General features: G+C 41.3%; 3 protein-coding genes across 5 annotated transcripts; all 3 read left to right on the plus strand.

Moving 5' to 3' along the window:
- The first annotated feature begins 62,116 nt into the window (after nucleotides 1–62,116).
- Nucleotides 62,117–157,100, plus strand: ACS12 (1-amino-cyclopropane-1-carboxylate synthase 12). The gene is made up of 5 exons (XM_087701503.1): nucleotides 62,117–62,435; nucleotides 133,716–133,918; nucleotides 134,083–134,214; nucleotides 155,465–155,625; nucleotides 155,706–157,100. The coding sequence occupies exons 1-5, from the start codon at nucleotides 62,147–62,149 to the stop codon at nucleotides 156,550–156,552; spliced, it is 1,632 nt and encodes a 543-aa protein (XP_087557629.1). The 5' UTR covers nucleotides 62,117–62,146; the 3' UTR covers nucleotides 156,553–157,100.
- Nucleotides 157,101–164,812: 7,712 nt separating this feature from the next.
- On the plus strand, nucleotides 164,813–167,686 carry LOC148018991 (uncharacterized). The gene has a single exon (XM_087701159.1). It carries the CDS (start codon nucleotides 165,435–165,437, stop codon nucleotides 165,963–165,965), a length of 531 nt encoding a protein of 176 aa, XP_087557285.1. The 5' UTR covers nucleotides 164,813–165,434; the 3' UTR covers nucleotides 165,966–167,686.
- Nucleotides 167,687–202,755: 35,069 nt separating this feature from the next.
- On the plus strand, nucleotides 202,756–217,334 carry LOC148018992 (alpha/beta-Hydrolases superfamily protein). Of its 3 annotated transcripts, none has more exons than XM_087701505.1 (8): nucleotides 202,756–202,912; nucleotides 203,294–203,723; nucleotides 214,923–214,961; nucleotides 215,505–215,575; nucleotides 215,969–216,033; nucleotides 216,128–216,217; nucleotides 216,306–216,398; nucleotides 216,494–217,334. In XM_087701505.1, exons 2-8 carry the CDS (start codon nucleotides 203,311–203,313, stop codon nucleotides 216,908–216,910), a joined length of 1,188 nt encoding a protein of 395 aa, XP_087557631.1. In that variant the 5' UTR covers nucleotides 202,756–202,912; nucleotides 203,294–203,310; the 3' UTR covers nucleotides 216,911–217,334. The 3 variants fall into 3 exon arrangements, with proteins under 3 accessions (XP_087557631.1, XP_087557633.1, XP_087557632.1); XM_087701507.1 differs by lacking the exon at nucleotides 202,756–202,912 and adding an exon at nucleotides 202,919–203,050; XM_087701506.1 differs by lacking the exon at nucleotides 202,756–202,912 and adding an exon at nucleotides 202,958–203,111.
- The last annotated feature ends 71,024 nt before the right edge of the window (nucleotides 217,335–288,358 follow it).

The following is a 288,358-nucleotide window of genomic DNA, read 5'->3' on the forward strand; positions in this document are numbered from 1 at the left end:
AATGATGGAAAATGGATAATGAAAGTGGGAGGATAGGGTACCTATATATAGGCAAAAAAGAGGCCAAATCCTTATGTAGTCAAACCACTAAAAAATAGGCAATAGTACACAAAAAGAAATGCACTAATGTTCCCTCTATCTAAAGTATCTAAAATATATAAAATGATAGACAAATACAATGTAAAAGTTCCTAAGGTCCTCATTTGATTTAGACTGAGACTCAAAAGAAGGAGATGAACACACAAGATACACATGACTACTAACATCCCCTCTCAAATCCTAGATGTGGCAAAAGGCCAAAGGAGATGTGGTTTCAAGGGTGGTAGAAAGAAAGTACAAATTTTATCCTAGCGGTCTTGCTTCAAAGATCCATTAGTCCTCCAAGTCTTCTAAACTTACAAGGAAATCAAAGACAAGGAGAAAATTTTCATAACATGTTAGTTGTCTAAAGGAGAGAAGAAGTGAAATGAAGGCTCTCGATAATGAAATTCTAAAACTAGCTTTTCAAAGCTCCAAACTTCCTTTTATTTTTGGCTAGCTACTACCCCTAGGAAAACAAGGCATTGGGTTGACTCGCCTACATCCCCAATCATCACTTTTACATTACAACATGCAGCATAGAGCTCCCTCCAATAATTATTTGCAGCTCTCATATGCCAGCCATGATCAATGTCCACAGGCCATGTATCATTCTTATACAATCCACGCTTAATACCATTAATCTCAAACCCTGGTCAAGTAAAGCAACACAAGGATTTTCATGCTCCCCTATTTTCACTACCATTTTAGTGGTAGCCCTTGCCTAGTGATTTCTTGTGTAATGAATTTGATGAATAAATCTTGGAGAATCTTCTCCATATTGTTGCATTTGCCTTACCCCAACATGCATATTGCTATAAGACAATGCATTTTTTAGCCACTTTCTTCTCTTTTTTACATGCTACCCGCTGATCCGCAGCATTCTTTATTGATAAACTAGCACTTACATCGTGCTCATATTCAAGCTGAATGCCCAACAAACCACTTTCTTCCTAAAAATTTGTAGAAATGCACTAGTGGTGTCTTTAAAAAATTGAATCTTTCTCTTAATTATGTCAATGATTTCATCATGAAATTCTTGCTTGACGATGCCAAGCACCTCTCCCAAGGTGAATTCCACTTGACTGTTTAAAATCTATTCTTCAAAAACCTTATTGGGATCCGCAACTATCTCAACATTAGATTGTGGCTCATATCTTGGTAGCTTGCCCTTCTTTTTGCCCTCTTATTTTCTATCCTATTTCTACTCCTATCCAACCTCTTCCATAACATACTTAGGAGGTGGCTGATTTGCAGCTTTATCTGATCCACACTATTTCTTGTCACTCTCTTAAATATCTTGCATTATCTTTATCTCTCTTCCATTTCTCTTTCACAAGTATATCTGTGCTCATAAGAACTTCATTGTCTACATCAATGGCCTTCCTATCCTTAGGTCTACCAATAGGTGCATAGACCAAACCTAGAGCATATGTTTCCAACATTGCTTTGTAATCCTCTCCAGCTCTGGAATCTGAGTTGCCACTTGCCTGAGTTGGTGCCAGAAAACAAACTCAAGAGGCAAGTGGCTATAATGTTTACACCAACTGTGTGCTTCACTTCCCTTGTAGGTCTTGCCTTGTTAGGTGCAAGCCAAGCTTTGGCCGTAGAAGATGGTGGCTAAGCCTCAACGAGCTAGACTGACTATCGCAACTTGGAGTGGGTGAAAGAGAAATTGCTTATCTGAAGCCACATTTGCCATCTTCCTAGTATGTGCCTTTGCATCATGGCAATGCTACTGACCTCACAATTGGAGTGCCAAAACTGAAAGCTTTCTGAACAAATCCAGTTAATATGCTAATTTGTTCTCAGTTTACTTGGAAATAGTACCTCATCTAATTGAGCTACTGGGTGTTCTTGGAACAACATCCCATCTCATTACAGCCTTTAAGTCATTTGGTTCTCTGGTCTCCTCTAGTGATTATTCACACTCTCACGAACTTGCAGTTAGGGTTCACATTTGAACTGCCAATATCAGTTGTTGATGTTGCCACCAAACCTTGACCTCTGCAGCTTCTTTGATCACCTTACCAATGGCCGCATCAAAATGCATATGGGCACTATAGCAAGTCTTACTTATTATCTACATATCCTAGGTCAAGAAGTGCTTTAAGAATCTCTCCTTAAAAACCATTGCAACAAAAGAATGTTTCTGACAGACGAAAAATGCATCTTAGAAGGAGTATGTGATTTTATGGCATTATAGTTCACAGCTGGGTTTCATTGAGGAACTATCAAGTTAAAGGATGATGAAGAGATTATTGATGTGACTACTTTGATACCAACTGAGAATAGATGAGAGATTCGATGGGGATACACAATAGAAGGTGGTTGAGACATGGACATGGAGGCTCAAGCATATTTCATTTTCTTCTTCTTCATTCTTCTTATTCTATCATCTCTACTATCCACTTTTCCAAGTCTCTCACAAAGAGATAAACACTTTGACCTTTAGGACACTTTACACAACCTCTCACACACTTACTTAATACATGAATAGGATAAGGATTAGGTTATGCCTTATTTCTCAACAGGGCCTTCGACAAATCGATCAGCTTGTATGGGCATTTTCTGACCTTCTAGGTATATACGGACCTTGCCCCTTGTCCATTCTTGCGTTCTAGAGGTGTAAGTGGCTTTAGGTGCATTGAATCAACACCACAAATCACAATTGTGCTATTGCGGTTGTTATGGTGTTGGAATTCGATGAGATCCTTAGAGTTTGATCCCCAGAATCGGACTCAGATGTCTGATTGTGGATAATCGGACGGTCTAATTTTGACAATCAGGTGCTTGGACACTACTCATCTCGTCTCATCGGACACAAACCAAGAATTGGATTCGGACCCCTTATGGCCCATTTAATTGGATGCATAGCCTGTCTAATTCAGACTATTGGCCATCGAACACTCAGACACACTAAAATCGGACCACACATGCTCAGACGTCGAATTCTGGGAATCAGAGACCGAGAATCAGACCCTGTCAAATTGAACCAAACGTTGATGGTAAAAATTGACTGGTCCAATGCATCCCAAGTGAAGCAGAGCACCTTCCATAATATGGAAGCCTTTTGATAGCCTTCCAGATGCATCTAACAGCTCGTGGGACCTACATAACTAGAAGCAAGGCTAGCTAACTCGCACACCATCCAACTTGCTTAGAGCCACAAATCAACCTGTAGACCCCGATTATGATTTGACCAAGCTGAAAGATGTAGTAGAGACCCTAGAGACCCTTGAGAGTGGCTAGCAATTGAGCCTGGAGGTGTACCTAGCTGAGAACATACAAGGGAGCGAGAGAGCTGCATCTATCATCCTGCATTCACACCCCACTTTAAGTGCACTTAAAAAAATTGAAAGCCTCATTTTGCACAATGCATGAAAAGAACGCCATGCAACTCGGAGCATACATAAGTTGAGGATTCTTTGTAATAAAGAAAGGAACACACCAAGATATGATAAGCAGAACGAACCCACCAACAATAGGAGACAACCCTTAGAATTAGATGGGCTATCAAGAATCTAGATCTGTAGGACCAAGAGAGTCCTGACACAAAGATCCAAATGCATGGAAGGATCGACACCATTGGAGGTGCAACACTGCCCAACTTGACCCGCCACAGCAACAACTTGGTGGAGTAAGAGGCTGTAGATATGGTAGGAACCAATGCAACTCACAAAAGTGACGAGCTCGCGACTGGAGGGATTTCCCAGCTGAAATCTAGCAATTGGTGAGTAAATATGATCTCCCGAATGGACCACCACGATAGGCCATTAGAGGATATCATCGTAGACCTCGAGGAGGAGAGGAAATTAGCATGCAAGGTGCTATAGAGCATCGTAGCCTACAACCAAGAGTAGCAAGCTAGGAAATTGTGGCAGGACATAGAGATGTGAGAAGTCGAGCACGTGTTAGCTCTAGTGAATAGGAATCAAACATGACCTAATGCAAAGAGTGTGTGTGTGTGTGTGCTAGAGATAGAATTAATATTGAGCAAGTTCCTTACAAAGTAGTTCATTGACAATACGTCAATGAAACTGAGCACAGCGCGGCAACCTTAGCAACCTCATTGATTTTGGGATTAGGAGTCACCCAGGGCTCCAAGAGCCAATCGAAGATCCCTATGGTCGCAAAGCAACTAGACAAATATCAGCCACACAACGACCTGTATGGTTTTGTAGAGCAATTTGAGCAGGCCTACGAGGCTAATGGCCTCACTGATCTTGCTCAGTGCTTGCAAACTTTTGGCCTATGCTTAAGTGATAAGGGTAGGACATGGTACAAGAGCTTGGATGCCACGGAACGCAACAACTTCAACAACCTCAATAATCTCTTCATTAAGAGATTCTCTTAGGATGGGTACTCTGACAAGCTCATAGTTTGGCTAATGAATGTCAAACAGAAGGACAAAGAAGACATTAGGGACTATGTTACCCTCGTGCGGAATCTCTATAAGAGAATCCCAACAACTACTAATGAACAACCCAGCGAGAGAGCGGTCTCCACGCTCTTTAGTAGCGAAATACGCAGTGAGAAACTCTACAAGGCCTTGGCAAGAAACTTGAGCTTGTAGAGAGATATACTAGCTAGGGTCTTTGAAGAGGCCATATGAGGGGATGACAAGCTCAAGGAGAGAAGCTCCCAGAGCTCTAATCAACATTAATCTAATTTTGTATCCTAAAAAAGGGTCACAATACCTAGGATCGGTCAGTCCCAATTGCCTAAGATAAAGGGAAAAGGGGTAACAAGAGTCAAGACCTAGCAAAAATGAAGATGGAGCTAGCTAGACTGCAATAGATGGTAAGGAGACCTATGCACCTACATGTCCAATGTGTGCATTGCAGTGAAGACCACCTCCCCACAAAGTGTCAAGACCCTCGGTCTCGACCTTGTCCCAATTGTGGTAGGTTCGGTCATAATGCCATACATTGTAGACTTTCAAGGAGACTTCCATACCCGCAACCTTGCAACCAACCATACCCAAGTAGGCCATTGCACTTCTTTGGGAGGGAAGTCCCATTGGCTCTTCCAGCACCTAATGATGTGAAACCAACTATCCCCAAGAAACTCACAGGCATACCTAGGCTACCTGGACCCTTTATAACCCACCCACCGAGTGATGTTATGGTCCACTACATGGAGAAGCCAAATGATAAAGAGGCATATGTAAATCCTTATGTCTCATGTGATGAAGAGGGCAATCTGATCCTCATGGACTATCAACAAATGCCAATGATGGTGTTAGGCAGAGGTAGAGGTAGAGGCCTAGGAGGGTAGACCTAAGAGAGTTGATTGCTTGTTGGACTTATGGTCACCTAGGGCACATTTCCTCGCACTGCCCTGAGAGGGAGTAAGCCAACCAAGAAAAGGTTGACCTTAGATGCGCAAAGTGTGAAATCACCCACCTATTTGCCAATTTTCCTAAACAAAAACCATAATTTAGTTCGACAATCGTGCCATTAGTACCATTGGGCCTATTGGGAGTTGAAAAACTCAACGGAGAGGCTATGCCATCCTATTGCATGTTATGACCCAGGCATAGACGAGGTAGGCCAGCATGTCACTGCCATGGCCTAGTAATTTAGATATGACCTCAATAGGAAAAAAGAGCCATAGATGAAGGAAGAAGAAAAGTAAAGTAAAGGTCATGCTTAAAACTGAGAGTGCCATGACATTACGTGCAAGAAAGAATATCACAGATGTAGAGGCAGAAACATCTGCTCTGAGGAGTGTAGAAAAAGGGAGTGCTAAGGTTAGGGAGTACCCCAATCCGAAGTGCCAACTCGAAGTCATAGATAAAGTCAAAGAGTGGATGAGAGAAGAATAGGAACACTTAAAGGATGCTGAGCCCCTCTTGAAGGATGAAATCAATGATATCGCTAGTGTGAGCACACCGGTTTCACCTAAGCAACCGAAGTCGAGAGATGCCACTGCACCTCGAGCTATGTCGAATAGATAGAGCTTGAATCCCATGAGCCAGCAAGCTAGTTGGGGCCATTGCCCAAGGAGCATGGAATCAGGGGGTAAGCAAGTAGCTAGCAATCTTCTTGCAGCCCTAGTAACTACCCCAAGTAACTTTGAACTTAGGAGACATTCTTAGGCAACATCCAACGTTGTGGCAAGAATTGAAATAGTGGGTGGAAGGACCGCTTAAGCAAGGGGAAACTGACTTGTATGACTATGAGAGGTAGTGACACGAATACTAAGCTTGACGTTGCAGTGAGTGCCCATGACCTTACCTGTCAACACTTTCTGGGAAGGCATAGAGATGCATGCAGTCTTGCCAGTCCTAGCACTAGGAGACACAACAAGGAGAGGAATTGTAGACATGGGAGTAGGACTCAGTGTGCTTAGCCATGCGATGCTCTAGGCCTGGGGTGACCCGCCTATTGAGAATGCTAGGTTTAATGTCACACTGGCCAATGGGATGAAGCTCAAACCATTGGGAGTGCTAAAAAATTGGCCACTGAAGATCGCATGAGTCTAGTTCTCATTAGACTTCATCATCATGAAGGGAGTCGACTATGATATCCTGCTAGGCTGACCCTCGATACGGAATGCACAGGTCGTAGAAGACTGCGGCAACAGTTTGATCTTCTTAGGCAATCAAATGAAAGTAGTGAGTAGAAATGGATACTTGGAAGACTATGCCAGTCAACCTCGATGCCATCTCAGCTTTGCTGAAGGGCGGTACTCGAGTTAGAAAATCTTATGGGCCACTAACAAATTATATCCCTTACTGCCCTGAGGACAAGCATGATTGGATGCATGTGCTAGCCACCATCGATCTATTCTCAAACAATGAGGAATGTGAACGAGCTATTGACACAATCAGTGAGCCCAAGGACAAACCCTCAGTGCCACTATGCATGATGGCTAGAAGTCCTAATCACATTCCATATCCCAAACAAGTGAAAGCTCCATGAGATCTTAAAGCACTTGGCAGATGAGCTAGCTGACAACCCAGCCACTAACCTCATACCCCTCAAGGATCTCTTGGACGAATCTAAGTGGAGGTGAACAAAGGTGCACAATCTCAACTTGATGTACAATTGGGCCCTAGTCACCGATGAGAAAGAAATGGAGCATCAAGGCTTAGGAGATAACAAGTAGTTGGATGAGGACATTTCAAATGATGATTATAAAGACTACTATTCTATGAACAAAGATAGTAAAGAGGAGACTGACACAATAGAATACGACACGGATGGTTGGGTAATTGAGTAGATCAGAGTAGACTTAAAGCTATAGAGAGACAATCCATTTAGACTTGAAAGAGGAATTCTCAAAACTAAATGTGATCACACTTGGCTAGAGCATTTAGGGGTGATGGGGGCTATGAGCAAGCAGGGCTAGTTCAGCCACTTGCCGTGTCTCTATTAGGAATGGAGCCACCATTAGAGCCATGACCACCAGGAGGGATTCCCTCTTCTAGCGACGATAGAGAGTTTGATTCTAAATCGAAAGTGAGCTCAGATAGCGACCCCAAAATACCTTGGCCTCCTAATACAAAACACACCAAGGGAGACCTACCGGTCCACCTAAGGCACCGACAATTGAAGGAGGAAAAGAAGAGACAGCCTAGGGAGTTGGAAGCTATGGAACAAAAAAATCACAAGGCCTACAAAATAGTTTACAAAGTTCAAGAGAGGTGATACGATAGTGGTCTTGCTAAGAGCCAAATGACAAGGGCAAGCAAGTGAGCCTATAAAAGGACCTACCAAAGTGAAAAAGGTTAATTTCTCTAAGAAAGGGGAGATGCCTCGACTTGCCTTTATCACCGATGACTTGAGCATGCAGGAAGAAGCAAGTCTCATCGCTCTCCTACGAGAGTACATAGAAGACTTTGCATGGTCACTCGACGAGCTGAAAGGAGTGTATCCAAGTATAGTGACTCATAACATCCCCATGACACCTAATGCAACGCCAGTTAAGCAATGACAATATCCTATGAATCCCAAGCATGCTCATGCAGTCAAGGAGGAGATACAAACTCTTAAGATTTGAATTCATCTATGAAATTGAGCACATGGACTGGGCCTCCCCATTTTAATCATCCTCAAGAAAAACGAAAAAAGCAGAGTGTGCATTAATTATACTTACAAAAGTCAATGCTGCAACAAAGAGAGATAACTATCCACTGCTATACACTGAGCATATGCTTGAGAGAGTGGCTGGCAAGGAAGCCTATAGTTTCTTGGATGGTTTCTCAGGTTACCATCAGGTGCAAGTTGTTGATAAACACAGGATCTAGAGCATAGCAGAAGCTATGGAGGATGGAAGATGTATATACAACTCATGATGACATAGACTAAATAGACTAACTATTACATAAGTGAATTAGGTTCCAAGATAGATTAGCTTGGACTTATAAACACAATCTTGTGTAAGATTGACAATGACACTAACAGTGACTCAAACTGATAGTTCCATTACCTTGTAATGAGTGTCAACCAAGTACATGCCTTTATAGCTTTTTGGATAGTACCACTCTCCTCACTGTGCATATGGGATTCTGAACATCTCTTCCTAGAGCATACATTTTTTGTCTATCTTCTAGCCTCTTCAAGGCATACATCTAGTCTCTATGGACAAGCATCATTTGCTATTCTCAACACAAGTGCATCTTGATGATAGGCATAAGACCGCATTCGCTACTATAGAGTGGGATGTCTTTGCCTACATGGTCATGCCCTTTGGGCTAGCAAATGCACCAAACACATTCCAATGACTCATGTGTACCATCTTTAAGGACATGTTGTGGCGCAAGTTAGAAGTGTTTGTAGATGACCTATGTGTTAACTTGAGTTGGAAATAACACCTAGAAAAACTCCGTGTAGTCTTTGAATGATGCAGAATGTATCATCTCTCGTTGAACCCCATTAAGTGCCACTTCTGGGTGAAGCACAGATGCATCCTAGGGCACATGGTATCTAAGAATGGCATTGCCATTGACTTCTTGAAAGTTAGGGTTATTGTAGACCTTCCACCACCAACCAACTACAAGGGAGTTCAATATTTCCTAGGGCATATAGGATATTATCGATGATTTTTGTTGAACTATATGTTAATCGCTAGACCACTCTACAAACTATTGATAATATTTGAATGGACCGAGGAATGCCAACATGCATATGAAGAGTTGAAAAAGCTATAACAACTGCACCAATACTACAAGCTCCAAATTGGACCATAACCTTCCACATCCACAAAAATGCCTCAAAGTTTGCTGTGGGAGTGGTGTTGTGCTAGCCTAGTGAACACAATTTAGACTATCCAGTGATTTTCACTAGCAATCAACTCACAGACACTAAAGAGTTGTGGCAAGTCATAGCCCTTCTCCATAGACTTGGTGGTGGACTCCTCTATTGGTGGCTTCAAGGGCTTCGATGGAGCTGCACTACCCTTCTTGAAAGCTATCATGATGTGTACATTGCCGATGGTAAGGTGAATGCACTGTGACTCATAGTCAACGTTGCAATGGGCCTATTTGTTGAAGGTGCATCCTAAGAGTGATTCCTTACCAGCACCTTCTTTGTTTGGCAATACACAAATGATTATGGGTATGCTCTCAAACTCGATAGAGGCTGCAACTTTGCACTTTCCCAAAAGTGCGTATGATAGGCCTCCAAAAGCGCTGAGTTTGGCACTCATGGGTTGTAGTTGTAGTCGGTTGATTTGAGCCCAATGATCATGAGTTAAGATATTAACATCAGCTCCTTCATCAATCAATGCATGGAAGGTGTGTGTTCATTGGGCAGTAACTATTATGCAGAGGTAAGCATGTTCTACTGCTTCTTCATCCTCATATTCAATTTCCATAATTGTGGCAACTTGGACCTTCATAAGGGACTCTAGCATGGGAGGCTCATGTAGTGGATGCATGGAAGGGTAGTAGTTCTTTATGCGGCTACCATTGAAGAAGCCTATGCCCTCTCCATCTAGGGTCTCAAGCTCCACATTGCCGGTTCAGCTAATGGTACGAACTTGGAAAGGCCCTAATCCCCTAAACTTCATTTTTTGCTTGTGGCCTTTCACTAAGTGTAATAACACGAGGTCGCCCCGATCAAAGTCTCAGTGCTTGACATGCTTGTCAAACCGACTCTTATGTCATGCCTTTTCACAAATTAGTGCATGGGTAGCTAGAAGTTGAGTCTCCAATAGGCATTCTAACTCAACTAGGCATTCTGTCCATGCCTCCCTTCCATCCCATCTCTCTTGAGTGGCTACTCTCATGCTAGGGATAAAGAATTTTACCAATAAAATGGTGTCAATTCCATAGGTCAACCTAAAGGGAGTCTGTCCTACATCCATTTTGTAGGCTATTCAATAGTAGGCCGATAAGGCTGCCATAAGCTTGTTGTCCCAGTCTCATTGCACGAAGTAGAGACTACCTTAGTCAGGACATTCACTAAGATCTTATTTGTAGATTCAGCCTAGCCATTCACTTGAGGGTAGTAAGGTGAGGATATGTGATGTATGATCAGAAAGGTAGACAAGAGGTGAGTAATCACTTCATTGATGAAATTCGTGCCTTGATCACTAACTAGTTCAATGGGGCAGCCAAATTGCAAGATCACCTACTCCCATAGGAACTTAGTTGTGGTTCTAGCATTGTTCTTTCCAGTGGCTCATGCTTCTACCCACTTTGTGAGGTAGTCTATGGCAACTATGATGTACTTGGCATGCGAATAATGTGTTGTGGGACTAATTGGCCCGATGGAGTCAATTCCCTATTTTTTGAAAGGTGTCGAGACCAAAAACGGGCCTCAAACTGGCTCTCTAGCACTAGCAGGACCTCTAAGACACACAAGACACCCCACACAGCCTCGTAGCCAGGAGCATCTAAGGGACACGCTATGCTAAACTCTGGTATCAATCTTGTGTTTTAATAGGATGACATAGTACAAAGTTTGCCTTCCCCTACTCCTCAAAGGGAGATCCCATGCACATTGGTATAATCTACCACGTATCACATACATAGGAGGCAACCTCTCAGTTGAGTACCATGGCCCACTGCAACTCTCCTACATCTCGAGGATTGACCCCTTGATGCACTACTCCAACACAAAAAACAAACATACAAGATCCACTCTTTTGTATATCGAACGATCCAGGAGTTGATGTTTCCTCACTAGACCTACCCCAAGGAACCACACGTCTATCCTACAACCTAGGAATCCTCATACACTCCATGTTGGTCATTTATTTAGTCAATCAAGTGCAATGCATCCAGGTTTTGTACCATATGGTATGCAAAATGCAAAAGTGTATGACCATTGTGTGAAAACATTTGATGATTAGAAATCAGTCCCGTGGTGTGCAAAACAATCATTTAATGATTTTTAGCCTACGCATTATTACGGCGTTGCTAGAGACTAGCACCGAGATTCCTCATGCTACAAGTCTCCTTAAACTTAAATTTTTATCGGCCTATATGCTATGCATAAATCAAATGAATCAAAATTTAATGTATTTACAACAACTAAACACACTCACTGATGCTCTCTCCCCCCTACTATTTAGGTTTTGCAACATTGCATAGGTGTAAGTTCATTTTTATGTCTTTTTTCATATGGAAAGTAATAAAAATGCATTGAAACATACAAACAAGGATGATCCCCATGCTTCAACCTTGCTAAACATCCACAAACATCAATCATATTTTTTTCTATTTATTTATCATGAAAAACCTAATTTTCTCCATTTTTCTCTATTTATTTCTTCAAAAATTAATGAAAAAATTTATGAGCTGTTACTGATCAAAAGCACTCAGTTCCATTTTTATATTCATTTTTACTCCATGGAAACTCAAAACACTCACTAAAGCCCCCAATTTTCATGATTTCTTCATAAATCGCACTTTGCGGGTTTTACATGTTTTGAGAAAAAAAGACTATATCATTAAAATTTTTGGTTTTTTCTCTCATTAAAGAGATAACTCAGCATATACAACCAAGATCAATCATTATCAATCATTTTTTAAATTATATTTCATCAAATGAAGAAAAATAACACTTACTCATAGAAACCTGTGTGTTCAAGATGCATATCTTGAGATTGAGAGGTTGCTGACACTTCCCTCTTGCCACTGACGTGCTCTCCAGCCCCGATCTAGATCCTCTATTGTTCCATTAGCATCGTTTGCTTCAAAATCGTCATCATCCCCACTCCCTTCTCTCTTTCATTGATGCATATGAACAACTGCTAAGAGGAGAGAGGAGAGAGAAAGACTAGAAAATTAGATTTTCATTCTCTTCATCATATTACACATGGTTACCATCAAAATCTTGCCCTCTCTGCATAGATCAAGGATCTCGCTCTCTCTCTTTCTCTACATGATTGAGCATCCAAGAGGCACAAAAATCCCCAAAAAATGGGGTGTCAATAAAAAAAAAACCCTCCCTGCATCTTGACATGTTTTTGCATGTTTTCTTCATTTAGAGTCTCGTTTCATTTCATTTATAAAATGTCCACTTCAAAAAAATCACTTTTACACTATCGTGATAGGATTTTTGACCTGTTTGGGGGGTTCAAACGAACTCCGATGCGCGATCCGACTGGACGGCTTTGTGATATCAAAATCTATAAACTTGGGCCCTATCATGCACTTTGCAACTCCTGGATCCATTAGCTACTTTATAGCATTAAACCTTGCGAGGATTAAATGGGGGGTCAAATGACCTCCAATCGATGAACCAAGACTTACGTTGGATTCCTGACGTCGAAATGCATCTAGGAATACTCTAGCTTAACCATTCGCCACCATTTTATTTTCCATGAAAATTGGCTCTTAAATGCCTCTCAAACACTTTTTGGCTCCAAAAACGGGCTCCGTCATTTCAAAAAAAGTCCAAATCAGGTCCTAAAATCTAACTCTCAAAAAGCTGCCATGCAATGATTATGGTTAACTCCATCTTGTCCTTGCAAACAAGTACCTTGATCCGTTGGCATTCATCACAGTGCTTTACAAATCACACTACATCTTGAAAAAGTGTAGGCCACTATAGTTGAGACTACAGCACCTTGCGGGCTGTCATGTCTCCATTAAAGTGTCCTCGAGCAATTTCATTGTGTGCTTCTACAAGTACGTCATGCATTTCATGCTCACACACTAGCAAGTCAACCTGCCCTAGCCTATAGAGCTGTCTACTATCAAGTGATAGGGTTGCATCTTGAGGATGAGTCACCAAAGTCAAGCCTCTCGATGGCTCTTTTGGGTAGTCCGTGTCGGCTCTAAACAAATCTTTCTCTCTAGATAGATTAAAGAGATGTGCATTTGGCAAATCATCGACGATGATACCCTGTCCAACGGCTCCTCTTTTGGGTATGCAGGACATGTGGTCAGCCATGTAATGATGTTTCCCCTTGCACACAACTAGAGAGAAACCACAAAGAAGTTGAATTCTAATAGTAGAAGTAACCATTGAGCAATGCGTCCTACAGCACAAGGTTTATTAACAAGATAGAGCAAGGCTTAGTGGTCAACAAAGAAAGTAAAAGGCGTAGCCAATAGATAATGCCAAAATTTCTTCACAACAAACACCATGGCTAAACCTTCTCTCTCCATCATGGAATAATTTTCTACTTCTCTTCTTCATCTTTGTTCCCTATCAACAATGGCTTAGTCTAACATCTTCTTAGTATCATATAGAAAAGATTAAGCACCATTGTTAAGACATATAACTCAAGATTTGGGACTGCCTGTTCAACACAGTAGTGTGCACAGATTCTATACCTTGTCTTTTCTTCATCTTCAACTTTTAAATCATCTTATACTTGGCTTCCTTACAAGTGGACTTCATCTCCAAGCCATTGATAACCAATGGTGATGATTCCTACTTCAACCATTGCAAGCATTTCAATTTGGAATAGTACACATAACTGCAACTGATCAACAATGAGTTTTTTGAATCCGCTTTCTGCTGAGCCCTTGGATTGGGTATCTCCAAGAAGGGCACCTAATGTTACAATCAGTAGATTCATCATGGCTATCTACAGAAGATGTTTGCAAATCTTCCTTACCTCATCTCCATTTCTTTAATCTTTTGATTAAACTAGACTTCTTAGAGCCAGAATGCCATACAGGTTGGCCATCAAAGGAAGAATCATCCAAGTTGCCTTCAAATGGAGTGGATGGTAGTAAAGAAATATTGTCATATTCTTGTTCACTTCGGTCTTGGCTTTTGCAGCCAGAAGATCAGGAGGAGTTGCATATTCCATCATGAATTGCTTTGCTTTCTTATGATTTAGGGATCGATAACAACATCACTGCCTCAAAGAGAGAATAGTCCAGATACACCTATTGAATCTACTGTACAAGAGAAGGTTGAAATAGCTGCACACTAATTCTTCTCAAGAAGTTAAACAGAAGGTTCATCTAAACAAAAACCTGAGATCACAAGAAAATGGACTTGGTGTTGGAGCATGTGGGAAAAGCTTACATGGGGCACTGGGCTGGAGCATGCTTCACCAAATAACCAAGTGGGAAAATTGATTGTGACCACGAGAATTTAATCTGCTAAGCAGACAACAACTTGCTCCAAGGATTTAAGAATCCATGATTGCAACTTGTTGCAAGTATTTAAGAATCCATGAGCTTGTCATTGTATCACAAGGCTGAAATAGTGGCAAGTTCACCACTTATTTTCATCAATACACTAATATCCTGCATCAGTTGACTCTCTTGTTCAAATGTACATAAGTTTTGATTCCCTCAGTACTCTGTAGCATAAGTAAAGTTTCTTACGCCATGAAATCAAGCCAGTCATGTGTAGAGATGATTGGTATTGAGCAGAATTGCTAAAGCCTGAGTATTCAACAAAAAGACCCTTAAAGCACAAGCATACATTGAAATTGTTCAATCCATGAGACTCCTCAACACAGGAGGCAGAAATATGGAAGGCATTATCACTTGGGGAAAACTTGAGTGTAATAACCACACCAGTCTTTGATCAGTGTGGTTGTTTGGAATATATATCTCTCCCCATTAACACATATTAGTGGTACCATGGAAGTGGTTCAAGGTGGAGGATCTTCAGATAGAGCCTTCTACTCTATTGAATGGAGTTCTACTGGTTCCATTTCTTCTATAAGACAATAATAGTTGTTCATTGAATAACTATCTCAACAAATAGAGCAAAATTATGCTTGCAATATGAGAGGATTCATGAAGAAAATGAGTTTCAAACAGGTTTTGCTAGATGGAAGACTTTGCTTAAAGTTTATGGGCCTTAAGAAGCTTACAACTACCATGAAGAAACTTGGATTGAGACTACACACCTAGAGAGAAAAAGTGATAGTTAGCACAAATGATGTGCTTTTGGAGGAATTTTTGAGAAGCCAATTCTCAATAACCAATTTCCCATCATCAACGTTGCAACTAAGGATTTCATGGGTCCATATATACTACAACATTTGAATATCATCAACCCTGCAACTAAGGATTTTGTGGGTCCATATCTACTGTAACATTTGAAGATCATCAACCCTACAACTGACTTGTCTTTAGGCACCATACCTACTAACTACACCAACCAAAGAAGTAGAGATTTCTATTCACACCTTTTTCATATTCCAGCTCATCCTAAAACTCCTTCACATTCTACATCACAATGTGAATCCCACAAGGTTGTTCTGAAGACTTTGTGTTCTCTAGTTCCTACTTGATACAATCATGATCTGTTGTAATAGCACAGAAATTTGAGCATTGGCTTCTTGATAAGAAGGCTCTTTGGTAGTACCCTCAGCAGCATCAACAGCATCTAACTCTACATGTGGGACGCTCTTTAAGATGAAGGATGCACAGATTGGCTTGCATTTGAATTGCAATACCAGAAATGAAGTGGGATTATGGCATCCATTAAAGCAGAGTTGCTCAATCACCAAAGTTGTATACTTAGTAGTGGTTGAGAGGTTGCTTACTTTTCAAAGCTAGAGTGGCACGATCTACATTTGGCACTATTCTTGATGAATGCAAGTGGATATAATAATCATAGCTTACATCAAGTAAAGCCCAAATAATATTTATAATAGGATGGATAAAGCTCATTATGGCCAATCTTTTCAACAACAAGTCAATTATGAAGTAAGTAGTTCCTTGCTTGGAAATGTTGGAACTTATAAGCAGTAAACAGAGTTGGAGCACAAGAACAGTTCTTGAGCAATGTGGGTATTCTAAGGGATCTTGGAAAATCCATACATCATTGAGTCAATCTCCATCAAGAATGGATATTGTGGGTCAATCATCAAATAAGAATGGTCATGGTAGCATTTGTAATTATGATTTTCAGCAAAAAGGAAATGTTGACTATGCGGTGTCTTATAGGAGCAAGTGGCATCTAGTAGCAATATTATCTGTATCATTTGAGAAATGGAATTCAGCAACTCAGTTGCTCACATGGTTGACATGATTGATGTATTGGCATATGCACTTATGGATTTTGATGCAACCATGATGGCAATTAAAGTGATAGATGTTGTCCGAATAGAACAAGCACTTCCCAAACACTTGACATCTCATATGGATCACTTGATATACAACCATGCATCTTGGAAGATCTCATCAATCTTTATCATAATGTTGTTTTGCAAGAGGATTTAGCACATGTACAAGATAAGTATATGTTGGTTGCATCGATTGATATGACTGATGTAGCAGCTCAATAAGCCTTATTGCAATCATTGCTAAATCTATACATCAATGAGTATATCCAATCACTCTCTAATGGACACCAATATCTATATGGGCAGCAATGACTATGAGCAACATTCATTTCCTTCTCAGCCATATGCTTCTCATGAGTACCATGGTCAATAGTATGATTATTCTATTGCTGATCTATATAGTGATTATATGGGAAACATTGTGTCTAAAACATCTAAAGCTCAACATTAACTAGTGATATCTTATCAGAGAACTTGCTCAACCAAGACAAAACAAATTTTCCACCCTTTTTACCATCAAATTTAGAAAAGTGGAAGGACTTACTACTTATGTTTTAGTCCTTTTTAATTTGTTGAGTGTCGAATACACCCTTGAGGATTTGGCCAATGAGATCATCTTCATCTTGAGCCTATAGAATTTTATTAATGTTCATGCTCTTGAAGCACCCATGTAACTACATTCAAATTATGTTGAAAAATATTGATTTGTTGTTGCAAGGAAATTTCCAAAAGTATATTCTCCATATTGACATCATCAATATTAGAAGGACCAACATGGTAGAAGCACTTCAATGTGTGAAAAATAGCCTTGAATAGAACCTACTACGTGTGAGAAGGTCTTTAGTAAACCCACAAATTAAAATACCTTGCATGTAAAAGACCTCTTAGAGAACTACATGGAAACAGTTTCTTATACGTATGGCTCTTGAAAAAATATGAAGGTATCAATGTGAAAGGGGGGCTTAGATAGTGGCCCCTCCCCTTTCTCAAAGGCTAGTTGGCCACTCATTGAGAGTTAGTTAAAAGCTTTGAGCTTTTAAAAGCTTAAGATATACAAAATGTTGGAGCCCGACAACTATCTACGATAGTGACAAGCACAAAATAAAAGGATGCCATCCGTCTTTGATGGTAGCAAAGATTGTGAAAATCACGATGGTGCTAAGTAGTTTTCGACCTTGCTTGGTAGCAGAAAAAGATCGGGGAGACTGACCTATCTCTTCCTCTCCCTAGGATAAAACCACTTAGATGAAGAAAACCACTAATAAAAGTGGTTTTGATATAGACTACGTGGTTTTTTTGAAGAAAGGAAGGGCAGAAAGTAACTTTTGATTAACCCTTTGAGAAGTCTTCTTATAAAACCTTAACATTGGAAATTAAATCCTCCTTGAAGACCCCACATTTTAAATAGAAACATTTGGACCAAAAACGTGGGAGAGCATCGAATATTCTAGCAAGGCTCTCTCAAGGATGAAGGAGGTCCTCTCAAGGATCAAGGAGGCTCTCTCAAGGATCAAGGAAAACCTCCAAGGGCTCTTACAAGGAAAGTGTGGGATGCAATGTAATTCATTTTATAAGAGCGCTAGGCTCCCTCCTGTGCAAGTTGTAAAGTCTAATCGGACATAGGTAAAGGAATAAGGAAACTAAAAAGGGAATAGGGAAAGAGGACCTTGGCAAGATGCCCGGTCATGTAAAAAAGGGGATGGGTGCCCAAGAGATTTAAGGCTTATATATAAACCTGAAAAGTGAATGAGGAGCTCATTCTTTGGTGTGTGGAAAAAGTGGTCTCTTCTTCTTCTCTTCTTCTCTCCTTCTTGCTTGTTGTATGTGCTTGAGAGAAAGAGTGAGAGGGATTGAGTGTGTGATGTTGAGGGATCTTGGAGAAGAAGCTCTTCATCATCTCCTCTCTTCTTCTTCTTCTTCTTCTTCTCTTCTCTTCTTTTGCCTCGTCGGCTTGCTTGAGGAAGGAGGCTACTCATTTGGGCATCAAGGTAAGCTCACTACACCCTCGTAGGATCAAAGGTGCATTAGCTAGGTGAGAGATAGCCATTTGTGCTCGCTTGAAACGCTTGAAGCAATAAGTGGTCCATGGGTCTTAGCAGTTGAGTGTGAGCTCCCACTACATTTTGATTCCGTTTGTTAGGACCAACGGGTTCAAGCTTGAGTACTTGCGTGCCTCAAATCGAGCGTCAAAGTAGGGTTACATCCCCAAACCGATGCTTGAGATAGGTAGGAGATTTGGAGTTTTTAATCTTCAAAACAAGTAAGTATTTTGATTTTTTGATGGAGTAGACAAGTAAGAAAAATCATTTTAGTATTTGGGTTTTGATTTTTGTTTCATTTAGAGTAGGATAGAATCAAGAAACCAAAGTGAGTCATTTTAGGGTTTTTGTTGTAAACAAGCCCAAAACAAGGCAAAAACGAGGGGAAAATGGGCTTGCAATCCATTGACAAGGCATAAGCACTAACGGGGCAACACTCGGGCATTAGAACAAGGGTCTAAGACCTAAGGAAGGGGGGTGGAAGGCTCATTTTTAGCTTCTATAGTAGAGAGAGAGTGAGAGCTTAAAAGAAAAGAGAGAGTCCAAGGCCGAACAATCGGATCAATCAACTTATGCTGGAGTTTTTTGGTCATCCCATGTATATTCTAACCTTGCCTCTTGTCTATTCTTGCATTCTAGAAGGTTGTGTGGCCTAGCATGCCCAAAATCACTGCCATCGATTCAATTTTAGCCTTGACTGGAAACACAACCGACAGAATCAGACGTGACTAACAGAGTCCAATTCCTAGAATCAGACTGTCCGATTTCGAATAATCGAATGGTCCAATTTTGAAAATCAGACACTCGAACACTACCCAATGCATCCGATCGAACATGTGACCCGTCCAATTCGGACGATCATGCACTCAAACGATCGGACTCACGCAAATCGGACACTTAAAATGTCAAATTGAACCGCCAAGGAATCAAAGGAACCTAAATCAGACAAACAAGAATCGGACTATTGCCCACTCATACCAGTCTAAATCAGACGCCATAATCAGGCTAATTCGAATCGGACGCACAGAAATCGAATACTCAAAAATCAAATGTCTGATTCTAAGGATCGGACACTACATAATCAAACATTATCAAATCAGACCAAGATTTTGACAAGAGAGACTAACAAATCTAGTACATCTTGGGCGAGGCACAACACCTATCGCAACCTACGAAGGCTTCGAAAGCCTTACAAGTGTAATCAATCTTAGAAATCGTAGCCAAACTGCTACACATGGCCGCTTACAGTTATGTCAGCTTTTAATCCCTTTTAGAGCTATAATCTGACCCCTCCCAAACCCTTATTCCTTAATCGGACCTTAATCAAGCTAAGTAGAGTAGCACATACCTTGGAGACCAGAGAGAGCGGCTAGTGCTTGAGTGTAAAGCCCTATTCGATCGAGAACTTAGACTGGAGTGCAAAAGCCACATTTGTTATCTTGTGTTTGCACCCACGTTGTTTTCCACACTTGAAGTGCACTTGGAAAAACTAAAAGCCTCATTTCACACAATGCACGGTATTAACCTCAACACAAGAAGAAAGCGGAAAAAGTGGAAAAGTGCAAGTCGAGACTTAAAAGAGGTGGCCCAAAAGGAAATCGGACACAACGGAAGAAACAAGAAGGGAAACAGCCAAAAGTGCAAGGGTAGCCTCAAAAGCTAAGTTAAAGGCAAAAGTGCATTCTTAAATGCAAGGCGCCCCTAAAACTTTTTGTAAAAGAGTGCCAGGCTCCCTCCTGTGTGCAAATTGTTAAGGTAGATGGGCGGTAGAAAGGAAGCTAGGAAGATAGAATGACAATGGGAAAGAGGTCCTAGGCCACCACAATCAGCCATGTAAAAAAGAGGATAAGGGGATGACTGCCCAAAAGGGATTTAGGGTTTTGTATATATAGTTGAAAAGTGAATGAATAGCTCATTCTTTGGTGTGTGGCAAAGTGGACTCACATCTTCTTCTCTCCTTCTTTCTTGCTTGTGTGTGCTTGAGAAAGAGAGTGTGAGAGTGTGAGGGAGTGACTGTATGAGGGTGAGGGATCAAGGAGAAGAAGCTCTCCATCATCTCCTTTCTTCTACTCTTCACTTCTCTTCTCTTGTCTCACGCGTGCCTATGGAGGATGGAGCTTAAAGGTGGAGGCTTGAGGTTGCTTGAGCTTGCATCACAAATCATGGAGCTACCGGTGTGCTTAAGGAAGGAGACAACTCGTTTGGGCATCAAGATAAGCTCACTACACCCTGGTAGGAATGAAAGTGCATCAGCTAGGTGAGAGATATCCATAGGTATTCACCTGAAATGCTTGAAAGAATAAGAGGTTCATGGGTCTTGGTGGTAAGCGTGAGCTCACACTACATTTTGGTTCCATTACCAAGACAACGGATTCAAGCTTGAGCACTTGCGCACCTCAAATCGAAGCAACAAAGTAAGGGTTTCATCCTTGAACCATAGCTTGAGATAGATATGAATTTTTTTGTTTTTAATCTTGGCAACAATTAAGTATTTTGGTTTTTTGATGATTAGGCAAGTAGGAGGAAGCATTTCAATTTTCTGTTTTTATTTGTGTTGCATTTGGAGTAGGTTAGGACCTAGAAATTGAAGGAAAAATATTTTGGGTTTCTATTGTTAAACAAGCCTAAACAGGGCACAAACCGGAAGAAGAATGGAAAAAAAGAGTGTTTGGAGGTATTAGAATCACACAGGGAGTGATTGGGTAAATTAAGGTTAAGTCCAGCAAGGGTTTAAGACCCTGGGAGGCAAGGGGAGACCTCATTTTTAGGCCTACAGAAGAGAGAGAGAGAGAGGGCTTGAGAGCTTGTGCAAGACTTGGTTCTTCCGGTGAATCGATCGATGGCCACACAAGTTTTTGGCTTGGTTAGGTGTGTAGAAACCTCTCTGTGCATCTAACCTTTGACCTTTGTAAATCTTGCTTGTAGGGGTGGCCAAAAATCATTGGCATGAAGCAATTTTCATTCCTACAATTTACGTGCCGGTGGAATCAAATGCAATCCCCAAGCATTTGATTCCTGGAATCGGACGCTCAAATGCCCTAGGTTCTTCGATTCCCAAAATCAGACAGACCAACCACCACTCGAACTCGGACCATCCAATCGACCGATTAGACCAAAATCAAACACTCCAATAATCAAACCACTACCACGCATCCAATTCTGAGGATCAAACACTCAGACCTCGATTTTGAAATTCGGACTCTCAAACCACCCTGTCCAATTTTGGAAATCGAACACGCTCAAATTGGACCTACCTAACCTGTTCGATTGGACACATCCTGTTGTTCGATTCCCAAAATTGGACAACCTGGACCTTTTAGAATCAGACACCTATTAAATTGAACGTCTGATTCCTGAAATCAGACAATATAGAATCAGACCAGATTCTAACACATCAAAATTGACAAACTTAGTTCGTCTGGGACAACAAAGAGTGCAACCCACAATAAGAGAATTCACCTCAAGCCTCACAAGTAAATCTAACCCTAGAAATTGTAGCCAAATGGCCATGCACAGTGTTGACAATCGTATCAGCATTTTCTTAGAGCTGTGGAGTAACCAGCAAACCCCAATTTGACCCTAACCAAGTTGAATGATGTAGCACAGACCCTAGAGACCAGAGGAAATGGCCAAGAATTGAGCCTAGAGCCCCATTAGGCCAAGTATGTAGAGGAGAGTGCGAGAGCTACAATGATCATCTTGTATTTGCACCCACATTGTTTTCCAACACTTGAAGTGCACTTAAGAAAAGTTGAAAGCATGATTTCACACGGTGCATGGAAGAGAGCACGCATACACACATTGAGTGAGTTTAATTGAGGACTATTTGTAAATAATAAGGAGCTCAATCAGACCTAACAATCAAAATGAACCCACTGGTAGGAGAAGACCCTAAAATGTAGTCGGGTGATTGAGAACCCCAAGTATAGAACCAACCGCGAATGCAACCCAAGAGTCAGATGCTGCAAGGACTGACACCATCGAAGGAGTGAATCTACCTAACTTGATCAATCTCATTCGTAACCTGGTGGAGCACAAGATTGCAAACATGGCAAAGTCAAGCACTAACCACAGACATGTCGAAGAGCTTGATCTAGGTGGTTTCTTGACTGAAATCCAACACCTAGTCGCCAATCATGATCTATAGACTTGGATAGACCACCACAGTAGGACATTTGAGGATTTCATAGCGGACCTCGAAGAGGAGAGGAGACTAGCGCTGGAAGCTTTGCGTGACATAGTGACCTACAATCAGGAATACCAGCCAAAAGCTTGTGGTAGAGCATAGAAATGCACGAGATTCAACGAGTGCTAGCCCTAGCAAAGCAAAAATAGGACAGGCCCTGATGCAGCAAGGGAAAGAGCTCTAGAAGGCGATATCACATTGAGTGAGCTTCTTACGAAGTGACTACTAGACAACTCGTCAGCAGAGCAAAGCACCGCTGCAATGGAAACCTCATTACTTACAAGATTAGGAGTTAACCAAGGCTCTAAGACCCAATCAAGAATCCCTATTGTGGCTAAGCAGTTAGACAAGTACTAGCCAAACAATGACCTGTATAGTTTCTTAGAGCAGTTCGAGCAGGTCCACAAGGCCAATGGCCTCACTAATCTTACTCTACACAACTCACAAGCTTTTGGTCTATGCTTAGGAGATAAGGGTAGAACTTTGTACAAGAGTCAAGACATTGCTGATGAGCGAACTGACTTTAACAACCTCAAGAGTCTCTTCATCAAGAGATTCTCTGAGCTTGGGTGCTCCAATAACCTTCTAGTGCGACTAATGAACATCAAGTAGAAAGACAAGGAGGACATAAGAGACTACCTCACCATGTGCAAAGTCTCTTCAAGAGGATCCCAACTGGTGAGCAACCCACCAAAAGAGTGGTCTCCACATTCTTCATCAACAAGATACACATTGTGGAATTCTATAAGGCCTTGGTAGGCAATTCAAGCTTATAGCAAGACACACTAGCTAGGGTCTTTAATGAGGCAATTAGAGTGGACGACCAGCTCAAAGAGAGAAGCTCCAAGAGCTCGACCTGAGAGGAGACAAATGCTAGAAACTTGGAGAGAGTTTCAACGTCAAGTGAAAGATCGAGTCCAAGTACTCAGGATAAAGGGAAGGGCACGGATGCAAAACAAGAGCTAGGAGAGATGAAGACGGAGCTAGCTAAATTGCAAGAAATGATGAGATGACCAACACACCCTCACATCCAATGCGTGTGTTATGGCAAAAACCACTTGCCAACCAAGTGTCAGGACCCGAGGTCCTGACCTTGTGCTGATTGCAGTAGGTTTGGTCATGATACATTCCATTGCAAGAGCTACTAAGGAGACTTCCATATTTGCAACCATACGGACAACTTACCTAGCGAATAGGCCACAAAACTTTTTCAAGAGGGGAGCCCCATTGGCTCTCCCATCATCTAATGACACCAAACCAACCATTCCTAGGATGGAGATAAACCCCACAGGCATACCTAGACCACTTGGACCCTACGTGACCCATCTATCATGCTCCAGTCCACTATGTTGAGGAGCCAAATGACGAAGAGCCTTATGTGTACCCCTACGTGTCGTATGACGATGAGGACAATGCAATCCTTATGGATTATCGACATGTACTGGTGATGGCGTTAGGTAGAGGTAGAGGCAGAGGATTTGGAGGGTAGACCCAAGAACAAATCTCGTGCTGGACTTGTGGACACCCAAGACATATCTCCTTACGTTGCCCCGAACAGGAGCAGTCTAATAAGGAAAAGGCCGGATCTTAGATGCCCAGAGTGTGGAATCACTCACCTATTTCCTGAATGCCCTAGACGAAGACCACCCTTTAGAGTGGCAAATGCGCCATCTATACCATTGGATCTATTCAGAGTCGAGGCATTTAACAAAGAGGACACACCCATCACATTGCATGTCATGATCCACGCACAAACAAAGCAGGCCACCATATCACTACCTAGACCCAACAACTTAGATGCAGCCTCAATCAAAAAGAAAAGTCGTAGGCAAAGGAGAAAGAAAGCTGACGCACAGGCGACGCTAAAAACAGAGAGTGCCATGATGCTACCTACCAGAAAAAAGGTGACAGACGTAGAGGCAAAAACGTCAGCTCCAAAGACGGCCAAGAAGGGAAATGCAAAGGTCGGGGAGTACCCCAACCCGAAACGCCAACTTGAGGCCATCAAAAAGGTCAAGAAGTGGGTGAAAGAAGCCCATGAGCACTTGAAGGATGCTGAGCCCATATTGGAAGATGAGATCAATGATCTCTCAAGCATAAGCACACTAGTCTCACCTCCACAACCAAAGTTAAGGGACGCGGCTGTATCAAAAGGAGTGCCGCTTAAACAAAGTCTACACACTATGGACCAGCAAACCACTCAGGACCATTGGCCAAGAAACGTAGAGTTCGGAGAGAGGCAAGTAGCTAGTGACCTCCTCACCACACTAGTGACCACCCTAGTGACTCTAAGCCTAGGAGATCTACTAAGGCAATATCTAACACTATGGCAAGAGCTAAAGCAGTGGGTTGAAGGACCAATGGAGGACCAAGGGGCAGCTAATCTACACGATCATGATATGGTAACTCAAATACACAGTCTAACACTACACTCGGTGCCCAAGTCCTTTCACATCGATGCTTTTTGGGAAGGCACCGCAAGACATGTAGTCTTACTGGTCCTAGCTCTAAGAGACACCACGAGAAAGAGAATTGTAGATACAGGAGCAGGAGTTAGTGTGCTAAGCCATGCAATACTCCAGGATTGGGGCAACCTGCCTGTTGAGAATGCTAGGTTCAATGTCACCCTAGCCAATGGAATGAAAGTGCGGCCATTTGGAGTATTAAAGAACTAGCCATTGAAGATTACAAGTATCCAATTCTCAGTTGACTTTATAGTCATGAAGGGGGTGGACTATGACATCTTACTAGGCCCGCCCTGGATGCGCAATGCATGGGTCATAGAAGACTGGGGTAATGGTCTGATCTTCTTAGGAAATCAAACAGAGGCAGTAAAAGTAGAGATGGACACATGGAAAACCACACCAGTCGACTTGGATGCCATCTCCACCATGTTGAAAGATGTCACATAGATTACGAAATCTTATGGGCTACTCACCAATTACATCCCTTGTCCTAAGGATGGGCAAGATTGGATTCATGTGCTAGCCACAATCGATCTGCCATTCTTGGAGAGTGAGAATTATGAGCAAACTGCTAAGGCAATTGTTGATCCTAGCGACACGCCCCTAGTACTAACCTGCATAACGACAAGGAGCTCTCATTGACAATCCAACCCTATCAAGGTGCGAGTGGCCACCATCATGAAATTGAAGATGAAGATGAGGAACTAGTGGCACCTGCATTCCTACGCTTATCAGTATTGACTAGAAGACACATTTTTTATGCATCATTGACAAGGGAGCTGACTGTAACATCCTTATGCACAATCATTTGACCCTCATTGGTCAACCCCAATTGCAACCTACCAATACTAAACTCAATCTATTTGGAGGATGGTCCTACTCACTATTCATAAAGTATAGAATAACAATCTCTATCAAAACTAAAAGCCTACCTGTGATCTTCTATGTGATGCCTAATATTGCAACCGCTGGTAAGGAATTGTTGCTAGGACCCGCATTCAAGAAACAAGCACACTGCAGGGTCGACTATGACTCGTAGTGCATTCACCTTGCCATTGGCAATATTAAGATGGTAACAGCTTTCAGCAAGGGAACGCAGGTCTAACAAAGCATACAAAGCCACCAATAGAGCAACCCACCACCAAGCCTAAGGAGAGGTATCATGACTGGTCACAACTTGCCAAACCTCAATGCTAGCAAACCGCAGAAATCAGAGCTAAGGCCCAAAAACCACAGCTCAAGTGGATGCCTAAGCAAAAAGGCCCACCTCCTAGAAGCAAGCACACACTACCTGCAATGCAAGAAAATCACACCCAAGAGTTAGAAGGGCAGAATAGGCAATACAAGTGAAGAGGAATGGTCAAGTCGCTATGGGTTTCCAAGATCTTGTTGCAAGCGTAGGGCTATTACAAGGGCAATGCTTGGATATGGGTGCCTAAAGCCAAAACTATCAAGGGCATTACTCAAGTGCTACCCTCAAACCCATCCACGCGAGATAGAATGGCAGTTAAGGAAGCAAGGCCCCAAGAGACCCTTATACCCAAGCATGTAGAGCCCAAAGCTACTAAACCCATAGAGCCCAAGATCACTAAGCCATCGGTGCTATAGCAAGTCTATCGACCAAAATTACAGTCAATTCCCATTGATTGGACCACCCCCAAAAAGTCTAGTGACCCAACTACTTTTCAAGCTAACTTTAGCACATCCTCTGAGTTGCACGCCCCACCCATGGTCCCTAAGGATGCCATTACTCCCAAGGACCTACCTAAGGATTGGCCCTGCTAGAAGCTCCCTTGTCTAGCCCATCTCGACCCTACCCACCAAGGGTGGTCTTAAACCATCCTACGAACAACGATCATCATGTTGGCTAAAGACTTGGTCGCTTGCATCAAGCACTTAGATGCCACATTTACTCTACTTGCTAAGAGCTATGAGCGCTTAGACCTAAGTCTACTTGACCCATCCTTAGCATTGGAAGTCTACGCCATGCCATGCACCTGGGAGGAATAAGAATTCTTGTGATGATAAAAACCCCCGCAGTCATAGAAGAATTGATCACCAATGCCAAGATATCTCGAGACCAAGCCCTTAAACAATGGTTGATCGCCTCCTATAGCAAGAGAAGAGTTACTACCATGAGCCAAAAGAACTTCACAAGCTAGTTGATAATGACTCACCCTTCTTACACAAGTGGTATACTCTCAAACTCTAGTGGGAACAAGAAGGCTGCCAAATCGTGACCAGTGCTGAGCACACTGACGTGCCATTAAGACCTTCAAGTATGATCCCACTTATGTGGATCCAACCTCCTATAAGGTGTTGACCACCTTTTGTGACTGACTCCTAGAAGAGCACATCCTAACCCACCCATACTTAGACCGAATTTTGACCAAGGAAGAGTTACACATCGCTAGCAGGATTGGCTCCAGTGACTTCTTCACGAATGTTCTCACCTACTTCACTCAAGTAGACATTTGTCCTTTCGACATGGACTTCTATGCTAATCTCGAATACAATCCAGACTTCTATTATTAGCTCATGCCAAATTGAAACACCACAAGCCAGTGTTGAATGCCCTTGAACCCTCAAACCTTAATGCTAGGAAGGATTCAGGGGCAAGGTGGAATCAAACGTGTGAACTAGTAAGGTGAATGAAACGCACGAATGAAGCCTCCATCAGTGACCAACATCGGAAGAGAGTGGATAAAAATCAACTCATTACTGATGAAAAGTTGTAAACTTTTTGGAATGAGTAGACTACTTGAACAAAAATATGCTCTTCTTGTAATTAAGCATGTTAATTTTCCTTAGAAAGCATAATTAATTCCTGCTCACCTTTTTGCAACAAATTACCTTGAGGACACTAATGGTGAACTAGGGCATTATGACATGTACCCACTATGGTAGGCCAAGATAAAAGTAGAAAACTCCCATTCTCAGAAGAGGAGCAAGTGAATTATGGCCTCTCGTTGGAGACGAGGGCTTATAAACAATTCAAATTCAAGTATATCTTGAATCTAGAAGATATAATCATGGAAGAACCAGTCATCCAATAGCAACTAGTGAAGTAGTGCAAGCTTCAAAAGTACATGGAGGTAGTCGATCAAGCCATCGACTATGAGAAGTGTACCGAGTTCCTTCGGACCTTCAACAAAAACGGAGGCACTGTCACGATGCACCTAGAGAATGAAGCCCACCAAGTAGAAATCAAGCTAAGCCCTAAGATGGTACAAAAAACACTGGGCCTACCAAAAAAAGTTGAGAGCGACCAAAACGAGATGTGTACAACATGCTAGGTATGGACAAAGTGATAGTACACACCAATGACGGCATCAGCCTAGTTGACATCCCCGATCCCAAGTTTCAAATCCAAGCCAAAATGGTGCATGCTCTATTCTCCAATCAACAATATAATGCATTGATGAACAAAATTAGCGTACCAATGTTGGAGAGCATTGTTGCCTAGTCCTTCAATGAGGTAAACCTCAATGGCTTCATGGAGGAAGACGATAGAGAAGTAGGCAAAAGCATTAGCCACCAATGGAAGACCTGGGGGGAGAGAGTCCCCGGACTCCAAAGCCAAGAAATCGTCATCCTCAAAGGCCTCCACCATTGGCTTCAGAGGAATCTTGATAATCATCATAAGAGAAGCACTAGGGAAAGCACAAGACAGCGAGGTAGTTGGTGAGATGCTGGATAGGCCCCTTCCACACCAAGGATAGTAGTCCGTGAAAGGACCATGAGTGAGGACAGAGGAGAGCAGGAAGCATAATCTGACCAAGAAAGGGCCAAGAAGTCAAAGAAAGAGACTCTATAGAAGAAGGCCAAAGAAGAGAGGGAGAAGAAGGAGAAAATAGATCTACACAAAGCACAAAATGAGTCCAAAAGCACAAAAGAACGATGAAAGAAAGAAGAAAGGGATGAGGCGAAGAGAATAAAATAGGAATCTAAAAGAGATGAGGACAAGAGAAAGAAAAGAGCTGAGGAGGAAGAGGCGCAGCTCAAGGAGGAAGAAGACATAGCTCTCGTTATCTGCCTCTTAGTGGAGCAACCTTCAAGACAAGAGGAGTTGGCAGCCATGAGCCCACCCTGACACAAAGGTCCAAGCACCACCTCCAAGGCACCCAAAGACCCACCGCTCCTAGTGACCAAGGGAAAGGGCAAGGGTTTGATCCACCCTATCCCAACGGTCCTACTAGCCGCCACCCTAGTCACTGCACCCACCCAAGTTTCTAGTCAAACAAAGAGGCAACTCAAGGCATGAGTGTAGGAACCCCTATGACGCGAGCAAGAAGGCAAGCAATTACACTGCAGATGTAGAATCTAGACGAGACCTCAAACAATTGAAGATAGAGGCATCTACAACCACTGGTCCCTCTACACTGTTGTTGTCCACAACCTACGATGCCTATGTGCAGGAACTCCTGTCATAGTTGGAACGGGCAAGGAAGACAAGAAGATAGCCATCACACACTGAGCTCGAGGCCGAAAGGGAGACCATGGCAGCCTCTCAGTTAGAAAGGACCCGTCAAGTGGCCACCTATCAAAGAGAGATCAAGGAGCTAAAAGAGAAGCTCGAGGCCAAGGGAGGAGAAGATGAGAGATGGCAAGCCAAACTCGCAACAAAAGCACATAGCCTTATGAGCCTACAATGCAATTTTGATGAGCTAGTGGCATTGTACAAAGAGCTCCAAAAAGAAAATAAAAATTTTTGAGATGCCGCAGAGTAGCTAGTAGAGAGAAGCCGATGGCACCTAAAGCATATAGAAAATTTGGAACAAAGGCTAGCCTCGGAGCTTGAAGAACAATAGTTCTTAGAAAGAGAAATCGCTGAACAGGAAAGTCAGCTAAGGGCACTAGCCTACAGGCACAACAAAATCCTGGAAGATATGAGAAAAAGAGCAGATGACTGGGTGAATAGGAGCTAAGAAAGAGTGAGCACCTTAGCGCATCGACTAGCCCTTGCAGAAGGCAAAAAAGTGCTAGCAAAGAGCAAGTCAAAGGCTGCACAGATGACCTTGGAAGCCCAACAACGTGCCTTCCTCCGCACTTTCTTCGAGGCCACACAATTTGAGGAAGAGGAGGCCGTTGACTCCTTAAAGAAAAAGTTGGAGATCACCCATAGGGCTCTAAGGCAGGGGCTACACGTCCAAACACAAATTGTAGGGCCCACAGAAGTAGAGCCACCAAAGCATAAGGGAGAAGAAAGGCGAGGCAAATGAAGATGTAGGGCCAAGTTTTGAAAGGGGACAGCAAGCAGCAACTCCTTAGAGGGAGGTTTTTACAAGGATGCTCCCACTACTCTTTTTTACCTCCAATGCCGGCAAAGATATATATTCTATGGCCGGATCAATGTGTGACAAAAAAAAAGGGGAGCAAAACGCACGCAAATCACAGTCAGTGCACCTAGGGATCCTCAAGCTAGGCACATCCACTGACCTCGGTCGATCGGCTCCGTCCCTAACCCGCTAGCCCATTTTTTATTTTCCACATCACGCTTATTAGGGCACCTCAAGGCCAAGACTTCCGGATCTGTCTCCCTAAGCCGCACACCGCACCTCTAACAATGCACGAACTGAGTCCTCAAGTGTGGGACAACACCCTAGGCTTGGACCCAACTCCCAGTTCCACTAGCACGAGCACAATGCACCACATGGCAAGGTAAACGCACCCCCAAGTAGTGCACCTTCTTTTCTTTTTAGGTAAATACAAATGCTTCAACCCACCAACTTCGGAGGCCCCATCATCCATGCAATGCGCTCCCAGCCCCTCCACCACCTTAACCGGTTGATCAATTTCTTCCCAAAATCAATCCCCCCAAGACTCACACGACCACCCTTTCAAATCACCAAACCTTCATCAACTCAAAATTGCAAGTGTCTTGGAACTAAAATTCATCTAGGAGGGGGGTAATGTTACACGATATATCACCATGCAACCCACATGATGTAAAGGAAAACCAAGGAATCCCTCCTCAAAAAGTGAATGAAGAAGCTCATTATACTTAGGCAGGAATAGTGCAAAAGCGACAATCTCAGAAAAAAATGGGGGAGCTCCAACTACTTTGGCGAGGTCCTCTCAAGGATGAGGGAGGCCCTGTCAAGGATGAAGGATGCTCTCTCAATGATGATGGAAAGCACCAAAGATTCTAGCAAGGTGCTCAGAAAGGATGGTGGTAAGCAATGAATATTCTAGCAAGGCTCTCTCAAGGATGAGGGAGAACCTCCAAAGGCTCTCACAAAGAAAGCACGAGGTGCAATGTAATTCATTTTATAAGGAATGCAGGTTTTCTCCTATGTAAGTGGTGAACTCTAAACGGACATCGGAGAAGGGATAAGGCAACTTGAAGGGGAATTGGGAAAAGCTAGGTGAAGATTGTGTCATAGCAACCGTGGAGGGTAAGAGGATGGATCTGTCTAACACCATTGTCAATTTCAAAGATAGACCCTCATCCACCCGCCATTCTCCAAGGGGGGATCCATCTAACACCATCATCAATTTCAAGGACAAATCCACCCACCTGCTATTCTCCAAGGGGGGATCCATCTAACACCATCGTCGATTTCAAGGACATATCTACCCATCCGCCTCCCTCCAAGAAGGGATCGTTCCAACACAGTCTTCAATTTTAAGGGACCATGTCCAACACCATCTTCAATTTCAAGGGCCGATCCATCTGACACCATCCCCTGCCAAGGGCTTGTATACAAACTCATAAAATCCATCTGGCTACACCCATCCCACCTTCCAACTACTACCCAACCATCAGTGCCATGGGACTATCCCTAGGCTAGGAGGGGGGTAATGTTAACCTTAGCACAAGAAAAAGTCGAAAAAGTGGAAAAGCGCAAGTTGAGACTTAAAAGAGGTGGCCCAGAAGGAAATTGGACACAACGGAAGAAGCAAGAAGGGAAACGGCCAAAAGTGCAAGGGCGGCCTCAAAAGCTAAGTCAAAGGCAAAAGTGCATTCGTAAATGCAAGGTGCCCCTAAAACTTTTTGTAAAAGAGTGCCAAGCTCCCTCCTATGTAACTTGTAAAGGTAGATGGGAGGTAGAAAGGAAGCTAGAAAGATAGATGGACAATGGGAAAGAGGGCCTAGGCCACAACCAGCCATGTAAAAAAGGGGATAAGGGGATGACCACCCAAAAGGGATTTAGGGTTTTATATATAAAGTTGAAAAGTGAATGAAAAGCTCGTTCTTTAGTGTGTGGCAAAGTGAACTCTTCTTCTTCTCTCCTTCTTGCTTACTTGTGTGTGCTTGAGAAAGAGAGTGTGAGAGTGTGAGAGAGTGAGTGTGTAAGGGTGAGGGATCAAGGAGAAGAAGCTCTCCATCATCTCCTCTCTTCTTCTCTTCTCTTCTCTTCTCTTGTCTCGTGCGTGCCTATGGAGGATGGAGCTTGAAGGTGGAGGCTTAAGGTTGCTTGATCTCGCATCATGAATCATGAAGCTACTAGTGTGCTTGAGGGAGGAGGCAACTCGTTTGGGCATCAAGGTAAGCTCACTACACCCTGGTAGGATCGAAGATGTTGAGAATCATGGACCTAGAACTAGATGAGCTATGGTGGATGCAAATCAAACACATGATACATGATAAAGAGAAGAGATTGTAACTCAAGTGAATTAGGTTCCAAGATAGATTAGCTTGGACTCATAAACACAATCTTGAGTGACTCAAATTGAAAGTTCCATTCCATTATGAATGAGTGTCAAGTACATGGTTATATAGATTTTTGGATAGCATCACTTTGTTATCTGTGCTTATGGGATTCTAGATATCTTTTCTTAGAGCTTTTGGAGCATACAACTTTTGTCATCTCTCTTATACAAAGTCTCTTCTAGGCATACATCATTTGATTTCTCAACACCCCCCTCAAACGATGAGTCTCTACCCTTGCTGGCTTTTGCCCCCCCTACATGATGACATGGCCCGGGAAACTAGCTCTTTAGCAGCCTAGTCAAGTTAAGGCTTGAAACTTTACGTTTTTGGTAGGGTTGGTTACATCCACTATGGGAAGAAAATCCACTAAGGAAATACAAGATCCACATGATCCATGATGGGAAATTTTTCAAGACATTTTGTTTGTTGTAGCAATGGAGTATTTTATCTTCTTCATTTCCTTATGCTTCTTTGGCATTCTTTGATCTTCTTCTTGGTCTTTTGCTCAAATGTTTGATCTTCTAGCATTTTGGTCTTCATGGTGTAAGATTTATTTGTCTTCAGTTGTGCTCTTTATCCCTTTTGTTGATACGTGGTACATGCTTTTTGCTTCAAACTTCTTGACACGATCTTTGTGCTTTATAGGTACATGGCTTGACATGGCATGATATAAGCAAATCATTTCGATTTTGGGATATGGAAAGGTCTTACCACGAGTATACTCGCACAGTGTCTAATCCCGATTTACAAGATGCTCTAGAGTTATCGATAAAGAACACAATGCTAATATCAAAAGTCTAAATAATAAATGTTAAAACATATAATGTATGTGTGTGTTATCTACAATTTGAGAAGCACTTTAAATATGTAGTGACCTTTGTATTAAGGCAAGGTGTAAACAGGGGTGATAAGGAACCAAGTTTGAGCAAAGGCTCAAGTGTGAATGAGCCTTCAAAGGTAGTAAGGTTCAACCCTTAGATTTTCTTTTTGTTTGAAAGCTTGGATTAGGAAATGAATCTGATGTCGACCTACTACCATGAAACGTACTGGAACATTGAATTTGATTTCTACCGCGTTGACCTGTGTTAGATCTTCTACAGGTTCCTTTCCTACTTTGCCTTTGAAAGAGAATCTCTTCTTATGCTTGAGAGGAGGGCGCCATGAAAGCAAAGTCGGGTCCACTCTGCTCTCTGCTTCTTCCTCTTCTTGTTGGCGATCGCTGGGGGATCACCATACAATTTATCCAAATCCCTCCCCCTTTCTCTGTTCAATCATATGTACCATTTGTTGTCCGTAGGGCATTTGACACTACAGATCTGCAGCTGAAGGATATAGTCGGATGCAATCTTGTACCAACATCAAAAGCTCCAGATGTTATGCTTTTCAAGAAGTCAAGATTTTTTGTCAAGAGCTGCATTTTCCCTAGCCATTGGGCCATCTCAGGATTTCTTTTCTCCTATTTCCTCTCCAGTTTCCTGAAGTAATTTCTTTTTCTCCTCCTTAGTAACATGTGCTTTGGCTATATGCTCTACCTAAAGCCGCTACATCTCTGCTTCCTATTGCTACCGTTCAAACCAAGTATCTACATCTGCCCAAATTGGCTAAGATGCCCATCCTTGCTCGCCACCCTTTATTCTTATGAGTTGGGCATAGTTTACTGTCAAAAACTCTCCCATTGAGTTCAACGTTGTGCATATTGTCCATGGCTGCAGAGCAGCATCTTCTTTCTCCAAGTATGTAACAAATCCAAAGCCTCTATACTTTTGTGTAGATTGATCCAAGGGGATTGTAAGGTCCTTGATGTCAGAGATAGCTATAGGTGTTCGCTTGAAACGCTTTAAAGAATAAGCAGTCCGTGGGTCTTGGCAGTTGAGTGTGAACTCGCCACTACACACAGAAAAGAGCACCACACACACACTGAGTGGATGTAATTGAGGATTGCCTATGAATAAAAAAGAAACACAATCAAACTTAATTAACAGAACAAACCCACCAATAGGAGATGACCCTCAAACCTAGATAGGAGATCAAGCAACCTCAATTGGTAGGACCAAGTGACAGACACAATATGGAAGGCCAGATGCATCGAAGGAGCAACACCATTGGGGGCATGATGCTGCCCCAACTTGATCAACCTCATCGATAATTTAGTAGAGAAGGAGACCATAGATATGGCAGAGCCCAATGTAAACTACAAAAATGAAGAGCGTGACCTGGGAGATTTCCCGATCGAAATCCAACGAATGGTGAACTAATACGATATCCAAACTAGGCTGAATCACCATTGAGGAGGAAAGAAAGCTGGCATAGGGGCATACAACCAATAGTAGCAGTGGTAGGACATTGAAATGCGAGAGGTCATGCTAGCCTTAGTGAATAGAAATGTGAGAGGTCCAATGCATGCTAGCCCTAGCGAATAGAAATGTAAGAGGTCCAATGCCCTAGCAAATAGAAATCGAATAGGACCGAACACAGAGAGATAAAGAGTGCTAGATGCAAACTTAATGTTGAGTGACCTTCTCACGAAGCGACTAATAGACAACATGTTAGCAGCAAAGCAAAGTGCAGTAGCACTGGCAACATCATTGCTTGTAGGATTGGGAGTTACCCAAGGCTCCAAGAGCTAGTCGAGGATCCCCATAGTTGTGAAACAACTAGACAAATACCAATCGAGCGACAACCCATACAATTTTGTAGAGCAATTTGAGAAAGTCTATGAGGCTAAGTGCCTCCTCACAGATCTCACTCAGCGCTCACAAGCTTTTGGACTTTGCCTAGGAGACAAAGGATGAATATGGTACACTAATTTAGACAATCCCAAACACAATGACTTTAATACCCTCAAGAGTCTCTTCATGGATAGATTCTCTGAGGTGGGATACTCTAACAACCTCATTGTTAGATTGATGAACATCAATCATCAGAAGGACAAGGAGGATATCTGAGACTATGTCACCCATGTGCAAAGTCTCTTTAAGAGAATCCCAGTCTGCCATAGAGCAACCTAGAGAACAAGCAATCTCCACTGTATTCATAAGTGGAATCCGAAACGAAGAGCTTTACAAACCCTTGTTTGGTGAGTAACTCAAACCTACAAAGGGATGTGCTAGTAGCTAGGATCTTCAAAGAAGCCATACGAGTGGATGATCTATTCAAAAAGAGGATCTTAAGACCCGCAACCCGAGACGTCACTGCCCCTAGAACCTCAAAAAGAGCTCCAACCACTAATGAAGGATCTAGCCAAAGCACCCAAGACAAGGGAAAGAATGTCGATCAGAGCTAGGAGTTGGCAGACGTGAAGCTAGAGTTGGCTAAGCCATAGAAGATGATGAGAAGACCTATGCAGTCATACATCCAATGCATGTATTGTGGTGGAAACCACCTTCTAGATGAGTGTCAGGACCCTAGGTCCCGATCTTTTGCCAATTGCGGAAGGTTCAACCATGATTCCATACACTACAGAGATTGCCGCCATGGAGACTCCCATACTCACAGCCTTACAACCAACCTTACCTGGGGAATAGGCCTCCGAATTTCTTTGGGAGGGGAGCCCCATTGGCCCTCCCAACACCTAATGGGGTTCCCAACACCTAATGAGGCTCCCAACACCTAATGATATAAAGCCAGCCATCCCTAGGATAGAGATCAACCCCACTGGCATATCTAGGCTGCCTAAACCTTATGTAACCCATCCACCAAGCAATGCTCCAATCCACTACATGGAGGAACCGAACGATAAGGAGCCTTATGTGAACCCCTATGTCTCGTACAATGAAGAGGGAAATCCAGTTCTCATGGACTATTGATTAGTGCCGGTGGTGATGGCGTTAGGAAGAGGAAGAGGAAGAGGCTTAGGAGGGCAGACCCAAGAGCCGCCTGGACTTGTGGTCACCCAAGACACATCTCTTCGCACTGCCCCAAGAGGGAGCAAGCCAATCGAGATAAGACTAATCTCAGATGCGTTGAGTGTGGAATCACTCACCTTTTTGCCAATTTCCCTATAGGTGGAGACCGTCCTCTAGTTTGACAATGGTACCATTAGTTCCATTGGGGGTGTTTGGTGTCGAGACACTCGATGGGGAGGCCACACCCATCCCATTGCATGTTGTGACCCGTGCGTAGAGGAAGTAGGCTAGCATATCATTGCCAGGGTCTAGTAACCTAGCACTGTTAGTGCTACTCAAGCCTCATTGACATATGGCAGTACAAAGTCAGAACCCCATATCAAGCCTCGCGCATGAGAGACCAAACCACACACTCTAGAGCAACCACAAACGTAGACGGCAACTGCTGAGCTATTGTGTTCAATCAAACCCCAACCCCCAGCAAGGCTTAAACCTTCTTATGCATGACATTCGATTCTTACCTTGGCCGCAAACTTAGCTGAAAATACAGGGGATGACCTAGTTGGTTTCCTTTAGCATTTAGCTATGACCGATTAGACCTAGGTCTCTTAAACAAACCTATAGCAACAGAGGTACACTCGCTACCTTGCTCATGGGAAGAATTGGAATTTGTGTTCATCAAAGCTCCCCAGGTAGCTAAGAAACTCATAGACACCGAGATTACTTGCGAATAAGCATGCAAGAAATGCCTCATTACATCTTATACCAAGGGAACAATCCTTGCCACACTGACCATGAAATTGCAAAGCTAAAATAACTGGCTACTAAAGACTCTTCTTTCTTGTGCCAATGGTATGATCTCAGACTCCAATGGGAGCAAAAAGTCTACCAAATCATGACCAATGCTGAGCAAAGACATGCAATCAAGACTTTTGAATACGACCCAGCTTATGTAGTCCCAACATCCTATAGGGTGTTGACCACCATCCGCAACTGGCCCCTCAAAGAACACATCATGACTCACCCCCACTTAGATCACATGTTGACCAAGAAGGAGCTACACATTGCCAACCAAAAAGACTCTGATGATTTCCTCACGGATGTCCTCACTTACCTCACCCACGTAAGCATCCAACCTATTGGTATGGACCATTATGCTCAAATGGAGGACCATTATGCTCAAATGGAGTACAATCCAAACTTCTACGCTTGGCTCATGCAAAGGTGAAACATAGTGAGCATGCGTTGAATGGTCTCCACCCTTCAACCTCTAATCCTAGGAGGGATTTTTCTCATCTCTTAAAAGGTGTGTTAGAAATTATTGTCAAATGCATGGACTATTTAAAGAAAAATTCACTTTCTATATTGAAGTATTTCAATTTTCATAAACACTTCTTCCATCTCCTACACATCTTTTCATAAAAATTATCTAAAGAATACTAATGGTAGGCTATGGCTTCATGGCATGCACCTACAATAACACGATAGGAGAAAACCAGAAAGTTGTTGTTCTCTGAGGAAGAGCAGGCAAAGTCGGCCTCTCTATGGAGACAAGGGCCTACAGCAGTCAATTCAAATTCAGGCACATCTTGAATTTGGAAGACATGGTCATGAGCCAACCATCAAGCAACTCATGAAGTAGTGTAAGCTACAAAAGTATGTGAAGAAGGTGGGCCAAGCTGTGGACTACGAGAAGTGCATGGAATTCCTCCGCACTTTCAACAAGAACCACAGCATTGTCACGATGTGTTAAGAGAATGAAGCCAGACAAAGTGGAAATCGAGCTGAGTCCCGAGTTGGTGCAGAGAGCACTAGGCATGCCCAACAAACTTGAAAGATGGCCAAAAAAGGACATGTATATCATGTTGAGAATGGACAAAGTAATGGTCCACACCAATGATGGCATCAGCCTAGGCGACATCCCCGACCCCGAAGTCCACTACAGGCAAAAATGGTGCACACCTTGTTCTCTAGCCAAACGTACAATGCATTGATAAGACAAATCAACGTGCCTATGTTGGAGAGCATTGCAACCATATCCTTGGACAAAATAAACCTAAACGGCTTTGTGTAGAAAACAATAGAAACTTCAACAAAAGCACTGGCTGGAGAATCCCCGATCTCCAAAGTTAGGAAGAAATCGTCGTCAAAGGCCTCTACCATTGGGTTCCGAGGGGTCTTGATGGCCATCATGAGAGAGGCCTCAAGGGAAGCGCAAGAAGATGAGGGAGTTGGCAAGACGCTAGACATGTCCCCTCCCCTCCAAGAATGGGAGCAATCAAGCAAGAGGACAGAGAGTGACGAGCAAGAGAGCAAGAAGGAGAGAACAAAGTGAGTCCAAAAGTGTTAAAGAAAGAAGAAAGAGAAGAGAGAAGGAGGAGACAAAAAGAATAAAAGAGGAATCTAGGAAAGCTAAAAAGCTGAAAAGGAGAGGAGGAGGAAAGAAGAGCAAGAGGTCGAGGAGTTAAGGAGGAAGGAAGAAGAAGACATAGCCCTAGCAATTCGCCTCTTAGTGGAATAGCCCTCAAGGGAAGAAGAGCTAGCTATGCCATGAGCCCTTATGAAGAAGAATGCCCAAGCACAAGCTACCAAGAACCCAAAAGCATGCCACCCCCAGTAGCAGAGGGAAAGGGCAAGGGTCCCCCTAACCCCATACCACATGTCCTAGTGCCCACCACCCTAGTCTCTGCACCCACCCATGGCTCTTCTACCACAATGGGGATGCCAACAACCTTGTGGCCTAGGTGCAATTTTTAGTAAATAAAAATACTCAAAGTGCAAGTGGAGGAACCCCAGTGACAGGAGAAATGCAGATGCAGAATCTATACAATATCCCAAAAGATAGAAGATAGAAGCATCCACAATGACTACTCCTACAGCGCTGCCATCGTCTACAAATTATGATGACTATGTCAAGGAACTCCTATCACACATGGAGAGGGCAAAAGAATAAAAGAAAATAGCTATTGTTGAGCTCGAGACTAAAAGGAAACTATGCCAGCCTCCCAACTAGAAAGAACCCGCCAAGTGGCCATGTATTAAAGAGAAATAAATGAGCTAAAGGAGGAGCTCAACTCCAATAAGGGAGGAGAAGAAGAAAGGTGGCAAGCAAAGCTCATTGCAAAAACGCAAAACCTCATGAGCCTACAATGCCATTATGATGAGCTAGTAGTATTGTATACCTACAAAAGGAAAATAAAAAGATCCATGACATCATGGAGCAGGTAGTAGCAACAAGAAGAAGAAAGAAGTCGACAGCACCAAAAGCACATAGAAGATTTGGAAAAGAGGGTAGCCTCAAAGCTAGACGAGCAAAAAAGACTAGAAAGAGAAATCGAGGAGCAAGAGCAGAGAATAAGGGACTTAGCCCAAAGACATAATGAAAGCTTGGAAGATATTAAAAGAAGAGTAGATGAATGGGTAGGCAAGAGTGAAGGACGGATAATAGCCTTAGTGAGCCAACTCGCCCTTGCAGAAGGTGACAAGGTGTTAGCAAAAAGCAGGGTAAAGGCCACCCAAATAAGCTTGGAAGCCCAACAACACGTCTTCCTCAAGACTCTCTTAAACACCACATAATCAAAAGAGGAGGAGACCATTGAATCGTTAAGGAGAAAGCTAGAGATCGCTACAGGGCTCTAAGACGCGGGCTGGATATCCAATCACAAGCTGCAGGACCCAAGGAAGCAGAGCCACAAGAGCACAGGGGAGAAGAGATACAAAGGCCAACTAAAGACACCGAGATACAAGGCCAATTTTTGAAATGGGGCAGCAAGATGACATGGCTCCTTATTAGAATGTTATTAAAGCAAGACCCTACCCCACAAGAATACCACCTCCCTCCCTAGTAGACAATTTCTTAGCAAATCCATTAAGCCCCCAACCCCTCCCTCGCATGACCACAACGATGAAGATTAGTTCTTCATTATAATCTAGAAAAAAAAGAGAGAAAAAGAAAAGGAAAGACAAAGGAAAAAAGAAATGAGAAAAAGCAAAAGAAAAGAATAAGAGAACAACTTCATCCTCGCACTACAAGTAGGCCATAATCACTGCACCTAGGGGTCCTCAAGTTAGTCACGTCTAGTGGCTTCGGTCCAGGCGGGCTCTGTCCCTAACTACCTAGCCCATTTTGATTCCCCACATCATGCTTAGGGCACATTAAGGGTAGGACATACCTAGGGAGGTCACCCTCGCCTATGATTAGACATGTCTCCCTAAGCCACACTCACCGTACCCCCTTAGGCAAGAACTGGGTCCTCAAGTGTGGGACAACACCCAAGCCTAGACTCAACTCCCAATTCCACTAACACAAGCACAATGCACCCCACAATAAGGTAGACACAACTCCACGCAGTGCACCTTCTTTTCTTTGCATGTAACTTCAAACAATGCAAGCCACCGACTTCAAAGGCCCCATTATCATCGACTCACACAACTACATGTCAAATCATCGGATCTTCATCAGCTCAAATCCGCAAGTGCCATGGGACTGGCACTCATCTAGGAGGGGAGTAAGGTTACAAGGCATGTCATGGACATGAACCACGCAACCAAAAGGAAGCCCAAGTCAAAAAGTGAATGAAGAAGCTCATTCTACCCAGGCAAGAAAAGTGGAGGAGAATGCAAGCTCATAAAAAACGTGGGAGAGCACTAAATATTCTAGCAACGCTCTCTCAAGGATGAAGGATATTCTCTCAAAGATGAAGGAGGTCCTCTCAAGGATCAAGGAGGGTTTCTCAAGGATTAAGGATGCTCTCTCAAGGATCAAGGAGAACCTTCGAGGACTCTCTCAAGGAAAGTGCGGGACGCAATGTAATTCATTGTATAAGAGCACTAGGCTCCCTCCTATGCAAGTTATAAACTCTAAACGGGCATAGGTGAAGGGATAAGGCAACTATAAGGGAATAGGGAAAGAGGACCTTGGCAAGATGCCTGGTCATGTAAAAAAGGGGACGGGTGCCCAAGGGATTTAGGGCTTCTATATAAACATGAAAAGTGAATAAGGAGCTCATTCTTTGGTGTGTGGTAAAAGTGGTCTCTTCTTCTCTCCTTCTTGCTTACTTGTGTGTGCTTGAGAGAGGGAGTGAGTATGTGAGGGTGAGGGATCTTGGAGAAGAAGCTGTCTGTCATCGCCTCTCTTCTTCTTCTTTTTCTCTTCTCTTATCTTGTCTCACACATGGCTATGGAGGATGAAGCTTGAAGGAGGAGGCTTGAGCTTGCATCTCGAATCATAGAGCTACTGGTTTGCTTAAAGGAGAAGGCTACTCATTTGGGCATCAAGGTAAGCTCACTACACCCCTTGTAGGATCAAAGGTGCGTCAACTAATTGAGAGATAGCCATTTGTGCTTGTTGGGGGTAAAGGCCCCTCTACCCAGCCGCTCGTGTATTACTACACTGACAGTACCTGCCACTACACACTATAGGTGATGGGGGCGCCTATCACCATCAATTTATTCTTTATTCTTTTAGTGATAGTTTGAATAAAGGAAGGCCCGGTCACACATTGTAACTGTTGGAGTTCCCATTTGGTCTCTCTCTCTTTCTTGCTTTTGCTCTCCCGCCATAGCTCTTCCATGCAAGCTTCGATCCTTCTCACCTTTCAACTGGTATCAGAGCATGGTTGCTCGAGCATTCCGACTTGGTTCATGACTCCTTCAACTTCCTATCAATTACCTACACTCATTGGGTCTCCTTCCCAGCAGTAATTACCGACTCTCCCAAGCTCTTGTCACTCCCCGACTTCCTGACCACCTACCCAGTCCATTTGGGCACCCTTAGGGCATTCCTTCAGAGGTATTGGAGCTCTCTTTTGTTATTTTACTTCAGTTCGTAGGTTTTGTGAAGGAGGGTAGCCATGTCCTCTTGCTTCTTGTGATGCCTACTCTCTATCGGTGACTTTGCCCTTCAAGAGGGAGCTCTGAGGGGTCCTTGACTGCTCTCCCAACCTTGCCTTCACCTTGCCCAGCCCTTCCATAGGCCCCAAATCAGTTTGGGCTAGCTTGAAGACCTACAAAAAAATCATTTTTTACTTCAACCCTCCCTTGGCACTCATTGGCAGCTTGAAAACACTTCATTTGGCACTTGGGAACACCCCCTTGATGCTCGACATTAGTGGTTATCATTGGCATTGATTTGTGGACTAATTTACCTCAGTTTAGGACTATTTTCCACAATCCACAGGCAGCCACAAATAGTATTACATCAACACTTTATGTTTATGCTTGGTTGGCATTGGCATTGGTTGCTTGGTTGGTCCTAAATACGCCCCGAATGCTAGGGGAATGTATGCCTATGATGTGATAAGCTTTTGGGGGTGAATTTGCTTAGTCATTGACTATTTTACACAATCCATAGGAAGCCCAAAATAGGGAATCCCCTTGTCATTACACTTTATGCTCATGCTACATAGTCATTTGATGCCCGATTATGCCCAGTTTGGTGCCTATACATATGGAAAAGTATGCCTATTGTTTGTCTATGTTTTGAGCTTGGATTGAGCCACTGTTTGCTCAGTTTTGGATGTTTATTTGCTGCTGGAATATTCAAGGTTGAAGCTTATTTTCTTATGTTTGGATATGCCTATTGGATTTGGGCTATGTCTTGGATGTATACATTGATGTAGTGATTCTCAGGGATCGACATAGAGCTTGGATTTTCTCTTGAATCATTAGTTGAGCTTAAGCTAGATTTGCATAGCATTCGAATCTTCATCTCCAATGTACTTATGGCATGTACTTTGCTTATGTCTGACCATCTTGACATGCTTGGCCTATGCCACTACTACATGCCCGCTACATTATTTGGAGTTGGATGCTACTGAGCCTTGCTTTGGCTTGACATTTGATTTCCTGGAGCTTTGGCTATTTCTCGGCTTGCTAGAGTTACAGTTTTGGATGTATTTTATGTCTATGGATACTATATACAGATGCTACACGGCCTATATGCTCATGAGGTCTTATTGATGCTTGATCTTGGATCTTCTGGCACTAGTGCTTTCATATGCCCTCGTTGAGCTTCTTTGCTTGATAGTTACAAATTTTGTGCCAGTGGGAACATCTTGATATGCTTGACAGACATTGAGCAAGCAGTTTATGCTATTGAGCATTCAGATCCTTAAGACTAGGATCTTCACTTGGATGTCACATGGTTGATATGCAGTGGTCCTCATGGATGTAGTTGGGCTGATTTGGGCTTTGCACTCCCTGAGCATACACCTCTTTGTATCAGGTCTTGCCAGTGTTGTGTACACTTTTTCCTATTACACAAGGGGTGTGCTGACTTACTGACAGATTCATTTGACATGCTTGGGTGTTTTATTGATGTCCATATGACTGTCACATGCTAATTTTTGCCCACTTGATATTGGTTATGCTTTGACAATCAATGGTTGACTTGGTGCATTCATTTTGCCTACAATTTGCTCTCATTGTACATGATTGTAATTTATTACAGCAAGCAATTATACATGGACTAACGTGGAATTTTCATGTTGAATCATCCTGATACTTTTGATGGTACTTGGTGGGCAGCATCATTAGCTATCAGTTCATGGTCATTTTGCCTTGGTTTTGGTAGTATTTTGGCTATTTACATCAAAAAACAGCAAGCAGTTTTGAATTGTCTGCACCATTTTGGACCGTAGTATGGCATCTTCTTCCACTAACAGTGCTATCTTCAACATCATTAAGCTTGATGGTAAAAATTATGCCTATTGGAAGAGCCAAGTTTAGTAGGTATTGGTATAGATATCGCAAGTAAAGCCACTAAGGATGCATGGCGAGCAGCCTGAAACTATGACTAATGATGAATGGGATGAGCTTGATGAGTTATGCAAGTCCACCCTCATCTTGTCTCTCACTAAACAGGTGCATTACAATGTGGTTGAGGAAGCATAGAGTGCTTGGAAGCTTTGGAATAAAATTAAGAACCTCTATGACAAGAAAAGTCCAACAAGTCAGATGTATTGGCTAAAGCAGCTTATGGACCTGTGCATGAAGGAGAGTATGACAATCATTTGAGCCAATTCCATTCTATTCTCAAGAATTTGACTTTGCAAGGCATTACCTTTAATGATGAGGTTACTCCATTTTTTTTGCTTGGGACTCCGAGTGAGTCATGGGATGTATTCCGCATTGCCTTATATGCTCCTACTACTATTTTGAACTTGCCTGATGTAGAGAGTGCTCTTCTGCAAGAAGAGATCAACCATAAGAACTTAGATGCCTCTTGTGTGTCGCATGCTTTGACTATTAGAGACAGAGATGGTAATGGAAAGAATGGCCATGGGTATGGACATGGCAGAGACTCGCCGAAGTCTAAGCCTAAGTCACGTGGTAAGTCACACAGCAAGTCTCATGGAAGAAATGCTAATGTGACATGTCATCATTGCAACAAGAAGGGTCACATACACCCACAGTGTCATGAGTTGCGCAATGAGAAGTGCAAAGAGAAGGGGAACAACAAAGTATAAGAAAAGTCCTCTGATCATAGCATCATGCCTGTGAAATCCAGTGTGAAAATCGAGGAGATAAATGTCATGCAGACTGATGACTCCTATGGGGAGCACATATTTGCAGCTAGTTCTTGTGATGCTACACCATTGACTAACTGAGGTTGACTCTGCACATTGCTTGCTTTTGGATTCCGGTGCTTCATTTCATGTTACACCATGCCGTGAGTGGTTCCATTCCTACCGCACTGTCTTTGGTTCAGTTCGCTTGGGTGATGATAGGTCACTCGCTATTGTTGGCATTAGGGATGTACGGCTACATTTCTCTACTGGCAGTACTTTTCTATTATAGGATGTACGTCATGTACTTGTGCTTACATGCAATCTTATGTCTGCAGGGAAGCTTGATGATGCTAGATTTCATGTTTCATTTGGGGATTCTACCTGGAAGATCACCGTGGTGGCAGGCTTGTGCTTGCTAAAGGTGCCAAGGCTGGTAGCCTCTATCATCTTGTAGTTGATGGGTCCTCTCTTGACAATGTTTTGTTAGTCAGTTCCATCCCACATATATCTCTTTGGCATGCCCATTTGGGCCATATGTCCTTGAAGGGAATGAAAATGCTTTCTAGTTTGCAATACTTACCGCCCCTTGACTATGCATGTTTTGATTCATGTGAGCATTGCCTTTATGGAAAACAGACTAAGAATAAGCATAAAAAGTCTGGTAGGACATGCATGAGTGAGCTCCTGGCATTGGTACATACGGATGTCTGTGGGCCCGTGCCGTTCAGTTAGATATTTTGTGACATTCATTGACGATTTTTCACGTAAAGTCCAGGCTTACCCCATTAAGCTTAAGTCAGATGTCTTGGCTATGTTTCAAAGATGGCTTGCATTGATTGAGAACTAGACTAGGCATAGGGTGAAATGCCTTAGGACTGACAATGGGGGAGAATATGTGTCACATGCCTTTGAGCAGCTATGTGACAAGAGGGGTATTAAGCGTCAGTTGACCACCCCCTATATCCCACCCCATAATGGTTTGGCTGAGTGGATGAATAGAACCATCCAGAAGCGTGTACGCAGTATGCTTAGCCATGTAAGCCTACCATAGAGCTTTTGGGATGAGGTAGTTAGCACAATTTTGCATGTCATCAATAGATCACCTTCCAATGGTTTGGATTTTCAGGTGTTGCAAAGGAGGTATGAACCGTCTTATGCGCATCTATGTGTTCTTGGATGTGAGGCATTCTGCCATGTGCCCAAGAACAAGTGGACTGGCTTTTATGTCTTTGTATTGGGAATCTTAAGAGTGTCAAATGCATTTTCCTTGGCTATGGAGATGTAGGTGAGATCGATTACCACCTTTGGGATCTGCAGGCGCGGAAAGTCAGGCTCCTGCACAGCCAGTTGGATAGCTTGCAGTAGTTGTTTGTACACATGGCCACGGTATTGGACAAGATGTTAGACATGCAACAGAGCCTACAGTGACATGGTCTACTAGACCTAGACATCCACCTAATCGCTTTGAGCCACCGATGCATTATGTCTTTGTTATAGATGCAGGAGAGCCTCTCACCTATGATGAGGCTATACGCAAGGGTGACAGTCACTCCTGCAAGAGGGCTATGCAGTCTAAGATAGACTCCTTACATAATAATATGACTTGGGATTTGATTTCCTTACATGTTGGCAAGAAGACTCTGCCATGCAAATGTGTGTACAAGCTGAAAAGTACCCTTGGACAGCCCAAGCCGGCTTATAAGGCAAGACTTGTTGTTAAGGGTTTTAAACAAGAGCATAGAGTTGACTCTTTGATGAAGTCTTTTCTCTTGTGGTCAAGATGACCACCCTATGCTTGGTTTTGGCCCTAATCGCGCAGCTTGTTGACTCAGACATGTATCAGATGGATATTAGGACTGCATTCTTGCATAGGGATTTGCATGATGAGATTTACATGGAGCAACCTAAGGGCTTTGCAGAACCTGGCAGAGAGCACCTAGTGTGCAAGTTGAAGAAAAGTCTTTATGACTTGAAGGAGGCACCTAGGGAGTGGTATCATAAGTTTGATGCCTTTATGAAGTCACAGAGGCACAGAATGAGTGATATGGATCCGTTTCTTTACAAGAAGAAAGTCCATGATGGCTCATTGCTTATTTTTGGTACTTTATGTGGATGATATGATGATAGCATGGAAAGCCCATGATGAGTTGGATGCTCTTAAATCTCAGCTGAAGAAGAGCTTTAAGATGAAGGATTTAGGATAGGCCTCTCACAATTTTGGTATGCACATTAAGTGCGATAAGCATCAAGGACTACTCTATCTTTCACAGAGAGAGTACATTCATAAAGTCCTTGAGCGCTTCTGCATGTAGGATGTGAAGCCTATTGGCTGTCCATTACCTTCTTATGTGAAGGTTCCATAGGCCGATTGTCCACAAACTGATGAGTAGAGAGCCTAGATGGCCAAGATTCCTTATGCATCAGTTGTGGGCAATTTGATGTATGCCATGATAGACACTCGACCAGATATTGCCTTCCTAGTTGGTGTTGTGGTACACTATATGGCTACACCTGGCAAGAAACATTGGGATGTTGTGAAGGGTATCACGAGATACCTGAAAGGTACAACAGATATGTATATTTGCTATGGCAGCCACCATGATACTAGAGTTGTGGGGTACACAGACTCCGATTATGTAGGACATGCAGATAGTAGGAAATCCACTTCTGGCTATGTATTCACCTATGCTAGATGTGCTGTCTCTTGGATGTCTAGGGTTCAAAAGTGTACGGCTCTCTCTACCAGTGAGACCGAGTATGTTTCAGCCATTGAGGCTTGCAAGGAGGCCATATGGTTGGGTCGTTTGGTTCATGACCTTGGGATTGATTCTATACCTACGTTGCATTCGGATTCTATGAGTGCTATTCAGCTAGCTAAGAATCCAGTCTTCCATGCGAAGACGAAACACATTGAGGTGAGATATCACTTCATGCATGGGGTCACGAAGTACAAGTCTGTTGACCTTGTCAAGATCTCCACTGAAAATCCTACCGATCTCCTCACAAAAAGCCTCACTACTAAGCGCTTTGCCTTCCTTAGGAGATTGATGGGAGTTAGATGAGATGACATTTTTCTTCATCCTGTTGTACATGTGTACATTGTATTGTCTTTTCTTTTTCTTTTTCACTCCTCACTGGGATAGATTCGCCTTTAAGTGGGAGGTTGTTGGGGGTAAAGGTGCCTCTGCCTAGTCACCCGTGTATTACTACACTAACAATACCGCCACTACACACTGCAGGTGGTGGGCGCCCATCACCGTCACTTTATTCTTTATTTTTTTAGTGACAGTTTGAATAAAGGAAGGCCCGGGCACACATTGTGACTATTGGAGTTCCCATTTGGTCTCTCTCTCTCTTTCTTGCTCTTGCTCTCCCGCCATAGCTCTTCCAAGAAAGCTTCGATACTTCTCACTTTTCAGTGCTCACTTGAAATGCTTGAAACACTTGAAACAATAGCTCCCACTATACTAGCCAACCACTCTATCTCAACAACTAAAGAGACAAACACTTGCACCATGTGTGCCTTGAATTTCTTCCAACCATGGATAGGATGATTTCCATGCTTGACATAGTGCCACCAAGTGTGTGCAAAATCATCAAGATAAAGAGTTGCAAGACTTATGCTCATCCATCTTTGGGTAGAGATCAATGTAAGATTCCAACTTGGCTTTCACCACCTCTAGTCTAATAGGGATGATGATTGTCCACTGTATTGAGGATTGGATCTTCTAAGCATGTTGCCCATTATATCCATGATGCCCATTTTGGCCATGTTGCCCATTGTATGCATGCTGACTATTGTGACCTTGCTATCCATTATATGCATATTACCCATTGTGGCCATGTTGCCTTTTTTTCTCTATTATGAAGCTAAAATCTACTCAAAAGTGGAGACTGACTTCTAATGCAAGGGTGCATAGGGAAGCCACTCATCGCCAGCTCTTCATTTCTATTAAACCACTCACCCACTTCAAAGATGTTGATGGGGAGGCCTCTACTCTCAATAATACTGGGCTGGAAGTTTGCATTTGGGGGGTTGGGTGTGGGTTGCTTGGCTAAGAGTTTGGCATTTGGGGTTGGAGTGGGGTGCCTCAATTCGTTTCTATCTCTACTCTCTTTGTCTTGCAAATGATTGGTGGCCACTTGAGAGACAAGGATTGTGAATTTATCCAAACTTTGTTCAAACTTATGTTTAGGCTTTAGAGCACCATAGATAAATGTGTTAGATGGAACGTAAAGTACCCTATCCATAGCATTATCAATGGAAGTGACTTCATCATTGATCCATATTGGCAAATCCATGAGAGTGGCCCACATTAGGCATTTTTATTACATAATAATATTTGGAGAGGAGACTAAGGTATTGCAAGAACCAAATTGCCCTTGTAACTAACAACACATCCAAAAACCCATTCCTTCTCAACTTGAGATAGCTAATTAACACCGTGAAAATTTTGACAAACCTACACTGAAGCATGAATGACTTATCTTAATATGTGGTTGAAAACCATCAATTAGACTCTTCCTTTGATGGTGATTGACCTATGAAGTCAAAAAAGACTCAAGAGGATGCATACTATATATACTATTCTTTGATTCACATGAGAGATAGGGATAGTGTTGCCTTGTAATAGGTCTTACCTTCCACAATATCTTCTGCATGTCTTCTTTGATTGAGCAATGATTGCTCCTCTCTAGTCAAGTTCTCCATCTCTACCATATCATAACCATCAATGCACACAATAATAGCATGGTCCACCTCCATGCCTGCTCCATCTATGCATGCTAACTTCTTACTTACTTGACTCTCGACTTCATTAGTTACAGCAAAATGCTTGCTTGCTCAAACACCTTGCACACATGCAAGGGAAGAGGGAGAGGCCATGTGTTAGGCAATTTTAATGGTGTGTTAGTTGAGTTTAATGACCTCTAAATGTCTTTAATTCCACACATGTCTTGCTCTCCTCTAGGTTACCACCATAGTCAAAAATAATTCAAAGATTTGCTAATTAGTAAGAGCTTAGGTATGCAATAACTTTATTTACATGTCAAAATGATTACATTAAGCACTACGACATATGGTCAATACAGTAGGTGGATGGCTTATGCCTATGCCTATGTTTTCATACTACAATTGTGCAAAATCATAGTATATGCATTGTTAGTTTACATTTGCATCATTGAAAACATATAGAGTGATTATCATAATATTATCATATTAGAACAAATAGTTAGTTAACTTGTGAAATGTGCCAAAAGTAATTAATTATCCTTTTATGCTTAAGAAAAATGACTTCAATTGCAAAAGAAGTTGGCATACACTTACGACTCTTGAATCATGAAGAGGTTCATCATTTTTTTACTTGACAATTTGAACTTTGGGAATCAAAACGAATGCATGAGAGTCACTATATGATGTATTTTCGTCTCTTAATGCCCATGTAATTTGAGTGACATGAAAAATTGTAATGATTAGTATCATTTTGTTCAAAGTTCGATGTGCAATTTTGAATGTCCAATATAAGTTGCAAGCAACTATTGGAAATGATAACAATACTTTAGTCGAGATAGTATGATCCATTGATGAAGACTGAAATCGTAGCCATATTTCACAATGTGGAATCAATCAATATATTTTTGTGTGAGCTTATTTATAAAGCTTTGCTAATGAGCAAGAGCTTTAACATGGGATAACTTTGCTTACATCTCAAAATGATTGCATTACACATTACGACATATAGTCAATACACCCAGTAGTTTTGCTAGCAACTAGATGGATGGCCTATGCCTATGTTTTCACAAACCATGCTTTAAAAATACTAGCTTAATTTACTAATAAGATTATATGTTATTGATAATTCAAGCAGGTAGATATATATTACAATGATCTAATTGTCGAGAATCATAGCATATGCATTGTAAATTTATGTTTTCATCACTAGAACACATAGAATGACTCTCATACCATGACCATAATAGAGCAAATAGTTAGTTAACTTGTGAAATGTGCGAGATGAAATTAGTTGTTCTTTTAAGCTTAAGAGAAAGCATAAATTCACGACTCTTTGAATTATGAATAAGGTCGTCATTTTGTTACTTGATAATTTAAATTGGATGATAGATGTTGAATAATGATGAGTTGTGTCTCAGTTGTATGTTTTGATTTGCCAACATAATAAAATAGTTAAGGTGCCAATCTTGCTTTAAGGTTTGGTTTCATTATGGTCTATTAATGTACTTTTAGTTAATACACCATGTTAGATTGTTGGCACGTGCAAGTCAGAAGACTTGCAGATGCAAGTAAATGTAGTAGAGGTTTTCACATGCATGTTCAAGCTTTGTGGACCAAATACCAATAAGAGACACAATGAACTATAGAGCAAAAGCAAAGTAGAGAAAAGAGAAAGTGTTGTTCTAATCTAGACTTGCCATGCTAGATGAAATCTAGTGACTTCATGGAGTACCCTTGTTTTTGAAGTCGCTCCATACTTTTCTCAATCATGATACATAAGTTGTAATAATCAAATGCATTATTTACACATCATTTTCACTTGATTTGCATAGGCTTGTGCAAGTGAAATCTACCTATTCATGCCCTTACTCTTAAACAATTTTAGAGCAACTTTCCATGGGGGTTATCTAGTGGGCATCATAAATCTTTATTTTTGCAATACATTATGTTTTGTGGCCTTTACATGTGTTGTGGACCATAAAATGAATTGAGTCATAAGAATTTATATCAATTCTAGAAGGCCCAAATTTGAGCATTTTGGATCCTTAGATTATTACTATTGCAACCTTGGAGTAATTGATTCCATGAGTTTCACTAGCTTTTGTTAAAAAATTGAGGATGCATGCTAAGGAGGATCACTAATGAGCAAATAGACAATCATAATGAGGCATAAGCATTGACAAAGAAAAACAACTGATATTACCTAAGCATAATACAAGTACAATTGATGATAATGACTAATGAAATGAGTGTGAGAATGAGTGCCTTTTATAGACTTACAGTAGATGGTATTGGTAGGTGAGGAGAGGTGGAAAGTGACTGTGGTATTCACCAATTGTGGTTTTAATAAACCATGCATACATGACCTAGTCTAAGACTTTATTTGCAATGTGTTTCTTTGTCTTGTTTGTTCCTTACAAAGAGGTTATGGTGGATGTGATTGCACATTTCTCAACACCCCTCCTCAATCACAACCAAGAAGAAAGGTTGTCATGAGTAGAACCTTGCTAAGTGTAGACATGGAAAGAACCAACCATACAAAGCTAGAGGCTGTCATAAGCCTCAATAAGTGTGTAGAGGTTGTAGTGTGTAAAGGTCACATGAGGAGTATAGGAGATTATGGTGGGAACATTAGGCAAGTCCACATTTTAAACTTAAAAAATTCTATCAAAAAATGAGCTACAAAAGAGGGATTGTTGAGTCCTATCCTTTTGTTCTTGGGTGTCTTCTTCTTCTTCTTCTTCTTCTTCTTCTTCTTCTTCTTCTTCTTCTTTGTTGTCTTCATCTTCTTTGACTGTAGCAAGATATGCTCTTTGAGACATTTTCTTAGCATGGCAAAAATTTCTCAATATGCCCAGTTTTCTTACAAAAGTCACAGACTATGCTCTTCTTCCCTTTCACATAGAGGAGTTGTTGTTCTCCTCTTGAGATGCTTGTTTCTCCCTTGCTCTTGATCTTCTTTTCCTCTTCCAGGAGAGAGGCTTTGATATCCACAAGCTTCGGCTTTGGCATGTTGATTAATGTGGTAGACTTATCAAACTCGAGTGGAAGACTCTTGAGAAGCACTCCAATGCAAATGTCTTCATCCATCTTCAAGTTGATTCCTGCAAGTTATGTCAACAAGCTTTCCATATAATTCAAATGAGTTACAAGTGAGGTACTACTTTTCATGTCAAGCCTAAAAAATTCAATAAGTAAGCCATATTTGGAGGATTTTGAATGAGCTCCAAATAGGGTTTCTAATCGATCCCATGACGCATGAGAGGTTTCACAATCATCAACATGATGAATGTAGCTGTCATCAAGTTCGAGCTCGATAATAGCTTGAGACTTATCATCATTTTTATCCCATATGATTGAAAGTGTAGCTTCCCTTGGTTTCTTCTCTTGACCACTTGTGATTGACCATAAGCCTCTCAGGAACAGTTTGATCCTAGTTTCCGATGTATGGAATCCGACGCCGTTGAATTGAGCTATCGATGAGTCCTTGCCCATGTCGAGGTTGCGAGATCATTAGCAAATCAGCTCCAAAAATTTCAGATTTTAGTAGCAGAAGAGTTGAGCACAAGTGCCAAGAAGCACTAGGTGATTAGTATTAAGAGATAGGTGATTAGTATGCCCTTGAACTTGAGATCTTCAAGGTCTTACACGTCCAAGTCTTCCCCTCCTTGATTTGATGTTGGAGTAGCGCAAAAACACTTAGATTTGATCAAAGGTGAAACTAATTGTGTTAGATAACATAAGTGCTAAAAGCACTAGATGAGTGTGATGGACATTGTGCTTGTACCTTCTTGAATTGAACTTGAATCTTCTACAATGTCCCCTTCTTGTTGGTTTGATGCCTCAAGTGTTATTAGAAACTGAGTGAGAATTCTAGCCCAAGTGGCAAAAACTCAAATTGACTGAAGTGGTATTGGTAGGTGAGGAAAGGTGGAAAGTGACTATGGTATTCACCAACTATGGTTTTAATAAACCATGCATACATGACCTAGTCTAAAACTTTATTTACGATGTGTTTCTTTGCCTTGTTTGTTCCTTACAAAGAGGCTATGGTGGATGTGATTGCACATTTCTCAACAGCTTTATCTTATTAACCTTTGTTGGCATTATTGTTGCAAATTGAAATGTATAGTAGTAGGCTTTCAGACTCCTACATGTGCATTTGATTAGCCCTCACTCAAGCATGAGTTGGAAACATATTTCTGGAAAATATTATGAAGAAACATACATAGATCTCATTGAACTCTTCTTAAACATGCAAATCAAGTGATTTGGAGATGGAGGTTTAAAATTTTAAATTATTATATGTATTTTTTTCTTGATAAGCTAGATTCCTTTTACTATAATAAGAAATCCTCAAGGCCAACATCCTTTTCGACGATAAGCTATGACACCACTCTCCCGAACAATGGTTGGAGATAAACACTCACTAGATTTCTTTTATTGTAGTAAGAAATCCTCAAAGCTAATTGGCCTTGCAATAAGCTATGAAACTAGTACTCGTGAGTTGGAGTCCTAAGCACAGTATTGTTATGTAATTTCATCTTAAGAGAATCGAGGGGCAGCTCTAACATCTGCTACTTCTATTACACAAAGATTTTTAGGGGAGGCGGGCTGCCACATGTCACGCATGCAACCCTTGGTAAAATGTGCTATGCATGCCTACCCGCACATATCAATCCAGGCGTGAAACATCGGGCTACCACATGTCACGCATGCAACCCTTGGTAAAATGTGCTATGCATCTTGCGCATGCACGCCTGCCCACACATATCAATCTCGGCACGAAACAACGGGTGCTAGGTGTGAATTGCCTAGTTAATCATAATAATTTATATCAATTCTAGAGGGCCCAAATTTGAGCATTTTGGATCCATAGATAATTACTCTTACAACCTTGGAGAAATTGATTACATGAGTTTCACTTGCTTTAGTTTAATACCTTAGCTCACATGATTGTTGCAAATTGAAATGTATAGTAGTAGGCTTTCAGACTTCTACATGTTCATTTGAGTAGCCCGCACTCGAGCATGAGTTGGAAACATATTTCTAGAAAATATTATGGAGAAACATACATAGATCTCATTGGACTCTCCTTAAACATGCAAATCAAGTGATTTGGAGATGAATTTTTGAAATTTTACAATATTATATGTATTTTTTTGTTGAGAAGCTAAATTTCTTTTACTACAATAAGAAACCCTCAAAGCTAACATGCTTTTCAACAATAAGCTATGACACCACTCTCCCGAACAATGGTTGAGAACACTCGCTAGATTCCTTTTATTGTAATAAGAAATCCTCAAAGCTAACTAGCTTTGTGATAAGCTATGAAACTAGTACTCGTGAGTTGGAGTCCTAAGCATAGTATTGTTATGTAATTTCATCTTAAGAGAACCAAGGGGTAGCTCTAACATCTACTACTTCTATTACATAAAGATTTTTGGGGGAGGCGGGCTACCACATGTCATGCATGCAACCCTCAATAAAATGCGCTATGCATGTTGCGCACACATGCTTACCCATGCATATCAATCCAAGCGCGAAACACCGGGCTGCCACATGTCACACATGCAACCCCTAGTAAAATGCACTATGTACGTTGTGCACGTGTGCCTACCCATACATATTAATCTCGGCACGAGAAACACCGGGTGCGAGGTGTGAATTGCCTAGTTAATTCGCACCTAGTGAACTAGGCTGCTTCACTACCTCAAGGCGACATTGTGCAACTTCGCTCAACAATCCATTTCTCCCCTTTCTCCCCCCCCCCCCCCGCCCCCCCAAATTCCCTATGTTTAATTCTCTCTCTCTCTCTACCTTCTATTTTAGTTTGTTTTTCTGGTTCTCTCTCTCCTTTTTTTCTATCCTTGCTTTTCTTCTCTCTCTCTCTCTCTCTTTCTCTCTCCCCCTTTTTATTCTCCCCCCCTTCCCCCCTCTCTCGGCTCTTTTCCTTCTCCCTCCCTCTCCTCTTTTTTCCTTTTTTTAATTTTCTCTCTCTTCATTCTCTTTTTAAATTTTTTTCTTCTCTCTCTCTCTCTCTCTTTCTCTCTCCCCCTTTTTATTCTCCCCCCCTTCCCCCCTCTCTCGGCTCTTTTCCTTCTCCCTCCCTCTCCTCTTTTTTCCTTTTTTTAATTTTCTCTCTCTTCATTCTCTTTTTAATTTTTTTTCTTCTCTCTCTCTCTTTTAAATTTCATCTTTCCTCTATTATTCTCTCTTCTTCTTCTTCTTCTTCTTCTTCTTCCTCTCTCTCTCTCTCTCTCTCCCCCCTCTCTTTTCCTTCTCTCTCTCTTTTTAAATTTGATCTTTCCTCTCTTTATAATTCTCTCTCCATGTTCCCTCCCTCCCCCCCCCCTCTCTCTCTCTCTCTCTCTCTCCCTTAGTTTCTCTTAAAGTATGTACATTAAAAACTTTTCCTTGTATATAATTCTCTCTCTTTATGTTCACATTCTCTCTTTTCTTCTCCTCTCTCTCTCTCTCTCTCTCTCCCCTTTCTCTTAATTTTCAAATTTTCCTTCTCTCCCTCTTGCTCTTTTAAATTTTATATTCTATCTCTATCTATCTCTCTCTCTCTTCCCCCCTCTCTCCTCTCTCCCTTCCCCCTCTCTCAAAAAATCTTTAAATTAAAAAAAGATTTTTCTCTTACCTTTTTTCTCCCATTTCTCTTCCTAATTTTCTCTTTCAACTCCTCTCTTTCTCTCTTTCTCTCTCCCCCCTCTCTTTTCTCTTTTCCTTCTCTCTCCCTATCCTCTTTTTTCCTTTTTTATATTCTTATTCTCTCTCTCTTTAAAGTTTTTTATTTTCTCTCTGTGTGTATTCAAATTCTTTCTTCTTCTTCTTTCTCTCATTTTCTTCTCTCTATCTCTCTCCCCCTTTTATTCTCCCCCTCCCCTCTCTTTTTCTTTTTTCTTTTCCTCTCTCTCTCTCTCTCTCTCTTAAATTTTATATTTTCTCTCTCTATAATTCTCTTTCTCTGTGTTCTCCTCTCTCTTCCTCTCTCTCTCTCTCTCTCTCTCTCTCTCATCTTCTCTCTTTTTTACTCTCTTTGTATCTTTCTCTTGGTCTCTCTCTCTCTCTCTCTCTCTCTCTCTCTCTCTCTCTCTCTCTCTCTCTCTCTCTCTTATTTTTCTATTCCTCTTTCTCTTTCAATTTTTTTTTCTCTTGCTTTCTTTTCTCTCTATATATTTTTTATTCTCTCTCTGTTTTTCACTTTCCTCTCTTCCCCTTTCTCTCCCCTTATTTCCTCTCTATTTCAAATATATTTCCTCTATGTTTCTCTCTCTAAGTCAAAAACTATATTTTAAAAAGTTTAATTTTAAAAAAACTATTCTCTTTTCTCTTTCCCTCCTCTCTCCGTCTTTTTCTCTTTCTTCCTCTTCTTCTCTCTCTCTCTCTCTCTCTCTCTAAGTCAAAAACTATATTTAAAAAAGTTTAATTTAAAAAAGACTATTCTCTTTTCTCTTTCCCTCCTCTCTCCATCTTTTTCTCTTTCTTCCTCTTCTTTTCTCTCTCTCTCTCTCTCTCTCTCTCTCGCTAGCTCCCTCTCAAAGTGTGTGAAAACTTATGTCAAAAAAACTTTAAATTTAAAAAAACTGTTAAAAATATTTATTTATTTTTTAAAAAAAGTCTAATCTAACAGAGAGAGAGAAACTTTTGATTTAAAAATAATTTTGATTTAATTAAAAAGGGAGGAGAGAGAGAGAGAGAGAGAGAGAGAGAGAGAGAGCCTAAACCCTACAATGAGAGGGGGGGAGGGGGGAGAAAGGGGCTTTTAATCAAAAAGGGGAGGGGAAAGAGAAAATGAGAGATTACATGAGAGAGAGAGAGAGAGAGTAGAGTAGTTTATTATCATCCACGGAAGGCTAAATTATGACCCATGGGACCTTTCCACATATACAATGATTCTCCTCCCCCTTGGTAGGAAAGGGTAGCTATGGTGAAAGAACAATCTATGTAGTGGAGTTCTCCCAAAAGCGTAACATGCGGGTGATGAGAGCCCCTAACTTCGATATAGGAATAGTGGTTAGAAACTGGTGAAGTGGCCCCTATAAAGGGATATCAAAGTCAGCTTGTATGTGTGCATATGCTAGGCATGTCATAATCACGTGCTCCTCTGATTCTACACTCTGTAGTCCACACAACTTACATAACCTCGTCTCTCTTGCCTGTCCACTCCATGCACCTGTCTCGATCAATAAAGTGTGTGATCGAGTTCGAAGTCATGCAATACTCCGTCTAAATACCAATGAGAGCGGATTGGCTATGTATGGCTGCACGTATGCCTCTGCCTGCATGTAGGATTCCCAACATGAAGGATAGATATGCATAATGTAATAAGCAAGTTTGCCATTTGCTCCCTTGCTTTGATTTTTTGCTTGGTACGCTCGTAAGAGGTCTGATTGAAATGTGTCCATGTATATATCTTCGGATGCCATATCTAGATATCTATCCACTCCCCACCCTTTAAACCATTTTCGCATATCCAACATCCATCACAAAGAGAGAGAGAGAGAGAGAGAGAGAGAGAGAGAGAGAGAGAGAGAGAGCCTAAACCCTACAATGAGAAGGGGGGGGGGGGGGGAGAAAGGGGCTTTTAATTAAAAAGGAGAGGGGAAATAGAAAATGAGAGATTACATGAGAGAGAGAGAGAGAGAGAGTAGAGTAGTTTATTATCGTCCACGGAAGGCTAAATTATGACCCATGGGACCTTTCCACATATACAATGATTCTCCTCCCCCTTGGTAGGAAAGGGTAGCTACGGTGAAAGAATGATCTATGTAGTGTAGTTCTTCCAAAAGCATAACATGCGGGTGATGAGAGCCCCTAACTTCGATATAGGAGTAGCGGTCAGAAAGTGGTGAAGTGGCCCCTATAAAGGGATATCAAAGTCAGCTTGTATGTGTGCATATGCTAGGCATGTCATAATCATGTGCTCCTCTGATTCTACACTCTGTAGTCCACACAGCTTACATAACCTCATCTCTCTTGCTTGTCCACTCCATGCACCTGTCTCGATCAATAAAGTGTGTGATCGAGTTCGAAGTCATGCAATACTTTGTCTAAATACCAATGAGAGCGGATTGGCTATGTATGGCTGCACGTATGCCTCTGCCTGCATGTAAGATTCCCAACATGAAGGATAGATATGCATAATGTAATAAGCAAGTTTGCCATTTGCTCCCTTGCTTTAATGTTTTGCTTGGTACGCTCGTAAGAGGTCTGATTGAAATGTGTCCATGCATATAACTTCGGATGCCATATCTAGATATCTATCCACTCCCCACCCTTTAAACCATTTTTGCATATCCAACACCCATCACACAGAGAGAGAGAGAGAGAGAGAGAGAGAGAGAGAGAGAGAGAGAGAGAGAGGAGAGGGGAGGGGTTTTAATTGAAAAAATGAGATTGAAAAAGGGGGTAGGTTTGGGAAGCTCTCTCGAGATTCGAGGCTTTTGGAACTTACAATCAAAATAATATAGACGTAGTAAGATTTTTCTTCTTCTTCTTTGTCTCTGTCTTTGTCTCTCTCCCCACTTTTCTTCTCTCTCTCCCCCCTCTCTCTCCTCTCTTTTTCTTCTCTCTCCCTATCCTCTTTTTTTCTTTTTTCTTCTCTCTCTCTCTCTCTCTCTTTTCATTCCCTCTTTAAATTTTTTTCTCTTGTCTTTCTTTTTAATTTTATATTTTCTCTCTCTTTGTATTCAAATTCTCTCTCTTCTTCTTATTCTACTTCTTTTCTCCCTCTCATTTTCTTCTCTCCCCGCTTTTCTTCTTCTCTCTCTCTCTCCCCGCTTTCTCCTCTCTTTTCATGTTTTCTTTTCCTCTCTCTCTCTCTCTCTTAAATTTTATATTTTCTCTCTCTATGATTCTCTTTTTCCGAAGTGAGATGGAAAAATGATATAATGCTCTCAGGTAAAAAGTGACGATGATATATAGTGGCCAAAGAAAGTGAAGATACTAGGGAGTTTGAGAAATGTCCAAGGCAAGCATGGAGAAAATTACAAACCAAATGCTCAAATGTTATGGGGGATTGTACAGATGCTGACAATGGAGGTAGCCTTCAACAAGATGGCTAATGAAAAGTATGTGATACTTTGCAGTTGAATGCAGAGATGTTGAAATGGACAACAAAGGAGACGATATTGTTCATGTTGCATGTGATACATCATGCTTTTGCATATGGTTTTCCCCAAGAATGGCAGGAGAATTGGATCCAATCGTTGTATAAGGGAGGAGATCGCAAATTACTCACAAACTACCACACAATTATGGTCAGTTCAGCCATGGCAAAGCTATTCAACATTATTCTAGAAATACAATTGAGTAAATGGGCAGAAAGTAATAACAAACGAGCTTATGGACAAGCAGGTTTTCACCCTGGTCATAACACCATAGACCATTTGGTTACTTTACGTGTGCTTATAGATGAGAGTTGACTTGAGGGAGCAACCTTTTATTACTATTTTGTGGATTTTAAGAAGGCTTTTGACATTGTACCAAGAGTTGGCTTATGGCAACAAATGCAAGAATTAGGGGTTCCAAATGATCTATGCATGGGAATTTACAGGATATATCAATGAGTGGTGTGCTGCCTCAAAGGTCGCAATGGGCTGTCACAAGTATTTGAGAGTAATATGGGAGTCAAACAAGGTTGCCCGCTCTTCCCTACATTATTTGGTTTATGTATTGATAAGCTAGAGGAAATACTTCTCACGGCTATGAATGAAGAGGAAGCCAAAAGCCCGCATATTGGTATGTTTGCCATATTGCTTTTGCTTTATGCAGATAATGTGGTTTTCTTTACGTATATTGGGGAGCGTATGCAACAATTCATGGGGATTCTCGAACAGTTTTGTCAAGATAGTGATTTGACAGTGAATGTATCAAAAACAAAGCTAATGGATATGCGTACCAAGCAATCAAAGACCCCACCAAAAGTACATTATGTGGGATAGTCTATAGAGGTAGTATCTACTTTCAAATACTTGGGGATTGCGATACCTACAAACCACAGATGGTGTACATGTGTGGAGCAGCGATTAGCGGCAAGGAAAATCAAGTATTATCACTTTGCAAACGATTGCAACCATACAAATACTAAATGCTGAAAAATACAATGTATGATTTTTTATGCATATGTTCTACAAACGGTATTATATGGAGTGGAAGTGTGGGGAGGGGGGAGCATCTCCTCATTTGCATGGAATGACATTGAGAAGTTGCAAAAAGCTTTTATTCGTAGACATTTGGGCATCAAAAGAACCACTCCATATGTACTTATGCTTTTGGAAACTGGCCATCAGCCAATTGAGGTACATGCTATGATTCGAGTATTGAGATATGCCACCCGAGTATGTCAAATGGATGACAGTAGGCTCCCTAAACAAGCATGGATGTTAGCACACGCCTACAAAAAATGTGGAAAAGTAAAGTGCTTTTAATAGGATGGGTGTTGGATATGCGAAAATGGTTTAAAGGGTAGGGAGTGACTCTCATCACTTGCTTGTTATGCTTTTGGGAGGACCACGCCGCATAGATCGTTCTTTCACTATAGCTATCCCTTTTACTATGGGAGAGGAGAATCATTGTATATCTGAAAAAGTTCCATAGGTCATAATTTGGCCTTCTGTGGACGATAATAAAATACTTTACTCTCTACTCTCTCTTTATTTTTTAAGAGAGAGGAAATGAATGAATTTTATTTGAAAGAGCTTTGGGAAAGAGGGTAAGTTTGGGAAACCCTTTGGAGATTCCAAACCTACAACCAAAATAAGAGAGAGATTATACTTGAGAGAGACGGGAAGGGGTTTTAATTTGAGAGAGAGAAAGAGCCCTACAATGAGAGAGAGAAAGGGGAGGGAAGAAAGAAATAGCTTTTAATTAAAAAATGAAGGAAAAAGAAAAAATGAGAAATTACACATGAAAGAAAGAGGAAGGGACAAAAATTTAATTAATTTTTTTAAACAAAACAAAAGAGATAGGTTCAAAAAACCCTCTAAAAATTCGAAGCTTTTAGAACCTACAACCAAAATTATATAGTAATAAGATTACCTCGTATGGATCGTGCAGAGAGGGCCTAAAATGTTCACCAAAGGTAAAGCACGTTTACTGCGAGGAAATTACGACGTTTAGGACAAAGCCGCGGTAAATTCTACAGACAAGTGGAGTTACAAAAGAAAAGAAAAACCATGTCACCATTCCATCTTTCGCTTCCCTCATCTCCACCAGCAACATCATCGTCAGTATTATCGTCGTCTTCTTCTTCTTCTGCTTCGTCTTCTTCATCGGCCCTCCCGGAGGTGGAAAAGGATCGTGGTGCGCCATCCCCTTCGGCCGCCATGCGCATCATCGTGCCCCTCCAGGGAGTTGTCCAAGGCCGTGGCGGCGTCTTCTGGGGCTCCGTCATCCCCTGCGCTCTCTTCTACTTCCTCCAGCTCTATTTCCGCCAGCGCCGTCCGAACTCCTCAGACGAACCAGGCAAGGAGCAGGCCTTATTTCTTCTTTCGTTTTCCTTGAAATTGGCGAAGTTTTCGATTAGAGTCTCGCTTGGCTTTTGCCCTATCATTCTTCATGTTTGTTGCATTCCGCTTTTAGCAAGGATAAGCCTGTCTTTCTTGAATCTGCGAAGCATTCCATTATTTAGACCCGCTCCTTGGCAAGGAGTAGCTTAATTCCTCTTTCTTTTCTTGAACGTTAATTCTTCTTTATTTTCTTGTCTTTCTCAAGTATTCAATAATCTCCTCTGGCAAAAATGCCGCTGCTAGGCAAGCAGCTTACTTTTTCTTTCTTTTCTTGAGTTCAATAATTAGTCTGCCTTGGCTTTTTGCCTAATCGCTCTCATGAGCACCTTCTCTTTTACAGCTTAAACTGCTTTACGGAAGCTTAATTCTTCTTTACTTTCCTGAATTTGCAAAGCATCCCATAATGTTGTTTGTCTTGCCTTTTTTGTCCTATTGCTCTCATGAGCCTTCACTCTACAAAAGACATGCATAATCAACATGGCACAATTTTCCACTCATTCGAATGGTAAAGAACCAGCTTGATTGCCTTGCTACATTGAGAAGAGCAAATGTGATTCAAATTACTTTGCTTATTTCGGGTGGTAAAGGACCAGCTTGATTGCCTCGCTACATTTACAGTCTGTCTTAGCCAACAGATCTCAAGATCAGAATCTGAAAATAATGAATGCTAGAGTGTGCCCCAAAACCGGCTATAAATAGCTGAAAAATAGGAAATAATTGCAGCAGGTTGGTTGATTGCAGCCAACTGCAGTAAAAATTGTCCGACTGCAGGTGCTGATGTGGCACTGCCATCCTCTCTGTCCAGGAAATGATTGGCTAATAGACTAACGTTGAGCAGTGACGTGCCATCAAAACCTCGGAGTATGACCCCACTTATGTAGCTCCAACCTCCTATAGGGTGTTGACCACCATCTGTAACCGACCCCTAGAAGGGCACCTCGTAATCCACCCGTATCTAGATCGAATTCTAACCGAGGAGGAGTCACACATTGCGAGTCAAGTAAACTCTAGTGACTTCCTCATGGATGTTCTCACCTACATCACTCAAGTAGGCATTCGTCCTTTCGACATGGACCACTATGCTCATTTAGAATACAATTCGAATTTCTATACTTTGCTCATACAGAAGTAAAGCCCCAAGAACATGCGTTGAATGTCCTTGACCTCTCAACCTCTAATCCTAGGAAGGATTCTTCTCATTCCCAAGGGGGGAGGAGGTAAGGTGAAGTAAGGCGAAATCAACATGTGATATCAAGAGGTGAAATCAAACATGTAAGGGGAATGAAACACACAAGGAAAAATTAAAGTCTCAATCAATGCCCAAAATAGATGAAAATTAACTCGTGATTAAGGAAAAGTGTCATAAAATTTTGGAAATGAATAGAACTGCTCGAAGGAAAATTCTCTTTTTATGCTTAGGCATGTTCTTCTTTCCAAAAAAGCATTATCAACTCTTGTTTATCTTCCAGCAAGAAAGTGTCTTAAGAACGCTAATGGTGAACCATGGTTTGATGTGAGGAGCTGAAGATGGCATCACAATAGGATCGCGCCCACCGTTTTCTTTTCACGGACGAGGAAAGAGCGAAATATGGCATTTTCCTTGAAAATCATGCCTACAACCAGCTCAAGTTCCGAAGCATCCACAATATTGCAAAGGTGGTAGCTAAGGAGGAGATTGCAAAAAGGGTCGTGGAGCAATGCAACCTAGCCAAGTATCTCAAGAAGGTTGGACAGGATCCCTGACCACACCAAGTGTATGGAATTTTTTGAGAACCTACAACCCTGATAGGGAATGTGGGACAGTGATCCTGGGGAGGGAAGAAGGAGCTAAGCAAGTTCAGATTCAACTCAGTAAGGCCTTGGTGTCAGAGTGCAGCGATGCGGAAGCGTAGGACAAAGACTGAGAGGGAGTGAACACAAAGAGAAGAGAGAGAGAAAAGGAGACAGTATGATTCGGCCTCTAATGTTCCGGGACATATTGCAAGGCTTAAAGGTCTCTTGCATTGGCAGATAGATCTCATCCGGCACTCTGACTTACTCCCTCGGGAGGACTTACTTCCTTGGCATATGGCAATTTCCTCTGTGTCTTTGCCATGATTTTTGTAACTCTTTTGTTGTTTAGTACTGAGATTTTACGCACGATGGCTTAGAGCCATCGTGTATCTTGTAATCATGTAAACTTGTACCTTTTTTCGTAATTAATACAATTACCTTTTACGAAAAAAAAAGAAAAGGAGACGTAAACGCAGAAAATCTGCGGTGTATTGTGCTGTATAAGAGTGCAGAAATACACAAGGGGGCAGAGGAAATATTTGCGTATGTATCTGACTTGATGACCTCGATCTCCGTCAGCCCGAGCACAGTCTGTCTCAGCCAACAGATCTCAAGATCAGAATCTGAAATGATGAATAATAAAAGTGTGGCACGAACTGGCTATAAATAGCCAAACAATAGAAAATTCCCAGCACTAGGTCGGCTGCATTAATTGCAGCCGACTGCAGAAAACTGGCCGACTGCAGCAACCTGTGCCACGTGGCACCCTGTCCGACCAGCTGACGTGGCATCCTTTGCGATTGCACTGTTGCTGTACTGCTTTGCCCACGACTGTACAGGGAATGGCTCTCTAACACCCCCTCTCAGATCCTGGACAGGGCAGAAGACCAAGAATCTGGAATGTTGCTGAAGAAGAGCCTAGGGAATCATCTTCGTGAACAAATTTGCAAGATTATTCTCCGTCTTGCAATACTCCATATCAATGGTCCCATCCAGAAGCTTCTCCCGAATGAAGTGATACTAGATCCCAATGTGCTTCGTTCGGGCATGGAATATAGGATTCCATACCAAGGCAATGCAACTCTCATTGTCGCACCGCAGAAGAGTAGGACGAGTTTGGGGGCAACCAAGCTCCTCCAACAATCTCCGAAGCCACACAACCTCACATGTGGTGGAAGACGCAACCCGATATTCCACCTCAATAGAATAAAGGGCGATCGTGGGCTGTTTCTTGCTACTCCAAGAGATAACACCTGTACCCAAGATAAAATAGTAGCCCGTAGTAGACCGTCGGTGGTCCACATCGCCAACCCAATCCAAGTCACTCAAACCTGCAAGAGCCAGATTTGAAACATTTGTACCGGCGGGATAAGAAATCCCTAAATTAGAGGTCCCTCTCAAATACCGAAGAATCTGCAGGGCAGCCTGCCAGTGCACTTGTTTGGGTTCCGTCATGAACCTTGCCAAAAGACCCACAGCAAAACAAATTTCAACACGGGAGTGTTGAGAAGCCAAATCAAGGATCCAATCAAGTGACGGTAGCGTGAAGCATCCATCACGGGAGAATCTGAGTGTGAAGTGGCATTTCAATTCAGATCCATAGGAGTAGTAATGAGCTGATAAGTCTCCATCTTAAAAGTCACCAAGAGCTCCTGAATGTACCTCTGCTGAGAGATGAAAATCCCCCTCTGAGACTGATAAATCTCATGACCCAAGAAGAAATGAAGAAGCCCCAAATCCGTCATCTCGAATGCCTGATGTAAAGCTGTCTTGGTCTCTCGGACCTTTTGTGCATGATCCCTTGTCAAAATCAAATCATCAACATACAACACAAACACGACCAACCTCGGAAGTGTGCACATAAAGCTGTGGATCGGCCGTAGAGCACAGATTTTCCAACTTCGACTGAAGAAACGAGTCAATCTTTTTGTTCCATGCACGTGGAGCCTACTTGAGGCCATACAAGGCCTTCTTCAACCTGTAAACTTTCCTATCCGAGGATCCAAAGCCAGGAGGCTGCTCAACATAGATCTCCTCCTGCAAGTCACCATTAAGAAAGGCCGACTGCACATCTGACTTATTAACAGGCCATCTCCTATGGCTAGTCAAGGCAAGAACAGCTCGAATAGTTGCCATACGAGCAGTGGGGACAAAAGTATTATGGAAATCAATGCCTAGGCACAGAGCAAAACCTTTAACAACAAGGCGAGCCTTGTGCTTGTCCAAAGAACCATCGCTAAGGTACTTGGTCTTGAAGACCCACTTGACACCAATCACCTTCTTGTGGGAGAGACGAGGCACAATAGACCAAGTGCCATTTCTCTCAATAGCCTTTAACTCGGCTTCCATGGCCTTTTGCCAATGATTAGACTGCAAAGCCTCCTTCACTGAAGTGGGCTCTTGATCCTGCATAACACGGGTCAACAAACAATAGTTGGAGGAAACAAGCTTCGAAGAATGTACCTGGTGTCCTTTGTGACCTCCGCGGTCCATCCTGCGGTTCCCAGACCTCAGGGACCCCCTCAATCCCTGAATCTAAGAGTGTGTCACGGGCCCAACGAGGAGGAGGACAAACCTCTCCCTGTCGCTCTCCATCTGCTGAAGACTTAGGAACATCCACCGGCGGAAGCTCCTCGGGGGTTGCCGATGGAAGAGAAGTCTCTGAATCAGAAGAAGAATCTTCATCAAGAGGCTCTGGCTCCAAAGGAACTGTCTCGGGAGCCCAACTCTCCCTTGGATCTCCAAGGATGGGGTGCTCCTCACCCCCCTTTGTGGCCGGAACTTTCACAAACCGCACATCTCGGCTCGTGTAGACATCTCGCTTAATGGGATTAAACAAACGATAACCTTGGGACTAGGAGCTATAGCCAACAAAAACCTGTCGTCGGGAAGCTGCCTTGAACTTATCACGTTGCGTCTTCGAAATGTGAACATAAGCGTCACACCCAAAGATCTTGAAATAAGAGACATCAGGCTTAGTCCCGAAGTGAGCCTCAAAAGGTGTCATCCTGTCAACGGCCGAAGTGGGAGATCGATTGAGGATGTGAACTGCGGTAGCCACTGCCTCGGTCCTCAGAAACTGAGGTGTCTGTTTGGTGCTCCATCATGGTGCGTGCCATCTCAATCACACTTCGGTTCTTCTGCTCCAAAACACCATTCTCTTGGGGAGTGTTGGTGTTAGCAAACTCCTGGTGAATGCTCCTATCTCCACAAAAACGAGCAAACTCATTAGACATAAATTCATCTCCCTTGTCTAAACGCAAGGTCTTCAGTTGCCGGCCAGAACAATTCTCCTTAAAGAGAAGCCAATCGTTGAAATGAGAGAAAGCCTCCAACTTCAAAGTCAAGAAATAGGCCCAAGTTATCCTACTATAGTCATCTACGATCAACATGAAGTACAAGCTCTCCTTTAGGGACTCGGTCCTCATCGGGCCATAAAGATCCATAGATACAAGCTCCATGGGTGAAGTAGACCACCTAGAGGCTGTGTTGGGAATCGCATCTCGATGTAGTTTCCCATGAATGCAGGAGACACATGGCTGATGGCTCACCACTATGTCTTGCAAGCCTCGGACAAACGACCCTCGCGACGCCTTCTGAAGGTACTCGTAGTTCAGGTGGCCAAACCGAGCATGCCATCGGACTGTGTCTGAGAAGTAAGAAGAAGAGAAGTAAGAGCTGAAGAAGACTTCAATTTGTAGACGCCATTTTCCTCATATCCTATAGAGAGAACATTCCTCGATCCATGATTAAGGACTCGAACAGTATCACTGTCAAACTCCACCAAGAGACCAAGAGCACAAATCTTATGGACCGAAAGTAAATGATACTCCAAACCTGGCACATGCAATTCCTCAGAGGTGTGGGTACCACCACGTTTATTTGGAATAAGCTGCATCTTACCCTGTGCAACAATAGATACAGAAGAGTTGTCTCCTATGAGAATTTGCCCACGCGAAGGTCGCAAATGGGCAACACCAACGGAAGGAGTCATGTGCCGGGAGGCGCCACTGTCCACGATCCACTCTTGAGCCTGGGGAGCTCTCATTGCAGCATCAGAAGTCTTCGGTGTAGCGTCCTCAATGACTGCTAAGTGTAGAAAAGCAGCTGATGAGGGTGCAGCCACCGCTCTAGAATCCTTCATGTCCTTCTTCTTGGTATCCTTCTTGTCTTTGTCGGGGCAATCCTTCTTCCAGTGACCGGTCTTTCCATAAATATGGCAAGTCGATTCCTTCTCCTTGTCCTTCTTGGATTTGTTGTCCTCCTTCTTCTTTTGGTCCTTCCCCTTCTTCTGAGAGGCTTGACTAACCAATGTCTCCGATTTGGAAGCATTCTGTCCCTTCAATTGTTCCTCCTGGTCCAAGACCATAGGAACCAACTCTTCCTATCGAAGAGTCAACTCCCGCCCTGATGCAATAAGAGCGGAATAAAAAGTACCGAATCGTGGCGGCAACTGGGATAGTAAAGTGATCGCCATGTCTTCGGAGGAAATAGGCTTGCTTGCATTTTGAACCTGCATCTGAAGTTGTCGAAGCTTGTTGATGTGTTTCTGAAGCGAATAAGACTTATTCACGGACAAAGTCCGCATCTGCACCTCCAAAGAAATCCTCTTCATTAGGGTCATCTGGTTGTACATCTGGTCAAGCTCCAGCCATATCTCACGAGCCACCGTCAAGTGCTCGATGTGAGCTATCACGGATGGCGGAAAACCATCGATCAATCCGCTAAGGCACTAGCCCTAGGAAGCAAGCCACTTGGTGGAGAATCCCCGGCTTCAAAGAGAGCTGAGAGGAAGAATTCGTTATCCAAGGTCTCATTCATCGGGTATGGGGGAATCTTGACTGCTCTCATCCAACAAGCTGTGAAGGAGGCATATGACAGAGAGGAAGGAGCTAATGAAACACTTGGAAGGTCACCTCCCCATTGAGAACAATAACATTCAAGTGAAAGAATAGTTAGTGATGAGGAGGGAGCACCAAAAGCCTAGTCTAGCAAAAGGAAACCAAAAAAGCCCAAGAAAAAGATGACATGGGAGAAGCAAGAAGAGAGAATGACAAAGAAGGAGAAGGAAGAGCTAATAAAAGTGCAAAGAAAGTCCAAGAAAGCCGAAGAAGAGAGAAGAAACAAAGAGAATGTTGAATTGCAGAGAATAACAGAAGAATCAAAAAGGGCAGAGGAGGAAAGACAAAGGAAGGTGGAAGAAGAAGACGAAGAGTTGAGAAGAAAGAAAGAAGAGGACTTGGCACAAGCTATGCACATGTCCATTGAGTAGCAATGGAGATATGAGTAGTTGGCAGCCATGAGGACCGGTGGCCAAGTGCCATAAGACTTGCCTCTGCCCATTCCGAAGGAAAAAGGCAAGGCCACACTCCACTCGATCCCACCCACCATCTTGCCGCCCACCCCAACCATTGCAGCAATACTAGGCACCCCAACCACGATTGATGCCAGCAACCTCATGGCATGGGTGCCCAAGCACATACCCCAACGCTCGACTCTAGTGTAGGGATCCCAATGACAGGAATGAAAAGACCGGCAGCTGTGGATGCTGAATCCCAACAAGGGCCCAAGTGACAAAGAGTTGAGGTTACCACCACTATGGGGCCACAACCCACTGATCAGGATGAGCATGTCAAGGAGCTTTAGGCTCAATTGGAAAGGGCAAAGGAGGAGAAGAGAGTCGCAGTGGCACAGCTAGAAGCTGAAAGAGAAATGTCAGCTGCCTTCCAACTAGAAAAGACACGCTAAGTGGCCATGCAACAAAAAGAAATCAAGGAGCTAAAAGTGAAACTCAAGGCCAAGGAAGATAAGGAGGAACATTGGTGAAAAAGACTAGAAGAAGAGAACCAGGAGCTAGTTGGAATGCAAAGGGAGTACAAGCTCTTAGTTCTATAGCAGGTGGAGCTCGAAACGCAAATTAGAAGGCTCCAGGAGGACATGGAAGAGCTCATCGCACTAGAGGCAGAGAGAGCGCAAGAACAAGAGGAATGTCAAAGAGGGAGAGAGAAGAAGTGGAGTATAGAGTGCAAAGGGAAATAGAGGAACAAGGGAGATTGGAAAGAGAGATCGAGCGCCTAACAAAGGAGAAAGAAGAAATTGCACAGAAATGAAAGGGGCAGGAGCCGACGATAGTGGCCCTGTCGTCACAAAGGCAAAGTGAGGGCTTGGAAGAAATGAAAAAGAAGGCGAAGGAATGGGAGGCCAAGAGCGAGAAAAAAGTGAAGGACCTAGCAAGTCATTTGGCACTTGCGGAAGGAAACAGAATACTAGCGGAAAGTAGGGTGGATGCCGCCTAGGCCAGTCTAGAGGCCTAGCAACATGCCTTCCTTAGCACAATCTTGGACATCACACTCTCTGAAGAGGGGGAGGCAGTTGATGCGCTTAAAAGAAAGCTGGAAATAGCTCACAAGGCGATAGAACAAGGGCTGTATTTCCAAATCCAGGACACAAGCCTCAATCTGACTTGGCAAGATTTGCGAGAAAATCTGCTGAGAGTGCGCTTGACGCTGCAAGAGGTTAACAAATTAGGACTCCAAGAAGAACAACCACAGGAAGCAGCATCAGGATTAAGCGCGACGCAACGAGATGAGGAGTGGATTCCACCACCTCCCTTGCCACAGCTAGAACCCCCTCAAGAGCAAGATACCACAACAAAAAGGAAAGTAGAGGCTAAAAAGAAAAGAGCTAGAATGCTTGAACATGCATGTAAAAGGGCAAAAGTGCAACCGTTTGCTATAGTCCTAGAGCCTCCTATCCCACTGAAGAAACACTGCTCACCCATGAATTGGAACACGAAGCTATCGGTATGGGAGCAGTAGGAAAATTGCCGCCAATCCTTTGATTTCACTTTTTGATACCCATCGGCCTTGAGCAAAGTGCTATCCAGCGAAGCAGTAAAGGAAGTGATTGCCATGGGAAGAAGGCTTGGTGACTGATGGCTCGCCGAAAGAGAGAAGAATCCAACCGCATGGGGGACAGAATCTCTAGACTCCTTGAAAAATAAGGTTGAGGAGGTATCCCACACGGTGAAAGGCTATGAATCTCAACCTAAGTGGAGAAGAAGAGTCTGGAACTGCAATGTAGATGCATGGATGTCGTTTTGTAGCTCCCTGCCCTTCGAGTGAAATGATCCAACCTATCTACCATATCCTTGAAGGGTAGGAGTAGATTTTGACCCTGACATCCATGGTCGATACAACTTCTCTAAGATCTACAAGATTAACACCACAAAGCTCGAGGAAGCACTCGCTTTCTTAGAACAAGATCTATGGGACTCCATGGCCCACTTCTTAATGGAATTCTCCTCCTGCCCAGACCCCACCTTTGTAACAACATGTAACTATATTAGATTACTTAGGACACTCCTTAGGCAACCCCCACACCAGCAAAGTACCATCTTCCGTTGCTCTTTTTTTACATTAATGCGGGAATAGATAGCTGCACCATGACTTGACTGATGCTATGTGCTGTTCTACTCCCATCATTTTGCATGGCCCTCCTTGAGGACATTAACGATAGCTATTTTACCAGTTGGCCATCCATTTTTGTCCGCCACTACCCTCCATGTTAGGATAGGCCAAAAAGGGTATATGTTAAGTAGGAACTTCCTTAGTAAATCATGACCCGAGGAATAGATCCTCTATTTTGTACTGCCTCTCGTCATGACCATGTAATTCAAAAAAAAAAAGAGAAAAGAAAAGAAGCAGAATAGAGAGGAAAGAGAAACACCTCACAAGCAAAGCAGTTAGACCACCCCACTTCACATAGGCCACAAGCAGTGCATTTAGGGATTCTCAAGTTAGGTGCATCTGGTGGTTTTAATCGGCTGGCTCTGTCACTAACCCCTTGGCCCTTTCCATTTTCCACTACACACACTTAGGGCACATCAAGGGCAGGACATACCTAGGGAGGTTACACTTGTAGACCTATCCCCTTAAGGCACACCCACCGCATCTCCCTGTTGACAGAGAAGGATTGAGGCAGCAGAGAGTAGCATTGTGCTATCTCCTCTTATTTCTCATAATTCCATAATCACTCATAACTGAAGTGAGTACAACACTTAGGTCTAATTGACCATCTACACTAAGTGTGGTTAAACCTAGAGTCACCAAATTGTTCAACGTTCGCATATGGAGACAACTGGACAACAACTAAGTATCGGATACACACTAACCAAAGGTGAAAGATCTTGAAGTCTTAACACTCTCCCTTAAGCTCAAGACAACATTTGTACACCAAGTAGCTATCGGAAAACATTGAACTTATCTTTACCCAAAGACTTGGTAAAAATATCTGCAACTTGTTCATCTGTTTTCACATGTATACAATCTATTTTGTTGCAAGAACCATCTCTATGATAAAATGGTAGTGTACCTCAATGTGCTTAGTTCTAGCATGGTATACTTGATTTTTTGCCAGAAGTACACTATTGAGATTTTCACAAAATATAGTCACTAGAGCATCCACCTGTACGTCCAAATCAACCATAAGCTTGTGCAACCATGCAATCTCACATGCTGCCAACATAGCACCCTTGCACTTTGCCAGCCTTAGTGCTAGACAATGCAACCATTGGTTGCTTCTTGCTACTCCAGCTGATCATTCCACTTTTAAAGCCAAAGGCATAACCACTCGTAGACCTGTGATAATATGAGCATCCTGCTCAATCTGCATCCGTGTTTTCAAGGCCTCATCTTTCTCATAGAACAACCCATAATCTACAGTGGACTTTACATATCTCATAATCCGTCTAACATCATCCAAATGTGGCTTTCTGGGCTTTTGCATGAACTGACTTATGAGCCCAACAACGTAACTCAAATCAGGCCTGGTTTTGTACCTCTCTACATTGCCATCCGACTTGCATTTAATCTTATAGACCCATTTGTAACCAATGGTCTTTTTTTCATCTGGCAGTTGAACAAGATTCCAAGTACTATTTTCAGCCAAGGCATTTATTTCCTCATTCATAGCTGCACACCAATTCTTATCCATCACTGCTTCAGCATAAGTGGCAAGTTCTTTAACTTCCATAACCTTCGTCATATAAGCATAATGCTTTGCAGAGTAACCACTGTAAGTCAATCTATCCACAGGATATCTAACCCTCTGCGAGCGTCTAAGCTATGGTGCACTACTTGATTCCCCTCTCTCATGAGGCAGAAAAACCTGCTCTGCCTAGTACCAGACGTATACACAGTCGGAATACCAAGTTTACTATCTAGATTGCTAACTGAGTCATAGCCTGAAGTCATCATGCCAGGTGCCATCATATGAGATGCATCCTCAAAGGCTTTTCCTTTTCCTTTGTTGTCCATCACGTCATATCTCCCCCTCACTGACATAGTGGTGTCAGTGGACGATGAGCTAGAACTACGCAATCTCCATGTCCATGGAGATACAGAAGAAGATACATCCGTCATACTAGGACTTGTTAATGCAGTACTCTACTACAAATCAACTGTAGAAGCATGTGCAGAAGGCATATTGGATGGTACTACTATAGGTGATGCATACCAAGTAGCCATCTCATCAAATATAACATCCCTGCTCACAAGCGTCTCCCATTGTATAGAGGGATCATAACATTTATATGCCTTCTTTTCTTGCACATAACCAATAAATACACACTTATGTGCTTTCGGATCCAGCTTCTTTTGCTTCTTATCAGGAATATGCACATAAGCAATACACCCAAATACTTTCATGTGACTGACATCAGGTTTGTAACCATACAACCTCTGAAAGGGTGTCACATCATGAATGCCTACAGTGGGAGTCCTGTTCAAGATATACATGGCTGTCATAACAGCCTTAGCCCAATACTAGAGCGGCATATTTTTCTCATTCATCATTGCACGAGCAACTTCCATCAATACCATGTTCTTTTGTTCAGCTACTACGTTCTATTGTGGAGTGTAGTTGCATGTCAGCTGCCTACGTATGCCATTTTCAGCCAAAAAATTATCAAACTCATGTGATACATATTCCCTACTACTGTCCGATCTCAAATAAGAGATGTAGCAATCAAATTCTTTCTCAACGTGCTTCTTAAATTGCTTAAAAATAGCTAGCACTTCATCTTTTGTTTTTAATATGTACACCAAAGTATAGCGGGCTAAAGTCATCAATGAATGTCACATAGTATTTGGAACCTCCCATAGATGCATTATGGGTTGGCTCCCACACATCAGAGAGAATCAACTGCAACGGTTGCATACTATTCCGTACATGCTTGACAAAAGGCAACATTGACTGTTTACCAAATTGACAGGCATCACAAGCATGACCAATATTAGTATATACAAACTTGGATAAAGATTAACATGCCCCTCTCTTATGCTATATTTCTAAGTCTCTAACTGTGCGTGAGCCATGAGCAAACATGGCTGATTTCAGTTGTGGTAAAGTGGCATCCAAAGTGAACATCATGCCTTGTCTATGACCACGAGAATTCAATTTGCAGCCATTACCAAACTCTTCAATGAAGTATCCATGCTTATTAAGCCAAACTTGCAGATTGTGCTCAGTCATCTGACCCACAGATAACAAATTTTTAGTGATAGATGGGACATGCAATACATCATGCAGGTTCTTCTTCATGCCATTATGAATCACTAAAGGTACTCTCCCTTTATGCTCAATGCTATGGTTCATGTAATCTCTTGTGTATACATAGCCAATCCTGTCAGGCACCATGCCAATAAAGCAGTCACCATGAGGTATCATATGATTCGACGCTCCCGAATCAATACCAAACTGCATCCTTAGTAGACTTCTCAGCAGCCGTGTCTTTTACATATGTCATGGCAAACAGTCTATCCCCAGATGCATCTTCTGTCTATCTAAACGATGCATAATGTCCATGCTGCTTGCCCTTTTGATTGCCCTGCTTCTTCCAGCAGTCCTTGGCAATGTGATTGTACTTACCACAGTAGTGACAATCCTTATCTTTGTTAGGATTGTCAGAGATCCTCTGTGGCTGCCAGGAGCCTTTGCTTCTAGGGCTAGATCTTCCCTTGCCTCTGAAATTTCCACCTACATTTGAACCCTGCTAGTTATTATTGCTATAAGACATATTCTACCGAGATCCTTTGCCAAAGCCATAACCTCTACCAAGGCTACCACGATCGTGTTGATTTGAAAAAAAAACAACATCCTTGCTCTTAGAGCTGCTAGAACTTGTAGCCGATTCCAGTTTAACTTCCTCATGAATGAGCAATGCAACAAGCTCATTAAAATCCAGCATTTCAAATCGCATAGATATGGAAGTATCAAATGATTTATATTCAAGCCCCAAGCTATTTAATGCTACTGCAACCATGTCTGCATTCTCCACTTGTGTGCCAATGGATGCTAACTGATCTGCAATGGTCTTGATTTCAGTGACATAGTCCTTAATAGACCTACCCTTTTTGTCCATATTATTGAATTCCTGCTTCAATATATCTTTTTGGCACTTGTGGTTGTATCATAATACTTGATCAAAATGTTTTTTGCAAGTCTGCTGGTGACTTGCAGTTCATTATATGTATCACCATAGCATTGGAGATACATAGTGACAGCCAATGTAAAACACTGCGTGCTCTTTCTGTCCAAGCTCGGTGTGCCCGTCTTTGATCAGCTCTAGGATTCCTCTCTGGGAGCTCGGGTTCAGCTTCAACACCCGTTACCAAATCCCAATATCCTTTTCCTATCAGGAAATTCTCTATGCAGAACTTCCATATGGCATAGTTATTGCTCTCAAGCTTTTCCCCCACTATTTGGGTTATGTTATCAGTTCTGTCTGCATTTTCCATATTGCAAACACTACTTGACTACCTGCAAACCAAGGCTTCTTAATTGATCAGTTTCAGCCTTCCAATGCAATGACAGTTTTCAGCAGCAACCTCTGCTTAGATCAGTAATATTTCAGTCCAAAATACATGTCACATACATCCATGTCAAGTGACAAACCACCTAGGTATTACAAACTGTTTACTTGAACTGCATTCACTATAGATTCAACATGCATTCAAGCTAATTGAGAGTAAACAGACAAGCAGTCTATGAGCAGAAATTTTTAGTGATCAGCAGCCCTTTTCCAGCCAAAAACTGAGTATATATGCCTCAAAACACCTCTACAGCACTTCAGACAGTTACCTCTGCATATGGGAGTCCATACATGTCAATCTGGGCACAAAGTAATTCATGTACAACAAGTACAAGAGTCAAATAACCTTCTTGCAGGTTGCAGCTAGCTCAAACATAGTCAAAACAAGGTGTATCTCAGCCCAAAAACTCCTCAAAGTGTCATATACATATGCCACCACAATTGGAAATATTCATGATCATTTCATAATCCAAAGAGGTCATATCTCCAAGAGCTAGTGTCATATAATGCATTTACTATTCATAAACAGCCAAAGCCATGTCAATACATTTGTTTTCAGCTCCAAATATTAGCATTCAATCCCCTTCTCAGTCCACAAGACATTTACCAAACATATGCCAAGTCATACATCTCATAGGAGCCAACCAAAGTCATGGAGTGCTTCAACATAAACCAATGCTTGCTGCCAATAGTTTATGACAGATTTTCAGCCTGTCATGAACTCTCTGATTTGTGTATTTTCGTTTAGAAATTACAGCTCAAAGGCATGAAAAATAATACATATGTCTTCTAGGATGTACGTATGCTTTAATGAGGTCTATATAGCATGTCAGATAGCTCCAGTTTCCATCCAAGATCAAGTGTATGTTGCCTATTCCATGTTTATAATAGACCTGCACTTAATTTCAGATTTGTACCTCTGTCTCATAGTCCATAGCTAAGCTCCCAGGCAAGCATTAGAGCTCCAGAGTCTTGAACAACCTCCAAGGTATGTTTGCAAGCATTTGATAGCTCGACCAATGCTTGTTACCTTGATTTGCAGCCAAGGAAATCTCCTGCATCAACAAGCGTAATCACACTGGCAGCCTAGAGTGTGTTTCAGTAGATCTCCACTACAATGATGATCAATGCTCTATCTAATGTGGTCAATGAGGCCTCCAAATGCTCCAGATAGGACCTAGGCACACTCCAATAGCAAAGAGAAACACAAATGACCTAACACTTACTCAACATGAACAATGGCAGCTTGCTTCTCTTCACAGAGATCCATATCTCTTCAATCGTCAAGTCTTCTTCACTTTGTTAAGCTGCAGAGAGCCCATCCAAGATAGCTCTGATACCATCAAGAGAAGTGTTGAGGCAACAGAGAGTAGCATTGTGCTATCTCCTCTCTTATTTCTCATTATTCCATAATCACTCATAACTGAAGTGATTACAACACTTAGGTCTAACTGACCATCTACACTAACTGTAGTTAAACTTAGAGTCACCTACTTATTCAATGTCCGCATATAGAGACAGCTGGACAACAACTAAGTGTCAGGTACACACCAACCAAAGGTGAAAGAGCTTGAAATCTTAACACTACCTTATATGCACGAATTGGATTCTCAAGTGTGGGACACCACCTCGGCTTTGTTTGCGGTGAGAGCCAGCCCCCAGTTCCACTCGCACGAGCACAATGCACCACACGATAAGATAGACATACCCCATAGGTAGCACACTTATTCTGTTTCAGGAAATGACGGATGCTGCAAACCACCAACATCGGAGACCCTGCCACCCACGCAACATATCCTCGGCTCCCAACAACATAATCATTTGCTAAGCTTCTCACCTTGGCAACCATCCAAGCACCAAACCCTCATTAGCAAAGCCTTGCAAGTACCATGGGATTGGCACTCGTCTAGGAGGGGGATAATGTTAACCCCAGTTTGAGACAGAAGAAAAAGAAGTTAAGAGTGTGGATTCAATAGTAGAGGCAGAATGGAGAACCACTAAAAGCGCAAGGGCGGTCTCAAAAATCAAGTCAAAGGTAAAAGTGCATTTTTAAATGCAAGGTGCCTCTAAAACTATTGTAAAAGAGCTCCAAACTCCCTCCTGTGCAAATTGTAAAAGGTAGATGGGCATAGGTAAAGAGAGAATGCAAATAGAAAGAAATGAAAAAGAGGACCTTGCCACAATGGCTGATCATGTAAAAAAGGGATGACTGTCCAAAAGGGATTTAGGGTTATGTATAAAAGCCAAAAAGTGAACAGAGAAGCTCATTCTTTGGTGTGTGGCAAAAGTGGACTCATCTCCTCCTCTTCTTCTCTTCTCCTTGTTTGCTTGTGTGTGCTTGAGAGAGGGAGTGTAAGTGTAAGGGAGTGAGTGTGTGAGGTGAGGGATCTTGGAGATGAAGCTCTCCATTATCTCCTCTCTTCTTTTTCTCTCCTGTTCTCTTGTCTTGTGTGCCACTATGGAGGATGGAGCTTGGAGGCAGAGGCTTGAGGATGCTTGAGTTTGTATCACGAATTGTGGAGCTACCGGTGTGCTTAAGGGAGGAGGCAACTCATTCGGGCATCAATGTAAACTCACTACACCCCGGTAGGATCGAAGGGGCGTTGGCTAGGTGAGAGAGAGCCATAGGTGCTCACTTGAAATGCTTGAAGGAATAAGGGATCCGTGGGTATTGGCAGTTGAGCGGTGAGCTCCCTCTATAAGAAAACTACAAAAGAACATCCTCGATGCTAACAAGATAAAAAACATGGATATGTCCTAGTCTCATAGAACCTCTCATAGGACGATAGGTATAGAGCCAAGTGTCAGAAGTGGTGCAACAATGGAAGCGTAAAGAATATGCTGAAATAAATGCTGAAACACAAGACAGAAGAAAGAATGAACATAGTAGACAAATGAGAACTCAGATGTATGCTCGGGAAATGGAATCCATATCGAACACGAGACAGCAGCATACAACGGTGAGTCACTGGCTGCGTGGGCACCTCAGCACCGGCTCCTCTCTCCCAGAAGGATCTCCACTGATGGCTGAAGCACTGAAGACTGTGGAGGAGGAGCCCAATAAATAGCCACAAAAGTGGGGAGCATAAAATGCAGGTCGGCCAGCATTTAATGCTGGTCGGCCAGCAACAAATGCTAAATAATACATCATAAATGGCTACTAAAATGTGCCATAAAATACTGCATAAAATGCCCAGCCTCTAACACAGACTCACACCATGAGCTGACTAATATCTGCTAACACCCTCTCTCAGATCATGGGTGATCGGATACAATGAAATAGTACAATGATGGAGAATCATAAACTACACAACAAAGAAACACCAGAAGGACCATGGATGTCCAAGCGGTGAGTGGCCAGCCCACCACCAAGATGCCTCAGAGAGTATCTGATGTCGATGTCGATCATACCAACAACACCTGAAAATAGAGAAGACTCATAGCAGCTCTCTGTGTAATGTCACCTATGTCACTCAGGACATACAAAGCCAATCTGCCAAACATGTCTCTGAACATGTGACCATGGAGTTCTCACCTTTGGCCAAACCACCAAAGTGTCCCCTCATGTGAGCTCCAGACGAAAGTCTCTCGCTCTCTGTCAAGAAGAACAGCTCATCATGAACCCAGAAATCAACTCCAGTCTCTAGGATTTCACTGCCAGATACCGTCGATGCGTCAGGGACGTCCCTCTCTGGAACCTGTGCACCTGTATCAAAATATAGATGAGGCACTGCAGCCCCACCAACACCCGCTCACACTCCCTCTCTGGCACCGAGGAGTCGTGAGGGATGACCGCATCACCACCACTAGAAAGCAGCCGAGGAAGGGGCAACCAAGCCCTTTCCGCGATCCGAAGAAGAGGATCCCTTCCGCGCCTTGGACTTCTCCTTGGTCGGAGGATCGGAGTCGGAGTCTGATGAAGGAGAGGACTCATCGGTAGAGTCAGCATCCCGCTTTGTCTTCTGCTCCTTCTTCCTGGAAGCCGCTAACTTCTTGCAGTCCTTCCGCAAATGTCCCTTCTTGCCACAGTGGTAACACTGGGCCTTCGACTTCTTCTTCCCGTCACCCCTCTCTAAAGCTACATAAGCCTCACCTCCATAATGTGCCGGAAGCCGCCCCTGTAATCTCAAGGATGCCTCATGCTCAAGAAGCATCGAGGTCATATGTGTAAAACTGACAGGAGTTGATGATGTCTGTGCCCGCAAAGCAGTGGCCACTCCATCAAACTCCGGGGGGAGCTTGTAGAGGACCGTCCCGACAAGATGCACCTCGGGAAGAGCAGATTGCATGTGCCGAAGCTGGTCCTGTACCTGCGTAACACGAAGAAGAAAAGACTGAATAGTATCTTTTGGCTCAAACTTCATCTGCTGGAGCTGGCCATAAAGTGTGACGGCCCGCATGGTGGAAGGTGCCTCGTACATCTGCTGCAACTTCTGCCATACTTCAGGAGATGTCCTACAGGAGGTAACCGCCGGTAAGACCGCTTTAGAAATACACCGAAGCAATGCCGAGTAAGCACGGGCATCGTCCGAGTCCCATGTGAGCACCGCTTCCTCATGGTTGTCCTCATCAAAGTCTTCAGGAAGAGGAAAAGGACGGAGAGGTCGAGCAAGAGCTCCACAGACGATGTACCATAGCCGCTTCTGCACAAACCAAGCTTTCATGACAGCACTCCATGTGAGATAATTAGGTCCATGTAACTTATCTTCACTTGAGGTGCACGGAGGGGCCATCTGGAGGAGGTAGAAAAGAGAAGTAGAAAAAAGGAAGGTTGTTTGGAGAGTGAGCACAGCCAAAACGCAACCAAAAACACCAAAAAATAGCGAGTTCACATGCAATATAACCCAAAGGCTGACCAAAATAAGCCAAAAACTGCTGCACAAAGTGAAAAAATCAGGTTAGAACTGCCAAAAACAGCAAAAACGGCCTGAATAATCAGAAAAACAGGCAAAAATAATGCTGTAAACAGCAAAACGCAGGCTGCAAACTGAATAAACAGGGGCTAAGGACTGTTGCCAGCAGTTTGATGAAGGAAACACGGGCAGCAAAGAGTGGAACAGTAGTAAACGCAAATCTGTCCAGAAAAACGCAAAACGCAAAACGCAAATGCTGAAACACTGTCGCCAGCAGCAAATCAGCAGTCGCCAGCAGGAAGGACAGCCGCCTGATCAGCAAGAAGGGTGTAAATCCTGAAAACAGCAAGAAAACACAGCACAAATAGGTTGCAGCCTGAAATCTGATACCATGTCAGAAGTGGTGCAGCAATGGAAGCGTAAAGAATATGCTGAAATAAATGCTGAAACACAAGACAGAAGAAAGAATGAACACAGTAGACAGATGAGAACTCAGATGTGTGCTCGGGAAATGGAATCCATATCGAACACGAGACAGCAGCATACAACGGTGAGTCACTGGCTGCGTGGGCACCTCAGCACCGGCTCCTCTCTCCTAGAAGGATCTCCACTGATGGCTGAAGCACCGAAGATTGTGGAGGAGGAGCCCAATAAATAGCCACAAAAGTGGGGAGCATAAAATGCAGGTCGGCCAGCATTTAATGCTGGTCGGCCAGCAACAAATGCTAAATAATACATCATAAATGGCCACTAAAATGTGCCATAAAATACTGCATAAAATGCCCAGCCTCTAACACAGACTCACACCATGAGCTGACTAATATCTGCTAACACCAAGCACAATGCAGGATCATGTGAAAGGAAGCTCCCAAATCAAGCCACCAATGTTGACAAAAAGATGATAGAGAACCAGCCAACTAGACATCAGGCAAAAAGCCGCCAAAATGTACTCGTCAAAATTGTATTCTAATGCATTTATCTCATCAATCTTGATAGTAGATTTTGTGATGCTACAATCATCCAAAGTCTTAGTATTATCCTACACTTTTCCATTGCCTTTGATCTTGTCTATCTTGGTGCATCTTATAGCATTGTGATCGAATATGATCATGTTGCTCACAATAATGACATGTAAGAGATGACTTGGAGCCGTGGGATTTGCTGTGACCCTGCCCATGTGATTTGGACTTTTGGCCTACCTTGATGTGTATCTCTGCCCCCACGATAGTTGTTACCAATGTGCTATCTTTATAGTCTCTAACAGTGAGTGCATCAGAGGCACAGGCTTCATCAATATTCTTTCTATTTACTTTCTCAGTAAGCAAGATATCCTCTACATCTTTGAGCATAAAACCATTTGCAAGAGCATTAGTACTAATAGCAGTGCAGAAAGTATTCAAAGACTTAGGAAGAGTAACAAGAAAAAACATAGTCCTAACCCATATACATTGTGGGATCTCCCAAAATCTCACCCATGCTAGCACTTAACTTCACATTCCGATCCAATAGCATTGACATTGGCTTACACTTTGTCATACCATACTTCGTCAATGTGTCCAAGATGTGTTGCCTTTGTGAGAGCCATATCCCTCAGCTCTTCTTATGACCTCAATGCTAAGAAAGCACTTCAACTCTCCTAAATCTTTTATGTCAAGATTTTGCTTAAGAAGACCCTTCACATGCTCCATCTCTTACACATTATCACCCCCAACAATTAAATCATTCACATACGAGGTAATCACAATAATGCCTCTATCACTCTAATGCCCACGAAGTAAGTACTCTCAATTTTCAACATGGAAACCAAAAGAGATAAGATACAATGCTATCTTGTCATGCCATGCTCTTGGTGCTTGTTTAAGCTTATATAAGGCTTTACATAACCTACACACATGATCAAGGCGAACATACTTTCATAACCTTGTGTCTACTCTCCATGTACACTTACTTCGTTTTGTAAGTCACCATGCAAGAATGCATTATATACATCCATTTGATGCAAGACCCAACCTTTTGCTACAACTATTGCAATGATAGCTTTAATAGTTGCCATCTTTGCCATTGGAGCAAATGTCTCCTCATAATCAATCCCATAATTTTATGCATAACCTTTGCAACCAATCTTGCTTTATACCTACTTACACTTCCATTTGCATTATGTTTTACTTTGTAAACTCACTTGTAGCCTATAGTTTTTTCCCCCTCAAGCAATGGTACCAAATCTCAATTTTGATTTACATCCAATGCAACCACTTCTTCATCCGTGGTTTTCTCCTAGTACACATAACCAATAGCTTCCTCAAAACAAGTGGGCTCATATGATTTAATAATCTTCACCCTATGCACATAATGGTGAGCAACACAACCATCATATCTCAATTTATTTATGGAATACCTTACTCTTGTTGACTTATGCACTTGCGGAGTACTTGATCTCTTACATCAGCCTTTTGGTTTTCCTTACACCAGGTGTATTAACAACCACAATACCAAACTCCTCATCCATACTCTAATATGAGCCATCAAACTCAATATCTATATTTGAATAGCCTGCAGAAACATCTGTCACACCAAGTGGCTCAACGACTTTTTCTTTTCCCTTTTGTCATACATTTTCTACACTTGTAGAAATGTTATTTACACACAACCTACCACTCTATGGTCTTTGAGTAGACCGACTAGAAGATGACTCTTCTAATCCACTCAATGTGTGAAAATTGAGGATCCATATTTTCTATAATTAAATTTTCTTTTGTATCATTTATAACAATCTATTTTCTAGTATCATTCCAATTGCTCATCTCATCAAACACATCTTTGCTCACATGTATAACTTGTGTGTAATTGATTTTACATCTATAATTCTTTTTCTCAAGGGAATAGCCAACAAAAACACACTTTTCAACTTTTGGATCCAACTTTTTTCTTAGCTTGTTAAGAATATGTACATATGCAATGTATCCAAATACTTTGACATGTGACAAATCTAGTTTCTTGCTAGTAAACTTCTTTGGTATCACATCATGAACTACAATAGTGGGAATTCTATTTATAATATACATAGATGTAGAGATAGCTTCAACCCAATAATAATGAGGCATATTCTTTTCAACCATGTCAGGGCTCATGCAATTTGTGCAATGTGCTTGTTCGTCCTTTCAACAAGACCATTAATTGATATTGCTTTGTGTGGCAAAGATGCAGCAAGATTCAAGTTTTTCTCTTCTAATATCAACATAGATATTAGATCTACAAAATTAGGGATCTTATTTTTATGATAGATTTTTGGAACTGCTTGTACTTGTTGCCCAAGCCATCCAAATATGTAGCCAGTATATCATTATCATCAACCTGTACTTTAATAGATCCACCGACTTCAGTAATACTCTTAATCTTCAATGCATAATCATTAATACACAGATTGCTACACTTGATATTGTTTAACTCAGACTTCAACTGTAACTTTTTAGCTTTGATATTTGTACCAAATAGTTTGACCAAATTATTTCATGCTTCTACAGAACTGTCTATATCTTGTATATGCCCAATCATATTGTATGAAATAGTGATGAAAAGCCAATATATAACTTTTCAAGAACCCTGATTCCATTCCTTAAATGCCTTTGCTAGCTCAAGCATGGCATTTTCCTAGAGTCTAAGCATTACTTCTTTCAATGTAGTCCCAATAACCTTTACCCATAAGAAAATTGGTCAATTTGGGCTTCCAAGCATGGAATTTATTCTTGTCAAGCTTGCCATTGACAATCTAATTAAATCCATTAGACAACGTGTAGCAAAATGCAAAAATTTACTTTTATCGATAGTATGCTAATTTGAGTAAACTATCACCCAATTGACCTTACTGCATGAGCATACCCTGAGTAAGCACTTGTAATGTCTAATAGTATCAAAATACTGTTGGCCACACCCAACATCTGGAATCTATTTGTGAAATGACAAGATTAGCAAAATTTGTGAATCTTACGAGATTTGTAGGCTGAAAATAATGCTTAAAAATGATCAGGACGGCTGCATACTAATGCAGTCCGATTGTTGCCATGTGGCAGCCTGCCTGTGTGGCATTGCGTGCCAGTCTAGGGAATGACTCTAACAGCCCCTCTCAGATCTTGGACAAGGCAGCAAATGGAGGGATCTGGAATGTCGGTGAAGTAAAGCTTGGGGAAGTGCCTTCGTAAACAAATCTGCAAGATTGTCTTCGGTCTTATAGTATTCCACATCAATGGTCTCATCCAGGAGCTTCTCCTTGATGAAGTGGTATTGGATCTCTATGTGCTTCATTCGCGCATGGAATACGGGATTCCGTGCCAAGACAATGCAACTCTCATTGTCTCACCGCAAAAGAGTAGGACGGGTCTGGGGGTAGACAAGCTCTACCAACAAACACCGAAGCCACACAGTCTCACATGTGGTAGAAGACGTGGCTTGATACTCTACCTCAGTCGAAGATAGGGCTATTGTGGGCTGCTTCTTGCTACTCTCAGAGATAGCATCAATACCCAAGGTAAAACAATAACTTGTAGTAGACCACCTTGTTAGCGATCAGATCCTGTCGGCAGCCAGTCGGACTGCCCAGTCGGACCACATGGCAGTCTGACCTGTTCCTAGACAGTCGGCTGCATTTAATGCAGCCGACCTGCATATTTTGGCGCCCATTTTCTGGCTATTTATAGCCGATCTTCTGCAATCTCCCAGCCACTTCTGATTGCAGGTTTCAGGCTGGAGATTCGTGCAGATTACGTCTCTGTTTGCAGATTTCAGGTTGGAGATCGTGTAGACTGCAGCGGACTTCGAGGTGAACAGTAGGTTGCATCGTAGAGGTGGAGACATGCAGTCCCGCGCATTGTGCCCGTGTACATATCTACATATCTTTGTATACAGCGCACTTTATACAGCAGATCTTCATCTTCCACTGTCTCTCTCTCTCCTCTCTGCGTTTTCTCTCTCAGTCTTGGTCCCACGCTTCCGCATCGCTGCACTCTGACATGGTATAAGAGCAGTGTAGAAGGGCTGGCTGAGTGAAGAACCAACCTGAAGAGGAGTTTCCATCGCGACACAAGGCTGCATTTCCAGCGTTTGAGGGCAAGCGGGAGGGTTGCTCCTCGGAACAAGGTTGAAGCGAGCGCGGGCGTGCGGGAAAGGAGTCCAGTTGGTGGATTTGCTGCTGTTTGAAGAGGAGGAAGGCTGAGTTTTCAGCTTTCAAGTGCAGGTTTTGCTTTTTCATCGCCTCCGGCGGGTGAAGAAGGTACGGGACGTAGAAGAAAGAGCCCTAGCAAGCTACGTTTTCACAGTTAGAGGGGGTTGCTTTTGCGTTTGTGAAGGCATTACATGTGAAGATGTCTACAGAGATTGACTTGGAGTTCCAGACGATCATGGACCGTCTTACTAGCTCTTCCCGCAGATCAAAAGCTCGATGGCGACAATTACCGCATTTGGCACGTGATGATGTTGGCCATCCTTGAGTCCTACGATTTGGCGGAGCTTGTACAGGAGGAGATCGACCGGCCCTCGGTGAGAGGTGAGTCCAAACTCTCTTTCGATACTCGTGCGGAGTCGGCCAAGGCACAGTCTCACTGGGATAAACTGAATGCCCGGATTCGTTCTTTTCTTTTTCTGTCTTGTACTATAGCCGTGATAGCCCACATCGAGCACTTGACGGTGGCTCGGGAGATATGGTTGGAGCTTGATCAGATGTATAACCGGATGACCCTTATGAAGCGGGTTTCTTTGGAGGTGCAGATACGGACCTTGTCTGTAAACAAGTCTTCTTCGTTGTGGGAGCACATCAACAAGCTTAGACAGCTTCAGATGCAGGTTTAAAATGCGGGGAAGCCGATTTCCTCCGAAGACATGGCGATCACACGTTTGTCCCAGTTGCCGCCACGATTTGGTGCTTTCTACTCCGTCCTTATTACTTCGGGGCGTGAGTCTACTCTTCGGTGGGAAGAGCTGGTTCCTATGGTCTTGGACCAAGAGGAACAACTGAAGGGACAGCATGCTTCCAAGTCGGAAGCCTTGACAGGTCAAGCCTCTCAGAAGAAGGGGAAGGACCAAAAGAAGAAGAAGGAGGACAACAAATCAAAGAAGGACAAGGACAAAGAATCCACATGCCATATTTGTGGAAAGACTGGCCATTGAAAGAAGGATTGCCCTGACAAACACAAGGACACCAACAAAAAGGACACAAAGGATTCTGGAGCGGTGGCTGCACCCTCATCAGCTGCATTTCTTCATCTAGCTGTCATTGAGGACTCTACACCGAATGCTTCTGATGCTGTGATGACAGCTCCCCAGGCTCGAGAGTGGATCGTTGATAGTGGTGCCTCTCGGCCAAAGAAGGATTGCCCTGATAAAGACAAGGACACCAACAAAAAGGATACAAAGGATTCTGGAGCGGTGGTTGCAGCCTCATCAGCTGCGTTTCTTCATCTAGCTGTCATTGAGGACTCTACACCGAATGCTTCTGATGCTACGATGACAGCTCCCCAGGCTCGAGAGTGGATCGTTGATAGTGGTGCCTCCCGGCACATGACTCCTTCATCAGTTGGTGTTGCCCAGTTGCAACCTTCGCGTGGGCAGATTCTCATTGGAGATAGCTCTTCGGTGTCTATTGCAGGACGGGGTGAGATGCAGCTTATTCCAGATCGACGTGGTGGTACCTATACCTCAGAGGTCTTGCATGTGCCAGGTTTAGGGTATCATCTACTTTCGGTTCATAAGATTTGTTCACTTAGACTTTTGGTGGAGTTTGGCAGTGATTCGGTGCGAGTCCTTGATCGTGGGTCAAGGAAGGTTCTCTCATCAGGATATGAGGAGAACGGCATCTACAAATTGACGTCTTCTACCGCTCTCCCTACTCTTCTTCTTACCTCTTAGACATAGTCAGAGCTATGGCATGCTCGGTTTGGTCACCTTAACTATGATTATCTTCGGAGGGCGTCACGTGGATAGCTTGTTCGAGGGTTGCCGGACATAGTGGTGAGCCAGCAGCCATGCGTCTCTTGCATTCATGGGAAACAACATAGGGATGCGATTCCCCACAAAGCTTTGCGGCGGTCTACTTCACCGATGGAGCTTGTCTCTACGGATCTTTGTGGCCCTATGAGGAACGAGTCCTTGAGAGGAAGCTCGTACTTCATGTTGATCGTAGATGACTACATTAGGATGACTTGGGCCCATAACTTGGCGTTGAAGCTAGAAGCTTTCTCCCACTTCAAGGATTGGCTTCTCTTTGAGGAGAACCGATCAGGCCGGCGATTGAAGACCTTGCGCTCCGACAAGGTCGGTGAATTTGTTTCTAATGAGTTTGCTCGTTTTTGTGCAGATAAAGGTATTCACTAGGAGTTTGCTAACACCAACACTCCTTAAGAAAATGGCATTCTTGAACAGAAAAACCGAAGTGTGATCGAGATAGCACGCACCATGATGGAGCACCGACAGACACCTTAGTTTCTGTGGGCCGAGGCTGTGGCTACTGCAGTCCACATCCTTAACCGATCCTCCACTTCGGCCGTTGATGGGATGACACCTTTTGAGGCTTACTTTGGGACTAAGCCCAATGTTTCTTATTTTAGGGTTTTTGGGTGTGATGCCTATGTTCACATTCCCAAGGCTCATCGTGATAAATTTGAAGCAGCTTCCTGGAGACAGGTGTTTGTTGGCTATAGCTCTCAGTCCCAAGGCTATCGTTTGTATGATCCTGTTAAGTGGGATGTGTACACCAGTCGAGATGTGTGGTTCGTGGAGGTTCCGGCCATAGTAGCGGGTGAGGAGCATCTCGTTCTTGGAGATCCAGGGGAGAGTTGGGCTCCCGAGACAATTCCTTTGGAGCCCACGCCTTTTGATTCCGATTCTGTTTCCGATATATAGTCTACTGTTTCACCGGTCACCCCCGAGGAGTTACCACTGGTGGATATCCCAGCGTCTTCAGCTGATGGAGAGAGACGAGGAGAGGTCCAACCTCCTCCTCGTTGGGCCCGTGACACACTCTGTGATTCAGGGATCGAGGGGGTCCCCGAGGAGTGGGGACCGCAGGATGGTCTGCGGCTGTCATGGAGGCACCAGGCACATACTATGGAGCTTGTTTGCTCTAACTATTGTTTGATGACTCGTGTTATGCAGGATCGAGAGCCCACCTCTGTGAAGGAGGCTTTACAGTCCGCACCATGGAATAAAGCTATGGAAGCTGAGTTGGAGGCTATTGAGAGGAATGGCACTTGGTCTCTTGTGCCTCGCCCCCCGAATAAGAAGGTGATTGGCTTCAAATGGGTCTTCAAGACCAAGTACCTTAGCGATGGTTCTTTGGACAAGCACAAGGCTCGCCTTGTTGCTAAAGGTTTTGCACAGCGCCCAGGGATTTATTGTCATGATACTTTTGCCCCCACTGCTCGTATGGCGACTATTCGAGCTGTTCTTGCCTTGGCTGGCCATAGGAGATGGCCTGTCTACTAGTTGGATGTGAAGTCGGCCTTCCTCAATGGTGATTTGAAGGAGAAGATCTATGTAGAGCAGCCTCCTGACTTTGGATCTTCATATGGGAAAGTCTACAGGTTAAAGAAGGCCTTGTATGGCCTCAAGCAGGCTCCGTGTGCATGGAACGAGAAGATTGATTTGTTCCTTCAGTCATAGTTGGGATATTGGCGTTCCATGGCCAATCCGCAGCTTTATGTACACACTTCTGAGGTTGTTGTGTGCTTTTTGTGTTGTATGTTGATGATTTGATCGTCACAGGTGATCATGCACAGGTCAAAGAGACGAAGGCAGCTTTACATTAGACGTTCGAGATGACGGATTTGGGTCTCCTCCATTTCTTCTTGGGCCATGAGATTTATCAATCTCAGAGGGGGATTTTCATCTCTCAGCAGAGATATGTATAGGAGCTCTTGGTTTCTTTTGCGATGGAGGATTGTCGGACCATTTCTACATGACAGCAAGAGCAATTGGTTAGCAAAAGGAGATTGAAGAATTTCAAATTGTACTCCTTCCATGTGAATGAAGCTAAAGAAATACCGCAAGGGGCGCAAGTTTTGGGGCCAACAGGGAGTCTACTATCCAAGAATGTTATGGTAAAGTGTGTATTTCATTTTATGTGCATTTATTTATTGCTGTAATTAACTCTTAAATCAGGTTATCACCACCCATTCCAAGAAGGAAGGCTGGTTTCATCCAATATGTCAACACTACATTTAAAGAAAAAACATTTCATTTAGTCCTTTGAATTAAAAAATTGAAGCTCTTTACTTTAAACTTAATTAACTTATGCAAAAAGAATTGTAGTTACCTTGGGTTCCCCACATCTAGTACTTTGCATGCCTTGATCTCCTAAATTGCATCCCTCATGAAGCATATGAGAAGTCCCAAGGTGGTGCTCTCTATGTCAGTCATGTGTAGAACCCTATATAAGGGGGTAATAGCAAGGACTAGTGTTCATACATCATTCCAAAATGTCTCTTTAGAGCAAAGCCTTTAAATGGCTTTCCGCTTCTCCACACTCGAGAGTGGCTCCTCCTATAGCCATGCCTTGAACTCCTCCAAGACCATGGCTTGCTGAATTTTGTTTTGCATGCCATGTAGTCACTGTAAAAGCAACTATAGGAGGGTGGCAAATTGGTTCTTGGAGGGCTTCTTTAACTTTACATCACTGTAGGCGTGGTAGATAGCCATGACCTTTATCTTCTTGGTGATGAGATCTACCATGAGACAACCGTCCCCATCAATCTTCCTCACTCATTCCAACGACCCAATGTCTTTCATGAGGAGATCAATGCAATGGGTGGCACATGGAGTCCATACAATGGATGGGAACTCCACTTCAAGCAAGTGACTCATCCTTCAACAATTGTAAGTATTGTCGGTGACCACTTGCACCATGTTGGCCACACCAACCTACATGGCACAAGTGAAAGTGGGGATAGGTTTGAGTTGTGATGGAATCATGGATCATGAAGAAAGAAGAGATAAAATGAACTATGATATATGAATATTTAAATATAAAGTGAGTAATGAATCATTGAATCATAAATCAAAAAAAGTTTTTTTTTAAAACAAGTAAAATGTGGTTGATTATATTACTCAAAAAAACTGATTACAATGGAATGCTCATGCTCAATAGACTAGCTGGAGCTGGTGCAAGGTCATAAATACATCATGTGTACAAGCATCTCAAGGCGGTTTGGGGGGGTGGGGGCAAGAAGCCATGGAGGGGGGGTGTATCGCCATCTGGGGTTGCCTACCTGCATCATGAAGAACAAGTCCTGGCCACCCTAGGTGCGCATGAAGTGAAAACAGAGCTCTTGGCAAGTTGGAGACTCGCCCTGCACCTGGTCCCATCAACCACGGAGGGGGTGGATGATGGAGGTCCAGAGCTCTGCCAAAGTTGCATGTAATGAAGGTCTCTTCCTGCCAAAAACCTCCTGACAGCGTGCCTTCTAGATGTGCCATCTAGTAAGACTCCCTACGATCGCCCATACCTCAGAGTGGTCTGCTGTGGGCCCTAGTACTTGGCGGATGGGTAGAGCCTCCAAGCCGACCACTGCGCATGACCTAGTCTCAATGATGAAGATCGTGTCTTGCATTCCGATCTCATACAAAAGGTAACGGCCCTGGTTGACTGCTTGCCAATAGCAAAAAGCTCCCCATGAGATACATCCAAGGCTGGGTGCTAGATGACGGAGAATGTGGCATGCTCCTCTCCACACGAGCTGCACCACCTCACACGACCAAAGGCAGTGCTTTGGAGTTTCCAAAAACTACTATGTGCAGCGTTTACACCCTCCATCCTTTTGCATCTGGGCTAGCCAAATCCCCACCGCCAGGCCTCCATGTGCCAACAGCCATAAGAAATACGATACCCTCCTCGGCCTGTAGTTGTCCCATAGGTGGTGCCAGAAAGTCTGATGGAAAGCATCCGTGATGCTATGCTCTGCCTAGTATCTGCTACACGAAGGCGCCCCCAGTCCATGTGCATTCGTACGCGTCTACCAATCCTAGTTGTGTACTCCAGGAACCTCGGTGGCTTCTTGGCAACTACAGTGGCCGGCCATAGCCACTCTCTAGGGTCCCACTCTAGCTCATCAAGTGGCTTGCTCTCCCATATCTAGAGGTGCCACTCCGGAACTCCTCCTAGAACACATAAGGGTCTAGACACCATGTTTTCCCCTTGAAGGCCAACCATCCGAATCCTCCTCCACGGAAGGACAACTATCCCCTTATGTTGCTGCTCTCTATCAAGGACCAGACGTCCCCCTTCCTGCACGGTGAGGAAAGTCCCGTGTGGGGCGCCACCCACTCTACTTGTCACCTGTAGGGGGATACTTGGTGGTGAAAATCTAGCGGCCCATACCTCACCAGGATCTATCGGCTCTCGTATCGGGGGATCAAGCCACTCCTGAGGTATTGCTTCGTCAATCTCCCTTCTCCTCATCTCAACTCCTCTCTGACAACCTGATGCCTGTTGCAACATCTCCTAGTCCATTATCCGGTACACTTTCCGCCATTTCCTGATATGGTACGAGCAGGGCCGGCCTCCCAACCAGCCCATTGGATGTGGGGGCACTCGCCAATCTGTATCCCATCCCGATCTCTAACCTGGGGATTCCAGATCACCGACTGGTGGTCTATCTCCTCATGGCAACTTGGGGGGCTCTGAATTAGGGCCTTACGGAGGCCTTGCCACACACGAAGTAGGCTATGGAGGAAGGAGAATCTGGGGGGCGTGATCTGGGCCATTGTGAAGATCCATCCCAAGGACGGCCTCTAGTCACCACCGAGCCTCGGTCTACACTCCTGGAGACCCTCTTGCAATAGGATCTTCTAGGTCTATCCTCTTGGTGTGAGACCATGGACTACTAGCTTGCCTTAAAGGGCCAGGCTCTGATACTCTGGGTCTATGATTCAAAGCCCTCCCTCTGACCAATGCTGGATAATGGTCGCCCATGCGACTTTGGCGCGAGAGTCCCTGGAACCGTCTAACCTGGCTTAGAGAAAATTCCACACTAGGCGATGAAGCTGAACTACGCAAGACGAGGAAAAGCAACAACACAAGGCAATGTACCAAGCTGTCGCTAGGAGGACCTGGTTGACCACCAGGGCTCAGCCCACTAGGGAAAGGCAGGTAGTACTTCAGTAGGTCAGCTTTCACTGAATAGAGTCGAGGACTGGAAGAAATTGCTAGGCAAGAGTGATGTCGAGTTCCATATGGAACCCTAGGTAACGGATGGTTTGTTGCTCTCTGCACACCCATCTATATCCCAAGTGGATGCCGTAGTCTGTGCTAGAGTCCGGGTCTGCAAGGAAACCAACCGACTTTTGACAATTGATTTTCACTCTCGTTGCAGTGTAAAACACCTCGAGAGCTAGTCTCACTCTCTCTAGCTTCATCTCATCGTCCTCTATGTAGAGTGCTATATCATCTGCATACTCTGAGTCTAACAACTTCCTCTTCTCTCTCACCAGAAGTCGGAGGCTATGTAACCCCCTCACACATGACCTGAGGAAGTGAGACATCGCCTTTGCAAAGAGTAGGAACAGATATGGGGCCAGAGGACAACCCTATTGGACCGATCTCTCCAGCCGAAACTCCTCCCCCCTTCCTGCTACCTATGAGAACCTTGCTAGTAGCCGATCTATAAATGCGGAGACCCCGTGGATCCATGCTTAGGGGACCAACCTCACCATGGTGCCTTCTAAGAAGTCCGAGTCAACCCTATCATAGGCTTTCTCGAAGTCGAAGAGTAGTACAGCCAATCCCCACTGTGCTGGGCCCACTATGTTGCCTCAAAGAAGGTGAAGACATTGTCTACTATGCTCCTATCTTGGACAAAACCTGTCTGTGTGTCATGAATGATGTCTGGAAGCATAGGGCAGAGTCGCCTACTAATCATCTTGGCTAGTGCCTTATAGGCCACTGACAATAGGGTGATCGGTCTCCATTGGAATAGCTCCAAGTGGTCTCCCCCTTTGGGGAGGAGACTGATAAGACCTGCTGATAGACTCCCTGGCATCCGTCTTGAGCTGGAAATCTCCTGAAAGGCCAACAATAGGGGGTCCTTGACCACCTCCCAGTAGGTAGTGAAGAAGGCCTTAGAAAGACCATCCTCTCCTGGGCATTTTTGCTTGTCTTGTGCATGGAAAGCCTCCTCTAGTTCCTTCTCTGTGAAGGGGTCTAGGAGGGAGCGTCCCATCTCCTCTGTGACGAGGAACAGGATGTGGTTCCAGACCTGCTGTCTACATCACTGTCCTTTGGCTGAAGCTGTCTTCTGCTGGAAAAGGTGTCTGTAGTAGTTAGTGGCAATCTCCATCACCTCATCTGGGCTAGAGGGCAGCTACATACTCTGCGTCTGTAGTAGACAATGCAACACACTTTTGTAGCATGGAGATCCAAGAGATGGCTCCTCCTGTGAAAGTAAACACATACCCAGAAGTGGACTTCCTACAGTCCGCATGACCAACATAGTCTGCATCTGTAAAGCCAACAACAGATGCCTTCTGCTTTCCAAAGCAGATGCACAACTCCTTTGTGCCTTTGAGGTATCTGCTAACCATCCCACTGCAAAAGCAATGTCAGGATGTGTAGCAACCATCGCATACATCAAACTGCCAACAACTGAAGCATATGGTATCTTGGCCATTTCAGCCTTCTCATCATCAGATGTAGGGCTGTCCTCTGCACTGAGTTTCACATATGGAGGCAATGGAACCCCAATTGTTTTCCCCCTCTCCATATTGAAACGTTGCAAAACTTTGGAGATATACTTCTGCTGAGATAGATAGAGTAAGCCTTTAGATCTATCTCTGAGTATTCACATGCCAAGAATGTGATTTGCATCACCCAGATCCTTCATGTCAAAGCTGCCATGAAGACTTTGCTTCAATGAATCCAAGGCATGAGTATCCCTGCCAGCAATTATTATGTCATCAACATACAAAACCAAGATAATCAGGCTGCCATTTGCTGCCTTCTTGGTGTACAAGCAGTGATCCACTTGACTTCTATGAAAGCCTTGGGACTGCATGAATGTATCATACTTATGATACCATTCTCTTGGTGTTTGTTTCAGCCCATACAAACTCTTTTTAAGTTAACATACCATTTGTTCTTTCCCTTGTTCAACAAACCCTTCAAGCTGCTGCATATATATATCTTCATGCAGATCACCATGTAAAAACATAGTCTTTACATCCATTTGTATGAGCTCCATATCCTCAACTGCAACCAAGCCCAAAATGGTTCTCAATGTAGTCATCTTGACTACAGGAGAGAAAATCTCATCAAAATTAATTCCATGCTCCTGTTTGTACCCCTTTGCAACCAATCTTGCTTTGTACCTTGGTGAGGAACTAGAAGTCACCTTCATTCTATAAACCCATTTGTATGGAAGGGTTTTCTGCCCTTTAGGCAACTGCACCAAGTCCCAAGTGCCAGTTTTTTCAAGAGATTCCATCTCTGATAGCATGGCTTTATACCATTTCTTACTGTCCTGTCTGTCCATTGCTTCCTTGAAGCAAGATGGTTCACCACAGTCTGTCAACATGACATACTCAGCCACATTAATTGCACCAAGAACAAATCTGTCAAGTTGTCTAGTAGCCCTAGAGGATCTCCTAACCCAATGGTCATTGTTTGCTGGCTGTTCTTGCAAATTTCCATTTTCAGCATGCTGTCTTGGCATTTGAGCCTGCAAATCAGCATTAACAGTTTGCTGTCCTGGCTGTTCCTGCACATGTAATGGCTCATTTTCATGGGCAATAGCTGGCTGATAATTTCCAGCATCGTTTCCTGCATTTACAAGTTCATTTACAGCAGGTATTTGCTGCTGTACAGCGGGCACATTTTGCTGTCCAAAAGGTATTTCTTCCCGGAATACAACCCTACGGACCTCCTCAGTCTTTTCGGGTTGTTGGTGCATGTGATCCTCCCGGAAGATAACGTCATTTCTGCGCACTATTTTCCTTTTCTCGGGATCCCACAATTTGTACCCCATTTCACCCTCGTCACCATATCCTAGGAAAATGCATTTACAGGACTTTGGCTCAAGTTTGCTGCGTTTTTCTTTATGAATGTGCACAAAAGCCTCGCAGCCAAACACTTTCAAATGAGTATATGAAGGTGGCTTGCCCGACCACGCTTCTTGGGGAACCCCCCCCCCCCCCCCCCCCCCCCAAGAGACCTGTTTGGTGACTGATTAATCAAGTGAACGGCTGGCATAACAGCCTTTGCCCAAAAACCATGGGGTAATGCAGCATGAGACAGCATCGTACAGACCTTATCCTGTATGGTCCGATTCATACGCTCAGCAACTCCATTTTGGGGTGGATTATGAGGGGTATTGAGCTCCCTCTTTATCCCTTTGCTGTTACAAATTGCCTGAAAGGCTTTGGACACATATTCCCCACTATTGTCGGAGTGAAGACACTTAAGTGTCTTATCTGTCTGATTTTCAGCCAATGCCAAGAATTTTTTAAACTTGTTAAGCACTTCATCCTTGCTACGAATAGGGTAAACCCATACTTTCCGTGTAGCATCATCAACAAAGGTGACAAAATATATCTTTCCTCCTAAAGATAATCTTGGCATTTGACATACATTTGAATGTACTAACTCTAGAGGAGAAGATTTCAAAGAAAGAGACTTTTTGTGAGAAGTCTGTGCATGTTTTCCATAAATACAATGATCATAGTGCTCAAAATCAGCATAACGAAGACAAGGCAAGTAATCCAAACGAGAAAGCACTTTCATTCCTGTTTGACTCATGTGTCCCAACTGGCCATGCCACAAAGAAACACTTGGTTGCTTGGTCACGGCAACAGCATAGTCACGCACACTAGATACATGAAGTGGATACAACGTATCACTCTTGCAATATCTGGCAATAACCCTAGATCCTTTACAGATCTTCCATTTTCCATCACCAAAGGTGATTTGAAAACCATCATCATCTAGCTGCCATGTGCTAATTAAGCTCTTCTTGAGCTGAGGTACATGCTGTACATGCTGAACTGTAAAGACAGAGCCATGCTGAAATTGTAACTGCACATTGCTAATACCTGCAATTTCACATGCATTGTTGTCCCCAAGATGGACAACACCATGTTGATCCCTTGCATATGCGGAAAACCACTCACGATGAGGGGTGACATGAAATGAAGCACCTGAATCAAGAATCCATGTATGCATGTCATTATCTGTATTTGCAAGTAGAGCATGTGCACCAAAATTTGAAGAGACAAAGAGTACATCACTCCCACTGTCACTGTCATGAGTGATTACATTCACTTCTTCAATTTTTACACTGCTCTTCTTAGGCCGACTGTCCTTCTTCTCTTCCTTGCAATCATTTGTCTTCTTGCCTTGTCCTTTCTCTTTCTTCCATTTGTAGCAATCACGTTTAAAGTGACCCTTCTTGCCACAATGATGGCATTCAACATCTTTGCCACGTGATTTACTGCATCCCTTGCCATCATATTTTCCCTTTTGCTGTGATCTGCCCCTAGTATGCAAAGCACTAGAAGACTTACTGGATGCATTGTTCTACTGATTCATCTCTTCCATAAGTAGAGCACTCTCTACATTAGCATACAAAAGGATCACATTAGAATTGCTCATAGCAGTCCTGAATGCATCCCAACTCTCTGGTAGAGTGCAAAGCAAGAAAGTTGACTTAAATTCCTCATGAATCATGAACTTCAAGGCAACGAGCTGGCTGAAAATGGAGTTAAACTCACTCAAGTGAGTAGACATTGCTGTACCTTCTTTCATACGCAAATCCATAAGCTTTTTCAGCCAATACACTTTACTTGCAGCACTCTTTTGTGCATACAGGTCTTCCAGTCTAGTCCATATAGCATATGCAGAATCCAAACCTTCAATGTTGACGAGCAAGGCATCAAAAATTGATAGCTCTATGGTTGAGCGTGCAAGCTCATTCAACTCATCCCAATCGTCCTGACCCATGTCCGCAGGCTTTGCCCCTTTAGTTTTGATCGGCTTTGCCTGCTTCTTTTGTAACAAGATATTGTAGCACTGTTTTTGGCACACTGCAAAATTATGTGTGCCTTCAAGCTTCTTTATATGCATCAAATTGCTGCTGTCATTGCTGCCAGCCATGGTTTTTCAGCTCAAAAGTGACCAAAAAACCAGTAAATGCAGGCCCAAATTGTCACCCAAGTTATCAAGGTACAAACAAGTACCAATCAGCAATAAATGACCACGCAGAAGTACAGATTTCAGATCTGTAATTCAGTTTTCAGAAGCACCAAACCAAGTGCTACAGCATTATCCAATTGATTACAGCTGTTCCAAAGGGCATGTGCATCACATTACATGAGAAATCCCAAAATTTCAGCTGCAATTTCTGTTGTACGTGTACCCACGGGCATAAAATTTGACACGAACGGTCAAAAGCCCCAAAATTTTGTGCTCAAAAGCGTCAAACACACATTTGCTTTTCCTTTGTCATGCATAGGACTGTCCAATTTTGCCAAATAAAGGAATTTCAGCAAAACCCCCAAATTTTACGAAGTGTTGATGTCCAAATTGCGCGGAATTCAACATGCATGTACATAAAATGACCAAATGCTGTACAAATTTTGCCCAAATCACAAAAGCCCCAAATTGCACGTGGTCCAATGTGCCTCAATGTTAAGAAATTGGGTAAATTTCAGCCCAATTTATGCATGTACATTAAAAGCCCCAAATGTTGGAGGTAAGATTTCACAAATTCCTGTAATTTCTTAGACAAATGTGCTTGTTGTGCATCACATTCTCCAAATCTGGGAAAAGCCCCAAATTTTATGGGTCCAATGTTGAGAAATTTCATCTGAGTCCAATGTTGAGAAATTTCACTCAGATGAGCAAAATTTCAATAATTTTGGCGAGATTCCCAATTCAAATGCGCACAATGTTTGCAATTTTTGATGCAAATGTCTCAATTTTGCATGAACAGTACTCAGTCTGAAAAAGCTCCAAATTTTTGGGCCAAAATTGCACAAATTTGATGTTTTGTGCTTGCACGTGTGAACCCCGGTTAGAGGAAGGAGTTTGAGATTTTTTTTTTTGGGAAAAAAAAAGTTTTGAATGATGGCTTCGTTGAGCCGTCAGGGTTGTCTCCCGTCCTCCCCGTCGCGCGCTTGCTTGCTGGTCTCGTCACTGTTGCGTGCCCTCTCGCCTGCTGGTTGCAGGTCAATGGCCCGCTTGCCCGCTCGCCCGCTCGCGTGTTGCAGGTCAATCGCAGTCTCGCCACGCAACGACTGTTGGCCACTACCCTGTTCAACCGTGGTGCGTGTCGCCTATTGCCTGCCAGTCTCCACGAGCCTTGTCGCACAGTTGGAGCCTGGCCCTCGCACACTCTACACAGCCTGTTCGCTTTCTGTAGCTCATGACTGTGATTCTCTTGCTCGCCTTTTAGCTGTCTCTTGCTAGCTCTGGTCTTCTACCTCAGCCTGAAGATCGTCTGGAACACCTGCAACACCTTATGCTCTGATACCAGTTTGAAGGAATCGATTAGGCACGGAGATCGAGGTAGACAGACCTTACGTGCAGTGAGAGAGACAGAGAGAGTGCGAGAGAGCAGAGTATAGAGTGAACACGTTTTTCGGTACAATGACAAGAGTACCACTTTAGGTTTTAGATAGATATATGTATGAAAGTACAATGTGCTAAGGGTGTGTTCACACCCGTGCACATATAAAAGGCATGATAGCCCTTTATTTCAAACATTCTTTATGAATGTGTACAAATGCTTTGCAGCCAAACACTTTCAAGTGTGCATACGAAGGTGGCTTGCTCGACCACGCTTCTTGGGGAGCTCCCCCCCCCCCCCCCGCCCAAAAGACCTATTTGGTGACTGATTAATCAAGTGTATGGCTGTCATAACAGCCTCTGCCCAAAAACCATGGGGTAATGCAGCATGAGATAGTATCGTACGGACCTTATCCTGTATGGTCGGATTTATACGCTCTGCAATGACATTTTGTGGTGGATTATGAGGGGCAGTGAACTCCCTCTTTATCCCTTTGCTATCACAGAATGCCCGAAAGGCCTTGGACACATATTCTCCACCATTGTCAGAGCAAAGATACTTAAGTGTCTTATTAGTCTAATTTTCAACCAATGCCAAGAATTTTTTAAACTTGTCAAGCACTTCGTCCTTGCTACGAATAGGGTAAACCCATATCTTTCGTGTAGCATTATCGACAAAGGTGACAAATTATTTCTTTCCCCTCTAAAGATAACCGTGGCATCTAACATACATTGGAGTGTACTAACTCTAGAGGAGAAGATTTCGGCAAAAGAGACTTCTTATGAGACGTTTATGCATGTTTACCATAAACACAATGATCATAATCACAATGCTCAAAATCAGCATAGCGAAGATAAGGCAAGTAACCCAAATGAGAAAGTACTTTCATTCCAATTTGACTCATGTGTCCCAATCGGCCATGCCACAAATATAGATATTCCATTTCCCATCTCTAAAGGTGGTATGTAATTCATCGTCATCTAGCTGCCTTGTGCTAATCAAGCTCTTCTTAAGCTGAGGTACATGCCATACATGCTGAAGTGTGAAGATAGAACCATGCTGAAACTGCAATTGCATACTACCAATACTTGCAATGTCACATGCATAGTTGTCCCCAAGATGAACAACACCATGTCGACCCTTTGTATAGTCAGAGAACCACTCACGATGAGGGGTGACATGAAAGGAAGCACCTGAATCGAGAGTCCAAGTATGCATGTCATCATCTGTATCTGCAAGTAAAGCATGTGCACTAAAGTGTGAAGAGACCAAGAGTACATCATTGCCACTGTCATTGTCATGAGTGACTACATTCACCTCTTCAATTTTAACACTGCTCTTCTTAGGCTGACTCTCTTTTTTCTCTTTCTTGCTATCATCTGTCTTCTTGCCCTTTCCTTTTTCTTTCTTCCATTTGTATCAGTCACGTTTAAAGTGACCCTTCTTGCCACAATGATGGCATTCAACATCCTTGCCACGTGATTTACTGCGTCCCTTGCTATCAGATTTGCCTGTTTGTTGTGATCTACTCCTAGTATGCAAAGCATTGGAAGACTTACTGGATGCATTGTTTTGCTGATTCATTTCTTCCATGACTAGAGTACTCTCCACATGAGCATACAAAAGAATCGCATTAGAATTGCTCATAGCAGTCTTGAATGTATCCCAACACTCTGGTAGAGTGCAAAGTAAGAATGTAGCCTTAAATTCTTCATCAATCAAGAACTTCAAGGCAACCAGCTGGCTCGAAAATGGAGTTAAAGTCACTCAAGTGAGTAGACATTGTTGTACCCTCTTTCATACGTAAATCCATAAGCCTTTTCAGCCAATACACTTTGCTTGCGGCACTCTTCTGTGCATACAGTTCTTCCAGTTGAGTCCAAATAGCATATGCAGAATCCAAATCTTCAACGTTAAATAGCAAGGCGTCAGAAATCGATAGCTCGATGGTTGAGTGTGCAAGCTCGTTTAACTCATCCCAATCTTCTTGTTCCATATTTGTAGGCTTTGCCCCTTTGGTCTTAATCGGCTTTGCCTGCTTCTTTTGCAACAGGATATTATAGCACTATTTTTGCGAGACTGCAAAGTTATGTGCTCCTTAAAGCTTCTTAATGTGCATGAGATTACTGCTATCACTGCTGCCAGCCATGATTTTCAGCCCAAATGTGACCCAAACATTCAGAAAATGCAGGCCCAAACTATCACACAAGTGACCAAGGTAAAACAAGTACCAACCAGCAATAAATGACCGCATAGAAGCAGAAATTTCAGATTTGTAAGTAAATTTTCAGAAGCACCAAACCTTGTGCTATAGCAGTCCACAACTGATTACAGCTGTTTCAAGGGCAAATACATCACATTACATGATAAGTCCCAAATTTTAGCTGCAATTTCTGTTGTACATGCACCCACGGGCACAAAATTTGACATGCACGGTCAAAAGCCCTAAATTTTTTGTGCTCAAAGCATCAATCATACATCTGCACTGTTTCTGACATGCATAGAATATACCAATTTTGCCAAAATAGAGAAATTTCAGCAAAACCCCAAATTTTTCCAAGTGCTAGACGTCCAAACTGCATGGAATTAAACCTGCATGTACATAAAATGACCAAATGGCACACAAATTTCACCCAAACAGAAAAAGCCCCAAATTGCACGGGGTCCAATGTGCAGCAATGTCGAGAAATTGGGTAAATTTCAGCCTATTTTTTGCATGTACATAAAAGCCCCAAATGTTGGAGGCAAAATGTCACAATTCCTTCAATTGCTGAGACAAATGGTCTTCCTCTGCATCACAATCCCCAAATCCAGGAGAAGCCCCAAATTTTCGGGCGAAGATTACACAAATCTGCACAGTGATTATGCACGTCAACCCCTGTTAAGAAAGAGGGGTAGAAACTGATTCTTTTTAAAGAAAAAAAAAAAGAAAAAAAAAACGTGACCGCGCGGGGGGGGGGGGGGGGGGGGGCATTGACCCGCCGTGCAGTCGCCGTGCGCCTGTCGGCAGGTTGTCGCCCTGGAACGTGCGGTCTGATCTAGTCACAACCCATCTATCATTGCACGTTAGCTGCCCTGTCGCACTTGCAGCAACTATCGCCCACGATCTCATGACTTACTCGCCTTTTGCAGCCTGCCTTCTGCAACAGTTGTCGTCTGCTACTCGTCGAGCCCACCTAGAACTCTTGCAACAATTGCTATTTGTTTTGTCTCGAGAAGTGTGCACTCCTTGCCACTCTGATACCAATTTGTTGTGACCGGTGTGTGTGAGAATTGAGACATACACTGCTTACACATAGCACAAAGAGAGAGAGAGAGAGAGAGAGAGAGAGAGAGAGAGAGAGTGTGTGTGTGAGTGCAGAGTAGAGAGGACAGTGAGCACGACTTGTAGGTACAATGACGAGTGCACCTTTTTAGTTTTTTAGATAGATATATATATGAAAGTACGAGTGTGCTAACGGTGTGTTTACAACCGAGCACATATAAAAGACACGAGGGCCCTTTATTCCCAACAAAAATGAGATTGGCTGAATGGAGGGCAGCCTACCTATTTGTAGAAAGTTTTAGAACCTCGTACCACTCATTGTTTTAAAACTCTCTCGAACCGTGCATCATTTTAGGGTTTTCATTAATTGAGCATTTTTAGGGCTTTTTAAGAGGCTAATTTAGCATGCAATGCTTATTTTAGCTCAACACCCCCTCTCAGACCCAAAATTTGAGCTAGAAAGGAAAGCCAACCCAAAGTTTTGTGTGTTTTAGTTTTTATTTATGGTTTTATCTCAAGGTGTCCTACCTGAAAGCAGCCAAGGCATCGAACAAAGGGTGCATGGTGGCTGCCCAATGGTCTAGCAAGACTTTAGAGGTGATGATTATCTAACCAAGGGAGTCCAAGTGGTCACCCTAGAGAGGCTAGGGCATCCAACAAAGGGTACACATTGGCTACTGAGTGGCCTATCAAATCTTGCAAAGGTAGGGGGAACCACAATGATTTTTTTTTTCTTTTGGGTGATAAGTGTTTATTTCAAAAGGTAGAGGTGGTAGTTGATTAAGTAATGGGCGGAAGACTAGTAGGTAGATCCAAAGGCTTTTACAAAATAAACAAGCTATCCCTATGACTACTAGATGCCAATGATGACAAAGAAAGAGGCTAGTGGTGTGTGAAGCAAAATATGGGAAGCATGTGGAGAGGCAAAAAAGATGTGTAAAAAGCAAGTTGGTGAAGCTAAGCAAGTAAGAGAGATTGCCTTAAAGATTATCATGTGCAATGCCATCAATATGGTGGATCCAAAGTTGACCACTCAAAAAGATTGAAAAGGGATAAATGCGCACAGATGTATATTTATAGAATGCCCATACATTGGAGTTATACAAAAGTCAATGTAGGTGTGATCATGCTCATGCAAAATACTATGCAATGGTGCTACTTGGATAGTATTCTCAAAGGGAAATTGTGGTATGTCCAAACATCCTTTTATGATCATGTCATGTTGATGATACATATGAAGATACAAGAGTACAATATACATAATGTTTAAGAAAGAAACTGCAAACAACATCTTGTCACCACTGAGAGAAGAAAATTGCCCCCCTCTTAAGGTGAAAGGGAAAGTTGGAGGGGATCACCCTCTCCCCATTAATCTAAAGAAGTAGGGGAGGTGTATCCAAGCCAATTATGGATAGAATATATTGCAATACTAGCCGATTGACCACCTTGGTTAATATGTCTGCAAAATTATTGGAGGAAGGTACAAACTCTAGTTGTGTGGTGCCTAGCTCAACCTGCTCTCTGGTGAAGTGGAAGTGCATCCCCATATACTACGTCTGTGGTGTAATGATTGGATTGCCCACAAGGGCAATGGACCATGGCACTCGGGTTGTTGTAGTAGACAACGGTGGGAGAGTTGCATGGAAACTAAAGTGCCACTAGTGAGTTCCTGAAGTAGATAGCCTCCATGGTACCATAAAAGAGAGTCCTATACTCAGTCTTGGCTATGGAAGCCGCCACCGTTTCTTGTTTATGGCTAGCCTAAGAGATAGGTGCCTTGTTCAAGGTAAAGAGGTTGCCGCCGTGAGAATGCTGGGTGTCAAGATCTCTTGCCCAGTCAAAGTCAGTGTATCCCTGCAAACATAAATTAGAACCATAAGTTAAGTTATAAGAATAGGTACACCAGAAATATCTTGAAATATGAAGATATGCAATCTAGTGTAACATCTTAGATGCAGTGAAATATTGACTAAGCAAACCGAGTAAAGCTAAATTTGGCCTAGTGTGAATTAACCAAAGAAGTTTCCTTGCCACAAATCTATCGGTATGCTTGTCAAAGGGTTGACCTAGGGTATCCTTAAAAAGATGGACAGTGGGATCAAGAGGCGTGGCCACAGGTTGTCTGATCTGTACAATATTGGTCCATTAATTGAAGAGTGTACTTTGTTAGAGAGTCATTGCCTGATTCTGGAGCGGTGGCTGCACCCTCATTAAGTGCTTTTCTACACTTAGCAGTTATTGAGGACTCTACATCGAAGACTTCTGATGTTGCAATGACAACTCCCCAGGCTCGTGAGTGGATCGTGGATAGTGGTGCCTCCCGGCACATGACTCCTCTCGTTGGTGTTGCCTAGTTGCGACCTTCGCGTGGGCAGATTGTCATTGGAGACAGCTCTTCTGTGTCTATTGTTGCGCGGGGTGAGATGCAGCTTATTTCAGACGGATGTGGTGGTACCCACACTTCTGAGGTGTTGCATGTGCGAGGTTTGGGGTATCATTTTCTTTCGGTCCATAAGATTTGTGCTCTTGGCCTCTTGGTAGAGTTTGATATTGTTCGAGTCCTTGATCGTGGATCGAGGAAGGTTCTTTGTAGGGTATGAGGAGAATGGCGTCGTCTATAAATTGAAGTCTTCTTCAGCTCTTACTTCTCTTCTTCTTGCTTCTCAGACACAGTCCGAGCTATGGCATGCTCGGTTTGGCCACTTGAACTACGAGTACCTTCGGAATGCGTTGTGAGGGTTGTTGTGCATTTAATGCAACCGACCTGTATTATTTGATGTATTTTTCTTGGGCTATTTATAGGCCTCAGTTTCCACGTTCTTGCACAGTTGTGCTCTCAATTTTTAGGCTGTAGGCCGTGGAGATTGCCCTTGGGGTTCACAGAGTGTGAGATCTTCGAGGTGGAGACATACATAGACATTCTCTTTGCACCCATGTATATATCTACATCCTTATACAACATTCTTTAATGCAGGTTTTTTCACGCAAGCAGGCAATCGGTCTGTAAGGCTGTTGAGGAGTAGATGAGCAGGTATAAGCTGGTCGTGGGCAGGTGTAACGAACGTCAGGTGCAGTGTCAACAGTCGGGCCAGGCGACTAGTCGTGGGCAGGTGCAACGAACGTCAGTGCAGACTGATGACAAGGAAGACCTGCGCGACAGGACTGGGTGAGACTGCGTGACGGGGAGATCTGCCCAACGGGATTGCAGGCGTGCGACACGATGAACGGGCTGCACGGGGCTGCACATGATGGGCAGAAGGTCAATGACATTTTTCGCTTTATTCTCATCACCTTGTTTTTTCCCCCTTCTACCACGTGTTCACACCTATAAGCACAGAGTGCAAATCTGTGCAAGTCTAGGTCTTAAAATTTGGGGCTTTTCCCAAATCTAGTACCTGACACATATTGGAGTGATCTTTGGACCATAATTTGCAGACATTGAGTGCACAGGCCTCAGAAATTTTTTGGGGATTCTCAAATGCAAGTGAAATTTTTGCTTGGATGAGCCAATTTCTTGGAAATTGTGCACTGTTGAACCCCTGTTGGACCCTAAAATTTGTGGCTTTTGCAAAAATCGTGAAATTCCTACAACATTAGCCCGCACTTGATGCTCAAGATGATGTATTTATGCAATTGGAGCAGATTCAGTGCAGAAATTTTGGGGATTTTCACATTGGTGATGTATTTTTGAGTTGTGTTGGGACTGGACAATGAAATCTACAGCAGATTCACTGCTGAGTGGGAGTCTTTATAGTTTTGGATGTTTCAAATGTTGAAATAGGGCAGTTTCTCTTGGTACATGCATTGCTGAATACTCATTATGCAATGAAACAGTGGTAAATACAGCATTTGGGTCATTGCATTTGGGAATTTTGGTGATGTACTACTGAAGTGGGAGCTATCCTTAATGCAAATGTATCAGATTTGATTTGTGCACATGCTGTAGCAGTACTTGAGACTGAAATTTGCAGCTAAACATCTGCTTCTTGGACACTTTGGAAGTACAAGAGTGTGTACTTGCTACTACAATTCAGAAACCTTGCTATTGGCTGAAAGCATTCAGCCCATTATTGCAGTTATGTGTTGCTGAAAATGGTTGGCAGTGCATCTACATCTCACACAAAGAATCTCTTTGAGATTCGAAATTTGATGGAAATGGTTTTGATCTTTGGAAAGATTGTATGTAGGGTATACTTTTTCTAAAGGATTGTGATGATGCTTTAAAAGAACATAAGCCTGTTGCTTTGTCAGATGAGGATTGGGCTAAAATGAATAAAAAGGCCATTACTTACATTAAAATGGCCATCACAGATGACAACTTGGTTGATATAAAGGGACTTGATACTGCCTATGTAGTTTGGGAAAAGCTTAAGGCTACTTATGAGAATACAGCTCATGTTAACCAAGAACATTTCATGCGGAAGTTGGTTAACTTGAAGCTTGATGCATCCAAACCTGCTTCAAAGCATTTGAATGCTTTCATTGGTATTTTGAGTCAGTTACAGGATGCAGGCTTGCTAGCTTTTGATCCTAAATTGAGGGCTATCTTCTTGCTCATGACTTTGCCCGATTCATGGGAAGCATTGGTTGTGTCATTGAGAAATAACCCCAACTTGACATTTGATGGTGTGCGTTGTTCTATTCTGAATGAGGAGATTAGATGCAAGGCAAGTGTGAAAAACAGTGGATCAGCTTACAATGTGAGAGGAAGACCTGAAAAAAGGTATAATGTTGCAAATTAAAAAAAAAATCGCAGTAAAAGCAAGGAAAAATAGCAAGATGTAACTTGTTATCAATGCGGTCGCAAAGGGTATAAAAAGCTTGATTGCAGGTAATTTAAAAAGGAACAAGAGCGTAAGAAGTAGGCTAATGCAAAAGGCAAAAAGAATGACAAGGATAGCAACTCTACCCCTAAAGAGATAGAAAAATCAAATGTGGTATCTAGTGTTGTTGTTGAGGAGATAGAAGATGATAAAGATGTTGATTTGCTGGTTGCATTTTCAGATCCGCTTGCTATGACAGTGGAGCACATGTATATCACTAAAACAGATGTGATAGATGCTTTGTTGTCAGCTCATGATGGTTTGTCACAGTCGTGGATTGTTGACAGTGGTGCTTCTTTTCATGTAACTCCATCTCTGGAGTGTTTTTCTACTATGCAGAAGGTAACCTTGGAAAAGTCTACCTTGGCAACAATCATGCATGTATATTGAAGGAATGGGCACCATACACGTGGCTCTAGAAAATGGTCAAGAATTGATTCTCCATTATGTTAGGTATGTTCCTGGCATCAAGAAGAGCTTGCTTTTTGTTGGGCAGCTTGATAGTAAATGTTACTTCATTACTTTTGGTGGTGTCATTTGGAAAATACAGAAAGGATCTATGCTGGTCACACTAGAAGTGGTAAAAAGGGGACTCTGTATTATCTCTACTGCAAGGCACTTCCTGGAAAGTTTATTGCAGTTGTTGAAGTACAGTTGCACATGGAGTTATGCCATAAGCGTCTTGGACATATGAGCCAAAAGGGTTTGAAGGCACTCTCTTTACTTGGAAGAGTTGATATGAAAAGTTCAAAGCTTGACTCTTACGCTCATGGAGCCTCTAGAAAGGCATGTATCTTGGATCTAGTCCATTCTGATGTTTGCACCATGCTAATAAAAACTCATAGTGGTTTCCGTTATTTTGTGTCTTTTATTGATGACCACTCTAGGAAGCTATGGGTTTATTTGCTTAAATAGAAAAGTGAGGCATCGAATGCTTTTAAAAAGTTTTATGCTTTGGTTATTACTCAAAAAGGCCTAAAGTTAAAATGCATAAGAACAGATAATGGGGGAGAGTATGTATCTAAAGAATTCAATAAGTTTTGTGGTGACAATGGGATTAAACGAGAGCTTACAACTCCTTACAATCCATCTTCTAATGGTGTGCTTGAGTGAATGAATCGCACGTTATGTGAGAAGATTCAGTGCATGCTGTCCACAGTTAATCTCTCACAATTGTTTTGGAGAGAGGCGCTTAAAACCACGGTGCATATATGCAACCGATCTTCACATCGTGCACTTGACAGTGGCATTCTTGAAGAGGTTTGGTCTGGCAAACCTGCTTCATATGACTACTTAAGAGTCTTTGGCTGCGAATGCTATGTATATGTACCTGTTGATAGCAGAACCAAACTTGACATGAAATCTCATAGAGGCATCTTCATGGGTTATGGAGATGAAGGTGAAATGGGCTATCGAGTTTGGGTTCCAAGGATAAAAAAGGTGCTACGCAGCCAGGATGTGATATTCAATGAGTCAAAGCTACTGAAAAATATCACATCTAATGACTCAGTCAAAAAGAAAGTTAAATTTCAGCTTGATCAGTTGCTAGAGCAGCCATCAGCCACTGAAAATTCAGCTGCTTTTGATGCTGATTATGACAATCAGCATATCATCATTGAGCCAGATGAAAATGGACAGCAAGGGGAGGCTGAACATCAGCTTGGGCACCAAAATCAACATGTTGAAAATGAATTATAGCAGTCTGAAATTGTATTACAGCAACCTGAACATGCAGTTCAATAGCCAAACAATGAGGTCGTTGACATTCCCTTGGATGTGGATCCACTACTTGATAATACAGATCATTGGGTAAGAAGGTCTACACGTGTTAGAAGACCTATAGAAGGGTTTGATCTTTCTTTGGACTGCATTTTACTCACAGATGAAGGTGAGCCTCTTACGTATAAAGAGGCCTTATCATGTGAGATAAAGAAAAAGTGGGAGCTAGCTATGCAGGAAGAAATGAAGTCATTGTATTAGAATGATACTTGGGATTTGGCTACATTGCCCAAGGATAGAAAAGCCTTTCCTAACAAATGGGTCTATAAAATAAAATGTGTGGATGGCAAACCCAAATACAAAGCCAGACTTGTAGCTAAGGGCTATACACAAAAGGAGGGCATTGATTTTCAAGAAGTGTTTTCTCCTGTTGTCAAAATGACCACTCTTCGAGTGTTATTTGCCATTGTAGCATCTATGGATCTTGAACTTGATCAAATGGATGTTAGAATTGCATTTTTGCATGGTGATCTGGAAGAAGAGCTGTACATGAAACAACCCGAAGACTTTGTTATACATGGAAAGGAGCATTTGGTATGTAAGCTTAAGAGAAGCTTGTATGGTTTGAAATAGGCTCTTAGACAATGGTATAAAAAGTTTGATGCCTTGATGCTCTCACATGGTTTTAAAAGGAGTAGTGCAGATCACTGCTTATATATTAAAAAGGCTGATGATGAAAGCTTTATTATACTTGTGCTTTATGTGGATGATATGCTTATTGCTGGTAAGCATAAAAGCCAGATTAATGCATTGAAAAGGCAGTTGAATTCAGCCTTTTCTATGAAGGATTTGGGTGCAGCTGATCATATTTTGGGTATGCGTGTCACACGAGATAGAGAACAACAGCTCTTATTTCTTCAGAAGAAAAGTACATCAACAAAGTACTTGATCGTTTTTCTATGTCTAATGCTAAGCCTCTTAGTGTACCTTTTCCACCTTACCTTAAGCTTAGCAAAGCAGATTGCCCAAAAGATGACATGGAATCCATTACCATGAAGGGTGTTCCTTATGCTTTAGCTTGTGGTTCACTCATGTATGCTATGGTTGCTACTAGACCTGACATTGCTTATGCGGTGGGAGTTGTAAGTAGATTCATGTCAAATCCTGGCAAAGCACATTGGGAAGCAGTGAAATGTATCTTACGGTACCTTAAGGGCACACAACGAAAATGTATTTGCTATGGCAAGGGTACGTTGGATCTGCAGGGGTATTGTGATGGAGACATGGCAGGTGACTTGGACACTCGTAAATCTACTAGCAGGTATATCTTTACATTGACGGGTGGGGCGGTTTCTTAGTACTCTAGATTGCAAAAAATAATAGTACTCTCTACCACTGAAGTTGAATATATTTCAGCCATTGACGCTTCAAAAGAAGCAGTTTGACTTGGTCGTTTTGTCAAGGATTTTGGGCTGCCCACCAAAACACTTGTACTTAGATGTGATAGCCAGAGCGCTGTATGCCTGGCTAAGAATGCCATGTTTCATGCACGTATTGATGTTCGGTATCACTTTATCAAACAGGTTTTGGATGATGGTCTAGTCACCTTGACTAAGATCAAATCACAAGATAACCCTGTAGATGTTCTTACTAAAAGTCTTGCAAAGGCTCCATATGAGCATTGAATTAGACTTGTGGGAGTTGGTTAAAGGTTCGCTTATGACCTTTAAGTGGGAGGTTGTTGGGTGTAAAGGCCTTTTACGCGCTCTCCCGTACATATATTACTTCACAGATGTGAACCCACCCTAACGGGTGTAAGTGTACCGTATCCTAAGTATAAATACATTCTTACATTCTTTGTGTGTACCACACTGGTACACACCCATTTGACGACTCACTCTCTATCCTTAGCAAACACTGTTCACTGTTCAGCTCTGAGTCCTTGAACTCCTCGATTACTGTACCTGCTCTTAACTCTCTTTCTCGATCTGTTTCCGCTTCGACTCAGCAGGAGTCCCTTTGAGGGAGCTTGTATTTCATGCTAATTGTGGATGATAACAGCAAGATGACATGGGCTTATTTCTTGAGCTGAAGTTGGAGGCTTTCTCTCACTTTATGAATTGGTTGTTCTTTGAGGAGGACCAATCAGGCTGGAAACTGAAGACCTTATGATCAGATAAGGGCAGGAAATTTGTTTCTAATGAGCTTGCTCGTCTGTGTAGATCATGGTATTTACCAAGAGTTTGCTAACACAAACAACCCTTAGGAGAATGACATATTGAAGCGGAAGAATCGTAGTGTGATCGAGATGGCGTGTACCATGATGGAGCATTGCCAGACACCTCAGTGTCTATGGGCTGAGGCCATGACTACTACAGTTCATATTTTTAATTGATCCCCTACTTCCACTATTGTTGGTATGAATCCTTATGAGGCGTACTTTGGGTCTAAGCCAGATGTTTCTTATTTCAGGGTTTTTGGGCGTGATGCTTATGTTGACATCTTGAAACACAAGATCACAAATTTGAAGCTGCTTCCCAAAGATAGGTGCTTGTGGGCTATAGCTTGCAGTCTCAAGGTTACCAATTATATGATCCCGTTAAGCGTGATATCTACACGAGCCGTGATGTTCAGTTCGTGAAAGTTCTAGCCTTAGAGGGGGGTGAGGAACATCTCGCTCTTAGAGATCCCAGTGACAGTTGAGCGCCCGTGACTGTTCCTCTGGAGCTTGTGCCTCTTGAGGACTCTTCTTTGGATGAGGAGCTTAGATCTCAGCCCCTAGACTCATCGATTGCGCCCCAGCTACCATCGGTGGACCTTCCAAAAACTTCAGCAAATGGTGAGTGACGAGACGAGATCTGGCCTCCTTTTCGTTGGGCTTGAGGCACTCTTTTTGATGTAGAGATTGAGGGGGTCCTTGAGGAGTTGCAACCGCAAGATGCCCTGTGATGTTCTCAGAGGAACCAAGCTCACCACACTGAGCTTGTGTACACTAATTATTGTTTGATGACTTGTGTCATGCAGGATCGGGAGCCCACCTCATGATCATTGGCGGAGAGCGACGAAGCAGGAGCCGAAGTCAATTGAGAGGAATGGCACTCGGTATCTTGTACCAAAGTCTTCTTTTAAGAAGATCATTGGAGTCAAAGGGATCTTCAAGACCAAGTATCGTAGTGATGGCATGTTGGACAAGCACAAGATCCGCCTTATTGCTAAAGGTTTTACATAGCGCCCAAGCATTGATTTCCATGATACTTACAGCTCGGATGGCAACTATTCACCAAGTTCTTGCCTTGGCTAGCCATAGGAGGTTGACTAGCCAAAGACCAAGCCACTTTTAACCAGGTCGGCAAGCCAACTCCTAAGAGTTGTTGCATTAAACAGGTGATTATTACTACTAACTATACTAATTTGGTTTAGCCTTCGATTATTTTTACGACGTTTGTTTGTAATAGTCCAACTAGAGATATCTAAACTCTAGTAAACATACTTAATTTCACACTTCGTTTCTTATAAACTTTTACAGCTAGGTCTTTATATTGGGCACTAAAACGCTAAACCTAGGATAATTACAGTTTCCCTTCATCTTTCAGGAGCGGCTCCTCATAAATTTCTCCTGCCATACTAGTGGCGGTTTATCCAAGAAGTTTTGATGTTTGACTTTAAGAATTTTGTTTCAAGGTATAGATCCCTTGGATCTATTCAAATATCTCCATTCTTACCCATCCCTGTGTTATTTAATAGTACATCACGTATTGTTTTATTTACTCAAAATAAAAACACCATGTTTATATGAAAATGTTTCTTTCAGTAGAATCTATTTAAACTGTTGTTTCTTTTCGTTTTAAAGCTTACAAAACTTCATCAGAAATCAAGAATTGTCTTTTTAGCCTTTCATGTAAAGATCCATATTTTTATTGATAGATAACACATTTTATTTAAATGTAAACTATTATTTTTCTTTAAAAATAACATTTTAATTTTTTTAAATATATCAAATAGTCTTTAAATATTATGAAAAAAAATTCAATAAATTCTTAAAGACATAACCTTTATCAAAAAAAATATTGTAAGTCAGATCGGATCAACCAGAAATTTTATAAAAATTCATATATGTCAATTTTCAACCATTTTAGAGCATTTTTCACTATTTTTAATTTTTAGAAAATGATTTCAGGTGCACATAAATGCAGACAATCCTTCAGCACAAGAAAACAGGTTTCAAAGCATTTTCTAAAAATATTAAACTGAACATTTACTTATACTATATCATTTATTTTAGATAAACAGTTAGGGCACATACTTGTAAATCCCGCGGGTCGTTGTCACGTTCTTGAAGACCGTGTCCTCCTGCAGTCCAGCCAATGTCTTCTAGCCAGTTGTCCTGACCCTGAGTTATCCAAGCTCTCCTAGACTTTGAGTTTCCCTCCTTATGAAATATGACCGGAGCAGAGAAGGCGCCCCATCTCTCTCTCTCTATATGCTTTAGTGCCTGTGTTTAAAAAAAAATAAATTCAACTCCTTTCTTGCATTTTATAATGTCATAAATCAACTCCTCTTAGAGTGTGTTCATGAGGCTCCTTAAGCATGTCTTAATCAACTCCTAACAACAACCATTATCATAGTAGGGATTCACACCTAATTAGAGGTCCTAGTTATATGGGGCTATAATTTACATTCAAAGTAGGGAGGACCCATCAAAGAGCATTTATCAATGTAGCTTCTAAGGAGGGTAGGCATTATTGAGCTGTAATCATCTTCTCCACCTCATGATGAATAGGCGCATTGTCAATGGGCTACTAGATCCTTTTACATGTGAGCTACTCTTGACTTGAGTAGTTACTATATTGTTTTGTTATTTCACCTTGAACTATTGATCAATTTGTTCATCTAGTTTAGTTCTCAATTCTTGCACACATTCCAGTAGGGCAACCATTAAAGCCAGCTTTGGGTGATCGACGTGATGTAAATATTTCTCTCTTACTCTACTACAACTTTCAAGCCTTTGTTTACAAAATGAAACTGTCGGATCATGTGTTCGGATGCGAACGCCTGGCGCAGATCCGGCTTGCTGACTTCTTGTTTGACAAATTCGGTGCCTCTCTCTACGTCGTGTGCCTCACTTCATGTACTCGGTTGCTCCTGAGGCTAATACTACTGAGGCCCCCATGGATGCCGTCATGCTTCAAGTCGGCCCTCCTCTCTTAGCTGAGTCAAGCTTGCGAGCAGCAGAAAGAGTCCCAGAGAATGAATTCCCAAGCTTCTTTAATCCTGGTTATGAAGGGCTTAGTGGGAGCAGAGAGGAGACGGAAAAGATGGTCGTTGGGGCTGCCCATCTTGTGGGTAAGAAGGTAGTGTAGAAGGGCGCCATCACACATAACCATTGAACTTCGCACTTGTATGCTGCCAGTAAAATAAAGTGGGCTGATTGGAGCCTTCATATGATCAAAATCTGCTTCTGAGCCTCCGATGGACCAGTTTGTGTAGCTTCCTCCAAACAAGCGGTTTTTCCATCATCTTGGAATGAGTATCTGTTTGGCTTCAGGGATGCCCTGCCCCTATATCTTCCTCAGAACCGCCATCACCTCACCTTTTGTGACTTCATCAGGCTGCTGCTCAATCCTTCGCGACTCGTCGTTTGAATTTGCCTCTTCACCCTCATCGCCCTTCCCCCTCTCTCCAATTCGCAGACAGGCCCCCAAATCTTTCCTTGCAGTTTTCTCAGAGATAGAGAGAGAGACGCAACGAGAATGTAACTGCCCGTACAATGAGAAAGCATACATAGGGTAATATAGGCACCTTTACACCCTTTGAAATGTCAATGTGTGAGGTATTACTACTAGTTGATGACCTCAATGACACAAGGACAACTCTTGCTCGTCTAGATCAACCAACTTTACCATATGCATGGTAGCCAACTCCTCCTCCATAACAAACTTTTATATTTCCATGAAGTTTGCCACAAAAGTCATTGACATGGTCATGTCTATTAAAGACCACACGAACATCTCCTGCTTCATGTAAGGTGGACAAGAAGCCAGAGTTCACTTGTGCACAACCAATTGATCCCTCTTGCTTAACTCCAGTTATTGAGCAAAGACTTGCCATACGTGTCTCAACTAGAGGAATGTGAAAGTAAGCCAAGGCAGGAATCTTATCCATAGGTGTAAATGCATTGATTTTGTTTCGTTCCTGCAATTCGATAGATAGCTCTTTAAACCATTTCTTTTGGCTTTCTTGAATCCACCCATAACCATGTATCCTCTTCACCTTGGAGTAGTCCCCACTATCAAGCATGTAAAGATTTAAGACACTTCTTCTTTCATGCTCTGATCCCAATGGGCCTTGCACTTCTAAGTGTTAGTTACCAAATCCATCTATATCGGTGACGAGTTTGTTGCTTGAATTCTCCATCCCCCTACCACCCTGTACATCACGGTGTTTAACTTCTTTTGGATATACTTGTGACAAGGTGTAGTCCATGGTGGTAATGAATTAAAAAAAAAAAAAAAGCAAAAGAAGGATGGTTGAAATACGAAGAGACCACCACGTGTGTTGTATAAGAGTGTTAGTTGATGAGGACCACAATACTTGGTAATCAATTGTAGATAGATCATGATCATCAAGTTGTTTCCAAGTAGAAATCTGCCCTACTCCTAACCACTGCATATCTTGGATTGATGTTGCAAAATTTCATTTGGCACCCTTTGGCACCACACAAGGATGAATTCACATATGACAGTGTGTGTTCTTATAACCTTTAACACCTGGCACACACAAGGGACCAATTGTTTACAATTGAGAACCCACTTACACCCTTGATTGAAGTCAAATGCCTTATCGGGGAATTACATTTTGGAATGATGAACATCAAACATGAAAATCTTGCTTTGGTATTAATTCACCAAAAGACTCCTCCATAAGCTTGTCCAAGATTGTGTCTTACAGGCTCTGTGTCTATAGGTAGTAAATCCGGTCTTCTCTTTGCCTGATATGCCCCCTTTGGATCACTTCGTCCTTGCAGAAGTCATCCTCTTGAATCTGATATTCAACACCTCCCCAAAGAAACCTCCATAATAATCACCAATGATCTAACGATCACCCCTTGATCATCACTGCAGTATTACTGTAGATAATAATCACAATCATGATGCTGTGTATTCTTCATAAAGAATTTAATACTTAGGAGGTAGGAGGTAGCATAACTAGTGAAATCCCCCATCCCTTAGATTAATACTAAGATATCCTATCAACCTGTCAAGACCTTGCCAAGTCTAAAATTCCCCCGAAAACTCCTAATTTATAACAAGGTCCTATCTCCTCTAAGTGATAATAATCCCTACAGGAAAATTTTAAACAGTCATAGCTGAGATTCACTAAGTAAACCTATCAGATTTTATCTAAAACTCCACCTTCCTCTCATACAAGAACTTCCTTGTACCAACATCTCCTGGCTAGACTGCAAGAACACGGCCTCCAAAGACAACAACTACCAACACCGCATCTGTAGTAAATTAATGTAAAAAGATGGTAGTAGGGTGTCACTTATATACAAATTTTTCAAAAAATTATTGCAATAGATGGCATGTTTTTAGGTGTTGTCAAAGATGGCCAATCTATCGGCTGGATGTGCAATCTGCCTTCTTAAATGGGGAGTTGAAGGAGGGGATTTATGTCGAGTAGCCTCTAGGCTTCGGTTATTCTGATGGTAAGGTGTACAGGTTGAGGAAGGCTCTCTATGGCCTTAAGTAGGCGCTTTGTGCTTGGAATGAGAAGATTGACTCATTCCTCCAAGAGAAATTGGGGTATTGGCATTTCAAGACTGATCCCCAACTTTATGTTCACACCTCAGGTGGAGGTCTTGTGTTGTTTGTCCTTTATGTGGATGACTTGATTGTGACAGGCGACCATACACAAATGGTCGAGTAGACGAAGGCAGCACTTCATGAGAAGTTTGAGATGATGGATATGGGACTTCTTCACTTCTTTCTAGGTCATGAGATCTATCAGACTCCGAGTGGGACCTTATTTCCCAACAACAATATATACACGAACTCTTGACTATGTGTGAGATGGAGGGATGCAAGTCTCTTACGACTCCTATGGACTTGAATAGAAAGACTACAACTCATTTCAATTCTCCTTTGGCAGATGCTATCCATTATAGGCAGTTGGTTGGCTCCTTGATCTAGCTTCTCAATACTCATGTTGACTAATGTTATGCTGTTGGTGTGTTGGTTGGGTTCATGAGTGAACCCAAGATGGTGTATTGGCAGGTTGCTCAGAGGATTTTGTGGTTTCTACAGGGGACCTTTGATCTTGGGATCTATTATCTAGCAGGTACATGTGCTATAGCCTTGGTACTTACAGGATGGAGTGATTTAGATTGGGCTGGTGATGTGGATCATCATAGATCACGACAGGTTATTGCTTTATCTTGGGTGCTAGTGCTGTTTCATGGAGTAGCAAAAGCAACCCATGATTGCCCTATCTTCGACTGAGACAGAATATCGAGCAGTGTCTTCTACTACATGTGAGATAGTGTGGCTTCAGAGGCTCTTGGAGAAGCTTGGCTACCTGCAGAGAGGTTCTACTGTTCTTTAGTGTGACAATGAGAGTCGCATTGCCTTGGCCAAGAACCCTGTGTTTCATGCTCAGACGAAGCATATAGAGATCCAAGATTGTTTCATTTGGGAGAAGATTCTGGATGAGACTATTGCTTTGGGTTACTACAAGATAGGATATAATCTTACAGACTTGTTTACGAAAGCGCTTCCTTAGGCTTTACTTCGATAACACTCCAAATTCCTCAACCTTTAGTCGTGTCCAGGATCTGAGAGGGGGTGTTAGAGGTTGACATTCCTTGAACAAACAGTGTTAACCCTCAAACGAACAAGGTGGAAAATCCAAAAAATCTAAAGCAAAAGACAAGCCCAAGACAAAAGTGAAACGGAAGATAAAGGCGCGCCAAGAAAAATCTGGAAACACAAGAAGTGTAAAAAAGTCCTAAATCAAGGAGAGAGGCGCATAAGAAAAAGCGCAAGTCAATACTTTTGTAAAAGGGCGCAAGGTGCGCCATGATTTATTTTGTAAAAGAGCGCCAGGCTCTCACCTGTGCAAATTGCAAAGATAGACGGGTGGTAGAAAGGGAGCTAGGAAGATAGGAGGACAATGGGAAAAATGGCCTAAGCCACGATTCGGCCATGTAAAAAAGGGGATAAGGGGATGACTGCCCAAAAGGGATTTAGGGTTTTGTATATAAAATTGAAAAGTGAATGAAGAAGCTCATTCTTGTGTGTAGCCAAAGGTGGCTCTCCTCTTCTTCTTTTACTGGATCGTGGAGCTATCGGAGTGCTCGGGAGAGGAGGCAACTCGATTGGATATGGAGGTAAGCTCACTACACTTGTAGAGAGAGAGAGCGAGTCGGCTATGTGAGAGGTAGCCATTAGTGTTGCTTGGCTTGAAACGCTTGAAAGAATAAGCGGTCCATGGGTCTTGGCGGTTGAGCTTGAGCTCGCCTCTACAGACAGGCAAGAGCTGACGTTAGCAACACACATGGTAGGATAGGTTTAACAACTACAGTAGGTCGGATTGCAGCTGATCAGATAGTTTTGTAGTCAACTTGTATTATTTGATGTGTTTTTCTTGGGCTATTTATAGACCCTAGTTTCCACACTCTTGCACAGTCGTTCTTCAGTTTTCAGGTTGCAAACTGTGGTGACTGCCCTCGAGGTTCATAGAGTGTGAGACCTTCGAGGTGGAGACATACATAGAGATTCTCTCTGTACCTGTGTATATATTTGCATCCTTATACAACATTCTTCATTGCAAATTTTTTGCGTTTTACTGTCTCTTTCTCTCTCTTCTCTTTGTGTTTACTCTTTGTCTAGGTCATATGCTTCCGTATTGCTTCACTCTGATAACTTTTTCCTCTAGATAATTGTTTAGAAAGTCACTTTTGACATCCATCTTATAGATTGGCCAATCATAGTGAGTAGCTAGCACAACTAACAGACGAAATGATGTAAGCCATGCAGTAGGAGTAAGGTCTCTTCTTAGTTAATGATTGCTTTTGTCAAAACCCTTGCATCACAAGGCGAGTCTTGCACTTTTCTAAAGTTCCATCAACCTTTAGCTTTGTTCTAAAAATCCACTTTTTCCGATGACTCTCTTGTGATTTGGAACCAAGGTCCAAGTCTCATTTTGGTCAATACTCTCTAGCTTCTTTTCCATGATTTCACACCATTGGGGTATTGAAGAGCCTCCTGCCAACTATCCAGCTCAGAATACGCTATGTAATCAGTTGTAAACAACAATGCAAATGATGCATGAGGTGCAAGCTAAGTAGATCTTCTAGGGCCCTCTGTAGTGGAATTTGGTGGAAGGATCCCCGAATCCTACATGGTCTGTTGGTACTAGCAAGGTAATGAGTTTCGCGAAGGGGGACTTGGGTGGCGAAAAATGTGCTGTTGGGTCAGGAGTGGGTAGTAGATTTGGCTCAGAAGGCACTATCTCTAAGGGAATAATGCGAGGAAAGGAACGAGATCCAGTGCAAAAGATTACATAATGTTTGTCTCATCAAACATTGCATCTCTTCTGATGATCACCTTGTTTGTCCAAGGATCGAATAGACGATAGGCTTTTGCTTCGGAGGAGTATCCTACAAAAATTAGGAGATCAGCTGGAGGAGTGAGCTTGCATAGCTTATCATTAGGGGTATGTGTGTAGGCAGGACTCCCAAAGAGTCTAAAGTGGGAAACTATAGGTCAAGAGTCAAAAAATGCCTCATGTGGAGTCTTGTAGTTGGGTATTGGTTGAGGATGTACACCAAAGTGTTAATAGTCTCGACCCAAAGGCACTTAGAGAGCTCTATTGTGAATATCATAGAGCATGCCAGGTTCATGATGGTCCGGTTTCTATGCTCTATGACTCCATTTTGTGAAGGGGAGTTGGTAGAGATGAGTTGGTGTGAGATGCCATGCTCCTGTCGAATCTCGAAAAACTTGTGGGAGGTGAATTCACCCCCATTTTCACTCCTAATGCATCCTACACGATGACGAGTTCGGTTATGCACCAACACCACCCAAGCAGAAAAATATGTGAAGGCATCGAACTTATGCTTGAGAAAGTATACAATCCACATGTATCTAGAATGATCATCCACAATAAAAAAGGAGTATAGTGCGATATTCATGGTGGCGATGGATGTCAGCCCATAAAGATCGACATGAATCAATCTAAGAGGTGCCTTAGCTCGATGTGTAGATTGTTGAGGAATGGGGTATGGTGTTGCTTCTCGAGCTGATAAGCTTTATAGATATCCTACGATAGCTTCAGGGGTGAAAGGTCATCAACCATTTGTCGATGTGACAACTCATAAAGAGTCGTATTTGAGATGTCTCAAGTAAAAATGCCAAAGACGCTTAGTGCTCGTAGATTTCGGTACAGTCTCTAACGCTTGGAAGCAGTGGAACTTAGAGCCCTCGGTTGCTGGCTTGAAAAGAAATTGTGTCATGTGGTACATGCCACTAGGTTGTGCCTTATTGTTAGCAATCACTAAACTAGTCTGAGAGTCAAGGACCTCAATTGTGGTCGTTGTGAAGAAGACTGCTCAACCCAACTAGCAAAGCCACTAAACGTATAACAAGTTCATCCCAAGCTAGGGAATATAGTATACATCATCCAACGCAGTGTGATTTGGACCCTGGTTAGTGGCAAAACTGACACGAGTGTGAGCTTGAATCTTAATCAAGGAGTTGTTCCCACCTTGAACTTGCTTGGTTGTAGGGGCTCGAGAAGGGGGTCATATGATGGGTAGCTCCACTATCACAATCCAAGGAGTAGTTGAAGTACTTGGCTATGACGAGTGGGCCCCTGTAGTCACCTCATTATGAGGCAACTCACAGATGTGGAGGAGACTCGCATCATGAAATGTCTCTACAAAGACGATGTTGGCCTTTGTAGACTAGTCAGACAAGCCCTCTGGCGTTGAGAATGTTGTCTATTGTGGTGGCTGATTGGTAGCAGCATGGGTTTAGCCTTGCCACTGTCCTTGCGAAGGGTTGCCACCACCCTGCCTTCCCTACACTGAGGGGTAAGGGTCTGAGTCTTAGCTTTTGGTGATGTGCCTCTTGCTTTTGATCGACACTCATTGTCAAAGTGGCCAACCTTTTGACAATGTTAACAATATCAAATTTTCTTCGGTACATCTGCCACCCCAGTTTTTAGGGATGATTGGGAGTTTCTTTGGGTCTTACTAGATTTATTTTGATTTTGATTTTGAGTTTGTTTTCGATTTTGATTGGAACTTGGATTTTGTTTACCCTTCCCTTGCTGCCCCTTTTGAGAAGAAGCAACGAGAGACCCATCCGTAGAGGTCAAACTATGAAGCTGATTGAATAGCCTAAATTCATAGAAAGTGGGCATAGTGGGCTGTGAGATTACTTGCTGTACAAAATGGAAGTATTTCCTTGGTAGCTTATTTAGAAACAATGTGACCTGATCATTTGACGACTTAGGAGTCCCCATGTAAGAGAACTCAATGAGAAGGAGCCAATACTCAGTCAACTTGACTTTCAAGTCATCTTGGGCAGTGATTTTAAAGTTTTGGAGCTCATGCTCCAAATTGATTCGACGGATCCTATCTGGAGCCACGTAGCGGTCAGTCAAGTGTGCCCAACACTCGGATGCTAAGTCAAAATACTAAAGTTGTGAATGAAATTCAAGTAATAGACCTTCCATTAGCTTGGCAATAGTAGAGGCATTCGTAGCCTTTCATGAGCAGATAACCTTGTATGAACCAAGTATAGGATCAAGTTGGGATTTCAATCCTTTGCACAAGATCCCATAGGTTCTATAAGTCAAGGACATGTCTCATCATCTTTGACTAAGTAGTGAAGATCAACCCGTTAAAACGAGTCTTATCATTAAAGACATGTTTAATTGATGAGGAAGAAATAATGCCCAGCTGGCTGAATTGGTGGATAGGCTGCTCCTTTGAGCTTTTTGAAGGCTCTGGCTCCAACTTGGTGAATGAAACCATGTGAGAATGCACAACAGAAAGGAGAGCGAACATGGAGAAAAGACTGAATCAATGCAGGAGAGAGAAGGAACTAACTGACTGCAATAGCATCTACGATCATTCTTGGCCCAGGTGTGAAGTAATTGCACGATTATTTGATAGAGAATGAGTGCACTTCATCTAAATATGCCTAAAAGACATAAAATGATAGACAAACCCAATGTTAGAGCTCCTAATGTCCTTGTTTGACTCAAATTGAGGCTCAAGGGTAGGAAACAATTGTAAAAGACACACATATATGTTAATACTATTGATTAGTATATTGTACTTACCTCTCTTTTGTCGTTCTAGCACGTCAAGGTATCTGATCTTAGCCAGCATGAGAAACCATTGAAAATGGCCAGTCTATGTGCACTTTCTAGCACTAGTAAGTGTGTCCCATAGTACTCACTAATCTGTCTTGGGCCATTCTTGGCCTAGGTGTGAAGTAATTGGGCAATTAATTGATAGAGCATGAAACATCATACTAAAATTAATCGATGCGCAATAACTCAATCACAAAATTGGAGCCACTGTATTAATGAATAATATGCTAATGACACACAAAGTGCCTCTTTATAGTAAAAATGTTACCCTAAATTGTTTAACCATCGTAGAAAACACTAACCTTGGTGTCATTGCCTAGGACACCAGGGGCAACTAGTTTAAATGCCTAGTGAGCCTAGATCATGGATCAAAGGGCATCCTCACAAAGCCCATGAGATGGCCTATAAATTTCCTCCATGGAATGGATGGACTAATCATCTAGGAGCAATAAAAAAATCCTAGAAAAGATCATATATGTGGTCATGGTTGTACATGTTTATCTTGATGGATATAATAATCTATGACAGTACAATGAATGACAAATCATGAGTGTTAACGATTCTGCGATAGGCACTGCCTTATATGAAGATCTCTGACCCGTTGCATTCAAGAGCATAAGCTTTCTGATACTCACACATTCCACACCACTCAAGAGAAGGAATTGTTGGTGGTCATCTATGCACTTAAAACTTTGGCGTCATTATTTATATAACGTTCTATTTATTATTTGGACCAATCACCACTGGCTGAAATTCTTTTGTAATCAGCCTCATTTGCATTGCTGTAAAGGAAGATAAACAACTTGTGTAGGAGTTTAATATTGAGATTTATTACTATAGGGGTGCAACCAATAAGGTTGTCAATGCCTTTAGTAGAATTCCTGAGATTGATGCTTAGTCCTTTATGTAAATCTTTATTGATTTGTATCTTTCTTTGAAGGGGCATGACCAATTGGATTGTTAGTTTGGTAGGATCTGACAATTAGTCCAAGATGGGCCTAATAGCCTAGTAAGCTTTGGTGGTTTGGATTCTTGAAAGCTGGTTACTTGGAGAAAGATAATGGAAAATTATTCCATTAGAAATTGTTTATTATTGTTTAAACAAGGCAAAGTGTATGTGCAGTTTATGAGTGTTATGACACAACATATGAGGGCTTTGGTTGAGTCATGTGCATAAGTGCTGGTAGTGTAAGATTAATAAAGCTAACAGGCACAAACAAACAGGGATGTTACATCCTATACAAATTGCTAATAAAAAGTGGAGTAGTATATCCATGGATCTTGTACAAATGGAGGTGATGATGCAATTTGGGTTGTTATCAATTGATTGACTAAAATGGCTTGATTTATTTTGAGGAAGACAAATGTTAGATATGAGATGGCTAGTCTCTTTGTTGAGTCTTTATACGCTTATGGTTTGCCTAATGGAATAGTCAATGATGTGCTTTGGCAAACGGTCTTCCAAAAATTGGAGACCTGATTATCAATTTCGTCCTCACAGCATTCTAAAACTGATGGATAGATTGAAAGAAGCAAAATCAATCCATGGAGGATGTGCTGCATGCATATGTCTCCCATAAACAATCTAATTGGCAGCATTATCTTCTCGATATTGAGTTTGCTTCTCACAACACTAGAGGCAAACTAGATATCTAGATATCTATGGTGGATGGTATTCCATGGATATCTAGATATCTATGTTGATGTACTATTATGAGCGGAAATCACTGATTGGCTATCGATCTCAAAGGGGTGAAGATGTGCTCCATACTTCTTGCACGATATGCTTGAAATGTTGATGATTACAAAGGAGAGCATTAAAACAGCCCAAGATTGTGCCTACATTTTAGGCCAACCAAAACCATACTCCTTGAGAGCCCGAGGAGGGCATGTGGATTCATCTTTAAGTGCCAAAGGACTGCAACACAATGACTACCAACAAAGTGCTTTAAGTTATCTTCGAGGTTTGTTAGGATTAGTAGTGCCTCTTGCTAGTTGGATTGACATCCGGACTTTCTATTTCATCTCGTTCCACATTGGTCATTAACGAACAGCTAGAGATTTAGTCAATTTCTTATCTCGGCATACCAATGTAAATAGTTGGGTATCTCCCTTCATCAACTATAAAAGTCATGAGTGTCAAGTATGGTACTTTTGTGAAAGCTCCCATAGTCTCGAATGAATGTTATTGCTTGGAACAGGGCTGCTATAGCCATATCTATGGCAGTTAGTCTTGCTTTCATCATATCATGTTGTACTAATGGCTTCCTTGTGATCATATATGTCATCATCATTATTAATGGTATATCCATGGAATACCATCCACCATAGATATCTCACTTCAGTCCATTCTATCTTGCAGGCAGCTCTTCTCTCGTGGTAAAGGCTAAGCCCCTAGGTCTCTACTTATAGAGAACTGTAGTTGTGACCAATATATCAAAAAGCCATAGTTTGATGCATGTCTTGAAACTATACATGCATGCACATTCTGTCAGGTGCACTTGATGCTGCAAAACCTTATGCAACCTAGCCGCCATAGCCTCCTCCATACACGTTGATTTCATTTTGCTACTCACATGTGATAACCACATTTTGCCCCATCTTGTGGTTAGTATTATACATGCTTCTATGTGTGAATACACCTTAGGTGTGTAAGAGTGTGTGTCAAAGGTGTGAACACCTTTTACACCTCCTAGCATTTAGTAAAGGTTAAAGGTTTAGGGGAAACCCTAGTGTTATGATAGATCAAGCTCTCAACTCAAAATCGGGCCAAAAGACAAGCCTTTCCAACTCCCCCAAACGTGCAAGGAGCCTTTTTGAAGGTAAAACGGACGTTTTTGGTGCTTACGCAAGAGCCAAGGGGGGAAACCCCGGGCCCTTCCTATAACCCCCTCACCTCTCAACCCAAGAAGAAACTAATCCCCCCCCTCACTTTTTCACTCAAGTCACTCACCTTCCCACCTATATTTTCCTGGAGGAAGCCCCGAGCCACTTAACCATGCCCAAGCGTGACGAGAATCAGCCCCGCGCCGAGTCGCCACCAAGGAGAGCCAAGCCTCGAGTAAGGTACCTCCCCTATACACACCCCCCCTTCAAAAAACTCGAAGCCCACTTCGAGTTGACGGGCTAAGGATTCTTATGATAGTATATACATTGTTATTCCCCCATACTCCTAGCCAAAAATTTGAAAAAAGTTGCATATACATATAAGAATGCCCCTACTTAGTTATGCTCTCAAAGGTATGTACATTTTGTACAAACGGGCCGAGGAGTCTGTCTTCAATCCCTGTTGGCAAACTCGAGCAGCAAATCCCGAGCTTTCTCCAGCACATCCGACTCCTTGACCCACGTCGCCTCTTTCAGGGGTCTGCCCTTCCACTTAACTAGAAATTCAGGCCACCTGTTGACAAACCTTGATTGAAGGATTGCCTCAGCTTCGAAGGGCAAGTTGGCATGTGAAGCAGGAAGGGGAACTTGCCGTCCGAATTTTGTATCACCGTGAAAGCGCCTCAACAGGGAGACATGAAATGCATCGTGAATGCATACTCCTCTAGGTAACTGGAGCTTATACGTAACATCATTGAGTTGCTCCACCACCTTATATGGCCCGTAATATCTGTGATTGAACTTCGGTGTGAGGTTTTTGGGTAGAGCCATGTTTTGTGAGCTCACCAGCACTAGATCGCCCGGGAAGAACTCAAGTTGACGCCGTTTCGTATTGAAACGTCTTGCCATGATGACCTTGCTTCCCTTTAAGCTCTCCTGGGCCGCCTTCAGCCTATCCCTCCACCTGTTTAGGAACTCTTCCGCGTCCGGGTCTTCCACGCGTGGAACTTGCTCCGTTGCCAGCGCCAAGGGTGTGATGACTTCCTTGCCAGTTGCGAGCTCAAACGGAGTGAAACCTGTCGCGCTATGAAGAGAGGAGTTGTAGTGATACTCCAGCACATCCAGGTACAGGGCCCAATCCTTTTGATCAGCGCGAACATAGGCGCGGATATAATCTTCAATACCCTGATTCACCCGCTCCGTCTGCCCATCGGTCTGCGGGTGATATGAGGAGGAGAACCTAAGCTGAGTGTCTAACAATTTGAACAACTCCTTCCACATATTGCTCATGAACCGAACATCCCGGTCAGAGACTATGGCCAAAGGCAACCCGTGGTATTTGAAGACCCGACTGAAGAAGAGTTGTGCCACTGTCGCCGCTGTGAGTGGAATAGTGGTGGGCACAAAATGTGCTTGTTTTGAAAAATAATCCACTACAACGAAGATAGCATTGTGCCCATGGGACTTTGGCAACTCCAGAATGAAGTCCATACTGATCACATCCCACGGGCGCGACGGTACTGGCATGGGTTGTAGTAGACCAGCCGGTCTCAGTCGTTGTGCCTTCACTAGCTGGCAGGTCGGGCAAGTTCTAACATATTCTATAACCTCCTCCCGCATCTTAGGCCAGAACAGATGTCTTTGTATTCTTTCTAGAGTCCTAGTCTGTCCTGTGTGCCCTGCCAGCTTACAATCATGCGCCTCTTTAAGAATAGTCTTTTTGAGCTCCAGGTCATCTGGGATATAGAGTTTCTCGCGCATGTATAGCAATCCCTCCTTCAATTCATACATCTCCCATGCTGTTCTTCCCTCAAGCAGATCTTCAATCAGCTTCTGCATCTCGTTGTCAGTTTGAGTAGACTGCTTTACAGCAGCCAAAAAATCACTTCGTGTTGAGAATGTCATGACTTGCAGCTCGGCCTTGCGGCTCAATGCGTCCGCCATTTTGTTAGCCGAGCCCGGTTTGTGCAGGATCTCCACATCAAAGTCAGCCAAAAAATCCTGCCACCTAGCTTGTTTGGGTGACAGCTTTGGCTGCGTCTGAAAATACTTCAAAGAGATATTGTCAGTATGCACTCTGGTGTGTTTATCCTGAACATAGTGTCGCCACTTCCGTAAACAATGAATCACTGCCAGCATTTCTTTTTCATGAGTAGACCATCTTCGTTCAGTAGGGGAAAACTTTTTGGACTCATAGTATATCGGATGACCATCCTGAATCAGCACTCCTCCTAAGGCATAATCTGAAGCATCCGTATGAATTTCAAACGGTTTGGTAAAATCTGGCATCTTAAGCGCTGGCGCTGAGCTCATAGCCCTCTTGAGTGTTTCAAAAGCCTCTTGCTCTCTTTCTCCCCATGAGAACTTTGTGTTGCTCCCCGTCAGTGCCGCCAATGGCCACGTGATTCCACTATACCCTTTTATAAACTTACGGCAGAAAACTGTAAAGCCCAAGAACTCTCTGACTTGCCGCGGTGTAGTCGGCGGCTGCCAGTTCTGTACTGCCTCCACCTTTTTTGGATCCACGGCTACTTTTCCCTCCTTTACGATGAAGCCTAGAAACTCCACCTCTTTCACCGCAAATTCACACTTCTCTGGTTTGGCAAACAGCTTATGTTCCCGGAGTCTTTCCAGTACCTTTCTTACATGCTCCTTATGCTCTTCAAAGGTCTTGCTGAAAATCAAGAGATCATCAATGTATACTACGAGAAATACATCCAAAAAATCACCGAACGAGTTATCTACCAATGTGCAAAATGTTGGCGGTGCATTGGTCATACTGAATCCCAACACAATGTATAGGGGAGGTACCTTACTCGAGGCTTGGCTCTCCTTGGTGGCGACTCGGCGCGGGGCTGATTCTCGTCACGCTTGGGCATGGTTAAGTGGCTCGGGGCTTCCTCCAGGAAAATATAGGTGGGAAGGTGAGTGACTTGAGTGAAAAAGTGAGGGGGGGGATTAGTTTCTTCTTGGGTTGAGAGGTGAGGGGGTTATAGGAAGGGCCCGGGGTTTCCCCCCTTGGCTCTTGCGTAAGCACCAAAAACGTCCGTTTTACCTTCAAAAAGGCTCCTTGCACGTTTGGGGGAGTTGGAAAGGCTTGTCTTTTGGCCCGATTTTGAGTTGAGAGCTTGATCTATCATAACACCTAGGCCTATATAATGAGGCCTAACCAATGTATTTTCATCAACATCTATCACATCAATCTATTTAGCTTGTGTACTTGCAAGAGTTCTCTCTCTCTCTCTCTCTCTCTCTCTCTCTCATGGAGCTGCATCCACCTTAGCTAGCACTCTCTTTTTTTTGTTATCAAGTGGCTACCCTAGTGGTAAGCCACTTGTTTTTATGAATCTATTGACCCTCCCCTTTGTAACACCTATACTAAATGATCGTACAAGATGTAAGAGTTTAATTGAAGACCTTTTGGTCTGTTCAACTTAACTAACTAAGCTACACCCGTTTGGTTAGCTAGCACTCTCTCTTACCTAACCCAATAGTGGCATCATAGCATCGAGATTTGTACGTGTGAAAGGATGTTGCTGTTGTGAAGTCTTTTGTGGTTGCTTGTGCCATTGAAGAAAAAGAAGAAGAAAACGAAAAAGAAAGGGGAGAAGGCTTTGACCTTGGGTGTCATCTTCAAGCCTTTGTCCATGCCTGTCATCTTCACGTTTGTTAGTTGTAGATGTTAGAATCACTATCAGGTCACCTTTTATCGGATGTACCATGTCAACTTGCTGCCTACCCATTGACTGCTCCTACCTGACATGTGTCCTAGATCAGCCCGATAACTCCTGTTGTGTCAAATATTATATCGTGCTTGTTCCATTTTGCATTCATTTCATCATTGGTGCCTATACTTGCAAGCCATGCTATCAATATTTAATGAGCTCAACAAGCACCTAAGATAACTACTTAAGTTCGTTTACCTATTTAAAATTAAAGTGTACTTGCCCTATGCCCACCAGTCACCTTGCTCCCACCACTCATCCTACTCGCGTTTGCCCCATGTGCTTGTTTGCCTTCTACCTCAGGCTCCATGCCACCAAGCTCTATATCCGATAGTGTCATGGAACTCCAGCTTTGGATGCATGTCCTCCAACTCCCTTTACAGTCCCCACTTTGTGAGGGCCTCACCATTAGAGTGGTCTTCTTGCCTTGCTACTATCCTTTGTGTTAGATTGATGTAGCGCTCTTGGCATGGGAGTATTTTGGTCTTCATGTCAATTGCTACCATTACCCCTTTGCTGCCCATCACTTATTGGCATACTTGGTGACACTATCATTGACATTATTTGCTTTTAGGACACAATATTGTTCAAAGTGTAGCAACAATGGTGTCTAGCATTGAGATGCCAAGATATGGCATCATAATGAAAAATTCTTGAGTATTGGCTTCTCCATTTGAAAGACCAAATTTCAACTCATACTTATGCGAGAAGGCGCATGGAGAGTCGTATTCACTAATGAGGAGCATGTTTGGGGCAATCCATAACTTCATTAGGAATGGCTTGAGAAAAATGAGAAAGTGCTTGTCATCATTGGGCTTGGCCTCTCCTCTAACAAGCTTCTTCATCACCTTGATCTCACAAAACCGGCAAAAGAGGGATGGAATGGCCTTCAAGTCACATTTGGTAGAGATATTAATAATTCCATTTTATTTTTGAACATGTAATTATTCATTATCTCCTACAATCCTTTGGAGACTCTTAAGCAACATCTTGATCATTTAAGTCTCCTTAAATAGTTGGAGTGGGATCCGGGAGAGTGGCTTTGGCCGGCCACTGCGGTCGCCAAGAAGCCACTGAGGTTCTTGGAGTACACCGCCAGGATTGGTAGACACGTATTGATGCAAGAGGATATGGATTGGGTGCCATCACGTAGCAGGCACTGGGTAGAGCACAGCATCACGGAGCCATTCTGAAGGACCTTCTGGCGCCGCCTATGGAACAGAGGCCGAGGAGGGTATCATATTTTTTATGGCTGGTGACACATGGAGGCTTGGCGGTGGGAAGCCGGCTTGCCAAATGCAGAAGGAGGGAGTTTGTAACCGCTGCACACAACCGTCTATGGAAACCCCAAAGCACTGCCTTTGGTCGTGTGAGGCGGCATAGCTCGTGTGGAGAGGAGTATGCCACATCCTTCGCCGCATAGCACCCAACCTTGGATGTATCTCTTGGGGAGCTTTCTGCAGCCAGGGCCGTCACCTTCTGTATGAGGCTGGGATGTAGGATACAATATTCATTATCGAGGCAGGGTCATGCGCAGTGGTGGGTTTAGAGGCTCTACCCATCTGCCAGGTACTGGAGCCCACATCAGACCGCTCTGAGGTATGGGAAATCATAGGGAGTCTTACTCGTTGGCATATCTGGAAGGCGCGGTGTCAGGTGGCTTTCGACAGAGAGAGACTTTTAGTACAGGCGACCTTAGCAGAGCTCTGGACCTCCATCATCCACTCCCTTTGAGGTTGATGGGATCAGGTACAGGGTGAGTCTAGGGCTCGTCAAGAGCTCCGATGTCATTTCATGTACACTTGGGGCGGCCAGGACCTGTTCTTCGTGATGCAGGCAAGTAGCCCTAGATGGCGATACACCCCCCCTCCATGGCTTCTTGCCTCCATCCCCGCTAGACCGCCTTGAGAGGCTTGTATATATGATGTATCAGTGACTTTTCATCAGCTCTAGCTTATTTGTTGAGCATGAGTTCTCCGTTGAATCAGTTTTTTTGAGTAATATAATCAGCCACATTTTACTTGCAAAAAAAAAAAAAAGTCTCCTTAAACAACAATTAACAAGACTTAGTAATCGTCTAGATGACAAAGATAAAAAGGCTGTACTTCTTCATAGCTTGATGAAAGAAGCACAATTCATAATCCATGACAACTCCCAAGGTGGCTCAAGAGATGAAATATGAGGAGATGGTCGCCATCCTTCTAGATAATGAAGGGTGCAACAAAGATGATGACATATCATTGATAGCCTTCTACACCGAGAAACAACCACCCAAGTGCTGATATTGCAAGCATATTGGTCACACTATTGACCAATGCTACCCAAAAAAAGGACAAGTAGCATTCCTACTACATTGCTACTCACACGCTATCTGATAGTGATCCTAATGAGCCACCTACTACTTCTAACAAGCCTCTTAATGTATATATTTGGTCATTGTCTTTTGGCAATGATACGTGTTTTGAATGAAACCATAAATAAATAAATAAGAATGCGTTTGGAATTAAACATTGGCCATGCTAATGCATGCGTTAAGACCTTTTCAACACATCTATTTGTTGTGTGGGGTACTCTGCCCAGATTTTTATCAAAAATGAATTCAAAAGATGTGAATTTTGTACTTATCTTTTATGATTCTACTAGGAATTCTGTTTGAGGGGGGTTTTGTAGCCACTTTACGTATGACTTTTGAGTTGATCCCAAAAGCTATACCTACGTATTTGGCCTCTAGTCATGTACCTAGTGCCTCAGAGCCATGCTATACCCACATATTTGGCCTTTGGTCATGTGTCCAATGCCTCTGAGCTATGCTAGCATTTGATCAGCCTATCAGCCATGCACACATACCTTTGCACCATGCCTTACCTTGGGTTCCTAAGCTTTTGGGTAGACCATGTCACGACCATCCTCATGTTGCATCTCTCTCATTTATGTATCTCCTTTTCTAAGAATCATTGTGCGGGACTAGACACTGCCTCTTTGAGTAAGACCTTCCCATTTTCATTGGGGTTTGGTAGTATTATATATCTCATGTGTGAACACACCTTAGGGGTGTAAGTGTGTCTGTCAAAGGTGTGAACGCTTTTTACACCACCTAGCATGTAATGAGGGTCAAAGGTTTGGGGGAAACCCTAGGCCTATATAATGAGGCCCTAACCATTCTACTTTCATCAACATCTATCACATCAATCTATTCAGCTTGTTGTGTACTTGCAAGATCTCTCTCTCTCTCTCTCTCTCTCTCTCTCTCTCTCTCTCATGCAGCTGATTTTTGTACACAATTTGTTCTGCCTTGAGCTATGCAATTACTTTGTCCTTCTCCCCAAGTTGTGCATTTATATCCTCTTGTATTTCTTCCTTGAATCTTATTTGCCAAATACTTTTTGCTACATCCATTTTGGACTGCATTTGAGCTTGTATTTCATCTTTCAGCATTGTCGTACTTTTTCTATTGTGCTGAACTTGAGAAGTTGCTTCATCTTTCCTTCGCCATACGGAGATGAAATGATGCAATGTTCATCCACCGCTTTTGTCCTTGTTTGGACCAGCTCATTTGCAGTTTTGGAAGTCAAACTTTGGCAGCATCCTGGATCCTGGTATGTGGTTGCAGGAACAAGAGAGGAAGAATGCTTGTAAAATAGGACAAGAGCAAGGTCATTTGTTGTGGGGCCTGGGCATGAGACATTGGGCATTAAAGTTTGTTGGTTGCCTCTGCAGATACTCTGGAGGACCATTTAGCTACAATTGCATTCAACATTGCATCTTAGCATGAAAGGGTGAGATTATTGCTACCCAACAGAGATAGATTGCAATGCAAAGTCGATGACTGAGGTCCTCCATGGTGTTCCTTCCTTCCACTATCCTGGAGAATTTACATGCAAACTTAGGTGCATTAACTTTTAGATGACCATTTTGGGCTCATAGATAAATTTGGCCTTTATCGATGTTAATACGACTTCCTTTCTTTTCTCTTTCATACCATTGTGGTCTTTGTAGATGTTAAAATGACTCACATTATTTCTTAGCTGTTCCAGCAAATATCCATTGTTTTAAATTCACATTACAATTAGGGCTACTTTAAAATAACAGTAGCAAAATGCAAATAGTGCACAACCTTAGATTGCATGAATCTTTCAATGATGAACTCAAATGAGTGCTTAGAATGTTTCAAGAAGATGCTTTGCTTGTTTAGGTAAAGTCGTTATCATTTGCTTCTGGTAAGGAAAACTCACTAGCTTTTGCTGCTACTGGCAAAATATCAAGTGTTGTAAATTATCAGCTTTAAAATCTGAAGTGGAGATGTGGCAAACATTCCCTTGAGTTGAATTGAGGTCTTGATAATGTTTTAAATTTGTTTGGAACAATGTATGTAAACTCGTGTTGTTTTTGTTTGAAATGTGAACTATAAAATGCATGTCAATTTGCTCAATGTCCCCCCCCTTTTTTTTGGCCTATCAGACGAATCGAATCCTTCTCCATCATATGAAAGGCTTCCGCGAAGGAATTCTGGCCGTCCACCTTTTGTTTCTAGCAGGGCAATATCTGTTACTGGGACTGGAGACTCACCTTATTATGTGGGATGGAAAGAGTATCAACAGAACCCTTACCATGTAGATGAGAATCCAGGAGGAATCATCCAGCTTGGCTTAGCAGAAAACCATGTCCGTCCTCTGCCTTTTAAATACATATCTGATTATATTTGATCGCAGGCCTAACTATGATGCTAGTTGTAGCAGTGTAAATTTCACACGTCCAACTTTCTTTCACTCGTGTTCTGGCTCTAGATATGTATTTTTGGGTTCTGAGTGTGCTTTTTCTCCTGCAGCTTTCCTTTGATCTGCTACAAGATTGGCTAAATGCCCACCCCGAGGCATCCTTATGGCATGAGGATCAACCTTTTTCATTCAAGGATATGGCTATTTACCAGGACAGCCACGGGCTGCCTGCACTAAAATCAGTATGTAATCTTGATCAATGTTAGTATCTTGAAAGCTGGTGATCAAGAGTGTAGGCAGGTTGGGGATTCATTTGCATCAGAGATAGAGTTAGTCCAGCCCCACCTGCACCATGCATTTAATCTTGTAGTATAAGAAACATTAACTTTTTGGTGAGGTCCTAATTTATTGGATGGTGTGTTCTTTGGATTCTGTACTATTATTGATTTTGCCATGTACTTCTCATGTATAGCTTGTTCATGTATTGGTTGTATTGCACATGCATTTATCAACCATGTACATCATCCATGTATGGTTGCTGAACTAAACATCTAAAAGGATTTGGAAGACAGAGGTATGATATTAGCCAAACAAGGTTGTATTGGTGTTTTTTGTTTCCAAGGGGAATACATTGGTGCTGTTTAATGTATTTTAAGTTTGGGTAATTCTAATTTACAAAGTGATGGTAGGCTTTCTTGGGCTAGAAAGAATGAACATTGATGAATATTGTGATCTTTTAGGTATAACTCCTTTTGGAATGCAATTGATATAGTTATTTTGATGATGTGCGTTGCTTACATTTTGTTGGTAATTGCCATTTTGAGACTATGGCAATGATCTTTTAGTATTTACTTTGATGATAATGCAATCAATGAATGCACTGGGCCTATGGCTTTCTTGTATGCTTTTGTTATCTCAAAAGAAACAACGGAGATGATCTTATGGCTAGATTGTTTGTTTGAAAATGGTTGGCATTTTACTTTATTTTATTGAATGGAAGAGTAATTACATATCTTCATATTGGGGGTGTGATGGCTCATGGTATTAGAACTTTGAAAGCATTAGAGCATGCAAGATTTGAAGACAAATTAAAGTCATGCTCACATACTCTTGTATAAGAACAAAATGAGCAATGAACTTCCACTGTTTTAAGTAGTGTGTACAAGTGGCCTAGCATAAACGAACAATCACCACAACTCCTAGAGAAATATAGTGCCACACTTGTTAGATGCCAAACCATGCAAAGGTCCTCACTAAGACGCCATCCCAAGGGACTTTAGGGTTAATTCAGACATGGAGAAGCAAGATATCCTGAGTTCTTATGTCTCCTTGCTGTTCTAGGATGGTGAGTCCAATATGAGTATGCGCCTTTCATGAAACCAGCTTCCCTTCTTGGCAAGGGTGGTGATAATCTGATTTAACTCAAAATTACAGCAAGCATTAAATACACACTGTACCAATTAATCTTGGACAGCTGCCACCTGATTGGCCCCAACAACTAGCATCTCTTGTGGTATTTCTTTATCTTGTATCAAACCATGCAAATGTCCTCACTAAAAGGCTATCCCAAGGGACTTTAGGGTCAATTCAGACATGGAGAAGCAAGATATCCTGAGTTCTTACGTCTCCTTGCTGTTCTAGGATGGTGAGTCCAATGAAGCTGAAATAAGAACACAATTTTTTGTGCTTAATGAGTATGTGCCTTTCATGAAACCAGCTCCCCTTCTTGGCAGGGGTGGTGATAATCTGATTTAACTCAAAATTGCAGCAAGCATTAAATACACAATTCTGAAAATACACACTGTACCACTTAATCTTGGACAGCTGCCACCCGATTGGCCCCAACAACTAGCATCCCTTGTGGTATTTCTTTATCTTGTATTGCTCCAAGGTTGAAGTACAATGACAAGCTGATCTCCAATCCTCAATATGTGGGCTATCATAAAATGACCAGCACTGCATGGGCACAATTTGCCCCTTGATTGTAGAACAATCCACTAATTGGGTTTTCAATCTCTTGCATGCGGGTGACAATACTTGGTGAATGGGCTGCCTCTTGGTTCAGCTGCAAATCTCTTTGCCTTGAGCTGCAACGTAAGTGTTGAGTCTTCAATAATCGGGAATGGATCTCAAGGTGGGTGTGAAAACCCTAATTTCTGCTGTAAATTAGGGGTTCAACAACACTTTCTACAATTGCTTTTCACCCCAAGCTGGAATTGGCTGAGAGATGACGCCAACAGCTTCAAAAGGGAGGTAAAACGGAATTGCTATTGATGAACCGTCCTCTTCTATCACTACCTCGCACTGAGGCAGAGAAGGAAACCTATTGCATGTCCTATCGTGTTGCGTGATCAGTTGTCACCTTTCTCAGAGCTCATCCAATGGCTCCTTCCTCCTCCCTCAAGCCTTTGAATGCTGGAATGACCCTCAACCAGCCCCCAAAACAGCCCTCCTCCAGTTCGCGGTGGGAAGTTTTCACAAGTGGCAACCTGTTTTTCCACTTGAGAGTTTTTCAAAAGTAAAATTTTAGCTATAATTAATTAATTTTTAGCACTTAATTTCTGAAAATTAAGTAATTATTATTTTGACATTGCCCAAGAATTGGCTAGTACCTATCCACAATTAATGTGCTAATCCCCATGGGACATTCAATGTCCCAACATTAATTGGCCTTGGACTTAACATTAATTTATTAATTAATGTCTAGTCCCTCTTATGTCACCATTAGACATTTAATGACCCAATTAATGGTCTAGACCCAAATTGACATCAGGCATCCACAAGTACTTGTCCAGCATAACTTTGTACAACTTTTGTCGATGTCACACACTAATCAATGGGGTCACTAAAGTTCTCACTTATCACTTAATTGACTTGCATCTTACATGTGTAGAACTTAACAGTGCCAAACCTAAACATTAAAAATACATGTCCTCGTGATAGCCTTGATGCGCTACTTCTATCAAGGTTGAGCTATTCCTCATTGGTCCACGATGATGCTCTAGAAGTAAGCATGGGCTGCTTATTGGCATGAGCAACTCTTAATGAGCTACTCCCAAGTGTTTGCATGCTGCGTTGAAGTATTTAGATGCATATTTACATTGGTTTTATGGAATCTCTAGGGTCGGGTCAATGCAATGATTGAATAGGAAGGTTGAGCATCTCATGTAGCCATCACATTTCCCCCTTGTAAATGGATTAGGAGAGGTTTTTCAATGAATAAGTATGGCCACCAACTTTGAAAGATCAAGCAATGTGTGAATAAACCATGGAATGGGTCACTTGTAGCAAGTAGCATCTAACAGATATCATTCAAACATCTCCCCATTGAACGAGCCCTATTATCATTCAAGGGTCTCCCCAAAAGTATTTGATTCTTTACTTACTAAAGAATGGGAAGGGAGTGTGCATTTATAGACTCGATTGCTCAACTAACTCACAAATTTCTACTAGTTTAAATTTATGCTTAGCTAAGGTTCTAAATGACCTTCCAAAACTATAATAAGGGTTGAGTTCGAGGTGTTCCTAAACTCCAAGTAGATAAGTGGACTAACTACTGCTGAATGGTTTAAGATGATCTCTAGCCTAATCTAAGCTTACCAAAATACAACTATGCCTACTATGCCTAGCCTATCTAGACATGTGATACCTTTGCCATTATTACAACATATTTGTGTAGCCGAAGTGCGAATGGGTAGATGTGACAGGTGCGCGCGCGCGCACACACACACACACACACACACATAGAGGATATTTTTACCCTTGCTCCAGGGCTTCAAATTGTTGCTTCCAAATCAGTCCTTATTAGTTGCACAAAAAGTGATCTTCAAGCCTTGGGTTGGTAAGGTGAGGTGCTTTCAAAAGACATAATTTGTAGACATTTGGGCTATCCTTTGGGGGTTAATGTTTTCACCAAGTAGTTGCTTAATTGGACTTCCATATGTATTATTGATAAGTTTGTATATTGGAAATCAGAATCTTGGATTTTTCATGTATGATTGAAAGTGGCTTAAACAATTATGGCACCGATGATTTCATATTATTTACCATTGGTCAAAATCTCATATGAATGAAATCGCTTAGCCTATTCGGTTTTTGCTTTGGAAGAAGGATTTTATGCTTGTGTATTTCTTGAAATTATGTTTGCACTCTGAAACGAATGGGTGGTAAGGCTATTTTGGACCTCGAGCATATATGATTGCTCTTTGTTGGCCTCTGTTTTAGGCTTTTTAGTACATGTGTTGCATATGGAAATATTTTATGGTAATAGGCCAAGGACCTTGAGCATGCAATGGATATCAAAGGTAAAAGTTGGGATAAGTTATTTAAGCTAGGCTTTGGTGGTCTGTTGGTGCTAGTTTGGACCTTGGGATAGTTGTTTGGCCATTAATTATCAATGGTGGCACTAAGGACTAGGAATTAATTAATTAATTACTATTAGTCTAAGGGTCAATAGAGGTTGGGGACCACTCCAGGTTGTAAATGGCCTAGCCAATTTAATTATGGATGGACACATTTAATTTTGAGTAGGGTCAGAAGGGTTGAAACTAATTTTCAAAATTTATTAATTCTGAAATTAATTTAATGGTTGAATAATGCTGAAAATTGGATTTAGAAAATTGCCATTTTGCACAAATACCCATGCAAATGGAGAAAAACGTATTTTTGAACTCATGGTTCATTTAGTGAGTTTTTAGCTTGAGAGAGAGAAAAGGTGTTGGTCCATTTTCTACAAAGAAAATAGCCATTTGAGGTGGGGAATTGCAGATGAGCCATTTAGGTCTAGACGACAACAATTTGGTGTTTTCCAAGAGCTGGTGACAACATTCGGGGGTCTCAAAGCAAAAGTGATTGTACATTTTGTTGGTTGGAGCAAGTAGTAGGGAGATTACATGGTTTGCCCGCGAGAAAACTTTGAGTTTTCTCAACATTCTCTCTCTCTCTCTCTCTCTCTCTCTCTCTCTCTCTCTCTCTCTCTTTGATCCATTCTCAAAGAATTTTAATATTTCCTAGCCATTTGAAGCATATCTTAGCTAGATTTTTTTTATTTTTTTTTTGCAAGTAAAATATGGCTGATTATATTACTAAAAAAAACTGATTACAAGAGAATGCTCATGCATGCAAAGTCACCAATACATCATGTATACAAGCCTCTCAAGGCGGTCTAGGAGGGATGGGGGCAAAGAGCTATGGGGGGGTATATCACCAATTGGGGCTGTGCGCCTGCATCACGAAGAACAGACCTTGGCCACCCCAAGTACACATGAAGTGACCACGGAGCTCTTGATGAGCCTTGGACTCGCCCTGCACCTGATCCCATCGACCTCGGAGGGAGTGGATGATGGAGGTCCAAAGCTCTGCTAAGGTCGCATGTGCTGAAAGTCTCTCTCCGCCGAAAGCCTCCTGACACTGCGCTTTTCATATATGCCATCCAATAAGACTCCCTATGATCTCCCATACCTTCGAGCGGTCTGTTGTGCGCTCCAATACCTGGTGGATGGGTAGAGCCTCCAGACCGACCATTGCGCACGACCCTGCCTCGATCATGAATATTGCATCCTGCATTCCGGCCTCATACAAAAGGTGACGGCCCTGGCTGACTGCCTGCCAACAGAAAGCTCCCCATGAGATACACCCAAGGATGGGTGCTATACGGCAAAGGATGCGGCATGCTTCTCTCCACACGAGCTGCGCCTCCTCACATGACCAAAGGCAGTGCTTTGGAGTTTCCAAAGGCTGTTATATACAACGCTTACAACCTTCCTCCTTCTGCATCTGGGCAAGCCAACTTCCCACCGCCAAGCCTCCATGTGCCACCAGCCATAAAAAGTACGACACCCTCCTCGGCCTCCAACTATCCCATAGGCGGCGCCAGAAGGTCAGTCGGAAGGGCTTCATGATGTTGTGCTCCGCCCACCAATGCCTACTGCGTGACGGCGCCCAGTCCATATCCTCCTGCATCAATACATCTCTGCTAATCATGGCAATGTACTCTAGGAACCCGGGTGGCTTCTTAGCAACCGCAGAGGCCGGCCATAGCCACTCTCCTGGATCCCACTCCAACTCATCAAGTGGTTTGCCCTCCTAGATCCAAAGGCGCCACTCCTCGAGCTCCTTCCAGAAAACATAGGGGTCCAGTTGCCATGTCTTCCCCTGAAGGCCCACCACCCGAATCCTCCTCCACGAAAGGGTGGTGATCCCCTCATCCTGCTGCCCTCTGTCAAGGGCCAGCCATCCCCCCTTCCGAACGGCGAAGAAAGTCCCCTACAAGGCACCACCCACTCTACCTGCCACCTGAAGGGGGATGCTTGCTGGTGAAAACCTAGCTGCCCATACCTCCTCGGGCTCTATCGGCTCTCATATCGGGGGAACAAGCCGCTTCGGAGTTATTGCTGCATCTATCTCTCTTCTCCTCAACTCCACTCCTCTCTGGCAACCTGATACTCGCTGCAACACCTCCTCATCCACCATCCTATACACCTCCCGCCATGTCCTGATGGTATGAGCCGGGTTGGCCTCCCACCCAGCCCACTGGATGTGGAGGCACTCACCTATCTGTGCCCCTTCCCGATCTTTGACCTGCGGGTTTCACATCACCGGCTGATGGTCTATTTCCTCCTGGCAGCTTGGGGGGCTCTGGATTAGGGCCTTACGGAGGCCCTGCCATATGCAGAGTAAGTTGCGAAGGAAAGGTGATCTGGGGGGGGTGATCTGGGTTGACGTGAAGATCCATCTCAGGGACGGCCTCCACTCACTGCTAAGTCTCGGTCTACAATCTTGAAGGCCCTCTTGCAACAAGATCTTCCGGGTATGCCCACCTGGTGTGAGACCGCGGACAACTAGCTTGCCTAAGAGGGCCATACTCTGATACTCTGGGTCTATGATCCCAAGCCCTCCCTCTGACCTATGTCGTATGATGGTCGCCCACGCCACTTTAGCCCTGGAATCCCTGAAACCATTAGACCCTAACTAAAGGAAATTCCGCACTAGGCGGCGAAGCTGCACTATGCACGATGAGGAGAAGCACCAACACGAGGTGATGTACCAGGCCCTCGCTAGGAGGACTTGGTTAACCACCAGGGCTGGTCCGGCTAGTGAGAGGCAAATCGTGCTCCAGTAGGTCGATTTTTTCCAAATAGAATCAAGGATAGGAAGAAACTGCTGGGCAGGAGTGATGTGGAGTCCCACCTGAAACCCTAGGTATTGGACGGTCTTCCCTCTGCTCATCCATCTAAATCCTAGGTGGACGCTCCACTCCGTGCTAGAGTCTGGGTCTATGAGGAAACCAACCGACTTTCGCCAGTTGATTTTCGCTCTCGTTGCAAAGCAGAACATGTCAAGAGCCAGTCTCACTCTCTCCAGCATCAACTCATCCTCCTCTATGTAGAGGGTTGCATCATTTGCGTACTCTGAGTCTAACAACTTAGTCTCCTCTCTCACTAGAAGTCGGAGGCCACGTAATCCGCTCACACGTGACCTAAGGAAGTGAAACATCACCTCTGCAAAGAGTAGGAATAGGTATGGGGCCAGGGGGCAGCCCTCTAGCTGAAACTCCTCCCCTCGCCTTCCGCCTATGAGAACCCTATTGGTGGCCAATCTGTACAGGCCGGAGACCCCATGAATCCAAGCCTGGGTGAGTCCCAACCTCACCATGGTGCCCTCTAGGAAATCCCAGTCCACCCTGTCATAAGCTTTCTCGAAATCCAAGAGTAGTACTACCAGTCTCTGCCCACTGTGCTGAGCCCACTCTGTCGCCTCAAAGAAGGTAAATACATCGTCTAGGATGCTCCTATCCTGGACAAAGCCAGTCTGTGTGTCATGGATGATATCTGGAAGTATGGGGCGTGGTCGCCTACCAATCATCTTTGCCAGTGCCTTATAGGCCACTGACAATAAGGTGATCGGTCTCCACTGGGAGAGCTCCAACCGGTCTCCCCCTTTGGGGAGAAGACTGATAAGGCCTGTCGAGAGACTCCTTGGCATCTGTCCTGAAGTGAAAATCTCCTGGAAAGCCATCAGTAGGGGGTCCTTCACCACTTCCTAGTAGGTAGTGAAGGCCTTAGAGAGGCCATCCTCCCTCAGGCATTTCTGCCCATTTTGTGTATGAAAAGCCTCCTCTAGTTGCTTCTCTGCGAAGGGGGCTAGGAGGGAGCGTCCCGTCACCTCTGTGAGATGAGGGACGGGATGTGCACATCTCTGTCCTCTCGCTGGAGTTGTCTCCTGCTGGAAGAGGCACATGTAATAGTAGGTGGCAATCTCCATCACCTCATCTGGGCTAGAACGGATCCTCCCATACTGATCCCGAACGCTGCGTATCTGCTCTCCTATAGTGCTGGGCTGGTGCACTTGGAAGAACTACCTGCACATAAATATGTATTAAAAATAAGCAATGTGAAAGTGCGAAGACGTGGTTGCAAGGTGTAAGCTCATGGGGAAACCTGTCTGACCGAACAGGCATCTGTTCGGTGTGGATGCTGCTGATGAGGAGGAGAAACCGTGCGGCATGGAAGTGCGCTTTGCCGCCGGTCTGGATGGTGAACTCCAGTCCCCCATGGTGGCCCTAGGCCGAACCATAGGGGTGATAAATGCTCCAAGTGGTACTATCAATGCATCTATCAGCCATGCTGAGAATCGCATCCCTATACACTAGTAGAAATGGGGCACCTGTGTCGGGGGCCACTCAATCCCGTCCCTCGGAGCTCTCCACTATGGAGGGACTTGAAAGATCATGCTCACGTGTGGGACCTCGGCACCAGCCCACCAGTTAATGTCCATCATGCAACCTAGCCACTATTGTGCAAACATTGCTAATCCTTCATCTCCCATCCACTGGGAGATGTGATCCGCCATGTGACTCTTCAACTCCTTCTCAATCTGTGTAGTTGTCCACTCCCATGAGTAAGAGGACTGAAGAAAAAAGGCGTAGTTTGGTCCATCCAATGGTGCTAGTAGGTGGACCTTGCCTCTCCTTGACTTACGAACCACGAAGATCCCCACCTCTAGAGGTAGTGGGAACTCTCCATGCTCGGCAACTCATAGGTAGGACCATGGTTCAGTGCGGAAGAACTCCTGTGGCAACAGCTGTGCCTATCTCGGAAAGGTGTTGAAGGGACCGGTGAGGCACGGAGATAGAGGTAAACAGAGCTTATGCTCTGAGAGAGAGACAGAGAGAGTGCGAGTAAGCAAAGTAGAGAGTGAACACGTTTTTTAGTACAATGACGAGTGTACCACTTTAGGTTTTAGATAGATATATATATGAAAGTACAATGTGCTAAGGGTGTGTTCACACCCGTGCACATATAAAGGGCACGATGGCCCTTTATTCCTAACAACCTCCCACCTAAAGGCAATGTGCCTTAAGAGGAGAAAAGAATCAGCTAAGTCTAAGTATGTACAAAGCTGAAATAAATATATCTCTCCAACTCCCATCATCTATTGGCAATGAGCAAACCGCTCTGCTGGAAGACCCTTCGTGAGAAGGTTTGCAAGATTATCATCTGTATGCACTTTGACAAGCTCAATGCTCTTGCTGTCAAGTACATCTCTAATGAAGTGATATGTCACCTGTATGTGCTTTGTCTTTGCATGAAAGATAGGATTCCGTGCTAGCATGATAGTACTCTGACTATCACAATGGAGAACAGGTAACTCTGTGATGCCAAGCTCTCACACCAGACGTAAAAGCCATAAAGCCTTCTTACATGCCTCACTGACAGCTACATACTCTGCCTCTGTAGTAGACAATACAACACACTTTTGTAGCCTGGAGATCCAAGAGACCGCTTCTCCTGTGAAAGTAAACACATACCTAGAAGTGGACTTCCTACAGTCCGCATGACCAGCATAGTCTGCATTTGTAAAGCCAACAACAGATGCCTTCTGCTTTCCAAAGTAGATGCACAACTCCTTTGTGCCTTTGAGGTATCTCATAATAATTGTCTTTTCTCTCTCAATCTCTCATAGATAGACATTGTTTTTAAGCATAGAATTGAATTTCTCTCACTTCTCTCTCTCACATACTCTTGCCCTCTCAATAATACATCATAGCCTCACTACAATACTCAAGAATGTCACTCAATTCTCCTCTCTTGGTCATGGATACACCTCCCAAAAGGTATGTTTGATATGAAAGGGCACCAAAGACATCATAGTGTCCTGTGAGATCTGGCTTCTGTCACTATTCTTCTATAACCTTCTGTGAATCTTTATCACCTACTTTTTCACTTCAATTACTTGAATATAGCTTCCATTCATCCTGCATCCCAATACTTCTTGCCAGGGGTTGCCATGTATTTGCTAACCACTCCCACTACAAAAGCAATGTCAGGACGTGTAGCAACCATCGCATACATCAAACTGCCAACAACTGAAGCATATGGTATCTTGGCCATTTCAGCCTTCTCATCATCAGATGTAGTCTGCACTAAGTTTCACATATAGAGGCAATGGAACCCCAATTGATTTTCCCCCCTCCATATTGAAACGCAGCAAAACTTTGGAGATATACTCCTGTTGAAATAGATAGAGTAAACCTTTAGATCTATCTCTGAGTATTCGCATGCCAAGAATGTGATTTGCATCACCCAGATCCTTCATGTCAAAGCTGCCATGAAGACTTTGCTTCAATGAATCCAAGGCATCAGTATCTCTGCCAGCAATCAACATGTCATCAACATACAAAACCAAGATAATCAAGTTGCCATCTGCTGCCTTCTTGGTGTACAGGCAGTGATCCACTTGACTTCTATGAAAGCCTTGGGACTGCATGAATGTATCAAACTTATGATACCATTCTCTTGGTGCTCGTTTTAGCCCATACAAACTCCTTTCGAGTTTACAGACCATTTGTTCTTTCCCTTGTTCAACAAACCCTTCAGGCTGCTACATATATATGTCTTCATGCAGATCACCATGTAAAAACACAGTCTTTACATCCATCTGTATGAGCTCCATATCCTCAACTGTAACCAAGCCCAAAATGGTTCTCAATGTAGTCATCTTGACTACAGGAGAGAAAATCTCATCAAATTCAATTCCATGCTCCTGCTTGTACCCCTTTGCAACCAATCTTGCTTTGATCTTTGGTGAGGAACCAAAAGTGACCTTCATTTTGTAAACCCATTTGCATGGAAGGGTTTTCTACCTTTTAGGCAACTGCACCAAGTCCCAAGTGCCATTTTTGTCAAGAGATTTCATTTCTGACAGCATGGCTTTATACATTTCTTACTGTCTTGTCTGTCCATTGCTTCTTTGAAGCAAGACGGTTCACCACAGTCTGTCAACGTAACATACTCAGCCACATTAATTGCACCAGGAACAAATCTGTCAGGTTGTCTAGTAGCCCTAGATGATCTCTTAACCCAATGGTCATTGTTTGCTGGTTGTTCCTGTAAATTTCCATTTTGAGCATGCTGTCCTGGCATTTGAGCCTGCAAATCAGCATTAACAGCTTGCTATCCTAGCTGTTCCTGCACATGTAATGGCTCATTTTCATGGGCAATAGTTGGCTGATCATTTCTAACGTCATTTGCTGCATTTATAGGTTCATTTACAGCAGGTATTTGCTGCTGTACAGCAGGCACATTTTGCTGTCCAAAAGGTATTTCTTCCCGGAATACAACCCTACGAACCTCCTCAGTCTTTTCGGGTTGTTTGTGCATGCGATCTTCCCGGAAAAAAACGTCATTGCTGCATACTATTTTCCTTTTCTCTTGATCCCACAATTTATACCCCATTTCACCCTTGTCACCATATCCTAGGAAAATGCATTTATAGGACTTTGGCTCAAGTTTGCTGCGTTTTTCTTTACGAATGTGCACCAAAGCCTCGCAGCCAAACACTTTGAGATGAGCATATGAAGGTGGCTTGCCCGACCACGCTTCTTCTGGAAACCCCCCCCCCCCCTCCTCCTCCTCCCCGCCCCAAAAGACCTATTTGGTGACCGATTAATAAAGTGAACGGCTGTCATAACAGCCTCTGCCCAAAAACCATGGGATAATGCAACATGAGACAGCATCGTATAGACTTTATCTTGTATGGTCCAATTCATACGCTCTGCAACTCCATTTTGGGGTAGATTATGAGGGGCAGTGAGCTCCCTCTTTATCCCTTTGCTGTCACAAAATGCCTGAAAGGCTTTGGACACATTCCCTACCATTGTCAGAGCGAAGACACTTAAGTGTCTTATCTGTCTGATTTTCAGCCAATGCCAAGAATTTTTTAAACTTGTTAAGCACTTCATTCTTACTACGAATAGGGTAAACCCATACTTTCCGTGTAGCATCATCGACAAAGGTGACAAAATATTTCTTTCCCCCTAAAGATAATCTTGGCATTTGATATACATCTGAATGTACTAACTCTAGAGGAGAAGATTTCAAAGAAAGAGACTTTTTGTGAGAAGTCTGTGCATGTTTGCCATAAATACAATGATCATAGTGCTCAAAATCAGCATAATGAAGACAAGGCAAGTAACCCAAACGAGAAAGCACTTTCATTCTTGTTTGACTCATGTGTTCCAACTGGCCATGCCATAAAGAAACACTTGATTGCTCGGTCACGGCAACAACATGGTCATGCACACTAGATACATGAAGTGGATACAACGTATCACTCTTGCAACCTCTGGCAATAACCCTAGATCCCTTACAGATCTTCCATTTTCCATTACCAAAGGTGGTTTGAAAACCATCATCATCTAGCTGCCATGTGCTAATCAAGCTCTTCTTGAGCTGAGGTATATGCCGTACATGCTGAACTGTAAAGACAGAGCCATGCTGAAATTGTAACTGTACACTGCCAATGCCTGCAATCTCACATGCATAGTTGTCCCCAAGATGGACAACACCATGTCGACTCCCTGTATATGCGGAAAACCACTCACGATGAGGGGTGACATGAAAAGAAGCACCTGAATCAAGAATCCAGGTATGCACGTCATCGTCTGTATTTGCAAGTAGAGCATGTGCACCAAAATGTGAAGAGACAAAGAGTACATCACTCCCACTGTCACTGTCATGAGTGACTACATTCACCTCTTCAATTTTTACACTACTTTTCTTAGGCTGACTGTCCTTCTTATCTTCTTTGCAATCATCTGTCTTCTTGCCTTTTCCTTTCTCTTTCTTCCATTTGTAGCAGTCACGTTTAAAGTGACCCTTCTTGCCACAATGATGGCATTCAACATCTTTGCCACGTGATTTACTGCGTCCCTTGCCATCATATTTTCCCTTTTTCTGTGATTTGCCCCTAGTATGCAAAGCACTGGAAGACTTGGTGGATGCATTATTCTGTCGATTCATTCTTTCCATAAGTAGAGCACTCTCTACATCAGCATACAAAAGGATCACATTAGAATTGCTCATGGCAGTCCTGAATGTATCCCAACTCTCTCGTAGAGTTCAAAGCAAGAAAGTAGCCTTAAATTCCTCATCAATCATGAACTTCAAGGCAACCAGCTGGCTGAAAATGGAATTAAACTCACTCAAGTGAGTAGACATTGCTGTACCTTCTTTCATACGCAAATCCATAAGCTTTTTCAGCCAATACACTTTACTTGCAGCGCTCTTCTATGTATAGAGTTTTTCCAGTCTAGTCCATATATCATATGCAGAATCCAAACCTTCAATGTTGAAGAGCAAGGCATCAGAAATCGATAGCTCTATGGTTGAGCGTGCAAGCTCATTCAACTCATCCCAATCGTCCTGATCCATGTCCGTGGGCTTTGCCCCTTTATTTTTTATCGGCTTTGCCGGCTTCTTTTGTAACAGGATATTGTAGCACTATTTTTGCCACACTGCAAAATTATGTGCGCCTTCAAGCTTCTTTATATGCATCAAATTATTGCTGTCATTGCTGCCAGCCATGGTTTTCAGCTCAAAAGTGACCAAAAAACCAGTAAATGCAGGCCCAAATTGCCACCGAAGTGACCAAAGTACAAACAAGTACCAATCAGCAATAAATGACCACGCAGAAGTACAGATTTCAGATCTGTAATTCAGTTTTCAGAAGCATCAAACCAAGTGCTACAGCATTATCCAACTGATTACAGCTGTTTCAAAGGGCATGTGCATCACATTACATGAGAAATCCCAAAATTTCAGCTGCAATTTCTGTTGTACGTGTACCTACGGGCATAAAATTTGACACGAACGGTCAAAAGCCCCACAATTTTGTACTCCAAAGCGTCAAACACACATTTGCATTTCCTCTGTCATGCATAGGGCTGTCCAATTTTGCCAAAATGAAGCAAATTTTCAGCAAAACCCCCAAATTTCACCAAGTGTTGATGTCCAAATTGCACGGAATTCAACCTACATGTACATAAAATGACCAAATGTTGCATAAATTTTTCCCAAATTGCACGGGGCCCAATGTGCCTCGATGTCGAGAAATTCTGTTAATTTCAGCCCAATTTGTGCATGTACATGAAAAGCCCCAAATGTCGGGGACAAAATGTCACAAAATCTTGCAATTTCTGAGACAAATTTGCTTGTCCTACATCAAATTTCCCAAATCTGAGAAAAGCCCCAAATTTATGGGCTAAATGTTGAGAAATTTCACTTAGATGAGAAAAATTTCAACAATTTTGGCGAAATCCCTAATTCAAATGTGCACAATGTCTGCAATTCCGACGCAAATGCCTCAATTTTTCACGAACAGTGCTCAGTCTGGCAAAGCCCCAGCTTTTTGGGCCAAAATTGCACAAAGTTGATGTTTTGTGCTTGCACGCGCGAATCCCGGTTAGGGGAAGGAGTTTGAGAAAACAAAAAATTTGAAAAAAAAGTTTCGAATGATGGGCCGTTGACCTGTGAAGCCTCCACGTCGCGCGCTCGCCCACTGGTTTCGTCACGTGTTGCGCACCCCGTCAGGTCTTCTGTCCGCTAGCTTCGTTACATGTTGCCTGCTGTCCACTATCGCCCATCAATTGCAGTCGCCTTGGTCCATGCTGGACCTCGACTAGTCGCAGCTCGTCACGCTACTGCCCGTTCTGTCCAACTGTTGCCCGCCAGCAATTCCTGCTCGCACTGCCTCTTGCCGGCTCCTCAACAGTCCACAAGACTGTTACATGAGACTCTGCGTGTTGCATGCACCTCTCAAGAGCTTGAGTGAGCCATTGGCTGTGATACCAGTTTAAAGGGACCGGTGAGGCACAGAGGGGCGGAGTCGCCTTGGCTCCGAAACACGTATAACCTGCTGCCTAATGCCCAAAGTCGTGGCAGCGCAGGCACTGCCCTGGTTGCCCAGTCACAATGACCTGCTGCCTAAAGGAGTACCCACCTGCCTCAATCTCTAAGAACTGTGGGATATTCTTGACCTCTTTCACTCCCACCCTTACCTTTGGGACTCCTGCTGCTGTCAGTGCATCCGTGAAAGACGCGGGAAGGACAATGCCGAAGAGCCATCCAAAGTCTTCTACCAACTAGCGATACTCAATCGCCAGGCCGAGGAAAACAAGGGTGACCGGGTGTCGAAGAAACCTGTTGTGGGGTGCAAACGCCTCCACAGTAAAGCCACTGTACCAAGGGACCATGTATATGACCCCCTTTGTGGACGCATATGGTGAACTGGCGAGTAACTCGTGAGCTACGTCTACTGAGCTGAGCCGGACCATGAAGATCCCTTGGCCCAATAGGACCGCCTCCATGATCTGCACTGTGCCGATGCGCAGCGTGGAGTAAAGCCAGTCCCGAAGCTGGGCCCTGGCTGGGGAATGTCCTACTACTTGACCATAAATCGTTGTTTCCATTAGCTCTAGCTCCTTAGCTCGAATGGCTAAGAGTTGCTCCTCAAAGAGGACTACACGCAAGGTGTTTGACTGGGGGACACTCGTTGAGTGCGTCGGCATTTGACCATAGGGTTCCATTGCGTGTCCCTACTGGGAACCTACCTATCACATTGCTATGCTGTCAGAGGGGGGAGTTGCTGCAAAGGGAGGGAGCAATTGGAAAGGGGGGGGGAAGGGAAGTTACTCCTTTCGAAACAGGTGGTCTATCTACCAGGCTGGGCCTCACGGCGAAATAGACTGGGGGGCTGATGATAATGCATCAGTTTCTCGTATATAATTGGATACAAAAGTAGTACTAATCTGAAACAAGTAAGAAGATCTAATCCATATTCAACTTATTAAAGAATGTTAAAAAATAGTAATTTACTTAAGTCTATGAGAACATTTGTATAAATATTAAAGCAGTATGTAAAGGTGATTCTTTTTAGTTAGTTTGCCTTATTGCTTAAAGTTGCTTTCTTTTTACCTGTTTATTATCTGAGGCAATTTTGATCAATCTACTGGATCCTTTGTTAAGTAATCATCAATTTCATAAACTCCTTACTACATCTGATGGCAACCGAAAATTAAGAAATAGGGGGGGGGAGGATGGGTGGTGGGGTGGTGGCCAGGGGTCAGGGTAGGAGTAGCGGGACAGAGGGAGGGGAGTTGGCACGATAGCAGGAGGTTGGAGTGCAGCGAACATGACAGGGGAGAATTGGAATACAAAGAACACTAAGATATATCTCAGCTAGATTTGGTGCACAATAGGGGAAATTCTATTGTAAACTCTAAATTTCTACTGAAATTAGGGTTTACCAGTCACCTCAGGACCCATGCAATCAGTCAAAGGCATTGTACGCTGAAATCAACACTTGAAATTCGTGGAACTGTAAGGGATTTTAGATACCAGTCCATCCATTGTGAATTTGGTCAACATTTGACTAGTTGGGATCCCATTAGAGCGAGCCCTAGGTGAAATTCAAGGGGCAATTGGCCTGAAGTGCTTGTTGTTTGTTTATACAAGGGGCTTTTGGATTACCAAAGGAGATTATGGAATCTCAACTTATACTCAATTCATTAGCTAATAAAGTTAAAGAAATACTGAAAGGGGTATCGGTTTTGGGACCATCAAGGGGTCTATTGTTCAAGAATATTAAAGTAAAGTGTACATTTCAGTTCATACTCTTTCATTGATTGTTGTAGTTAAGTGCTTGATTAAGAATTACCATCCTATTTGAGAAGGAAGGTTTTAGTTTCACTTGCATTACCATATCCAAGAAAGATACATTTGACGGGCTTCAGATCTAGCCTATTGTGTTTGTCTTTGGAAATATGGTAAAAAGCCTTACATCCAAAGACTCTCAAATGAGCATGTGAGAGAGGTTTGCTAGACCATACCTCTTCAACAACTTGACTATTTAGAGCAGTACGTAGGGGTCTATTAATGAAATGAGCAATAGTAGTACTTACCTTAATCCAAAAGTATTGTAGTAACCTTGCTTGAGTAAGCATACTATGGATTCTTTCTTGAATAGTCTTGCTCATGAGCATTGCAGCCTATATGTATATTGATTCTCAAGCAAGGCAAGAAAGTGCTGAAATGTAGACAAAACATCTAATTTTTGCTTAATAGGGTAGGTCTAAACTTTGTGCAAATAATTATCTATGAATATAACAAAGTACTTTGTGTCATGCAATGATTAACATGGCATGGGACCACAAACATCTAAATGGACAAGAGCCAAAGGCTCATCCACGCGCATAGAGTAGGACTTTTTATGAGAGTTGCGTATTTGTCTGCCATAAAGACAATGATTATATAAATCAAAACATAAGTAATCAAGAGGTGGAAGATATTGCAAATGAGTATTATTTTCATTCCTTTCAAAGATATGTGCCCAAGGCGATGATGCGATAAAGATACATGTGAAAGATCGATCACAGCCAAAACATGGTCAACAAACCCAAAGACAAAGAAGGGATAGAGGTTGCCAACCTTGGTATCTCTAGTAAAAACAAGACTACCACGAGTAATCTTCCATGGAGAATCGCCAAAAGATACATGGTACTTCTCATCATCCAATTGTTCAGTTGAAATAAGACTTTTAGTCAAAGCTAGAACATGATGTACATCATGAAGCACATGTACTAAATTGCAATCTAACATTACCTATACCAATGATATTCAATGCAATGTCATTTCCCAGTCTAACAGAACATGCAACTGTACAGTAGCTATGAAACCAATGACAATGTGAGGTAATATGGAATGAAGCTCTTGAATCAAGAACTCAATAGTGAGAGTAAGAAGATGGAGCATCGGTTAACTGAGTAGCATCAAGTAATAAGCAACAAGTATGTAATTATCAGAACTGTATTCCAAGGCATTTATCTCCTCTATCTTTACATTGGACTTGGGTACAATACTGTAATCCTCAAAAGATTTGGCATTGTCTTGCACTTTCCTTTATCTTTTTCATTGTGCCTGTCATTTTACATTTTATGTACTACGGCCTAATGTGACCTTGTTGGCTACAATAATGACATGTCAAAGAGGACTTATGACCACGGGACTTACTATGTAATTGCCCACAAGACCAAGACTTGCCCCTGCTGGGTTGTGAGTCTGTACCATGGTTATTATTCCCATTTCCTCCATTTCTGCCTCTAACTATAAATGCACGAGAAGCACGCACTACATCAATATTCTTCTTGTTTACTTCTTTTGTAACCTTTAAAGCCATCTTCAAGAGGATTAGCACTCCTAGCAGTACAGAGTGTATCCCATGACTCATATAGTGTCAGAGGCAAGAATAAAGACTTTATGTTATCCTCAAAATGAGTGCCATGCGAGATAAGTTGGTTGAAAATAGAGTGGAACTCATTCAAACGAGTAGACATAGGGATGCCCTTTTTCATGTGAAGATCCACAAGCTTCTTCAACCAATACAACTGAGATGCAGGACTTTGCTTGTCATAAAAATTACATATCTTTTGCTATAACTCATATGCACCACCGTCAGTTGAAATAATATCGAAACACGCATACTTAGACAAAGATAGTATGATAGTGGGCTTGCATAACTCATCAAGCTCATCCCAATCATTTTTGTGTCAAATTTTTGGCTTTATGCCCTTGGCTTTCAATGGCCTAACTTGCTTCTTTTGCACCAACACATGCCATATTTGCACTTCCCATACTAAAAGTTGTTACCATCCAACTTGTCGATGTTGGAAAAAGCACTATCATTGGATGCATGTGAGGAAGAAGAAGAAGAAGGAGAAGAAAAAGAAGAAGACCTGCCATTATAATTGTAGAGGACTCAAAGTAAAAGAGTATGAGCTGTTGTAATTACAGCAAAATAGCCCCAAAATTGAGGTGAAAGCAAGGGAAAAAAGTAGGGAACTAAAAAGTATATAGCTGTCCACAAATAGTTAGAGTGCTCAAACAAGGTTTCTGTACTAAAAGAAACTACTTGTAAATAATATTCAGCATTGCTGTCCATAAAACTGCAGTAAATGACCATACATTTGTAGGCAAATGATCAACAAAGTAAGCTCCTACAACTAAGAATATCTAGGTAACAACCAGGATATGTAATGCAACTTGTACTGCAAGGTAAAGCATAAACTCGAAGTATCAAAAATTATCAAGACATCCAAGGTGTTAGATACATAGATGCATACAACAATGTGTATCAAACATGTATCCACTAGTGACAACCTATTGACAACGATAGTTACAAGGTATCTAAGCTCAAAAGCAAATCAATCCACAGTCATGAATCTCTGCAATGAACAATGTAGCATAAACCAAAGGAGTATAAAGAGTCTCCACTTACTCAAAGAACCAAGCTATATTGCTTTACAATATAAATACAAATAGCTCCCATTGGAAGCAAATTCGAAATGCCTAAGAGCATAGTAAATCTTAATACATTAAGCACATAACATTCGGGAAACCCAAGCACATCAATGATATATCTAGGAGCATATACATCCAATATGTCTTCAATCCACAAACGAAGAATCACTGAAGCAAATGGCTAACACCCAAATATATCCAGCGGAGCTTAAATCTAGGCTTCAAAGGTCACCATAAAGGTATCTGAGCATAAATAAATATCAATGCCGAGCATCAACATAAGTATATGGAAGACCTAAATAGCATGTAGGCATGTAATGCATAAAGCTTTGTAACTTGTAAGCTTGCTTTCTAAACCAGAACTGTTCTGTTTTGTGTAAAATATAGAACTGAAAAATTGCACAAAATCAACTCTTAAGTGCTCAAATATGTAGTTCTTGTCGCGATCTTTGTTTTTAGCTATAGAACACCTCAATCCGATATTGTATGCAAAAGTTATGGCCAAAATATAAAAGTGTTGTCAAGTTGTTATAGCTGTCAATGACTTTTGTAATAGTTGAAAGGTGGAGCAAGAGTGAAAGCACAAGCAAAAGTAAGAAAGAAGCAAGAGCTATGGAGATACAAGCAAGAGAGAGCAAGACGGTATGTGGAAACTCCAATGGTCACAATCATTATTCTATTGACATAGTCAGAATAAAGAATAAAGTAACAATGACGGGTGGCTGCCACTTGCAATGTACAAGTATGTAGGCGGTAAGTACAAGTAAATGTAGGCGGCTAGGCATAGTCAGCCTTTAACCCCCAACATTGGCATCACTCTCCAAACTGTGAGCAGGAAAATTCCTTGAGAGTTAAATTGTTTGCCATTTTGAAGCTTTTTTCATGGGAAGGCAGACAACAATAGAGGCCAATGCTTTAAGAGAAGCATAGGAGGTCACTATGCTGTTATATAGCTTCATCTGGCATCATGTGGAGCCTTCATGTTTTTAATTAAGAAGGTTCTTTAAAGCTAAGGTCAAGAGGTGCAGGTCCTAGTTAATTCAAGGGGTGTCTTTCAAGTTTATACATGACAAGGCATCTATGGAGTTTGTTCTTACCTTAAGCAGTGGATCTCAGCTGCAAGCACAAGCATTGCGGAGATTTTTTTTCCCAATACAGTAATATCAGTTAAAATAACCCTCTTCGATGTCTGGAACAATGCCGAGCTAGGATGGGTCACATCTGCACTCCAATTAGGATGTGACATGGATGTGTGTCTAGTCAAAAATGCTATAGACAGCTAGTCAAATCCCAGTGGGTTGTGCCCTTTGTAATGTGAGCAAGTCCCAGTTTTTGTCAACATATGTAAGTCATGTGTTTTTAGACCAGATTTGAGATTGGCATTAGTCACCTGAGAGTCAAGTTGCAAAAGAACTCGTTATACAATAGGGCAACTGCCAATGCTCAGTAGTCTCCTCATTCCATCATCATCCGAACAGGGTAAAGATGGCTTAACTTTACAATCTATCTCTGTAGTGTTCTAAGTGTTCATATCTTAGTTATCGTACACTGGCAACAATGGAGTATAGTTAGTTTGTAGAATGCAACGACTCCCAAGCTTTCTGCTATTATGGGGATTGACTGTCTATCTTCTTTGCTCAGACTTTACTCTTATGGTCTTTTCACTCCTAAGTAGATGATGGATTAATTTGGTAGAAAGCTTTCTTGTGTTCTTATTCCTTCCCCTTCCAGAGTCCAGGAGAGGATGCATATGTGCAAGTTGTCAACTTTGATTGAAAGTAATTAACATATTGAGTGTAGTTTTCTTGTATGTTCTGTAATTTGGACCTTACTAATGTATGTAGCTTCCATGTTCCAGGTTATGGCTGATTTTCTTGGGGAAGTCATGGGAACAAAGTATTCCTTTCATGCAGAAAATATTGTGCTTACAGCGGGTGCCACAGCTGCTATTGATATTTTAGCATTCTGTCTTGGGGAGTCTGGGAATGCTTTTCTTGTTCCATCACCTTATTATTCAGGGTACGTGTTGTGAGTGTGAATTTCTTCTCCTTTCTCTGTTTCTACAGCCAAGTGCCAATCAGTGGTGTAATAATGCGCAGGTTTGATAGAGATATGAAGTGGCGCAATGGAATTGAACTAGTTCCTGTGCATTGTCCAAGCAGTGAAGGCTTTGCTATATCCAGATCTGCGCTAGAAAAAGCTTATAATCAGACTCAAAGGCGTGGCACTACAGTTCGTGCATTGTTGATTTCTACACCCAGTAATCCTGTGGGCAATGTACTGAGTGCTGACACCATGCGGTCTTTGTTTGATTTTGCAAGAGAAAAGCACATTCATTTGATTAGTGATGAGGTCTATGCAGGGTCAGTTTACAAAGATACTTTTACAAGTGCAGCAGAAATCTTGGTGTCAGGTGACTATGATAGTAGCCTGGTACATATTGTGTATGGATTGTCTAAAGACTTGGGGATTCCTGGTTTTAGAGTTGGTGTTCTATATACTACAAATAACAAAGTCTTGGCTGCTGCCCGAAACCTTACAAGGTTTTGTACGGTATCATCACCTACCCAAAGGCTGTTAGTATTTCTGCTGCAAGACACAGACTTTCTCAGGAAGTTTTTAGATGAGAATAAGAGGAGGTTATGGAAGCGATATAACCTAACAGCTGCACGATTGCTGAAGGTAGGCATCAAGTGCGCGGAGAGTAGTGGTGGGCTATACTCTTGGATAGATATGCGGCCTTTCTTGAGCTCGTACAGTTCGGAAGGGGAAATAAACCTTTGGAAAAAGATACTGTATGAGGTAAAACTGAATCTCACACCAGGGTCTGCTTGTCACTGCTCTGAGCCAGGATGGTTTCGTCTATGCTTTGCCAGTCTAGATGAGCAAACACTTGACATTGCTTTGAAAAGGCTAGAGTTATTTATGGAAAAGCTAGAAAAGTAATTGTTAATCGTTGCATAACCACAGAGCTGTGATTCTATGTCCTCATTGATGAGCTCTGTCAAGCTTCAGATCTCCGTACCAAGTTTAATCCCCCTGTTCTCTTCTGTATGGATATAAAGAGCTGCAGAATTAGCATTTCACGCAGCTTGTATTTGCATCGAAGTCTCATTGCCATTTGGAATCACCAGTCCAGGATATAGAGTTCATGTTTCAAAGAATGGTAGTCCTACACATCCAACAACAATAACTGCTGGTGTTACTGAGAGATCCATGAAAAGGATGCCAGCCCTTAAAATAATCACAGACAACATGTACATCATTGGACATGCAATATGACAGTGGATATGGTGGATTCTTGTTGTATGGGGGTAGCATGTTGACAAACTTTGTTATTCTAGCTTGTGCAGATCATTGGAGAAAAGCATCACTGCGGAAATATCCATCATCAGATGGAGGATGTAATCTCGTTGGTCTAATGGTTTACTGTGTTAGACTTTATGAAGTGTATATATCTTATAAATAACACTTGAAGTCCTTTTTCAAGTCAACTGGCTAATTATGTGACTGCTTGTCTTTACATCAATATTATGGATCAGGGTGGATTATTTAAGGTAGTCAACAACCAGTGCTGTGAGTGGGTATGTACCTATCAGCCTGTGGCAAAAATAATAGTACGAAGGGTGGACATAATTTTTGATGGGATTCCTAGACAACTTGCAGGCACTTTGATAGAGCCAGAACAAACCCAAATGCTTCATCTAAGAGCTTCAAGTAGCGTTGGTGAACAGCACCGCCTCAAACAACAGACTTCGTGTATGGAAGAGTATATAGAGGTTAAATTGCATGGCAAGGTTTAAAGAGACCCTTTTAATGGCATGGATATATCAGAACAATAAAAGTTATCTTGTTTACACAAAAAAATATTTATCTCGTTTGCTTTATTGATGCATAAGGGAAGATGTAGGATGTAGCTTAATAGTTCTCCCAAAAGAGAGCCTTGTTTTGAGTAAGTTATAGTGATTCTAACATTAACTAGATATCTCTTCTACCACATTCCAACAAGTTAATTGACCCCATGCGAGATTTTAATTTTACTTTGCAAGAATTGTCTGCGCTTTAAATGTTCAAAGAGTCTGCAATGTTGGTCTTGGATTTAAGCCTTATGGGCAGCTCAAGGCGCATATGCATATGCATATGTAGGTTGTTGCATGGCTTTTACTCCTTAAGTTCCTCTCTCTTGGGAAGCTCCATAAACTACCCTAACTTGTTCAGATTCACTCATTATTGCTCTTCTTGTGCATTGCAGCCAATATTACAACTTATCAAAACCTTGGGAGTGTAGTTAATGAAGTTTGAGAATGTGTATTGGACTTGTGAATTTTGCCTATATTTTTAATCATTATTCCTTAATCTCTTCATTTGAGGTTGTTCCATAGGATGATAGGTTGAGTTCACAAAGCTTATAATTCATCATTGTGCACATATAAAAGAAAAAATAGCAACAGTCATTTTATCTAGGAGCATAGGAGGAGCCCGATTGCTAGTTGAGACTTTTGAGTAACCTTGCTTTGTGGCATATGGACATTTCGGTTCAAATGCTACCCAAAGAGTTAGACAGGTAGTACAAGTTGTGTAGGTTATGCAAATGAAATTCAATGTTTGGAGAAGATAGACTAGGTGTCTCAATAAATTCAAGTGGTTATTACTTGATAAGATCCTCATTAGCTTGTACAAATATATTTCTAGAAAAGTAACTAGACATGGGATATGCAACATTAATGGTGGCATTATCTTGTAGATTGGAAGATTATTTGCCATATTTTAGGCAATAGGCTTGGTTTTGTCATTAGATATACTCTTCATCATAGTGTGTTAAAAGTTCTACTTTTTGTGATAAGACACCTTGCTATAAGTTTAACACCAAATTCTTGTGTGCATGATTTGCATCTCATTAATGATGTCTCCCTAAACTTAATGCAAGGAATCCTTTGAACTTTATTGTGAGCTATATTGTAGTACTAAGCTTTTAGATTATTTTGCACGAGAATTCATGCCTTAAAAATTTACTTGCAACGTCTTTAAGATTTGTATACATTGCCTTCCTTCCTAAGGAAAGAGCTTGGTATTTTGATGCACCCAAATAGACACCATTAGACATTTTTTCAAGAGATTTTATAATGGTGGTAAAGGAGCCCTCAAGCTTTGTGACTTTTGCTCATTTTTTAGCCATGTAACTTCCTTGTCAATTTAGGGCAAGACCACTTTATTAAAAAGAGTAATGAATTGAGGTAATTATTAAACTACTAATGCATATTGATACATGCTTCTAGAAACCAATCATACCCATTATTTTGTGAATGATGACTTAAGGCTTTAAAATCCCTTTTTAACAAATTTCTACATGATCAGAAGCATATGCTAAAATCCTAGTCATTATGATAGTGCATGTTGGTGATGGTGTGACCATTCTCAACATATATATAGCATTTTGATAAATTAGTTACTTCAAGTGGCAATAGATGATTGAGAAGTGTAATATTTTCAATTAAGGTATTAAACCAATTTGCATAATAGAACATGCAAAACACACAATATGTTATGATTCATGCCTATTGGTTAGGTATCAAGGAAAGTATCAAGCTTGTTTATGAATTCATGGAAAACAATTTCATCTAGTTTCAATCACAAAATGTATACATTTGTTATGTGCTCATTTTAAGTTAGGTTATGAAGTCCATCTATAAAGACCAAATGATTCTTTCTCATACCTCTAAATAAGGCCACAATATTACTTACTCTAATACTTGTGTTAGCATGAATTTTCACAAAACCTCTTAAGAAAGGCCCCAAAGTAAAAGAAATGAACACATATACGAACAAATTTTTCTCAAGCCTTTAGAAGTGGAAGGAAAAATTTGCAAGCAAGAGTCCTAGGCATAATACAGCTAACAAAAAACCAACCTTGAATTTTGGTGAGAATTTCACCATAAAGATTGAGAGAATTTAAATCCTTTGTAGTCTTTTTTTTTAAAATCAGAGTTTTTTAATAGAGTAGAACATACAAAGATAATGAAATCATAAATCCAACATATTAGTTGATGGGAAAATTTTAGGAGATGTTCAATTTACATGACGCGAGTGTTCAATGGACAAATTTCCATTAAAACAAGCCTCTGCATATTCTAGTTTACTCAACATGATTAGATTTCACTTAAAGAGTTTAAAGATTCTAGAAAGACAATCCTATTTACCTTTCTTTCTTCCAAAACAATCATTGCCTCAAAATTTCACATAAGAAATGTACTTGATGACCACATATGCATGTGTAGACACATGCACGCATGTGCACATACGCATACACGTGTGCGCACATGCACACATGCATACGGATGCATATCATATCAGGAATCACCAATCAAAGCAACCTTAGTCTCTTGAGTAGTGTTCACGAAAAATTGAGGTTTAATGTAAAATGAATTGCGAATTTATAAAAATCACCTTTAAATATATAGGTAAAAGGTTTAGTGAATTTCATTAAAAAGGGGATAAAAATGATTTTCACGTAAAATAATATTTAAAACAATAAATAAATGGAAAAATTTATAGAATATAAATTTTTTGACTTGATATTATATTTGTAAAACTTATTTAAATGACTTATATTATACATATGTTTTTTAATTATTGTTATTTTATTTAATATATAAATTATATAATATAATTATGAGGCATAACCAATGTTCATGAGTTAGTGTGACTAAATAGAATTTAATTTATTTAATTTTATTAAATGAGTCATGACTCGCGATTTTGAAATTTGTCATAGAAATTAGAATTTAAATTCTAGAATGCACAATTTACAAAAATTAATTATTAAATTATTAAATTAATAACTGACATTTAGGCGGTATGCAGCATTCTTCTTCAATTCCTTGAGTAACGAGTCTTGAAAAGACCCCCTCCCATCTTCTTCTTCGTGACTTGTGGCCCTCCATCTTGACCATAATAGAGAGAGATTATTGATTTGTAGGTGATGATAGAAATAATCTGATGGGAAAGGAAAGATAGCATTACTAAAGTGGAAAGCATTTTTTAGAAAATAGTGTTACTAAGCATTGTTTAGATAATATGTTACCAGATAGATAGTATTGATTTTTAGGTGATGATGGGTGAGTTTTTTAGGAGATTGTTTTTTAATAGTAAAATTTAACAAAATCACAGGTTGTAGGTTGCAGCATTGCATAGTTTTTGGTACATACTACAAAACAACAACAAATTAGAATTTTGGGTTTTTTTTTTGCTTTTCCATTTTCCTGTTATTACAATAAGCCAAATGAAGGAAGTTCTAAATTTGGTTGTGGCAACAAAGGCCCCACTTGTACAACCAACTTACATCCATGGATGAATGGATGAATGAAAATGTTGCTAATTATTAATTAATCTTTGCAACGGTCTCCAATGATCTTATGAGAAGGCCTTAATGCTCATGGGATCAACTTTTGAAAGAAAAATAATAGCAATCTTAATTTTCTTTTGTTTAATTGCAAAAAATGAAAGATACTCAACAAAAAAACAAGCAAAGGCAAACATCACTCTTAACTCTACCAAATTTTACATAAATGAAAGTAGAAAACTCTAAGCACTCGAATGTTGAAAGTAATGGTAGTACCTCGGAGGTAGATGCATGCATTGCAGAAAATGTGGGTGAGGAAGATGCAATTCATATTAAAAAGGCGAAGTGTACATGGAATGAATCTTGGGCAGTTCTCTTTGAGTGGGCACATTTTGATAAATCACTAGGAAGAGTGTTTTGTAACATATGTCAAAATCATAAGTGGTGTAAAAATGAGTATGGCACTACAGGGTCCATTAATTTTCAACTTAGTGCAATAAAGCAACATGCAGGCTCCAAGGCACATAAGTTTGCAGCTTATGTGCAAGGACACAATCAAAGGGCATTTGAAAATGGGTTACAAAGACAGCAAGATGCATTGTTGTGGTACTGAAAATGTTCCAGAATACATGTATAACAACGACAAGGCTGCAACCATGTTTGTGTCTTTTATTGTTGACTCTATGAAAAATGATATTATTGACAAGGTAAAACAATCTTCTTTCTTTGGGCTGTGTGTAGATGAGTTTACAGATGTCTCAGCTACATCGCATATGATTATGTATGTCAGCTACGTGTGGAGACATGAACCACATGTTTCTTTTCTTGGTTTGCTAGAAGTATATGACAAGTCAGTAAAAGGATTGTATGCATTGCTTTCAGATTTTTTGTAAAACGTGGAGTTGATGTGTCAAAGATGGTTAGTTTTGGATTAGATGGCGCATCAATAATGGTGGGAAAGGAAAATGGCCTTGCTACTATGTTAAAGAAAGGTAGTCCATTTCTTGTTGCGATCCATTGTGTTGCAATCGAGTGCATCTATGTGCAGGTGATGCAATGAGGGGAAATGATTATGCACGCAAAGTAGATATGATTCTTAATGAAATTGGTACCTTCATAGAACGAAGTCATTCGCGTATAAAAATGACCTTATAATAGTTGGAGCAAGAGTTTGATTGTTCTACACCATGTAAAGAACATTCATATGTTTAGATGGCTAAGCTGTCACATAGTTCTTCAAACCATTTGCGAGGTTTTTGAGCTACTTTTGGAATTTTTGTGTGTTCAAAATCCATCTCTTTATGAGCATGTATCATGCTTTGAGTTTTTTTATAGCGTGCATTTTCTTGCTAATTTTTTGGAATATGTGTCACATTTGAGCTACACATTTTAGAGTGATTTTATGGATGTTACAACCATTCCTAGTATTATTAATGCTGTTATTGGGACCATTGAGTTAGAGTTTATTATTGATCCAGTTATGGATGTTAATGCTTGGAATCATGACAGCAAAGGATATCCTATTATTCTTGATTATGGCTCTAAGGCCGGTCACTTGGCATCTTTGAGGTCATCTATAAAAGGTTATTGTTTTCGTGGTGTGAAGCTACAGATATGTGCAATAGGGATTGATTTGTATATTGCTCTTACTTTTCAGAAAGAGTATTGCTCTCAATTTTTGGGTGCTTTGAGAGAGAGGTTTGAAGACAACTCCATCTTGAAGAACTTAAACATATTATGTCCCTCTTCCTTCTATGTTGGACAACTTTTTAAGATGTATGGGATTAAAGAAGTGAATGACTTGATTGACTTTTATACATCTCCTAAAACAATTGATAGTCATGTATATGAAGGCGTGATTGATGGTATGAGCTTGAGGAGGGAATTTCAGATTTTTAAAGTTCAAGGTTCCTTGGATTGGAAAAACCTAGCTTTAAAAGATGCTTGGACTCGAATTAGCTTCAATCCAGTGCTATGCAAGAAGTATTGAAACTTATTAAAGCTTAGTCAAATTGTGTTACTGCAATGTTCAAGCACTGCCATTTGTGAAAGAGGCTTTTCCATTCAAAACCTAATCAAGACATGCAATAGAAATCAACTCGATACAACACATATGGAAGCTTTAATGATGATTTCTATTGAGGGCAGTACTCTACTAGAAATGGACTTTACTAGAGCAATTGAAGCATGGAAAAATTGCAAAACATCAAGGCATATCTATGGTGCTCCTCAACCTTAATTTGTAAGGTTTTTAATGCTCTATATTTGTATATATTTACATTTATGTTATTTTTAAGTATACTTATGTAACTATTACTTATGTTTGAGCTTTCAAATTATGTATTTTGCATGTATGGACTTGCTCACCGATTGGTTGCTTCATCTCCTTAAGTAGTTGAGTCTTACCATTCTCTTTATATATGTTTGAGATATTTAAAAAGTTATTTTGAAGCTCACATAACCTGTCTTTTTTATGTGCAGGTGGTGCTTTTTTGCTTGAAGATGACTCTTAGCATGCAATATTGGGACATTTGCGTATCTTACTTTGTATAAGAAAATTTATATGCGCATGCGACCCATCCAATGTCAAAAGACAATAGTTAAACTTCTAGCATGCACTTGATATAGCTTCAAGGTAGTAGCTTCTTTTTGTAGTATGAATAGAGCTAGCTTGTATGATTCATTTGCTCTCTCTCTCTATTATCTTGGATCATTGTTTGTCATTGAGAATGCCAACTATAATACAAAAACACAGCTACGTTGTATGATTCATTCACTTTCTCTATTATCTTGGATCCTTGTTTGTCATTGAGAATACCAACTATAATACAAAAACACCTCATTTTGTGATAAGCTCTATCTTGCAAATTAAAATTTTTAGAATGCAAGATTATTTGGTAGAAGGTTATTGATAGTTAGATTATGAATTTGAATGTAAAATATCTTAAACTTTTAAGTAATAAATTTGTGAATTATAAATATTGAGAAAAAACTGAATTTTCACATGTCTAAAGGTTTTTGTATTGCCTATTAAAAATATTTTTCGTAAACATTGCTCTTGAGAGAGTAGAAAATCAATTGAAATTTCAATGCCTTCAATAAAAAGCAAGTGAGAACTTGTGTCTTTAGTGTAGGGAGGCTTCAATGAGTTGGGGCACACTAGAAATTTGTTTAGAAAATTGAGTGATTGCACCACAAATATTAGCTTGTACTATGTCAAAGTATTGCCTTTTGAAGTGTGGTGTGCATATTGACTATGTTATTCATACTACTTTCATTGATCTAATTGCAAGCTTGGACTCCCTCAATGTCATGTAGCTATTTTATTGTTGTTCTGGGGCATGTGACATGATGAAACCTAGAGGATTAGGGTTAGGTGTAAATGGGAGGAGTTAAACAATTGTAGCATCCTTTTGATCATATGAATATTGATTTGTGGCTTCCTCCTTGCTCTTGAGGTCCTTCCATGGTTTCTCCTACCATAACATGTGGTGAGTTACACACTCCACCTTGGATGCGGGGAGTTAGATGGAGTCCCTTCATATTCCCATTTTAACTTTCATAGTTTCTTGCACATGGCCTCATATTTTGCTATGTGCTTAATCAAACATGGCTATGGCGTCCTATATTTTATTGATTTCTTGCAAGTATTTTATATATGTTTCTTATTAGAAGATAGCTTCTTTACAATGGTGATGGCATTAGAGCATAGCTTTGATCCAACTAGAGAGTCATTTTCAAGTCACTCTCTGCCTCCAAGCATTGAAGATCCCTAGGGTACAAGAGCTAAAGATTTAGTCAAAGTCTGGTTATACAACATAACCATGACTAACCAGGCTTCCCTACAGTGGTTATTTTGGAGCTTTTGGAGAAGACCTAGAGGAGAAATGGTGGTGATTTGTCAAATTTGGCAGGGTATCATCAAAATTTAAAGCCATTTTTTGAAGATTGATGGACTCCGGTTACTTTTGCCATCCACTCAAGCATCCATGGAAGAAATCAAGCTTCAACTCCATTATTCTCTTAATACCTGCCTCTTCCCTCACCATCAACAGGATACATAAGAGTAGTTTTGACATCAAGAACTAGAGATTGAACACCATTTCCATGAGTTCTCCTTCTGTCAAAGCATGCTGGGATCAGGTGCAACCAGCGTACCAGAGAACCACAGCCGGAGCTCTCATGAATGAACACTGGAGAGCTTTGGCTCGCTACCTTCTTGATATGCTTAATACTTGGCTAGGAAAGAGCTCCATCCATTCATCTTGTTTATATACCTCCATCCTTACAAACCCTGTGAACCAGGATAACAGGGCATTTGATCTGTTTGCAGCTTGCTTTTTCATGTTGTACATGGCCATGACACTCTTCTAAATTCGCAGTCTCCAACGCAGTTAACACTTCCCCTTCCATACCTCTAACCCTACCTGATACTGATCCTGTTGATGACAGGAAAGCGGAGCCTTTCACAGAAGGCTGGAAACATAACATGCGGATTCCGTCTCTGATCATGGTCGCAAGCCACGAGAATATCCATGGCCTCGATCCTTTCTCTGTGAACTATCAGGTGGAAAGCCACGAGAACATTCATGACCTTGATCCTTTCTCTGTGAACTACCAGGTGGAAAGCCATTCTGCAGTGCAAGATATACCGTCTCACAATGATGATGCATCTATTGCCGAGAAGTGGTTCATTTTGTGTGAAGGAAAGATAGGAGAGCAGCGGCTGCCGATGGCAGATGTAGGTGTCGCCGACCCTGGTGTTCTTGTTAAGAAAGCAAAGAAGTGTCAGACCGACAAGGCACGCACAAAGCAAGGAATCTCCAGGAAATCTAAAGCTGTATGGTCTATCACTGCAGCTGCCACCGTTTTTGGAGTAGCTGTTCTGTTGCGTCATCTGCACCATGAAAGACAGCAAAATCTGCAACTTCGGCTGGAGCTTTCTTTCAAGCAAGAGGAACTGAACAAACTCGTGTCTGGAATGGGTCGCGTACAGAAAGTCCTTTTTGGCAGTGGCTAGGCAGCATCAAGCTTATTCCAGAGACCAGCAGCGCAGCTCACACTGAGATCTCACGATTCACAGGGGGATATCTCAGACACAGTTCTAGACAGCATTCTGGACCATCTTCACAATCTTCTGCCAGTTTATCGAATGACTTGTACTCCATGAAACGGCAATGTTTCATTGCTTCTGTATTAGCTGACGGCCCGCAGAATCTTCTTCATCAAACTCTATAATGTCATATACAGAACTCTGTCTTGCTTCAAACCTTCTTGAATACAGTGAGACCAAAATCACTGAATCAGCAATTATGATGGTTTCACACTGAATCAGCAAGTATGGTGGTTTAGAGGAGAGTAATTGATGGATTCGATCAATGGAGGACCATTACACCAATATAGGCTATATGTGAAGAGGGGCCTTGGATTGATGGCGGATTTCTGACATATGCAGCTCACAGGTCAGGACAGCAGTGTGGTAGGCATTGTTGAAGCAATAATTACAACAGCTCAATCTCTTAGTAGAGCAACTCAACACTGTGCAATTCAATCTCTTTCTACAGTAGTAGCTCACAGGCACGCAGTATTACATCAGGCAATACTTTAGACATGATTCCAGATACAGTTCAAGTTGCCAATGAACAGGCTGTGCTACTTATGCTCGTAAACAAGCGTGATCTGAACGATGCAATGTTGCAGGTGAGATAAGCAGTGCACTCTTTCTTCATAGCAGCGATAATCATGAAGACTGGCATTGCATTGACCGGTGAAGGCTTGTATGATGGGCTATTTGTTTTCTTCAGGAGTCGGTGTTTAGGTAGTTGCCAATAAAATTCTGACAAGCAGTCTGATTACACTACACTGAGCACTCTTACAAAATGGACAGGAGGTCTAGATACGGTCAAGCACACTGTCAGGTGAAATTGGTAGATTATTTTATTAGTCGGACACAATATTTTCTTGGAAAGCTTTGGGCAAGGACATCAACCCAGTGATCAACACCATTACGATCACCATCCACATGCTTATAATGCTTATGGTCAAATTTCTTTACCACAGCATTTCTTATGGTTCTAGATTTTATGGACACTTCGTTTGTGGATACCCTTATGGACATTCATCATAGGAGCAGCAACATGCTTATTCATATGATCATGGTCATCTCAAACTTGAGTCTTTCTCTTTTCAGCAACAGTATGTATATACATCTGAGCAACAATATAGAAATGATCATGTATCTACTTTTGGATAGCATGGTCTTTCTGCAAAGCAAAAGACCTTATCTTTATAATCAGCCGAAGAAAATTTGGGAGGTTGCTCCATACAGACTTCTCCAAATAACCATTCAAGAATGCATTTTTTACATCTATCTGATAGATTGGCCAACCATGATTAGCGGCAAAAGTGCACCAACAAATAGAATTATGTTAACTGCGTAGTGGGTGCAAAGGTCTCCCATAATCTATACCATGTGTTTGGCAACGATCTTGCACTACAACAAACAGAATGATGTCAATTGTGCAGTGGGTGCAAAGGTCTCCTCATAATCTATACCATGTGTTTGGCAAGTTCGATCTTGTACTACAAGGCGAGCCTTGTACTTATCCAAAGATTCATTAACTTTCAATTTAGTCCTAAGAATCCACTTGGTCCCAATGACTTTTTTGTGGCTTGGACGATCCACCAAGATCCAAGTCTCATTATGCAAACCATGAAGATGAAGAGATTGAAGAAGAACATGATGAGAAAATTCTTGAGTTTGAATAAGACATTAATAATGGACAGTTTGAAGATTAAGGTGAGGTAACTAATGTGTATATTCATCAATACATGGGTGAACATGATATGTGATGCTCTAATTATCATGATCCTATGCTTCCTTTTGGTTTGGATGTCAATGATTTTGATATTGTTGGAATTGAATTTCCTAATTTTCCTTTTGACTTGGGAGGTATTAATGTGATGTATGCTTTTATGGATGATGCCCATGGTGATGACTAATTTGACGTGTATCCATTGATCCCAAAGGTGTTTTGCTTTGATGGCACTCAACTTCGGTATACTCTTAAATGAAGCTATCATCCTCACATTTAAGTGGACTCATTTATTCTTACGAAGACATGAGAAGTTTTTCAAAACAATTAAGCTACTAGAGATTCAAGGTAGGGACCAGGTTGTCTACTAAAATTGCCATAGCTCAACTAAAATTGGATTTTTATACATGAACGGAATGTCTACTATTATCTACTTCATCATAATACTTCATTTGTGTGATTTGGAGTTACTCATGTAAAGTTATGGTTATTTTATTATGATTAGCTTTGTTTCTTACAATTTACAAGAAATCCATTGTTGGTCTACTATTTATGCCTCTTCAATGGTCTCGATCATATTTAGGTGGTTGCTTCTTCAATAGAATCTACATCTTGCATATTTATTTATTTGGAGCCTCCATTGTACTCTTTTCCTATTTCAAGTTTTGAGGACACCTTTATTGGAAAGGTGGTCTATCATGTAGCTATTTTGGTGTTATTCTAGAGCATGTTACATAATTAGACCTAGAGGATTAGGATTAGGTATAAAAGTGAGAAGTTAAAGAGTTGTAGTATTCGTTTGACAATATGAACATTGATTTGTGGCTTTCTCCTTATTGGAGCTCTTGAGGTCCTTCCATGGATCTGCACCATGGCACGTGGTGAGTATACATATAACCCATGTATTTTCTCAAGAGGATATTATAGTAGCCAACAATATACTTATAGAGGCTAACACAATCCTATGGAACCAATCAAGAGACAACCTAATACATGGAACCATTTGTCATGATAATGAGCTCAAAAATATGAAAGATAAGCGTATCGCACTCTAGGCTTAGATCAATCTAGACGAGCATTTGAGAAAGGCTCAAGACACAAAGCTACTTTTCAAGCTTATAAAATAGATTTCAACATAAAAAGCAACAAAAACATATTTGGTTCTCAATCATCTCAATATATCCTCACACTTGAAAAATAGCGTCATCGTGATCCATGAAATCAATTGGAAAAGGAAGACTTTCTAGCCAACTAATGATCTTTTATATCTTTCTCAACACAAACATGAACACAAACTCATGATCCTTACCAAATCCTCAACTCAATTGTGACACCATCCAACAATAGGTACTAGGTCTAAAACAATCACTTGAGAAAAACTTCATTGAGTATTAATTTAAACCATTATCATGGAGGAATATAGCTAAATATGTAAAGTATATATATTTTTTAAATCTTCTCTTGCATCATGGGGGAGGTGATTAAAATATTGAAGATCTCCAAGGATATTTATGTGTATGCACAAGCCCTTATGTGAGAGTTATAGGCAAACGATGTAGATGGATCAACTCTTTGATGGTATTGGCAATAAGAAGCGATAAATGGATTGACTATTTTGTTAATATATCAACCTCAACATGAGCTGAAACTTATGTACTTGGATAATCGTTTTCGCATTCATATCATTGTCATGGTTGATACTTACAACAACATATCATACCAACGATACTTTATAGTTGGATATCAATCAGTCCACCTACCCAAGTTAGGGCATATCTATCTAGTTATCTTTCTAGTTAGCATGTTCACACTATGGATTGGTTGTATATTATATATGTTGTACTCTCTTTTATTCTTGGTAGACTATTATAGTGGAGAAGAAAAAGAAGAAGAAGAAAGACTAAGGTTTTTAGCTTCCTATCTTGTGTGCATTCTATGTATATTGCGTGTCTTGCAAGAGCTCAAGCTCTCTCTCTCTCTCTCTTCCCCCATCTTTTCATGATAACAGAGCAACGTTCAAGTAAGGTATTGTGAGCGTCAAAGCACAAAAGTCTACAAGGAAACCTTGTTGTTGTGGAGGACACGTGTGGAGATCTCTCATATCCGATTGATGAGCTGTCTTCACAAGCTCAAAGTGCTCAAGAGAGTGTAGCAAACCTCTGGTCTAGAGCTATGTAGTTAGATTCGTGTTTTGGGTGCACTTCGACCTCTATTCAAGAGTTCTATTCATATGCAAATCTTGTAAGATTCACAAATTTTGCTAATCTTATCATTTCGCAAATAGGTTCCAGATGTTGGGCATGGCCAACGGTATTTTGATACTATTAGACATTACAGGTGCTTACTCAAGGTATGCTTATGCACTAAGGTCAATTGGATGATAGTTTACTCAAAATAGCATATTATCGATAAAAGCATATTTTTGCATTTTACTACACAATGTCTAATGGATTTAATTAGATTGTCAATTATAAGCTTGATAAGCATAAATTCCATGCTTGGAAGCCCAAATTGACCCATTTTCTTATGGGTAAAGGTTATTGGGACTACATTGAAAGAAGTAATACTTAGACTCTAGGAAAATGTCATGTTTGAGCTGGCAAAGGCATTTAAGGAATGGAACCAGGGTTCTTGAAAAGTTATATATTGGCTTTTCATCACTATTTCATACAATATGATTGGGCATATACAGGATATAGACAGTTCTGTAGAAGCATGAAATAATTGTCAAACTATTTGGTACAAATATCAAAGATAAAAAGTTACAATTGAAGTCTGAGTTAAACAATATCAAGTGTGGCAATTTGTGTATTAATGATTATGCATTGAACATTAAGAGCATTATTGAAGTCCATGAATCTATTAAAGTACATGTTGATGATAATGATATAGTAGCTACATATTTGGATGGCTTGGGCAACAAGTACAAGCAGTTTCGAAAATCTAACATAAAAATAAGATCCCTAATTTTGTAGATCTAATATCTATGTTGTTATCAGAAGAGAAAAACTTGAATCTTACTGCATCTTTGCCACACAAAGCAATGTAAATTAATGGTGTTGTTGAAAGAATGAACAAGCACATTGCACAAATTGCATGAGCCCTGACGTGGCTGAAAAGAATATGCCTCATTATTATTGTGTTGAAGCTATCTCTACATCTATGTATATTATAAATAGAATTCTTACTATTGTAGTTTATGATGTGATACCAAAGAAGTTTACTAGCAAGAAACTAGATTTGTCACATGTTAAAGTATTTGGATACATTGCACATGTACATATTCTTAACGAGCTAAGAAAAAAATTGGATCCAAAAGTTGAAAAGTGTGTTTTTGTCGGCCATTCCCTTGAGAAAAAGGATTATAGATGTAAAATCAATTACACACAAGTTATAGGGGTGAGCAAAGATGTGTTTCATGAGATGAGCAATTGGAATGATGCTGAAAAATAGATTGTTACAAATGATGCAAAAGAAAATTTAATTGTAGAAAATGTGGATCCTCAATTTTCACACATTGAGTGGATTAGAAGAGTCATCTTCTAGTCGGTCTACTCAAAGACCATAGAGTGGTAGGTTGTGTGTGAATATCATTTCTACAAGTGTAGAAAATTATGACAAAAGGGAAAAGAAAAAGTTGTTGAGCCACTTGGTGTGATAGATTTTTCTACAGGCTATTCAAATATAGATATTGAGTTTGATGTCTCATATTAGAGTATGGATGAGGAGTTTGGTATTGTGGTTGTTAATACACCTGGTGTAAGGAAAACCAAAAGGTTGATGTAAGAGATCAAATACTCCGCAAGTGCATACGTCAACGAGTAAGGTATTCCATAAATAGATTGACATATGATGGTTGTGTTGCTCTCCATTATGTGCATAGGGTGAAAATTATTAAATCATATGAGCCCACTTGTTTTGAGGAAGCTATTAGTCATGTGTACTAGGAGAAAACCATGGATGAAAAAAATGGTTGCGTTGGATGTAAATCAAAATTGGGATTTGGTGCCATTGCTTGAGGGGAAAAAAACTATAGGTTGCAAATAAGTTTACAAAGTAAAGCATATTGTAGATGAAAATTTAAGTAGGTATAAATCAAGATTGGTTGCAAAGGTTATGCATAAAATTATGGGATTCATTATGAGGAGACATTATCTCCAATGGCAAAGATGGCAACTATTAAAGCTATCATTGCAGTAGTTGTAACAAAAGGTTGGGTCTTGCATCAAATGGATGTATATAATGCATTCTTGCATGGTCACTTACAAAAAGAAGTAAGTGTACATGGAGTAGACACAAGGTTATGAAAGTATGGTTCGCCTTCATTTTGTGTGTAGGTTATGCAAAGCCTTATATAGCCTTAAACAAGCATCGAGAGCATGGCATGACAAGATAGCACTGTATCTTATCTATTTTGGTTTCCATGTTGAAAATCTAGATTACTTACTTCATGGGAATTAGAGTGATAGAGGCATTATTGTGATTACCTTGTATGTGGATGATTTAATTGTTGGGGGTGATCATGTGTAAGAGATGGAGCATGTGAAGAGTCTTCTTAAGCAAAAGCTTGACATAAAAGATTTAGGAGAGTTGAAGTACTTTCTTAGCATTGAGGTCATAAGAATAGCTGAGGGGATATGGCTCTCACAAAGGCATCACATCTTGGACACATTGACAAAGTATGGTATGAATAAGTGTAAGCCAATGTCAATGCTATTGGATCAGAATGTGTAGTTAAGTGCTAACATGGGTGAGATTTTGGGGGATCCGACAATGTATATGGGTTAGGACTATGTTTTTTCTTGTTACTCTCCTTGAGTCTTTGAATACTTTCTGCACTACTATTAGTACTAATGCTCTTGCAAATGGTTTTATGCTCAAAGATGTAGAGGATGTCTTGCATACTAAGAAAGTAAATAGAAAGAATATTGATGAGGCCTGCGCCTCTGATGCACTCACTGTTAGAGACCATAATGATAGCAAATTGGTAATGACTATCGTGGGGGCAGGGATACACATCAAGGTAGGCCAAAGTCCAAATCACATGGGCAGGGTCACAACAAATCCCATGGCCCTAAGTCATCTCTTACGTGTCATTATTGTGGGCAACATCATCATATTCAACCACAATGCTATAAGATGCACTAGGATACGCAAGATCAAAGGCAAGGGAAAAGTGTAGGATAATACTAAGACTTTGGATGATTGTAGCATCACAAAATCTACTATCACGATTGATGAGATAAATGCATTGAAGTAATGTTTTGATGAGTACATTTTGGTGGCTTTTTGCCTGATGTCTAGTTGACTGGTGCTTTGTCATTTTTTGTCAGCATTGGTGGCCTGATTCGGAGGCTTTCTTTCACATGATCCTGCATTGTGTTTGGTTTTATATCTATCATCCTATGAGAGGTTCTATGAGACTATGACATGATCATGTTTTTTATATTGTTAGCATCGAGGATGTTCTTTTGTAGTTTTCTTATAGAGGGCGCTCATCGCTCGACCGCCAATACCCATGGACCGCTTATTCCTTCAAGTGTTTCAAGCAAGCACCTATGGCTATCTCTCACCTAGCCAATGCGCCTTCGATCTTACCAGGGTGTAGTGAGTTTACCTTGATGCCTGAATGAGTTGCCTCCTCCCTCAAGCACACCAGTAGCTCCACAATTTGTGATGCAAGCTCAAGCATCATCAAGACTCCGCCTCCAAGATCCATCCTCCATAGTCGCATGTGAGACAAGAGAAGAGGAGAGAAGTAGAAGAGAGGAGATAATGGAGAGCTTCACCTCCAAGATCCGTCATCCTCACACACTCACTCCCTCACACTCACACTCCCTCTCTCAAGCACACACAAGCAAGCAAGGAGAACAGAAGAAGAGGAGGAGATGAGTCCACTTTTGCCACACACCAAAGAATGAGCTTCTCTATTCACTTTTTGGCTTTTATATATAACCCTTAATCCCTTTTGGGCAGTCATCCCTTTTTTACATGACCGGCCATTGTGGCAAGGTCCTCTTTTCCATTTAAAAATGCACTTTTGCCTTTGACTTGATTTTTGATACCGCCCTTGCGCTTTTAGCCATTCTCCATTCTACCTCTTCCGTTGAATCCACACTCTTAACTTATTTTTCTTCTGTCTAGAAGTAGGGTTAACATTACCCCCCTCCTACACGAGTGCCAGTCCCATGGTACTTGCGGGGCTTTGCTAATGACAGTTTGGTGCTTGGGTGGTTGCCAAGGTGAGAAGCTTGGCAAATGATTATGTTGCTCGGAGCCAAGGATATGTTGCATGGGTGGCAAGCTCTCCGATGTTGGTGGTTTGCAGCATCTGTCATTTCCTAAAAGAGAAGAAGTGTGCTACCTATAGGGTGTGTCTATCTTACTATGTGGTGCATTGTGCTCGTGCAAGTGGAAGTGGGAGCTGGGTCTCACCACAGACAAGCTATGGTGGTGTCCCACACTTGAGAACCCAATTCGTGCATAAGGGAGTGTTAAGACTTCAAGCTCTTTCACCTTTGGTTAGTGTGTACCTAACAATTAGATGTTGTCCAACTGTCTCCATATGTGGTCATTGATTAAGTCAGTGACTCTAGGTTTAACCACAATAAGTGTAGATGGTAAGTTAGACCTAAGTGTTGTATTAACTTTAGTTATGAGTGATTAGGGAATAATGAGAAATAAGAGGAGATAGCGCAATTCTACTCTCTATTGCCTCAACCCTTGTCTGACTTTCAACATGGTATTCGAGCCATCTTGGGTGGGCTCTCTACAGCTTAACAAAGTGAAGAAAACCTGAAGATTGAAGAGACAGGATATCTGTGAAGAGGAGCAAGTTGCCATTGTTCATGCTGAGTAAGTGTTAGGTCATTTGTATTTCTCTTTGCTACTGGAGTGTGCATGGGTCCTGTCTAGAGCATTTGGAGGCTTCATTGACCACATTAGAGAGAGCATTGATCATAATTGTGGTGGAGATCTGCTAAAACACACTCTAGGCTGCCAATGTGATTATGCTTGCTGATGCAGGAGATTTCCTTGCCTACAAATCAAGGTAACAAGCATTGGTCGAGCTATCAAGTGCTTGCAAACATACCTTGGAAGGTTGTTGAAGACCCTATTGGGGCTCTAATGCTTGCCTGGCAGCTTAGTTGTGGACTGTGAGACAGAGGTATAGATCCGAAATTTAATGCATGCCTATTATAAATAGGGAATAGGCAACATACACTTGATCTTGGATGCAAACTGGAGCTATCTGACATGCCGTATAGACCTCATTAAAGCATACCTACATCCTGGAAGACATATGTATTATTTATCATGCCTTTGAGCTGTAATTTCTAAAGGAAAATACACAAATCTGAGAGTTCATGACAGGCCGAAATCTGTCATAAACTATGTGCAGCAGGCATTTGTTTATGTTGAAGCACTCGATGACTTTGGTTGGATCTTGTGAGATGTATGACTTGGCATATGTTTGGTAAATGTCTTGTGGACTCAGAAGGGGATTCAATGCTAATGTTTGGAGCTGAAAACAAATGTATTGGCATGGCTTTGGCCATTTATGAATAGTAAATGCATTGTATGACACTAGCTCTTGAAGATATGACCTCTTTGGATGATGAAATGATCATGTATTGATTTCCAATTGTGGTGGCATATGTATATGACACTTTGAGAAGTTTTTGGGCTGAGATACACCTGGTTTTGACTATGTTTGAGGTGGTTGCAACCTGCAGGAAGGTTATTTGACTGTTATACTTGTTATACATGAATTACCTTGTCCCCAGATTGACATGTATGGACTCCCATATGCAAAGGTAACTGTTTGAAGTGCTGTAGGGGTGTTTTGAGACATATATACTTAGTTCAAGTAAACGGTTTGTAATACCTAGGTGGTTTGTCACTTGACATGGATGTATGTGACATGTATTTTGGATTGAAATATCACTTATCTGAGCAGAGGTTGCTACTGAAAACTGTCATTGCATTAGAAGGCTGAAATTGATCGGTTAAGAAGCCGTGGTTTGGATGTAGTCAAGTAGTGTTTGCAATATGGAAAATGCAGACATAACTAATAACATAACACAAATAGTGGGGGAAAAGCTTGATAGCAATAACTATGCCATATGGAACTTCTACATGGAGAATTTCCTAATAGGAAAAGGATATTGGGATTTGGTAACGGGTGTTGAAGCTGAACGCGAGCTCCCAAAGAGGAATCCTACAGCTAATCAGAGATAGGCACACCGAGCTTGGATAGAAAGAGCACACAGGGGTTTACATTGGCTGTCACTATATGTATCTCGAATGCTATGGTGATGCAGATAGTGAATTGCAAGTCATCAGCAGATGCATAACATTTTGATCAGGTATTATGGCACAACCACAAGTGCTAGAAAGATATAGTTGAAGCAAAAATTCAATAATATGGACAGAAAGGGTAGGTCTATTGAGGACTATGTCACTGAAATCAAGACCATTGCAGATCAGTTAGCCATGAATCACTAAAGGTACTCTTTCTTTATGCTCAATGCTATGTTGCATTTCATCTCCTGTTCATATATAGCCAATCCTATCAGGCACCATGTTAGTAAAGCAGTCACGATGAGGCATCATATGATTCGACGCCCCCGAATCAATATACCAAAGTGCATCCTTAGTAGACTTTTTAGAAGCCGTGTCTTTCACATATGTCATGGCAAACAATCTATCCACAGATGCATCTTCTATCTATCTGGATGATGCATAATGTCCATGGTACTTGCCCTGCTTCTTCCAGCAGTCCTTGGCAATGTGACTGTGCTTACCACAGTAGTGACAATCCTTATCCTTGTTAGGATTGTCAGACACATTGTGCTGAGATCCTTTGCCAGAGCCATAACCTCTACTAGGTCTACCACCACGGCCGCATTGATTCGAATAGAAAATAGCAACCTTGCTCTTAGAGCTGCTAGAACCTATAGCCAATCCCAGTTTAACTTCCTCATGAATGAGAAAGGCAACAAGCTCATTAAAATCCAACATTTCAAACCGCATAGATATGGAAGTATCAAATGATTTATATTCAAGCCCCAAGACATTTAATGCTATTACAACCATGTTTGCATCCTCCACCTGTGTAGTTATGGACACCAATTGATCTGCAATGGTCTTGATTTTAGTGACATAGTCCTCAATGGACCTACCTTTTCTGTCCATATTATTGAATTTCTGCTTCAACTATATCTTTCTAGCACTTGTGGTTGTGCCATAATACCTAATCAAAATGTTTTGCATCTGCTGATGACTTGCAGTTCATTATCTGCATCAGCATTGCATTCGAGATACATATAGTGACAGCCAATGTAAAGCCCTACGTGGTCTTTCTATCCAAGATCGGTGTGCCTATCTCTGATCAGCTGTAGGATTCCTCTTTGGGAGCTCGTGTTCAGCTTCAACACCCGTTACCAAATCCCAATATCCTTTTCCTATCATGAAATTCTCCATGTAGAACTTCCATATGGCATAGTTATTGCTATCAAGCTTTCCCCCCACTATTTGGGTTATGTTATCAGTTCTGTCTGCATTTTCCATATTGCAAACATTACTTGACTACCTGCAAACCAAGGCTTCTTAAATGATCAGTTTTAGCCTTCCAATGAAATGACAGTTTTCAGAAGCAACCTATGCTCATATGAGTGATATTTCACTCCAAAATACCTGTCACATACATCCCTTGACAAACCACCTAGGTATTACAAACTATTTACTTGAACTACATTCAGTGTATATTCAACATGCATTCAAGCTACATGAGAGTAAACAGACAAGCAGTCTTTCAACAAAAAATTTTAGTGACTAGCAGCCCTTTTCCAACCAAAAACTGAGTATATATGCCTCAAAAGACCCCTACAGCACTTCAAACAGTTACCTTTGCATATGGGAGTCCATACATGTCAATCTGGGGACAAGGTAATTCATGTATAACAAGTATAACAGTCAAATAACCTTCCTGCAGGTTGCAACCACCTCAAACATAGTCAAAACCAGGTGTATCTCAGCCCAAAAACTTCTCAAAGTGTCATATACATATGCCACCACAATTGGAAATCAATACATGATCATTTCATCATCCAAAGAGGTCATATCTTCAAGAGCTAGTGTCATACAATGCATTTACTATTCATAAACGGCCAAAGCCATGCCAATACATTTGTTTTCAGCTCCAAACATTAGCATTGAATCCCCTTTTGAGTTCACAAGACATTTACCAAACATATGCCAAGTCATACATCTCAGAAGAGCCAACCAAAGTCATGGAGTGCTTCAACATAAACAAATGCCTGCTACACATAGTTTATGATAGATTTTGGCCTATCATGAACTCTCAGATTTGTGTATTTTCTTTTAGAAATTACAGCTCAAAGGCATGATAAATAATACATATGTCTTCCAGGATGTATGTATGCTTTAATGAGGTCTATACAGCATGTCAGATAGCTCCAATTTCCATCCAAGATCAAGTGTATGTTGCCTATTCCCTATTTTAAATAGGCATGTACTAAATTTCAGATCTGTACCTTCATCTCACAGTACATACCTAAGCTCCCAGGCAAGCATTAGAGCCCCAACAGGGTCTTCAACAACCTTCCAAGGTATGTTTGCAAGCACTTGATAGCTCGACTAATGCTTGTTACCTTGATTTGTAGGCAAGGAAATCTCCTGCATTAGCAAGCATAATCACATTGGTAGCCTAGAGTGTGTTTCAGCAGATCTCCACCACAATTATGATCAATGCTCTCTCTAATGTGGTCAATGAAGCCTCCAAATGCTCTAGACAGGACCCATGCACACTCCAATAGCAAAGAGAAATACAAATGACCTAACACTTACTCAGCATGAACAATGGCAACTTGCTCCTCTTCACAGATATCCTGTCTCTTCAATCTTCAGGTTTTCTTCACTTTGTTAAGCTGTAGAGAGCCCACCCAAGATGGCTCGAATACCATGTTGAAAGTCAGACAAGGGTTGAGGCAATAGAGAGTAGCATTGTGCTATCTCCTCTTATTTCTCATTATTCCATAATCACTCATAACTAAAGTGAATACCACACCTAGGTCGAACTCACCATCTACACTAAGTGTGGTTAAACCTAGAGTCACTGACTTATTCAATATCCGCATATAGAGATAGCTGGACAACATCTAAGTGTTAGGTATACACTAACCAAAGGTGAAAGAGCTCGAAGTCTTAATACTCCCTTATGCACGAATTGGGTTCTCAAGTGTGGGACACCACCGTGGCTTGTCTGTGGTGAGAACCAGCTCCCAGTTCCACTCGCACAAGCACAATGCACGACACGATAAGATAGACACACCCTATAGGTAGCACACTTCTTCTCTTTTAGGAAATGACGGATGTTGCAAACCACCAACATCGGAGAGCTTGCCACCCATGCAACATATCCTTGGCTTCGAGCAACATAATCATTTGCCAAGCTTCTCACCTTGGCAACCACCCAAGCACCAAACTGTCATTAGCAAAGCCCCGCAAGTACCATGGGACTGGCACTCGTGTGGGAGGGGGTAATGTTAACCCTACTTCCAGACATAAGAAAAATAAGTTAAGAGTGTGGATTCAACGGAAGAGGTACAATGGAGAATGGCTAAAAGCGCAAGGGCGGTCTCAAAAGTCAAGTCAAAGGCAAAAGTGCATTTTTAAATGCAAGGTGCCCCTAAAATTGTTGTAAAAGAGCGCAAAGCTCCCTCATGTGCAAATTTTAAAAGGTAGGTGGGCATAGGTAAAGAGAGAAGGCAAATAGAAGGAAATGGAAAAGAGGACCTTGCCACAATGGCCGGTCATGTAAAAAAGGGATGACCACCCAAAATGGATTTACGATTATGTATAAAAGCCAAAAAGTGAATAGAGAAGCTCATTCTTTGGTGTGTGACTTCTCTTCTTCTTTTCTCCTTGGTTGCTTGTGTGTGCTTGAGAGAGGGAGTGTGAGTGTGATGGAGTGAGTGTGTGAGGGTGAGGGATCTTGGAGGTGAAGCTCTCCATTATCTCCTCTCTTCTACTTCTCTCCACTTCTCTCATCTCGCGTGCAGCTATGGAGGATGGAGCTTGGAGGCGCAGGCTTGAGGATGCTTGAGCTTGCATCACAAATCGTGGAGCTACCGGTGTGCTTGAGGGAGGAGGCAACTCATTTGGGCATCAAGGTAAACTCACTACACCCCGGTAGGATCGAATGCGCATTGGCTAGGTGAGAGGTAGCCATAGATGCTCGCTTGAAACACTTGAAAGAATAAGCGGTCCGTGGGTATTACCGGTCGAGCGGTGAGCTCCCTCTATAAGAAAACTACAAAAGAACATCCGCGATGCTAACAATATAAAAAACATGATCATGTCCTAGTTTTATAGAACCTCTCATAGGACGATAGGTATAGAACCAATCACAATGCGGGATCATGTGAAAGGAAGCCCCCGAATCAGGCCACCAATGCTGACAAAAAGATGACTGAGCGCCAATCAACTAGACACCAAGCAAAAAGCTACCAAAATGTACTCGTCAAAACTATATTCCAATTCATTTATCTCATCAATCTTGATAGTAGATTTTGTGATGCTACAATCATCCAAAGTCTTAGTATTATCACTTTTCCCTTGCCTTTGATCTTGCCCTATCCTAGTGCATTTTATAGCATTGTGGTCCAATATGATCATGTTGCCCACAATAATGACATGTAAGAGATGAGTTGGGGCAATGGGATTTGATGTGACCTTGCCCATGTGATCTAGACTTTGGCCGACCTTGATGTGTATCTTTGCCCCCACGATAGTCGTTACCAATCTACTATCATTATGGTCTCTAAGAGTGAGTGCATGAGATCCCAAGTACTATTTTCAGTCAATGCCTTTATTTTCTCATCCATAGCTGTGCACCTTTTCTTATCCATCACTCCTTGAGCACAAGTGGTAGGTTCCTTAACTTCCATAACCTTCGTTGTATAAGCATAATGCTTCGCAGAGTAACCACTGTAAGTCAATCTACCCATAGGATACCTAACCCTCTGCGAGCGTCTAAGTGTGGTGCACTACTTGATTCCCCTCTCTCATGAGGCGGAATGGACCTACTCTGCCTAGTACCAAGTGCATACATAGTCGGAAAGCCAAGTTCACTATCTAGATTGCCAGTTGAGTCATAGCCTGAAGTCATCATGCCAGGTGTCGTCATACCATATGCATCCTCAAAGACCTTTTCTTTCCATTTGTTGTCCATCACATCATATCTCCCTCTCACTGACATAGTGGTGTCAATGGACGGTGAGCCAGAAGTATGCAATCTCCCTGTCCATGGAGATATTGAAGAAGATACATTCGTCACACTAGGACTTTTCAATGCAGTACTCTACTACAAATCAACTATAGAAGCATGTGTAGAAGGCATATCGGATGGTACTACTATAGGTGATGCATACCAAGTAGCCATCTCATCAAATATAACATCCCTGCTCACAAGTGTCTCTCGGCGTGTAGAGGGATCATAATATTTATATGCCTTCTTTTCTTGTGCATAACCAATATCCCTGCTCACATCAGAGTGAATCAACTGCAATGGTCACGTACTATTTTGTACATGCTTGAAAAAAGGCAACATTGACTGTTTACCAAATTAACAAGCATCACAAACATGACCAATATCAGTGTATGCAAACTTAGGTAAATATTAACATTCTCCACTCTCTTATGCCATATTTCTAAGTCTCTAACTGTGCCTAAGCCATGAGCAAACATGGTTGATTTTAGCTATGGTAAAGTGGCATCCAAAGTGAACATCTTGCCTTGTCTATGACCATGGAAATCAATTTTCAGCCATTACCAAACTCTTCAATGAAGCATCCATGCTTATTAAACCGAACCTATAGATTCTTCTCAGTCATTTGATCCACAAACAACAAATTTTTAGTAATAGATGAGACATGCAATACATCATGTGGATTCTTCTTCATGGCATCATGAATCACTAAAGGTACTTTGCCTTTATGCTCAATGCTATGCTACATGTCATCTCATGTGCATACATAGCCAATCCTATCAGGCACCATGTCAGTAAAGCAGTCACCATGAGGTGTCATATGATTCAACGCTCCCGAATCAATATACCAAACTGCATCCTTAGTAGACTTCTCAGTAGCTGTGTTTTTCACATATGTTATGGCCAATAGTCTATCCCCAGATGCATCTTTTGTCTATCTAGATGATGCATAATGTCCATGATGCTTGCCCTTTTGATTGTCCTGCTTCTTCCAGCAGTCCTTAACAATGTGACTATACTTACCATAGTAGTGACAATCCTTATCCTTGTTAGGATTGTTAGAGGTTCTCTGCGGTTGCCAAGAGCCTTTGCATCTAGGGCTAGACCTTCCCCTGCCTCTGAAATTTCCACCTCCTCTTGCATTTGAACCCTGCTAGCTATTATTGCCATAAGACACATTTTATTGAGATCCTCTGCCAAAGCCATAACCTGTACCAAGGCTACCATGATCGTGTTGATTCGAAAAAAAAACATCCTTGCTCTTAGAGTTGCTAGAACATGAAGAAGAATCTGCATGATGTATTTCATGTCCCATCTATTACTAAAAATTTGTTGTATGTGGATCAGATGACTGAGCAGAATCTGTTGGTTCAGTTTAATAAGCATAGATGCTTCATTGGAGAGTTTGGTAATGACTAAAATTTGATTTATCGTGGTCATAGACAAGGTAGGATGTTCACTTTGGATGCCACTTTACCATAGCTGAAATCAGCCATGTTTGCTCATGGCTCGGGCACAGTTAGAGACTTAGAAATATGGCATAAGAGAGTGGGGCATGTTAATCTTTACCCAAGTTTGCATACACTGATATTGGTTATGTTTGTGATGCTTGTGAATTTGGTAAACACTCAATGTTTCCTTTTGTCAAGCATGTACAAAATAGTATGCAACCGTTGCAGTTGATTCACTCTGATGTGTGGGGGCCAGCCCATAATGCATCTATGGGAGGTTCCAAATACTATGTGACATTCATTGATGACTTTAGCCACTATACTTTGGTGTACATATTGAAAAGAAAAGGTGCAGTGCTGGCTATTTTTAAGCAATTTAAGAAGCAAGTTGAGAAAGAATTTGATTACTACATCTCTTGTTTGAGATCGAACAGTAGTGGGGAGTATGTATCACATGACTTTGACAAATTTTTGGCTGAAAATGGCATGCATAGGCAGCTTACATGTAGCTACACTCCACAACAAAATGGAGTAGCCGAATGGAAGAATAGGGTATTGATGGAAGTTGCTCGTGCAATGATGAATGAGAAGAATATGCCGCTCTATTATTGGGCTAAGGCTGTTATGACAACCATGTATATCTTGAACAAGACTCCCACTGCAGGCATTCATGATGTGACACCCTTTAAGAGGTCGTATGGTTACAAACCTAATGTTAGTCACATGAAAGTATTTGGGTGTATTGCTTATGTGTATATTCTTGATGAGAAGCAAAAGAAGCTAGATCCAAAAGCACATAAGTGTGTATTTATTAGTTATGTGCAAGAAAAGAAGGCATAGAAGTGTTATGATCCCTCTACACGCCGGGAGACACTTGTGAGTAGGGATGTTATATTTGATGAGATGGCTACTTGGTATGCATCACCTATAGTAGTACCATCCGATATGCCTTCTACACATGTTTCTACAGTTGATTTGCAGTAGAGTACTGCAACAACAAGTCCTAGTGTGATAGATGTATCTTCTTCTATATCTCCATGGACAGAGAGATTCGAATTGTATTCTAAATGAGCATAGTGGTCCATGTCGAAAGGACGAATGCCTACTTGAGTGATGTAGGTGAGAACATCCATGAGGAAGTCACTTGAGTTTACTTGACTGGCAATGTGCAACTCCTCCTCAGTCAAAATTTGATCTAGATATGGGTGGATTAGGAGGTGCCCTTCTAGGGGTCAATTACGAATGGTGGTTAACACCCTATAGGAGGTTGGAGCTACATAAGTGGGGTCATACTCCAAGGTTTTGATGGCACGTCATTACTCAATGTTAGTCATGATTTGGTAGCCCTCTAGCTCCCATTGAAGTCAGAGAGCATACGATTTCCTCAAGAAAGAGGAGTCGTGTTTACAAGCTGTTTTAACTCCTCGATTTCTCTGTCTGTGGCAAGGGCAGTGCTCTTGCCATAGGATGTAATGAGGCATTGCTTTAGCATGTGTTCTCTAGAGATCTCGATGGCAATTAGATCCTTCGTTGCTTTGGCAGCCTTAACAAATACAAATTCTGACTCTTCTCAAGAACAAGGGAGTGTGCACACTTCTGTCGCTGTAGGCTCAACCAAAAGACCTAGATCCATCTTGTCGTAGCTTTTAGTAAGTATCATAAAGGTAGAATCTAAGGCAAGCAACCAAGTCATCCCCCATATTCTCCACTAAGTATGTGGCCAAGGTTAGAATTGATCTTCGCTCATAAGAGCATCTACGGCCGATTGGTGGTTGGGGTTTGTCCAAACTAGATAGTTCAGCAGGTGATTGTTGCAACTTGGGTTGCTCCTAAGGTTGTGGCTTGGCCTCTTGTGTGCGGGGCTTGGTTGGAGCTGCGAGTGTCGCACTACTAGATGCTTCTGAGGCCTTAAGGGCACAAGTGGGAGCAGGTTGAGGCACCTTGTGAGTAGCAGGTTGTAGTTTTTATCAATAGCTCAGCTTACTCTCTACTAGCCTAGGCTTTTGAGGTTCTATGGGTTTTGCAGCTTGAGTCTCATGTGGCTTGTGTGCCTCATTTACCTTGATGCTTTGGATGGTCAAGCTTGAGGGCGATGTTTGAGTAGTGCCCTTGGCCATATTGGCTTTAGGTACCCATATCCACATATTACCCTCGTAATAGCCTTGAGCTTGCAATAAGGTTTTGGAGACCCATCACCATTTGTCGAGGTCGGTAGTTTCGTCTTGGCCTTCTAGGTTTCCAATGTGAGTTCTTAGCCTTGTGAGGTCATGGGAGTCTGCTCCTAGGTGGCGGGCCTTAATGTTTAGGTATCCATTGAAGTTTTGGTTTGTAGGCCTCAGCTTTGACTCCAGATTTGCCTGTCTTGAGGTTTGGCGGGTTGTGACGGATTATGACCCCCCTCCTTAGACTTGACTGTGGGTTTCTCTACCGGTGGCTTTGTAGACTTTGAAGGAGTTGCACAACCCTTGTTGAATGTGGTGATTATACACACATTGTCTAGGGCAAGGTGAATGCATTGGGACTCATAGTCAATATTGCAATGAGCTTGTTTTTTAAACGTGCATCCTAACAGGGATTCCATACCTGCAACTTTAGTGTTTGGCAGCACATAAAAGATCATTGGTATGCTCTTAGACTCGACCCATAGAAAAAGCTCAATTAAAAAGACTAATCTTGAAGATCCAACCCTATCAGTTTATTGCCGATCAATTTTATCGGGTAAGACATGATGGACTTTTAAGGAGATGTGTCTACGAACACAAAATGCATGATGTGCTCACAAAAGCACATGGCAGAATTGCTAGAGGACATTTCAGTGGAGATACCATAGCATGCAAGGTGCTGCAATCTCAATTGTAATGGCCAATGCTATTCTGCGATGCAACTAAGTTTGGAAAGCACTATGATGAGTGCCAATGGATCAAAGTCCCTATTTGTAAGCACAAAATGGAGTTGACCTCAGTGATTGCATGTGCCAACCATTCGAGAAATGGAGAATTGACTTCATTGGTCCAATTAGCCCTATGGCACAGTACTCACAGGCCAAGTATATCATTGTTTCCATAGACTATATCAATAGTAAGTGAGCAAAAGCTTGAGCAACTCAAAAAAATGACGCTAGGACCATGGCCAGGTTCCTGTGGAAGCATGTAATTTCAAAGTTCAATTGTCCCATAGTGTTGGTCCGTGACCAAGGCATACACTTCATCAAGGAAGTGATCGCCCACTTGTTATCCACCTTAATAATCCACAAGAAATCCTCACTATTATCCTCAAGCTAACAGTTAAGTTGAATCCACAAACAAGATATTAGTGAATGTCCTAACAAAGGTAGTCTCTACTTCACGTACTGATTGGGACAACAAGCTCATGACAACTTTATGGGCATATAAGATGGCCTACAAAACAGCCATAGGATAGACCCTGTTCAAATTGATCCACTGAACTAAAGTGATTGTATTAGTAGAATTATTTGTTCCAAGCTTGAAAATAGTAGTCTAAGAGAGATGGGAGGGCAAAGAAGCATTGACGAATCAATTGATAGAGCTAGAATGCCTATCTGAGACTTATCTCATTGCAACTCATGCCCTAATCTATGAGAAGGTGTGATGCAAGAGATGGTTTGACAAACACATCAAACAACGAGACTTTGAACAAGAAGACCTAGTCTTGATGTACTCTGTTAAGGGATACAAGCAAAAAATGAAATTCAGGGGATTGGGACCTTTCAAGCTTTGCAATATCAGTAGAACAAGTAATGTCAAACTCAAAACCTTGGAGGGGGAAGGCGTAAGCTTTTTCAATGGAAGTCACATAAAAAAGTATTACCCTCCATCACATCCACTCCATGAATCTCAAAGGATGTAACCCCTAATGAATATAAGCATTGCAACCATCACTGAATTTGAGGATGAGGATGAGAAACCAATAGCACTAGCCTACCTACATATAACAGTGACCACTCAAAAGGCATACACCTTTGATGCACTAAGTGATGAGAGAGCTAACTCTAAGCATATACCACAGCCCTACAAAATTCAATCATCCAAAACTCATAGTTTTCATGCCCCACACTCTAGACCTACATGGGGGAGTTGGTGCTCCTATATTTCATAGGTGACTAGGCCATGCTGGGTCCCAAAATCCCTATTGTGTGCCCAAGGTTACCACAAATGTAACATCTTGGTGTGGTTGCCTAAACTCACAAGTGGCATGTATGCCCCTCCATCTCATGCTCCAAAAAATAAGGCTCAAAAAAGTAAATTAAAACAGGGTAGGAGAAAAATTAAGAGAAAGGGTGCTCAATCCATGAGGCCTCCAATGATCTATCAACCAAAAGCTCAACCAATCATCAATGTGCACCCAATTGTTAATGAGATCCCACCTAATAACTATGATGTAATCACCACTGCAAAAACTGGTGACAAAGCATCAACCAACTCCAAACTTCTCAAACCAAGCTCACCAAACCCAATGAGAATCCTAAAGTGGAAATACCATGTTACCAACTTGTCCAATCCAACTAAACCAAAGCCACCACCAGCAACAGGCCTTAAGTTGTTGCAACAATGACAATCCATTCTTGAAGTAGCTTCCAACATGGCCATGGACACATAGGATGACTTAGTAATATGCATTCGACGATTAGACTCAACTTTCACATTGTTTGCTAGAAGTTACGAACTCTTGGACCTAGGCCTACTAGATGAACCCATAGCAAATGAGGTACGTTCCTTGTTGTGTTCTTGGGAAGAATACAAATTCATCTTCATAAGGCCTCCACCATTGCAGAAGAGATGATTTCCAATGAAATATCATGAGAACAAGCCTTAAGCTAACAATTAACCACATCCTTCAAGAAAATCACAATTTTCATGCCACCATAGGAACTTGCTGAGCTCCAATAGTTAGTTGAGTTTGAGTCCAATTTCTTACACAAGTGGTATGTGTATTTCGTGGGCTCAAGAGGGTTATCAAATCATGACTAATATTAAACAATGATGTACCATCAAGACTTTGGAGTTGTATGACCAGACATGTGGCCCCAACTTCATTTATGGTATTAGCCATGACAAGAAATCAACCATTAGACAACAATATCACGCTATATATATACTTGGATAGGATCCTAACGGAGGAGAAACTTCACATTGCAAGCCAAATCAGCTCGGTGACCTCAACTGATGTATTGACTTATATCACATAGGTGAGCATCCATCCACAACATATGGAATGTCATGTGACACTCGAGTATAACCCAAAGTTTTACAATTGACTATTGAAACAGTAAGGCATACCAAGGACACACTGAAGGCCCTTATAACTTTACTTTCGCACTCCTATGAAGGATTTTCATCATTTCCAAGGGGGAGGGGATAAAGTGGAAGGTGAAGGAGAAGGAAAAATCAAAATAGGAGTTGAACTTCAAAAGAAAAGGATGAATGGAATTTTTTTCTTTTAGTAAAAATGTTCTTGCATGGAATGTATGGATTAATTGACATGAATGTTCTCATTTTGTGATCCACACATTTCATCATCCGGTAGTGGTTTTTCTAATCACTTTACCTTCCGTGCAAGAAATGTCCTTTAAGGAGAACTAATTGTGTAATAAAGCATAAATGCTTTAGCCTAGGTTAAGTATAAAAGGTGGAGATGTAACATGTGAAGGATCTTTTGCCATTTTGAATAATACAAGATTTGAGGTTTCCTTCCTCCCACCATCTAAGAGGGTGCATACTCTTAGCCACCAAGATCATGGGGTGCATACCATGTCCCACCTTGGCAAGAGGTGAGTATTCATATTGCAGCATTCATCTATGATTCTTAGCCTTTCATGGCAATATAATTTCATGCCTAGCCACCTTGGCTATGGTATCTTGGCACATATGGTGTATTTCTTGTATTTCCAATTATTTTGCTTGCTGTGATAATTAGCTATTTTACAAATTGTGGGTTGTTATATGGTGACAGGAGTCAAAATGGCAGGCAGCAAGATAAAACCAACAAGCTCCCATTCTGAGAGGAGGAACATAGAAAATACGGCTTAGCCATGGAGTTAGCACTTTCAACCACCTAAAATACAATAGCATTCACAAACTGGGGGAGCTAATGATATTGAAAGAGGTAGTCATGTGGATAATAGAACAATGCAATCTTACAAAGTACCTAGAGAAGGTGGGCTAAGACATAGACCATAGCAAATGCATTGAGTTCCTGAAGACCTTTGATGTCTAGAGGAATAGTGGCATGGTAACAATCAAACATGACGATGCCATTAGAAGGGTGGAAGTTGAATTTAGCTCGAAAATCATGGAACAGGTCTACAACACAGCAAGCTAGTCTTCTGCAACCTTTCACAACAAGTGCACAGCAATACACCAAGCAACCTTTTTCACTGATTGCTCAATAGTACATGTAATATGTAACATGTTTGTAGATAAACCTTATGTTTTCTTCCCAAACAACCTGTGCACCCACTTTCGATCAATACAACCGAAATCATAGTATATCTTGAAACTGCTATTCGTAACCTTGCAGCTCTAAAACATGGCCTAAAACGGCCCCAAATGCCCATATACAGTGGTCTACTTGCACACCAAATCTCACAGCAATATGAAATTTTCACTCTACCGTGCTTTCGATGCCTCCACAGGCACTATCCAAGAGAAAGAGTGGAAGAATGGGAGAGATTCTTACATGTTGCTTGCTTGCTCAAACCTTGCTTCTTTTCCTTCACTTTAGCCTTCAAAGTTAGCCTCTCTCAATGGCGCCGCTCTGATACCATGTTAAGAATCACGTGGTGAGGGGACTTGCTTGAGATGTTGCGCCAAACACACAATGTATACACAAGAGGAAGCTCACTCAAGAACACAAGAAGAGAGATGGAGGCCAAAATGTTTTCTTGCTGATTTTTTCTTCTTCTTCCACACACTATACAATGTACACAAAGTATAGATACAACATAAAGGAAAGTCGCCTACTAAGTCAAACAATGCATAATCGACTAACGTTATATCTTTGCCAGTTGTAGATAGGTGTAATAAACTAAATATAATAAGTGATAAGTCAATCGCCATGTGAGAATCGTAATGACCACCAACGTGTTAAGTGTAGATGTGTGGACCCATCTAGCCAGGCAGTCCATCATCAATGTCCGCACGTGTTGAGCTTGCCATCTCAATACCCCTCCCCTTGCAATTCAAGTTCATGTTTTCTATCCCCTACCCTTTGCATGGTTCTCTCTCTCTCTCTTCCTCCCTCTCTCTCACACACAATCACACATACTCTATCTCACCTATTTATCCCAAGCTTTTCCCCTCTCTCTCTCCACCTCTCACCCTCTCCCTCCCCCTCTCTCTCTCTATCTATCCCCACCTTCCTCCCTCTCTCTCTCTCTCCTCCTTCCTCCCCCTCTCTCTCTCTCTCTCTCTCTCTCTCTCTCTCTCTCTCTCTCTCTCTCTCTCTCTCTCTCTCTCTCTCTCTCTCTCTCTCTCTCTCTCTCTCAATTGGTATTTGATGGTAGGAAATCAAGGAAGCAATATATCTGCAAGAAGTAACCCTAAGCCCTTCTATCATGGCCAAATTGGATTTCAAAAGACAAGAACATGTCACCCTTTTCAAGGGTGATGAAAGAATTGTAGAAGGTTCAATCTAAAAAAAGTTCCCCTCATCAAGCTTGCTCCCTGGATGAGTGGGAGTTCTTGTCACCATCGTGCACCAGAGAGGTGTGAAGGCCCATGGCAAAGACAATACTGAGATTGACATTTAGGAAAACGCAATTGTGCAATGGCCAATGGAATAGATGGTAATAATCAACCCCTCTCTTGATTTTTGTTACGACCGCTCTATCTCCCCCCTCTTACCCTATTTCGGATCGTTGTTTGTAGGAAAGAGAGTGATGGACTGGATGAGTCTCTCGAGGACTCTAACTTACCTCCATCACCTAGAGCAGGACAGTCTATTATCACTAACAATGTGCAATCACAAGAGGGGAGTCGCCCTCCAAGAGCGAGTGAAAGAGCAACACAAACATGGTTATTGACTTCCACTACAGTTGTTGTGATTGCATGTGGGGAAGGAGTGACATCAAGAGAAGGTGGGCATGCTTTGATGACACAGACAAGAAAGGGCAAGAGAAAGCTCGTAGTATCAGAGAGTGATAATGACAAGGAAAGTGACAACTATCAAAGTATCGAGCCCTTTAGTGCACAATAGGGGTGTGGCCACATGAAAAGCAAGAAGAAACGAATGCAAAGAACTGAAAAGGAGCGCATGACAGAGGCCAATGAAATGACTGGCAAGTCTGCTCTCACAGTCACTTGTGATAAACGTATTGTGCAAGCATGCATAGAAGACCACCTAGAAACATTGAAAATGAGTGCTTGGAAGAGATGGTAGCATGATTTAGGTTATGGTTTTTATTTCTTTATGTTGATGTGGACATTAATTACTTCATCATCTCATTCAGATACAGACATCCACCCCTTTGCTACCTATCCCATTATGTCATTTGGTTTTCATGCCTACAAGTCACATCAAGGTACAAGCAACTCTCAAAGACCTTTTTTAACAACGAGTACATTACAAGGATAGGTACATTCATAGTATCATTAGAGACTCCAAGGCACCAATGAAAGGAGATTGATGATATGATTAGAAATGAGTGGGACCCCCTTTGGCTAAAGAAGCATGAGGACTTTGAGGTAGAAATCAGTGATACTGATTGGGCCTTTTTGTCAAATTGTATGTTTTATGTTTGGGATGGTAACCATCGGCTCACAGCATGGATGAATGAGATACACACATGTGAGTGGTCCTAAACTGTAGGACCTTAACATTTTGGAATGTGCTTGTTGGTTACATAGTCATTAACATAATTGATTGTTTGCAACAGCCTTTCTAGATAACGTGAGGCAACATGTGCATGTTGATTGTCACCTTGTGAAAGTGACAAGTGTGGCAGAGGGGGAGATTTTGTTAGCTATTTCTTGTACAAACATGTATACAATGGACCATATTCTCATACTCTTGGATTAGCTTAGTGCACTAAAGGTCACGTGGATGATGAAATATGCATGAGACCCTAACATAGAATGTACATAGACTTGCACAAAAGGGGGTTGTCCATACCTTGTATCTAAACCTTGTCTATGAAGCAAGGATGCTAGAGCAAGCTGACCACGCAACTATTTTTGATAAATTAACTGATGAGGCAAAGGCATGGGTGCAAGTGCACAGAAAGCTGGCATCCAATCTCACATGGTACAAGGCACCATTGATTGCACTTGCCCACGCTGTGTGGAAGGTAAGTAGTTCTTCAAGCTAACTTAACAATGTTTTTCTTGATGCATTTTTTCCTAATGCAATGACGTTGTCCTTAATTACCCAAGTGCAGGATGAGTATGATATGGCATGTGACCAATCGAACAGAAATGGATATAACTCTCTGACTCTGAGTTTAGAATCAAGTGGGACAAGGTGTACTATAGTGTAATGAAAAGCTCATCAAGAAAACTTAACCTTTGTTAAGAGTTGTAGATCCCAACCTCGGAGAGAAGTGGTATCAGTAAGTTGCTACCTCTTTGTACTTGCCATTTATATGTACTCAAACTAAATTGGTCTAGAGTAACAATGTTTTTGTCAATGTAGAACCATCTCATGCTTGGAGTGGGGCTCCAAGATGGGGGGGTGTATTGAACAAGGAGAGAGTATACACATTGGCATCCTCAAAGCTAAATGAGGTAGACAGTGTAAGGATATTGAAGGCCATGGAGAGTTCTGACAGGAAAATTTGAACATTGACGGGCATGCTTGAACATAGGTTATTCTTGTTTGTCTAAATTATGTGTATCATAATTTTGACAAATTGGTATTAAATGACATAACTTTGATTCGAGCATATGGAAATGCACTGTTTCAAAGTTGGGTAAGACAAGAGACCTTTTGGGCCATGTTGCAAGATGGCGGAAAGAGATTGCTTTGGAGTTGGGAGGACTAATATAACATTCAAGTGGAACGTGATTTGTTCTTCCAATACACCCAGGAGATAAAGAGAAAACATAGAGAGCAAATGTTTCGCACTGTCTTCCATGATTTCAAGCTAGATGAAGTTATAGAGTCATAGAAATTAAAGAAGTTGGCAGCATGGAGACTTCTGTAACACGTAGTTCACAATATCCTTCTTTAGTAGCATCATGCAGTGCTATCTTGCCAATCCATTCTAGAAATGTAATGGTGACTTTACAAGTCAGGTTCATGTATGGGCAGATGGAGAGGGGGGCTATACAAACTCTACCAAGAGAATATGAGCAATGGGAAAACCTATAGGATGATCGATGCATTTATGAGAATTACCAAATAGAGCAAGACTGGGATGAGAAGGTATATCGAAGATGCACTATTTTCATCGACTATCTAGAAGGTGAATACCCATCCAATGAGAAGCATTTGTACCAAAAATACTCAAGGAAAAAACAAACACAAGATACACAAGGATCCAAAGGCATGATAAGTAAAATGAGTTGCATTCTTAGGAGTATATTGCACTTGTTGTCTCCTAATGAAGAGACTATGATGGGTTCATAGGAAACTGATACTAGTAGTGCAAGCACGCATCTAATATCATTGAAGAGAGGCAAAGCAAAGATCAGCCCTCATCACCAATTAATTTGGTTTCTCCACACCCAAAAGGTTTTATGTTTTGAAGTATTATAGCCAAGACATCTCTTGTGTCCTTGTAGTGAAAATATTTCATTGAATGTGAATCGTAACCACCAAACCATGCAGGCCCCTTGATTGATACCAATGAAGAGCAAATTGCAATGGAAGGCACTATCGAGGAGGTTCGTGTCATTGACATGGATAGAAGGATACAACAAGTTCTTCCGAATCTTGTGATGGAGAGTGTTACCTTACACACTGTTATAGAGAGATGCATGACAACAATGAAAAGTGGTGAGGCATCACATCGAATTAGATCACTATTATAGAGCATCAAGATGGTAAGCTTACTTTTGCACAAAACTCATGATGTGAAGGCATGTAATTCTTGTTCATCACCAAAGTAACAATAAAAATATTTTTTTACCATGCAAAGGGTGGAAGAACTGAGTGTCTTGGATTTGAGGTCACATTGAACATGGCTTGTGCACGGAGAGGTAAAGAAATGATGCTCGTGAATTCCACACATGCTATGGTTGGATGATGTCAGAGCTTTAAAACATTCTATGATTATATAATGTTAATAGTGATGTGTGTCCCTATGTAGGGAAGGAAAGAATGTAAAAGCACAGACTAGCTATGCCAGGGGACGTGGCAGCTACCAATAAACAAGTGTGACTCATGGTTTTTTTTCCCACAATACAATGTTAATAAGAATTGTATGTATGTTTACAGAGGGGGATACAAATCTTGATTATCAACCTATAATATTGGAGGATGTACTAGCCATAGACACTGGTGAACTAACTTACCTCAAGAATACTATCTATAGTACCATTTTGAAGGAAGAATATGTTGCTAGTTGTGAATTCATCATGCAAAGGGCCATATCAAAAGTCACGTGGAAGTCCCCTTGCAAGATATTGTCTCCCACAAAGCTATAATGGTGCAAGATGTGTCAACCACACACACATGTAAACAAATATGTATCAAGAATATTATCTATAGTAATAGTCAATAAGAAGAATATGTTACTAATCGAGGATTCAATGTGCATAGGTCCACACTGAGAGCCCCATGGAAGACCCCTTGCAAGTCACAGTCTCCATGCCACTATGATGGCGAAGGTGGAGTGGCATACTATTCTGTGTGACCCATTTGAGACAGGAAATGCATTGTGAAATGATTAGTCAAGTGAGGCATTCTCTTGATTGGTAGAGGCATTGGAGAAAGTCAACCAACACAAGATGGTCGAGGTTAACGAAGAAACCACAAACATAGCATGCGATATTATGGTGGTTCGTCTCCTTGAAGAAAGTGATGCACATGGATTGGGGGATGGAATTCCGTCATGGAACTCCCATACTAAGGCAGAGTCAGTCAATGCCGTGTATTTGACCAATCGTGTTCTCAAGGACACAAGGATGTTACTTTTCTTTACCACAAGACACTTCATGGTAGAGCTTGTCAAGTAGGTTGTGGAGGATGGACACCAACAAATGGAGTTAGGGCAAAAGTATTGGGCCTTATACATAGCACATGTTATTTATTGTGAGACGTCTGTCCGTGTCATTGGAGGTAGAGAGGTGAGAGTTTTTAAGTCATAATATGGTCATGCTAGATACTATTTATGTATCACACTTGTTGGATTCGTTTAGTGAGTGTAATTACTAAAATTAGTAATTCAAGCTTTAAATGCAGGTATATGTGTGTTCAAATATCGCTTACAATGGAATCAACCCTCTAGAGTTCACAAAAGATGACATTACTGCGAATGAATGGGTACGAGATACATCAGGATCCCCACCACTGAGAGGTCAGTATGAGATCCAATGTTGTTAAACTACTGTAGAGATATTTTGTAGACATTTAGTATATTCCTAATCCGTCATATGAATATCACATGCTACAGGTGGCATGCAATGTGGCAGGGCTTTTTGGAGCTCGTTCTTGCAAACATACACAAAAGAAGGGGACACCATTTTAAATTGCAATGCGGGATGTGGTGACCTTGCATTAGTAGCACTAAATTCCAATAAACAGATTGCATGTCTGCTATATGTATCGCTTTACCGAAGATGGAAGATATCTAAGAGCAAAGATAACATGTTTACATAAACTTGTACAATATTTGACTGCAATGTAGTGTTCTTTTTCGTCATACCAATACATGGATTCTCACCCTTCCACGTGTGCATATACAACTACCTCCCACAACCCAAAAATTAATCGTGTTCAATATGAATGGGGTGCTTCTACATAGGTGGCCAAAGTAGAAGGGAACGCTACTTACCAATGAAGCCCCTAGAAGTGAACATGTGTTACGTGATTTTGTGACTAGGGCTTGCAAGGTTTTTGAAGGAAAAATCTACATTGTTTGACATTGTCATCTGGAGCTCCATGAAGGAAGACAAATTAAGTAAGCTACCTCAGTTGGTTAGAAGTGCATGTGTGAAGTTGTCAAAGTAAGCATCAACCTTTGTATTTCAATATGGACAAGGCAAGTGCAGAGCAACTCCCACAACAACTTCTACCAAAAGGAGTTACACAAAGCCCCTTTTCATGAAATATTTTTACGACATTGATTGGCCACACTTTAGCCCAACAACAACACTATTTGTGGATGATAGCATGGAGAAGATGCAAATGAACCCACTCAATGCCTTTATATGCCCACCCCCATTTGAGGGAAACCCCATGGACATTGTTCTTCTTGAGCACATGCTTCCCTACTTGATTGAGTTAGCGTGCTTCTATGGTTTAGTCTTAGACTTTGTTAGGGATCGCCAATTCCACCCCCCAGCAATCAAACTCGATTGATATTTGATGTGCATGATGAATATGTACTTTCAGAATTATTAGATTGTGTTTATTTACAAGCGCAATGAAATGAGAATGAGAGGGAAGAGGGAAGAGGAGAAAGAGAGAGGAATGTGCAAGTGAAGGAGATTGTGTATAGGCATTCACTCAATTGCAATACTACAAGATGTGTAAATAAAGCACATGCAAAATATCTAGGGAAGGGTGGAGTGTAGAAACCTGTCCTCTTGTAGTAAGTCCACATAATTAATGCTCAATAATTGAAAGTAGCAAAAAGATGTGTGATGTAGTTTTACTTATGTGTGCACAATGGAAGTGATATATTAGGACATAATATCAAATCATGCACATAAAAGTGAGAGGTACGTGAATGCATATATGCATGTGGGAGTAATAATGTGATATTCTTTTCGTCCTGATATTAACAACTAAAAGTGTTTAAGACATGGACAAAAGTTACTTATGAATATATGCACGTGGGTTCAAAATAAGATATTTTTAAATACCATTTTTACACTTTTTTACATACAGAAGGATATAATATAAATGCGTTATTTACAGATTGAATAGAAAAGGGTTATATTTGATTCATGAAAATTTCACAAATAAGGATATTTATAAATAGGCCTTGAATGCACGTGATGTAGAGGATATACATATAGTAACTTTCCCGAGAGAGGGAGAAAGTGAGAAGTTGTTGAGAGAGAGAGAGAGAGAGAGAGAGAGAGAGAGAGAGAGAGATTGCTGCATGGGACTAGGAGAGAGAGATATGAGGAGGAGAGAAAATAGAGAGAGAATAATTGGTGGAAGATGGGGGGGGAGAGAGAGAGAGAGAGAGAGAGAGAGAGAGAGAGAGAGAGAGAGAGAGAGAGAGAGAGAGATTGCTGCATGGGACTAGGAGAGAGAGATATGAGGAGGAGAGAAAATAGAGAGAGAATAATTGGTGGAAGATGGGGGGGAGAGAGAGAGAGAGAGAGAGAGAGAGAGAGAGAGAGAGAGAGAGAGAGAGACTGTACTTGAGGTAATTAACATGTGAGGGGACGATGATGGTAGAAGTGGTAGCAATATTGGCAAGTGGAGGTGGCGCTAGAGGTGGTGGTGGTGGTGGAAATGGGGGGCAATAGTGGTTCTTGATATGTGCACAAGAGAAGAGGAGGAATAAGTGGACTATGTGGAACAAGAAATGGAGGTTGCCTAGAAAAGCTCGCTTCTCACATGCACTCATCTCGATTGAGGAAAAATGCACAATATGAATTCCAAGATTGTCTACACTAAGGGGCAAACTATGTTGTAGACACACAATTTGAATGTCAATATTGTTTAGGCTGAGGGTAAGCAAACAATCTACAGATAATCTATATTCTTCTTGTTGATGCTCCATTTTGTGTTCTTCTTTGATTTGATATCCACATCTACAATTTCCATGACAAATATGCACCTTCATTTTCTCAAAAGGCATGGGGAGCTTGCAACAAGTAGGAGTAGGCATATAGTCTCTCTCTCTCTCTCTCTCTCTCTCTCTCTCTCTCTCTCTCTCTCTCTCTCTCTCTCTCTCTCTGTCTCTGTCTCTCTCTCTCCACCTCTCTTTCTTGTGTTTGTGTTCAGTTTCCACAACTGTAATAGCATAATTAATCTTGATATTTCTTAATTATCAATTTAGGGTTTAATGTATGCAGATTGTAGCTACTGCTTTTTTTAGCACTCTCTTTCTCTCACGATTTCCATATTGCACAAGTTCACTTAAGCAATTGCATGTTGAAAGGATGGATGGCCAATATGATAATGTATTAAAGTTCCATCCTTTCAATAATGTGGCAAGGAAGTCGAAGATTTGTGTTCATAGTCTGGTATTAAGGAGGTTAGTGTAGGTGTTTGAAGATCACGACCCCTGTATCTTGCTTTCTCCCCCCCCCCCCTCTCTCTCTCTTTCTCTCTCTCTAAGTTTTGCATTTCTCACATTAAAGCATCACTTGATATTGGTTCATAGCATGCTCTTTCTCTACAATTCAACATGCTTGCATCTTTGCAATCTATGATCATTGAAGGCCGTGAATAAGTAAGGCTTGAGATGAGAGGTGCTTGCAATGCAGTCCACCCCAAGCTCTTCATGTATGATGTTCCCTACCATGGGTGTGCTCAAGATATTCTATACTACTGCTTATTTTGCAATTTCTTAAGGCTACTCCCAAGCTTGGTATTTTTAACATGGTGAATGTACAATTTTCTTGGGAGGATTTTGTGTGCTTGCATCTTGGCAATCTATGATCATTGGGTGACATTGTGAATAAGTAAGGCTTGAGGTGCTTGGGTATAGTACACCCCAAGTTATTCATGTAGGATGTTCCCCGGATGGGTGTGCTCAAGAGCTTCATGTACAATGTTCCTTGCAAGTTCATTTGTGGTGCCCTCAAAGCCTACATGCCGTGTCCTCAAAACCTATTTGTGCTATCTATCTACCCTTAGCCGACCTATGGCCTTTGCCCCTCAAAGAATTACCTTTGCTACTTCCTTTTCTATTTCTTAAATTAATGTCAGTAGCCTTCTTGGCATATAGACATTATGTAATGTGTGGGCCCATTTCCCTCAAGGATGGCCCTAAATATCATGGTACAAGGAGATGGAGGAGGAGAAGAAGATGACGATGTTAATGACAATGATGATGATGATGGAGAGGAGTAGCCCATCACCTAGATGGAAGAATTGATAGGACGATCACATGTAGGAAGGTAGGGATATCATTGCTCAAGCCCATAGCTTTGGCATTGTGGCAACAAGTGAAGCATCCAATAGACAGAAGCTATCAAGCCTATGCTTGGACCTTGGAAAACTCGAAGCCATTTGCATCTCTTGTGGGTCCCAAAAAGCAATATTCTCTTCATAGGAATGAGTATGGGCATTGCAGGCACTAGAAGCATCAAGTCTATAAGTGTTTGATATATTATAATGTATTTATCCAGCTTATAAAAACTTGATAGTATTTTTGTACCTATATGCTAATGCATCTATGATCATGTATACTATTTGGTTTCACATGTATACTTTCACACATGATAAAGATAGAGTATAATAAGGGCAACTCACATGGAAAATCACAATTGAGTAATACTTGTGCACTTTGGAAGTATTGCCCTTATTGACACTATGCATTGATTTATTACTTCTATGTAATCCCTCAACCTATCAAAGGGCTCAAACAATTGTGATGCTAGTGTTTGAAGTCCCTTGAAGTACTATTTTGTGTCTATGAGTGAGAGAGAGAGAGAGAGAGAGAGAGAGAGAGAGAGAGAGAGAGAGAGAGAGAGAGAGAGAGAGAGAGAGAGAGAGAGAGAGAGAGAGAGAGAGAGAGAGAGAGAGAGAGAGAGAGAGAGAGAGAGAGAGAGAGAGAGAGAGAGAGAGAGAGAGAGAGAGAGAGAGCACATATAGGTGTTTGAGAGAGAAATCTTTGGCTCAATCCCCTTGGTAAAAGAAGAAAATTATTCTCAATTTACAAGTTTTGGACTCTATAATGTGGGTGAAAGCCGATTATCCATTGTAATTAGTGCACGAGGCTACCTAAGTATCTTAGTTTTTATCGTTCTCTACAACATACATTTGTTTATCAATTAACTTTTAAGGGCTATAGTAACTTTCTTTTATGTTGATTTTAAAGATTATAGGTTATGTTTATTCTTAAAGTTCAAAGAGCTAAGCCTTACATGGCTATCATTTGATGGTTTCAAAACTAAGCTTAGAAAATAAAATCAACAAGAATAGAATGCATGCACATGGTTTGGTTGATTTGTGTGATTTTTTTTTTTGGTAGATTTGAATGCTACAAAGCGAGGCATAGCTTGCAAGCGCGTAGGAGTCCAAATGATCATCAAAGGATCAAGAGGAATTATTATTCATGCATAGAAATGATGCTTGGCTACTTGAATAGACACAAAGTAAATATCCAAAGTAAAGACTCATTTGAGCATGTGAGGAATGTAGTCCAAACAATAATAGCATGAACGTTATGAGATGAACAATTTATATGTAAACACAATAGAAGAGAAATACATAAATGGACCACAATAATTGATAAGCAAGAAATTTAAAGAGTGAAATAACTTGCATATCAAAGGTACTACCCATGTACCACAAAGTACATAAATGGACCACAATAATTGATAAGCAAGTAATTAGAAGACAAAGTGCATCTATACATACATATACACTTGGGATTACACATAGTTTACACCTTCCGTCAAAAAAGCCATTTAAGTGTCGATTTAACCATTGCAAAATTGTATAAAGCATGAACATGTGTCACAACAATATTAACTCTCCCCTACAAAAGTCGTCCGAAGAGTTGACTTGCATTAAGGCTTATGAGGGCAATATAAGTGTTGTGGAGGGTCTTGCTATAACATGCTTCAAGTGGGGTCTTACAAGTTACGATGGAGCTACAAGTGGATTTTGTGGTAAATGTCCTACATTTGTATATAGTGGGAGAAACACAATGACATCATTGGCTACAAGTGGAGGCATCCTTTATGGCCATCCCATCCAATCATATTTGTGGAGGGGTAGTTTGAATATGTCCCAAGGCTTACTCATGCATTTTGATATGACATGAGATCTTCCAAATATCACTCACACACACACACACACACACACACACACACACACACACACACACACACACACACACACACACACACACACACACACACACACACACACACACACACACACACACACACACACACACACACACACACACACACACACACACACACACACACACACACACACACACACACACACACACACACACACACACACACACACACACACACACACACACACACACACACACACACACACACACACACACACACACACACACACACACACACACACACACACACACACACACACACACACACACACACACACAACCCTAATGACTTGTGGGTCCTAGTAGGGCCCTAATGACTCATGCTGCTTGCATGGGTAGAGAGAGAGAGAGAGAGAGAGAGAGAGAGAGAGAGAGAGAGAGAGAGAGAGAGAGAGAGAGAGAGAGAGAGAGAGAGAGAGAGAGAGAGAGAGAGAGAGAGAGAGAGAGAGAGAGAGAGAGAGAGAGAGAGAGAGAGAGAGTATAGTGTTGTAGGCATCCTTAAGACTTGCATTTGTGCATGCCATAGCGCGAATCACTAGGATAGTGAACACCCATGCTTGCACGGGTATTAGCGTGGAGTGCTAGTACATGCTTAATGGAACTTTAGCCAAACCCCATGCATGTAGGGATTGAAACACAAAACTCCATTACAACCCATGAAAGTTTTGGAAAGAAGGTATTTCTTTTAAAGTCTAGGGTCTATTAGTCTTGATCCATTTATTTATCCCATAATCAATGCTTGTTTTTAGGTCTAAGGTCCCCACTTTAGTTAGTCTTGATCCATTTACTTATTGTGTAATCAATGCTTGTTTTTAAGTCTAGGGCCACTTTAGTTAGCCTTGATCCACTTTAAGTCAATACTTGTTTGGATAGTTGAGGGTGTGGACTAGGACAACCACTTTTACTCCATCCATTGTGCAGCTTGCTAGAGTGTCTTGATAGAACTAGATCCACACATGTTGGCTCAATGGTGGCCCCCCTTAGCTTTTTGATGTCAATAAGTATGTTTGAGCTCTTCCTTAGTGCCATGTGCTTGGAATAAACTAGAATAACTTGAGATATGGGCAACTATAAGCTATGCATGTGAAGTAAATCATGTAAGGGTTGGGTAGTGCAAGCTTCAGTGGGGGTTATAGAGAGATAGTGAAGTACTAAGCTACTTTGCATTTGCATGGGGTGGGGTATAATTTATCACTGTGGACGCATGTAAGGATGGCTAGCCATAGTCGATGCTCGTCTTATTGATCACACAATGTGCCCTAACAGGATATGTGGTTTCTCATTTGATAGTGCTACTATTGCTTTGCATTTGCATGGGGTGGGGTATAATTTATCACTGTGGACGCATGTAAGGATGGCTAGCCATAGTCGATGCTCGTCTTATTGATCACACAATGTGCCCTAACAGGATATGTGGTTTCTCATTTGATAGTGCTACTATTGCTTTGCGAAAACGCTTGTTTTTCATCATTGTAGGAGGGCTTGGAGGGTTATCAAAACTGACCCCACTCTGCGCCACGCTCGCGGTGCGAGCATGTGATAGTGGGGTTAAGAGAGCTGTGTGAAACCCATGACAACGGCCTAGGCATGGCACAGCTCTAACCCAATGCCAAAATTGTGTGTTGAGGGGGGGGGGGGGTTTGGGAGGTTATGAATGTGAGGTGGTTGTTGCATTGATGAGCACCCACACGACACTCGATACGAGAGAGAGAGAGAGAGAGAGAGAGAGAGAGAGAGAGAGAGAGCTTTCCAGACTCAACAAGGGAATGTTTTTGTACCGGTGGTGTGTGTAGCCAAATTCCAATATTTTGTTAATCGAAAGTTGTGATAACAATTTACAAGATTCGCCCCAAATTAAAGTTATAGAAAAAACAGAGTAGAAAACAGAGCAGCTGTCTGAGCAAGGCGAAGGAGAACCACAACCAACCATTCAAAGAAAGGGCACGGAAGAAGGCTCCAAAAATGAATGAACGGAGCATGCCGACAATTCAATGATTGCGTTTTTTTTCTTCCATCTGGCATCGCCCCCGCCTCAAAGAGTCCCCTTCCTCTCGCTTTCTCTCTCTCTCTTTTCTTTGTGGGTGGTGAAGCCCTTCTCTCTTTCTCTCTCTCTCTCTCTCTCTCTCTCTCTCTCTTTTCTTTGTGGGTGGTGAAGCTCTTCTCTCTTTCTCTCTCTCTCTCTCTCTCTGTCTCCTGTCGGCGTCACATCGTCATCGGCCCATGCCCTAGCGGCCCCGCCTGGAGACGTCTTCCATCGATAATCTGTGCCGATACGCATCAGAGGTTGCATAATTGTTGCAGTTTGCGTGATAAATTTTCGCAGCTCTCTTTCTCTCTCTGTATCCGAGAGAGACAGAGAGAGAGAGGGGGGGGGGGGGAGTGGTGTGCCCATCCCTGGTCTTAACGCCTAACATATATCAAGTGAATGCCAATTCCGAATTCCTCTAGATTTCCCTTTAGTCTAGTTTTGTTAAGAGCTCCAGTAAATCTCCTTCCCATTCATTTTGCAGCTTACTGAAGCATTCTAATTCTTCTTTTATAACCGATGAGTTTGAATATCACTGGATTTCCCTTGCTTAGCTTTGTTAACAATTCCGGTTAATTTCCTTCTGATCCATTTTGGCAGCTTGTTGAAGCATTCTAATTTATAACTGGTTGAAGCAGGTTCCATATCACCTTCCATGGCTCCCCTGTCTCAGCGGTCCAGGCCTATCGTTTCAGCGTTTCTGAGCTTCAGGCATGCCCCTCATACAGTCCGGGCACTTCGAACAGTGGCAATTGTGTTTCAGTCGATGTTTGTTTGGATCGTGTTTGTGTGCCAATTTAAGTATATGCGAGTATCTCCTTCTCCCAACTCTCAATTTGAAGCTTCAGTCCAGAAGGGAGATTCAGATTCTGCCAAGTTGAGCTCCAGGCAGTTGCGGTCAGGTTGTGCTGATGTTCTATCAAGAAGAGCACTGGCACACAAAGTGCGATCTGTAAAGAAGATTGATGAGCAAATATCCAACTGGCGTACACACCTCTTCTTGAACCCTAGGAGGCAGACCCTCTTTACACAATCCTGGGTTCCTGTTGGAAAAGCTGCAGAATTGAAGTAAGAGTTCTAACTTCTAGATTTTAAAGTTGTTACGAATGAGTTCTTTTTCTCAGGGTAGATGTTTTTGGGTATGCCCGCTGGGCTCATTATTATACTAACTTTGTGTTTTAGTTTGTCACATTGGCACCCTCCTGCATTGTAATAGAGCAAGAAAAACCAAGGTTCACATTATTGAATTATACATTGAGAACATCCTGCCTTATCAAAGTGTTTAAAATTGTCTTTTGAGATGACTGTTCTTAATTGCCAACAAAGTCCTAATCATTAAAACTGTATTGAAGGTTTGTTTATGGCAAGTGAGCAAAATGGTGAAGCAAGAGGGTGGAAGGGAGCTGAGCTTCTTTTTCTGGGGGGTTACATGGGCTCAAGAGGGCCCTGGGGCAGGGATAGGGGGGAGAAGCCAAGGCAGGAATATAGCTCCATTACGGATATTGACATCTTGTAGTGTGAAGAACAAGCCATGGTATGTCATGTAGAATTCCTTTTCAACCTAGACTTGAATGGGTAAAATTGATCACATCTTGTAGACCTTGGGAAGCTACAACTTTGCAAATCCTTCTTGTCTCATTCAATTCTAGGGACTAAAACATTTGTAGCTTGCACCATCTTTATAAAGTTCTTCTAAATGTGTTTCCAGGATGGCAACTAGCTCCCTTGCCACTAATGAGCATATAGTGCCCTTGTATCCAAGTCCTTGTCCTTTTGGCACAACAAAGTTCCCCTTGTTGTCAAAGCTTATTTTGGCCCTTGGATGATAAATATGATATTCTATGGAGATACTTATAACCAAAAGACCTATTTGAAGGCTATTCATACTTCATAGGGGAGAGGCTTCTTGTGAATTGTAGGTCTTGCACATGATGGTCGGTCTTGAAAACAAATGAGGTGGATACTGTCTGTGCAAGTTTCTATAGCGTTACAAGTCTCTATTCAATAGTAGTATATTGTATAGTCGGTTCTTGTTTTGGAATCAAAGAGCTTAGTTGGCTTTTACTTGCTAATAGGGGCAATCTTCAATCACAATTTGTGTAGGTAGAGATGTTTGTATATTTTTAAGATGTTTAAGGATTTAGTGTGTGTGGTTGCAATTGATTGGTCATTTTCTTAGGTTGGTTTCACGTTAGTCTAGACATGTAAGTTGTATAGGAGTATGTTGCTGAAGTGATACTTGGTGACTTGTTAAAAATTTGATTGCTTGAGGGAAAGTTATCCAACATGTCCACCTTGCTTGAGTTTCTCCATGCATCAAATCGTGTGCTAAAAGAGTTTGTACTTGTGATTTGGATGATGTGTGCCATCTACACATTCATCTACCAATAGACTTTAGTTGAGTCACATATGGATGTACTTTTATATGAAGTGTTTGCGTAGTTGATGTGAAACCAAATGGCCTATTTTTTAAACAAGTGCTGGCATTTGTTGATCCGGACTCTAGAGTGTTTTGGGCCTTAGTCTATCCTATCGTATGGCACCCTAACATTTTTAAACTTGATTGTCTCTTATCCAGTTGTAGAAGTTACTTAGAATAAACGGTGTAGAGTTTAGTCTTTGGTGTTTCTCCCTTACACATTTTGTTGGAAAGCACATGGATTTTAATCTATGAACCAAAATGGAATGTCTTGCAAGTAGTATGAAGAAAATGGGAGCTTGTTTATTCATTAGTTGAAACTGCTTAGGCAATGGATTTCAATCTATGTACGAAAATGGATACATCTTGCAAGTAGAAGAGAGTGAGAACTTGTTTACTACTTGTAGGAAATCAAACCAACTACCAAGTTAAACAATAGTTAGAAAACCTTGAGCTAATAGCCTAGACCCACCTAATCAGCCTCCTCTTTTCCACTTCTTTAGATGTCACCAACTAGCTACTAGTTGGGACTAGTATGATTAGGTTAGAAATACTAGGGATTCACAATCTCATAAGAATAGTGCTACTAATCATGGATGGATTAAGCTTGATTTTGCTAAAAATGACTCTAGACTTGCTAAACGAGCTCTTTTAGCTTTGATAGCATATTGGAAATTACACGGATTTCATTATGTGAACCAAAAGGGACATAATTTGTAAGTAGAATGAGGAGAGAATGAAGACAGTGGAAAAAACTAGAATACTTGTTTATTCATGAGTTTAAGTCTCATATACAGATGAATACAAATTGTAGATAGTCGAGTGTACTACCAAGTAACCCAGCATTTAGAAAACCACTTTTTCCAACACATTGTGCTTTGGTGGGTTCCACTCAATCTGCCCTCAATCCTCTTTCCAATGTCATTCCTTCTTGTCCCTTCATCACAAATTCTAGCTAATTAATCCATTGGTCAAATGCAAAATTTCTTTTTATTTTTCTCGTGATCATTGGAGCACCAACACAAGTGGTGCAATTGAGAGGCAGAGACTTAGTAGTGGGGTGTTGAGTGGTGTTCTTGTGGCCCCATGGTTCATGAGGCTTAAGTTATTTGAAGTAACAATAGGTAGTTTTGGTTTTGAGTCCAGTAGTTTTTGGTCATAAGTTTTAGGAGATTAAGCTTTTCCTAAAGTAGTAGTCTTTAGATTGTTTGTATGAAGCCATAGATGACCACACGATTCTATTTTTAAAGGGGGCGTGTGACTAGGATTGCTTATTTTTCCTATTGTTTATATCATTTTTAGGGCTCAAGATTGCAATTGTTCAACTTTGGAGGAGCACTAGGTTTTGGGTAGTAGAATCCTTTGCTTCAAGTAGTAGTCTCTAGATCTAGATTTAGTGCAAGATGGAGTGCATAAGTTGAGCTGCAATCAATGTTTTGTAAATGTTGTGATCAAGCCTCAATGACTTTTGTGCACATGTATTTGCTGCCCTTGGCATACTTGCATTGCACAATTAGTACATGCATCAGTTTTGAGAGTTGTATTCCACATGTCCTTAGCTGCTGGATTTGGACACAGTTCAGCCTGGTATCGGCTGTATCTTGCTTATATCACAATTTCCAGCCAGCCTCAAGCTATCTTACCCATTGCCAAATGTTCCATTGGCATCAGGCTGAAGTAATTTTGATTTCAATCTTGATATTGCCTCCTCAGCACCTACTGTTCATGTGACAACCGTTTGGGTGCCATACAATGATAAAGTTTAAAGCATTAGTTGACAGTTGATGCAACATATTATGCAAGTTAAGTGCAAGTTTGTAAAGATACCTTCCTTTCTTCTCCACCTTTGCAAGTTACAAGGACCTTTGATATGTTTTGTCCAAGGTATGACTTGACCACCACTTAGTTAGGGCTTAGACACGACTATTGTTGCCTAAGGCTTCATTCGTCTACCACTTCTTTCAAGGTTTAGGCTTTCAATCTTCCACCATTTAGGTTAAGATACTTAGAGGCATTTTTCCACATTGGCTAGGACAATACTCCTTAACCCCACGGGGTTAGGATTACTATTTTTGAAGTTTTTTAATCATAAAAAATCCTATTCCTTATGTGGGAGTTAGATTTAGCGGATAGAGGTTTTGTTAGTAGTCATTTTGTCGTGCATAGTCATCTCTTGCTTGTGAGCCCGAGTCTAAGTTAGATGGGGACATTGAGAGCTTTGACATTCTGTTTGTCATGTTTTTTGATGGAGGAGGCAGCTCTTTCTAGAGCATGCAATTCTTTTTCAATCAAGTTTTAAGTGTGTTCACATTGGCTGTGACCTTTATTTTCAGCCTGCATTGCTTTTTCAATGATAGGAAGTTGTGTTTACACTGGCAAGATAGGGCAACCAGCATTCTGATTGCGACAACATTTTATGATTATTTTATTGATGTTTGTCAAGTTGGCCAGCATCTATGGCACTCCCTAGACTCTATAGTCAGCCAGTTTCTAGCATTAATGGCTGTATATAGCCAGCTTCCTAGTTGGTTGGTCATTTTGTCTTGCATGTTTCTGTGAGAGTGTGCATCGGAAGAGAAACACGGAGAGAGAGAGAGAGAGAGAGAGAGAGAGAGAGAGAGAGAGAGAGAGAGAGAGAGCAAGCAGAAGATGAGGGAAGAATATTGCACTGACTAAAGAAGAATGCTAATACAATGATGATGGAGTGATTAGTCTTTGCATGTAGCCCACGATGTCAGTGAGGACACTAAATCAAGCTGATGATGATAACAACATTGGAGATGGAGGAAAATGACGGAGTTGGAGTGTGCACTTGCCAGGGAAGACAAAAGATGATGATATGAATGATTGTTAAGTGGAGAATGGCTATAAATAGAAACAAAACGTGTAAATTGGCCTACTATAATCTAGAAATGCCATAAATGCTCGCCAACCAGTATTTAATGTTGGTCATGGCATAATAGATGTCTAGAAAATGCCAGATGGCCACCAAAAGATCGGACTAGCAAGGACAATGTTTGACAGGTGTAGACAATCTGGAAAATGCAGAAACTGCTCATGAAAAACACACTAGAACCTAACAAACAAAAGAAATGCACCCAAGTAACCACTCTAGAATGAGTAGCCTTCCCCCTCCCCCATAAAAACACATGATAGATTTGTTAAAGCTTCAAAAGTCCTCATCTGACTCAGATTGACAGGAGATGACAAGGCATGACAAACATGACTGCTAACACCCCCTCTCAGATCTTGGATGTGGCGGAAGGCCAAGGAAGTAATGGATCTTGGGATGGCAAGAGGAATGCCAATGTCGATGAAGTCTTTTGATGAAGATTGCCGATGATAAAGCTTATTACGATCTTGGGAAGCCCCCTTTGAAACACTAGGGGCTAGGAAATCTATAACCACATCACCGAGATCGTCCCCCTGTGAAAGGGATGGGAGGTACAAGGGAACCATCCAAGGAGAGGGTGGGGGATGGGAAGGAACTTGTCGAAAAGATGGTGCAAAAGGAACGGATATAGCAATAGACAACTGCCTTGGAGGACCTTGCATAAGAGAAGGGGAACGGAGTTTGTAAAGCCTACTCTCCTACCAACCTTTCACGATAACAGCCTTTGTAGTAGAATCTTTAATCCTCAATACAAACAGCCTGCTCGGTGAAGACAACCCGGGTACCAAGTGTCACCAGGCGGTATACTTTTTGTAGTTGCTTTCCTTATTTACTTATATAAATATTTTATTTTTCTTTTCTTTAGTTGCTGTTGCTTTTTACCCCTAGAGTTCTCTTGGATTAAGCAGCTGAGGTCTTTGCATGGCCAAAAGAGGCAGCCATTGGAACAAATTGGACTAATGGTTTGTTTAAGCCTTAGGACTGGTTCCATATTGAATGGGCATTGAAGAATAGAATGCGAGCGGTTTGGGATTGTGTGCTTAGCCACTGGAGATGGTGCAGGACAATGAGCTTGGCCAAGACAAAAGATGCACATGTAAGAATGGTCACGGAATAAAAGTCACTGTAACTGGGCTACATTACACTTTTTGATGTGGTTGCAATGATAAAAGTTGCGTAGAACAACTTGAAGAATGTAGGGTTCACCATCCCTAAAATTTAGGGAGTTACTATTTTTGGACCCCAAGAATCTGTTCGCGTCATTATCTTCATTTTTGCACGAGGATTAATTCTTTGACTTGTGTCGATGTCAAATTTTGCATCGATCATGGAGAATTTTAGACTGGAAGGTTTAAACGAGAAAATTGTTACATGTATGCCATGTGGCACAAATTCCCAAAAGAGAGAGAGAGCATTGAAAAAAATGTAATAGATATAAGGGGCAGATTTGAGAGGGAAGTTTGGAGGAGCTGAGGGCAGATTGCTGCAAGTTTATCAGCTATGGAGAGTACTTTTTCGTGTCTGACTCATGTACAAAGGTAGAGCTTACTCCCTCTTGTCAACTCTCTCTCTATTCTTAGAGGAAATGCTCTGCATGATGGGTTGATTCCATCGAATGTACAGTTCTGTGTTTTCTTTTCACTTCTGCTGAGGCAAGAGCCTCACTGTCCAGGTTTAGGAGCAATTGTTGGCTTGTCCAATGCAGGAACTAAAGAAAGTGATGACCATGCCACACAGGAATAAGGTTTTTCAGCTCTGATTTAGTGCTGTTTGTGTGGGACTGTTTTACTGTTGGAATGATGCCAGGGTAAAAGGGATGTTGTTTTGGATATGTTGGATAGTAAGAACAGTGAATATAGAGTTCTGCAGATTGTAATTTTGCACATGACTCATTGAGTTATGGTCACAAAAAATGCTTTCCTAAAAGGGATGCATCATTGAGTTATGGTCACAGAAAATGCTTTCCTGAAAGGGATGTTGTTTTGGTCATGCTGTACTGTCCTTATGCAACTCATCTTTACTTAGAAAAGATGAAAACCAACTGTTCACAGGTTATGTATTTTGGAACATTTCATTTTTGTAACTTTCCATCTTTTAATTGATAAAGAAATAACGAGAGGGGCATCGGTCTTTGGGGCCAATTTGGTGTTGAGCGAGGGAGTGAGGTCTTTGTTTGTGTGTGAAAAGACCACGTGTTAATCGAAGGAACTACCGCTTTATGCGAGTCATGTTTCACCAAGCCTAGTAAGGCCATAAATTGAGAGGAGTGGAAAGCCCAAGTTCAGAACATAAAGGGCTTGTGAAAGGAAGCTTGACGTGTGGTTGGGAAATAAAGGCAAAGTGCCAACACCACAAATAGGCACCGATACATAGTCACCAACAGTGAGACTGAACTCTTAGAAGGGCATAGATCTTGCAACAAATCACCTCGTGGAGTCATATGAGTAGAAGCTCCACTATCAACCAGACAAGGCCTCTCAAAAGAGGAGGCAACCCTTCAAGAAGGGTCCTCCAAGTCAACAATATGAAGGAACATCGACTCGTGGGTAACTGCTAGAGTAGAGGTAGAAGGCTTCGGATGTTTTAGCTCCATCCTTTACTCCCGACTTCCGGACGAAAGTGATGGTACTTCTTCCAATATTTCTCCTTTGGATGTGTCCCCTTCCCACACTATGGGCATTTAGCCTTCTCCCACTTGAGTCAAAGGTTGAAGAACTCTCGTGTTTTAGCCTTTGACTTTCCTTTCTTCTTCTTTCCCCCTCCCAAACTTGCAACAAAAGCTTTGGTGGAGGAGGACCCATTGGCTACCATTGGAAGGAATAAAGATGTCATCCTCTGAGTCAGCAAAGAACTGGTTATAAGATATCTTCGAACTTGCAATCTCCCAGAAAGCTGTGTTTGATAGAGAAACAACTCTTGCTTGCCACTAGGAGGTTGTCACCTGCAAAAAAAATTGTCGCCCACAGCAAAAAGCTATCACGAAGGCTTAGGAAGCAGTCGCATGCAGCAAAATGCTGTTACCCATACTAGGAAGTAAGCACTTGCAAAAACACAAATTTGCGTTTTGAGCAAAACGCAAAAGCTGATGCCGTCTGATGTCAGAAAGTAGCTGCTTGGTCTTTGGAGATTGTCGCTTGGCTGCTTGGGGGTGCAAACGGGCAATGGACCACCTATCTAGGCAGTAAGCACAGTAAATGCATGGTGAAAATCTTCATTTTGGAAATTTGGGCTGCTCCTCTGTGATGAAAACTTGCTCTTTTGCAAGAAATCTCCAGACTTTGCCCTCACTTAGGCAATGATACCATGTGAGAGTGTGCAATGGAAGAGAAACACACACACACACACACAAAAAGCGGAAGATGTGGGAAGAATACTGCACTAACTGAAGAAGAATGTTGATAAAATGATGATGGACTGATTGGTCCTTGCACATAGCCCACTGCATTAGTGCGGGCATCAGATCAGGCTGATGACGACGGCAGCATTGAAGACGGAGGAAGATGATGGAGTCGGAGTGTACACTTGCCAGGGAAGAAGGAAGATGATATGAATGACTGCCAAGTGGGGAATGGCTATAAATAGCCACAAAACCCTTATATGGCCTACTGAAATCTGGAAATGCCATAAATACTGGCTGACCAGCAGCATTTAATGCTGGTCATGGCATATTAAATGCCTAGTAAATACCAAATGGACACCAAAAAATCTGACTAGCAAGGGCAATGTCTGGCGGATGTGGACAACGTGGGAAATGCAGAAACTGCTCATGGAGAACACATTGGAACCTGACAAACAAAAGAAATGCACCCAATTAGTCACTCTAGAATGAGTAGCCTCCCCCATCAAAATACGTGACAGATCTGTCAGAGCTCCAAAAGTCCTTGTCTGACTCAAACTAGGGCTCATAGGTAGTAGATGACAAGGCATGACAAACATGACTGCTAACAACTTCACCGCACTCTAATGTTCGGGACTCTTCTCTATCTTCGGGTGTTGTGTTCTGTCAGCCTGGTGCCTTAGGCTGCATGCAAGGGATCGATCAATCCTCCTTGTATTCAGCATTCTTTCAGAGTTTAATGCAGATTCTCTTCTTCCATTCTATTCTTCCAATGCAGCCTCTCTCTTCCCTTCTCTCTTTGTGTTCATGTTTCCTCTTTTGTTGTACACTCTCAAATGGTATCATTTTGATTCATCGCCAAAGTGAGGACTTGGAGGTTCTACGATGAGAAGACTACACTCAGGTTGCTGTTTGGAGCAGATTTGATGTGAAGAACATCGATTTTCTATATTTTTTAGGCCTTGTATGAAATGTGCAGGACATTACAACTCCTTGTAGGGTGTAGTTGATTTTCCCTCCACTCGAGCATCTCAACACCAAGACACAAGTTTTTTTCTAGTGTGTTTGCAGGTTTTCATAGATGGATTACTATAAATTCGATGCTTTTGATGATTTTGAAGAGAAGCTTCTCCATTCTCTTGATAGGCAGCAACTGAACCTGTTAGACCGTCACAAAGAGCGATGCAAAGAACAACATTTAGAGCCTCATTCTTCCTTTATTAGGTTCAGAAGATCAAGGCCCCTTTCATGAGAAGTTCTAGAATGATAGAATGAAAATGCAATGGGTCTAAAGTAAGCTAGACCTGTCGCTAACTCAATTGGAATTGAACTAACTCTAGAAGTAGTGACAACTTATTTAACTTAGTTGTGTCCACACCACACACTAAAACATTGGGCACTGCCCATATTTGACCAGTTCTAACAAATGCTTTGACCTCTTTGAACATGTGATGATTGAGATCTCCACAAACCTTAGTCTAAGCCATTAAATGATTTAATTTCCTAAACCTCATGATACCAAAAGTCACTTTGAAGGGGCTATTCTACATGATAGGCACATGTGCACCACAACTTTTGCCAATGGCCCCCTCTACCCAAGCCAAGGTTGGTTTGTCACCACAACTCACATTCAAACTAATATCTCATGTTTACAATGTGTGCACACCTTAATTATCTTAAGAGCGTTAAGTTAAAATTCATGACCCAATCAGCACATCTTACATGGATCTGCCATAGAATAAATGAAGATAGAAAGGAGAAAGGATTCAAGAGTGATACTTTGGGGCCGGGGCACTCGTGGTTAGATAGCCAAATCAATCAAGAGTGTAGTGATAAAGGCACAACAGACCAACATACAAGACCCTCTCTTGAAGTTGGAAAAAGTAAAACGTAGATTTACCAGAGGCAGGAGCAGGTCCAGCCCAAAATGCAAGGTCCAAGAGAGTGAAGAATAGTAGGTGACAGCAGTAGAAGCCTTGGTGACAGTAGTACCAGTACTCCAACAATAGCAGCAGCCAAAAACGTTAAGGTTTCCAGGCGACAGCTGTAGCAACCTTGGCGATAGTAGTGCCAGCCCTTGCAACAGTATTGGCAGCCAAAGATGTTCCAAGTTTCATAACAGAGCAGGACAGACAGGTCGTCCAGCCTGGAATGCACACCACCCAGCTGTGAGAGAGGCCGCTTGGGGTGAGTTGATGGGCTGGGAGTCAAAATGCAAGATAGGGCAGCTCCAGCAGCAGTAAAACACAAGAATTGCAGACCTGTAGCAGTCAGTAAACAGCACCAAACAACCCAGAATCCAATATTCTAGCCATCTGAGAACATGTGAAAATGTGCAAGTGAATAATGCGTGAAGAGACAATCTTAAGCCCTAACACAAAGAGATGAACACAAGAACTCAGAAAGAACCAATGGAATCTATACAGTGAAGCATGAGATGTACATCACAATATGACCGGGGTAGCAACACAGTAACCAACAGTAGTGCCTCCAGTCTGCCTCTCCAAGGATGCAGTGAAGCAGGATATGATTGAGAGTGGAGTGCAAATAAATAGGCCTCAAGATGCCATCTTAGACAACATGTTGGATGAAAATGAACCACCTGCCTGCCCATAAAGGCACCCGACTGAGCCAAATAAAGTGCCCTAAGGCCCATGAAATACACACTGCTAATATGAGGGTCAGCCATTGATGGATCATGGATCCATATGCATCCAGTCAAAATTGGGGGCCCCCTTCAATAGTCAAATGTGTGAGTATAGGCAAATCTGGAGTGGGCATGAACATTTTATCTGAGCTCTGAAAAGATTGGGAGCTTTCTCAAGTTCGATTTTGAGAGGTTGGACCCTTAGTTTTTTCCCTACACATAGAGATAACCAAAGTCCCTTGTCTATTCCACTTGGGTGTCCATTCTGCCTGGGTGGACCATTCTGCTTGTGTGGACCATAGTTGGAACCATACTTGGATGGTTGATTGAACTGGACATGGGAAATCAGTGCTTTCATACCCATGTAGAAAAGGGCAAACATACTCAACCATTATGAGATTAAACAAAACAGGGTCCCAAACAGTAAAAATATACCACTTTTGGCAAAAATGTCTCTCATGCAAGGACAATGAAGATTGAAAGTTGAAATTTGAAGTTTAAGCTTTGACAACTCTTTTGACAACGTATATTTCCTTTCTTTAAAGAAAAAGATTAGGGCACATATGGTTCAGCCCCATGGGCTGAATCATACTCGAATCATACCTCTGTACCTGTATACTTCCTTGCTTTAAAGAAAAAGATTAGGGTCACATATTGTTCAGCCCCATGGGCTGAATTATACTTGAATCATACCCCTGTACCTGTATGCATCTGCTGTATGGAAATGTGTGGAGAAAGCTATGAGGTGGACTTGCTGAAGTTTCCAATCTTTTTTGGATGTGTATTACGACCAAAGGCTTAGAAAAGCTGCTTATTATGTTCAATTCTGCAGATGGTGAAGGAAAGGTGACAAAGTGTTCGTGTTTTTAGTAGTTTATGAAGCTTTGGCATTGATATGTTTAATTTCTAATTGCGAAGCTTGCAGATTTGAAAACTTATAGCTGACCATGATTCTGTGCTGCTTATTGCAGAGGCTTGCTGGTGGTGCTACATGGCTTGAATGAGCACAGGTTTGGTTTAATTATTCAATGTCATTTTAGCCAATTGTTGAGTGTATCCTAAAGAGTCGATCTCAATTGTGATTTGGGTCTCTGAAAGGGGCAGAAATTCCTGTATTTTGCTTTGTCTGCATTAGGTTCAAACTAGTTGGTCTTTCATACTGACTTATGGCTATGATTGTGTGAGAAATTGGAGGTATTTGGTTTGTAGTGTAGGAGTGTCCTAGTAACATATTACTCCTGGGCTTATGCATCTAGATGATAATCTACACTGTTAAACAGCTTCTTTCTAAAGCAGCCTGAATATGTAAGTTCGTGTTTGTTATTGGCATTTCTGTGTCTTTGGCCTTCATTGTGGCTTTTGCGTTGGTTTGTGAGTCTTTTGGCAGCAGTTATGTCCTCTGACAGCTGTGTGTTACTTTCTTTGTACCATGCACTCTGTAACTTTGGGGCTAGATCGATCTCTTTTCTCTTCATATGAAATATGTTAGAGGACCTTGATGCTTTAAAGATACTAGATGATTGTTTGAGTCCCTAATTGATGTGTTCTTTCAGTGGCAGGTACACCCATTTTGCAGCTCAGTTGAACTCTCAAGGGTATGGAGTGTATGCAATGGACTGGATTGGTGAGATTTAACTCGTAATATTCAGACAGGGTGTGATTGCTTGGTGCAACCAAAATTCAGCATGTGATACCTTGAGATTTGATTTTCTTATTCTAAAACTGCCATAATTGCGGTCTTCTGCCTCGAACTCTTTAGTTTAGGCTTCTGTATTTGAAACACTCTATTTGAATTCCACGTGGTTTTCCAGTTCAGGCACTGGCTGCCTCACCCTTACCTAGCTAAGGGAGCTTGCAAGCTTACCAGAAATTCGGTTATCGTGGTGATTTTTATGTATGGTGATTTGTGAAAATATTTTGATATGCTTTTTGCCTGCTAGATAATGTAACACTAAGAAATAAACCAAATGCTCAAGTGCAACTACAACAGCTTATTAAAATTGGCTTTATTTTCCAGGTCATGGAGGTAGCGATGGATTACATGGCTATGTATCATCACTTGACCATGTTGTTTCTGACACGGTATTCTACTGAATCCTGCTGCTGTATTTATTTGGCTACATCATTCTGGTGTTTTGGGAATCAAATATACAAGCTCATTTGTTTTGTTCTTCAGAAGGCATTCTTACAATGGGTCATGGATAAACATCCTGGATTACCTTGTTTCCTCTTTGGGCACTCTACAGGTGGAGCAGTGGCTTTGAAGGTGAGTAGTATTTTCCTGATCGCACTTACTTAAATTTGGTACTCCACATCAGTAAGTCTCAAGCTGTCTAGTATTTTACCTCCCACAGGCAGCATCATACAGTTCTATTGAGGCCATGCTAAAGGGTGTTATTTTGACATCTCCTGCTTTGCGAGTTCGACCAGCACATCCTGTGTTTGGGGTAACAATGCTCTGATGTTCTTTGGTTAAGTTTTCTTGACATATCATTTTATAGTCAACAATGAGCAGGTCAATAACTACTGCATGATCATGCAGATTGTGGCACCTGTGTTCTCCATTCTTGTTCCTACCTTCCAATTTAAGGGTGCGAACAAAAGGGGTATACCTGTTTCGCGTGATCCAGCTGAACTAGTGGCAAAGTACTCGGATCCTCTTGTTTATACTGGACCTATCCGTGTTCGGACAGGATCTGAGATTTTGCGGATTACATCCTATCTTCAAAGAAATATGCAAAAGATCACAGTCCCTTTCTTTTTACTTCACGGGACAGCTGATAGAGTGACAGATCCATCTGCTTCCCAAGATTTCTATCATTGTGCTGCTTCAAAGTATAAAAAGTTGAGACTCTATGATGGATATCTTCACGATCTACTTTTCGAACCTGAAAGGGAGGAGATAACTCAGGATATTATAGATTGGATGGATGAAATGCTTGGTGTATTAAAGTTATAATTAATAGGCTTGCTTCAGGTGGTGAGAGTGTGCCCCCAGAATGCCCCACCAAATCCAAAATAGAAGACCATTTCAATGCCTTGGGATGCTGGTGGAGCATTGAAGACAAAGCCAGATGAAGGCAACCTATTTGTACAGTGAAGACACAACATTGATGCGGGTTTCACATGAACATAGCTGTATACAGTAGTCTGCAAAATGGTGGTGGTCAGGATGACTTCATCCTATTTAGCTGTATACAGTAGTAAACTGGCTGGCAGAAGTCAAATTCAACTTTGTAAACATTGTAATGGTTGCTCCAGAATCTCTGTGAAGTGAGGGATTCTGATGACACACAACTGGACACCTACTTTGTTAATCACAAATGCTCTCCTGTATAAGCCCATGATTTTTGTTTTAAAGATGATCTTTGATTTCTTTTTAACCTTTTCTAAGATTATTCTTTGAAAGATACGTCCAGTTTCAGGAACAATTTTAGGGAGACTTGATTTGTTTTTTTAGTACTTTCAGGATCACCTTGTATGTACTAAATATGAACATTAACATCTGCGTTGTGGGCCAGGGTTTTAATGTTGCATATAGACGAGCAGCAATGTGTAACAGTTGACAGGGTTGATTCCTAGAGCCTTCACAACTTCCTTTATGATGCCAAACTGTAGATGAAAAAATAGCGGTGACAAAAAATGGGGTAAACGTCTTACTGCAGTATACTGAGCCCCCAAATTTAGAAGATTCTTACAACATGATGTATCGTATTTGGATTTTAGAGCCATTGCTGTGCCTCCATACTTGAGAAGATGGTCATTTTGGTAAATTGAATGTGTGTTTTGGCATAGTTAGAAATTAATTGTCTGATAAATCATATCCAGTAAGCTCTTTGTGTGCCTCAATCGGTTGTTGTTTTTGGACATGCCAAAGGCAAGGCCAAAGTATGTGTTTTGGAGGTGGTTGGACATAGTACAAGATTATGTTTTCCTTAATTAGCACAGCAGCAATTTTCTAAGCACAGGTCATGTAAAACATGTGGCAGACAGTGGCTCTTATAACTTGAGAAGATTGTCATTTTTGCAAATTGAATGCATGTTTTGGCACAGGTAGAAATTATTTGTCTGATACATCATATCTAGTAAGCTCCTTATGTCCCTCAATTAGTGGTTGTTTTTGGAGTGCTAAAGGCAAGGCCAAAGTATGTGTTTTGGAGATTATGTTTCCCTTAATTAGCACAGCAGGAATTTTCTAAAGCAAAGGTCATGGAAACATGCGACAGACAGTGGCTCTTATGATGACATGTGTCAGATAGCAATTGGTGGATGAACGAAGGATAACAGGCGACGAAAAAATAGCCTCCATGACAGCAATAAAGAAAATAATGGCAGTGTCTAGTGTCCGTGACATTAATAAATGTAAAAGCATGTAGAATTTTAAAGCAATGCACCAAGATTCAAAAAGTGGATGCTTGCTGCCGCTAGTAGTGCAACCATCAAACTTCATCCAGGACTTGACTGCAAGCTGTAGATCTCCAAGAAGTGGAAGTGTGTGGCTACATGGCATGAGCTAGACAACGGCACCATGGTGAGTTGCAGCACGAGTAGGGCAAAATATAAATACCTTCAGTTTGCAACTATTGCCTGATGTATGGCGAATTCATCAGAACCGATGTCCATCTCTCATGTCTCCTTACATACCTATTTTGCATGGCCTCATTAACTTTAAAGTGTGTGTGTTTACTTTATGGGTGGTCTAGTTGCACTTTAATGGGTAAACATTAGTCTTCTCAAGTGGCCTAGTTTCCATCCAATGTTGCTTCAATTTATGGCTAACATTAAACTTTGTGCATTGTTAAACCTATCTTGTCCAATGTGTGCCATAACATGTGTGGGAGCTCACCTCATGTGAATTGCTTTTCATTAAGACTATTGACCTTGAGTGTTGATTGTAGGTTTGTTAAGGACCTCTCAATGGCTCCAAGTATTTCTTGTTTTCTTTCTTCATTTCACTACTTTCTATTAGGCATATCATCTTCTCATGATGGCATCAACACAATAATATTGAGCCCAAAAAGTCGATTGCCATAAAGCTTGCAACATGCAGATGAGATCGATGATGATGATGATGATGAGAGAGAGAGAGAGAGAGAGAGAGAGAGAGAGAGAGAGAGAGAGAGATGCCATTGGCAGAAAAAGAAAATAGGGTGTCATTAGCCCAAAAAAAAAAGCTATGAAAGTTACTAAATACATCATGACCCAAAAGTAATTTGGTGCTAAGGCTTTTTGAACTTCTCTATGATGGCTGAGAGAGAGAGAGAGAGAGAGAGAGAGAGAGAGAGAGAGAGAGAGGTCGTTGGCAAAAAAAGAAAATGGGGTGTCATTAGGAAAAAAAAAGCTATGAAAGTTCACCAAATACATCATGACCCAAAAGTAACTTGGTGCTTAGGATTTTTGAACTCCTCTATAATGGCTTTGCCACCTTGATAATTTACCTATTTGCTCTCTTTTTGAGTTACATTCATCTAGGCACACTTAGTTGTGCTTTCAGTTGTATTGGTGTAATTTTATCTCTAGTCTATAATTTGGTTCCCTTTGATTGCTTCAATACTTCACCTTTTATCTTCCATGCTTTCAAAATCTAAAGTTGCTTGCTTCTTTCCTTGCTTGATGTTTTTCCATGGTATCATCCACTTGAAACCTTTTGTTTCTAGCATTGGCATGGTCTCTAGCTTGTATGTCTCTAAATATCCACGTCGATCTTCATCATGTAATTCCTCGTGTTTCTTCATGCCATCCCTTAGGAAGGCCTCCTAAACCTACATGTAATGCAATTTTCCTTTGCAATTCATTAAATAATGAATAGATGGTGTTTGTCACATCTTGCTGTTTTGCCTCCTTTTTTGTTTTGACTTCCTTCTATACTTGATTTACCCCCTTTCTTGTTTCGAATTCCTTTTGTACTTCCTCTTGCACTTTGGTAGTTAATTCCTTGACTTCATCATCAATCCTTTTATTAGTTGTGGCCATTCTTGTTGCTAGCTTTCCCTCTAGTTTTGTCAAGCATGTAAGCAATTTTGTAAGCGAGTCTTTCAAAACCACATTTGTTTCCAAGTTGTGAAATCTTTGATGTAAATACTCCTCTTATGGGCTTGGCTCTCAATTTGGCTTAGGTGATGATGATGCCAAGATAGTGGATAAAATCTTTGGGTTATTCTTGCTATTAGGGCAAAAGCTTAGGCTTGTTACCATATTTTAGTAGTGATATATGTGAACACACTTAGGAATGCTACTAGGGTGCTTTTCCCCCCTCTTTAGGAGGTTTTTCCCATACCCTTGTATATATGTCTATTCACATTAGCACATAGCCATTCTTGTAAATCGTCTTTATTGATACCTCTCAATACACTTTGAGTTGTGCTTTTTCAAGCTTCCTCTTCTCCATTTGGGTGTGCATTTCTACGGCCTTAAATCCAACAATTGGTATCAGAGTGAGCTTTGACCTCTTGAGTAGAGTCATCAATGCCCTTCACTTGATTTTCTCACAGGATGAGGTATATGAGCGCTGTCAGATTTTTTATTCAGATTTGTTTTGGCCTATGTTTGCTTTGCTGTTAGTTTTACTATGTAGGCTATTTCATCCTTTTGCATATATTTTTTGATAGCAATTAATTTTGCAACATAGGTAAGAGCCCTTACAATCTCTTTTATACTATACTATATAGCACATGTTGGTTTTGTGCACATTTTCCTCTACACAGGCAACTTTTGCATTAAGTCAACAACCATGGTTGGCAACAATAATATATTCCTTATGTTGACTATTGTGGATGGAACTAATGACCCATTGTGGGCCAATATGATACATTATGTATTGGTTGCAAAAGGGGCTTTGGAACATTGTTTATAGAATTGAAAGATATCTTGGTGATGTTTTGGAAGCTGCAAGTGCAACAAAAACAATAGAAACATGTGCTATTGAGGATGTTGTAGGTTTCCGATTCTACTCCAATTGATACTAGAGCACCACCACCACTTGATAGTGGTGTGACTAAGCATATTACTTCTCTACACAATTTATCCACTCCTCTTGAGCGTGCCCGTAAAAGCAATATTGTGACATGTGCCAATAACTCCTTTTATCCTATCAAAGGAGTTGGAAAATTGCGTTGATTGGTGTTAATGGCAATATTTTCACACTTACATGGATGCCTTGAATGTATTAGATATCAAGAAGAATTTACTCTCAATGTTTGTAGATGCCAAGTTTGGCTTGATTGTGAAGTTTATTAATGAGAGATGTGTAGTCCATGATCTCCCCTATGGTGCTATAACCATTGCATTTGGTTCACTACGTTGTGGTCCACACAAGCTAAATAATTAATGTTGTTGCTCTCACAAGTTACAAATGCCAAACTTGATAGGATGGTTGTTGTTTCAAGTGCTTTGAAAAAGGTGGCTATAGTTACATCAAACATAACCATTGCATGCTCTCAAACAAACATAGTGAACTCACCAATTTACCTTCTCGTTGTAGTCTATCCACAAAGGTTAGTTGATGGCTCCACAACTCAAGTGATGAACCTCAAGAAAGACTCATCTCCATGGCTTCATAGGATATACTGATTTGCCTTGGATATGTTTGGTTTACATCTCATGTGGATTTCATAGGAGTCTTATGTGATATATACCTTTGTTGATAGGTGTTGATTTTGCTCAATTTATGGATGCATCCTATATGGTTCTAATGGTAGTTATGGTTCATGTGTGTGAATTATAACTTGGTTTTGCTAGTTGAAAAATTCAACATGTGGTCAATAGCTGTAGATGTTGTTTGAGTATGATGCCACATGCTTTGCCAGTAGTGTTCATATGCTTCTATCATAATGCAATGTAATCGAGGACAATCACAAGGATTTAAGAAGGACATTTGTCATGGGAATATGAAGCTCTCACTTATAATTAAAGTTGTGCACATGTCAAATGCAAGTTAAATAGCACACAATGTTAGTCCAAACCCTAGTTAAGCAATGGGGGTCATTGATAGAACTTATGATGAGTTATGTTGGGCAAGTGCTAGTGGGTGCATGGTGATAGTCTTGGCTATGGGCATTAAATGTACCCTTGGAAATGACTTGTGGTGTTATTGGGGCTAGAGACACTAAATGTTTAATGTTTAGAACTAAGATTAATGAAAGTTAAAAGATAGAGGGTTCCAAGGGCTTAGTGTTGTAAATTGTGGATATATAGTGGCCAATTTGTGGGGAGACCTAAGTGAAATTTGAAATTTCTATAATTGAGAGTTGCTAGAAATTAATTTCTAGAGGTTGAGGATTGTCTTAGTAAGTGTGCCACTTGCCAATTGCAATAGAGAGCATGCCATGCAATGTTGGCTTTAGCAATTCATGGTTACTAAAGAGTTAGAGGAGGTTGTTCAGAGCTTGATGACTATTATTCTAGGGTTTTCAAATACCAAAAAAAGTTACAAATCTGTAACAAAGTGATAGCCATTCGGGGATGCCAATGAGCAGATGGCAGAATTGTTAAGGCTTGGAGTAGTGTACAACTCAATTTTGTAAGCCAAAACAACAAAAGCAACAACCATTTCTAGCCCTTGATTATGGATGACAATGAATTTGGGCACATGTTCTACCATCAACTAATCATTGCTCTCTCCTCTACTTATTTTCTCTCTCCTCTCATCAATTTGAAATATAGTAAATATTATTTTGTTGAAAGAAAACCGAATTACTACTATAATTAGGGTTTCTAAACCACTCAAGAAGTGTGCCCCAAATTGCAACCTTGATTGAAGAGATTGTTATAAATGAGAGACTTTGCAACAAATCGAAAGAAGTTTTCTCATCTATGGTTGCAAGGACCCGCATGCAAGTGTTGAAAATCCAATTTGTGCCTAAATTTTCATCAAATCAAGGGGCAATTTTGAGTTGTTGGTTTCAATAGAACTCCAAGTTCACTCTAAGTTTGTTACTCTTCAAAAGGGTCTAAGGTGGTGCCTTGCCTATACTCAAAGAATTCTCCAATAATACCTTAAGAGTTTTTTAATGCTAATGATGTTTTGAAGGCAAGGTTCAATGATTATGGTCTCTTGATTAATGTATTTATGTTCCATCCAAGCTCAACTTTGAAGGGTCTTATTGATTGTTTATAACTCAATCCAAGAGGTTGATTGTTAACAAGCTCTCGATACTCCTAGAATAGTAGATGGAGAGGGTTTTTGCACTAGAATAATGGCTTAAGAAGACAAGCATTACAAGGTTTGTAGTAAGAGGGAATAGAGATTGATGAGGTGCTAAGGTAGATATCAAACACAACTTGTTTATATCAAATATGGTGTATGGCAATAAACACAAGCTCTTGAGGCACTTTTTATAATAATATCTTAATAGGAGACTTTAAAGGAAACAACGGTCTCTTTAGTCTCTTACAAGGGATGTAAGGTCTTAAGATGCTAAGGAGTGACCCTTTAGGTCTAAAGACAAGGACATGTGGCTCAAAAGGTTGTAGCTTCTTAACTAATAGGCCTTCAAGTATGCTGAAGTAGTACCACAAGAGTTGTCTTTTCTAGGTTGTAAGAGTTATTTGCAAGCCATAAGTGGTCAAGGCTTTCCACACTAGATCTCTTAATTGTATTTCACAATCCTATGCTAATAGGTCTTCACTTTGGGCAATGCCTTGCTAAGTTAATAGCTTAATGCCACATCCTCAAGTTATCCTCTCAATAATACCTCAAAGGATTTTTCTTGAGAAAATAAAGGTCTATCTCACACAAGAACAAGTGTAATCTACTTCAATGCAAAGTTGGAGACTCTTAAAGGAGTTATGGAGCTAGGTTAAGTTCTAGAAGTAGTTATGAGTGTTGGGGGTGAAGGCACATGTGTCTACCCACCCATGTATTACTACACTAACACTACCCACACTTGCACATTGTAGGTGGAAGGCGCCCATCACTGTCACTTCATTCTTTACTCTTTCAGTGACATTTGAATAAAGGGAAGGCCAGTCACATAATCCGATATTGCTTCAACTCTCATTCGAGCTACCTATAGTAGGGTTTCACCATTGGCAGCCATAGCTCTACCTCTTGAGGTTCATATTGAGCTCTCATTGCTTTAGGACTTCTCAAGACCTATAGGGGCTATCTTAGGGCATTCTTGAGCCTACATTGAGCTTATTTTAGGGAGTATTTAGCTCAATATTTAGGGCTTGAAATGCAAAAACGTTTTCTCAGTTGTGGCCATTTTCAAGCACTTGTGCTTGCTCAACCACTCCCCGACAGCATTGGACAAAGGCTTTGGCATTGTTTACCACTCCTCTCGGCATTGACCATTAATATTGAGCATTGGTTTTGAGCTATTGAGCTTCAGCTATTTTAACTATGCAAACACCGATGCAGGCTGTCATAAAATAGGGACAACCATATCTTCAATATTTGGAGCTCATATATGCTTCATGAGGGATGCCCGCATACCTATGTTTTGTTTCTAGCTACTTGGGGGGTCATATGTGATTGGTTTGAGATGCTATTGGAATGATTTGAGCACTCTTTTAGCTCACTTTTCTCATAGATATTACTATTATCATAGCAAGCCAGAATGCTATTTGTTTGGGAAATGTCATGCTCTTGGCTTATATGATGCTCTCGGGATGCTCATTTGATGCTAGACACATGGGGAATGTTTGGCAAATGTATTGGAATGCTTTTGGACTGATTCGAGCCTATATTTGGTTTAGTTTACTGTCACTTTTACTGCTATAATAAGTAGGATTGAAGGTTATTTTATCAATGAAAGCATATGGCTGTTGCTTGTTGATGCTTCTTGGCTACTTGGGATGATACATTAATGGTTGATGCCAAATGCTTAGCCACGCTCTCGGAATGCTTTTGGGCTTTGATTGAGCTCACTTTTGCTTAGACTTGACTATCATTTTACTATTGTACATATAATGGACAACAAGCTTTTAATTGGGACAATCTATGCCTAATGCTCTTTCATGCTATTCGGGCATTCTATCAGATGTATTGGTTCATGACATTGAAGCTCTATGCTTGCTTGAGCTATTGAATCCATTTGAGCTTTGATTTGAGCTTAGAACATTTGACATTGGTCGTCAATTACTTCATTGGATGCTTCAGAGGTCTATGAACTTACGAGGTTGAAGCTTTTATTGGGTCTTATGCTCTCGACTATATACTTGATGTATCTTGGATGATTGGATGCCACTCACATGAGGAGTTGAGCTTTGTTCGCTCATTTGGCATCAGACTTTTGTTCCACTAGGAGCCGCTTACTTGACACTTGGATGTTACATTGGCCTTTGGATTTCATTTGTAGTTGAGGTTGAGCTACTTCAACTTCTGCTTGCATGTTGTAGGTTGTTTTGTATCAATGATTGCCCCTATTTGGCATTGATTTCTTACTGATGTACCTCATTTTTAGCATACTGTAATTGCAGTTTGTCTTATTATTTATACGAGCAATCGCCTCCATTTGATGTTATTTTGGTCATAGTTTGTGGATCCGTACCTCTTGTTTTTCAGCTTGTTTTGGTAGTGGTTTTGGGATTATTTTCAAGTATTATAGTAGCTTGTTTGGTATGTACTATGTCTCTTTTTCCTGTAGTATGGCTGATCATTCAAATGATAGTGCCATATTCAACATTGAAATGTTGGATAGGAGCGACAATTATGGCTATTGGAAGACCCAAATTTGATAGGTTTTGGTACAAAAATATCAGATTAGGCCAATCAAATGCAAGAGCATTAAGCCTAAAGGTCAAGATGAGAATGTATAGGATGACTTAGGTGAGCTTTGCAGGTCCACAATTATCATGTCTCTCAACAAGCAGGTTTATTATAATGTTGTCATAGATGGGCAATCTGCATGGGAACTTTGGGAGAAAATCTGTAATCTCTATGTCAATAAGTAGAGCCTTGCTTCTCAGATGTATTGGCTAAAGTAGCTTATGGACCTTCACATGAAGTTAGGTACCAACGTTTCTCAGCATTTGAGCGAGTTTTGTGCTATCATTGACCAGCTGTCATCGCAGGGTATTGACTTTAAGGACAATCTTCCATCTTTGTTCTTGTTGGTCACATTGCCTGAGCCTTGGGACACATTCCGTACTGTTATGCGTGTAAACATACTCGAGAATGGGCTGAAATTGTTTGATATGGAGGGCGCACTCCTGACAAAGGAGATAAATAGAAAGATTGTGTATGCTTCTTGCACTTCTCATGCTTTGACTATTCGAGGTCGCCATGATGGATAGAGTGGGAACGATTCCTGTGGTAGAGACTTGCAAAAGTCTCATTCTAAGTCTCATGGACTATCTCATAGTAAGTCTTGTGGACTAAGTCTGATTTGACATGTCATTATTGTGGGAAAGTAGGACATATCACGCCACACTGCCATAAAATGCGCAATGAAAAGCACAAGGAAAAGGGAAAAGGGAAAGCGTAGGACAAGTTTGATGGTCGTAGCATTGTCCTTGCTAAGTTCAGTTTTAAGATCAAATAGATCAATGTTGTGCATCAACCTAACTCTGATGATGATTACATACTTGCAACTTCTTCTTTCAATGAGTCGCACTGACTGATGCCTCTCCTGGTTTTACTAAGTGTTGGTCGATGGATTCATGGGCTTCCTTTCATGTGACCCCTCACGGAGAGTAGTTCCACTCCTATTGCAGTATGACTAGATTTGTTCGTTTGGAGAATGACTTGGCATTGCAGAGATAGTTGGTATTGGTGATATCTGACTACTGTTTGGTTCAAGCAGTATGTTTACTTTGCATAATGTTTGGCTCTCACGAAGACTCTTATCTCTACTTGTACACTAGATGATAAGGGTTACTTTGTTTCCTTTGGGGATTCTTCTTGGAAGATCACCTGTGGGAACCTTGTTCTGGAACTTCGTGGCAAGCTTGGGACATTATATCCCTTAGTTGTATCCGGATTCGTAGATCATGTTTTGTTTGTGGGGTTGCAGTTCTACATGTATATCTTTGGCATCATCGCCTTGGGCACATGTCCTTAAAGGGAATGGAAATGCTTACTCATTTGTAGTATCTTCTGCACCTTAACTATAAGTGTTTTGAGTCATGTGATCATTGTTTGTATGGCAGGCAGACACGTAGTATGCATAAGAAGTCTGGCACTTTGTGCATGGGTGAGCCTTTGCTCTTGTTCAGTCTGATGTGTTTGTGGACCTATGCCCTATTAGTCATTGGGAGGCGATAATTACTTTGTCACATTCATTGATGATTACTCACATAAGGTCTAGGCATATCCCATGTTTTGGCTACCTTTCAACTTTGGCTTGCATTGGTTGAGAATCAGTCTTGGTATAGAGGTTGCAATAGCTACGGTCAAATGATGGGGGTGAGTGTGTCTCTAAATACTTTGAGTAGTTTTGCGATGAGAGAGGTATTGTCGACCATGCCATATACCCCACCCTAGAATGGTATGGTTGAGCGCATGAACATGACAATATAGGAAAGGGTATGTAGTATGCTTAGACAAGTAGGCTTACCACATAAGTTTTGGGCTGAGGCAATGACTACTATTGTACACTTGATCAATCAATCTCCTTGTAGTACTATTAACTTCCAAGTTGTAGAGGAGGTGTGGTTTGGAAAACCTCACTTGTATGCTCATTTGTGTGTCTTTGGTTATGAGGCTTTCTGCCATGTACCCAAGGATAAGCACACAAATTTGGATCCTAAGACCGTGAAATGCATCTTTCTTGGTTATGGGGATCTAGGTGAGATGGACTATCGCCTATGGGATCCACAGACTCAAAAAGTCATCCATAGTCATGATGTAGGTTTCCATGAGGAGAAGCTACATAAGTAGCCTGAGTGAGTAGTCGAGAAACATAGGGTTATATTTCAAGAGGAACCTCTTGCTCCTGTACACCCAGCTAGACAACATGCAACACTAGCTGATGCTCCAGTGGCCCATGACCATGATGCTAGATAAAATGTACAAGCCCCTCGATTTTCCTTGAGATGCTCTACTAGAGCCAGGCGTCCTTCTGAGTGGTTTGAGCCCTCCATTGATTATGTGATGGTGACAGATGCAAGTGAGCTTCTCACTCATGATGAGGCCATACACTATGGTGATAGTCGCTCTTGGGAGAGGGCCATGCAGTCAGAGTTTGACTCTTTACAGAACAATCATACGTGGGAGTTGGTTCCTTTGTTTAATGAAAAGTAGGCACCTAGGGAATGGTACCACAAGTTTGATGCTTTTATGCATTCATAGGGTTATACACGCATTGATATGGATTCGTGTTTATATAGAAGAAGACTCATGATGGCAACCTTTTGATTTTGGCATTCTATGTGGTTGACATGTTGCTGGTTGGGAGAGCTCTTGATGAGCTAAATGCTCTGAAAAGTCAACTTAAGAAGAGATTTGAGATGAAAGACATGGGACAAGCCTCACATATTCTTGGGATACACATTACATGTGACTACTCAGAGTCTCCTTTACTTGTCACACAAAAGGAGTATACCCACAAAAGTTCCTTGATCAGTTTCATATGTAGGATGTTAAGTATATTAGCTATCCTTTGCCTTCTCATGTGAAGGTGAGCTAGGCCGATTGTTCGTAGTTTGATGAGTAGAAGGCCAAGATCCCTTATGCATCAATAGTGGGGGAAGTTTGATGTATGCCATGATAGCCACATGTCCTGACATAACTTTTGCAATGGGAGTTGTGGCATGCTATATAGTTACATCTAGCAGGTGGCATTGGGATGCTGTCAAGGCTATCATGAGGTACCTGAAGGGCATAGTAGATATGTACATATGTTATGGTGGCCATGATATAGGAGTCACGGGGTACACTGACTCTGATTATGCATGATATGTAGACAAGAGGAAATCCACCTCTGGCTATGTGTTTACCTTTGTTTGCTAGGGGTGTTGTTTCTTAGATATCCAAGGTGTAGAAATGCACGACCCTCTCTACTACATAAGCCAAGAATATTGCAACCACTGAGGCTTGCAAGGAGGCTCTCTAGTTAGGCCATACATACCAATTTCTCATCTCATAAAAAGTAACATCTATACTCACTCTGAACTCACTTGTGATGGAAGATGAAGCACATTGAGGTGTGGTACCACTTTATCAGAGATGTCATTGAGGACAAGTTTGTTCACCTTGTCAAGATCTCAACTGAACAAAATTGTGCAGATCTTCTCATGAAAAGTCTCTCAGCAGAGTGTTTTGCCTTCCTTAGGAAGTTGATGGGCATTGGATGTGAGTTGATCTCTATTCCTCAACTTGTTGTACTCTATGTACACATTGTACTTTGTTATTTTTTTTATTGTTTTCTCTTCAATCAAGGCACATTTTCCTTTAAATGGAAGGTTGTTGGGGGTAAAGGCATGTGTGCCTAGCCGCCCATGTATTACTACAATGATAGTACTCGCACTTGCACATTGCAAGCAGAAGGTGCCCATCATTGTCACTTCATTCTTTATTCTTTCAGTGACATTTGAATAAAGGGAAAACCGGTTACACATTGTGACTATTGGAGTTCCCACATCTTGAGTCTCTCTCTCTCTCTCTCTCTCTCTCTCTCTCTCTCTCTCTCTCTCCATCCACCATAGCTCACATCTCTCTTGCTTTTGCTTACTTGTGCTTCCACTTGGGCTTCTCCCTTAAGTAAGGAGCAGTACAAGGGTTGTAACATAGATATAGATCCAAGGTAGGGGTGCTCTCAATCTATAAATGCATCATGAGCTCCTTGTGAGGGCTTTGATTCTTTCTACCTAGTTTGAGTTCATTGAATGGTATCAATCCTCTCTATTGCAAGGTCTGCCATGTCCTTAAGATAGCAAAGGTTCAAATTTCTTGCTTGAATGGCTTTAGAATTGCTTATGTGTGATTTTGAGGCATTATTTTGGGAATATCTTGAGAGGACATCAACAATGTCTATATTACCATTGCCAAAAAAATTAAATATTTAATATTTTTGTGTTTAGTTGAAGTACTCAAGGGTCAGAAAGGATGAGATCTTCCAAGGTAGGGTCAATTTGGTCACCAAGGGTCCACATAAATATTCTCTAAGGGTCTGTTTTTAAAAATAACACCTTGAATAGTGGCTTTGACTGTTTTTGGGATTTATTTGAAGTTTTTTCAAGGGTTGAGTCCAAGAAAAGGTTAAGCAATGGTTTTCAACACAATGTTATGGATAAGATGAAGCTTATGGATCAAGTAGTATTCAGGTGGGAATATGGGTAAACTAGTGTTGCTCTCAAGGTATTCTCACCAAGAATACCTTGGTGGTGCCCTAGATGAGACATTTAGCAAGTTTTACTAGCAAGGAAGGCCTATACTAGTCATAATACTACCTCACCCTAGGCTCAAGGCATCACAAACAAGTCAAGGACATATGATTAGATGTTTTTTTAAGCTCAAGATTGTATCAACTGTTAAGCATGATACTTCAAGGACTTTAGTAGGATCTAGTCAAGCACGTGACCACAACCAAGCATAATGTACTATACATACTTTAGACAATTGGTCAAACAACCTCAAATTCTCAAAATATGCTTAATGATAGGACTAATGTCAATTGATTTGGGGAGGTTTATTGAGTGCTATGCAAACTCTACATGGCTAACTAGCTGCCTACACACTATATAAGGTGATGCAATCACAATGGTAGACAAAGCAAAGGGCTATCTAGCAAGGTCAAGAAGTTGAGACCAAATGCCCTCAAGGTATTTAGCCTAGAGTACCTTGAGAGGGTCTCTTTGATTGATTTTATGAAAAATGACAAGCTTGAGTGCTTCTTATCTTTCCAAGATGGTTTGTAGTGAATAGTTTTTGATTGATTTGATGAAAAATGACAAGCTTGAGTGCTTCTTATCTTTCCAAGATGCTTTGTAGTGAATGTCTATGAGCCATAGAACCTATGCAATTGGTGGGAGATTGAATGGAAATCAGAGATAGGTGGAAAACTTGCCAACATCCATTCTAAAACAAAATATACCAAGGGAGAAAGCTTATGCAATCCAAGTGAATGCATACTTCTCCATACAAGCTATTGAAACGTAAGTAAGTGCAAGAACTAATCATTGATAAATTTCTTCAAGTAATAATATAATGAATGTTTCCATGCCAATACTAATCAACAATGTAAAAATTAGAAACTTATGCACTCTCCTTACAATGTATATTCACATTATTTTCAAGAAACTTATGCACTTTCCTTGCAAAGTATATTCACATTCTCTTCAAGGAAGAACATCATGAAAATCATGTAACATGTGCATAGCATACAAATTAATAGAATTCTTACCAACTCTCTACACCAAATTTTGAATTATGTTTTTGGTTTTTTTTTTTGTTTTTAAAGCCAAAAAAGTGTGAACAAATCTAATCTACTCCTTCCTTTCTCTAATCTCTATTCTTTCTTGTTCCATAATGGCTATGGTTTTTCAAATGAAAAGTACAAAAATAGTATAGTCATGGCCTCCTATTCCTACACTACAATGAGAATATGAGCACCAATAGAGTATAATTCATCTTGGCCTCAGCAAGTACCTGCCTTCCTTCCTTTATTCTATTGTAATAGTAATAATAAATAATAAAGAGATAGTGACTGGCAGCTATCACCTATAGCGTACATGTATGTGAGTAGTAAGTACAAGATAAATATAGGTGGCTAGGCATAGGCAGCTTTAACCCCCAACAACCTTGTACTTGAAGGTGAATGTGCTTGAGTGAGGAGGAAATAAGAAAAAGTGATAAAGTACAAAGTGTACATATAAGTACAATAAGGTGGGGAGTAGACATCATCTCATCCTAAGGAAGGCATAACGTTCCACTGGGAGACTCTTACTTAGCTAGATTCTCATATTTAAAATCCTTAGCAACCAAATGGGCCTTACATGTTGGCTTAAGGTGACCAAGGGTGCTCTTCAACTTATATACCCAATTGTATAGCAATGCATATTTTTCATTGGAAAATGAAACCAAATTCCACGTATGATTCTTCTATAGTGAATCAAGCTCACACTGTATGGCCCTCTCTTAAGAGTAACTATCACCTCTTTACATCACCTCCTCATGACTAAGGGGCTCACAAGAATCTTTCACCATGACATAATGCATAGAAGGCTCATAATGATCAAGAGGATGTAAGGGTCTAGTAGAGCATCTCAAGACTAACCTGGGGCCATGTACATCCTATCCTTTGTCCAACATTATGATCCTACACAATAGGTGGACCTTAGTCCACTGCACCATCATCAGTTGTAGGCTATCTAATTGGGCTTGGTTGTATAGTAACAAGAGGCTCCTCCTAAAATATCACCATGTGGAACTCAATCATTGGATCTAGTTTATTATGCATCTTACCCTCATGAAAGATAACATCATGGCTGTGGATTACCTTCCGAGTGTGTGGATTCCATGAAAGGTGAGAAGGATCGAAGCTTGCTTGGAAGAATTATGGCGGGAGAGCAAGAGCAAGAAAGGGAGAGAGAGACCAAATGGAAACTCCAACAGTCACAATGTGTGATCAGGCCTTCCTTTATTCAAACTGTCACTAAAAGAATAAAGAATAAAGTGATGGTGATGGGCGCCTGCCACCTGCAGTTGTGCAGTGGCAGGTACTGTCAGTGTAGTAATACACGAGCGGCTAGGCAGAGGCGCCTTTAACCCCAACAACCTCCCACTTAAAGGAAAATTTGCCCTAGTGAGGAGTGAAAAGAAAAAGAAAAGACAGTACAATGTGCACATGCACAACAAGATGAGGAAAAATGTCATCTCATCCAACGCCCATCAATTTTCTCAGGAAGGCAAAGCACTTAGTAGTGAGGCTTTTCATGAGCAAATCTACAATATTTTTGTTAGTGGAGATCTTGACAAGATCAACAGACTTGTCCTTCTCGACCCCATGTAAGTGATACCTCATCTCAATGTGTTTTGTCTTTGCATGGAAGACTGGATTCTTGGCTAGCTGAATAGCACTAATAGAATCTGAATGCATCATTGGTATAGAATCAATCCCAAGGTCATGAACCAAACGGCCCAACTATATGGCCTCCTTGCAAGCCTCAGTGGTGGCTGCAACATACTCGGCCTCAGTGGTAGAGAGAGCCATACACTTCTAAACCCTGGACATCCAAGAGAGAGCACCTCCATCATAGGTGAATACATAGCCATAAGTGGACTTCCTACTATTTGCATGTCCTGCATAATCGGAGTTTGTATAGCCCACAACTCCTGTAGCCTGGCTACCATAGCAAATACATATATTTGCTATGTCCTTCAGGTATCTCATGATACCCTTCATGACATCCCAATGTTTCTTGCCAGGTGTAGCCATATAGTATGCCACAACACCAACAACTGAAAGGCAATATCTGGACGAGTGGCTATCATGGTATACATCAAACTGCCCATGGTTGATGCATAAGGGATCTTGGCCAGCTTGGCCCTCTGCTCATCTATCTGTGGACAATCCGCCTGTGAAACCTTCACATAAGAAGGTAATGGACATCCAATAGGCTTCACGTCCTGCATGCGAAAATGCTCAAGGACTTTATGAATGTACCTCTGTGAGAGGTAGAGTAGTCCGTGAAGCCGGTTGCACTGAATGCACATACCAAGAATTTGAGAGGCCTGTCCCCAATCCTTCATCTCAAAGCTCTTCTTCAGCTAAGATTTGAGAGCATCCAGCTCATCATGAGCTTTCCTTGCTATCAACATATCATCCACATAAAGTACCAAAATAAGCAATGAGCCATCACATGCTTTCTTCATGTAAAGACATGGATCCATAGCACTCCTGCTGTAGCCCTGTGATGGCATAAAGGCATCAAACTTATGATACCACTCCCTAGGTGCTTGCTTCAAGCTATAAAGACTTTTCTTCAACTTGCACACTAGGTGCTCCCTACCAGGTTCTACAAAGCCCTTAGGCTGCTTCATGTAAATCTCATGCGAATCCCCATGCAAGAATGCAGTCTTGACATCCATTTGATACATGTTCAAGTCAAGCTGCGCAACTAAGGCCAAAACCAAGTGTAGGGTGGTCATCTTGATCACAGGAGAAAATACTTCATCAAAGTCAACTCTGTGCTCCTGTTTAAAACCCTTAGCAACAAGTCTTGACTTATAAGCTGGCTTAGGGTGCCCAGGGGTACTTTTCAGCTTGTACACCCATTTGCATGGCAAAGCCTTCTTGTCATTAGGCAATGCAACCAAATCCCAAGTCATATTCTTATGCAAGGAGTCCATCTCAGACTGCATAACCCTCTCTCAGGAGTGATTGTCACCCCTGCGCATAGCTTCATTATAGGTGAGAGGCTCTCCTGCATATGTAACCAAGACATAATGCATCGAGGGCTCAAATCGATTAGGTGGACGTCTAGCTCTAGTAGATTATCTCACTGCAGGCTCTGTTGCATGTCTAGCATCCTGTCCAACATCCTAGCCATGTGTACCAATTGCTACTGCAGGCTGTCCAATTAGTTGTGCAGGAGCAAGTGGCTCCTCATGGAATATAACCCTGTGTATCTCTACCACCTTCTTAGGCTACCTATGCATCTTGTCTTCATGGAAGACTACATCTTGGCTGCAGATGAATTTCCACGCCTGTAGATCCGAGAGGCGGTAACCCATCTCGCCTGCATCTCCATAGCCAAGGAAAATGCATTTTACACTCTTAGGATCCAACTTAGTCCGCTTGTCCTTGGGAACATGGCAAAATTCCTCACATCCAAAGACACGTAGATGCGCATAAGACGATGGAGGTTTCCCAGTCCATATCTCCTCTACAACCTAGAAATCCAATACACTGGAAGGTTCTATTCAAATGCTCGGCCAAACCATTCTAGGGTGGGGTATAGGGGGAGGTCAATTGATGCTTAATACCCCTCTTGTCACATAGGTGCTCAAAGGCATGTGACACATATTTTCCCCCATTCTCAATCCTAAGGCATTTCAGCCTATGAGCAATCTGGTTCTCAACCAATACAAGCCATCTCTGAAACACTACCAAGACATCAGATTTGAGCTTAATGGGATAAGCCCAAAATTTACGCAAAAATTCATCATTAAACGTCACAAAATACTTTGCACCACCCAAAGACTGACAGGGCATGGGCCCACAGACATCCAAATGTACCAATGCCAAGGGCACTCATGCGTGTCCTAACAGACTTCTTATGCGTATTCCTAGTTTGTCTACCATAAAGACAATGCCCACATGAATTAAAACATCCATAGTCAAGGGACGGTAAGTACTGCAAAAATCACAAAGCATTTTCATTCTCTTCAAGGACATATGGCCCAAACGAGCATGCCAAAGAGATATATGTTGGATGGAACTCATTGACAAACCATGGTCAACAAAGGACCCATCAACTACAAGAGGATAGAGGCTGCTAGCCTTGGCATCTCTAGCAAGCACAAGTCTGCCACCACGGGTGATCTTCTAGGCAGAATCCCCAAATGAAACATGAAACACCTAGTATCATCAAGCTGCCTTGCAGACATAAGACTACTTGTAAGCGTAGGTACATGACATACATCTTGTAACAGAAAAGTATATGCCAGTAGAGAAGTGCACCCGTACATCCCCAAGGACAATAATAGCAAGTGATCTATCATCACCCAAGCGAACTGAACCAGAGACAGTGCGATAGGAATGGAACCACTTACGGCATGGTGTAACATGAAATGAAGCACCAGAATCCAAAAGCCAGCATTGCGCATACATAGAGTGAACCTCGATCAATGGTGTACAATCACAAGAACTAGCTGCAAGTATGTACTTTCCATCGGAGTCATCAGTCTTTGCATGACATTTATCTCCTTGATTTTCACACTGGATTTCACACAGGTTTAATGTTGCGATCAGAGGACTTTTCTTGTACTTTGTCTTTCCCCTTCTCTTTGCGCTTCTCATTGCGCAACTCATGAAACTATGGGCATATGTGACCCTTCTTGCCGCAATGATGACATGTCACATTAGCATTTCTCCCACGAGACTTACTGTGCGACTTACCACACGACTTAGACCTAGACTTCTATGAGTCTATGCCACATCCATACCCATGGTCATTCTTTCCATTACCATCTTTGCCTCTAACAGTCAAAGCATGCAACACACGAGAGGCATCCAAGTTCTTACGGTTGATCTCTTCCTTGCAGAAGAGCACTCTCTACATCAAGCAAGTTCAAGATAGTACCAGGAGCACATAAGGCAGTGCGAAATACATCCTATGACTCACTCAGAGTCCCAAGAAAAAACAATGGAGCAACCTCATCATTAAAGGTAATGCCCTGCTAAGTCAAGTTCTTGAGAATAGCATGGAACTAGCTCAAATGAGTAGACATCATCATATTTTCCTTCATGCGTAGGTCCATAAGTTGCTTTAGCCAATACATCTGACTTGCTGGATTTTTCTTGTCATAGAGGTTCTTAATTTTATCCCAAAGCTGCTAAGCACTCTGTGCTTCCTCAACCACATTGTAATACACCTGTTCAATGAGAGAAAAGATGATGGTGGACTTGCATAACTCATCAAGCTCATCCCATTCGTCATCAATCATAGTTTCAGGCTACTTGCCATGCATCCTTAGTGGATTTATCAGTGATTTCTGTACTAATACCTGCCAAACTTGGCTCTTCAAATAGGCATAATTTGTACCATCAAGCTTAGTGATGTTGAAGATAGCACTGTCAATGGAAGAAGATGCCATACTACAGTCCAAAATGGTGTAGACAGTTTAAAATTGCTTTGTAAACAGCCAAAATACCACCAAAACCAAGGCAAAATGACCATGAACTGATAGCTAATGATGTGAGCACCAAGTACCATCAAAAGTGCATAAAATTTGGATGATTCAACATGAAAATTCCACGTCGGTCTATGCATAACTGCTTATTGTAATAAATTACAACTAGGTACAATGAGAGCAACTGTAGGCAAAATGAATACACCAAGTCATCCACTGACTGTCAAAGCATAACCAACATCAAGCAAGCATAAATCAGCATGCGACACTCATATGGACATCGAGCAAACACCCACGCATGTCAAATGAATCCATCAGTAAGCCGGCACACCCCCTGTGTAATAGGGCAAAGTGTACACAACACTGGCAAGACCTGACACAAAGAGGTGTATACTCAGGGAATGCAAAGCCCAAATCAGCCTAAATACATCTGTGAGGACCACCGCATATCAATCATGCAACATCCAAGTGAAGATCCCAATCTTAAAAGGATCCGAATGCTCAAGTAGCATAAACCAGCTGCTCAATGTCTGTCAAGTGTAACAAGATGCTCCCACTAGCACAAAAGCTGTAAATATCAAGCACAGAATCTCAAGGAGGGCATATGATAGCACAAGTGACAAAAGGTCCAAGATCAAGCATCAATAAGACCTCATGAGCATATAGGCCGTGTAGCATCTGTACATAGCATCCATAGACATCAAGTACATTCAAAATTATAACTCTAGCAAGTCGAGAAATAGCCAAAGTAAGCTTCGGGCAATCAAATGTCAAGCCAAAGTAAGGCTCAGTAGCATCCAACTCCAAACAATGTAATGGGCATGTAGTAGTGGCATAGGCCAAGCATGCCAAGACCGGTCAGACATACGCAAAGTACATGCCATAAATACATAAGAGATGAAGATCCAAATTCTATGAAAAGCAAGCTCAAGCTCAACCAATGATTCGAGAGAAAATCCAAGCTCTATGTTGATCCCTGAGAGAGTCATTACATCAATGTATAGATCCAAGACATAGCCCGAATGCAATAGGCATATCCAAACATAACGAAAAAGAGCTTTAGCCTTGAATATTTGAGCAGCAAATAAATGTCCAAAACTGAGAAAATAGTGGCTCAATCCAAGCTCAAAACCATAGACAAACCATAGGCATACTTTCCCATATGTATAGGCATGGGCATAATCGGGCATCAAATGACTATGTAGCATGAGCATAAAGTGTAATGACAGAGGGCTACCCTATTTTGGGTTGCCTATGGACTATGTAAAATAGTCAATGACTGAGCAAATTCAGCCCCAAAAGTATCTCATGTCATAGGCATACATTCCCCTAGCATTCGGGGAGCATTTGGGACCAATTGAGCAACCAATGTCAATGCCAACCAAGCATAAACATAAAGTGTTGATGTAACACTGTTTGTGGCTGCATGTGGACTATGGAAAATTATCCTAAAATGAGTTAAATCAATCCACAAATCAATGCCAATGATAAGCACCAATGTAGAGCATCAAGGGGGTGTTCTTAAGTGCCAAATGAAGTGTTTTCAAGTAGCCAATGAGTGCCAAGGGAGGACTGAAGTAAAAAACGAATTTTTTGCAGGTCTTCAAGCTAGCCCAAACTGATCTAAGGCTTATGGAAGGGATGGGCAAGGTCAAGGCAAGGTTGGGGGAGTAGTCAAGGACCCCCAGAGCTCCCTCTTGAAGGGCAAAGTCACCGGTAGAGAGTAGGCATCACAAGAAGTAAGAGGACATGGTTGCCATGCTTCACAAACACTAAGGCAACTGATAGAGCAAGGATTCATCCACTCAAGTAATTCACCTTGGGGAGTGCCTGTCCTCTTCCAAAAAAAGAGGTATGGAACACTTAGACTCTGCATTGATATCAGATGACTAAATCAGGTTACAGTAAAAAACAAGTACCCCATACCCAAGATAGATGAAATTTTAGATCGCCTACATGGAGCCAAGGTTTTTTCCAAGAGTGATCTAAGGTCTGAATACTATCAAATCCAAATCAAGGAACAAGTATCCCAAAGACTGCCTTTAGCACTAGGTATGGTCATTATGAATTTTTGGTCATGCCATTCGGATTCACTACAAGATATAGACAAAACCTGCGGATTGAAGTAAAATAACAAAAGAGAGCTTCAATACCTATGAAGGAATGCCCTGAGGGTGCCAAATGGGCCGGGTAGGTGCTCGAGAAGTCGAGGAGTGATCAAAGCTCGAAGGAGTCGGATATGGGTGCTGGGAAGGAGACCTAATGAGTGTACGTAATCAATAGGAAGCTGAAGATGCCACGAACAAAGCTTGAGTAGTCATGAATCCATGCTTTGATATTAGTTGAAAGGTGAGAAGGATTGAAGCTTGCTTGGAAGAGCTATGGCGAGAGAGCCAGAGCAAGAAAGAGAGAGAGAGAGAGACCAAATGGGAACTCCAACAGTCACAATGTGTGACCAGACCTTCCTTTATTCAAACTATCACTAAAAGAATAAAGAATAAAGTGACGGCGGTGATGACGGGCGCCTACCACGTGCAGTGTGCAGTGGCAGGTATTGTCAGCGTAGTAATATACAAGTGGCTAGGTAGAGGTGCCTTTACCCCCAACATCCCAAAGGCAATAGCTCATTTCACCTACATCACTATATCTAATAAAGGTGCATTTCAGGACTTTGGATCGAGCTTGTTGCATTTGTCTTTGGGAATATGGCTGTTCGGGGTAAAGGCGCCTCCGCCTAGCCGCTCGTGTATTACTACACTGACAGCCACCACCACTGCACACTGCAAGTGGCGGGCACCCGTCACCGTCACTTTATTCTTTATTCTTTTAGTGACAGTTTGAATAAAGGAAGGCTTGGTCACACATTGTGACTGTTGGAGTTTCCATTTCTTGTCTCTCTCTTTCTTGCTCTTGCTCTCTCACCATAGCTCTCGAGTGAAAGCTTCGATCCTTCTCACCTTTCAACTGGTATCAGAGCTTGGCTTCCCAACTCTTGAGCTTGGTTCGTGGCATTCTCAGCTTCCCATCGACTCCTCACTTGCATTGGGTCTCCTTCCCGGCATCCATATCCGACTCCTTCGAGCTCCCGTCACTCCTCGGCTTCCCGAGCTTCTTCTTGGCATTGTTGGGCACCTTCAAGGCATTACATCAGAGGTATTGCTTCATTCTCCACAAGGTTTTGTATTGTTTTCAGGTCACACAGGCTGTGAATAGTTTGGGGCAACCACCATTGAAGCTCCCTTGCTTCATATCTACATTTCCCTTGATCAAGACCTCTTGAGGCTTGTTGTGTGCCCCCTGGGGCAGCTACTTGAGCCCCTCCTCAACCCCATTTATGCCACGTGGGTTGCAGGCCACCCAGGAGAATAGCACATTGTTTGTGCCAACATTTGAGGACTGTTTGCCTCATTCCAGTAGTTGATCACTTTGTCCTCTGACATTGGCAACTCTCTTGGCACTTACACCACTAGTACATGCTTGGCAATCATGCTCGTTGTCTTCTCATGCTTGGCATTGATCCTTTGAGATCAAGCACTGGTTTGGTGGCTGGAAACAGTGTTCTAAGGCTATCACAAATAGTCTACAGACATTTCATGTCAATGCTACACTAGCAATTGATGCCTATGCTTGTTTGGGCATGTCTACATGACCGGTTTGGTACCTATTTATGCTCGGATGTTTGGAGGATGCAAGGCACATGTTATGCCATCATTTTGGACTGATTTTCATGCTGAAATTTCTTAGTTTTGACAGTCATTCTTGGCTGTAATAAAAGTGGGCTGAAGCTATTACACATGCCTTGGGTTATGCCTATTGGTTCCGGCCTATGTCTTGGATATATGCCATGAAGTATTGATCTTCAGGGTACAACTTTGATCTTGGATTTCATTCGGGATGATTTTGGAAGAGCTTTGACATTACGCACTCATTGACATGGTTCATGCTTGACAGTGGTATATGCTTTGATAGTGATGCTTCTTGGGTTTATGTATACCCGTTGCCTACGGCTTGATGCTCATGTCCCGGTTGATTACCCTATGCATACGTTGAGCTTGAGTGCTCATTGAAGCTCTACCTTGGATGAATTTTGTATTATCTGGAGTTGTCTTGGATGTTACTTGCCTTGTCAGAGTTTGGATTGGGATGTACTTGATGTCTTACATGCTTATGGATGCTACATATGGATGCTCTACCGCCTACATGTTCGGGATGTATTATTGATGTATTGGCTTGGACTTATGTCATTGGCACTATGTCTTACCTTGGTTTGAGCTCTTGAGCTCGTACATACGGCTTTTGTGCTAGTGGGAGCATTCTTGAATGCTTATCAGACATTGAGCAGGCGGTGCTTTTATGCATTGAGCAGTTACATGCTATTGAGTAGTTACAGACACTTCAGACTTTGGGATTTCTTACCCTTTGGGATGATACATTATATGTCTTGGTTCACTATATGCTTATGAGCTGAGTCTTAGATTTGGATCCGTATCTTTGTGCGCTGACACCTACTTGTGTCAAGTTTTGGTAGTGGCAGGAACACTTTGCCCCGTTGACTGGGGGGTGTGCCTACTCACTGGCAGATGTTTGTATGACATGTTTGGGTGTTGGATTCATGCTTATCGACTATCATATGCCTATGTTATGCCCGCATGATGCTGGCTTTGGTCTTGGCAATATCTGATTGACCTGGGATTTGATTTTGGCACTCTCACTTACTGAAATCTGTAATTTATTACAGCAAGCATATATGTATGGACTGACATGGATTTTTCATGCTGAAATATTCTGAAATGATACACTTTCACTAGTACTTGGTGGGCAGTAGCTTTGGTTACACTTTTCTCGCCATTTTCTCTCAATTTTGGTGATTTTTTTGGTCATTTTCCGCAGTAAACAACAAGCAGTTTTGAACTGTCTACAGTCTTCCAGCTTGGATTATCGCAAGTTCATCCACTGAACATGCTATTTTCAACATCACTAAGCTTAATGGTATGAATTAATCTTATTGGAAGAGCCAGATTTGGCAAGTGTTGGTGCAAAAATCACAGATCAAACCTTTGAGGTTGAGTGGGCATCCACCTGCAACTATGCCAGATGAGGAATGGCTTGAGCTTGATGAGTTATGCAAGTCCACTATTGTATTATCTCTCACAGAATAGGTTCATTACAATGTATTTGAGGAAGAACAGAGTGCATGGCAATTGTGGGATGAAATCAAGAATCTCTATGACAAGAAAAGTCCAGTGAGTCAGATGTATTGGCTGTCTTTAAAGGGAATGAAAATGCTTTCTGGTTTGCAGTACTTACCGCCCCTTGATTATGCATATTTTGATTCATGTGAGCATTGTCTTTATGGCAAGCAGACTAGGTCTACGCATAAGAAGTCTGATAGGCCACGCATAAGTGAGCCCTTGGCATTGGTACATTCGGATGTCTGTGGGCCCATGCCTTGTCAGTCTATGGGTGGTGCCAAGTATTTTGTTACTTTCATAGATGATTTTTCACGGAAAGTTTGGGCTTATCCCATTAAGCTGAAATCCGATGTCTTGGCTGTGTTTCAAAGATGGCTTGCATTGGTTAAGAATCAGTCTGGATATAGGCTAAAATTCCTTGGAATCTCCAATTTCGGAAGGGAGGAGTCAGAATATGTAAAGAAGCTCAAGGAGACATTAGTTAGCTTATGGAATCCAAACAAACTTGAGAGTGATGAAAATCAAATGGTAATGCATTCTTTTGTTTTTGTGGAACCACATACATATTTTCATTTTTTTCATTCTGACTGTTGCTTTTATAGTTGGAGATTGTAGATGAGGATAATTTCTTCGGAAGAGCCAAAGGATCGAGAGTTAGTGGTAGTTCCCTAAAGGATGTTGCACTTGGGCATTATATATCGAAGATTGATCCCAATATTTTGCTGGTTTTGTATAGCACTTTCTCAGAGGAGGCCTCATGGCCAATTGTTTGTGTTAAAGCACTTACAAGGATTCTTGGATACTCAGGTTTGCAGTACAATGCACACAAAGTTATGTTTTTGGAAAAGACAACAGCCATCCGAATATTTAGTTATGGTCCCATCTTCTCTGCCTCCAGGGCTAGATACTTCCTGGCATACTCATCTTATATTTTAGCAGCAAACAAAACAGATATCAAATCCATAGCTAGATATAAGAGAAGAAAGTTTTTACGTTATAGAGGAAAAATGCCTGAGGAGGACGAGGATGTAAAGGCTCTTAAAAGCTAGCCATGTATATAATATTTTGAAAATAGTATCGGTATTTTAGATTCCACCGCATTTATTGTGTTCTCAATCTTAGAAGTTGTCTTCGAAAAAACCAATTGAATAACACTTGAAGGGCATTGGTTTTTGTTGCTCCTCCTCCATGTCTAGTGCTCCGAAAGAAACACATACGTGCTTGATAGTGAGATTTCTCCATGTTTGGTGCTCCGAAAGAAACACATACGTGCTTGGTAGTGAGATTTCTCCATACCTTGGCTACTGTAAGCTGCTAGGGACCCTTGCTCTTCCACAAAATAAGGCCCATGAACAAGAAGAATATGCTATGACAACCCAACAAGAAATAATCAGTTTAAATCATTAAACCTTATTTTCAAAGCAAAAAGGTTCAAATTTATGCTATCTTACCAAGTAGAAAGTAATATCCTTTTCTCCCCAAGCTTCCTTAATTGCTTGAACAAGATTCACAATTGAACGTTTGTACTCTTCCAAATAGTTAGATGTTATGTTTTGTTCCCGGAGGATTTTTAAAATTATGTAAAGGTGTATCCAAACCTCCATTCATAGGAATGCAATTCGTGGTGTGCTAGCCACATATGTTGTGATTGCACACAACTCTCTCCAGCACTCCCACAATGCATTCATTTGTTTACTAGTATGTTTTCTTAGAAATCGTCTAGCTTTTGCACCCCCTATAGAGACATCTGCTAAGACCTCTCTTGTTTTCCCTAAGGCTATTGGATCCTTCTCAGGTGAACTTGACCTCCATGAAAACCCATTTTTGACACTAAAGCCTCACATTTATCAATGCAGGCATCTGACAAAGATACTGGTTTTATTGAATATGCATAGTCAAGATGTAATCTAAGCAACTTATCCATTATTCTAATCTCTGCATGTAATGTACAAATATGAACGCTCCTTAGAGAGATTGAGAGAATAGGATCCCACAAGCCATCCATGTTTTTTAAGTCAGCACTCATATACCATTCAACATTAAAACTACCAACACCATTGACTATCAACATTTTACCTTCACTTTGAGAATTTATAATATCAGGAATACCTATATGAGAGAATAACCATTTCAAGATTTCATGACTTTTAGTTGGTACTTGGGCCGCACCAATCTACCAAAGCTTCATCTCGGATTGTATCTTAAACTGTTGTTCTTGCCCCCTACCAGTATTGTAATTCAATGCCCTATTCATGATACATATGTTGACTTTTTCATATCTTTTGTCCCTTTTGAATTTGTGCTTCATCCAATTTTAGTGCGAACTTCAAAATACCACCACATTCTTAGACAGTAAATTTATACATATGGACCATTACAATCTAGACTCTTTTAAGATCAATCCAAATATTATTAAATGTGTTGTATTAAAAAAAGGCCTTTGTTTTATGTTTTTCATAGGGCATAGATCCTTCTATATGGATATACTCTCCAAAAACATTTGGAATCCTACGATTCATAGCTGTTCTAGCAATTGAAACTGCATGAGGCTGAGGCAAACCAAATGCACTTATTCTATGACAATTAAGATTTGTAAACCACAATTTAGAGAGAGCATGATAACCTCTACGACTGATACCCATACTGTCACATGTCTCCACTATTTCATTTGGTTTAATTTTTCCTTTTAAATCTTTCACTAACTTTTTCAGAGTTTGGCTTCTCAAGTCTACATTTTCAAGTGATTTAAGAATCCTTATAATGTCCTTCTTTATCATGGTTTCTTTAATAAGCTTAATCCTCTCATCATTCTCTTGAATATTAATACCTGAAATATTAGAGACACATCTCTTTGCAAGATTTAGTCTCCTTTTCTTCACCAGACTACAGAAGTCCATTATATTTTTAAGTGGTCTTTTTCTCTGTCTAAATCCTATTGGAATTTCTTTCAAGTGCAATAATTTTTCTTGCAATGACTAATTAGAGTTTTCTAGATTATCAACCTTGTCCATTAGCTCAAAAATAGTTTTTTGTGCCAATGTTAATGCTTCCTTCATTTCATGCATTTGTTCTCTAAATGTAAAAGATGTAGAATATAACCTCATGCAATAGCCAGGCATCCCGTCACAACCATCTCTAACATACCTTATGAAGTTGTGAATATTGTAAAAAGGAGGATTTTTACCTGTAGAAGGGTTCGGATGATAAATATTTCCATCCATCCATAAGTCTACATGCCTCTTTCCTTGTAATCACAATCTATTAGCTTCATCCTTGTCCAACAATGCTCGATGGTGTATACTCCTCCAAGATGAATAGATAGGATCTAACTAAATAGTAAGTTTATACTTGCATGGTGGGGCGGCGCTTTTATTGCTAGAAGAGGTACTGGTAAACATTTTGGTAGGGAATCCTAAACATGGCAACAATATCACAGAGAAAGAAATAGAACCATAGGAAAGAGGTGCATAAAATGAACGTCGAGAAATAAACGAGCGGTGTCTTTTGGTGCGAAAATTAAAAAATACAAGATTTTGTAAATTCCAAGAGAATAAGACTGAAAAGGTGACACTTAATGTCCATTAAAGATTGATGATATTTAATGCCCGATCTCTTAAATGAATCATACATTCTCTCATTAATCACATTTAAGTAGCCAAATTTGGAGGGTTTTTCTATTCTAAACATCTTCTAATTAGCAACTTAATCATTTTCTTATGAGTGCCATTTTGAAACATTTTTGGCCCTAATGCAACATCTATTATGATATTGGAGAGCCATCCCAACAAAGTGATGACCACTTTGGAAATATAATGGCTTAAGTGCTCAAGAATAAAGAGGACCAACACCTATGGGAAGTTTTCAACATTCATTCCAACTAGGTTTAGGGAGAAATTTCTCAAAGAATGGAGGGCAAATGGGAAGCAATTATGATCATCCATCTAATGGATAGATGATATTCAATGAGTGTGAGTTAAGGGATAAGATTGTGTTGTCAAAGTGTAATGGAAAAATCATCATCTCCTTCTAGATATTGAAGAGTGGGTATCTGAGTTGGAATCTTACTTTGATATATTTCCAAGGACCGATAAAAACAAGTTCCATTTTGCCACCTTAAATCTAGAGGGATTTGCACACACTTGGTGGCACTATATCAAGGGAAATAATAATCTTGTTGACACTCAAGAAGTGTTTAAGGCACTTATGGAATAAGTATTTGTATCCCCAATGGAGAAAGAGAAACTTACTTGAAGATTGTATGTTCTTGAGCAATGTGGACTCAGGGGATGTGAGTACATCAACCAATTCCTCAACCTTACGATATATGTGGAAACCATAAGTGATTATGATAAGTTACATAAGTACATGTATGGTTTGGATATAATCCATGATGTTATGGTCAATCTCCTACATTTTGGTTAGTAGTTTGGAGAAAAAGAGTTTTACTGGTGTTAGAAGGGAAACTAGTGCGAGTTACTTTTGATGTGACCTATCTTCTTCAACTTTACCAAACTTCTTTCAAGCTTGCATGGAACATGTAATAGGAGACCTCTATTTTTGTTCCTAATCTATATCTTCCATCATTAATGGACCATAGGAGGAGCTTCCAAATCATTATCAAGTTTGAAGCCTATAGGACTAGCCATATAAAATATGGCACATTTGATCGGTTTTGAGCTCCATCCTCTCTCTTCTTAGTATTTTCCCTCTTGAAAACCCTAGTGGAGAGTAGGTCAATCATTAAATCTTAGCATCAACCTTTCAAATCTTGAGAGAAGGCTTCATCCATAGCTTCAATTCAATAATACTATTCGCAAACATGAGACTTGCTATGCATCAAGGCATAGTGACCTAGTTGCAAAAATGGGCCAAACAGTGTTGATAGGCAACCAAACAAAGTTAGCCATTGAAAAAATTAAATTATCCATTGAAAGAATCATGAGATCCAATGTTTGATTCTCATCCCAGATAACACAATGGATGGCCTTTCAAATGGGAAAATAAAAAAAATAGAAATGACACTATAAAATGTGGATAATAGGGTCCCACTTGAATAACTAAATTCAAAATCCCAAGGCATTATAGGACAAACAAAAATACCCAACATCTAATATCAGATTGGAGAGCCATCCCAACAAAGTGATGACCATTTTGGAAATATAATGGCTTAAGCGCTCAAGAACAAAGAGGACCAACTGATACGGGAAGTTTTCAACATTCATTCCAACTAGCTTTAGGGAGAAATTTCTCAATGAATGGAGGGAAAATGGGAAGCCATTATGATCATCCATCTAATGGATAGATGCTCTTCAATGAGTGTGAGTTAAGGGATAGGATTGTGTTATCAAAGTGTAATGGTGAAATCATCATCTCCTTCTAGATATTGAAGAGTAGATATCCGAGTTGGAATCTTACTTTGATATATTTCCAAGGACTAATAAAAACAAGTTCCATTTTGCCACCTTAAATCTAGGGGGATTAGCACACACTTGGTGGCACTATATCAAGAGGAAGAATTATCATGTTGATAGTCATGAAGAGTTTAAGGCACTCATGGGATAAGCATTTGTATCCCCAATGGAGAAAGAGAAACTTGCTTGAAGATGGTATAGTCTTGAGTAATGTGGAATCATGGTATGGGAGTACATCAATCAATTCCTCAACCTTACAATATACGCGGAAAGCACAAGTGATTATGCTAAGTTACATAATTACATGCATTGTTTGGATCTAATCCATGATGCTATGGTCAATCTCCTACAAACCTCTTCAAGTCCATTAAACTAGTTGAGCAATATATTAGGAAATATCAAAGCAAGTCCACATTTCAACTATCTTTTGGGTAGCCAAGGATTTCTATGAAACAAGGATAGTATGCAGATACCTATGGTGGAAACTACAGTGTTGATATAACCATCCTTTAAAGTGTCCAAGCAACAATGAAATTTCAAGACACGATTCATCCCAAAAATAGAGAATAAACAAAATGGAAATAGATCAAGAAACAATTTAGTCTCAAGGTGGGGTCAAAAGCTCATTCATATGGATCTTTTAAGAAGCACAAAGAGAAGGGCCTATACTTTAAATGTTGGGAGGCAACGAGCATTGTCGTGTGTAAATGAAAAATCATGAAAAGAATTTCTTCGCACTTTTACGCTACTAATTTTCAATGAATATTTGTTTGAGCATGATGGTCACATTCACATTTTCATTGATGCATCTCATGGTATTGTATCATGGATGCATAGCACCTATTTGTATGAGTGAAGACATGATGTTGAGAGTGTGAAGTATCCCAACCCATAGGGATAGATATTGTCTCCTAGATCATTTTATCAAAAGAGTGGACTTTTTTTGGAATGTATTTTATGTTCACGACACATCTTGGGGCCAATCCCTGAGGTGTAGGAGAGCCATAGTGGAGCTATAGTGATCAACCGGGGGTGTGCTCCCTTTGTGTGTTACGTGGTGTATAACACCAGCATGATTAGGGAGTCCTTTTGAGAAGTGGGGAAAATATTTAGTCATTGGCTTATGAAAAATGTACAAATGTAAAGTCTTAGATGACACTCCTAGCCACGAAGTTGTGTGGGGTGGTTTTAGGTGAGTGGTAGTGAGGCCCAGGCTAGTGGCTTAGAGTTAGTGTCTTGCCTATTTTAGGTCCCGACAACTAGCATTGCTATGTGATTTAGAACATGGCATTTCTTCTCTTCACTATTGAAGCCCTTTTCCCCAATGTCCTCCTTACTTCTTAGAGTCCCCTAGGGTCTGGTACTATGTAGGAATTACACGGGTGTAGCATGGCTGATTATGTAGCCAAATGTGTGTACGAGAATGCCAAAGTTATAGTGTGTTTGTCATAGAGGAGTCAAGAGATGAAGATGAAGCCTACTTGTGATGGATCAAGCTAAAAATGAGGACTTTGAAGATGATAATGGCCAAGATCTGTTGTGTAATCCTTTTGAAGGATTTTCTTTTGATCTAAATGGTCAAATAACTTTTGATCTGGGTGGAAATGAGTGCTCTAAGCTATCAAATATTGAAACTTTAGCTTACTCAACCTCAATGGATACTTGGATATGTTCAAGGAGCCCAACTATGCTGAGGATTTAAGGAAGCATCCATGGCTACATTGTATACATTTTGGTGGATAGTGGGACCACACATAGCTTTATTAATAAACAAACAATGTATATATTGCAAATTTTTTTCCTTAGATTTATAGTACCCTATCAAGCTACAAGTGCTAAGTGAAGATGAAGAGATCAACATCCAAATGTGCTCAAAAGTTCCTCTATGCTTGGTTGAAATTTATGAAGTACTGGTGGCAGACTTGATTGCATTGGAAATGGAACCCATTAATGTTTTTTGGGGCTATGATTGGATGAGGAAATTAGCAAGGATTACCACAGACTTATTTTAGCTGTATATGGAGTTTGTGAACAAAGTTCAACTCATGCACCTAGTTTTAGGTGCTTACAACCCTTCCACCTAAGAGAGTAGTAGATAACTCCATTGTTTTGGAGCAAAACTTAAAGCTAATTAACAAGCTCTCCTATAAGCTTTTGGTTAAGTAGAAGGATGACACCTTTTGAATGTGCATAGAGTACAAGTTGAGATCATTATTAAGAATAGGTACCATATCCCTAGAGTAGATGATTTGTTGAATGAGGTAAAGGGAGCAAAGTACTTCATCAAGATAGATTTCAAACCAGGCTACCACCAAATTAGGTTGATAGAAGGTGATGAAGTGGAGATGGCATTTTGGGTTGATCAAGGACTTTATCATTTTCTTGTCATACCATTTGGATTAATTAATACCTGCCCAAGCCATATTTCAAAGCTTAATGAACAAGATCTTACACCCTTTCCTCTTGAAGTTCATGCTTGTATTCTTTGATGGCATTCTCATTTATAGTAATTCATTAAAAGAGCATTCGCTACATATTATTAGGGTGTTTCTTCTATTGAGGGAGCACAAGTTATTTTCTAAGGAAAGAAGGTGTGGACTCATACAAATGAAAGTGGAATACTTGGGACATATTGTGAGTGAACAAGGAATAAAGGATAATCCAAAGAAAGTACAATGTGTCAAGGAATGGCCAACATTGACCAACACCACTTCTCTACATGGTTTTCTTGGTCTTTCATCATTCTATCAAAGATTTGTAAGGCATTATATGAATATTGCACCACCTTTGACAAATAGGTTGAAGAAGGAAGCTTTCTTTTGGGATGCAATAGTTGACTAATTAAAGGAACTACTTACTTCATAGCTTATCATAGTTTGGCCTCATTTCTCAAAGGGTTTCACTATCCAATTTAATGTTAACGAGCAAGTATATGTGTTGTTTTACTCTAAGAGCATGGTGTTATTGCCTTTGAAAGTTGTAAGTAGAGGGAAAATCATATGGAAATGAATGTTTATGAATCAAGAGATGTTGGTAATCTCTTCATGCAATCAAGAAGTGGCATCACTATCTTTATGGTAGCCAATTTAGAGTGAGGAGTGACCATTAGAGTTCTGAAGCATTTCTTTTCACAATCCAATTTGACTCCTAAGCAACATACCTAGGTGGCTATGCTACCAAATTAATGTGGTGGCTAATTCTCTATCAAGGGAGGCTCCTATTATGTTTCTAATCATATTTTAGCACTGATGGATGAAGAGAAGTTATAGAATTACATCTACATATAACATCAATTCATACAAGTGGTGATTGTGAGGCCCTTTAAGTGGTGAAAAGCAATGTCATTTTTGTTAGAAATCATGTTGATTCTCATTATCCATTGATGGAAAATATGGATGTGCATATTTAAAAAACACACAAATACACACCATGTATGGATCCACATTGTGTGTACATGCACATATCCTCATGTGTCCAAGTTTGCGTGTGGAAAAATGCATACATGTGAGATCTAGATGTATATGCAAACTTTACTCTTATGTGTTGTATGCATGCAAACATGCATACCTATTCATAATCATAGGCACCTACACAAATGCACACAACAAGGTGAGATCTACTTTGATTTGGTGGATCATCAAATGAGTTGAAGATCAAGTTCATGCATGAAGTTCCAAATAGAACTTCATATGTGAAAGGGTTTCACACTAGAATTTCATGCATGAAGCTGTTGTTAGTATATTGATACATCTTTATAGAATATAGAAACATGTTAAACATAACATATGAAAACTAATAAATATAGATTGTACAAAGGTAGCAAATGATTATTGGGATTAGCTTGTTATGAGTAGTCACCTCCATAAGTGGTTGTCATGATTAGTAAAATTCCTCTTAAAAATATGTTGTTTTGAATATGCAACATTAAGGTGATAGTATTGTACTCACTAGCTACTCTTCAACTATCATATCTCAGAGAGAGAGAGAGAGAGAGAGAGAGAGAGAGAGAGAGAGAGAGAGAGAGAGAGAGAGAGAGAGAGAGAGAGAGAGAGAGAGAGAGAGAGCTTATGGAATTGTAGTTAAGGTTTCACTACTAGTCAATTTTTTGTTAGAGAATCCTTGGCACTCACCTATGTCTTGTGGATTTGAAATCTCCCTTCAATAAACTATATTGAGGAGAAAGATCCACTAGGCATGTCTTATAAGAGTCTAAAAAGGTACATCTAGATTTGAAAGGGTAGGAGAATATCTTAGGGAGCTCTTAAGTAAGTGTGTATGTAGGTTCTCCTTGCAAAAGGAAGACACCAATAACTAAAATTATCTAGTAGCACGGTTAGATTTTGTGTGTACAAGTGCATGCGCACATGTGTTTGCACCATATTTGGAAATGATAAACTAATTCTAAGATATATAACTAAAGTTCCTTTACCTTTAATTAGTGTAAAATTTTACTTTAGATTATATACTTCAAGTTTCTCTTTTCTCACAAAAACCACGTCTCACAAGATTCATAATAAGATAGCACTATAGGGGTTTTGCCAATGGGGTGGGGGGGTTGAGTCACTCACAAATATTTAAGTGTGTCACATAGGTTCAATAGAATAAATTTTAAGATCCCTCTCTTAGATAAATTTTATACATAAAAGGTTATCATTTGATAGGGGCATTCCATGTTGAATTGAAGGTTATTCATGAAAATTTTATAGGTAAGGGTATTTAAATTAGGCCTTGAATGTATGTGATAGAAAGAGTTTACATATATTAAAGCCCTCAAGCTCTTAACCCCCAGAAGTACACTTCATTCATAACTTCAAAACACTTATAATAGAAGCTCAACATTTTTGGAGAACATAACTACAAAACCCTTTAGTATTGTGCTAGTTGTAAGTTACCAAAGAAGACTAATACAACAATTTGAACATGACTAAGGAAACCTCATTCCATACAAGACATCTCCTTTAGAAGGTGGTGCTATAGTATGTAGATTAATAGCTGGAACATTGTCATAATTTAGGGAATGAAAGCACACATGTCACAACATTTTGAACTTGAGGACCCCATTCAATATAAGAGTTGATAGGTTGTGATAAGGTGCGGAGTGTAACATGTAAGCATAAATGAATAGAACAAAATGGAAGAAGCTAAGCTTCTATCATGGCATGTTGGGGGAGAGCGCATAGGTAATATGTAGGTATGGGTGGGGGTGAGAAATGAGAAAAAGTCGTGCTATCAAGAGGGGGTATGGCTAGTATAGGGGCTTCATGAGGGTTAGGCTTCATGACTAGTAAAGGGGCGTGGGTGAAGGTTAGATTTCATATTGAGATAGAGTGGGTTACGAGTGAGGGTTAGAATTCGTAGAAAGGGCTTGTGAGTGGGTAATGAGTGAGGGTTAGAATTCATGTCAAGAGCTTGTGGGTGGGTGTGAGAGTGAAGGTTAGAATTCAAGTGAGGGGCTTGTGGGTGGGTATGACTCATGGGAGTGAAGGTTAGGATTCATCTTAAGGGGTTGGCTGATGATATGGGGATTTGGAAGGGTCGAAGGTAATACAAGGATTGCTTGTTGTTGTAATGGAGGAGAGAGTGAGGGGGAAGAGGGGTAGTAGCATGAGCATGGGGAAACACTGCAAAGCCGTGAAAGCCATACATGAGATCTTCCACAAAGACGGGTCCGGGATACTCAAACATTTGGTTGTCAGTCACTCTGAGGACACTCACGAGACCCTCTTCTTCTTCTTCTTCTTCTTCTATTACTACTACGTCTTCTCCTTCTTGCTCTGATCTTCCTCGTCTGATCTGACCATGGGAGCTGCGGGCATGGCCTTGGCTTCTGCAGATAGGAAGGAGGTTGCCCATGAGAGCTACCTTCCTTGAGAAGATAATGGCCTGCATTCAGCTCGACTCGCGAGCTAGTCTGATTTTTACTATCACTGGCTCAGCGGCGGCCAGTCAAAACCAAGGAGACAGTCCACACTGACGTGCTGCCAGTTGGTCTGCTACCTGCCGTCGGATCCCTCCAAGCCTCGAGATCTCCTCACGTGGCGCGCTGTCTGCCACTGAGTCCGGACTCCGGGCCGCCCTCTTTCTCGTGCTTGGAAGCGAACCTCGAGATTCTGCAACTTTAGTAGTTTAACTGATAAGTAATGGTGAGTGAGTGCCCATCATATCGTATGCTGGCAGCTCGGGATACATTCGCGGCTCGCCACCTTTTGCTAATAATAAATATTATAAAATAATCGTTAGTGCCCAGAGGATTCCAGACTCCAGAGTCCATATCGTGCGCTGGCGGCTGGCAGATTTGTATCCATTCGCGGCTCGCCACCTTTGGGGTACGACCTAGTCTGCCGTTTGCCTCTCGATCGGTTGTTTTCCTCTAAAGTTTAAACTAATGCGTTTTTAATGCCTTTCTCCACGACTTTATTGACGGCTAACTCCCACCTTTCACCCCATGCAATGCCCTCTAAACACGTTCTTCCTATCCAATGAGAAAAAAAAAGAGAAGTTAGAGAACCCTAGCCGGTTTTGGAGGGGAATATCTAGTTCTATAACCACAAAAATAGTGGGTTTTCATCAAGACAAATGTGGATTTCTATTGGTTTTCTAGAGATCCAGGTAAGGATCTATGTACACTAACATCAAGCTATAACATAAGCTACCATAAAGCCATCCAGTTAAGGGCTTCGAACCTTTGACCTCTTGTTATTCCCATGCACTCCCAACAACCAATTGAGCTATTTTTCTTTGGTGGCCACTGATAGTTTAACCATAGACCAGTAGTCCTTTTTATTCATTTATTGAATCACTAGTTATTGCTATGTTCATTAGAAGCTTATCCAAGAGAGCCCTCCATAGAGATAGGTTTAACCTAGCAGAAGAAGTAGCCTTCCATACCTGCCCCACCCTTCTCCTCCATGTGGCTAGGGAGTCTATGGGGAAAATTCTTCCAAGTATCTACTAGTTTCAAGAACCAACAAAATGAGGAAGACCTACCATCATATCTAGACTTGAGCTTTGCCAATTTGCACTTTTTTAAAAAGGATTAGGTTTCTTTGTCATATTATAAGTAGAATAATCTACTTTTCCAAAGTAAAAAATCTACTATCCAAATCTAGAAGTAGTTTACTTGACAATATAACAAGTTTGGCTGATACTTAACCTTAATTTTTCATGAACATTGGCTCTGACTACCCTATTAGCTAACATGTTTCATAATGGTTTATTGAATTGAGAGGTAAGCCATCGCGTGGATTGAATCCAAACTATTTTGGAATGAAATTTGAACAAAGCATGCATAACGCTAACATGCAAACATTTGCATACAATTGAAATTAACGTAAGCATTTTTAGTTGATAAGATCTGTGTGTGTCTCTCTCTCTCTCTCTCTCTCTCTCTCTCTCTCTCTCTCTCTTGGTCCTTTGAAATCATGGCACAACCACCAAATGGTAGGAAGTAGGCATCACTTGCACCTTATTTAGTCAAAGTCACTAATGCTAATAGATATTATAGGATTTGAATGTAGCAGTACTTGGCTATGAGACACAACATATTAATTTTGAATATATTTGGGTCCTTAAGGGTCTCTTGTTGAACTTTTGAATATTTTATTATATAATTTACTAGAATGTTTATCATAATCATTAGCATTAATGCTAAATGGATTAACTCAAATTTATTACTCTTATATGTAAAATTCTTATTTGTCTTCATAGTCACCTCATTTTCCATTGTCTTTTTGTGTTTTACGTGTGTTATATGCTATCTTTAATTAAAAAATATCTAACAATGATACTCATATGGATTGCTTTCTTCTTTGTAAGGATGACCTATCCTTTTTTTTGTTTTAGTTTAGATTTGTAGTAATTACGCATGGATGAAAAAGTCCATTTTTGATTCATGAGAATGCTAGCATCACCTTGCCTGGTTGAATTATACAAAAGATTGTGCTTGCACACGTTTTGGTCGCAAGCCAAAATTTGGCACTTTTTTTAATTTAAATGATCAAGCCAAATTTTGGTGCATTTCTAGATTTGTCAAAGTTATCTATACATGAAGACTTATCAATGTCAATAAAAGTAGAAACATTATCTTTATTGCTTAAACACTCTAGCTCATAGAAAAAGTGAGCTATTGGAAAACTAGATTTATTTGGCTATTTATATGAGTATTTAGGAAAAAAGGAGTAATGTTAATTATGGAAGATTGCATTATGAATTATACTACCTTAACCCCTTTGCAATTCACTATGAGCAACAACTTGAGTTATTTTATGGCCATTTATTGACAACTAAATTAGTATATTTGAGAAAATATTTGTGAATGTAATATATACCTTTGAAGTTAAAAGGGACATTAGGAAAAAAATGAACTCACAAATGGGCCCTTAAAAATAATATAGTTTAAGATGTGGGCCTTTTGAAGTCAAAAGGGACATTAGGAAAAAAATGAACTCACAAATGGGCCCTTAAAAATAATATAGTTTAAGATGTGGGCCTTTTGGATTGTCCAATAGGAAGGCTAGATATTGACATCCATGGAGGGTGAATCTTCTCTCTCCAAATCTTGGGTTTTCTATTAAAAAAAGGGGTAGTGGGGGATTAAAAAAAGGGAGAATGAATAGTACACAAAATTTGAGTTTCTCTCACCTCGTATTTTTCCCCTTTTTTTGGAGAATTTTCAATTTTGGTTTTTTCCCTCTCAGGAAATCAGTTTGACCCAACAATTGAGCAACATACCACTTTCTCTCTCTTCTCTATACTTGTGAATTTTCGTCTCCATTGAAGCTCCCTGCTGAGAGTAATTAGGGTTTTGAGCGTTTTGCTTACCTCTGCACTTTCTTCTCCACGTAGCTCCAGATTTTGGGCAAAACACAAGTGCCCATCTCTCTTTGCATTTTCTCTTGTTTGCTATTTTTTCAATAGGGTTTGATGTCGTTTCTTACTGTTGTTGTTGTTTTATTGCAGAGGTTATTTGGGGCGGGAGATAGAGGTGCTCATCTCTCTCTCCTTTCTTTCCCCCCTCTCTCTATGTGTTGTTTCTATTTTATGTTGTGTTTTCAATAGAATTTGATGTTAGTTCTAATTGTTATTTTCTTGTAGAGTTTATTTGGAGCAAGAGGCAAAGGTGTTAATCTCTCTCTTTGTTTGGTTTTTTTTGCTGATATCTTTTCAATACAACACAATGTTAGTTCTAACCCTTGTTGTTGTTTTATTACAGAGATAATGTTGGGTGACATTGCATAAGTGCTTATCTCTCTCTCTCCCTCTCTCTTTCTCTCTCTATATTTCCTCTTTTCTACTATTTTTTCAGTATACCTTCATGTAAATACTAGCTCTTGCAAAATTGTCTTTTGCAGAGATCAATTTGGGCAAGATTGGATAGGTGCTCATTTCTTTCTCTCTCCCACGTACTCACACACACTCTCTTTCTTTCTCTCTGCATTATCCCTTTTTCTACTATCTTTACAATATTAGGGTTTGATGCTAGTTCTAACTTAAGGATCAATTGTTGTTGCAGCACTTAACAAAAGGTAGAGCAGAGATTCTGTAGCTCAATTTACAGGTAAATCTGCCATATTTTGTGGTGCCAAAATTTATTCATTTAATTAGTGACTTTTATGTTTGATGGGATTGATGTTTTCTTATGTCCATCATTTGCAATGGGTTTTGAATAGCAATGATTCAATCTTATCTTCAGCGGATCAGTTTATAGGTAAATTGGCCTTGTTTTGTATTGCTTCTATTCATGCAGTTATCTAGATATTTTTTGCTAACACTACAAGGATATGGAGGTATAGCGACGGTGATTTGCGACGTAAAATAGTGGCGTCACTATTAGTGTCGCAAATGCGATGCTAATGGCAACACAAATAGCAACAGTACTCAGACAAAAAAAATGCGGGCTAAAACCTGAGCACGTTATTTTGCACGTATACACGAAAGAGAGAGCAAAATGGAGAGTGAGAGGGAGAGCGAACATCTTGCATTTGAGAGGGAGAGGGAAAGAACGAGAGAAAGAGGGAGAAAGAAGGCTTCTCACCGCCACCGCCACCGCCACCGTTCGTGAAGAAGAGGAGGTGTACGGAGGGCGAAGAGGAGCCACCGTCGCGAAGAGGAGTAGCCAAAACCCTTCTTCAAGCCTCTACGGTGAGTGTATTGTCCATTCTTGCTTTGCTTTTGTGTTTTCTCTCTCTCTTTTACTTTTTTTTGGTATAATTTGTGTGTATTGAGAGAGGGAGAGGAAATGAGAGAGGGAGAGGGAGAGGGAGAGGGAGAGGGAGAGGGAGAGGGAGAGGGAGAGGGAGGGAGAGGAAATGGGAGAGGGAGAGAAAGAGGGAGGGAGAGGAAAGAGAGGGAAACATTCAACATAATAGGGAAAGTGAGAGGGAGAGGGAGGGAGAGGAAATGAGAGAGGGAGAGGAAGAGAGAAAAGGAAATGAGAGAGGGAGAGGGAGGGAGAGGAAAGAGAGGGAAACATTCAACATAATAGGGAAAGAGAGAAAGAGAGGGAGAGGGAGAGGGAGGGAGAGGAAATGAGACAGGTAGAGGAAGAGAGAAAAGAAAATGAGAGAGGGAGAGGAGAGAGAAAAAACATTGGAGCCCCAAGAGGAATACCAAGGAAAAGGGAATTCTCTTGCAAGAAAATCTATCTTGTAACATCAACAAGCTTTTATTTCATTCTTTTGATTATCAAAACAAAGAAAACAACATTTCTTCATGCAGCATCATAGTAGATTTTTCCCACGGATTTGATAGAATCAACCATAATCTTCAACATCTTCATATAATTCTTCAATATAACAAAGAACACAAAAGAATACACTATCTTTAAATGGAAATCAATCACATAATATTCGTCTTCAATGTCTTCATAGTTCTCCCTCTCAATCTCTCATATACAGTTACAATGTTTTGATAGAATTGACTATCTCTGACTCTCTCTCTCTTTCTCTCTCTATCAATAGTACATCATCTCCTCACTACAATACTCTCATCATAACACTCAATAATCCTTCTTAGGTCATGGATGCACCTCCCAAGAGGTATGTCCGATATGAAGAGTCACCAGAGCCACTACAGTGTCTTTTCATAGCTCACTACTGTTGCTATCACTTAGTCTTCTCTTCAGTCTTCAGCAGCTGCTTCTTCCACTTGTTTTAGCTCTTTTGAACTTAGATTCATCCTTTCCAAAGGTTAGAAAAATTTTCCAAAGTCACACATACATTCTATAGAACACTTACTAAAGGTCTACAGAACAATTACAGTACAACACTAGAACAGCTATAGTACAATTACAGTACAGAGACAGAGCAGAGATAGAGACTCTACAGAAGGTCATCAGAACCTCATAACTCATACTTAAACCATTCCAAACTATCAAAAACTATTCAATAAGCTTTCAAAAGATCTCAATGTTCATCAATCATCAATCCATGCTTCATACAGAAGATAATCGGAACAAAATAGAAGCTATACAGAAGGTATACAGAACCAAACAGAACCTATTAGAACATCACAGAGCTTCATCTCTTCACTAAGAATCATCATGAACTTCCAAAACATAATCAATATCATCCAAAACACTCTCAAATACTTCCTTTAACAACCATACATCACTCTAAATCCATAAAAAATCAATCATTCAGACCTTAAAAACAATAAAAATCAGTCAAAAATTCAGTCTTTTTTCACTCTCAACAAACATTAAACATAATAGGGAAAGAGAGAAAGAGAGGGAGAGGGTGAGGGAGGGAGAAGAAATGAGGGAGGGAGAGGAAATGAGAGAGGGAGAGGAGAGAGAAAAAGAGAGAAAAAACATTAAACATAATAGGGAAAGAGAGAAAGAGAGGGAGAGGAAATGAGAGAGGGAGAGGAAGAGAGAAAAGGAAACGAGAGAGGGAGAGGAGAGAGAAAAAACATTGAACATAATAGGGAAAGAGAGAAAGAGAGGGAGAGGGTGAGGGAGGGAGAAGAAATGAGAGAGGGAGAGGAAGAGAGCAAAAGGAAATGAGAGAGGGAGAGGAGAGAGAAAAAAGGAGAGTGAAAAAGAGAGAAAAACATTAAACATAATAGGAAAAGAGAGGGAGAGGGTAAGGGAGGGAGAAGAAATGAGAGGAAGAGAAAGAGAGAAAAGGAAATGAGAGAGGGAGAGGAGAGAGAAAAAACATTAAACATAATAGGGAAAGAGAGAAAGAGAGGGGGAGGGTGAGGGTGAGGGAGGGAGAGGAAGAGAGAAAAGGAAATGAGAGAGGGAGAGAGGAGAGAGAAAAAGAGACAAAAAACATTTAACCTAATAGGAAAAGAGAGAAAGAGAGGGAGAGGGTGAGGGAGGGCGAGAAAATGAGAGAGGGAGAGAAAGAGAGAAAAGGAAATGAGAGAGAGAGAGGAGAGAGAAAAAACATTAAACCTAATAGGGAAAGAGAGAAAGAGAGGGTGAGGGTGAGGGAGGGAGAGTAAATGAGAGAGGGAGAGGAAGAGAGAAAAGGAAATGAGAGAGGGAGAGGAGATATAAAAAATATTAAACATAATAGGGAAAGAGAGAAAGAGAGGGAGAGGGAGAGGGAGGGAGAGGAAATAAGAGAGGGAGAGGAGATAAGAGAAAAAACATTAAACATAATAGGGAAAGAGAGAAAGAGAGGGAGAGGGAAACGGAGGGAGAGAGAGAATGAGGGAGAGGTTGTTTTCTTGTTTGTTGTTGTTGTAGTAGTAGTAGTAGTTTTTTCTTCTTTTCTTGTTTATTGTAGTAGTAGTAGTAGTAGTTGTTATTTTTTTTTTCTTCTTTTCTTGTTTATTATAGTGGTAGTGGTAGTGGTAGTGGTAGTAGTTGTTATTTTTCTTCTTTTCTTGTTTATTATAGTGGTAGTGGTAGTCGTGGTTGTTTTTTCTTCTTTTCTTGTTTATTGTTGTAGTAGTAGTAGTAGTTGTTTTTTTTTTCTTCTTTTCTTGTTTATTATAGTGGTAGTGGTAGTGGTAGTAGTTATTGTTTTTTCTTCTTTTCTTGTTTATTATAGTGGTAGTGGTAGTGGTAGTGGTAGTCATGGTCGTGGTTGTGATCATAGTCATAGTCATGGTCGTGGTCGTCATCATCGTACTCGTGGTCGTGGTCGTGATTGTAGTCATGGTTGTGGTCGTGGTTGTGGTCGTAGTTGTATCGTGGTCGTGGTCGTGGTCGTGGTTGTGGTCGTGGTCATAGTCATAGTCGTAGTTGTATCGTGGTCGCGGTCGTGGTCGTGGTTGTGGTCGTGGTCATAGTCATAGTCGTAGTTGTAGTCGTGGTCGTGGTCGTGGTCATAGTAGTAGTCGTGGTTGTGGTCGTGGTCGTGGTCATGGTCGTGGTCGTTAAAGAAAATGAGAGAGGGGGAGGAAGAGAAAAAAGAAGAAGGAACGAGAGAGAGGGAATAAACATACAGCATAATAAAGAAAGAGAAAAAGTGAGAGAGATGGAAGGAGAGGAGATAATGAATGGATAAAAAACAAAGAGAGAGTGCTGGTGAGGTCCGGTGCAACACCACGAGATGAGAAATACTCCGATATATATACGTTAATTTGTGGGTGGATGGGTGGAGACTTTACATACATTAATTTTTGCTGAGTTACAAGAGAAGAAATCCATTCTCAAACAATTTAAGAAAGAAAAAAAGAATGATAACAAAAACAAATTGTTTGTCGTAATGTAAACAAAATGGAAAACAATAAAGGTCTTGTTGTTCAAGATCGCAAGGCGTATCTTAATCAGCGTGTCCCATGTCCTTGCTCTCAATGCAAGCTGGCAATTAGACGAAAACGTCGATTGTCTATAGAACACGTACGACGCTTCGGCGAGTTTCAATATGAGATCATTGATCAGGCGATCTTGGATTTTCAGCAAACGGTAAGAAAAGTTAATATCAATCATGCATTATACTCACAAGCTAATTGAATATCATATACAAGAAGATTGGGTGTGGCTGGTAAATTTTCTATCAAGGGAGGTGACGTCTCATCCCAAGGAGAAGTGCACCCTTTGCGGCCAATTAGAAGAGTTCGTGGACATGCGATGGATGGAGTGCCTGAGCCAATCCACCACTTGGAAGGTACTACCCAATCTATACCGTTAATACTAGAGGAGACGACATGCAACCTTCCAGACCTACCTACAATCTTGGAGCCTGAGATGGAGGCAATGATCGATGCATTGATTCCCATGGATGTTGAGACTTTTGATCCGCTTAGAGAGAAAGCATCCATATAATTATATGATGGGTATCGAGTATCTCGCCTGAAGACACTGCTTGCACTTCTAAGTGTGCAAGCAAAATACTGGTGGAGCGATGCGAGTGTGACCGAGTTGTTCAGATACCTTGTACGTACGCTTCGTTGATTTCTTTTTGGCACTATCATTAAAAACATTTGTGCTTTTTCAAGGTGTTTTATGATTTTTTTCAAGTTACTGAAATATCATATATTACCACCTAACACCATATTGAGGAATATGGGAATTTCCCATAAGTTTGGGACACATGGTCAAATCTTTGGATTTGTCATAACTTGAACACTGTAACTCCAAGTTGAGCGCTCTATAGCTCAATAGATTCCATTTCTCAAGAGCTTTCAAATGATAGGTCACATGATATGGTTTTGAGAAACTTATGGACATGTTATCCGAGTGCCACCTTTTTAGTATTCAAAAAATGGGAATTGGAAGATTCCCAAACTCAATAATATTGTGCTACCTACAAATACCATGCCTGAGTCTCGTGATGATGAATGACATGTTTTACGAAAGCTTGGCATGGACTACAACATCATCCATGCATGTATCAACGATTGCATACTATTTCGAGGAGAATATGAGACTATGGAGACATGTCCAAAGTGTGGTGCTCACAGGTATCGACAAGACTTGCAAGGGCAAACCATCCCTTAAAAAGTTCTTAGACACTTTTCACTTATCTCTCACATAAACCACATGTTTTGTACGTCCGGTATGGCGAGCTTGACAACGTGGCATGTACAGAATAGGTCCACAGATAGAGTTCAAGGAATATCAGTGGATTCAAGTGTATGGAGCCACATTGACTCTACCTTCCTAGGCTTTGCCCGAGAGCCAAGGAATCTTCGGCTCGGTCTTGCAATGGATGGTGTGAACCCATTCGGTCTACGCTCAATTTCTTATAGTGTGTGGCCTATAGTCATTGTCAACTACAATATCCCTCCATGGCTTTCTACGAAGAAAGGACATCTCATCCTTAGCTTACTCATCCCGGCCACTACAAAGTCAAAAATATGGATGTGTATCTTCGTCCATTAGTCAATGAGCTTAAGATTTTGTGAGAGGAGGGGATCACCGTGTAAGATATGAGCAAGCGCGATGGTCGATAGTATGCCAATATTCGAGTCATTCTCATGTGGACGATGCATGACTTTTCGAGATTCAGAGAGTGCTCAGGTAAATAGGCTTCCATTCTTGTTGGTAATATCTATCATAGCTTGTTCAAGTTTGTATTCATTGGATAGAGGTGTTGGAACAGGACTGGTTACCTAAGGTTATCATGCATGTCCATTGTATGGGCCACAGTTAGACTCCAGAAGGTCACGAACCATGAAAAAGATGGTATATCAAGGACACACCGCTTTCTTGCTAGAGGGTCATGAACTCAGGGAAGATTTTCTTGGATGACCTCCAACACATATGAATGTCGCAAGCTGGTACGAGCTGAAAATGGTCCACACGGAGTCACATCCAAACAGAATGCGATGGTTCTCAGTTTTCTACGAGTTGCCATATTGGACCCACTTACAGATCAACCACTTGTTGAATCCCATGCATATTTTCAAGAATGTGGGCAGCTTACTATGGGACCACATCACAGGAAAGAGAGACACTATAGGGGCACAAATGGATTTGAAGGAGGTAGGCAAGATGGAGGCGCTTTGTCCGCAGTCGAGTGTGCTGATGGTTGCATGCACCTACCTCGCGCTCCTTGGGTTTTGTCCACTAAAGAAGAGCGCATTGTGAAGCAAATAGTCAAGTCTATCCACACTCCGATGAGTATGATGCGTTCTCTCAAGTCTGCATTTTCTAAAGACAACCAATTATCAGGGCTAAAATCCCATGACTAGCGTAAGATATGTCAGGTTTGTACTACGAATGGATTGTAATTGGAGTGTGAATTTTGCTATTTGGAGTATAGCCATTGTTCATAATGCTTTCTCATTTGTGGCAGTTTGTACTATCGATCGTGATCGCAGGATGCCTTACTCTAGAAATACGCGGGGCCATTTACAGGTTGTCGACTTTAGTGCAATGGATCTCACAGAAGGAGATTAAGATGTCCTCTATTGAATCTACGAGGCGGGGATCAGTGGAGACGGTCTGTCTCTTTGAGAAATACTTGCCTATCAGCATGCTCACGATATAAATCCACCTTTTTATGCATCTTTTAGATGAAGTGGAGATTGCTGGACCTGTCCATACGCAATGGATGTTCTTCTTGGAGCGCTTCATGAAAACCCTAAAAGGCTTTGTGTGACAATGAGCTCGACCAGAAAGTAGCATGGTTGAAGGTTGGTTGGTGTCTGAGAGGCGCTAGTGCATATTTCACAATGGCTACCAATGGTGGATCCAAGCAACAATATGCTATGGTCGCTGAAGGACGATAATAGACTGACCAGAGATGTGGTGGTTGGAAATGGGATAGAAAAAAGAATGGATGTTGCAATGGAGGAGAAGGTGAATCGCTTTTGTATATTGCACCATGCCTCTATGGAGACGTGGCTCGCTAGGTACCAGCAAACTAGGCACGATCGAGAGGAAGCGCGATCTGAATTTTGACGTAGTATGCACCATCGATTGATTCGATATCCCGAGGGCATGGAGGAGATGCTGTGGTCCATGTCAACGCGATGGTTGCATGGAGCTTTGACCGCAGCGTCTCGCGAAGGGGCGGAGGTCTCAACCGAGGAGTGGGAATTCTCGAGGGAATGTAGTCCAAAGACGATGACCCGTTTAGGATTTGTCGTATCTATATTTTATATGCGATAACTAATTTGGGTGTTTCAATGTATAGTGGTAGCATGGTCGCACGGATGGCTTTTTCGCGTGGAGCGTATTGACAAAATGCGCTCCACAATAGACTGTGGTATCATGGCAACGTTCGAGCAAGAGAGCCAACGACAAGCAACAGATCCAAACACGGTTATAGATAAGATGGAGTATTTTGGAAACTTGCAAAGTATTGTTACGGTGGATTACCGTAGCTTCTCCATGATACTATTCGATGTGCAGTGATTCAAAGTGGTACTTGAAGGAGCTGGAACAATAGTTCGACGAGGTCCATCTGGATTTGTCAAAATAGATTTTGAAAAAAAATAGACGGATTTGCGTGACACCTTTGTGTTGTCGGCCCATTGTGAACAGGTGCATGAACTCATTTGTTTGTTAATTGTATTACGACATGGTACATGTCACAATAATTTAATCTCTCTTGTACGTGTTTGTGAGCAGGTAATCTTCTATCCAAATCCTTGACAACCTCGATGGTGGTATGTTATACCTTCAGCTCCCCGAAGTGTGAGAGTATATGATCAAAGCGATGTTTCGAGCATAGATGAGGATAATATGCAAATAGAGGGGTCGATATTGCAAGGGGTGGAGGCCATCGAAAGCTTGGAGTATGTAGTAGAGGAGCTTGCATCGGGTAACAATGATGGAAATACAGGAGTCCAAGAATTCTTTGAGAACGAGGTGGACTCATCCTTTTGTGGTGACATGTAGAGACCTTCTAGTGTATGCAGAGTTGTGTCAGGAGATTGACATGGGACCATAGGATACTTCATACTTGGAGCATCCACTTACTCAATTCGTTGACTAATCGCTTATAAGGGTACATAAGATATGCATTTCAAGTGATATCATTTTTAAAGGATTTATATTACCGTGCTTTGTATGATTTAAATTAATTATACTAACATCATTTTTTGTCTGTGCAGGTGACCTTTGTGGATACTTAGATCATCAGGATGAGTCGCGGGATGAGTGATGAGGAGTTGCAATATATCTTCATGCACATGTCTCTAGATCAGATGGTGAGATTCAGAGACATGGCAGACCAGGAGCTATCTCAGACATCGTCAGGCTACTCTATTAGATCTACTTCAACATGATCAGATGCTTCAGCTTCGAGCAGACAAGGTCGACGCTCCTAACTTGGGCCAGAGGGAGGGAGTGCTTTAGAGTCAGAGGGATGCTGCAGAGATACGGAGACAGTGAGCCCGCGGTTGGCACGGGATACAGGTGCTACTTCTTACTCTCATGGTGGTTCTAGGGAGCATGGCTCGGGTGGTTGCTGTGGAGGCACGGATGCAGTGTCTCCGTCTTTTTGTTCTGCTGGAGTTGCGTCACCTCCAGGATTTGTCACACTTGCGGGGACATCTACTCCAGTTACTCCGGCTTTTGTTCAGCTATCTGTAGGTGGCACCCCTATGGGTGCTACACCGATAGATACTACCCCGGTTGGTACACATGATGTACAGGGGTCTCCTGGATATGCCCAGGAGCTTGGTCGCAGGTGGGAGAGGACCCATCTTAGGCATACCCCAGAGGGATATGCCTATCTTTTGATGATGCATTGGAACTACTATTGTCTTTTAATGGAGGCTTAGCTCTCTCTTTGGGAGGCTGAAAGGGTATCATTGAGGTTCCAAGTTTGGGTTGGGAATGAGTCACTTCTTGACTCAAGAATTCGTCTTGGGAAGATATATCCAAGAATGTCACATAACATAAACTTTTAGTGTTCCATTTGAGCTGCAAGGCCAGGGGTTGTTGGCAAGGCGCATTGTCATCATCTTCTTTAAAGAAGGCTAACTTTGGACGACAAGAGCCACTGTTGAAGGAAGGCCTATTTTTCTTAATCTATTTCTTATAAAGGCTTTTGCGTATGGCATGATTCCTGGATTGATCCAAAGGGTACCACAATCATTTTGTCAAATAGAAAGGGATCTTCTGCTTATGAGGCTTCAAGAACGTCAGGAACGTCTTCCTCATCTCTGCCTTCTATGAGTAGGATAGATACTTCTAGCTCACTTTTATAATCTTTGTCTGCATTATCACTTTCGTCCTCTTTAGGTTCTGTTTCTACATTTGTGGGTGTTTTGTAAGAGAGGAACAAGCTCTATGTTATGCCTTTTGTCTTTGCTTCTGTCTCTACTTCTGTCTCAGACTCTGTCTCAAACTCTACGACTGCCATGTAACGGGGAGAACAGTACATCCATACCCCTATTTCACTGTCAGAGGTGATTTCAAAAGTCAATTCGGGTTTAGGCAGGAGGTATTCTCCCATGGACAAAGACTTTGCTTCCCTCGGTAGTTCATTTATAGTGCCCATTGTTAGGGACTATGCCTTTATTTTCTTAGGAAAGATCTGTTTGACAGCCTCTTTGTCTCTTGATGTACCATTTGTTACTTCATTGGAGGAGTCTGTTACTTCATTGGAGAATTCTCCTTTCTTTGCTCGTGTTATTGTGACCACTTCCAATTCCACCAAATTGGAAGCAGCTTCTTGGGTCTTCTGTTGGGTATCAGTAGTATATTTCACATGGGCTGGACTTGGACAATCTTTTGCAGTGTGGCCTTCTCCTTTGCATCGACTACATAAGGGCTTGTAATCCACAGATCTTCTAGGGTTTGGACAATTCAATGAGATATGACCCCCAGGGGTCACGAAACCAACTTAACCACTCTATCTAACCCAAAGATTAGACCCACAACAGTCACCTTTTTGCCATCCGATCACATAGACCTCATATGATATACAAGTCAGGACTCAACCAATGTCCGGGCTCACATTTGGCTTCTCCTCATAATGCAGGCCTTACAACTTTGAGCACCATGGATCATTGGTAGCACCTAATGAGGGTGGGGCATTGATCATATCTAACACCCCCCCTCAATGTCCACCCATAGGTGAACTATCTACTCGGCCCAATGCCAAGTCTCTGAAGATGAACTTGAAGCAGATCCTTCGTAAGTGCTTTGGTGAAGATATCTGCTCCATTCTCCTCTGTTGGACAGTAGACCAGTTCCACTATCCCATCCTCCATCAAATCACGCACATAGTGATACGGGATCTCTATATGTTTGGTGCGTGCATGAAACACTGGATTTTTGGAAATGGCGATGCAACTCTGATTGTCACATCTCAGCACAGTTGGTTCTTTATCTTGCACTCCCATATGCCATAGAATCCTTCTCAACCATACGGCTTCACATGCAGCAAAACAAGCTACCTTGTACTCTGCTTCTGTAGAAGACAATGCCACTGTTGGTTGCTTCTTACTAATCCAAGAGAAAATTCCTGAACCCAAAGAGAAACAATAAATAGAAACTGACTTCCTAGAATCACTGTCTCCTGCCCAATCTGAGTCACAGTTCCCCACAAGAGAAGTTCCGAAACTGTATGTGATACCATAGTCAAGAGTTTTCTTCAAGTATCTGAGCACCCGCATCCCAGCCTTCCAATGACTCTCATGAGGTTTGTTTGAGAACCTGCTCAAAACACCAACAACAAAACCGATATCTGGTCTGGTGTTACACAAGTAGATCAGACTGTCGACCAACCTCCTATACCTCCCAATGTCTGCTAGTGCTGATGTATCCTCGATGGATAACTTTGCATTCACCTCCATAGGTGTAGCTATCTCCTTGCACTCGGTCATGCCAAATGCCTTCAAGATCTCCCATGCATACTTCTTCTGAGAGATGAAGATCTTTCCTGGCTCTTGCCAGACTTCAATCCCCAAACAATAGTGCAGCAAGCCTAAGTCTATCATTTGAAACTCAGAACTAAAAGCCTTTCGAGTTTGGTTGATCATATCTTCATAGTCACATGTAATAAGAAGGTCATCCACATATAGGACAATCACTATAGACTTTTTACCATCCCTGTAAACATACAAGTTAGCATCTGAGGCATATCTTTTGAAGTTTAGGTTTAAAAAGAACCTATCTATCCGCCGCTGGTACCATGCTCTGGGGGCTTGTTTCAGCCCATACAATGCCTTCTTCAGCTTACACACTTTGTTCTCAGAATGGGGGGCCTCAAACCCTGGTGGCTGAGCCACGTACACCTCCTCCTTGAGGTCACCATTTAAGAACGCTGACTTAACATCCATTTGGTACACTGGCCACTTCTTGTGGGCAGCCACTGCAAGTACCGTGCGAATAGTGGTCATTCTGGCAGTTGGGGCAAATGACTCTTGAAAATCAAACCCTTCAACTTGTGAAAATCCTTGGGCAACCAGTCTAGCTTTGTACTTTTCTAAGGTACCATCATCCTTGTACTTTACCTTCCAGATCCACTTGGTGCCAATAACCTTCCGCTTTGCTGGTGGATCCACTAGCTCCCAAGTGTCATTCTTCATTATGCTGTCATAATCCGCCTGCATAGCAGCCTTCCATGATGGATCTGCAAGTGCTTCTTCTAAGTTAGTTGGCTCCTTTACTTCTCTCATAATCCCAACCATCAAGGACATATTGACTATGTGAGCAGAAGCCCTCCTTTGCTCCTCTATTCTCTGAGACCTCCTTGGTCCGTCTGCCTTCTCCTCAACAGATGCATGCATAGGATTATTGTGATCATAGAGCTGCTGCACCCATCGTGGCAATGGTTTTTCCGGTGGGGTGATGTCAGGTTGGTGAACTTTTTCCTCATCATCTGAAGATGATGCTTCCTCCTCCTTAAGGATAGGGATAGCTCTCGGGACAGGTTCATAGTGGACTACTTCTTCGCTTGATGATAAAGTGGAAGAACTTGCCTTCTCCTCCTCCACTGTATGTGGCTCCTCCTTGAACACCACATCACGACTCGCGATGATCTTCTTTGCCTCTTGGTCATATAACTTGTAAACCTTCTGCTCATCACTATAACCCAAGAAGATACATTTTCTGCTTTTTGGTTGTAACTTGTTTCTCTTCTCATCTGGAACATGTGCATAACATTCACATCCAAAAATTTTGAAATGTGAGACAGATGGTTTCTTACCAGTGTAATCCCTTGCCCTTTAGCATGCATCTTGCCATCTCCACAATGGTGCGATTCCTGTGTTCCACAACACCGTTCTGCTGAGGTGTGTAAGGCGTCGTCAATTGACGCTTGATCCCTTTGCTCTTGCAAAAGCCTTCAAACTCCTTTGAGTTGAACTCACCACCACCATCTGTTCTAAATCTCTTCACACTTTTCCCTGTTTCATTCTCAACAAGTATTAGCCATTCTTTAAACTTACCAAAAGCTTGAGCCTTATCACGAAGGAAGTACACCCATATCTTCCTACTGTAGTCGTCGACAATCAACATAAAATAAGAAGATCCCCCCAAGGCCTGTGTAGGCATCTTACCACACAAGTCAGCATGCACCAACTCTAGAGGAGCCTGTGCTCTATTCTTGCTTTCTTGTGGAAATGCCTTTCTCTGTTGCTTGCCCATCATACAAGCTTCACATGGTTCCTTCAATTCAGTTATTGTAAGTAGGTGAGCAACCATACCTTGCTTTTGCATCTCCTTCAATACTGCAAATCCGATGTGTCCAAACCTTTCATGCCAAAGTTTACTTGTGCCCACTCCAGCGGTGGCTGTAAGAGCACTTAGCTCATATAGGTTGTTCCTTCTTTCTCCTTTGCCAACAATTGTGCCAGCACTATCAATAATTTCTACACCTGTCTTCTTGAACCTCACTTCATGACCAAGATCAGTTATGGCAGCTGATAATAGATTTCTCCTGATTTTGGGAACATACAACACATTTGAAAGATTTTTGACTTCACCATTTGCAGCAATAAAAGAAATAGTACCTGTGCTCGCAGCAGGGCATTTAGCATCATTTCCAACTGTCACATTGATGGATTCTTGTAGAGGCTGCATAGAACTGTATAGACCATCAAACTTTTGTGGACAAATCCGAAGACACCTCCGAGCTAGCTCTTCGCTAGTCTTTTGTATCCCAGCGCCAGCCATCTGGTCATGCAGATTCTTAATCCGAGTGATGAATGCTTCAACTGTCTCTCCTTCAGCAAACTTCTCCGCTGCTAGTTGATTCTCCAAGTTTTGAATCCTCGTTTGGTTTCGTGTTTCATACTGACTCCTTAGTACATTCCAAGCCTCTGATGCTTTGGTTGTATGCTGAATCAAAGTCAGAACATTGTCAGAACAGGTTGTGACTAAGGCACACAATGCATCTGCATTCCTTCGTTTCCAAGCTCATAGAAGATCTGCATTCGGAGGAATCATCACATTAGGATTTGATGGGTCGAGGGTAGGCTGTGGTTCTGCGTCAGTCCCCAGCACAGTCTCCAAAAGCTCATAAGAATCAAGGATAGTTGTAATTTTGAACTTCCACAAGGTGTAGTTTGTACCATCTAACTTTCTTTCGGTGAAGGTTGGTGGACGAATCCTCAGTGTTTGAATAGCCGGTACAGCAGCACCACCTATTGCACCGCTTCCGGAAGTAGACATAGTTTCTCTTTGCTGTTGAAGCCTTTGCCTCTTGCACGCTCTCCGATCTCTAGAGCCCCCTGGGCTCTGATACCATGTAAAATATTACACGGCGCAGCAAACAGAATCTGAGAAAGAGATAGAGAGAGTACACAACAGATAAGAGGAGAATTAGTAAATTCTTTAACTCCAAACAACTGATACAAAGACGGCTCTGTCCACCCGTGCGCTTCCACTGTGTGAAGCTTAGATGGCGATCTAGACAGAAGATAGGTGAAGAACTTAAGGCTAGCTGGAACAACAACTTTGACTGGGTGAAAGATGAGTGAGAGATGGCTGCGAAGGGGTTTAGCTTTTATAGCCCGCAAAGGTCGTTAGGTCGCGACCTACCATATGAGCCTCCACTAGTCGGCCAGGGAATATTCCCTTTACCATCGGGCGGGGGGCGCTGCCCTCGGACCCCCGCCAGGGGGGCCGCTGGCCCCCCTGGGATGCCCCAACCAGGGGCCGCTTCCGCGGCCCCTGGACCCCACAATAGGGGCCCCTTTTAACTCCCTTACACTGCAACTCGATGCTGTGTGCCTCGAGTTGCTACCAACTTAACCACTCCATCTAACCCAAAGATTAGACCCACAACAGTCACCTTTTTGCCATCCGATCACATAGACCTCATAGACCTCATATGATATACAAGTCAGGACTCAACCAATGTCCGAGCTCACATTTGGCTTCTCCTCATAATGGGGGCCTTACAACTTTGAGCGCCATGGATCATTGGTAGCACCTAATGAGGGTGGGGCATTGATCATATCTAACATGCTTTCATGAGATCAAGTTGGTTGTAAAAAATGGTTCTTGCAAAGCTAGTCACTTCAAGTTACCATGTATGTCTTGAGCGTGGACCAAGGTTGGGGTCAATCACAATATGAAGAAGGTAGTGTACATGGACCTTTGATGTTCTTGCTAGAGGGCCATAAGTCGAGACAAGGATTCCTTAGGAAAAATCTTGTACAGATGAATGCAACAAGCTAGTATGAGTGAGAGATTATCCATGAAAAGTCACTCCCACATGGAATGTAAGGGTTCTCCATCTTTTGTGAGTTATTGTATTTGACTCACTTATACTTGTGAATCATCTTTTTGATTCCATGCACATTTTTAGAATGTTGGTATCTTGTGTGTCCCATGCTTCATGTTGGCCTCAACAACCTCATGTAAGAACTTAGTCAGCATAGTGGAGTGATCGAAAACAAAAGAGTTAGCTATGTTATTGTGATTATTGCTAGAGAAAAGCAACAATACAACAATGGAAACTTTCTTCTTGACCAAGAATATTCAAATAGACATACCTCAAACGTAGACTGGTATGTTACCTAAATCATTAGGTTGAGAAACATTTTTAGACATCCAATTATCTTGTCACTTTGTTATTCTCTTAATCAAGGCCTTTACTACGGGGTCCAATGCTTGTGAGGATTTCTTTAGCAAAGTCGGAGACATGATAAAAGATGCGAGATGGTATGATGGTTATGATTTGTTGAGTAGTGCAAGTGTGTTGAATAGGGTTTTTAAAATGCAAGCAGATTTAGTCCTTGTTTTTGGTTTCTCATGAAAAATAAGAGAATATATGGCTTCAAATGAATCACGTAGTAGGTGTACCCATTGTCGTGATGTTATGAGGACATAGTGTGAAAAAGTATGGAATGCATCATCATCCGACTTCTTTATTGATCTAGAGAGTCAATGTGATCTGAGCCATTAGTACTAGTGTGAGTTGCATGGATTATCCGAAAATACTAGATTTTTGGATAATTTTAGCTAATTTTTGATATTATTTATTGTAAAAATCCAAAAAAGTTAGAAAAAAAGCTTCTAGATTAGGATGGCATGCAAAAAGCTAGTTGCTTTTTCAGCAAATTAGGGGATTTTCACAAGAGGGATAGATTGACGAAAGCGGCGCGTTGCGATCATTGTGAACAGGCTGAAAACTGCAGATTGAACTGAAAGAAGGAGTGATCTGGGAGATTTGTGAGTAGGTGTCCTGAGGTTTTACCCCCCTTTCACAGCCAACTGAGCCATCAGATTTGGGTTCCGAGTAGTAGAGGAGCTGTAATTTTTATGCACATTTTGTTCTACGAAGAAGCTCTAGGAGATCTAATGCCTGGAGATTGCTTCTGAGTAGTGTGAAGATTCCGGGTTCTTTCAATACATATTGATTCAATTCATTGTGATTTGTCTTTGTAGTGCTTACCACTTGGATATTCTCTATCTTCTCTTTCATCTCCTATCTCTATTTCCTTCTACTTTTGATCCCCGGTGGATTCGACCTTTCGACAAAAACCCCTCCGACATTGGTGAACCCGACGTGAAAGGTCGTCAGAAGAAGGAAATACAAGATAGGAGAATCTTCGAATACATTCTCCAGTGATGTTTTGCAACAGTTGGTGCAAAATATGAATATGCTTATGCAGGTACAACAACAACAACAGGTGATGCAAGCTTAAGCTCAAACAGAAAGTGTTGTGATGAATGCTTTGCAAGCAATTGAGCGTGAGGTGAAGTTATTCAATGGTAGGAATGTATCTGCATATGTATATACCTATGCATAGAAGATGGAATTCTTTGGGGTGGCTCAATCTACATGGAGCCGATATTTGTACGTGTTACTGTTCATGAACTGAAAGCACAAATTACTAAATTATACTTGCAGGATGCAGACTGGGTAGCCTTCAAGAAGACACTCAGGGAAGAATTTTACATTGAGGACACCAGTTTGATTACGTGCAAGACTTTTCAAGAGTGGGTTTTACAACCCAAATAAGGGTCTTGTGGCTACGGAATTGTTAAGAGAATTTGAAAGTCGATTTGAGCAGTTGGATCTTGCAGAACAACAAGCTCTTACAAGTCAGAAAATTAAATTGTTTCTACAAGCAGTTGATCCTGAGCTTCAAGAGAAGCTTGATGATTTGCTGGAGGATCAGACTACAGAGAGACAGGTTTGAAAACATAGTGGAGACATGTCAAGGAAGCTGTTACTGCAATTGTGAAGAATCATAGAGGAAGAGAAAGATTGCATGTCTCTAGCTTGCCCACTGTTACGGGCAAGATAGTTGATGTATCCAGTAAGACACCTACTTTTGTGGCTAAACCTATGGCTGTACCTGCTATTGTTCCCTATGTTAGGGAAGATGTCTTAGATGAATTGGTCAAAGGCATGCGGGATCTTCAATTGAAGGTTGCAAAATTGGATGAAAAAGGACAAGAGGAAAGGGGACGGGCAGTAGCCCCTAAGCCTGGAAAAAGATGTATGTGGTGTGACAGTTTGCAGCACGAGAGAAAGGATTGTGCTGCCTATCAAGAGGCATTGGCACGCCAACGTGTCTTTTGGAAAGATGGCAAGATCCATGCACAAGAAACGGGATTGCCTCTTGCTTTGAATTTTGGAAAGAGAGGTATGCAGAAGTTGTTGGAAGACTTGGCTATCCGAAATGCTTATGCGATGGTATATGCTTCTACTTTTGGCCTACAATTAGATAAAATGCATGGCCAAGTGATGGTTGGTCCAAATGCTGAAATATGGACACATGCTTTACATGCAGTTGAAAAGAGAAAGGTCACTCCTAGTGAAATGTCTCATACAAGGCAAGACATTCGTGGCATAATTGGTTGGGAATCACCGATAGATGCATATTCAGTGTATGCATATTTAGCAAAGGTACAAAACACGGATGTACTTGTGGAAGAAAAACGAAAATGAGATGAAGATATTGCAGGGACATCTAAAAGAATGACAAGAAGAAGTGTGGATCAGCCTAAAGCTGCAAATTAACCACCTCCTGAGCATGTTATGGAAGAGGTTATTCAGGAGCAAAAATATGATAACAATCAAGAGGGCAAAAAGAAGGGCAAGCAGCCATGATATAAGTTGCAATCTGACATTGAGACAGCCACAGATCTTAAGAAGGTTCTTGAAGAACGGATCTTAAACAGTCCGGTGGAATGCCAAGCGAGAATTTCATGATGAGATCATTGACATAATTAAAAGGAAGCGTCAGTTTCTTGGTGATACCACTAGTGCATTACTGCAATTTGAAGAGGAAACTGGTTTGTTGGGCATTCAAGCTAAATATGAGCATGAAGTAAGTACAGGATTGTCTATGCAGGATGCTACTAATCAATGGATAGCATGTGGAAAAGAGAAGAAAGTGGCTGAAAATGCATTGTCTTGTAGCAATATGCATGGTGGAGTAAGGCAAATGCAACAATATGGAGCAATATGCATGGTGGAGTAAGGCAAATGCAACAATATGGAGAAGAGACTCTAGGATTTATTCCTCGAAGTCACTACACAAGAAATCATTGGACTAGAGCTACCACTGAAACAGTAGTGAAAATAGGGGAATGAGGGCTGCAAATAATTCTTCAGGGGAGCTCTATGCTGCATGTCCTAATGTTAAAGTGACGATTGGTGATGTATAGGAAGAGCAACACTTCTTTGTGCAAGATAATTCCTCATATGCAGTGATTTTGGGACAGCCCTATATTACAGGTGTGGATATGGAAACAAAGGTGCTTGATGATGATTCTGCTTATACAAGAGTCAGAAGCAAGGATGAGAGAAAAACAGTCCAATTTCTTACTGTTTGTGTTAATCATCCTAGAAATTGGGATACGCTTTGAGAGTCTCCTTTGGTTCCAAATGCAAGGGAATTCAAAGATCTGGATTTTCATTAAGCACTGCTGTAATGCGGGGCTATAGTAGTGTTGTTTAGTGGGTGTACTCTTCTCTTGATGAAATGAAGCATGCATTTACTATTGGTAATTCTTAATTTACAGCAAATAGTTCATGTTGGTTTAAGCCTATGGAAGCTATGTGTAGGACTGAATGCATATCTATGAAATGGGCTATTAAGAAATTGAGAGCATTGGGGTTGTTAGCTGAAAATGATGGCATTTCAGGCATCTTTTATGGGCTGAATATTACTAACACTATGGCTGAAATTTCAGCAACTATACATGCAAAAAATGAGGCTGAAAACAGAGTGTTGTCAGTATATTCTTTGGATATGTATGATGTTATAACATTGTTTGCTTAGCAAGAAGGATTACAATGGGCTGAAGCACTTGTGGAGACAAATTATAAGACAGTTGACAAAAAGGTGAAATCAATTGCTTTGCCACTTCCACCAGAGAGTGAGGGTATGTATGAAAAAGTGTCAAGGCAGCCAAGCTTACGGGATCCTAAAGATATAGGTCATCAGTTTACATCTGAAACATTACAGGAATTGAAAGTTGGTGCAGAAGGGTTTCTTTTACTTGTTGAGAGAGACTGTTTTATGCAGATGTTGGCTAGACGTGGGAAGGCATTTGCATTTCAGCCAAGTGAAGTAGGTTGTGTGGATCCAAATGTTCTCTCCTATGGTCATATTTACTGTGCCACATGTACCATGGAACTTGAGGCCTATTCTAGTGCCTAAAGCTTACTTGCCAAAGCTGATGGATTTGCTAAATGAAAAGATTCGCATGAAGATCTTGGAGCCTTCTTCAGCCCTGTACTCAAATCATTGGTTTACTGTGCCCAAAAAGAATGGGGCTTTGAGATTTATTCAAGATATGCAACCGGTCAATAAAGTGACCATAAGAAATGTGGGTGCAGGTCCTATGGTTGATGAATTTGCAGAGGCTTTTCCAGGCAGAGCGATCTATTCTTTGGGTGATCTTTACTCAGGTTATGATCAGTTTCAGCTTTTGCAATTGAAAGTAGGGATATCACAACCATGAAGACTCCTTTGGGGTTAGTACGAATGTGTACTCTTCCATAGGGTGCAACAAACTCAGTGGCACACATGACAAATGCTATGAATAGGGTACTCAGGGATTTTATACCACAATTGGCTATGCTCTTCTTGGATGATGTTCCAATCAAAGGGTGTGCAGTGGATGAAAAGAATGAAGAGATGGATGCTCATGGATGCAGACAGTTTGTTGCAGACCATATTGTGGATTGTGAGAGGATTTTGACACGTCTAGAAGAGGTGCATTTAACTCTTTTTGGACAAAAGTCTGTCTTTGGAGTTGAAGAGGTTTTGATTGTTGGGCATATGTGTGGGCCTTATGGGCGAAGGCCATCACCAGCAAAAATAGATGGGATTGATAGAATGCAAGATGTATGCACGAATGTATCAGAGGTGTGTAGATTCTTGGGTGCATGTGTGTTCTATTTGATATGGATTCCTCACTTTGCACATGTAGTCGATGCTCTTTATCAGCTTCTAAGGAAAGGCCAAAATTTTCATTGGGAAAGGAAGCATGAGAAAGCAATGAAGAAATTGAAGCAACTCTTAAAATCAGCTCCTACATTGAGAAAGGCTGACTATACACATGGAAATCCTATCATTATTACTATTGATACAAGCCCAATCGGGATTGGATGGGCAATTGGGAAAGATGATGAGGAAAGGCAAAGATATGCAATTTGGCTTTGGTGCTAAAGTATTGACTGAACGACAGAGAAGATATCCATAGGTTAAAAGAGAATTATGGGGAATTGTGACAGCCCTTAAATGTGATAAAGAGTATTTTATGGGTGCTCATGTAGTCATTGAGACTGATTGCTTGCCGGTATTGGGTATGATTACTAGTTGTGCTACTCTGGACATTACTATGCTCCGGTGGATTGCATACATCAAATATTTGAACCTTGAATTTAAGCATATTGCAGGAAGAGATAACCCAGTAGTAGACATGTTATCTCAAGCACGTTATGACAATGAAGATGGGATGATGGATGAGGAGGAAGAAGATGACTTTCTTATGGCTGAAAATGATGTTGCAAGAGTGAATTTAGCAATGCAAGGTGTTGCTACAACATTAACAGAAGCTTGGACAACAAAGAGAAGACACTTTAGATGTTTTGTATCTTGTGCAGAAGTGTTTCTGGAAGACAAATATGTAGGAGAGTGGCTGAGAATTGGTCAATACCTTAGTACATTAACAAAGAGAGATGAATGGTCAGATGAAGAGTTTAAGAAAATCAAGAGGAAAGCGTATGGGTTTTTTTAAAATATGGATACTTATGGAAACATGCTAAAAAGAAATAGGGTATGCCATTGCGAGTTTTGGGTGATAGAGCTTCACAAGTAAAAGTAATGCAAGAATTTCATGAAAGCTTGTGGGCTAGTCATAGAGGTGTTTGGGGTACTTTTACAAAGATCAAAGAAAGATATTGGTGGTAGGGTATGTATAAGGATGTTGCTCACTTTGCACGACATGTCAAATGTATTCATCTGTGAGACATCGAGATGGATTGCAACCCACATATCCATTGTCTCTTCATTTTAAGTGGGCGGTGGATTTGGTCACAATGCCTACAGGTCTTTGGCAAATGAGGTATCTTGTGATTGCTCGTGAATACTTGACTAATCAAGTGGAAGAGAAAGATTTACGCACTAAGACAACAAGTGATGTGTGTACTTTTCTCTTAGAAGAGATCTTTTGTTGGTATGGCTGTGTGGGTAAAATTACAGCAGATAGGGATGAGTTGGATGCAGATGAAGCTCATGATTTCTTTGCACGGTTGGGGATAAAGCTTTCTTTAACTTCAGCCTATAACCTTGAACGAAATGGAAAAAATGAAAGAGGTCACCCACCTATCGTGAAGGTATTGGCAAAAGCATGTGGAGAGAAGATAAAAGAGTGGTCACAATTGCTCCCTTATGCTTTGTGGGCCGACAGAACAACTCATAGTGTTGTTATAGGATATATGCATGCAGAATTGATGTATGGTCACAAACCTATCATGCCAATAGAAGAGATGACAGTCACATGGAGTGTGTTACCTTGGGAGGAGGAGTTGAATCGAGAGGAGTTGTTGGCCTTACGCATTAGACAATTGGAAAGAAAGTCAGAAGACATAGAGGCAGCAATTGCAAAGCTAAGGGCAGTAAGGATATAGAACAAGAAACGGTTTGACAAAAGACATAGATTGAGACCAAGAACCATACAAGATGGGGATTGGGTATTGGTTTATAATAGCAATTTAGATAACCAGCATAGTGCCATGCGTAAAGTTTCCAAAATATGGTTTGGACCCTATGTGGTAAGACATGTGTTTGATAATGCTACTTATACATTAAATGAGCTGGATAGGACAGCCATCAAACTTCTGGTAGCAGGGAAAAGAATAAAATTATTCAAAAGGCAGGAATCTACTACCTATGAGTTGCCAAAATTGGAAGAGAATAGTGGTCCTGATACAGAGGCTAGCCAGGAAGATCTGGAAGATGAAGAAGTAAAGGATATGGTGCAGAGGATGAGGAGGACTCAGAATCCGGTGACAACTAGGATTTTAACACATACTGGAGGATGTCCAGGTTCAAAGGGGGTGGATGTCGTGATTTACGAGGACACGGTGTGAAAAAGTATGGAATGCATCATCATCCGACTTCTTTATTGATCTAGAGAGTCAATGTGATCTGAGCCATTAGTACTAGTGTGAGTTGCATGGATTATCAAAAAAAGATTTTTGGATAATTTTAGCCTATATTTGATATTATTTATTGTAAAAATCTAAAAAAGTTAGAAAAAAAGCTTTTAGATTAGGATGGCATGCAAAAAGCTAGTTGCTTTTTCAGCAAATTAGGGGATTTTCACAAGAGGGACAGATTGATGAAAGTGCGCGTGTTGCGATCACTGTGAACATGCTGAAAACTGCAGATTGAATTGAAAGAAGAAGAATGAGTGATCTGGGAAATCCGTGATCAGGTGTCCTGGGGTTTTACCCTCCTTTCTTCGGAGCCAACGGACCCATCAGATTTGGGTTCCGAGCAGCAGAGAAGGAGCTGTAATTTTTATGCACATATTGTTCTACAAAGAAGCTCCAGGAGATCTAATGGCTGGAGATTGCTTCTGAGTAGTGCGAAGATTCCTGGTTCTTTCAATACATATTGATTCAATTCATTGTGATTTGTCTTTGTAGTGTTTACCACTTGGGTATTCTCTATCTTCTCTTCCATCTCCTATCTCTACTTCCTTCTACTTCTGATCCCCGATGGATTTGACCTTTCGACAAAAATCCCTCCGACACCGTGATGGACTTGGGTGATTATAATAGTTTAAGTTCTGAATGAGGAAATTATCTTGGATCTAAAAGAGGGTCTAATAGGACAAAAAGTAGGAGTCTATAATCTAGAATGAAGGCCATGCTGATGATGATGAGAATATCATAGCTGAAAGTGAACTCTGTCATACTGTAGATAAACTTATTGATAAAGAGGAAGGTTTGGAGAGAGAAGTCTCACCTTTTGTGGAAAGCTGATAAAAAGACCAAAATCTTATATTGTTAAAGGTTAGGCTAATGAGAATGAAAGGTGAGGTCCTATTTTTATTTTTAAAAAATAAATTTCATATATTGTACATGTATTAGGATGTTTAATGCATATGTCCTAGATAGAAGATGTATAAACTATTCAGAATAGGAAACTTCAATGATATTTCATACATATTTTTATTAAATTTATTACAATAATCTATCCTAATTATCTTTTTTCTCACATTAAATTAAGGTTGAGAATGTATGAAAATCCAAATAAAATAAAAAATTCAAATGGGACATTGATATGGGATTGATGTTTTCAAATGATGCAAAGGAGAGCATTGTATATATCTTGTTATAATACTTTGAGACTTTGGTGCATTCTTATGTTTTGCTTGTGCCAAATTGTAGTGTGGCAATATTAAGAAAATCTCAATATAATGTATCTATCCATAAGTTTAATTATAATTTTGAGATATTCTTTATCTTAGAGAAGGCTTAATAACAACTCTTGGTGAAATTTTTGGAGTTTAAGATAATCTATTTGTTATGTGTCTGAAATACTACCTTTTTAGTGTTCAAGAGAAGACACTATCATGAAGTACTACTTTTGGAGTGACACAACAACGTATCGCTTGCAACATCGAAATCTTGTGTTAGAATTTTTCTAGTCTTTTAAGCTTAGTGAATATGAGAAACTAAGAGAAATACCAAATCTTACATCTAAAAAAGGGGGTACACAATATATTTTTAAATACATCACATAATTGTAAAGAGAGGGGTCATATGACTCTTGCACAAGCTATAGATAGGGGGGTTCTATGATTATTTGCGTAAGTGATGTGAGTCCTTTATAAAGAGTGAACTCCCAAGTTTCTCACCTTCCCATGGACCATGCATATCTCACATCCTAGTAGGCCATGCCAGTGTGGAGTGGATGGGAGGGTTTGTTTTGGGACCTAAGCACATTTCACTTCTTCCTTACCTTGAACAAGGCCAAACAAAAAAATGATCTAAGTAGGTGTGTTTTGAGAACATGCCCTTGTATGCCATATTGATGTGGAGTGGATGGGAGGGTTTGCACATGGAATCTTGTCAAAACATATTAGTGCTTCCTTACCTTGCCTATGTCATGCATATCTTGCAATAAGATAATTACAAGAGACATCTTTGATAGAAAGAGCATATAAATCTCCCTTTGTTATTGAAAACACACCACACTTGGCATACATATTCACCACATACTTATCAAGCATATTATTCCTCTCCAAGCACCCCAATCAATTGATCTCATCATGATTTTCTTCACCTTGTACAACTACTCTTGCATCCGCACTTGATTTCAAGGCACAAACAAAGGTGATTATAGTGGGGGAGTACCCCTAATGTTGCATCTTATCAAAATATTTCAATGCTTCCTTCCCCTGCCCATGTTTTGCATGCCCTGCAATAAGTGCACTCCGAGACACTACATTGTGGACAAGAATCTCATCCAAGATTCCCTACACTTTTCCAAGTGTAGCACACTTAGCACACATGCACATGGAGTGGATAGAGAGGTTTGTTTTGGACAACAGAATTTGGACTACATACTACATATTAGTCCACAATCAATTTTACATTTAGTCTAAGTGCGAATGATTAGAGGGATAGACATGAAGGTCTTCCAAGTCCTCATGAGATTTGGTCCTTGTAGACCATGCCCATGAAAAGTGGATAGAGAGGTTTGTTTTGGACCTCATGAGACAATTTGAAGACTTCTCACAAGGGAGCATGATTTCAGACATTGGGGGGACTCATTTGGATGTGCTCAATATTGCTAAGATAGTGGGACAATGCGGCTACAATAGAGGCAATCAATTTTGTGCTTGGGCCCACTCCTCGGGTGTTAAATTATTTGGCATTATAGACTACATTGTTGTGCTAGTAGACCAAAATCATGTGGCAAGATGATGGTCCCTAGAGCACATGGCAAGCGGGGCTGTGAAGTGTGGATTCTCACATTTCCCACTCATGGATTCAAGAGCTAGTGCCTTGTGTTGGGAAACACATGCTCAACAATGGGACTTTGGACACACTCCTATTATTTCAGAAGCTTCAATCACAAAGCACGATGGCTATCTCTCACCTAGCCTCTCACACATTGAAACACTACGATTCATTGTAGTAACCATGAATGCCTTCCTTTGAGCTTGAAAGATGCATGTCGTAAGATCCATGATCCACAATGCACTCCCTTGATTCTTGAATCCTCTACAGCCTTTGCATGCATGAGAGAAGCATGGGTATAGGCATGAGAGAGCACTAGAGAGAAGAAACGAGGTTTTACCACTTGGTCTCTCACCCTTATACTCTCACTTCCTTGCTCTCAATCTTGATCGATCCTCTCATTCTATCTCTCACAATGGAAAAAGGCAAGGAGGCAAGAATAAGAAGTTTGTACACACATGAATAGCCTTTCCCATTGTCTTTGCTTCTTTTTATATAAGAACTTAGGGTCAGGGTTTTCCCATTCCCCTTGGTCATCATCTTTTGGGCCTTGTGACTAGTTGTTTCTCTTATATACAACTTAGACTAGTTAATTACAAATGAGTTGTACATGCTTGGCCTTTGGTGTCTCTTAATCATAAGTACAACTTGCATATGGAGGGAGCTCGCAGATCTCATTATAGCATTCCATGCAATGGTTTTTTTGAAAACATGGTAATTTTGCAAAAAATGTGGGCCTTCAAAGTCCCTTCTCTTCCTTCATGTCCTTTGCTTTCACCCAATTGCCTTTTGTAAAATATAACAAGCATGAAGATTTTGAGAGTTTTAATCAAGAGCATATATTATTGTATGTTTCTTTTTATAACCATAAATATAAATAATTACAAGACATCAAACATGGAAAAATGTGCATAATTTTAATAAATAAATAAGTAAACATTTAAAAATATTGCAAAATAAATATTTAAAAATAAAAAAATTGATAAGTATGATGATAAAAAAATTGACGAATTATTTTTTGATATAGAAAATGAAATAAGATCACAAGGTATTGACAACTCTGATATGCTAATAGATTATAACAGGATTTATGACTCCCATTGGAGTAACAAAGTTACGCGGCGGTTGAAGCTTTATCAGAGATATTGTCACTGATGATGAACGTAAAACATTGCCATTAACTAAATATTTTACCTCTTCACGGGTACCCTTATCCCAAAAATCCTTGCTTGTAAAAGAATTTTTTTTGAGACAAATCTTTACCTACTACTATAAGTGAGGACTAAAAGTGTTTTTGCGGCTTCAATTGAAGAGATCTCCCATGGTTTTACTAAAGAAAGAGTATTGAAGTGGTTTTAGGTTGTTTTATGCATATTCGAACTATTTTAGTAGGGTATTTTATTGTATTTTGCAAGTGTTTCCTTTGTATTTTCGATTGAAATTTCTTACAAGCTAAAATAGTGGTGGTAAGCTATCATCTCATATAGAATTTTCCTAGACTATTGTCTTAGGCGCAATGTATGCTTGAAGGGATTTATTGCATTTGTACAAAGTTTCCAAGAGTAATATAGTTTCTTGTTGAGTTTATCTATTTCTTGTGTTATACAATATATTCAAGAGTTCTTATTCTAGTATTTCTTTCTTCTGCGTGTTTTCTCTTTTCCTTATAGTGGGTGCAAAGCCCCATGACTAATGAGCATCTAGCCTCTTTTCCTAAACGAGTTCTTAAATGTCTCTTATGTGTGCTACACAACTTAGATAGTCATGTGATTGGCCACAATATACATAATAATGTTGTATGTTTTGCTTGGCTAATATAGCCATTGTGGTTGTCACAAAAGAGGGTGTGATGATACAAGTTATTATAGTGCAAATTATTGTTTGTTGTATGCATGTGAGGTCGATTTGATCTTTAGGATGTTTCTTATTTCTTCAACTTAGTTTTTTATAGAAATTTAACACTATTTATAAATTTTGACAGGCATGAAAAGTGTTAATTTTTTGCTTTCCTACTGTGTTGCTAGAACTATGCTGCATATGTACATGGAAAAAATCATGAAAAGAAATGTGAAAGAGCCATGCTTTGATATGGACTCCTTGAAGCCTCAATCAAGGCATTGTGTCTTTGTGGATGATGAGTGCAAGTTGGATAAAGGCATTGAAGTTGTAGATTAGCCTCTTTCATAGGTGATGAGGAATAATGAGACAAATAAGTTTCTTAATATTCTTTTGTGGAGCTTGCCACAAATGACATTTGCAAGAAGGAATTCTTTTTTGTTATTGTTGCTTTGGATTAACAATTAGTGTAACTTTCTTTCATGGTCTATATATGTCAAATACTTCATCTAATGATACTACAAGCCTAATTTGAGAATGAATCATTTAGACACAATCTAACATATTGAAACATATTGAGAGAGTGTGAATGAGATGTCATGAATCGCATGGTAGGGGGACTTTCTTGAGTTGTTGTGTTAAACACACTCCATACACACAAGAGGATTCTCACTTGAGAACAAAATAAGAGAGATGGAGGCCAAAACGTTTTCTTGCTCATTTCTTCTTCTTCTTTCACACACAATACAATATACACATCATAGATAAGATACAACATTAAAAGGAAAGTGGCCTACTAAGTCAAATGATGCATAACTTGACTATACTAATTGACTAGCACTAGGCACTATATCATGCTAGCTATAGAGTAACAAACCAAATATAATAAGTAATGTCAATGGCCATGTAAGGGTCATAATGACCATCGATTTACTAAGTGTAGACATGTAGACCCATCTAACCATGTAGTTCATCATCAATGTCCACACGTATTGATCTTGCCATCTCAACACTCTCCCTCAAGCTCAACTATGTCTCTGCAACTCCATGTAAGCTTTGAAACTTTTGAAGCTTCTCTCCACCCAATGTCTTTGTGAAGATGTTAGCTATTTGATCTTGTGTGTTGACATATACTAAGTGGATCTCACCTGCAAGTACCTTCTATCTCACAAAGTGGTAATGCACTTCACTGTGTTTTATCCTAGCATGGAACACACAGTTCCTAGCCAATTGTATGCTACCCATGTTGTTATATAAATTCCAACTGGACCATCTAGCTAGACATCCAAATCACCCAATAACTTCTATATCCATACCACCTCACATCCTGCTATAGCAACACTTCTATACTTAGCTTTTGTACTTGATAAAGTAACTCTAGGTTACTTTTTGTTGCTTCACACAACCACTACACTCCAAGGGGGAACATGAATCCACCGGTAGATCTTCTATCAGACATGCTACCAGCCCAATCTAGTGTATCTAAACACATGTATATATTTACTTGACTCATAAAGAATTCCATAATGAGAAGTGAACTTCACATACCTCAATATATGTCTAACCACATCTGAATGAGGCTTTCTAAGCATCTACATAAATTGACTGATAAGGCTAACAATATAGCTTAAGTTTGGCCTTGTGATAGTCATGTAAATCAAACTCCCTACTATCCTCCTAAATATAGTAGTCTTCTATTTCATCCCCAATATCAGCACTCAACTTCACATTTGGCTCCAACGACATTAAAAGAGAATACTTGGAGACTCTATATCCATGTAATATTGCCTTTGGGATAGCCATATACCATCATCGCATTTGATCACCTCAATTCCATGAAAGTATCTCAGCTCTTCCAAACCCTTTTAGTTAAACTTTTTGTTCAAAATGTTATTGACTTTAGCAATCCCACTATGACTGCCACTTGTAATAATCAAGTCATCCACATAGATGATTATGATGACCGAAGCTACATCTCTCTTTCTCACATAAAGTGAGCGATCAACATCAGAAACATAAAAGCCAATGTTGACAAAACTCTCTTTGATCTTGTCAGATCATACTCTAGGTACTTGATTTAGTCCATAGAGTGCCTTCTTAAATGTGCACACATATGTGGAATGCTCTAAATTTTGATAACCTATTGGCTACTCCATATACACCTCTTCTTGAAATTTACCATGAAAGAAGGCATTCTTTACATCCATTTGGTTCAAACTCCAACCTTTGGCTATTGCCAATGCAATCACACATCTAATTATTGCAATCCTAGCAATTAGATTGAATGTTTCTTCATACTTTATGCCATATGTTTGAGCATAGCCTTTTGTAACCAACCTATCCTTATACCTATTAACATAACCATTTTCACTGTGCTTAATTTTATAGATTCACTTATAGCTAATAGCTTTCTTACCCTTAGACAATGGTTCTAGATCCCAAGTCTTGTTGGCCTCTAATGCAACCATCTTCTCACCCACTGGTACATCCCAATAAGTATGACCAATATCATCCTCAAAATAAGTTGGTTTAACATTCTCAACTGCCTTTACCATATAAGAATAATGGTAAGCTACATAATCTTCAAAACAAAATCTTTTAACATGATATCTAACCCTACTAGACCTGCATGCCACTAGATCGCTCACATTGGAGCCTTTACATTACCATGTGCTCTTTGTACACATGGTGTCTTAATTGAAGGAATACCAAGCTCATCATCCAAACTCCCTAAACCAAAGTAATTTCCATCAAACCCCAAATGATTGGCAGATGCATCATTACCATCTAACACTTTCTTATTCCCTTTGTCTTTACGTGCAACACTAGTAGATGCACCTAAAGATGTGGGATTGCTCCTTAACCCAGATAAAGGGATAATTGTAGATGTAGTATTAGATTATGTTTCTGGTCCACTAACACTCTATGATTCTCTCTTTTCTTTTTGCACATAACTATCATATTCATCATCATAATCCAATGCATCACCACTAGATACATACCAATTGCTCATCTCATAAAAAATAACATCTCTACTCACTTTGAACTCACTTGTGATAGGGTCATAATAATGATACTCTTTTTTCTCTCAAAATTATCTAATGAAAATATATTTTTAAGCTTTTGAATCAAGCTTCTTTCACAGTTCATCTGGCATATAAACATATGTAATACAACCAAACACTTTCAAGTATGACACATTGGGCTTCTTGTCTATATAGCATTCTTCAAGAGTCATTCCGTGAACTGTATCTGCCTATGGGAGTTTTGTTCATAATATAGACAACACTATGAGCAACTTTAGACCAAAAATGTTTTGGTAATTTTTTTCCTGTCATCATCAATACCCATGCAACTTCTGCAATATACCTATTTTTCCTTTCTACAATCCCATTTTGTTATGGGATATACCTATAAGTAAGCTATCTTTTTATCCCATAAGACCTCAAAAAGTCATTGAACTCATTAGAGGGGTACTCTCTCCTTGCATTTAACCTCAAGCACTTAACTTTCAAGCTTGTTTTTGTTTCAACAACATCTTTGAAATTTTGAAGTGCTCAAACACATCACTCTTTTCCTTCATGAAATACACCTACAATTTTCTTAAAGAGTCATCAATAAATGTGACAAAATATTTCCTACCACCAAGAGATATATTCTATATCTAGGCTCCCAAACATGTGTATGCACAACATCAAGTATATTCTTGCTCACATCTTTGTCATCCAAAAAGGGTTGTCCTGCTTGCTTACCATACTAACATGCATGACACACTTAATGAAGTTCTAAAACTCTAAAAGATGCAACCCTGTAATCAACTCTTTAAACTACATTAATTTTAGTATTTGCACATTTGCATGACCGATATATCTTTTTTTCATATTTCAATGTTTGCAACCACTCATTTGCCTTTAGCATACATAGCAACATTCATTACAAGAATCCAAGTATCTAAAGTAAACATGAGGCCAACTCTCACTTATTTTTGCACGATCAACCTGCACTTATCTTTAAAGTCTTCCACAAAATAATATTTTACATTAAATCAAACATGTATCCCTTACTCTAACATATGATCAACATATACTAAATTCTTTATGATGGATAGCACATGTGATACATTGATAGACTCATTGTCTGACCATCATTATAAGGATAAGGTAGCTTTTTCAATGTGTAAAATCACATGGCACATGTAATACATTTAACATAATCTTTGTTTTACCATCATTATAAGGACAAGGTAACTTCTCTCATGTGTGAAATCAGGTGGCATGAAACATCATCCGTCTATACATAACCTGGATTTTGTAAATCTTGCATCTCTCCAAACCATTCAACATGGTTGCATCCCCTTTCCCATAATAGCATTCATCATGTGATTCATAACAAACAGACACTCATTTTTGTCTTCATTCTATTGTGAAGATAATGCATAGTTTTCTTGCTATAATTCACCACTTTGGATAT

Source organism: Lygodium microphyllum, chromosome 20 (genome assembly GCF_053477565.2).
Source record: "Lygodium microphyllum isolate KBCC chromosome 20, Lygodium_microphyllum_v1.1.10, whole genome shotgun sequence".
NCBI classification, from domain to species: domain Eukaryota; kingdom Viridiplantae; phylum Streptophyta; class Polypodiopsida; order Schizaeales; family Lygodiaceae; genus Lygodium; species Lygodium microphyllum.

Bases quoted from the DNA above. Each gene is read 5' to 3' on its own strand.
- LOC148018992 (XM_087701505.1), top strand. From the start codon at position 203,311: ATGGCTCCCCTGTCTCAGCGGTCCAGGCCTATCGTTTCAGCGTTTCTG. The intron at 215,576-215,968 runs GTGAGATTTAAC...TTTATTTTCCAG, and splicing joins GTATGCAATGGACTGGATTG to GTCATGGAGGTAGCGATGGA. The intron at 216,218-216,305 runs GTGAGTAGTATT...TACCTCCCACAG, and splicing joins GTGGAGCAGTGGCTTTGAAG to GCAGCATCATACAGTTCTAT.
- LOC148018991 (XM_087701159.1), top strand. From the start codon at position 165,435: ATGCGGATTCCGTCTCTGATCATGGTCGCAAGCCACGAGAATATCCAT.
- ACS12 (XM_087701503.1), top strand. From the start codon at position 62,147: ATGTCACCATTCCATCTTTCGCTTCCCTCATCTCCACCAGCAACATCA. The intron at 62,436-133,715 runs GCAAGGAGCAGG...TTGGCCTATCAG, and splicing joins GAACTCCTCAGACGAACCAG to ACGAATCGAATCCTTCTCCA. The intron at 133,919-134,082 runs GTCCGTCCTCTG...TTTCTCCTGCAG, and splicing joins TTGGCTTAGCAGAAAACCAT to CTTTCCTTTGATCTGCTACA.